The 252,736-nt window shown below is 39.1% G+C and overlaps 2 protein-coding genes, 1 non-coding gene and 1 pseudogene across 4 annotated transcripts; 3 read left to right on the forward strand and 1 right to left on the reverse strand.

The window, feature by feature from the left end:
• The first annotated feature begins 20,884 nt into the window (after window positions 1-20,884).
• Window positions 20,885-40,509, forward strand: NRSN1 (neurensin 1). The gene is made up of 4 exons (XM_001495113.5): window positions 20,885-21,576; window positions 23,301-23,374; window positions 29,337-29,534; window positions 38,870-40,509. The coding sequence occupies exons 3-4, from the start codon at window positions 29,346-29,348 to the stop codon at window positions 39,266-39,268; spliced, it is 588 nt and encodes a 195-aa protein (XP_001495163.1). The 5' UTR covers window positions 20,885-21,576; window positions 23,301-23,374; window positions 29,337-29,345; the 3' UTR covers window positions 39,269-40,509.
• A 22,694-nt stretch (window positions 40,510-63,203) lies between these two features.
• On the reverse strand, window positions 63,204-238,384 carry DCDC2 (doublecortin domain containing 2). Of its 2 annotated transcripts, none has more exons than XM_001495171.5 (11): window positions 238,194-238,384; window positions 237,145-237,530; window positions 233,038-233,092; window positions 183,205-183,281; window positions 182,960-183,091; window positions 177,733-177,879; window positions 175,962-176,016; window positions 166,845-167,007; window positions 98,002-98,102; window positions 71,754-72,056; window positions 63,204-68,565 (listed from the first exon to the last, which is right to left on the reverse strand). In XM_001495171.5, the coding sequence occupies exons 2-11, from the start codon at window positions 237,435-237,437 to the stop codon at window positions 68,461-68,463; spliced, it is 1,431 nt and encodes a 476-aa protein (XP_001495221.1). In that variant the 5' UTR covers window positions 237,438-237,530; window positions 238,194-238,384; the 3' UTR covers window positions 63,204-68,460. The 2 variants fall into 2 exon arrangements, with proteins under 2 accessions (XP_001495221.1, XP_023480288.1); XM_023624520.2 differs by having other exon boundaries at window positions 237,910-238,201.
• On the forward strand, window positions 111,799-111,871 carry TRNAV-UAC (transfer RNA valine (anticodon UAC)). The gene has a single exon. It is a non-coding gene; the product is annotated as a tRNA-Val (tRNA).
• LOC111769260 (small ribosomal subunit protein uS10-like) lies at window positions 123,891-126,000 on the forward strand (annotated as a pseudogene).
• Window positions 238,385-252,736: the final 14,352 nt, after the last annotated feature.

Below are 252,736 nucleotides of genomic sequence, written 5' to 3' on the forward strand. Positions count from 1 at the left end.
AAAAAGCAAGGGGCACAGACTACACATAAAATGTTGCCATTTTTATTTTAGAGCAAAGTAGGCAGGAGGTAAACTACAGCTCGGGCAATGATTCCTCGCTCACTAGACTGTCAGAGATTGAATAAGATTATGTATTTGAGCATAGCAGGAACTCCAGTACTGTCGGAATTTGAATTTCAGGAGTGCTAACGTAAGCAACCAGCAAGGAGGACAGGTGCCGGCTCTTGGCAGGAATCCTGGAAGTTGGGACAGGTCCCATCTCAGTAACCCATTAAGATATAAAGACAATGGGTTTTGATTCTTTAGCACTTTACAGTTTATGAAGTGCTTTCACATATATTTTCTCATTTAATTTAATGCTCTCGTCTATCTCTTGAGGTTGGCATTGTCATCCTCGTATTGTAACGAGGAAATCTTCAAATAGGTTAAGTGAATAACCCACGTCAATTCTAGAAGGACAGAGATCAAGTCTGAGCAATTCCCCCACAGTATTCCGGGCTTCTATCACCGTGCATCACACACACACAGAAAAAGCGTTCAAAAATGTATTTAGTGAATATGTGAATGAGTGAGTGGGTGGGTGGGTGGGTGAGTAAGTAAGTGAAAGGGAGCAAATTTGCGCGCAGGTCTTCCGTTTGTCGACAGAATCTCTTTCCATTCAACTCCATCACTGCCAGGAGATAGGCAGGCAGGAGGTGATCAATATGAGACCAGAAGATCTCAAGAATAGAAACCAAAATACGCAGCAGCCTCATCCCCATCTCCCATAGCAGCGAAAGGCAAACACTATAGACCAGAAGCAATGGCATCTAGCTCTAATGAGCGCCTTTGCAGTGCAGACTTACCTCTGCCGGCAGGTCCCAGCAGTGCAGCCCAGGAGAGTCTCTGGGGCACTGCAATTCTCATGAGTTCTAGCCCCTCACACTCCCAAGATCTCTTGCATTAAAATGGTGGAGTAGTGCAGAAACTTGACTTCACATCTCTGCTCTGCCCCTAACCACCTTCATAGATGGAGGCACATCGTGTAACTTCTCTGAGCCTCTGTTTCCTCATCTGCAAAGTAGGGATGCTAACAGTTGCTACCTAGCAGGGACATGAAGGACTAACAGAGAGTGTAGGTAAAGTACAGCATCTGATAGCTGGTAAACACTCCATAGCTCGCTATTAGTTCCTAATTATGACATGGTAGGATAAACGTCAAAAGTAAGACCACAGAAAATCTACAGAGAATATGTTAAGCAAAGGGGTATTGGGTACAAACGTGTGCACGCATATGTGTGTGTGTGTGGATGTGTGTAAGGAAAGTGGGGAGTCTGGGTCCTGAGCAGCTGCGGTTTAGTGTTTTTGATAACAGACTAGAGATTATTTCAAAGAAGCTCTCTAAAGACTGGGCTTCTCAAACCGTGCTACTGCCCTTTTGGAAAACCATTAAGACAATTCCCAGGCCCAGACCAAAGGTTGGAGTCATCCCAGGCATCCTTTCCCTGCCTGAGCAGCCTTTCTAATAACCCTTCACACACGTGGGTATGAAGAATGCCTTCTAACTGCAAGCTTGCTGTTTCATCATTCAGCCTCCCGGGTAGTGATGTTTTGCTGCCTGATTATTTTAAAGAATGAAAGTGATGCCACAATTTGCCGTGCTTTTGTGTCTCAATCACATTTATTAATCAAGAGTCTCCATTCCAACATGGTACCAAAGTGTTATTCCTTCAAATCAGAGATGCCTCCTTTAGCAATTTTGCTCAGAGTCTATAAACACTGGGGAAATGAAAAGAAATAGCTTTTCTGTTATCACTCTCATCTCCCACCTGAGATTGTTCACATTCCTGTTGTTAATAGAGCAGCGCCAGTCACAGGAACTCAGCTGCACTGTTCCCGCTGGCAATGTTGCCAGGATACTCGAAGCAGACACTTCACCAGAGGGGCAGAGCCTGGGCTGCGCTGTCTGTCTCACTAAAGACCTCTAACACGAGATCTTAAGAAATGTCATTAAGTGGCACAGGAAACAAAGAGGAACAAAAGACTTTCCAGAACAGTCTGGTGTTTTCTCAACTCCACACCAGCTCCTATTAAATAACAGAGGATTTCCTCAGCAAAATTACCTGTGCTTTCTGTTTCTTTCCAGAAGAGAGAAAAGAGCAGTCGTGGTACGGTCTCCACCAGCCTGCCAAAATTCGGGGGAACTCACCTGGGGACAGTCTGCACTGATTGGTGGAGGCTGTCCATCTGTTCCCAGGGATGGCACAGCTTGGTTATGGGATCAGGCGCCATTTGCCTGTTTTAAGGGCACCAGAGACCTTAGGAGTCAGAACACACAGCAGAAACACAGAAAGCCATAGGGTTGTGGGGGCAGTGAGGGGGAGAGGGCTGGCTTTGAGGTAAAAGGAATCCTGGGTGGCTCCTTCCAGTTGTTTCTAGATGAGCTGTGTGCTAACCAAGAGTCTCCCAGGCATATTCTTGAAAGGCCAACACAGTGCTTTCTGTAGATTATTGTCTACATTCATGTAGATTACTGTCCTAATGCTGAGTATATAAAAATGAGCACAACACAGCTCTGGCCTTTGAGGAGCTCAAGGGCTAATGTTAGAAGGCCCATCTGCATACCTGGTGCTCACCTCGTTCAGGCTGGTTTCCAAAGGCCAAGCTGTGTGCAGCAGCCAGTGACAAAGCAGTTGCTGGTCTGGACTCTCAGGGCACGTGGAACGGGGTGGGCAGGGAGCACAAGGAGGAGCAGCCCTGGGCTGGCAGTGCCTGCAGAGGACTCATTTTCTACAGGCCTAGGTTCTCTGAGGTCGGAGTTGGAATGGACAGGGGAGCAGAGTTTACACTGCTTACTACTTGGATATCTTTAGCTTTATTTTCTGTCTCAAAGACTGTAGAACTCCTCTACAAATTTCAGAGGCTCAGGATCTGACTGGTTTGCAAAATGAGCCTTCACTCACCCCTATGGAGTGGATATCAGCTCCCAGCCCGGTTCTTAAACCACATCTCTTATTGGAAGTAAGATTATTCAGCCAAGGAGAATGGAATCAAGTAACATACATGCTAGCAATATAAAAATAAAAATATGCACATTTCTCCAAACCTTTACCAAAACGGAGTATAATAGTTTAATTTTTCACTTCGATAGATATTTTAATTTTGCTGTACCCATCAAATGGAATAGTATATAGCCATTAAAACTCAGATTTTCAAAAAAATAATGACAAAATATGATATTTACTATTACAGCTTGAACTATCTTCCCAAAAATGATGTGTTGACATCCAAATCCCCCGTGTCTAGGAATGTGACTTTATTTGGAAGTAAGGTCATTGCAGATGTAATCAAGTTAAGATCGGGTCAATTAAGGCGGGCCCTAGGCCAATACGACTGGTGTGTTAATAAGAGGAAAACACCAGTAAAGACAGAGACCCACGGGGGAACACCACTTGATGACAGAGGCAGAGACTGGAGTGACGTAGCTGCGAGCCAAGGAACGCGAGGATTGTCAGCCAGCACCAGAAGCCAGGAAGAGGCAAGGAAGGATCCCACCCAGAGTCTCAGAGGGAGCACAGCCCTCCCAATGATTGGATTTGTTACAGCAGCTCTAGAAAACTAAAGCACTCACCATATATTGTTAAAAAAAAAAAAAAGAGAGAGAGAGAGACAAAACTCTTATTTGGTAACTAGTGAGTTTTTCCATATGTTTACAGGCGTTTTTAATTTCTTATGAGGTGCATTATCTGTTCCACTTCTAGGAAAAGCAATGCTTGTGGTTGAGAATTAGTCAGCCTACAGCCCAGGGCTCTGAGGCCTCCAGGGCTGACCACTTGGCCAACCCCCTGAGTCTCCTATGCTCTACTCAGAGTAGGAACCCAGCGTTCTGAGGGTTAAAATCTCACCCCCTCCGTTGCCCCTTAGGTCCCTTCTAAGGATTGGGCTGGTCACTGACCTGAGCTTCCTCTTTGGCATAGAATAGATTTAATGCAAAGTCATTTAGCTTAAATTACTTCCAAATTTGGAACATATTTCCTATTCCAAGATCGTAGAATTAATACAAATACAATAGCTTAGGAACATTAAACATTGCACAAATTGCCTGATTGGGCTCTTACTGTTGTCAAGTTCTTGGCTGAGCATCCTTGGAATTTAAGATGGGCTGGGCAGAATGTATATTGCCTCCCTATCTCTTCCCTTCCTCCCCCAAGCCATCAAAATCCTAACACGGTGCAGTGGGAACTCATAGGTATGAGAATCTGCAGCCTTGCTTCCTCCTGCAGTCCTCCTTCCCATCTATAACAAGCCACAGACTGTTCCCTCCTCCAGAGGAAGCTGGCCACAGGGCGAGGCTGTTGATGAGGGAGTAGGGCATGGTCATTTTACAGGAGACAAATTATGGCGTCAGTCGCTTACTGAGTAGCTTCAAACTATAGACCCTTTTCATATGGAGAGATTTCTAAATATAATCTATAGTTGTAATTTTTCACAAGTAAGCTGTTATCTGTTTTAATTTCAAAATAATGATTCTCAAGTTGGAAATACTCAAATTAATTATCAAATATAGACGATGATTCTGTCATAGCCCTTACCACTCTGTGTTGCTTCATGTGCATGTATGGACTTCCATACTAGACTATGAGCTTGTTAATCTAGGATCATGATTTACTTATTTATGTCTGTATCTTCTCAGCTTGTATCTTACATGGTACATGCCCAATATAGTCAATGTCTTTTTGAAGTAGATTACTGGAAGCTTAATCTGGACCTCTTCAGTCCAAGAGTGGGACAAGATGGAGGGACATGTGGAGAGAGGTACAGGAATAATCAGTATACCTTAATGGTGTGGTACTTGGAGCAGTTTAGGGAATGTACCCCAGATGAGGTGATCTTTGATTTGGGCTTTGAAAGATAACTGGAATTTCACCAACTTGAAAGGGAAAATGACAGAGGGACCATCTCGAGATGGTGTGTGAGCAAGTTTTTGGAAAACTGTAATTAATTTGGTATGGCTGAAGCATAAGGTGGGCAAAGGACCCAAAGAAAACTTGAAAAAAGGTGCAGAAGGTTTCTCCAGATTAACCCTTCACCAATAATGACCATAATCATTTTATTGTGGTCTGTTCCTTACTTTAAATCCAACCAGTCTTTCTCTCATTCCACAAACACATTGAGCATCTAAAGAATTTGGGGCACTTTGTTAGGATCCAGTATCTACCTCAGTCCCATCCTTACAGTGGGTCATCCATTGCTTTGGAAATGTTACCTAGATGTTTTATGTAATTTGTCTTAGCTCTGATCTTATAGGACAAGCTAGAGATTGCATCTTTAATTCCTTAATATCCTCCCACAAAATCTGTATAAATGTTTTAGAGACACTGTAGTTTAATAAATGCTTTTGAGTTGAGTTAAGCTAAACTCAAGAGGAAGGATAGTGGAAGGAAGACGGCTAAGAGGCAGAAAGAGTAAATGCAAAAGAAGGGTAAAGGGAAAGAAAAATGTTTGTGCAAAGAAAGAAATAATTAGAACTTAAAATAAAGGAAGATTAATTAGAAGATGTTAAAGAGCATGGCCGAGGAGAAATGAATTTTAGGTTTAGATGAATTTCTGGAGGCCACCACTTAAGGACACCTAAATTAGGAAGAAAATGGACGGGACTCGAACATTCTCTCTAATGTTAAGGTTCTAGGCAGCATACAGCAATATTACTTTGATTCATATTTGACTAAGTAACTGTAGGACTATTTAAATACCCCCAAAGTTGTGGCCCTTATGCTCATGTTCTGAGCCATCTGGCAAAAAGATGAGATGGTAGTTACAGCAGCTGAACTAACTCCTCAGTGGTGGGTGAATTAGGTTGACAGAATTTCAAAGCATAGCAAAAAAATCACAATACTCCTTCTTCTCTATTTCCAGAGGACAGTGTCCAAGCACTGGGCCTGTGAAACCAGAGGACCTTGCCTAGATTGAATCATGTATCCACATTCATTATTTCTGACAAGCCAAGTTAACAACACTGTTTCTAACTTGTGCCAGTCAAACTGCTGTTCAGATATGCTGCTTCCTGAGAGAAGAAATGTTCCTCCAAAGTTCCATTTCTCCGTTACGGTTTTGGGGGTCATATGGGCGTCATAATGGCAACACATAATTCTCCTTACTGTTTTTATTACATCAGGTTTGAGTGGACCTTGGGCAAAAGATGACTAATGACACCTCCTCCTCCTTCAGCGAGGCACAATGAATCAGACACCACACCGAGAAGCAGTGAAAATAGAACTAGACTATGAATCAGGAGACGTGGGTCTTAGTTAAAGTTTTGCCTCCAACTAGTGATGAAATCTTGCAAAAGTCTCTCTGAGCATCAATGACTACCTCCTCTTTAAAACGTATCCCCATTAAATGTTACCATTCTTGACTCTTGACTACTCCCCCAAAATCTAATTGAATTGCTATTTATTATGAAATATATTTTATATTTTCATTGTCTGAATGTTTTAGAGCACAAAATATTCTACCCAGGTATTTGGACACCTGCTGGAAAAAACACCCAGCTTATGCATAAGATTTGTCTCCGTGGCAGCAATTTAAAACAGAGGAAGTCTTTGGGCACTGATTCCTCTAGAACTTAGAGAAGCTACCTTATACAAGGTCTGCCATTTTGTTAGATGGCCTTTTTCAGGGCTTGTGCACACAACTGGAAAATCTGGAGCCAAGATAAGCTGAGCAAAAGAAGCTATAGTACACACTCAATTTAAATTATAAAATTGTGCTTTCATGTCTCCTCCAAGAATATAAGACAGAACTCAGAATGGAAGAAATCCTTAGTCACTCGCTCCTGAAGAGGTAGGGATATCATCAAGTTTTTTGAGCCACGCCATTAATCTTGTAAAGTAGTATAAATGTGGTAATATTGGTACTGTTGGAATTTATACTTGCCACGAAAAAAAAAAAAGAGGGAAGTTGCCCACCTTTAACCCAGAAGTTCTCTGGTCGCATTGTCTTTGTGGTCATTTCCTTCAGTGCTCTCAGGCACTTTATTGACCAACAGCTAGAAACAATTATCAGCTTCTTATGGCGAATTTAACATGGATAAAGCTATACAATAGAAGGAGGATATTTTGGAATATTTCAGAAATTAGGAAGAAGTTGGGGAAGGACTTTTTTGAGCAACAGGCTTTCCTAGAACCCCTGAAATCACAGGGTTCCAACATGTCAGCCAATTTTGTGTCCTGTCACATAGAATCCCCTGGGTGGCATGATGCCAATCAGGCATCATTTTTATGGATTACCAAGAACTTTTAACATGAGCCAATGACCTGTAAGTACACTCAAGCCCTGCCAGCTTTTCTTATGGTTCAAAACTGAACACCTAAGTCTGAAATTATTTTAGAAGCTGCCTAAGTCTATAAGAGTGAGCCTGAGAAATGTGTACCTGGCCCAGGTTACCCTTCATAATACATCACAAGGTTGCCTGGTTAGCAAAGGTTTAGAAATAAGGGGATCAACATTTTCTTTCCATGCACCAAGCAACAGTGGTTGAATGAAATCAGTCGAGCAGCTCTTCCAAGAGCAGTGCTGGGGATAATATAATGAATTCTAACTTTTTGACTCAATGTCTGCATTTCCCCTACTCACCGCTGATTATATGATCCTAGAGCTATGACTTGAGTACTGGTGGAGGTGAGTTAGGCCAATGCTCAAAGGTTAGTCCAAGGTCAAAGATAGGTAAAGAACAGCAAGTCAGAATCAGGTGAGTTGCTGCGTCACTCCATTTAACCACTGAACCAGTAAGTAGGCCGTGCAGTAGATATGCATGAGATTAAATATTCATGGTGGCAATGTACATGTTGATTTCCAGTGCAAACCTTATTCCTCCAGAGGCCTACTCCAAATTTGGTAGCCTCAGCAGCCACTGTGAAGTGAGGAATTCACCAAGTCAGAGGAGCTCAGACCTGTAGGCATGTTGCCATTTATACCACATTTAGTTTGACAAGAGTAGAAAGACCACGTCTGCACTCTTCATTATTACCATAAAGGGAATTTCTTGCCTCACCATGACTGCATGCTTCAACTTTTTATTTCTTATGGTACCATCAAGGCCTCAGTGTAACAGGGCCAGCCATGACCTACCCCCCAGAAGGCAATTGAATGGGTTTCAGCTTTTTGAGAAACAACTAAAATCTCTTGTCTATATTTGAGAGATATTCTGGTCCTACTTACAAAGCAACTTTTACATTGAATTATATCCATATACTGCTATGCTTAACCAACATATGTATATATTTACTAATTTCTGTCTCAAATAATCTTATCCTTGACATTAAAGCCAGAGTATGATGACCTCTCTGTAGTGACGACAAAGTATATCTGAAACCAAGCCCAGTATTTAAAACCCTCAATCCTAGTTTTCAATAAGTGTATTGCACACACACATTTATGCTAGCCCATTCTCACATGATACCAACTGGCTATAAAAGATTCTCCCTCCAAACTTGAGCCATGACTCAAGATTAAATCTAAATGCATCATGTCTCTGTTTTCATAGAGTGTAAAATCTCAGAAGGCAGTTATCATCATGATCACCAAGCATGTACTGAGCATGTGCTAGGAGCAAGAATTAGAAATATTTGAGAAGCCTCAAATCCAGTTGGAGGAGGTAGGATATAAACAGAAAGACAATAAAAAGAAGCCAGAAGTAAAGACTCATAGATTTCTAGAGCTCTAGGGGTCCACGGTGGGCACTTCTCCCGTTTCATCCCTGAGTTTCCTACCTATAGTCAAGAGTTTAAAAATCTCACTTATATTTCAAGATCCAAGTCACTGACAACACTTTTCTCAAAGCCTTCCCAGATCCATCTCATTTATCCCTAAATCAGAAGTAATTTTTCAGTTCTTTCAACTCTCACAGTAGCTTATCTGTTTCTCTCCTGACATACCTCCCACCTTGTATCATAACTATTTATGCACATATCTTATTTCCAGGGGCGGATTAGATTAGAAACCACTAGGGGACAGAATCTATGTATCTGTGAGTCTCAACATAACCCAGCATAGAGCGTTGTCCATAACAGGAAATAAATATTTCAGGATTTGGTCATGTATTATAACCTGCTTATTTGACAGTTAAAGGAACCAAAAACTAGAGAAACTATTAAGTATCATGTCCAGGGTCACCCCATCAAGGCTGATGTTCAGCTGGGAAGCTCTACTATGACCTTACATGACAGCAGAACCTTGAAACACATCTATGTCAGTTCATAAGTATCTCCTGAACCCACTGGCCCCTGCTGTCCCAGCTGTGCTTGGCCCTCCCTTGGAATCCCCTGGATCCCTCATCCAGCAGCTAAAAGAGTGATAAACAGCAGAACAGGGGACTTCCAAGACACTGCCTCAGTTCTGCAGCTGACATCCATTTGACTGTTCCATCCTCCTAACAAACCAGTTATTAACATTTTCAATATCACTCTGGCATACAATAGTTACTTACAGGGCTCTGACAAGAAACAAATGTTTTACTATTATTCCTAATACATTGATGCTAAGTTAGCATATAATAAACTGAGTTCCATAGAAAAGAATTCACAGTAATGAGCTATCAGTGATCAGACTTTTTAAAAGAAGTGGAACCAGAACTCGATGTTGAAGAATAAGGGGGAGTTGAATAAGTAGAGTTATGGAAGGGCGCTCCCAGCAAGAAGATGAAATCACACTAGTTTGGAAACAGGTCTTCATTTGATACATTCAGCACTGGCTACTTAACTAACAGAGCCTGGTGAAAAAGAAAAATGCGGAGCCTCTAGTCCAAAAAGACTTTTTCCTTTCTTCTCTGATCTCTCTCCCAACTTGTCATGGTGTTTTTCTATTTGCTGTTTAATGATATGGCCCCTTGAGCACAGGATACTCACAGTGTGGGTATAGGCCTTCACAGATGTCCTGGGCCCTGCTCAGCACATAAGGTACACACACCTGACCCCAGTCCTCTCAGTGTCCACACCAAGACCAAGGCAGGGACAGGGGAGCAAGTGGCCAGGACTCTATCCAGGGAAAATGGGGAGGCATCAGGAGGTGGAACCCACATGTAAACTGAAGCCCACCCATGCTTCAGGTAATAGGGATAAAGACCTCAGTCACAGCTGTGGACCCTGCAGTGGTCTATGAACTGGCTCCAGCCCCTCTTGGCCACAGTCCAGAAGCCCCTAGAAAACATTATCTTAGGCAATTACTCATGGACGAGAGAGCCTCTGTGAGGCTCTATTTTCAAGCACATGCTCCATTTTCCCATCAGATTTCACTTACAAAACACAAATTCAAAGATGAAATTATTAAGAATCTTAAGATGGCAGCCATGAGTATTAAACCCCAAGGTGGAGCCAGCTTCCAAGCACAGAGTCTTGTTCAACTGCCCTGGTTGCATGCCCATGAAACTGGAGCTGGATGTGTCCAGAAGTTAGGGAACACCAGAGTTATGTGGGAGGTGGGGTTAATGTAGGGAAGGAATGGGATAGGGCGGGGGAGGATAGATGTAATCTGTGGAAACAGCCACAAACCATGCCATGCAGCACCCAGGATAATTCCTATGGCCCACAAATCAGTTACTTTGGGGATCCAAACAAAATTAAGCAATAGAGAACATTTTTGTTGACCCCTGTGGGATCATCTCCTCAACTTACTTCTAAAAATCACTATGGAGGGAGCCCCACCACTTCCACTACTGCCCCCACCACCACTACCACCCATAGTCCCAGTGGCCCCTCTATTGCTACTGAAAGGACATAAACACCATGGTGGCATAAGACATCCCTTGGTTTCGTGCCCCCCAACAACAAAAATTTGGCATCCATCCACAGACAAAAGTGTCTTTGAGGGAGATATGGGATCCAACACCAAATGACAAGGGAGTTGGGAGTAGCCTCACCCACCATCAGCTAATAGGAAGACAGGCTTCGGTCACAGATGAGGATCTTACAGTGATCCATGAATTGGCTCCGGCCCTTCTCAGGCCTGGTCTAGGAGCCCCTGGAAAACACTGTCGTAGACAATCAGGCACAGACAAGAGAGACTTTGTGGAAGTCCAGGTTTCTAGAGGAGAAGTTCCAGAACACCACTGGAACAAAAAAATATATAAGCTTGGATGCATTAGAGTGTGCAGTTAGTAAAGACTGGAGAGGTCTTCACTACTATTTGCTACTTCAAATGTGAAGACAATAAAGCCAAATTTCAAGGAACATAAAAAGTCAAGGTAACACGACACCACTAAAGGATAAAAATAATCTTCTGATAATCAAACTCCAAAACATAGAGATCTGAGATTTATCCAATAAAGAATTCAAAATAGCTGTTTTAAGGAAATGCAATGAACTGCAAGAAAACACAGAAATAGAATTCAAAAAAATCAGGAAAACAATACATAAGCAAAATGAGAAGTTTAACAAAGAGATAGATATCATAAAAAAAGAAACAAAAAGAAATTCTCAAGCTGAAAAATAAAATGAATGAAATTTAAAAATTGCAATAGAGGGGAGATTTGATCAAGCAGAAGAAAGAATCTGTGAGATAAAAGACAAGAACTTTAAAATTATGCAGTCAGAGGAGAACAAAGAAAAAATAATTTACAAAAGGTGAAGAAAGCCTACTTGATCTATAGAAATTATCAAAAGAAATAATCTATAAATTATTGGAGTTCTAGAAGGAGAAATGGGGGCATAAATCTTATTTAAAGAAATAGCTGAGAACTTGCAAAATCTGGGAAGAGATTTGTATATCCAAGTCCAAGAAGTTCATAGGTCATGAAACAAAATCAACTTAAAGAGATCCTCCAAGACAGGTTATAATAAAACTATCAAAAATCAAAGACAAAGAGAGAATTCTTAAAAGCAACAGGAGAGAAAAGTTTGTAATTTACAAGGGTACCCCCATAGGGCTATCAGCAAATTTCTCAGCAGAAATTTTACAGGACAGAAGAGATCAGGATGATTTACTCAAAGTGCTGAAAAAAAGAAGCTGCCAACCCAGAATACTTTACCCAGAAAAGGTGTCCTTCAGAAAGAAGGAGAGATAAAGAGATCCCCAGACAAACAAAAGCTGAGGGAATTCGTCACCACTAGACCTACCTTAAAAAATGCTGAGAGGAGTTCTTCAAGCTGAAATGAAAGAATGCTAATTAGTAACGTGAAAATATAACACACATTGATAGAGGCAAGTATATAGTCAAACTCAGAATACTGTAATAATGTAATATGGTGGAGTGATAACCACTTAACTCTAGCATAAAGATTGAAGGGTAAGAGTTTTAAAAATAGCTATAGCTACAATAATTTGTTAATAAATATACAATATAAAAACAGGTAAATAGTGACAGGAGAAACACAAAATGGGGGAGGAAAAGGATATAATTTTTGTGTGATTGGAATTATGTTATCAATGTATAATAGACTGTTATATCTATAAGATGTTTTACATAAGGCTCATGGTAATCACAAAGCAAAAACCTACAGTAAATTCACAAAAAATAAAGAGAAGGGAATCAAAGCAAGCCATTACAGAAAATCATCAATTCAAAAAGGAAGGCAGCATAAAAGGAAGAAAGGAAAAAGAAACCTACAAAACAGCCAGAAAACAATAAGAAAACCTATCAATAATTGTTCTAAATGTAAATGGATTGAATTGTCCAATCAAAAGACATAGAGTGGCTGGATGGATGAAAAGACAGGATCCAACTATATTCTGCCTGCAAGAGACTCACTTCAGCTTTAAGGTCACACATAGCTTCAGATGGAGGGATGGAAAAAGACACAGATCTTCTTGGACTCATGATGGGATTACATCCCAATAAACCCATCATAAGTTGAAAATACCATAAGTCAAAAATGCATTTAATATACCTAACCTACTGAACATCATAGCTTAGCCTAGCCTATCTTAAACATGCTAAGAACACTTACATTAACCTACAGTTGGGCAAAATCATCTAATGCAAAGCCTATTTTATAATAAAGTATTGAGTATCTCATGTAATTTATTGAACATTATACTGAAAATAAAAAACATAATGGGTTGTATGGGTACAGAATGGCTATAAGTGTATTAGCTGTTTACCCTCATGATCACACAGCTGACTGGGAGCTGTGGCTTGCTGCCACTGCCCAGCATCACAAGAGAGTATCATACCTCAAATTGCTAGCCTGGGGAAAGGTCAAAATTGGAAATTCAAAGTACAGTTTCTACTAAATGCATTTTGCTTTCAACACCATCATAAAGTTGAAAAATTATAAGTTGAACCATTGTAAATTGGGGACTGTCTGTATTCCAAGCAAGTGGAAACAAAGAGAAAGCAGGATTAGCAATACTTAGAAATCAGACTAAATAGACTTTAAGTCAAAAATGAAATAAGAAACAAAGAAGGTCATCACATAATGATAAGGGGTCCATTCATAAAGAAGACAGAACAATCATAAATATACATGCACCCAACATCAGAGCATCTAACTATATTAAGGAAATACCAAGAGCTCTGAAGGGAGTATAGACAACAATATAATAATAGCAAGAGACTTCAATACCCTACTTTTAATAATGGATAGATCATCCAGACAGAAAATCAACAAGAAAACAGTAGACTTGAGCTATCAGACAAAATGGACATAATACACATGCGTAGAATATTCCATCCAACAGTAGCAGATGACTCATTCTTCTAAAGTGCACATGGAACAGGATAGATTTAATGTTAATTTCAAAACGAATATTAGAAATTTAAGAACATTTAAATTGTACCATGGTATGAAACTAGAAATCAATAACAGGAGGAAAGTTAGAAAATACACAAATATGTAGAAATTAAATAACACCCAAACAAACAATGAGTCAAAGAAGAAAATCAAAGGAAACTCAAAAAATATCTTGAAACTAATGAAAGTGGAAGCACAACATATGAAAACCTTTGGGATGTAGCAAAAGTAGTTCTAGGAGGAAAGTTCATAGTGATAAACACTTGCATTAAGAAAAAAGAAAGATCTCAAATAAACAACCTAACTTTACACCTCAAGGAAACAGAAAAGGAAAACAAAATAAGCCCAAAGTTAGCAGAAGGAAGGAAATAACAAAGATCAGAGAAGAAATAAATGAAATAGAGACCAGAAATACAATTTAAAAAGATCAATAAAACTAACAGCTGGTTTTTGAAAAGATAAACAAAATTGACAAAACTTTAGCTGGATAAGAAAAAAAGAGAGAAGATTCAAATAAATAAAATCAGAAATGAAAGAGGCAACATCACAAATAATACCACAGAAATACAAAGGATCTCTAGAGACTACTCTGAACAATTACAAGCCAACAAATTGGACAGCCTAGAAGAAATGGATAAATTTCTAGAAACATACAACCAACCAGGACTGAATCATAGAAATAGAAAATCTGAACAGACCAATATAAATAGGGAGATTAAATCAGTAGTCAAAACCTCCCAATCAAGAAAAGCCCAGAACAAGATGGTTTCACTGGTGAAGTCTATCAAACATTTAAAGAATTAACTCCAATTCTTCTCAAACTCATCTAAAAATTGAAGAGGAGAAAACACTCCCAAACTCATTTTATGAGGCCAGCATTACCCTGATACCAAAGCAAGATAAGGATAAGCAAGATAAAAAAAATTACAGACCAATATCTCTGATGAACATAGATTGCAAAAATTCTCAACAAAATACTAGCAAATTGAATCCCACAGCGCATTTAAAAAATCATACATGGGCTGGCCCAGTGGCATAGTGGTTAAGTTATGCATGCTCCACTTTGGCAGGCTGGGTTCACTGGTTCACATCCTGGGCACAGACCTACACCACACATCAAGCCATGCTGTGGCAGCAACCCACATACAAAATAGAGGAAGGATGGAATAGATGTTAGCTCAGGGCCATGCTTCCTCAAGAAAAGAGAAGAAGATTGGCAACAAGTGTTAGCTCAGGACCAATCTTCCTCAGTAGAAGAAAGAAATCATACAAAATGAATGAGTGGGGTTTATCGCTGGGATACGAGGATGGCTCAACATATGCGAATCAATAAATGTGATACAACACATTAATAGAATGAAAGACAAAAGTCATACGGTCATCTCAATAGATGCAGAGCAAGCATTCAACAAAATACAACATCCTTTCATGATAAAAATGCTCAACAAATTCAGTATAGATGAAACATACTTCAACATAATGAAGGCCATACAAGACAAGCCCACAGCTAGCATCATATTCACCACTGAAAGGTTGAAAGCTTTTCCTCTAAGATCCAGAACAAGACAAGGGTGCCCACTCACCACTTCTATTCAACAAAGCACTGAAAGTCCTTGCCAGAACAATCAGGCAAGAAAAAGAAATAAAGGGCATCCAAATTAGAAAGAAAGAAATAACATTATATTTGTTTGCAGATGATATGATCTTATATATAGAAAATCCTAAAGACTCCATCAAAAACCTGTTAAAATAAATGAATTCAGTAAAGTTACATGATACAAAATCAACATACAAAAATTAGTTGTTTCTATATACTAACAATGAAATATCTGAAAGAGAAAAAAAGACAATCTCATTCACAATAGTATCAAAAACAATGAAATACTTAGGAATGAACTTAATCAATGAGGTAAAAGACCTATATACTGAAAACAATAAGACTCTAATGAAAGAAATTGAAGAAGACAGAAACAAATGGAAAGAAACCCTGTGTTCATGGATTGGATGAATTAATATTGTTAAAATGTTCATACTATCAAAAGTAATCTAAAGATACAATGCAATCCCTCTCAAGATTCCAACGTCATTTTTTACAGAAATAGAAAAAATCCTAAAACTCGTCTGGAACCACAAAAGACCCCAAATAATCAAAGCTGTCCTGAGAAAGAAGAACAAACCTGGAAGCTCCACACTTCCTGATTTCAAACTACACTACAATGCTATAGTAATTAAAACAGTATGGTACCAGCATTAAAAGAGATACGTTGATCAATGGAACAGAATGGAGAGCCCAAAAGTAAACCCTTGCAAATACAATTAAGTAATATTTGACAAGGGAGTAAAGAATACTCAATAGAGAAAAGATAATCTCTTCAATAAATGCTGCTGGGAAAACTGGATACTCACCTGCAAAAGAACGAAACTGGAGCTCTATCTTACACCACTTACAAAAATTAACTCAAAATGGATTAAAGATTTAAAAATAAAACCTGAAATCATAAATCTCCTACAAGAAAATATAGGAGAAAACCTCCTTGACATTGGTCTTGGCAACGATGTTTTGGATATGACACCAGAGCACAAACAACAAAAGCAGTGGGAACACATCAGATTAAAAAGCTCCTGCACAGCAAAAGAAATAATCAACAAAAGGAAATGCAACCTATGGAATGGGAGAAAATATCTGCAAATCATATATCTGATAATGAGTTAATATCCAAAACATATAAAAAACTCTTACAACTAAATGGCCAAAAAAAAAAAACTCCAGTTAATAAATGGACAAAAGACCTGAGTAAACATTTTTCCAAAGACACACAAATGTCTAAAAGATACATGAAAAAGTGCCTGACATCACTAATTATCAGAGAAATTCAAATCAAAACTGTAATGAGATATCACCTCACACCTGTTAGAATGGCTGTCGTCAAAAAGACAAGAGATAACAAGTGTTGGTATACATTGGAGAAAAGGGAACCCTTGTGCACTGCGGGTGGGAATGTAAATTTGTGCAACCACTATGGAAAACAGTATGGAAGCTCCTTAAAAAATTAAAAATAGAACTACCATATGATCCAGCAATCCCACTTCTGGGGGATATCAAAAGGAAATGAAAACAGGATCTCAAAGAGATATTTGCACCTCCGTGTTCATTGCAGCATTATTTACAATAGCCAAGATGTAGAAACAACTCATGCATACATCAATGAATGAATGGATAAAGAAGATGTGGTATACACACACGCACGCACACACACAACACAGTGGAATATTGTTCGGCCATAAAAAGAAGGAAATCCTTCTATTTGTGACAACATGGATGAAACCTGAAGGTATTATGCTAAGTCAAATAAGTCAGAGAGAGAAAGACAAATATTGTATGATCTCACTTATATGTGGAATCTAAAAAAGCTGAACTCATAGAAATAGAGAGTAGAATGATGGTTGCCAGGGATCCTGGAGTGAAGGAAATGGAGAGATGTTGGTCAAAAGTTACAAACTTCTAGTGATAACATAGGTAAGTTCTGGGGATCTAATGTACAGCATGGTGATTATAGTTAATAATACTGTATTATATACTTGAAAGTTGCTAAGAGAATAAATCTTAAATGTTCTGAAAAAGAAGTAGTAATTAGGTGACAATGGAGGTGGTAGCTAATGCTATGCTGGTAATTATTCTGCAATATATAAGTGTATCAAATCAACACATTGAACACCTTAAACTTACACAGTGTTATATGTGAATTATATTTCAATAAAAACCAGGGGGAAAAAACACAGAAAAAAAATTATGGAGACGTACCACTCTGAGGTCCTGGGGCAGTCTTTCAGGCTCTGAACATGTGTTTCCACTCTAGCCCTACCCTATTCCTTTTCCATCCCCCAAATCATTCTGTACAAGAAAGGATCCCACTGACTCTTCACTAATAGCTAAGGAACTGCCAATATATTCCCCCTTCCTAAGATAAACTTGTAAAAAGAAACTATTTCAGACGCCAAATATTCTCTTGTAGCAGTGGATTTCTAACATCTGCAAAGGCCCTATTGTTAGTAAAGGAAAAAGGAAAGCAGAAAAGCAAAGATATTTGGGTGGAGACCACACCCAGTACTCCCTCCAATCACCTGCTCCACCTGAGCAAGGTTAAGTGCTGCCGCCACTCCTGCCCACTGCCCTCTCTGTCCATATTAATCTGCAAAGCAAAGATCCCCTGCAAAGGGGGAGGCTGGGCCTCAGAACTGGCCACACAGAATTTCTCAGCCACTGTGTTTCAGAAAATGTGAAATTGGATCTTTATCATTGGGAACCTGCCATCATCGTTAGGCAGAAGAAAGCAGACAGACATCTGTTCTGTCCGGGAACACAGAGAGCATATGAATCACAAGCTACTGCCTGGCACGGAACACTGTGGCCTCAGCTTGGACAGGCTGCACAGCCGGTCAGGCAGAGGCTGACCAGGCTGCAGTCATCCTAGGAGCAATGCAGTCCACCACCAAAGTGTCCAGTGGCTCAAGGTTCTGCCTCTCTTTGGCAAGTGAACAAATTATGTGCAGCCCCTTCTCCATCACTGTCTCATCCTCCTCTTACAGACCCTGAATTCCAGGAACAATTCTCAGAACTGAGCCTGCAAGCTGAATCATGGGCTTTTCATCCCCCAAGACTGTCACAATACTCTCTTCTCTCCTCCTTTCATCCAAATCTTATCCACCTGTCAAGGCTCATCTTCAGATCCACATCGTTCATTCACTAGTTTGTTCACTTACCAAAAATGAATACTTAATTTATACAAAGTGATGTACTAGTCATTGTGCAGAATACAAAGTGAACTGTGGGTAAATCCTTCCTTCATGATGTTTACAAGCCTAAAAAGGGAGAGTAAATAGATACATAAATAACACCAATACAAGGTGAAAAAAAAAAGGCAGTATGATAAGACAGCTGAGACTAGATGCTATATGAGTTCAAAATAAAGAACGATGAATCATATTCAAGCATATTGAAGAAGGCTTTACTGAAAAGGTGGTGGTCATGCTAGGACTTGAAGAATGGGCAGCGCTTGAAAATACATATAATGGGGAAGAAACACAGAGAATCACTGAAGTCAATAAAGGGAAGGAAGAAAGTGCAAGCTGTGTTTGAAGAGCAACGAATATGCTCAGTGTGATGAGAAATCAACTTAGAAGGAGATTCATGAAATATAAGGTTACAAAGGCTGGTTGAGGCCTTATCACAGCATCTCGTCTGGAAAACAACTCAGGAATGCACAACCTCTCCTGACCCCTTTTCTCTGTGACTTTCCACAACGCTTCTGTTTGTACCACCCGCTTTGTGCTCTGAATGACAGACATTCAATGAATGAGTGCTGAATAAAGAATTAAGAAGACACTCACTGGTAAATATTTCTACAACTATAACCCAGGAAAATTGTGCGGTATGTTCTAAGTGAAAATTTGGTTGCTTCAAAGTAATCATCTTTGTTTCCTAATGTTTGAAAAACTAATAAATAAAAGCTATGGTTTGTGAAAGGCAAGATAATCATGATAATTCACATTTTAAGGGCATCTTGGAGTGAGTAAATCATATCTTACTTTATCTCACTAATTCAACATACTTCAGATTCGGAAGAACCAAAGGCAGATGTGCTAGTGGAATTTAGAAGACCTGTGTTGCCCGCAGCCTCCTGGATATGTGTCCACGCCTGTGCCACCTCATCAGAAACTTCCACAGAGAGGCCAGAGATGGCACAGGTTGGAAACAGATACAGGAAAAGAGGAGATGAAGCACATGGCGAGTGCCTGGGAAACTTCGAAGACCTGAGACTCCAAACTGAAAATATCTTAGGCTCCCAAAACATTTAACTAAATGACAACAACAACAACAACAATAATAGTAATGGCTATAATTTATTGAGTATTTACTATGCACCAGACATTGTGATAAATGTTTTGTAAATATAATTTTATTTAATTCTTATAACTACCATATTAAGTAGATCTTATTATAAGCATTTTATACATGAGGAAAATAGGGTATAGTGGTAAAGCAACATAACCAGGTGAAATAGCAGGAGGTGGCAGGGCCAGGATGAAAACCCAGGTCTGTCGGATTTCAAGCCCTATTTAGACTGCCTCTGAATTAATGAATGATAGATTCTTTGTGCATTGTCAAAAGAAACCAGGACAAGGACCAGAAACCAACAAGGAAGTCAGCCATGCCTTTCCGGAAGCCTAACCTCTGACAGAGGTGCAACTCAGAGCCCCTGGATTTTCGAATGTATGCTGATTCAAGGATGGGAAAACACACTGACCATGGCACAATCTAAAAATAAATAAATGTTCACCAAATCCACGCACTGAATATGAGAAAAAGCAAGCTAACAAGCAACATGTCAAGACACCTGAAAGATGCGCCTTCCTGAAAACTGGGAAGGGAGAAAAAAATAAGTGGCACCTATAGGCTTACGCAGTGCTGAAAAGTAGTGTTGCAACCAGGGCAAGAGTTGTGAACTGGAGGAACAAAGACGACGCAACCATCCCTCTCCTTGGTTCCCCTGGAAGCATTTGCTCAATATTTGCTTTGGTTTCCACTGTTTCGTAAAAACAGAGTTGTTTCCTCATCTTCTTTAGGCAAAATATCACTTGTACCCTAAATTCTCTCCAGGAGATAACCTTGTAGATTCCAGTCCGCCTCCCACATTTGGTAGTTGTATGACCTGTGATAAATAATTGTGAGCCTGTATCATCATGAGTGCAAGTCACTTCTCTCTGTACTCAGCCTCCTCATCTGTAAACTAGGATAATAAAGAATACCCACCATGTAGGGTTAATGTGAGGACTCAATATGCATATAATTAATATATTGTAATATATTTAAAGGAATGTCTGGCACAGAGGAAGCACTACGTAAATGTAAGGTGTTACTATTATTATATGTGTGGATTGGCTGTGCAAATAGTAACTATTTTAGTAATCATTTTCATTAAATGCCACTAACCAGTGGTCTGCAGAAACTCTTCTGAAGTAGGAGTCATAGTATTAATATGCTAACCTGCCCACACCTACACAAATTGAGACATTCACAGGTCATTTTCTAGTGCTTTCTTGCCTTCATTCGTGTAGTTTTTCTTGAACAGCATCATTTAATTCATTTTCTTCATCATTCTTCCATCTCACCCATTTAGACTTCCTGATGTTTAGGTCAGCGGTGACTGAGGAACCGGAAGGGCACAATTTGGTGGGCAGCTCCTTGCCAGCCAGACAAGCTCCTCAGCTCGTGTCTCATCAAGGACAAAAAAAAAAAAAAAAAAAACGAGGTGAGGAGAAGACTCTCCTTATCCCAAATGGGGTAGTTGTGAAAGAAACACACATCAGGTCTGTCTGCCTTCTCTGTTCATTAAAAAAATATATATGTATAGAGCCTGCTGCGGTCAGCCATTGTGCTGGGCAGGAGAAGAAAAGAGTGGACAAGGCAGAAAGGCAGAGAAGGCGTCAGGCCCAGCAGAGCTGCAGCGTGGCACACCGACCAGCCTTCCAGATGGCCAGCCACCCTCCTGCAGGGAAGCATATACCCGGGGGCGCAGGCAGGAAGGGGGTCTGGCGTGCCACCCCAATCCGGGCCCCGCCCACTCGCCGCTTGCCCGCGCAGAGCGGACCCGGCCCCTTTGGTGGCGGCGGCGGCGGCGGCCGCAGCTGCGCGGGCCTCGGATGCGCGGGCACGCGGGACGCCCAGCTGTCAATCTCGCTCAGACTGAGCTTGGCGAGGCGGGAGCGGCAGCGGCGGCGGCGGCGGCGGCGGCGGCGATGGGACCCCAGCGAGAGATCTGCGGCTAGTTGGCTGCACTTGCTCCACGGGTCAGGGGATCGGAGGGGGCAGGTAAAGCCATGCGGAGCCCAGGGGTGCGGCTTTCTATGCTCAATTTGTCTTTCTCCAGTTCTCCGTCTCTTCCCTTTCTCTTCCCTTCCTCTCTCCTCACGCACATATATTCATATTCTCTCTCTTTCTCTGTATCTCTCCCCGCCCCAACACACACACAACCCTAACTCATTCACGTTTGTTATACGTGCACAAATGTCTACAAAAACCGTGGTCTTGAAATCTGTGAACACAAATAAATTAAGGGTAGCCAACTCCACGCTTTGGCGGTTTGTGGTTTGTGTTATGTAAGAATTTGGGAGGTGTACAGGGAAAACTTGAGTTTCTTTCCTGTGAGACAGGAAAAGTTGTATATTAGGCAAGAGTAAATACGTATATTTGGAGTTTGTAAAGCTGGCTTGATTTATTTTCCAGGCTGAATTTAACCCCCACTTGCCCTCCCCACTACTTTGCCATGTCTAAAGGTGTTCGAGTGTTTTGATATGATCTCAGGAACTACTTATTTGTGTTGTTAGAAAGGGGCGTTGGGTCGGGCGTTAGACCCAAGCTGATGACCTCAAAGAAAACAGCTGGAGTTAAACAGCTGGTGTTTGCTTAATTGGTTCCTGGCTCTGTAGCAGAAATGTTTTCAGCACCATGGAGAGCTCCTTGGGCTCCAGACCAGGCCAACCTTCGGTGAAGGGCATGTGTGGAGTCACTTCCTTCAAAGAAAATGGGGAAGGCGACAGATAAAAAGAAGGGACATTTAATTGAGAAAGACAGGAACAGATTAGAGAGACTTGTTTTCTTTTGCTTATCCAGATCCAGGATCCTAATATAATTTGCTTCTCTCCCCAAATCTGCTCACATATGACCCACAAAATAAGATTTGCAGACAAAAAAATGAGTTTTGAAGAAGATTTGGCTATGGTTCATATAGACTGAACCTAGAAAATACTGACAACAGTTTATCAGGCCTAAACTAGCTTAATCTCCTCAAGTCTTTGAGGTTCTCCTGCAAATGGATGAGGAATGGTTCATCAGAAAGAATTCTTAATGACTTCTTGAACAAAATGGTCCCAGTTATTTTATTTCACATGACTAGAGTAATGTAGGAAACCAATAGCTCAATAGCTGGCAATGGATTTTTAATTAAATCTTGCATGAGCACCTGCTTTTCTTAGGCAGATGGAAAGTAAAATGATCATGATGGGAAGAAAATGGATATAGGAGTAAAAATCAACCTAATGAGAAAATCATCCAAAGAGCCTTGCTAAATCTAAAATGCATGTAAACAGATCACAAAACACACTGGCTATAAGATTAATGTATTTTACCATATAATGGAACAGGTACCAAATAGATCCATTCTAGAGTATTTAGGAAACAATCTTTTTATTTAGAATTTTCAAAATACAAATGGATCAGTCTTGTTGGGATTATTGACTACGTGGAATATAATTATATTAAAATAAGAATAGCGTTTGTACAGTGTGTTATAGTTTAAAGGCCCTTTTCATTTATGTTGTCTGATTTACTCTGTGAACTCTGATTAGCACCCATTAAAAAGTTATAAAATATGTTATACTTTTGTAAGGAAAAAGCTACCTTTGCTTTTGAACAAGAAGTCCTTTGTCAATGTTTTTGTCAACATTAAAATGATTCCTTACAAGTTATAAGAATGGCTTATGAAATTTAGATTTTTATCTGGATCGCACTCTGCAGAGATTTTTTTTCTTAAATAGGTTTGAAGAATGCACTGTTAAAAAGAAAGCTCAAAGAGTAAACAAATAAGAAGAGGAAGAGAAGGATTTCAAAGGTAAGAGTCAAACCTTGTCCCATGTAAATTTATAAGCACCTTGTGGTCTGCATGTAGATAAAGAAGAAATTTAAAGAGAATATAGATTCTTTTTCCTCTTCTTATTTTGATTTTGTATTTTATATATTTTACTTAAAAATATATCTTGAAGGATTAAAGTAATAAGATAATTGCATGTTATTACCCCTCTTTTAAAAAGTATAAAAGTGGCTGCATATCCACTGACTTAGAGGATATAAAAAAAATCTCATAATATAGAGCCACAATCTCTGGTTTAAAAGTAAAAAGGCTGTTAGCAGTCTTTCATGCCTTCCTGCATCCACTCTGAGTCTGTCTTTTAAGTGAATTGACCTTTTGGTTTTGTGTGGAATAAATGGTCTAAATCAGTTATGTGTCTATACCTTGCAGCACTGGCCCTGTGGAAAAGTGGCTTTAATGGGAACTTCACTCTCATTATCTCAGAATGATTTTATGGGAGAGAAAAGCAGTATGAAAAATTGAATGATGTTTCAAAGAGAATAACTAGAATAGGGCCTGTGCCTGGCCTCACACTGACTCACACATAGAGCCATGGGAAAACACTCATCCTTTTTGTGCCGCAATTTTCTGCCTCTCTTCTCTCAAGGAGACCATGAAGACCAATAATGTAAAGTCTATGGTATTCTTAGAGTTTCATTAGGCATAAAGACTTATTTATATTTTTATGGCTACGGACGTTTTTCAAGTAAAATAAAAAGTAACTGCATATATTCAACTGAAATTCAAATTTCCAACAAATTGATACCATAGTGTGTTGGTACACATAGAGATCATGATAATATACATGTGGGTTTGTTTGCCTAATAGAGGAATTGTTCAAGGGAGTCTCAGCAGTTGCACTCCCTCCCATCGCAAATATGTCTTTTGGTTGCCGTTTTGTTGCACTTATTGCTTCTGGGATACTTCACCTTCTAATCCAAGAGTCCATTGAGAGCAGACTGTACCTCACTCATCTTTGAAACCATTATCTGACATAATTTGCTACATAATTAGTGCTTTAAAAACACTGAAGGAAGAGAGGAATGAAAAATAAAGGAACACTTAGGTCATCACTCACATCAACCCATGTAGAACTCTGTGCCAAGAAGTTTCAAAGTGCTTGAGATTAAGGTGGTAAACAGGACATAAAAAGTCCCTGCCCTCATGAAGCTTATAGTCTATCACGTACACAGTCTATCAGGCCATAAACAAATAAAGCACATAATAGAGTGTAGGTAGTAACAAGTGCTATGAAGAGAAACAAATCTGGAAAAAGGCAGAGAGAGTAATTGAGGGCTCATATTTAATATGCTGATTGGAGAAAGCCTCTCACAAGAGTTTGGGAGAGGAGGTAAGGTGTGATTTTCTCCTTCTATGGGTCTCTGGGGTATGATAGGTGGGCTGTGTTTCTGAGAATTAAATATCCATTTAATGTATAACTGTGCATGCAATTGAGATAGATACTATGGGAAGAAAACCATGGATGGATCCTCACTTATCAGCACCTGGAATGTCCTTCAAGGAGAATGAGAACAATCCCCTCTTCGTAGATGACCAAACAACCAGACACTAATGTTGCTTGTGTTCCATCATGATGGCAATGTAGGCAGCGAGGATCCAACAGGCTCCACTGAAGTGTTTATAAAATGAATATTCACATAGACTCATTTAAATACAATACTGAAAAATATTTTCACTCTCCACCCTCCATTCATGCACTTCCTGAGACATTAGGCTTTCTCTACAGAAAGACACCCTCCAGGATTCATCATTTAACAACAGTCATAGATTTAACGTGTTGTTTTTGCTACTGCTACTATAGTTATTGAAATAAAAACACCAGAATTCTCATGAAAACTCACTCATTAAGTAAATGATAATTCAAGCTAAAAAGCTTTTGACTTATTTTCCATTTCTTCTCAACCCTAGTTTATTATATAATAATTGCCCAGCTTTTAAAGTGATTTTATGACGTGACCTTGTATATCTTCTTTATGATGCTGAAGGTGTCAGTCAACCAAGTAGATTCCAAATAACTGTAACATTTTTTATACTGGGGCAAAAAGTTACTGGCTTCCCTATGAGGAATGTAATTGTTGAGATTTTGTAAGTGCAAAATTCTCACTCTATTATGTTATATTTTAAAATTCATATTCCCCCAAGTGATCATTCTCCTCTAGGAGTGAATCCCAACAAGTTAAATGTTTGGAAAGATGTATGAAATCTCTAAGACCCCCAGAGACTGTTATTTTTTTTTAATTAAGGTAATATTGGTTTATAACGTTATATAAATTTCACGTGTGCATCATTATATTTTGACTTCTGTATAGACTACATCATGTTCAACACCAAAAGTCCTTTGTATACTGCTGATGGGAATGTAAATTGGTGCAACCACTCTAGAAGACAGTATGGAGATTCCTTAAAAAATTAAAACTAGAACTACCATATGACCCAAGTATTCCACTTCTGGGTATTTCTCCAAAGAACACAAAAACACTAATTCAAAAAGATATATGCACCCCTATGTTCATTGAAGCATTATTTACAATAGCCAAGACTTGGAGGCAACCTAAGTGCCAACTGATGGATGAATACATAAAGAAAATATGGTGTGTATATATATATATATATAATGGAATAATAACCATAAAAAAAGTGAACTATTGCCATTTGCAGCAACATGGGTGGACCCTGAGGTTAAAATGCTAGGTGAAATAAGTCAGACAGAGAAGACAAATATCATGTGATTTCACTTATATGTGGAAGATCTAAAAACAAATGAACGAACACATGGAGACAGAGAACAGATTGATGGTTACCGTAGGGGAAGGGGCATTGGGGAAGGACAAAAGGGGTAAATGGGGACATTTGTGTGGTGATAGATGGAAACTAGACTGTTGGTGATGAACGTGATGTAGTCCATGCAGGGACTACTATTTTAGGCAACATACGTGATACTGAAGTAACTTGTTAAACAAATAAACAATACACAACCATCCAGTCTACTTAATACCAAGTAACTAACCTAACTAGTAGTTCATATGCTCTTTTAAACTGAAGCTTCATACGTACTAGAATAAAGCAGAATTGGGGACAATCTGACAATCTATCAATGAGGGTGTGGGAGGAGGTGAGAAATCAGTAAACTAGCTGTTTATCCAACAAAAATAATTGACTCATTCTGTAGATTCATGGCCAAAGACGCCTGGAAAAACCTCATGTGGAAGGAATTAGAGATTATCTGGTCCAACCATATTATTTTGAGGATGATGAAACCAGAGCCCAGAGAGGTTAAAGAGTTTGCCTGAGAGGTCATGAGCAGTAAGCTGCAGATCAAGAACTAGCGTTAGAGCCCATTCTCTGAACTGTGTGGTTAACACAGTGCAGACCATGTTCTTTTGCTTTGTGCACCTGGAGGAGAAAATAAAACTCATTAGGATCCCTTTTCTGGAATGTATCTAACATCACTAAAAATCCATTCTGACTTAGAGTAGAGCCTTTCATCACTCAGGCTCAAAAACATTTGTTTTATGACACTTTCTATCTCTTTTATGATTTTACCCATATTGTGTTTAACAAAGTTGGACTACTGAGTCTCGTCTTATAAAGCAGAAACATTTAACCTAGTGTGCCAGAAACAAGCTGTGCAGGGAATGACTACAACATGTCAGATGGTCCTGCTCTGCATCAAAGCTCAATCCTGAGAAAGAACCACTTCAGCATCTAAGGAAAATAACTCTTACTGTTGCTATGAAGGATTTTTTTTACCACTATCTTGTCTATTTTTTTCCTTTGTTCATGTTAAAGTCTCTGATGCTTTATAGAAAATCTGAAAATATGTATTTGGATGAGTTGGTTTTGATTATGCAAATGTGTGATTCAGTTCATACTCCTGCTTACTGTGTTAATTGTCATCTTTCACCTGCTCCCTGACTCATAGTGTAACATTTAGCAGATGATTGTTCTATGCCCAGCTTTCTTCAATGACAAACAGAATTAATAATACCAATTCCCACCTCCCTTTGACCAAAATTTTATTAGGATGTCTTAAAAGAAAGTACTTTTTAAATTATTCTACTTATATTCACTAGTAATAGGCCCTTATTAATCATCTTTATTGCATAAGCATTGAATAAAAGGTACTGAAGAGATCATCCTAGAATTTAAAATATGAAAACTAGGTTAACAAAAGAATTTCATCCATCAGACTTTGCTGCTCTAATCAGGCAGAGTACATTCTACAATCTTGATATTTTTTATGAAATAATATCCTTCTGAAATGTTTAAAAGTATAAAATAAATTGCCTTCCCTGCCGTGTCCTCCTGGGTGATTTCTTCAGATGATAGCTCTACCTGAAACAGGAAGAAGGTACGGGGAGGTAGGCACTAAATGTAATATTGACCATCACTTTAAAAGATGACATTACTGGTCACCATCAGTAGCACCTGTTTACATCATTTTTCTAAGATAGCTCCATATTGTCCTGAATGTGACTACATTTTCTAATCAAAACCCATTCGTGGCTAACAGCGCACATTTACAAGATATTCTTACGAGTTCACTTTGCAGTCATGGAATAGAGAAATGCTAACTATCCCTGGCTGCAACTTTCATTTTAGCCGTATGATTCTATCCAACCAAACATAGTGGCCACGCAGGGGCACTTGTTAGAACTTAGGTTAACTTTTTCCTTTTGGATAAACATTACTACTTGGTTTCTTGATAAGTAATTGGACACATTTACTATGTCTTCTGTTAGCCTGAATTATAGCACAAGCCCTGAGAGAATCTGGTTCAATGGGAAAATACTCTTCTAAATTGTTTTTTACTTTGTCATGTTGAGACTGACTGCATCCTCACAGGGTAAACCATCTAGAGGACAATTGAAAAAGCCCAAAGAAGTATTTCACTTCTCCAGCTGCATATTTATCTGCTTATATGGAGATCAGAAAAACAAAGAACAAACAGAGATTACTGAGAATTCCCTTACTCACCAAAATTGCTATTCCCTAGTAATCCCTTTGCTTTTTTTTAAACCATAAATTCATCACCAAAAGCCTCTCTCTAGATGTACTGATTAGGTCAAACCAAATAGAAATTTCTATCTTAAGAAGGCAGAGTCCCAAACAACCCACCCAGAGCATAGCTTCATTTAAGAATTCTCTGAATTCTTATGTATACTAGACACTTCATGGAAAATAACAAGAGGCTAGATCTACTGCCTCCATTAAGCTCTAGCATCCCACATGGAAGGATGTATCTACAAATAATGATTGAACTATCTGATATTAGAGTCAGTAAGGTGTAAATTATTGGCCAAGCCCTTTGTGATTAATAAAGCATGAAGCGTAAGTTGCTCAGCAACTTTTTAATAAGGCTTTCATACAACTTGGAAATTAGTTAAAACGTTAGAGCAAGATGCATGAGATCTAAAGGCAAAATTTCAAGCTGCTAAGAGTAGCACTAAGTAGCTTCCTCAAGGGAACATGGTTAAGCATCTGAAAGGACAGTCTAAGCCAAATTCCATGTGTAGCAAGGGAGAGCACCTGCCTAATTCCTTAAAGTGTAAGAGTATAGACTACTGGATTTTAAGAGACTAAAGATCTCTTGTCAAGACAATGAAAATCCCAGCTGCTTTGTTCCCGTTTCTCATGTGCTTCGTGCTTAAATTTTTGCATAATTTAAATGAGCTGTGCTGAGTGTCTTGTTTCATTTTGGAGAACCTGTTCTAGTCATTGAGTATTTGGGGTAATTTTGCATTAAGTAGAAAAGAAGTGCAGCTTATAAGAAATACAGGTCTTTAAAAGTGTCTTTTCTCTTAAGAAAAGAGCATTATTCAAATAGGCTAACATTACTCAGCCTAGTTCTCACCTTTAATATGCCATTTGATCCTGAGGCCAGGACCCATGGGGCTGACGTTTGTGGATGTTGTCATTCCAGCTGGGAAGGATGAGTTCTTGCAGCAACATCTGTGGGTCCAAGCAGGCACAGGCTGCTACTGAGGGTGGGTACCAGCGCTACGGAGTCCGGTCCTACCTGCACCAGTTTTATGAGGACTGTACCACCTCAATCTGGGAGTATGAGGATGATTTCCAGATCCAGAGATCACCTAACAGGTGGAGCTCAGTATTCTGGAAGGTAAGTAAACAGCGTGTGTTTAACTCAGGAAACGGGAAAGTTATTGGATATGGTAAATACCGTAGCTCTAGAGAACTGAGAGGTTTGGTACTCTCTGTGTGTGCATCACTCCTGGTTTCTCTAAATGCAGTTTTCTTCCCTTAGGAAAGGAGAATGTAAACCTTGGGCTGAAGAAGACCTGTAAACTCAGCACAATTGTTGATTTGCAGGTTAAATTTAAGTAGGTATAATTGCCATCATTAATTATTATTATTTTTGCTACTGTTTTTAATGTGCCGCTAAATTCACCAACTGTGAAGCCATCTATAGGCAAAACATTATATGCTTTCAGCCTCCCTTACAGGCTTGGTAGGTATCACTTGACAAATTACATCAACTATTAAAAAGAATTGAGTAGAGAGAGCTAGTGCTGAGACATAACACAGTGGTCAGTGTCCCAGCTCTACCTCTACCAGGTATGTAACTATGAGGCCTTCTGAGCTTCAGCTTCCTCAAATGAAGGAGCCTCATTAGACAATTCAGTAATCAGTCATTCAACGTATAATTAGTGAGCACCTGTTCTGTGTCAAGAAGTTTCAAAGTGCTAGAGATTAAAGTGGCAAATGGGAGAAGAAAAAGGCCCTGCCCTCATGGAACTTACAATCTATCATGGGAAACAGACCATACACAAATAAACCACATAAAAGAATGTCAGACAGTGACAAGTGCTATGAAGAGAAATAAGTCAGAAGAGGATAGGGAGTGTTGCGGGGACTGATATTTAGATATGCTGATTGTAGAAAAGCTTTCAGAGAGTATGACATTTGGACGAATACCAGGATGAGCTGAGGGAGAAGACCATAAAATGATCTGGCAGAAGGTCATTCTAGGCTGGGAAAATAGCAAGTCCAAAAGCTCTGAAGTGGGAACAAATTTGGTGCACTTGAAAAATAGCAAGAGGTCCAGTCTGGTTGGAATGGAATGAGAAAGGTGAAAAGCACAGGTAATGAATTCAGAAAAATAACAAGGCACAGATGCTTTCCCTAGAGCTTCATGGATGAAAGTGTGGACTTTGGCTTTTCCCTTGAGAGACTGGGGAAGCCACCTGAACAATTTTAGCAGAAGAGTGACATGATCCGACTAATACTGTAACAGGATTATTCTAGCTACTGTATGGAAAATAGATTACAGAAGGACAAGGGTAGGAGCAGCTAGATTATTTAGAAGGCTGTTAAGGTACCCCAGCAAGAGATGATGGTGACTTAGATAAGGCGGTGTTAGTGGAGATGGTGAGTAGTCAGATTTAGCATAAAATTTGAAGGCCGAGCTGTCAGGACATACTGATGTATTAGATATGAGAGAAAGAGGAGTCAAGCATGACTCTAAGGCTTGCAGCCTGGGCAATTTAGTGAATGATCTTATAATTTACTGGGATGGAGAGCATTAGGAGATCAATGGGATGGGTGGGGAACTGAGTTTGGTCTTGGCCATGTTATATTGGAGATGCCTATTAGACTTGTAAGAGATCTGTAGTGGTATTTTAGACAGCAGTTCATAGATTGGGAGTCACTGACATATTGAATGTATATAAGGCACCATATTAGAGCTTATCACCTAGGAAAAGAGTAGGGACATAGCAGAGAAGAGGACACTTGGACGTTCCAATACTTGAAAACCAAGAAAAGGATGAAGATTCAGGAAGGGATGCTGAGAAGATGCAGCCTTGGATGATGTCTCAGGTCCCCTCCAGCTCTAACATTCGGCGTCTCTGGGATTTCCAATAATTTCCAGCTTTCTCCCAAAAGATCTCAGAATTTTTGATATTGATATTGACATAAACTTACAATTTATTGACAATATGGTTTAACAAGAGGCAATGTAGCATAATGATTATGAGTGTGGATTCTGTCCTCAGATTACACGGGTTCATACCCCAGCTCTTCTTTTGAATAGCTCTGTAACTTTGGGCAAGTCAATTGACCTTAATGGGCCTCTAATAGTGATATTTATATTACTTACCACATAAAGCTGTGAGAATTAAATAGGATAATATTTACAAAGAGCTTAAAACAATGTCTGGAATGCACTCAATAAGCACCCAATGTTTTAGCTACTATTACCAGATGCCATATGGAATGTTGAGTTCTGAAATGGAAATAAAACTGGAAATCTAGTTAATAAATAAAGTATTGGGTAACATAGTTGTTAACATGGATTACCCAAGACCTTTGTTACATAGTCACATACTCTGTATTAGAGTTGGTCAAACCAGCATCCTTACCCTGTAGAAATGTCACCTCTGATGAATCTTTACTGGTCTGTACCAATGAAATACATAGCCAAGCTTGGCACATCTTGTATTTACCCAGATAAGTGGGTGGTTGCTTCTGTATGTGTCAAAAAAACAAATATTTGCCTGACAGATCTGTTGTGCCAAGAGCCTAAAATGCCACTGACATACAAAATATTGTAAGCATTCATTTGGATCCAAAGCACTAGTGCTTATGTGATATGTGAAGCTGTAAATACATCAAATAATATATAGGTATAGATCAGATTTCGAAATTTTTTCCCTTTGATTTCAGACATACAAGATCCAAAAGTATTTGTACCCTGTTGTGCTGGACCTTCTTCAGAGAATAAAAACAGCAGAAGTCCATTGTCTCCTAGAGATTATATTCCAGAAAAATCCAAATTTTTGAGACTCATATCCTAATCATAAAACACTAGACTGGGCATTCAGAAGCCTACAGTCAACCTGAATAGCCTAAGAATTCACTGTCTTACAGACCTCACCTCTACCAAGGGAATAAAGCAATGGTTCTAGGGTTTCCTCCTAAGGAATATAAGTGAATTCATCCCAATGGGTTTATGAAATGCTTTCTACCAATACAGAGAAAGGCACTGGTTATAGACGTTTCCATCATGATTCTTTTTTATAATTTTTTCTTTCATTTCAAACTGTGTCTGTAGGTGGTTCAAGTTGTGGACTTCCCCTTTCTCCTCTTCCACTATACTCTTGCTAAGGGCATGTTGGTCTGTCACTGGGGGCTATGCTCACAATGCCTCCATAGGACTCTGCTCTCAAGCCAATGGGCAGCGTGAAGGGGCTTAATGAGAACAGAGGTTGGAATCAAATGGACCTGAGTTAGAGTCTTTGCTCTATCACATGGTTCAACATAACATCTATCTCACAATGCTGTTCTTTCTTTCCACAAATGTTTGCATGTCCACTATGCAGAAGGCTATGTGGTAGGCTCTGGAGCTCAGTTGTGAATAAGACACTATTCTTCACCTGTGAAGAAGATATAGCTTTGACCTGAAGGAATTCACAGTCACATAGGGAAGGCAGACATGCACACCAGTTGTTACAATCCAACGTGATAAACACTCCCCTGAAAGTAGTCACAGTGCTTACCGGGAGCACAGGGTTTGGGAGCAGGCAGGACCTGATGCAGCCTCAAAAGGAATCACCTGTAAATAAGCAGGAACAGGGCATCCCAGGCAGCTTGCAAAAGCTGAGTCATGAGAGACGATGGTATGTTAGGAGACTGCAAACAGTTCAGTGTGGCTGGGGTGAAAATTTAGAAGTTGGAGGAGAGGAGTCAAGAGATGAACATGGGAATGCATATAAGAGCCAGATCATGGAAGACTTTGAAAAGCTGTGAAATGGAAATTTCCCCCAGAACCTGCTAGCTTGAGTACAGTGAGGAGGCAAGATAATAAATGTAGGCTTTCTTGGGGAGATCATCTCACAATCAGGTATAAACACACACACACACACGCTCGCAGTATTACACACATTCTCTATGCCTCACAGGTTCTGGATTACTGCCTGGTTACCTCAGTCACTACTACTTTATCCCAATGCCTGCAACTGCTTCCATCTGCAAAAATCTATGTGACATGGTTTCACCAAACCCCTGCCACTCACTGCTGCTGCCCAGGAACCAAACAAGCTGTGGTAGAATTCTTCTTTCTTATCCTTGTACTTGACCTTGACTAAGGCTGTTGTCACTTGATTGTCTGTGCAAGAAACAGCCTCCGTGTTGCAGGTATGAACTAATGGGAGCAGTCTTTTGACCCCAGGGTTATTCTTTCCTCACCTCAGTGTTATCCTCCTTCTTCCCTTCTCCTCAACCCATATCAGAAATTTCTCAGAGGGTGTTGAACAGTGATGTACAGGTAAAGGCAAGACTGCCTCCTGCACAGCCTTACTAAAAAGGAAAGTGACTCTGGTCCCTCTCTTTTCTCTCAATACCCCCATTAACCTCCTATCTGTCCTGATCTCTCTAGTTTCCCCCCTGAGCTAAGTGAGAGTTTAAACTTTTGTCTTAGATTTATCTTCAACGTTTTGCTAGATATTAAGGAGTTGGTTTTATAGTATAGATGAGAGGAGCTATGGAAGCCTCTTAAGAAGAGAAAACAGGTGGTATTCTTTCTGTTTTTAAACCCTTTCTTAGATGGCACTAAAAGGATGGCAAAGAAGGATGAGGCTAGCAATGGAGACCATCAAAATGCTGTTGCAATGATCCAGGCTAGATATAGTAGTGGTCTGTACCCTTAAGTAGCTGTGGTGATGGAGAGAAGAGACAAGATTCAAGAGAGTTTTATGAGGTAGAATCAATAAGGTTTAATTATCTATGGACTATGAATGTAAGGAAGGACAGTGAATGGGTGGATGGCAGGAACACAGACAGAAAATTGGGAAGGAAGGAAGGAGTACCATTTTGAATGTCTTAGGTTTGAGGAGCCTTTGGGACAGTTTTGTGTAGATCCTCCTATTGGCTGTCACAAATATGAGGCTAGAGCCCAGGAAAGAGATGTAAGCTAGAGCTGGAGATTTGGAAGTCACTGATATGTAGGTAGGAATTGAAACGGTAGCCACAGTTTAAACCATAGAGAGAACATAGTGAACAAGAGAAATGAGTCTAAGTCTGGGGAACATCAATAATTTAAAAAGAATGCCTGGCAAAGCAGGTTAAGAGGGAGATATTAAAGAAGGAGATGTAGAAACAGGAGAGAGTTGTGTCTGGGACAACAATATGTGAGGATTTTACGAACACGTAAGTGTTTAACATCAATGACTGCAGAATATTCAAATGAGATAAGACTTGACAATTAGGAAGTCATTGGTGACCTCCACGAGAACACCGTAAGTGAAGTTGTGGAGGACAAAGCTTGGCTATCAAGAGTAGGAATGAGTTCAAGCAGTGGCTGGAGAGGGACACAGGGCTCCAGAATAGAATTTTGAAGATGCACGCGATTGAATGTGTTCATGCGCTTGAGGGAGAGAGTCTCTGTAATGTAGAAGAGGTAATGAGGGATACCACTACCCAGGAAAGGGAGCACTGTGAAGACTGTATGAGATAAGGTATGTGGAAGGACCTATATCATAGCCTGGCAATGGTTGTTGCTTTGTAAAGCTCAGTGTCCCTACAAGCAGGTCAAGCAAGAGGGTCAGGACAGTTGGGTTAGAATCTGCCATCACTGCTGGCAGGTGACACCACTCAGAGCTCAGGTCCTGCTAAAGAAAGGTCAGCAGCATCCCTGAGGGCTGAAGAAGAAGAAAATCCAGTCTTCACTCTTAATGCACTTCCCCTGAATTACCTCTAACCCAGATGGCTCCTTTCACATTTAGCTCCACGGCCCCACCATGCTGTTCTTCCCTGACACGCTAGTTCTTGCTTCCAACAGTCATTACTGCCTCCTCTCTGCCAGAACAGCTGCGCTATTACTGCTGCCAGCTCTGCTTATTGGAGTAAACTGCATTTTCAGACCTCATCAGCTCACGGAAATACAGCGAAGGGGATGTTGGTCAAAATAACAGCAGTCTCTGGCTTGTTGCCCCTAGTAGCAGAATTTCTGGAACCCAAGTTCTCTTCTCTGTCCAATCCTCCTTTCCAACATCAGGGACTGGGTTTTCACATATCCTCCCCACAGTCAAGAGGATCATTGGAAGTCACAATACAAAAACTCTCCTTGCTGCTGTCTCTAGGGTCTGTCTCAGCCTGGAGAGGTCCTTCTCTCTCACTGTTGGTGTTGATCTAACCACCCCAGCCTCAGGCCACTCTGGGATGCCTGGGGGAGCCCCTTGCCCAGGAGCATTCCAGTTCTTCTACATGGCCCCAAACAGATCTGTTTTGCTCTCTTAGACCCTTAGAAGACCTCTGTGTTGCACTTTTTAAAACTCTAATACAGCCCCCTTTCTCTTAAACCTAGGACCACTTCAACTTAGAGCTGTGTCCAGAGACAATTTTTATAATACTGTATGGCATCACTCTCCCAATTTTTGTTCCTTCCAGTACTCCAACATGGTACCAGGATTAAGCTGATGTCTCCCAACATCCCTCCTCACCTCCATTATACTTTCAGGGAAGTGAAGACACAGCTCCCTTGTGAACCCCTCATTGCTCCTTCACACCTAGCATCCCAGGCTCTCTCTGACATGTTCTAACAGGTGTGGAGTGCTCTGGGTGCATCTCTTGGAGATCCTCATTAGACTGGCATTGATGAATCCTGGGATTAGCTATTCATTAGGTCGTGCTCCCCTCCATAGACAGCAGGCATCTCTCTGATACTCTGACATAACAAGTAAAAGGGAGAAGGCTCAGGGAGGCCAACCACTTTCCAGTTCTTGGAGTGAGCAGGAATTCTGCCATCTGCAAGGCATGGCTTGCCTTTTAGCTTCTGAGTGATATTCCAAGAGCAGATTTTAATCCATAAAGCACTGCTCAGTTGAGGAGCAGACTGCTCTGAGAATCAATCACCTGGCTGCATATCCAGCAGTCTGCTGGTTTAAGTAAGTCAGTCGGGAATATTTATTGAGCACAAGGCTGGACTGAGAGCTGTTGTGAGACGAGACAGAAATAGAAGACGGAGAACATTGGCCTCAGTTGCTCTTAAGAACCTCAGAAACTAAGATGGATACGTTTTTGCTGCTCTCAATTTTTAAGAATTAGTGCCAGTTCTTGAGGAGGAAGGTAATTTAGTGACATATGAAGCATGTCACCATGGATATTTAAGTTAATTTCATTTGTGCATTCAGAATTTTCCAATGTGAGTCATTTTTTAAAAGTTATAAATAATGGTTACTTTGTGGAGGTGAATTGATTTGCCACCATTTTTAGAAAAATGTAGAAAGCCATCCAAAAATGTTATATTTTGCAACCCAATTTTTCCTGTAGTACTTAAATCTTATATAGAATAGTTTTTATTTCTTTCAGAAGACATTATATTGACTCTGTTTTTCAGTGTCTTTACTATATTACATAATGGGAAATTTGCCCCTATGGGGTAACTAAAACTCTATTGTAATTTTTTAAAAGTAATAGCAGGTAATATACAAAATAGTAATTGGTGAAGTATTTTGGGTGAATAAAAGTGGGAAATAGAGCTTAGAAGTCACGCAGACCTGGGGTAGAGCCCAGCCACACCATCTATTAACTCTGGGACCTTGAACTATGCTTCTTTGACCCTATAAACTTTAGTTTCTTATAGGTGAAATTGGAATAAAAATACCTTCCTCTCATAAAATGCTGGTGAGGATTAAGTGAAAACATATCTAGCTCTATGCCTAGGACACAGTAGATGCTCAATGATACTAGTTCTCTTTTTCCCCCTTTGTTAGGGTGATGGATTTGTGAATATGTTTTCCTTCTATTATCCAAACTTTCTTTATTAGTGTATCACCCTGAAATTTAATAAATAAATAAGTTAAATAAATATACTTTAAATGTTCAAGATTAGATGGTGTTATGCATTTGGTTATTTTCCCAACCTTGTTTTTCTAACTAAAAGCAGTCAGGAACAGGAGGAAATGAAAAATGTGGTTGAAAAATACATAACTATATTAGCTGTTCTTTATTCCAAGTTCTGAGTGATTGTTGTGACGCTGTCGCCAGTGTAGCATAATTTTACAAGAGGTACATTTCCAAATAATAATAATAACTACTTATTATAGTGTATTACTTAGGCAGAGGGCTAAGTGCTTTCAGGCATGATCTCATTTAGTTCTCACAACTAGTCTATGAGAAAGGTACCCTTATCATTCATCATTTTATAGATGAGGAAGTTGACAACTAGAACATTTAAGTGACTTTCCCTATATGATTCAAATACTAGTTGGCAGTGCTAGAATCCAAGCCTGAGTCTGTTAATTCCAAACCCGTGAACTTAAACCACCAAATGGTATGTTGCTTTCCATCTTTAGTGTGTTACATTTTATTAGAACTGGAGCTAATGCAGTTTAATCTCCATCTGCTATTCTTAACACTTCTCACCAACTGCACAAGGAAAGCCTAAACAGCTACATGTTAGAGGAGAAAGAACGCTGGCCTGGAGATCAGATCTGTGGCTTCTAGCCCTGCCTCTGCAACTTGCCAGTGTCCTACCCTCCACGAGGCTGGCAGGGATGGTTTCCTCCCCACTTACTTAGGGAATAGACGAGTTAACAGACTGTCAATGTCCTCCAGCTGAAATCATTAGGAACATACCTATATGTTGAACAAGTTGAGTTTATTACTCATCACAATGAGAGAGAATGACACCATAGGGGATCCTGGGGCATTTCAGTAAGAAAGTGTGAGAAAGGACGTATTATAGGATGTGGGCTTTGGTTGGGTGACTAAGGGGAGGGTCTAAGGAAGCAGGAGCTCGCTTTGGATTGTCAGGGACAGTTCTGTGATTGGGTATCTTAATAAATCTTAACTACGGTGGGGGCAGACTAGAGTGAGACTAAAGCTGTAATTGGTAGAAAGCAGCGATCATTCATATTAGCCAAGAGTCAGGGGGTGGAGGAGAATGGAGCAGGCATGTGTTTCTTGGTTTCCACAATGACCTTGTTTTTGTCTGTGCTTAGGTAAAATTAGGAAGTGGTCTTGTTTTGTCTCACTTCATCACAGCTGCAGAATGAGCTTGTCTGATGTTGATGTTCTGTGACATCCGTTGTGTCAACAGGAGAACAACATGATGTCACGGTGAGCTCCAGGCCAGCTTCTAACAGCATCCAGGCCTAGTCAGGTCAGCTCCCCGGTATCAGGGCTACTTTTCTCTTCCTCAAGACAAAACTGGATGATGTAAGCAAAAGGGGGTCAAAAAAGCAAAGCATTGTACAAATAGAAAGCTCAAAGGAAAAATCAAGACAGTGCTACAGTTTCTGGTTGGCATTAAAGTCAGAAAGGTCCTACTTTCAACTTCTTTATTGACTAGAAAACTATGTAGGCATCTCATAAAAATTTGGAGTGACCAGGAAAATTCACTTTTCCCAAAAAATAAGACAAGTCCTGCCCTGGAGGGCTCAGGGAGTGCTGAAGCACCGTGCTTATTCTGGCTTGCTTCCTTGTGTCTTTCTCTAGGTCGGACTCATCTCTGGCACAGTCTTCGTGATTCTTGGATTGACTGTTCTGGCAGTGGGCTTTCTTGTGCCCCCCAAAATCGAAGCCTTTGGCGAAGCCGATTTTGTGGTGGTTGACACTCATGCTGTCCAGTTTAACGGAGCCCTTGACATGTGCAAGCTGGCAGGAGCCGTTCTCTTCTGCATTGGGGGCACGTCCATGGCAGGGTGCCTGCTGATGTCGGTGTTTGCAAAAAGCTACTCCAAAGAAGAAAAATTCCTTCAGCAGAAGTTTAAAGAGCGAATAGCAGACATCAAGGCCCACACCCAGCCCGTTACAAAAGCTCCGGGCCCGGGGGAAACGAAGATTCCAGTCACTTTGACCAGGGTTCAAAATGTCCAGCCTATAGCAGCAACCTGAAAGTTTTCCCACCTCAGTCCTCCCCTCTCTAATTTACACACAGTGTTGAAACAGAGCAGGTCAGTTTTCAGGATGACAGGGATGTGTGGCGTTGACTTGCCCCAGGGCTATGCTCGGCCATGGGCAGTAGAGTGCGTGGGCTCACCCTCATTCAATTCAGGTGGGTCTGCTGAAGGTGGATGCCGTGTGTGAACCTGTGCACATGCACCCAGCTGCTTAAAGGGGTACTTCTGTGTGCCCTCCTGGAGCCCTCTGGAACTCCCCTCTCATATATTGTGACTTTGTGTCATTTTCCGTGTTGTTGGAAAGCGCTGCAGTTTAGACCAGCCGACCAATGGCCAAGATGGTCCATTTCATTTTTGAATATTGGTTTTTCTAATCTTTCTTGTGTGGTGCTGCCCTCCATTCCTGTCTCACTGCGTATAAGATATTGTTGTGTGTGTTCATAGAAAAAGCAAATGCCCTGATTTTGACCCAAACATTAGTCTTTTAACTATATCTTAACATGAAGTTCCTGAGATTGGATACAAATTTATCAGAGTTGGCAGCAAAGCTTTTTTGTTTTTTCCACTTTTTTTACTCAAAAGGCTAAAATTGCCAACTTTAGAATCTTGGGAGAGAAATTAATGCTAGGAATAGGTATTTATGCAGTGTCTAAAAGCACTGAATTAGAAGCCAGGAAATTTGAGTTCCTACCACTGACTAGCTGTGTGATCTTGGGGAAATTAACCTCCTGGGCCTCAGTTTCCCCATCTGGATAATGGGGGTCCTGGACTATGATGTCTGAGATTCGTTTTTCGCCATATGTCATCATGTCTCTGCCATCAAGGATGTTTGCAATGTCCTTGTGGCTCTCACCGCGGTGGAATTCTCTCAGACCTGGACTCCCAGAAGTTTGCCAAGTCAGCAGCCTCCTCGCTACCTACTCTTAAATATCCAACCCCAGCAGATTATACAATGCTGTCATATTTTTATAAAGACAAAAGCAAGCCATCCTCAAGTAAGAAACCCGGAGCGGAGATTAACCTTAAAAAGGATTTTCTTTCTCAAATGAGACATTTTATTCTCCAGCAAAATGTTCATCTCACCCCTTTGCACTTTTATTTAATCTGTAGATTTAAATTAGACTGAGGAAAATGGGACACGTGACCTTGGTCTTCTCTCAGCATTTGTGCCACCTTCAAGTTCTGTCTTTTTTTTCCTTTCTTCACTGGATAAATAAAATATGTGAACGAACAGAACCTGAATTGCATTGTCATCCCTTCAGTGTGGCTCTTTTCTCTCCAACATGTAATTTTCCATTCTGGGCCTGAATAAGCTCTGATGTTCCCCTGGGTAAATGGAAGGATAAATGAAGCAATTAGTGCTCATTGTGCACACTGTTTATTTTGCACAGTCCGGCATAAAACATAGGGCAAATCAGCATCCTCAACAAGGATCATTGGCCAGGTTTGGGAGGAATTGTTCCAGTTTCCTCAGCTTCTTACTTTCCTGTGGAAATACCATTTTTTAAATTCTTTGAAGCCTTATTCAAGCCCCTAAGCATGTGTGCAAGGCCACATCGTTTGAAGCTTTCCATTTTTGCTTTAGTGTTGTGCACCAGTGAAGCTTTGAGGATGAGACTTGACTTTTAAAAGCCTCCAGAATGAAAAATAATGGCTGTATGGCTTAAGAACTTATAGGTACAGGCATGATAGCAGCCATGAAAAAGCAGCCCTACTCCTTAGACAAAGACCTAAAAGATACCACAATGGATAAAGCAGGAGCTGGGTCTGAAGAATGATTCAACATGCTCTGTCTCTCCTGTTCTGCCCAGGCTTTGTGGAAGTGGGTGGCTTTACAGCCTTGGTATCAGCTTGCTGGCTCGCACTGATCCAGTCCTTCCTTTCAGCACGGAAACCTCTAAAGCCGAGTGAAACCTCACACCTATAGCTGGGGAGGGAAGTAGGGGAGAAGGTGCTGAGACTGCACCTGGAGAAACTTAGAAATGAATTCTGACCTGGAGATCATGTAAAAAATAGGCACATGGAGTCAGTAGAAACTTTAGATGACATGGACCCAAGCAGGCAGAAGACGCTCCCAGAAGCCCATGTCAGCACTGGCCCAGCAACCTCCATTTCCTTGGGCATTTCCAGTGACTGTGTCCCTACTGCCTCCCATAGCAAGCCTGTGCATCTTATGATGTCACTGGATGGTTAGAAAGGTTATCCTCGTGTCTTTTCAAAAGCTACCTTTCTAACCCTTCCACACATGGACCAAATTCCATAATTCAAAGTTAGCTACAAGTCTAACTGCTCTTACAAAGGACCACTGTTATAAACCCCCTCCCTGGCCCCAGGCTGTGAATTTTTTCATCCAATTATTTTCAATCCTGTCCCTTCCTTGATCCTCTCCTTCAAGGAGGCATTTCTGTATGTTCTCAATGTTCCTAATTTGTCCATGCCACCTATTAAATGGAGTCCCTAGAAGTTTCAACACTGACAGCGGTTATAGATTCCCTAACTTTGTTGACTGCCTTACTTACTATGTACACAGTACCTCAAGCCAGAAAACTGATGACAAGAGATGGTGTAAGCGGTTCCTTTGTGTGTTACCAAGGCCTCCTGTGATCAGGTCCAGCTCCTTCCTGGTTTTATTCGGGCAAACGCCCTGGAACCCTGCATTCTATCATACTCAGTCACTCCCCTCTCTAAATGTGCCTGCACCTTCCTACCACTGTGCCTTCACTCACAAAGCTTATTTTCCCAGCAATAACCATCTGCCCGTTCTCTGGCTATTGAAATCATCATTCAAGGCCACATGAAGAAATAATAGCAATACTAATAAGAGCTAATATGTATTGAATGGGAGGCACCATTGAAGCATGTTATGTATAGTATTTTGTTTAATCCTCACAAAAACTCTATGAGGTCAGAGCTATTATCACACGCCCATTTTACAGGAGAGGAAACAGGAAAAGAGGATAACTTGTCCAAGGAAAACCAGTAAGTGACAGAGGCAGGATGCAAATTGGAGCAGACTGGCTCCAGAGGCTGCTTTCTCATCCGATGTGCTCTTCCGCCTCTAGAAATGTCATCACTCTCTGCCGCTTTTCCTTGCTCTCCCTCTCAGACTTAATGTCTCTTCCTCAAATGCCAGCGTTTTGCACAAACACATTCGATTGCACTTCTCTGTCTTTATTGTAGTGATTTGTTTACGCATCTGTTCCATTAGAAGCTAAACTATTAGCTGCTTGGGTACAAGAAGTGTATCTTAATGTGGTTGAACTCTCATTAGCGAATACATAAAAGCTACGTGCTACTATTATATGGTCATTTAAAACAATTATTGCATTTTTACTTAGAGCTAGGCATTGTGCTGGCACAACAGAAAACAAACAGATGATTAATAGGGGCACTAAAGTTTTTGCATATCTAACACCTGCATGTGTGTGTGTGTGTGTGTGTGTATGTACAGGGGAAAAAATTGATTTTCTGAAGAGGCTAAAGACTGAGAGTAGGGTTATGGGTACCCCAGAGCAAAGCTCTCTTCAATCTAACATTTGGTTTGGTGGGAGCCCAGTCTAATGGCTAGCTTGCCATTACTATACCTAAAAGCAAAATCCTCCAGCCAACAAGCCATGTTCACCAACACAGAGGTGCCGGTCATACGTCTCATTCCTGGGGGAGATTGATGGAAGAGCTAGCCCTGCCTAGTCAAGAGCAGAATAAATTGTCTCCAACAGTCCTAAATAAACAATCAGGTCCTTCATCCTTCGATATGAAAGTACAATCAGAATCATCAGACATCTGAGAGAAATTAGCACCTTGGAAGAGGATATGCATAAAGACTAACAGACTCCATGGGAAACACAAGCATTTTAGAAATCATAGGAGAACTCTAAAAAAAATCTAATTAGTTAAGAAGAAATTGCATCAATGAGATAAAAATAGATGCTATGAAGAGGAACACCAAATAGTTTAAAAATAACAAATTGCTGAATTTGTTATTAAAAAAATTTGATAAATTAAATTAAAATTAAAAGAATAAAGGCATTTCCCAAAAAGTAAAATCCCCGCTCATAAAAATAAAGAAAAATAGGAGACAAAAAGTAAAAGACATAGAGATTCAATCAAAGAGAAAAAGATAACAGAAAGAAAAATAGAGGAGAAAAGAATTTGTCAATAAAATAATAAAGAAAATTTCTCATGGCTATAGAATACAGAAATCATCAGACCGGAGGTGCCTGCTGAATACTCAGCACTGGGGATGGTTAAAAAAATCAGACACATTTTTGTGGAATTTTAAGACACCAAAAATAAAAAGGGTCCAAGAGGCTTCGGGAGAGAACAACCAGACATCTACAAAATAGTAAAAATCAGACTCAGAAAAGAGAAGGGCTGTGACATCAGGCAACAGATGGTAAGATAACTTTTAGTCTTTGGAATATCCATGTTATCAAGAATAAAAAAGAAAAGCAATAGAAACTCCAAAAAGAAAATTTAAAATTAAACTACACAAGGAAATCATGGTCCAAATATTACGCATGATATGGAACCACAGCAAAGAATTGATAAAGTATAAGTAAAAAGAAGCCATTTAACATTTGACCTTCCCACCAGGCACAGGCTACTTCTAATAGAACAGGACCTGGGATGCTGAATCTGCATCCCCAGTAGTTCCGTAATGACAAATATTTACGAAGCCAAAATAATGCAAACTCTTTACTTATATTTGACTTTCAGAATCAACTATGGACAAAAGAAAAGTCTAAATTTTGATTATGAAACAGTGTCTATGTGATAAATCTGATGATGTAAAAATAAGGGTAGAGCTAGAAAAATGTGGACAGCAGAAGAAAAAAGATAAGGGGGCATAACAGTAAGAATACTAGTAGCATTCTCAAATGTAGTAAGGAGTTAAGAGTAACCGTCTAAAGTTCATGGAAATAAGTAATGGCTTAAGTTTATAATTTGCAGTTATAAAGATAACCCAAGGAAAGAACTAAAAGTGAAACTTGGAAAACATTACAAAGAAGAGAGAAAATAAAATGAGATGTAGAGAAAGTAAATTAAATCCTCATCTTGCATTATAGGAAATCAATCATTATTGTCTCAGTTAATCAGGAAATAATAAATAAGTATATTAGGTAGAGTTACAGAGGAAGCCACTAGAAGAATTTCAAACAGGAAATATTAGAAGAGGTAACCTCTGAGAGAGGTTGGGGGAGGCCTGGTGTAAGGCAGGCCTATTAGTTACTCACATAGTGAAGACCCAGACAGACACAGTTCCTGTCCCCGTGGCCTTTATACAGACTTTAAGCAAATCCCCCTTATGTTAGATGCTACAAAAAAAGAACATCAAAGAATACTGTTTAAACAAAGGGATTTATCCTAGATTAAGTTTCTGGGAAGGCCTCCCTAAGGAAGTGATATTTAATCTGTGTCATGAAATATAAGTAGAAGTTAACCCGAGTGATCCTGACCTAAGGAGGAATTTGTTCTTTTTGTGAGCTGGGGGGAGGGTGGCAGTGGACTATGGGAGGAGAGAGAGAAGGGCTTTCAAGGCAGAGATAAAAGCACATACAGACTCCCCGAACCAAGAGCGAGTGCAGCGCTTTGAAAGAACTGTGTTAAGCGCGTTCTAGCTGAAGCAGCCCACGAGCCCTGGGGAGAGCATCTGGAATGACAAGGCCACCAAGTGGTGCACCTCCAATGTGAACATCATCCTCTGGAGCTGTGCAACAGGCCAGACTGGAGGATGAGGCTGAGTAATGGTGGAGGGTAAGGTTTTATACAGAAGGCCGAGATCAGGCAGGAGGAGAAAGGGAAGGTTGAGGATAGTAAAGGACAGCTCAGAGCAGCCTGTCAGGAAAGCAGCAGGAAGTCGACCAGAAGTAAATTCAGAGCTGATGAACAACGAGAGTGGATGCTCTGTACCCCAACGCTTAAGGTGGTCTTGACTTTCTCTCAAGGTCCCTGTCTCAAGTCTATCACCAATTTCAGAGTCTAGTCGAGAGGTCCTTGTCACTTCCTTTGCCTTCTGAGAAATGGAAAACATCAGCAAGAAATGCTGAGTTTGTTACTCCCATATCTTGCCCCTGGACCAATTCACTATTTTCTCTGAGAGAAAAAATGAGAGGATCTATAATCTTTGTTTTGCTAGAAAGTCTCTTTCAGAGTACTGCGCGATAAGCTGGAACTGAGAAATGACACAATGCCGAGAAAATAATCAAAATAGCTTACACATACTGAGAGTTTTACTATGCATTTTTGCATTTAATTTAATTTAGCCTTGAAAGAACTCTAAGGCTGACTCCTATTATTCCTCCATTTTATGGATAAGGCACTCTAGACTCAGAGAGATGAAGTAATTCACACAAGAACATGTACCCAGAAAGTGATCAAGCTAGTATCTACTCCGAGAGGCCTGACTCAGAGACTTCCCTCCCTGTGAATAGAATGTACTGGAAAGGATGAGAGAGTAGCTGTATCGCCTCCGACGTCAAAATTTCCCAGATTAAACATGTTCTTTATCGCAGAGCTCTGCACTTTTATGGAACATAAAAAAGGAGGCAGGAAATATTATATACATATGTTACCACTACACGGGAATTCGGTCTAAACCATGGCAAGCAATAAAGGCGAGATGCCCTCTGAACTCAAGCGCTGAGTTTACTAAAGATCAGTCCGGACTGCTATTTTTTTCCCTAGAAATTTTATAAACGGCAAATCTGCTTGTCTGAGAGCTCCTTGAAGGTCGATGCCATGTCTTACTCATTTCTCCCCAATGCCTAACACAGTATCTGGCTCACAGTAGAAGCTCAATAAATGTTTGCTATCAAGGTGTTTTAGTTTAAAAAACTGCAATAATTGTTCTTACCCACCCAACCTGGTGACCTCCACCAACCCATACAATATTGGGAAGAATCGTGTTTCCCATGTAGCACCTGACTGCTTACATGCTTTGAACGATCCTAAAATGCACCAGCTGGAATTCCTGGAAGGTATTAGTGCCTGGAAACCCATGAGAGGCTTGTGCATTTTTAGCTATGGGAGTTAGTTACAGCCCAGTCCCTGTTTGAGGGAGGTAGCAAAGCCTGGTGGTTAAGCACAGTCTCTGGAGCCAGACTCCATGCATTCAAATCTTGGCTCTATCGCTTCGTAGACTGCAGAAGCCTAGCTATGCCATTACATCCCTCTGTGCCTCAGTTTCCTCATCTATCCAGAGTTATAACAACCTGAACCTACTAGGGTTGCTGTTGAGGATTCAATGAGTTAATGCATCTAAAGCACTTGGAGCAATGACTTACTCAGAGCTAGCACTTAATAAATGCTAGTTGTTATTAGCTGGGGTGTAGCTCATTTAAAATGCATCCATTTAAAGTTCCAATGGAAAGCATAATGTCCCCATGTGCCTGTGTACCCCTCTATAGTCATCCCTACTGTCGGGTCTGAAGTGATTTGGAACCCACCAGATAGGGCACTGACCTTTTCAACATCAAGTTTAATTAAGGCTGCTGAGGAGCTTAAGTGTCATGTTTCATCTCTTTCCATATAGTTCAGTAAGGAAGATTTATTAACTCATTAAAACGTCCAGTTATTTTCAGCTGCTTAGAATGACTGCTACTTCCAGCCAGCTACTTATCCCAGAATAGAATCTGACTTTATTGACTTTCGAGACTGGCATTTGGGTCACTAGAACATGTTGCTCCAACATGAGGATAGAAAGCTTAAACAAGTGTGGTGCTTCATTAAAACTCACCTGCCTCTGGTGAAATGCAAAAGGTTACGGATGTGTCATGATGAGGCCACGTCAGGTTGGCCCCATATCCTGCCTCCCCTTGCTGCAGAGTGGAGCTGGCCAAGCGGGCTGAGCAATCTTGGTTCCAATGACCTGGGTCTCTATGGTGTACTGACCTCGCTTCCTGCAGACCAACTGCTTGAGCCCACCGACCTCAAAGTAATCCACCCCACTCTCTATCTGGCCCATCAAACTCTTTCCATTTGTAATACACAACCTCAACTGCTCCCCCATCTGCCTCATCCTATCTCTTTAATCAATATATCAAATGTACAAATTTTGCAACTGTATCATCTCCTCCACAGAAGCTAGCTTTTTTGAAGAGAGCAGAAATGCTCCTCAATATACAATTCTGAAAATTCCCTTCTCACCCCCTTTCTGCAAAATGTACTTAACTCTAGTGTTCAATAATAAATGCATATCTATATTTTTGGTCTATATGTGCATCGCTATTCTTTCTAGATTTTTCTGGATAGATTAGAAACACTAGGACATAGTGGTAAATAATGTGAGCGGCGAAGGGATGAATCCAGACTCATCTGTTTATTAGTTGTGTGACTTTGAGCAAATTATTGACTTCGTGTTTCATCTTCCATCAATAAAATGAAAATAATAATAATAATACCTTCCTCAGTTGACTATTGTGAGGATTAAATTTTTAAAAAATCAACTAAGACACTTAGAAGAGTGCCTATCAATAGCTAAGTATGAAATTAATGCTGTCATTTCTGTTCCTACAGTTATCTGCTGTTATTGTTGTTGTTGCGTTATTGTTATAAGCTGCTAGTGGGCAGGGACCTAAACACTCTTTCATAATGCCAAGCAGAGATCAATATTTAATAAAGTTCTTTTGATAATGGCTGTTGATGAGAATAAGAAGGAGGGGAGAAAATGCCAAATAAGGCCCAGATTTTTCATATATTAAAGTAGGCAAAAATAATTTCCTAGCAACCAAATTTCTGAATGCTTTTCCTCTATCATTTCAAGCTTCCTATTTATTATGACAATTTCCTGCTTTCAAATATTGAACACCAAACAGGAAATTAGTTTGAGGATGACAGTCTCCAGCCAAAGAGAGGAAAGCAATTTCCGTGGCAAGTAACTAGACACCCTTCCTAGGAAATTTTCCTCAGAAATGGACAAAATGAACATAGACCTTGAAATGATCTCAGTGGAGTTAAAAGTTTTACTCCTAGAATTGAAGAGCAAAGTTGCACTTTCCCATCTGAATAGCCCAAATGGTCATCACGATTTTGTTTTATTTTCTAACTGGAGATTGCCTTTCAAAAACGCAGAGAAGGACCTGACACTGCAGCTGGAAAGCAGGTGGCCCTCTGGTGACTCCCTCATTGTGTCAGAGTCACTTACCTGTACAGGAGCAGAGCAGCTGGGTTGCAGAGCCTGGAGGCACAGCGCTGTATATGCAGGGAGTTCAATAAGCAATCCACTAACAACGAAGATGACAATTTTTAAAACTTCAAGTAATGTGGTGTCTAAACAGGTATCTGGTTACCCCCTCGTATCTCAAAGGAAGCCTGACACTGCCCACTCCAAGGATAACCATATTTACATAGTAGAAACTTTCCAACTTTCCATTTAAATCATCTGTGGCTATTCCACCTGGGCTGCACGGGGTGGGATCATTAATTGAAGCTCTAAGGTAGATACAAAGAGGAAGCCCCTGAATTTTACATGTAATCAGTTTATGTGTTCAGTGTTGTAAATCTAACCAAAATGAAAGCCAAGATGATAAGACATCAAGCAACACGGCTTGATCCATCTCTCTCTCAGGCATAAACACATTTTGATCACCATCAATGCCACGTCCCTGTCTTTATACAGGACATCCTGAAGATTAATCAGCAGCTTGAGTAATAGACAAAAGTCATGACCCCAGTGGGTTCAAGGTAATATAGATACAGCAAGATCAAAAATAGTTTTGTCAATAATGGAAAAGCACCAATAAAGAATCCATTCTGGCTCAAAGGTGGATAATAAAGAAGCAGTAAGATGCCAGGGAAAGTTGGCAGGAGTTTCAAAAGAAGATGCCAAAAACCCAAGTCAGAAAACTAATCATCATAATATCTAACAGCTGCGGAGTGCTTATTCTGAGCTGAGTGCTGTACGTGCATTCTCGCCGTAAATCCTCACAAGTCTCCAAAGTAGCTACTATTATTTTCTCCTTTGCATAAGTGAGAAAACTGAGGCTCAGAGAGGTGGAAAAAGTTGCCTAAGAAACACAGTTAGCATTGAAAGCTGAATTCAAACCCGGTCTGCCTGAAGCTGAAGCCTGTGTACCTAAGCACTGGAGACAGTGGAAGTGACCCAAGATGACAGAGGAAGAGAGCAGAGGAGGTAGCAGGAGCTGAGCTGGCCCTGGGTGGTCCAGCACCTTTACGGATGAGGGATTCTGGCTCAGGACAGCTTGTAAAAAGCCGAGCTCACACTAGTGGGCTCATGGCATCTGTGCCACTTGAGCCATCTTAGAAAGGAGCTGCCTAACACTTAACCAAAGCTTGGTGTGACCAAATCCTACTCATATGACCAGATTCAGTTCAAATGCTATCTCCTCCAAGTTGTCTTTCCTGATTTCTTAAATGGAAATGGTCCCTCCTTCCTCTGAATGTCTTCATTTTTATTTCTCTTATGCCTCTTAGCACTTTCTGTCCTACAGGATAGTTATTTAAATACATGTCACTTATCTAAATAAATATCAGTCACCCACCACTGGATAGGAAAATGTTGGACTTGTGAACATCCATCTGATAGGAACCTGTACAGACAGAAGTCCCACTATCCTCCAAAGACATGAGCTCCTCTTTCATCAAGTAGATTTGAGAAGTATCTGCCAAGCTAAGGTCGACCTTTCCCAGCCTCTTTTTCATGTAGCATGATCCATGTGACTGAGTCTGGCCAATAGTATGTGAGAAAAAGTAATTGTATGCCTCATCCAGGCCTAGCCTTTAAGACGCTCCCATATAATTCTTATCTCCCTCTTTCACTATTTGCTGGCTGGATGTCAACACCGTGGGCAACCTGAGGAAGCACGAATATCATTGCCAATGTCATCCCGGTTGTGCGATACACATTTCCCCACCCCGCCCCAACACCTTGATTTTATGTGAACAAGAAAAAATTTTCTATTATGTTAAATCTTGAGCTTTTATAGTTATCTCTTAAAATAAACAAGAAGAGTAAGATTCAACTACTACCATGATAAATTCAGGAGGTCTCAGTTCTGTATAGAAAGCCTGAGGCCTAGGGCCTTGATAGTTACCACACATCAGAAATGAAGCTAGAGCCTATCCATGCGAGGCAGAGAGGTGGAAAACAAAACTAGGCCTCTTTCTAACATAGAATCTGCTATGGTCTGAATGTTTATGCCTCCACCAAAATTCACATGTTGAAAACCTAATGCCCAAAGTGATGGTGTTAGGAGGTGGGCCCTTGGGAGGTGATTAGATCAAGACTAGTGCCTTTATTTTTTGTTTTTTAGACTGGCCCTGAGCTAACATCTGTTGCCAATTTTTTTTCCTTCTTCTCCCCAAAGCCCCCCAGTACCTAGTTGTATATTCTAGCTGTGGGTCCTCCTAGTTGAGCTATGTGGGACGCTGCCTCAGCATGGCTTAATGAGCGGAGGGGCTGGGTCTGCACCCAGGATCCAAACCGTGAAACCCTGCGCCACTGAAGCAGAGCGTGCAAACTTCACCGCTCGGCCACGGGGCAGGCCCCAGGTTAGCGCCTTTATAGAAGAGGCCCCACAGAACTCCCCAGCCCCTTTCCACCACGTGAGGACACAGGGAGACATCAGCAGTCTACAATCCAGAAAAGGGCCTTCACCAGAACACAACCATGCTAGCACCATGATCTTGGACTTCCAGCCTCCAGAACTGTGAGAAATAAATTTCTGTTGTTTATAAGGTGCCCAGTCTGTGGTGTTTTACAAGACAGGATCCCTCAGACAACAGCCAGCTGATGAACGGGGAATTAGAAACATTCTGCTCATAGGCTCCTAGAAATAGCGCACAGCTTTTGCTATCCCACCGTAGCTTCTTGGTAGAAAAATATATGTAAAATAAAACTAGTCTTACAACATTCATGAGATCTCAAATTTATTCTACCCACATATTGTGGGACTCCTAAATCAAAAAATGTCCATAGAAAAACCATGACACCTCTAGGGTAGTGGCAAAATGAAATGTGAAACCTCTCCAGAGATATTGCCATACCCAGAGTCTAATTGTCTCACGCAAAACAAAGAATTCAAAAAGGAGCTCACAGCAATAATGTGCAAGCCATACAAGGAAAGGACCCTCCTGAGGTAAAGTCAGCAGATACAACAAAGGGAAATCGACACCCAAGAAAGCAGAAATAATAACTTTTAAAGTCTTATGGTCCTATAATTATTTAAATTTAAATATGTTCAAAATTATTAAAATTATAAACAAGATAGGAAGCATAATAAAAGAAGAAGATCTCCCAACAGACAAAAGAAAAAATTTGGAAAAATAAGGAGAGCTTCTAGAAATAAGCACCAGTCATTTTTTTCCAGCTTTATCGAGGTATAATTGACCAATGGAAATTGTATATATTTAAGGAGTACAATGTGATGATGTGATATGCATAGTCATAGTGAAATGATTCCCACAGTCAAGCTAATTAGCACATCCATCACCTGACATAGTCATCTTTGTGTGTGTGTGCGTGTGTGTGGTAAGAGTGCTTAAGATCTGCTCTTATTAACTCTGAAGTATACAATACAGTATTATTAACTATAGTCACCATGCTGTATATTAGATCCGCAGAACTTGTTCATCTGATAAGTAAAAGTTTGTACTCTTTGGCCAATATCTTCCCATTTTCCCCACCCCTAGCCTCTAATGTCCACCATTCTACACTCTGCTTCTGTGAGTCTGACTTTTCTAGATTCCACATTCAAGCGAGATCATACAGTGTTTGTCTTCCTTTGTCCGGCTTATTTCACTTAGCATGACGTCCTCCAGGTACATTCGTGTTATCACAAATGGCAAGATTGCCTTCTTTCTCGTGGCTGAATAATATTCCATTGTATATATATGTAACACATTTTTTAATACATTTATCCATCAAAGGACACAGGTTTTTTCCATGTCTTGACCACTGTGAATAACACTGCAATGAACATGAAGGTGCAGATATCTCTCTGAGATACTCATTTCATTTCCTACGGACGTATACCCAGAAGTGAGATTGCTGGATCGCACGGTAGTTCTATTTTTAATTTTTTGAGGAAACTCCATACTGTTTTCCATAGTGGCTGTATCAGTTTACATTCCCACCAAAAGTGCACAAGGGTTTCCTTTCTCTATAGCCTCACCAAGACTTATCTCTTGTCTATCTGACAATAGCCATCCTAACAGATTTTAAGTGATATATTATTGTGGTTTTGACTTGCATTTCCCTGATTATTAATAATATTGAGCACTTTTTCATATACCCATAAGCCATTTGTATACGTTCTTTGGAAAATTGTCTATTCAGTTCCTTTACACATTTTTTAAAAGGGTTACTTGGGTTTTTTGCTGTCGAGTTTTATGAGTCCCTTATATATTTGGATATTAAACCTTTATCAGATATCTAGCTTACAAATATTTTCTCCCATTCTGTAGTTGCCTTTTCATTTTGTCAGTTGTTTGTTTTGCAGTGCAAAATCTTTTATTTTGAAGTAGTCCACTTGTTGATTTGTGCTTTTGTTGCCTATGCTTTTGGGTGTCATATCCATAAAATTATTGCCACACCAATGTCAAGGAACTCTTTCCCTTTATTTTCTTCTGAGTTTTATGGTTTTAGGTCTTATTTTTAAGTTTTTAATCCATTTTGAGTTAATTTTTGTGAGTAGTGTAAGACGGGGGGCCAATTTCATTCTTCTGCATGTGGATATCCAGTTTGCTCAGCACTATTTATTGAAGAGACTATCTTTTCCACTTTGAGTATTCTTGGTGCCTTTGTCAAAGACTGGTTGATTGTATATGTATGAGTCTATTTCTGGGCTCTTTATTCTGTTCCATTGGTCTATGTGTCTATTTTTGTGAAAGTGCAATACTGTTTTGATTACTATAGCTTTGTAATATGATTTGCAATCAGGAAATGTGATGCTTCTAGCTTTATTCTTCTTTCTCAAGATTGCTTTAGCTATTCAGGGTCTTTTGTGGTTCCATACAAATTTTAGGATTGTTTTTTCTATTTCTGTGAAAAATGCCATTGGAATTTTGATAGGGATAGCATTGAATCTGAAGATTGCTTTGGGTAGTGTGGATATTTAAACAATCTTAATTCATACTACCTATGAACATGGGATATCTTTCTTATTATTTATCTTCTTCAATTTCTGTCATGGCATAGTTTTCAGTGTACAGCTCTTTCACCTCCTCAGTTCAATTGATTCCTAAGTAGTTTATTTTTTTGATACTATTGTAAATGGGGTTGTTTTCTTAATTTCTTTTTTGGTAGTTTATTGTTATAATACACAAATGCAACTGATCTTTGTATGTTGATTTTATATCCTGCAACTTTACTGGATTTGCTTACTAATTCTAACAGTTTTTTGGTGAAGTCTTTAGGATTTTCTATATATAATATTGTGTTATCTGCAAACTGATAATTTTACTTCTTTGTTTTCAATTCAAATGTCTTTTTCTTTTTTCTTACCTCATTGCTCTGGCTTGGTCTTCCAGTACTATGTTGAATAGAAGTGTTAAGTGAGCACTCTTGTCTTGTTCCTGATCTTAGAGGAAAAGCTTCCAGCTTTGAGTAAAATGTTAGCTTTGGGCTTGTCATACAAGGCCTTTATTATGTTGGGGTACATTTCTTCTAAACCTAATTTGCTGAAGTTTTTATCATGAAAGGATGTTGAATTTGTCAAATGCTTTTTCTGCATCTATTGACATGATCATATGGTTTTTACCCTTCATTCTGTTAATGTGGTTTGTTATGTTTATTGATTTGCAGATGTTGATCTTTGCCATACAAGGATGAATCCCACTTGATCATGGCATACAATCCTTTTAATGTTTGTTGAATTCAGTTTGCTAGTATTTTGCTGAGGATTTTTACATCTGTGTTCACCAGGGACATTGGCTTGTAATTTTCTTTTCTTGTAATGTCCTTATCTTGCTTTTGTATGAGGGTTATATGAGTTTGGGACTGTTCCCTCCTCTTCACCATTTTGGAAGAGTTTGAGAAGGATTGGCATTAATTTTTCTTTAACTATTTGATAGAATTCACCAGTGAAGCCATCTGGTCCTGGGCTTTTGTTGGGAATTTTTGCTTACAGCTTCAATTTCCTTGTTATTGATCTATTCATATTTTCTATTTCTTCATGACTCAGTCTTGGTAGATTATACATTTCTAGGATTTTATCTATTTCTTCTAGGTAATCCAATTTGTTGGCACATAGTTGTTCATAGTTGTCTCTTGTGAGCCTTTGTAATTCTGTATCATACTTTGTACTACCTGAATTAGTATCAATTGTAGTGTCTCCTCTTTTATAATCTTATTTGAGTCTTCCCTTTTTTTCTTGGTTAGTTCAGCAAAATGTTTGTCAATTTTGTCTATATTTCCAAAAAACAACTCTTAGTTTCATCAACATTTCTATTGTCTTGTCTATTTCATTTATTTCTGCCTTAATTTTTATTATTACCTCCCTTATGCTAACTTTTGGCTTATTTTGTTCTTCTTTTTCTATTCCTTGATGTGTAGGTTAGGTTGTTTATTTAAGATCTTTCTTTTTTCTTAATATATGCATTTATTACTATTAACTTCCCCCCTCAGAATTGCTTTTGATGCATCCCGTAAGTTTTTTGTATGTTGTATTTCCATTTTCTTTGTCTCAGATACTTTTCAACTTCTCTCTTGATTTATTCCTTGATCCATTGGTTGTTCTGCAGTATGTTGTTTAATTTCTATATAGTTTTGCATTTTCCAACTTTCCCTTTATTGTTAATTTCTAGTTTCATATCATCATGGTTGGAATGATACTTTATATGATTTAAGTCTCCTTTTATTCATTAAGACTTATTTTGTGGCCTAACATATGATCCATCCTGAGAAGAACATGATTTCTGCTGCTGTTGGATGGAATGTTCTCTACAGGTCTATTAGGTCCATTTGGTCTAAAATATGGTTCAAATCTGCCGTGTCCTTTTTGGTTTTCTGTCTGGATGATTTATTCATTGTTGAAAGTAGGGTACTGAAGTCCCTTAATATTATTTTATTGCTGTCTATTTCTCCCTTCAGTCTGTTAATATTTGCTTTATATATTTAGGTGGTTCGATGTTTGATGCATGTATATTTGTAATTGTTATAACTGTAGTCATTAATCTTTAAAAAAAAATGAAAGAAAAAAAGAGGAGATTAGATGCTGCTACAGAAAAATTTGGGGAACCAAAGAAAGATCTGAAGTAATCACCCATAAACCAGCATAAAGATATAAATGAGTAAAAACATGAAAGAAAGATTGTGACTTGGAAAAAGAATTAAATGTCCAGTATATATCCAAAAAGAGTCAGAGAAGGAGAGAAAAAATAGAATGGCATTCAGGTAATATTTGAAATGGTAACCTGAGAATTTTCCAGAAATTCTTTGAGCATTTTCCAGAATTATAAAAGAGAAATATGAAAAATTGAAACATCAAAATAAAATCATACAAAGAGGTCAAAATATATATAAATTAAGTAAACTCCATTTTCAAAAAACAAAGATTCATAGATTGGACTTTTAAAAATCCGGTTATATGCCATTTATAAGAGATACTCATAATGGCACAGAAAGGTTGATAGTAAAAAAATGGTATAAGATGTAGTCTATTGAATATGAACCATAAAAAGGTGTGACAGTAGTAGGGATAGTGAAACAAATAGCATAGCCCTTTAATAAGACCAGGAATGTATACTATTGTCCAGCCTATGGAAACGCAAACTGCTTCTGGTTCTCCTTCTTAATAGGTATTAAAAAGAACACATATGCCAGATCAATAGCTATATACCATGTACCAGAGGCTGTGTTAATCTTTTCCAATAAAGATACTGCATCTTTATTTACATACGCTTTCCTAATTGGGGCTGTTACTTTGTTAAATGGTGGTAATATATTATTGTCAACATTTGCAGAAGCCACACCAGTAAGTTAAATGGGGATATGATGAGGACTTCCACCCTTGCACCCTTTAAAGTTTTAAGAACAGCTCTTATCTCTGCCATTCCCTCAATATGTGATATTTATTTTCTTGGCCTGGAGGGAAAGTTTCAGGGAGTTCCATTTGGCCTTTCCTACTGTAATAGCTCTTATTTCTACAGTTCATAGGAACCAATGTATAGGCTAAGAATGGCCATTCCAATTATTTGTTTGGAACTTGGGAAATGGCTTTGGATGGGTCTGTGGACCCAGTGGACCCACTGTGATATAGACCTTGATCGGGACTCTACTTACTATCTGACTCTCATATGTCTCCCTACTCTAAAATAGGAGGCCATGATATCACTTTGGGTCCAAAGAATTCGTGTCAATTTGGAACCTGTATGCAACAGAGCTCAAAAGACTGTGCATATCTCTTTCCTCAGTGTATGATTATTCAAGTAAATGGCTGTAGGTCCCTTTGGGGAAGGACTGAGGGAATTACTAAACTGTGCCCTTGCCATGGTGTTTCAGGGTCCTTCTCCATGGGGACCCAGCTTCTTCAGTTGATCAGTTCTAAGACTGAAAAAATAGCTCAGGCTGAAAACCAGGCAAAGGATTGTGACTATCTATTGGGGCAGCTGCTCAATCATTCTTTACTCCATTTGATAATATATATTAAGAAACATCCTTGTTAGTTGCTCATCTATTTTGCCTTTAGGAATACCATATTCTATTGACCATCCTTATAGATGGTCAGGGCTATCTGCAGGTCAGGGCCATCTGGATGCCAATCCAATATTGCCATCCACAATAGTAATTACTCCCACTTTGCTTTGGTTAAGTGCTATTCTGGGATCCCATCATCTCCACTGTTGCTAGACAGCCCAGTTCTACAGCAGCCATTTCCTACCATCCACTCCAGCCTCCAAGGTATGGCCATTACTGAGTTTCTAAGAAATGCTTGTGCTCACCAGCACACTCATCACCTTGATAAATGGTGTGTCTTCCAAGCTCTCCTAATAATTTCCTGTCTTCTACAAGAGACTCATTCCAGCATTCCAACATCAAGGTGTCTTTTGATCCCTTCCTCCACAATCTGCCATGACTGTCTGGCATCTCTACTTCATTTGATTGGGACCAGTGCTTTTTATAATCTTCCAAGAGCCATCTCAGTAGCATATTAGAATTGTCTCCCTGGGCTCTTGCTTGGGGATTAAATCTTGTATCACCAGAGTATGCCCCCAAATTGACAAACTCTCCCTCCAGCTATATATTCCTTCTGACTTGATCCAGCACCCTCAGGATCCACTCCAGCCATGCCATCCTGGATCTTGTAAGATGGTAAGCACTGTCGTATAAGCAATCTGCTGTCATTTGGAGCCTCTGCATAGTCTTCAAGCAAAGGGTGCCTCTAATTTCCAACGAGAGGGAGTGGGTCATTTCTTCAGATCCAGAGAGTTTACAGGAAACTAGAGGAAGTTCAAAGTTCTCATGTGCATCTACCTAGATAGTCCCACACCAGTCCTTGGGGTCGCAGCCCTTCCTCATTAAGGACCTGACATTGCCATAGGGGACTTGCCTAGGCTGAGAATTCAGCCTTCTGTGAGTTCTTCTTCTCCTATTAAGTCCTAGGTTTAGTCTTCAGCTCCATCTGACTTTCAATGTGGGAGAAAAGAATTCTTTTAAACGCTGCCAATGAAGCCCTCTGAATTTCATACTCTAAATTGCTGATTAACAGATCTGAACTTGTCATTTTCATTCTCCAGTGTTTAAAGGGCACTTAGTGAAAGCAAACTAATCGCATAGCCTTCCTTAGAGTAAAAATTTCCCCACATACTTCTCAAATCTCAGAGACATTGCACCAGCCAGTGCATCCCCTTCCATCTATATACTGTTCCAGTTTAGCACAGGTGACACAGTATGCCAGACACTATCAAAACTACCTACCCCCAGTGATGGGACATCAACTGTTCTCTGACAAGTGAGTTATCAATCTCCAGAATTCCATCCTAAAAATCTATTTCCAAAACCCATGCTATTCTGGTTTCCCTGTCTTAGGTTGTGTCCCCTAGAGGCAGAATCTGAGATGAGGATTCTTGTATGACTTATTGAGGGAGGGTTCTTAGGAGAAGAAAAGTGGGAGGAATAGGAGAGGGCAGAGGGGAAAGTGAAGCAAAGATGTGGCCTAGCTGAAACGTAGCCTGATCCAACAGGGCATTCTGGAGCACAAATTGTACCACAGAGTTAGTCCCACCTTGAGACAAGAGGGCTGACATTCTTTCCTCCCATGTCAGTCAGTCCTTGGCTGCAAGTTACCAATGTGAGAATGTAACCTCCTGGGAAAGGCAGCTTCTGTTTGGCTGGGGGAAATTCTCTGAAGAGAGTCAATACTCACAACATTTGGTGGATAGGGGCACTGGCCAAGTAAAATGGGATCTGGATGGGACACCAACAGCATCCTCTGCACACAGTCATTGACCCATGAGTCAAAGAAGAAACAGGGAAACTTACAAAAACTCTGTAGAGCCAATAGTTTATATCACAACTTGTGGTTATAGCTCATGTGATAACATATTGTAAATTTATAGTCTCAAAAGCATCTGTTAGAAATTAATAAAGTCAAAATGTAATTAGCAAGGCATTCAACTTAAGTAGTTATAGAACACACAGAAAATAGTAGGAAGGAAATATTAGTGATAAGAACACATACCAATGATGAACTAGAAAAATAAATAACACAGAGAATTAAAAAACCGGGGTTTTTTTGGGGAAACATTAATAAAAACAAATATATGGCAATACTGAACAAAAAAGAGATAAGCAGATATTAGCAATACTACATTTAGAGAAAGTGACTACGTTTAGACCAGAGTTTTTTAAAGTTGTAAAAGAATATTATAAATAACTCTGGAAATAAATTTGAAAACAGGAAAAAATAAACAATTTTATAGAGAAATATGAATTGCCAATTTGATTCAGTAAACAGAAAACCTGAACAGACATGTAACCTTTAAAGAAATTGAATTTTTTTAAAAACTACTTTAAATATACACACACACACAATACCAGGCCGAGACAGTTTCATAAGTAATCAAAGCCTCGGGAAAGAGATGAGCCATATTTACAAACTTTTTAGTGAATAGAAAAGGAAAGAAAGCTTCTTTCTCATTTTATGAAGCAAATATAACCTTGATTTTAAAACCAGAAAAAGATCACGTGAGAAACAATAAAAATAGATCAATTTCATTTACAAACAGATACAAAACTTTTAAATATTAGGAAATCAAATCCAACATATAAAAATACATATATACATGGTAATTAATGTTTGTCTTAAGAATGTAAGAACGGTTTAACATTAGGAAAAAAGTGATATAATTCACAAAATTTTAAAAACTAAAGTAGAAAAATAAGGAAAATCTTAATGGATGCAGAGTTTTGCAAAATTCATTGATAGTTCATCTTTTCAGAGTTTTCAAATAAAACATGTCAGAAAACCAGAAGTAAAAGAAAAATTTAACTTGATATAAGGTATCTATCAAATATATAAGCAAACTTCACGCTCAGTGTTAATACTGGAAGCATTTCCTTAAAGTTGGGGGAAGACAAAAATATCTGCTATTGCTTCGATTCAATATGTGCTGGAGGTGCTAGCTAATTCAATAAGATAAGAAAAAAACGATTTTAAGGATTAGAACAGAAAAAATGTTATATTTGGAGATAATATTACAGTCTTTACAAAAATCCTACAGAAACTTAAACTACCTCTAATAAGGGATTCATCAAGATGCTGAATACAAAATCAGTTTATAGAAATCAGTGACATCCCTAGACATCATGAATAAATAATTTAAAAACACAATTTTTAAAATTATTCTACTAACAATAGCTGCAGAACTATAAGGTATCTGGGAGTAAATGTATTAAAAGATGTTCAACACCTTTACAATGAAAATTATACAAATTTTTGGAAGGATTTTTTTTAAAGATCTGAATAAATGAATGTTTCAAATTTATAGATAGGATATCTCAATATTACAAAGACCTATTCAGTTCTAATCAAAATCTCAACGGACTTTTTCACAGAACCTGATAAATTGATCCTATAAATTTATATGAAACAGTAAAGAGTCGAGATATTTTTGAACCGAGTACAGAGATTCACTCAACCAGACACCACTTCTTAGTATAAAGCTACAGTAATTTAAGAGTGAAGTTTTGGCATAGGGAGCCCAATAAAACAGAACGGAAGCAGACCATCAGGCCGCAGAACCTATGGACAAACCCTCCTCTATAGACCATTTGTCATGAACAATGTTTCCTACATCTATGAATACAAGGACCTAAAATATCACAAGGAGAGCTGAGTACCTCTAGGCTTGGGTCATTTCCACCCCAAAGATCACATCTAAAAATTAGAAGAAAAAGAAGAAATAAAGCATGGAGTATCACATGCCCTTTTACATTGCACATTGTCATAAACATTTTTTGCATGCCTGCTATTTTCTAATTTTTTTTTTTATTAGAGGGGAGCCCTGCCTTTCAATACCTTAGATGAGACATGCTTCTCATTGTATCTCACTATTCCCAACCATCTTGGATGTGAAAGAAAAGAATAGTGACCACATAGGTAGAGAAGAAGTGTCCAGACTGTATCTGAGGAGTTTGACCCCAGGAAGTCCTCCCTGGATCTATTTCTCCACTGAGACAGGCCCTATTCCTCTTTTAAGGACGAGAGCTCATTAGCAGAAAACTAAGGAACAAATGTGGATAATATGTGATTTAAAAAAATGCTATCTTGAGCATAAAATAAAGAGATCTTGTTGAAAAAACACTTCTGAACTAATATTGTCTCTCGTATGTTGATTGACAAAAAAATGAAAAACCCTACATAATTTAGGACCCAGCAAAGAGTATGGATTTGCATTAGTCTGCTCAGCTGCCACAATAAAATACCACAGACTTGGTGGCTTAAACAACAGACTTTTATTTTGTCACAGTTCTGGTGGTAGAAGTCCATAATCAAGGTACTGGCAGATTCAGTTTCTGCTGAGGCCTCTTTTCCCGGCATGTAAACGGCCACCTTCTTGCTGCATCCTTACATGAACTTTCCTTTGTGCAGAGAGAGAGTTCTGGTAACTCTTCCTCTTCTTATAAGGACACCAGTCCTATAGAATTATGGCCCCACCCTTATGACTTCATTTAACCTTGACACCCTCCATAAAGGTTCTATCTCCAAATACAGTCATACTGGCAGTTGGGGGCTTCAACATACAAATTTGGGGGGGACATAATTCAGTCCATAATAGCGTTTTCCTCCAATCTTTCACCAAGAATTTCCCTAAAACACATGGGAACTTGGTATAGTTCCCACTATAAATCAACGGGGAAAAGACAGCATGTTCATTAAATGGTGCTACGACAGTTTGTTATCCATATGAAAAAATAAAATTAAATTAGATCCCTAATTCCAACATACACAGAAATATATTCCTGCTAGATAAAGTCCCAAATGTGAAAAACAAAACATTAAAAAAGTTAGAAAGTATTATAGAATATAATTGACACCAAGGTTCAAAGAGATTTCTTAAATAAAGCAAAAAAACCCACAAAATATAAAGATTAATATATTTGATGACATTAAGATTAAAGGCTTCTCTAGGCTGAAATCATTTTTAGAAAAGCAAAAAAAAATAAATCATAGGCTGGAAGAGATATTTGTAAAGCATGTAATCAGCTAAGTTATACAGAATAAATAAAGAAGCCCTTCAAAGCAATGATGAAACGTCTAAAACCCAGTAGAAAAAAAATGAGATAAGCACGTGAATCAGGGCCAATAAATAAGATCAAGAAAATGCCTATTAATACACAGTAAACTAACATTTCTAAGCATCAGATAAACAACAGAAAAAAGGAATTTAATGACTGATTTGACAGACATAGAGTGAGAGAATGGAAATAATTTAAGATGACTCCCAGGTTTCTAGTTGGGTAGTAACGGGCGTCATTAACCAGGATAGGCAAAGAGCAACAGAAATATACGTTTGAGAAAATAGAACATTAAGTTGGAGGTAACGATGGGATATCCAACTGAGAGTTGTATGACCAGAGCTGGAGCACCCAGGGAGAAGAAAGTGGGCCTGGAGACAGAGATTTGGGAGTCACAAACACATAGGTAGTTGTTAAGATCATGATTGTGTATGAGATTATTCAGGGCAATGGCGCGGATTGAAAGAGAAGGAAAAGAAGCCAATAAATTAGCAATCAGAGTCAGCGGAGAACCGTGACAATCCTCACAGTCCTCTGTAGCCGAAAAGAACAAATGCCGTGAAACCAAGCGGAGTTGCCTCATCATGAGTTTTAAGCTTAAAGTGTACTTTTTTTCATTTTTAAATCATTTTTCTTATTACTAATTAATGAATTTGTTAAATCAATGGAAAGAGAAATAGAGGACATCCCTGCATCATCTGTGTCTTCAGTGAAAAATTGAATTCGTGAGGGCATTAGAGAGACCTGTACAATGACTTAATAGATTAAAGTCTCATTAGGGGGAGAAAAAATACTGGAAAACCTGAAGGAAAGCTGTATGTTTATTTTCATAAATAAGAATTTTATAACCAATGCATGCCAGCCATTTTACAATTCCTTGTAGCAACTGCAGTCATGGTCAGTTGGGGGAAGTTTCCAACGTCAATTTGCCAGAGAGTCTAAAGAGATTTAATTTTGGCAACCTAGATGCCTTCTTTGTCACTGAGGTTTGCTTTTTCACTCGTAGGGAACAACAAAGACACATGGGTCAACTGCACAAGAGGTACATTAATGTGCTTTCCTCAGTTATGGTACCCAAATCACACAAAATAACATATTTTCTTATTACATATCAAGAAGGCAAAATGTTTGTGTCTAACTGTTTTTGTTTCTCAAACACAAAGGGAAAAAACCAAAACTACTGTAATTCAATAGGATGAAAGCAGTGATTATCTCACAAACTAAAGCAGAATTTTAGCCAATCTCTTTATAAAATTGTAAATTCATTCCCATAGCTAGATCTACACAACTGTGCATAACGTGTGAAATTTATTCTCTGTTTTTAAAGATATCTTTACATATCATAACAAAAATTCTGGACCTGTGTTTCTCTAACACCATTTCATACAATAAAAAACAATGATTTTTTTTAAATAAACCTGAAATTTTTATCAACTAAACAACATGTATTGGAAATGTAAAGTTTTTTCTCTACATAGTGAAGTTTATTAGCCATGCCAAATAGAAACAGAAATATCTTTTAATGTGCTGAATTTACATGTGGTTTAAATCAAACAGTTTCTATTGTGTTTGTGAAAAATGTCATGCAAAGAATTAATACATGAAAAATTAGCAACACATCATAAACAAAGAATAAACCATCCAGACACATTTTAATTATATAAAACGCAGATCTATTTACTCAAAAGATACAGTAAACTTTTATATTTCAGAGTGAGGGCTGATATAGAAGTAAAAACCTAAATGCTCATTCTTTGATCAAAGCACAAATAATTTTCCTTACAAAGAGAAGCTCGAAACATAAATCATATAAAAATGATGAGCTCAATTTAATCTTTACTCAGAACATCAATAATCACCCATTATCATTGTACATATTAAGGATTTAAGGCACAAGAAAAACACTGAAGCAAAGAAACAGAATAGGTTTTCTCCAAATTTCTAAAATTGACTATAGTCATTCCCTCTTTCCATATGCCATAACATGTGACAATAACTCAAACATTCAATTGAACTATGTGGTTGAAGCTGATGAAACTACAGAGAATTCATTCTGCCCCATGCTTAGATTGAAGCTAAGTCTGTTGTTGGCTTAAGTCAATGGAGCTCCATTAGTTACTTCCTGATTTTACACATGCTTTATGGTTATCAAGACATTTTTAAATTCTTTTCTAATTCTCTATATCCTATTAGATGGTATACCTCTTCAAAAACAATATTTTTCTTCCTCATCAACATGTGGGGACACACTTTCATCCTCCATCCAAGTTACGTAGACTTCACAGTAGGAAATACACAAATTTCATGTGGTCAGAACAAAAATCAGACCAATCTACATACTTTGGATATTTTCTGAAAAGCAAAAATCTTACAGTATTTACAAAAATGATATTTAATAACAAAGAATCGCATATGCTCATCACCTCAGAAAAACATACTAACCTTTAAAAGAAAAAAATGGTTCCGTTCCAGGACATTACATTCACACAAGGAAACTAAAAAGCTTCCACACTGAACTTGAATATTAGATCCGCTAGGGGACTAATAAATCAGTCTTTTATCCTATTCATAGTGAACCTGGGTCCTTGGTACCAAAAAGAGTCCTCTCTACATTCATGTAAATCATACACACACATTCACAAAGAGTAATAATCTTTTGATAGAGCCTGTGTTGGTATAAAATATTTTGCACCTAAAATATTTGGTACTTAAGGCTGATGACAAAGAACTAAAGAACTATACTCTGTAGTTACTTCATTAAAACAAGATTATATATATATGTGTATTATACATATAGATTATATATATAATCTTCTCCTCCTAGAACAAATTTTTCATTAAAATGCTGGTAACTTCCTTATTTTGAGAAGAATTTTAAATCTCTTAAGGTCTTCGGGAACCAAGTTTTAAAGCACCATGAAATAATACATCATTTCTCAGCATCTCCTCTCCATGTGTTCTTATGCATTGCTTCTCTCAAAAGAGCCTTATTCTATTAATAACGCTGTGCCTGACGAGGCCTTTTCAATATTTTAAAGTGTGTGAGTGCATCTGTATACTTGTTTGCTATGCATATATGTAGATCTATATCTTCTCTTTCTGTTCAGATTGGCAACAGTTGAGACCTGATGCTTTCTGTTGAGCAATTAATGTACTTTTAAAAATTTGCTTTTGCTTCTTATTAAGCAAAAAATGAATGTATAGAGCTAATTCTTTAGGAGAATCAGTTAACAAGATAAAGAAGTCTTCCTGCTGTTCTGCAGCCACAATTTTACATACACAGATGTTTCTTAGGTGAATGAACTTCATCCTTTGTGGACAAGGTAGGTCGTTTAGTGAAATTTCCAAGGCTGTTGGTTTCTGAGCTGTCAGCTGGAAGAGTGAGCATGAATAATTTCACACGACTATAGCTTCACCATCGTGAGCCCCCAGAGTTATCTGACTGACTCTGAGCTACATGTATATGGGACGGCTCTGTCTTTACAGACCATAGTGGGAACACACACTCAGAATAAAACAGGAGGCATGAAAGTATCATTCTCTTCCTGTGAGTCTGGCATTCTAATATTCCCCAAAAAACATTAAAAAAAAAAGTCAATAAATAGTCATCCTATGGCCATCACTGCATGTTTTATAACTAGAAGTCCCATGGACACTCAATAGCTATTTTAATGGAAGCAAAGCCAGCTAAAATGCACTTAGCATGAAAATGACTTTAGTTAAAATCTTCTTTATTTGCTCTGCAAAATCCCTAATGTTCCAATTCAACTAACAAACCAGTTGTTTACAAATGGCTTAAAACTCAATTAAGTATACGAAAAGAGTTCCATAAAATCAGGACTATGAAATCAATGTACACAGCATCACAAAACACTAACACCTTAAAGCATTTTATTGGTTATCTCATCAAAGCTATGTGAGTTTTTCATGGTGCCCTCTCTCCACGAAACAAGACCTAAAGCCTGGCCAAGACCTCCTCTGCTCATTCACATAAGTGGGCTCTAAAGCTGTCAGGGAGTCTCACTTGATTTGTGGAGGCAGCCTGCCACAGAGGCCACCATTCCCACAGAGAAAATGTCCACATTTGGGAGGTGAATTAACTTTCATCCTTTATGTTAAAGTCATCTCCCAATGACATCCACAATTCTCATTCTCTGTGAATGATTTCTTCCTTGGTTAGATGACATATTTCATCCCTTATTTTTTAGTAACATATGTTTGCAAAGTGTTTTAAAGTGATTAGCTATTGTTCATCCCCCCAAGTTAGGTCACAATTATATCTTGTCAATTGATGATAAAATATGCACATAGAAGAGGAGAATTATATCTCCACTTTTCAATTTTTTGGTAAAGTTATTGTGGCTTATCACCTTCTTAAAGTATACTTAAAATGTCAAACTTTGTTTTTCATGTAAAATAATATTATGCATGCATTAGGATGACTCAAAAAGTTCCCGAAAACCTAAGCTTTATAATATAATGAAGAAAAGAACAGGAGCAAAGAGAATATTTTTATTTAAAAAGGAAAAGAGAGAGAAAGACTTCTCATTAAAGAAAAGAGAAAGAATCACCTTGATAATTAGTGATAATTGCTTCTAAATCCCTTATGTTTACAAACTATTTAAAATCATTAACTCCAGGCCCAGTGATAGTATGGGAATTTAACATTAAAAAACCAAGCAGTCTATTATCCTAATTGTCCCATTTGAACAAAATAAGCCTACTAGTAGAAAGCACAATCTAGATTTTATACTAGAAATATAGTACCCCATTTACAACTCATCCTCCCAGATTAAGACACACTTAGATCATGATCTCTTTCCAATACTGTCACTTTAGAATCTCTGCTTATATTTCGTATTTGTGGAAAACATTCAAATGGCTGCTGGGGAAGCCATATCTGTTTTCCACAGTATTAAGTGCTTTACAGAACTATTTTAATTCCAAATGCTTGGTTATGAAACCTGGAGGGGAAAAGAAATCTTTTAAACTTATGATTAATAATAAATTCTATGAAAGCACTAGAAGTTAAAACTTCAAATTTATAATTTCTACATAATTCGCAAAAATATTCTTTAATATGAGAAAAAATACATTATTTCTATATTAAAGGAAGAACTGGATCATCTCTTAAGAATTCAAAAAAACTAATACAATTATGTTTTTCTGCCTATATACCTCAAAAGGCAATTGTGAGTTAATTTAATCAGCCCACAAAATTGTGATCAGGAACTGGTTTCATTATGACAATCTTTAAACTTTTTCTACAACGTCTATTAGATGGCTTCTAATTATATAGAAAGGAATTTGCTTAAAAATCTCATGAACATAAACAAATTTTTTAACATTTTCAACAATGCCAAAACAAATATTTGCTGATATACCTAGGGGCGAAAACATGACAAGGCAGTCCTAATAGAAATAAGGCAAAAAGCAAGAGAAATTGAGCAGTAACAAACTTCACAGAGCCTACTTTTTCTGCACATATACCTAAAAAGGTAATTGTGAGTTAATTTAATCAGCCACAAAATTGTGATCAGGAACTGCTTTCTATTACACTGTCTTGCTTTTTTTTTAATTAAAAAAACTGCTTGGAGAGAATTCAATCTTTGGAATAGCCAATATTGGGTTTTCTAATATAATAACATGAAGGAGACGAGAGGGATATTATTGGTAAAGGTAGACTGGATGAGTGAAAATCCACAGGATATCAGAATTTGCAAACCATCCAGCCAGGCTCAGTAATATAATTGGGTGTTCCATTATAATTCCTTCCTGGAGGCGTGTCACTAAAGCCATGAGAATTAAAATCTGAAGCTCTTAAGGGAGCAGCATCACAGCATTAATCACTAATACACTGAATGAACACTCCCTCCTTCCAAAATGAATACCTTGCATTGTCTTTTTAATTCATTTAAGGTGGATTTTGACTAAGGAGGGAGAAAGAAGGGAATGTCAACAAGTCATGGAAACATTTCAATGTATTGCCATTTCCAAATTATCTCTGAAACTAAATTGCAATTTGTTTTTTCAAGAGTTTATTGCTTTAAAAAAATAGTACATGCTTTCCTATTATCATTTCTTTAAAATTCTATGCCTTCTTATATAAATGCTTTAGAATAAGCTGCCATGTAATAATCTTGCACCTAAATGTATAAGAAAGTATACAATAGGAGTGGATCCTATTTTTTTTCATCCTTTACAAAGACAAATGGTCAACTCTCTTCCAACGCGAACTCCCCTCTATACCTTTTACTTAATTTTTCTAAATGACTTTTAAAACCACATTCCATTTAACAAAGTCACTCTCCTTTAGTCGCTATTCAAAGTTACCTAGTCTTTCCTTTAAGCCTCTAATTTTAAAATTCAGTAGGTAGTCTTCAACCATATTGTCACATTATGTTCAGCAATAACTACATACTTATTATTCAAGTATTATAACCCTTCATTTTTCTTATAATCAATACACTCTCTTTTTAAAAAATCATCTATGCTACGACAGCATAGTCCTTGTTTTGTTCGTTGTTATCATTTTCTTGCGGACTAGTGATTTTTACTTCTGGTCTTGGTGGTCCTTGAGGGTCTAAGTCAACCTGAGGGAAATAGATCAAAACAAAGATATTTGGCTCTTTAGGTACAAAGGTAATACAATTCACAAGGAAAAATATTACTCACTATTCCCCTTAATCATATAAATATTCAACTAAAAACAGTTCCTTGGGTTCGCGTTGATTTTAGCATACCATCCCCCAGTGGACACGCCATTCTCAACACCTTGCTTGTACAGAAGCCCTTTCTGGAACATAATCTGCTCTGTGCTTTAAGGGCATAGACTCATTTCTTGTGCTGCAGGGTTTACTTTTTTCCATTTTGCTTTGAGCTTTTCTTTTCAACAGCATATTTATACTTTTCACGTTAGCATTTTCAGAGAAAAGGGAAAAGAAAAATGCAGCATTTCCACTCTCATGTCACATTCATCCAGCCCCATACCAGATGTTCTTCTGTTAGTTTTCTACTAGAATTCCCAAATTCTTTGTGAATATGATTCCAAGGACCATCAACTACCAAGTAGGTAAGAGCACGACAGAAAATCAAAACACTGAGGCAGCATTTCTCCAACAGCAACCGTTGTCCCTGCCACTTGCACTTCTCATATGTTATTAACAATGTTGTCTCATTTACAATTTGTCCTTCCCCCACTAGACTGACAACTAAGGGGGTGAGATTAGAATTAGCTTGTCTTCAAACTCAGCTCCATGGAATCCTGGAGGCTCCACAGCCCCCACAAGGGGTACTAGTGTCGGGACAACAGGACTAGCTCCAGGTCCCCATACCCTACAGGCCACGATTTATGCTCTAAAAAAGAGAAAGAAGATTACTGGGACTATCTCTTATTTCACATTGTTATCTTGTGATGTGTCTCAAATAGTATCTCGAATATAGTACAAGCTCAATAAATGTCAATTGACTGCTGTGTATTTGTCACGTATTTCCTGCTGTTTTCCTACAATCATATCACACTTTGCCTAAGAACTTTTACACGGAACAAAATGTTATATGGGAAAACTGAATTTTTAGCCATTTTTTTCCTACTTTCTTTCTCCCCAAATCCCCCCAGTATAGTTGTATATTTTAGTTGTGGGTCCTTCTACTTGTGGCATGTGGGACGGCGCCTCAGCATGGCATGATGCCATGTCCGCGCCCAGGATCTGAACCGGCGAATCCCTGGGCCACCAAAGTGGAGCGCAAGAACTTAACCACTCGGCCACGGGGCCGGCCCCTTTTAGTCATTTTATAAGTAAAGAATCCTTTTGAAAAAGTTAATTCTTACTGTATAACTTATAATTCATATAAACCTGGTTTTTCACATATTTGGTATGCTTAAAATGTACCTATGCTAATAATACTTTAGGGAGAATGAAAACAAAATATATTATCATTATAAGAGAAATGAGTCAAATAAGACTAAATCTCTTTGTGGGTAATGCTCTGCCTTGGCACGTGAACAGTCCTTAAAATCCCTAACTAGTCACATATTGGGCCTGTGTTCATCTGAACTCCCAAGAACTGAGATTCGTTCTCAGTTCACACCATGAACACCTGTACTTCAGATTATATAACCTTGAACTTGACTGTGCCCAATTCCTACGAAAGGCCTATTTTTAGAAGTTAAATTTACGGACTGGAAGGATAGGCCATCCACTCATTTCTGTAAAATCCATTTAGGTTATAACACTGAATTAAGCCAAACCTGGAAAAAGGCACACTTGATCTTACCATCTAGGTCCCACATAGAATTTACACTTTGATTTTGTGCTGTAAACTTTCACCAAAGGCCACTATATCAAAGAGCTGCTTCACGAAACTGACTATTGCAGCTGCCATATAAATGACACTGAGGACATTGTCCTCTACATTATTGTGCTTCCTATATGATGCCCCTGGACAAGAGATTTTGCTTCCTTTGAGAAACTTTTTTTTTTTTTTGCGTTCCTTGAGAAATTCATTTTGTTTCCATATTGAGGGAAAAGTAATCATGTAATTGACTGAATTCTTTTTTATTTTAGCTCCAAACAACTTCAGGAGACAAATTTTAGCTAAATTTTAATAACTATGTAGAACTGCACATAGGGAATTTCTTATAGAATAGGGCTGTGATTACTTCATCTTGAGAAAAGATGAAACGAGGGACATGTTGAGTGTTTTCATTCAGATGTTACGAATGTTTTTGTATAAGCCATACAGTGGATTACAGGTCACTTTGTACTGGCTATTGAAACCTGGCCACAAGAACCCCTTATGTATTTTGCATTTACCATTACTAAATCTAGTCTCCCTAAGCAAGATAAAACAGATGAATCAATAATAAATAATCAAGAAGACCCCATTCATCATATTGGGTATGAGGAATGAATAGACCAAGGCCCACTTCAGAGGTTACAGCCTGGAGGGAGGTGGGCCCTGATCTGATGGCGAGACAGGAAGGAAGAGCACAAGCAGATGGCGAGAATGCTGTGGATTACGTCCTGCCTCTTATACTGTGAGACTCAACCTGAGTCTGTTCAAGGGCATGTAACACTTTATCCTGTGGAACTTCATCTGTCCTATGGAAGAGTGCCAGGACTTGAGAACATCCTGCTCTAAGGCCAGTGATGGGGAAATAAGGTAGAAAGGAGGCTTCACCACATACTTCTTTACCTTCTCTGTATAATAAATAAAAGTACATATTATTAAGTGCCTCATGTATTGAGTGCTTAATTCAATTAATCCATTTGAAGAGGATTATGCAAACTAAACTTTACTATTTCCAGAGAGCAAAGAAGTCATTCATAACAGAGAAGATGTTCTTTATAGCATGACTAAGTCTCACCGGTCTTAATATTCTTTTCTGGTTTGTATCTTCCCTGATCTTAAATTATTTGTATTTGTTATTTGTATCTCTTTCTTTTGCTACATATGTTCTTAGGAGCCTCTGTAAATTTTTTGTAGAATGAGGTAGATGGATGGATGGATGGATGGATAGATGATGGATAGCTGGGTGGATAGATGGATGGCTGATAGACAGACAGACATATGGTGTGTCAGACAGGAGGATGACAGTACTTGTTAACTGATTGAAATAATATAGTCAACTATATGGTATTGGATCCTTCCCTGCTCACCTATAAGTGGCTTTAAGGCAAGTCCTAAGTGCTTGAATAATTCCTTGAGTGCATGTGCATGCACACACACACACACACATTCAGGCATGCACACAAGTAAGTAAAAGCAATAGAAATACCTCATCTTGTCCATCACCAGCTCCTTGAGACTTTATTTCCTCGTCCACTGCCTCTTGAAGTTCATTATTAACCTGATCCAGTTCCTCGCCATTTTCTTCATCAGTGCCTCCATTAACACGGGCGGGACCTGCCTGCTCCTCCCCGAGATCCAGGATCTCCTCCACTTGCTCAGGGGCATCTGAAGCCTCCCCGCCTCCTTCCTCTTCAACCTCACCATTCACTCCTGAAAAGTCTTCTTTCTGTTCTGCATCCTTGTTTTCCTTCTCTCCGTCTTCTTCCTCATCTACCATTTCTGCTGGCCTCTAATGGATCAGAAGGAATAATGGATGAAAATTAGAATTGTAACAGAGATTTTTCCATTGCATACTATGATAACGTAATAATTTCTTATTACAGTCAAGTAAAACTGCCTTACATTTGCATGGTACTTGACAGTACGTAATGTGCTAACCTTTACTGAGTATCTACTGAATGTCACTCTTCACAAGTATTTTCTCGTTTAATCCTCACAATAATCCTGTAAGGTTGGGATTATTTCCATTTTACAGGTGAGAAAACTAAGGTACAGAGAGACCAAATATCTAGGCCACTGTTTATAAGCGGAAGAGTCAGAATTAGAGCAAAGCAAGTGACTCCAGAACCAATGCTCTTAACACCACGGCAGATAGAAAACTAAACTGCAGGGTCCTTGGCCAACATCTAGCCGAGTGTCTGGCCCAGAGGAGGAAGTAAAAAAAGTCTGTGGAGAGATTATCATCCTCATCACTAGTGCCTGGCGTGTATTTATATCTCTAAATACAAAAAAGGGCAATGGTGATGGCACGAGGATGTAAACCCAGGTTTTCTAACACCAAATGTAGACAGCTTTCCACACAACTGTCTAAGAGAGCTGACATATATCTCTAAATACAAAGATGGATCATCGGGCAGATCCAAGACCAAAAAACTATGCGTCCTTTCTACAAAAATAATAAATGTTCAAGTATTTTTATAAACTTTAGGCATTTTTACTGTTATTTAGATACATGTAAATCTGCTCTAAATGAGAGCCAGAGGCCAAGTTCTCACAGGAGAGAGAAAGACCCAGCTTCAGGGCCTGGCCTGGCACTCACTCACCGTTCCCTAACTTCTGTGAGTTTCAGATTCCTCACTAGTAAAATGGGAATATAACAAAACCTCCAGTGAATTAAATGAGATAAATTATATACAGTGCCTAGTACAGTACCTGGCCCATCACAGATCCTAAAACAACATTAAAATCCCTTCCCATTTGTTATGATACATTCTTTCCTGGTGCTATCGTATTTCACCATTGCCCCTGGTAAAAAAATAGTGTTCTATGTTAGGACCCAGACCTGCCCCTTTCTAGCTGTCTGACTATGGACGGGTCACTTAACTTTCCGGCTTCTGTAAAATGAGGGTTTGAGACACAATTAACCTTGACTTTCCTTCCAGCTCTGCGAGTCCATTCTCCTCCAACTTCCCGAAATACCTGTTATTGGACAGTTCCTGGTCTTCTTATAGAAGCTAACATAAGGCTCTCAGTTTCAGAAGGAAAGAAGGAAGGAAAGGAAGAGAAGCAGACTAGAAGTTCAGGAGAAAATGCCACGCAACTTTATTTTGAAGAGGAAAGAGTTGGAACCGTGAATTCTTCTATTCTGTCAAAAATAAAGTCTCAAATTTGATTACGTGATATCAAAGATGCACTGTAAAAAAATGAAGGGAAAAACCGGTTGTTCTTAAGATAGTTCAAAAAACAGTTTGTCATATGCAGATTAAATAACAGCACAGTGAGGCTTTCAAATTCCTCTTTCAAATTTCCACTCAGACGCTTGTTAAACAGTGTGGGCCCTAGGGATCCCTCAGCCTGCTGCCCAGGGGAAGGCCCTTAGGGAGGCCAAGTGCTGGACAGAAACGGAGGGTGGGACAGAGGAAATCTGATAAAAGAAATGGAAAGAGATTTATGAAGTGTAACCCACAGTGCTTGGTAAGGATTTCCAGTTTTTATGGATAAGACCTAAATGAATAATCGTGAGAAAAACCTCCAATTTCCAAAAGAGAAAACAGTATGCTCCCATCTCGACACCCTTGTCCCATCGTCTCTCTAGAGAAGAAACATGGCAAAGCATTGAGGCAGACGCAGTTGAAGTGATGAGCAGAGGAGAGCCGGAGAGGGAACGAGTGGGCATTGTTACTACGAAAACAGAGCAAAGGAAATATTCTGGGCTGCTGATGATGTTTGTGCATCACTGAAGAGCAAGGGCTTGTAGAGGGCGCAGGAAAGGAGCCAGCACCAGGAATTCCGGGGCTTCCTCAGTAAGACACCAAGACAGAGGGGACTCCAGATGGGGCAGAGCTAGAATAAGGAGCCAACTCAGAGAAACACCATGAGTGGCTCCCCACTAACATGTCAGAAGAGGCCAAGAAAAGGCCCAGGGGCCTCTGGCCCAGAAACAGCAAGTTCCCCTCCTGATAACCCTGAGGGATTTGGGGGGATACTCACTGTGGGCTCTGAGAGACATCTGGAGGGCTCTCAGTCATCAGAACTTGAGCAAAAGGGCCTGGAGCACCTGTTTGTGCTGAGCAGTACCCTAGACTCTGGGTATTCAGAGCCAAAGGTGACCGTCTCTACATCACACAACTCAGAGCAGTGCAGTGACAATCACACTATAATATATACAGGGCATGAGGAGAGGAGCAGTAAGAGCACGTGTCAGGAAAGGGACACTCAACATGCTACCTGCTGCCAGGTCCCACATGTTCTTGTCACTGAGACTTCTAAAATACTGCGTGAACAGTGTTTGTGGGTGGAGAGCAACAGATGAGAAGCAAAGACATTGAGCACCTAGGACCCATGGTGCCCAACATCATGCTCAGTGCTTACACATTCATCATTTCATGGAAATCCTCACAGTAACCCTACAACTACGCTTCTTATACCCATTATACAAATAAGGAAACTGAGAAATCACTCAAGACTTCCAACATCACACAAAGGGGAACAAGCAGGGCTGGGATTTGAACCCAAGGCGATTTTGTGCCAAAGTCCTGGTATTCTTCCTTAAAGAAATAACACAACAAGTTGCTACTTCACCTATTTGCTACTGCAAGCATACTCAAGTGTACTTTCAATGGCCAGAAGACGTGACACCTGTAGTAGGCAACACTACTTTTACTGTTTAAAGAATTAGCGACCTGAGAACAAAAGATTTCTGCATGTCTCTTAAAGACTTTTGGTGTGATCCAGGGAGAGACCATGATAAAGATTGCTAGGCAGAGTACCTGAAGTAATACCTAACAAAAACCCAGAAATACTATAGCCCTAATGGCCAATACGAGCAGATTTCTATTCAAATTATCTGTAGAATTGGATAATTATGTATCGCTCTCCTAGAAATTGTTGTACTCCTTACTCTACTTAAACTTGCCCTATTCAGAGCAACTTTTGGTTTTGGCATTACAGAGAAGTTCCATAGCATTTCTTAATTTAAAAAAATAATAATAATAACAGAGAAAACATAATTTAGTGTAATCACTTCGGAACATAGATACATTCCTTGCCTCTCTGAGAATATATTACAGAGCTTGCTAAAATCTATTAAGGCAACCACTTCTGTCTAAATGTGGGAAAGTCTATTTTTCTTTCCTGACATCTCGATTTCCACCTTAAAGTTGCAAAATGACTGTGTGCTGGTTTTTAGTTTTGTATTTCTCATCTCACCCCTTTCTTCACTCTCAATTCTCAAACACAAATACATTTTTTTCTCCTTTTAATGCAAAGGGCTATTATATACTCTAATCTCTTTTTCAGGAAGGAGACACTCAGCCCTAAATTCAGGGTCTGTTCTCCTCACTATTATTAACACCACTACTAACAAGCAGGATTATGCTTTCATCCCATTATTTCTATTAGACTTTTCCAGCACAGCTATTTTCATAGTCATCAAATAAAGCCACATCTGGTTGGCTCAACTTTAAGAAATGGAAGATTACAGTGCTGAAATACCAATTTGATCAATTTAAATAAGATGGTAACATTAGTTAAAAGGCTTATAATCCTTTAAAATATCCTGAGTGTAGAACAAAATTTATTATTACTACGACACTACAATTCAGGGCCAAAAAAAAAAAAATGCTGCTATGACAGATCTGTAATGAATAAATGAAAAGCAATGTGCTTTTTGGTGTAATCTCCTTTGAAGCAGGCATTAAATTATTAAAGATGTTTCCAGTGTATACATCAATCAAATTATCCCTAGAAGGAACACTGGGTTTTACACCCATACACACGCACAAAGATAAAATCTATACCATCGTGAGGGCCTGCAAAGAAACAAGAGTGGTCCTCTACAAGAGGTGGGTGTCCATCGTGAGAGGGAGTTATTCTTTAGGATAAAAAGAAATACAAGGGCAACGTGAGCAAGTTACACACTTCATGAATCCCCTTCCCTCCTCCTCTTGCTATAGAAAAGCTATGGAACAGGAATTGGTACCCCTCACATAACTCAGAACTGACATCTAGCCCTGGCAGAGGGGCTTTCATGAAGGAGGAGTTACTTAGGTGGATGGGAGGCCCTCCTGTTAGGAGGCCATGGGCAGGACCACGGCCTCCATCATCTCACAGCTAGAACAGCTCTGCCCTGGGAGTTAGGCCATGAGTCAAAGAGCTACATGCAAAGCCCAACGCAGAAGGTTGCATGTCATGTGATTCCACTTACATGAAACATTCAGAATGGGTAGATCTATAAAGTGGAAACCAGATTCGTGGTTGCCAGGGTTGGGGAGAAGGCAGAATGGGAAATGACTGCTTAGTAGGTATGAGGAGGTTTCCTTCTGGGCAGATGAAAATGTCTTAGAACTAGATAGAGGTGATAGTTGAATAACACAGTGAATGTCATAAATGGCACAGAATTGTTTATTTTAAAATGGTGAATGGTTAATTTTATGTTATGAGACTAGTACTTCAATTTTTTCAAAAAAGCTATATGCTGGAACTCTTGATCACGAGGTAGAGCCATGTGGCCACCTCTCTGTGTCTGGTAAGTCACCCATTTAACGCACCACTTAATCAGGGTCCAACCTCCAGTTACTTTATTATTACACAATTTATTACACAATTTGTCTCTTGCTTTATTACACAATTTGTCTGTTGGTAGCCCCCTCCCTTGTCTCAGGTATAAAAAGCTTCCCTTCACAAAATATCTGGTGATTCTTGGTAGGAGATGGTGTCAAACGAAAGAGAAAAGTGAATGAGTGAACTAACAAATAGATCTGAGAATAGTAGTTTACTGGAATTAAAATATAGAAAGTGCTAGGGGCTGGCCCCGTGGCCGAGTGGTTGAGTTCTCACAGTCCGGGGCAGGCAGCCCAGTGTTTTGTTGGTTCGAATCCTGGGCACGGACATGGCACTGCTCATCAAACCACGCTGAGGCAGCATCCCACACGCCACAACTAGCAGGACCCCCAGTGAAGAATATACAACCATGTACTTGGGGGCTTTGGGGAGAAAAAAGGAAAAATAAAATAAAATCTTTAAAAAAATATACAGAAGGTGCTAGAAAAATAGTTATTAGATAGCTACACTTTACTTTAATATGTTTCTACTCCCCCCTCAAAAAACAAGTTGCAACTATTTAATTTCCTCAAAATCCTCAAGTAGTTCTCAGCCTCCGCCCATTGAGTTGGACGTGCCTGATTGTCCAGCTAAGTGGGAACAGTCACAGCTGGCCAGACACCAGTGTTAGCTTATTGAGGAAGAGATGTCACATGCACAGCAGCCTATGTCCCACCCCCACCTCAAAGAACCTGACAAAGATCCTGATAATGTTAATAATTTAGATAAAGAAAAATAGACACAGTGGCTAAAAGGGAGTTGGGGAGTGTGGGGAGAAAGGAACTGGGACACCAAAGGAAAAGGTAAGAGTAAGAAATTGCAAATTCAACTTGAGGAGTGAGGAAGGGGGAAGAGAAACAGGAAGGAAACTCTTTTTCCAGGGTCCAAACACACTGTCCATTGTACAGTAAAGGGAAGCAAATTCCGCACATGACTTTGCCTCCTCTCCCTGCAGAAGCCAAATCTCATGTGATCCCACGAGACTGTTTTCATAGCTGAGGAATATCAGTGGGGGATCCCGGGACAAGACTTATGTCTGCTGGTGTTTTCTGCAACGGTGACATCAACTGGCAATGTAAAATATATACTACGCAGGATGAGCCCCTGTGGCCTGGTGGAAAGGCAGAGGTCACACTATAGCTTCAGGTCAGTGAATTCACCTCACCTGGCCTCAGAGCCCCCTTTGGAATTTGAGGATGATAATAATGACCTCACAGGATTGTAGTATGGACCAAATGAGATCATACACACAAAAGACCGTTGTAAACTGAACAAGCTATATATGTTTATTATTGGTATCACTCCATTTTTCTTGCCATTGAATGGAAGGAACTGAGAGGTTGTCTGATGAAATCTTACAGTACAGGATTGACACTACTGAAATTGTATTCTAGTGGGCCACTTAGAGCAGTGTCTCTTTTAAATCTCATGAAAACAAACAAACAAAAGATGATGTCAACCCATTTAACGATTGTCTTGCCTTTACCAGTTAATACAGTTAAAATGCAGGCTGATGTTCAACTTCTGGTCCACTGAGACTGTTAGGTGTGATTTACATAAACTAATCATCCTTGCTCTTAGTTATGTTTATTCTTCGCTTCTGAGTTCCCTGGCATGCAATTTTGACAACTAATTTACCATTCAATAGCTCTTTTTGTTTCTGAACTGCTATCCACTCTCAAAAGTGATACAAATTGCCAGCAAGAGCTACTAAACAAGGATGATTTCCTAAATTAGTATACGTGCTTAGGTAACAATACATCACTTTGTCTTTAGTAGGGATGACAGGTTGGCAGCAGCCAGTTAGGGGGATATTAATGCCAGACGTTATTCTTCTCAAAGCACTTTCACACATATTTTCTCATTTCATCTTCCCAAGCAGGAGGGCAGGTGTGAATATCCCCACTGTACAGAGTGGGATGCTGAGACCGAGGGAAAGTCACACAACTTGCGAAGGGTTACGTGACCAGTGGTGACAACATCTTTAATCTTCATCATAAAAAAAATTAAAAAACAAAAGTTCCAATGGAAGCACAGTGGTCTTGATAGTTTATAAACTGGTCCCCATGGTAACCAGACACCTAGTTAAGCCCCACCCCTAATATATGACTAATGGACTAATGAGGCAGAGGGACTGGCTAGGCTGAGCTAGGTTCCATGTCTCTGCTTCTCCCCTCTCTACTCATCGCTGATCATCTTTCTTACAGATGTAGACTTTAAAAATGACTCTACTCGGGGCTGGCCCCGTGGCCTAGTGGTTAAGTTCGCACGCTCCGCTGCAGGCGGCCCAGTGTTTCGTTGGTTCGAATCCTGGGTGCGGACATGGCACTGCTCATCAAACCACGCTGAGGTAGCGTCCCACATGCCACAACTAGAAGGACTCACAACGAAGAATATACAACTATGTACTGGGGGGCTTTGGGGAGAAAAAGGAAAAAATAAAATCTTTAAAAAAAAAAATGACTCTACTCCCTGAATATGAATTTTTGATCTATTAGGCAGCATCAAATCAGAGACAAACCCAATTTTCTCACTGTTTGGGAGCTGAATTGTGTCCCCTCAAAATTTATATGTTGAAGTCCTAACTCTCAATATCTCAGAATGTGACTGTGTTTGGAGACAAGGTCTTTAAAGAGATAATTAAGTTAAAATAAGGTCCTCAGGATGGGCCCTAATCCACTATGACTGATGGCCTTATAAGAAGAGATTAAGACACAGACATGTATAGAGTACAGACTATGTGATGACGCAAGAAGTCGGTCACCTATAAGCTAAGAGAAAGAGCTCAGAAGACACCAACTCTGCTGACACCTCGATCTCAGACTTCTAGCCTCCAGAACTATGAGAGAACAAGTTTCTATGTTTAAGCCCCTGAGCCTGTGGTACTTTGCTATGGCAGCTGAGCAGACTAATACACTCACCAAGTACTACCTTACCTCCCTTTCCCTCCCCACCCCTAACACATTCATACTCATATTCATAATCATATTCATATTCTTTCTTCCGTCTCCCTCTTTCTCTCTTCCCTCCTATTTCCTTAAAAAGTCCTTCAGCACAAACTAGGGAAGTCATGTTCCTCATAAAAGGCAGAGGGCTGGCTGGATCTGGCAAAGTAGGAAGGCCAAACCCAGTCCTTCCCAGACGGAAGTATTAGGGGGAGGGGCATGGAGCGGGAGTGTCCTTTATGGAAGAAGCCGAAAAACAGCTCTGGCCTGCTCCCCCTGCACCATACCGTAATTCATCCTGTTCCTTCTACTTTTACCCAGAATGCTTTCCTTCCCCTTTGTTAGACCCACATTCCCTCGAAGCTTTTCTGGATCCCTCAGGCAATTATCACTCCTTATCTGTGCCGTCATAATACCTGTCAAATTCCTTTAGTACACTCAAATCACAGTGTGCAGTTATTCTCTATTTATGTGTGGTATGAAAATAGTGAACATGAATTGCTATCTAGGAGATGCCTCAAATGATGTTTGAAATGATTATGGAATAACGGTGAAATATCAGCCTTGGCTCTATGGAGGCCCTTTGGAAGTTTCTAGAAGCAAAGGTTCTTTCTTATCCATCTTTGTGTCTATCACCACATTTACCACAGTATTGTACTTGTCGTTGAATTAAACACAAATGTGCCTCACACAGATAAAAGCCAGCATAATACATGCCTTTAGGAAAGAACAGATGGTGATGACAAGGCTTACGTTTACTGGGCACTCTCCAGGTACCTGGTACTATACTTTATGCACCTCACATGTAAAATCATATTTAAACTAATATCACAACAACTATTTGAAGAAAATAGTATTATTTTCCCAATTTGCAGATAAAGAAACGGAAGCATAAGGAGTTAGGTAAACTTGTCCAAAATCCCACAGATAGTGACAGAGGGATATGAACTTATTTTTGACCACTGGATTCTAATAACTAATTCCCCAAAATAATGGATAGAGCAATATCCCAAACTCAACAAACGTTCAATAGTTACTGTCAGCCTAGTGTCTTCTAAGCCAGCACTTCTCCATCACCTGGGGGTTAAATGCAGATCCTGAAATATTGGCTGAGGACCTGCATTTGGAACAGCTCTTGGGTGCTGCTGATGCTGCTGGCCCCCAAATGGACACTGTGCGTGGTAAGGCTCTAAACCACAAATAACATGATATGATCATAAATACTCCACTTCCAAAAAGCATTTTTTGTGAAAATTTCTAATTGTAATAATGCCTTGAAATAATGCCTCTTTAAATGAAGGTTGCATTTTTATCTTAAAAGTATCAATTTTATTGAAAGCCAGGAGGAAACAGGATTGACTGGTGACAGAATGATGTCTGGCCAGAAAGACAGCTCTACAAGATTTATTCTAATTACATCACCATGCCACTGTTTACTGAGTCATGTTATAAAAAAGAAACACATCATTGCAAAGGCAATAAATCAGGAAGGTATTTTTACCTATGCTTAGTCTTCTCCTCTGACATTTACATCAAATTTTAGTCAATTTGTGACTAAAATTTTAAGAGAACTGGTTTTCAGGAAGAAATTGTTTGTCCAAAGAGTACATCCGTCCTGAAATTTCAGGAGTAGTTCACACCCGTGAGTAATTGTGTAATACTATATTCTGTATAAAGTACAATTCTTATGTTTCACTGGAGTCAATAGAGAGTATTCATTATACTCTATCCTATATACTCACTAAACTGATGTACATAATGGTACATCAATGATCGCAGAAGTCATTTCAATCATTCCAGCCTCACAGCCCCTCTGACATCAAGAACATTGAGTGCAGATAGATTAACAGACATATTAGACATATATGTACAATTACAGATAATATGTACCCTTAAACATAGAGGTTTTTATAAGAAAGTCAAGACTTCTACCTTTTAAAAAGCATATTATTTATCATAGGCAAATGCTTTTAATATTTTTATTAAAAAATTACACCAGATTTTCTCCTTAACTTGACACCAGTGCTGGCATTTCGAGTGCCTTTTGTCTGAGTTTGCCTACATGCCTCTCTTAACTATTTCTTTTGTAATGGACATTCTGAAAAAATGGTTGATTTGTACGGCAAGACAAAAAAGGTCTGGTAGTTATTACCGCTGGCTAAATCCTAGAAGGGACGGCTCGGGGGAAACAATAAGTACTCAGGTTTTCTAGAGAACCATGCATGAACTTACTAAGGTTAACTCAGGATTCCTGAGTGGTAAGAGGAAAGAAGATGGAATATGGAAATAAGCCACAAAATATTAAAAGCATCAACTACTTGGAAGGTATTTTCAGACAGATGGGCTGCTCTAATGACTTACACTTTAAAGTCACATCACACCTCTGACAGTAATAGCAGCACCAAAAATTAGAAATAGGAAAGGCATCAAAACAGAGACTACAGCTAACGTCCCACCCACATTAGAAGTAAATGTTGATTTTTCTTATATTTACATCAGAATTCCCTGAGAAATAGATTTAATGTTTAAGACCCTTGTTATCTGAGATAACAGCACAAGTTAGAACTTTCTAGTCAAGATGGCCTACCTAACCATCCAACCCCCCTTCCCATCCCTACTCAGCAGGTCTCCATCCCTGAACCACTAAATGACACTGGAGATCAGAACGAAAAAAATGAAAAGATGACCTTAGATGTCCACTTCTTCATGCAACATTTGCAAAGTTTGAAATGGGGAATGAAGGAAGATTTGTTACAGGCTTTGGGTGGAAGGTGTTTCTGAGGATTTCATGGTGGAGTTCAGGTATGAAAGTACAGCAGTTACCACACTTGTTTTTATTTCTGTTCCCATGGAAACTAACATCATCTCCTACTCAAGTTGAATGAGGTGTTTTGAAATAATCAGTTTCAGTTTTTCATGAGAGCAAAGTGCCACTTGCTGTTTTCAGCTTTTAGAGGCTTACTTTCACAGAGGAAAGAAAGGGAAAAAAAGGCTTAGATGTGGTTTGAAGTACACAGCCCTGAAAAGGGATGGTCATATTCACAGATGTGACCCTCTAAGGACACAAGTAGAGTGAAGCTTTGACCAGCCACCTGCTGAAAGCTGGCTCACCCAGGCCCATTTAAGCTGCACAAGTTCCTGCCACCCCCATTTGAGAAGATACAATAAACTGAAAACTTATTTTTAGATAGCAAAAGAATATTTAGTCTTCATTAGAAAAAAATTCCCCATTAAGTTTTCTCACTTAGAAGTAAATGCTGATTTTCTTTCACTTACATCAGAAATCTCTGAAGGCTACATTTTCACGTTTAATCCCATTTTTATGAGCTAATCACAAATCTGCACGTGTGATGTCACAAAAAACCTTGTTGATGATGCTCAGGGAAATTAAAAGCCAAACCATTGTCATCTTAACTCTTCCAGATGTATGTGATGCTTGCAGCACCAAACAAGGATATGATTTACTAACAGGATATGGCTTTGAAAATAAAGAATGGTGACTATACTCTTTGTTCATAATTCCTTTTAGTTCAGGGAGGGCAGTGAGGTCTGAGTGGCTCTCCGTACAGACAGAATACACACAATACAGACAGAATATGTTGCTGTCTGTGGGCTAGTTGGAAGTCCCTGATCTCCCCACTTCCCTTCCTTGAGGTATTCAGAGAGAGTACCAAACTGGAAACAGGCTGTGTTCTTGTGGGAAAATGGCACTCCTCTCTGTGGGGTTTCGCTTTTTCAATGGCAAAAAGGAGTTTAGAACATCTTCCCTTCTCGTTCTAAACATATTGTTATTCTTATTTTAATAAATATATTTCATTGGAGTAGATTTAGGGGTCTGGTCAGAGGGAGCAGCTTCCTTTACCTTTTTGTGTATTTTATTATATATGAAAAAATAATAGAAATAACCTCTCCATTTAGCTTGCCTTTCACAAGAGAATCTGCAAGTGACTGCCGACTCTCCACAAGTTAGCAGGGGAGAATTAGTGATGAGACCAAGTCAGGGAATGGAGAACAAAACTATGTCAATGGCCAGAGGTCAGCTCAAGATAGCAGTGTAGGCGGACTCTGAACTCACTTCCTCCCATGGACATAATGAATTTACAACTATTCTTGGAACAATTACCCATAAGAGAGAACTGAAAACTGCATAAAAGCAACCCTGACAACAAGGGACAGTGCTGACTGAGGTATAAGCAGAAATTCCATTCTGGAGAGAAAAAAGCCACCTTGGAGTGGTGACACTTCACAGCCAGCCAGAGAAACTTTAAGGTAGGAAGCCTTCTTTGGAGGAGTAGGATATCTGAGCAGGGGAGTGTTACCACAATAAGCAGCTTTTGGACTCAGCACAACTGAGACAAGTGTCATAATCCCTGGCTTTGCTGGCTATTAACTACAATGGGGAACACCTCTGGAAAAGCTATCAGACTTAAGGCGGTGGGGGGTGGGGGGGGAAGCTGTTCTTAAAGGGTCCACACACACATCCACCAGTTTCATAAAGCAACCTAAAATCACCAGAAAGAAAGGTGCAGAGTCCTTTGGTGATAGGAAACTCACCTGATAGGTTCTGGGTGCATTTCAGTGAGAGGTGAGACCTCTCCAGGGACTGAGACATTGGCAGCAGTCATTGTGACCTGGTGAAGTCATTCTGACACAGACGCTGGCAGATGCCATAGGAGTTTTTCCCCTGGCCTGTTAGTGCAGGGGTCTGCCACACCCACTAGAGTACTGATTTAATCCAGCTCAGCCAGGGCAGGCAGCCTGCTCTAGGGACTGGTGTCACTCAACAGCAAACCCTCAGGCCACTTGTGGGCCAGCATAGATGGGGTGCCTGGAACCTTTGCAACCAGGCAGAGGGACAGCCTAACCTCCCTGAGCATCTGCAGCAAGAGCAACCCTGCCATAACAGAAGGACACACATAGCCCACGTAGGGTACATTCCTGGAACATTGGGAATTGGTGACAAGAGGGAAGCATACTGCTGGGCCTCACAAGGCCATCTCTTACATGAAGTCACCTCTCCAAGATTGGGAGACATAGCTGACCTACCTAATACATAGATATAAGCACAGAGAAAGAGGCAAAATGAGGAGGCAAAGGAATATGTTCCAAGTAAGGGAACAGGACAAAAACTCAGAAAAAGAAATAAACGAAAGAGAAATACACAATCTACCTGATAAAGAGTTCAAACAAATAGTCATAAGGACGCTCACTGATCTTGGGTGAAGAATGGACGAACTCACTGAGAACTTCAACAAAGAATTGGAAAATATAAAAAAGAACCAATCATAAATGAAGAATACAACACCGGAAATGAAAAATTCACTAGAAGGATTCTATAGCACAGTTGATGATACAAAAGAACAAGTCAGTGAGCTGGACAAAAGACTAGAGAAAATCAACCAAGCTGAAAAGATAAAAGAAAAAAGAATCATAAAGAATGAAGATAATCTAAAGGACCTCTGGGACAACATCAAGCACACTAATATCCACGTTATAGGTGCCCCCAGAAGAAGAAGAGAGAGACAAACGGGCAGAGAATCTACCCGAAGAAATAATAGCCGAAAACTTTCCTAAGCTAAGGAAACAGATATCCAGGCACAAGAAACACAGAAAGCACCCAAGAAGATAAACCCCAAAGAAGCCCACACCAAGACTCATTATAATTAAAATATCAACGATTAACGATAAAGAGAAAATCCTAAAAGCCACGAGAGAGGCAACAAGTTACATACAAAGGAAACCCCATAAGGCTACCAGCTGACTTATCAGCAGAAACCTTACAGGACAGAAGGGAGTAGCACAATATATTTAAAGTGCTGAAAGGAAAAATCCTACAGGCAAGAATACTCTACCCACTGAGGTTATCATTCAGAATGGAAGGAGAGAGAAAGAGTTTCCCAGACAAGCAAAAACTAGGGTTTATCACCAAGAAATCAGCTTTACAAGCAATACTAAAAGGACTTATTTAAGTGGAAAAGAGAAGACTACAAATAGGAATAAGAAAATCATCAAAAAAAAAAGCAATAAAATCACTGGTAAAGGCAAATATACAATGAAGGTAGCAGATGAACCACCTATGAAACTAATATGAAAATCAGAAGACAAAGATACTAAAATCATCTGTTTCCATGATAAGACGGTAACAGATACACATGCACAAAAAAGGAAGTTAGATATGATATCAAAAACATAAAATATGGGAGGAGGAGAGTAGAAGAACAGAGCTTTTAGCAAGAGGTCAAACTAAGGAAACCATCAACTTAAGATAGATTACTACATACATGGGTTATTATATATGAACCTGATGGTAATCACAAACCAGAAACCTATAAGAAATACACAAAAAGTTAAGAGAAAGGAACTCAAACATAATACTAAAGAAAGCCATCAAACCACAAGGGACAGGCCAGCCCAGTGGTTGCAGCGGTTAAGTTCGCATGTTCCGCTTCTCAGCAGCCCAGGGTTTGCTGGTTCAGATCCTGGGTGTGGACATGGCACCGCTTGGCAAAAGCCATGTTGTGGTAGGTGTCCCTCATATAAAGTAGAGGAAGATGGGCATGGATGCTAGCTCAGGGCCAGTCTTCCTCAGCAAAAAGAGGAGTATTGGCAGTAGTTACCTCAGGGCTACTCTTCCTCAAAAAAAAAACACAAGGGAAGAGAGAAAGAGAAGAAGAAGGGAACAGAGAAGAGCTACTAAAACACGAAGAAAAAAGTAACAAAATGTCAATAAGAACATTCATATCAATGGCTACTTTAAATGTCAATGGACTAAATGCTCCAATCAAAAGGCGTAGGGTGGCCAATTGGATGAAAAAACAAGACCCATATGTGTGCTGCATACAAGAGACACACTTCAGATCTAAAGACACTCACAAACTGAAAGTGAAGGGATGGAAAAAGATACTCCAAGTAAATGGCAATGAAAAGAAAGCTGGGGTAGCAATACTTATATCAGACAAAATAGACTTTAAAACAAAAACTGTAACAAGAGACAAAGGAGGGCACCACATAATGATAAAGAGAACAATACAACAAGAGGATATAACACTTGTAAATATCTATGCACCCAACATAGGAACACCTAAATATATAAAGCAATTATTATCAGACATAAAAGGAAAATAGCAATACAATAATAGTATGGGATTTTAACACTCCACTTACACCAATGGATAGATCATCCAAACAGAAGATCAATTAGGAAACATTGGCCTTAAATGATACATCAGACCAGATGGACTTAGTAGATATACACAGAATGTTCCATCCAAAAACCACAGAATACATATTCTTTTCAAATGCACATGGAACATTCTCCAGGATAGATCGCATATTAGGCCACAAAACAAGTCTCAATAAATTTAAGAAGATTGAAATAATGCCAAGCATCTTTTCTGACCACAATGGTATGAAGCTAGAAATCAACTAAAGGAAGAAAATCGGAAAAGCCACAAATATGTGAAGATTAAACAAAATACTACTGAACAATGATTGGGTCAACAAAGAAATCAAAGAAGAAATCAAAAAATACCTGGAGACAAAGAAAAGTGAAAATGCAACATGTCAAAATTTATGAGATACAGCAAAAGCAGTTCTAAGAGGGAAGTTCATAGCAATACAAGGCTACATCAAACAACAAGAAAAATCTCAAATAAACAATCTAACAGTGCACCTAAAGGAACTGGAAAATAAGGACAAACAAAGCCCAAAATCAATAGAAGAAAGGAAATAATAAAAATAAGAGCAGAAATAAATGAAAAAGAAACAAACAAACAAAAAAAAACAGAAAAAAAATCAATGAAACTAATAGCCAGTTCTTGGAAAATATAAAGAAAACTGGAAAACCTTTAGCTAGACTCACCAAGGAAAAAAGAGAGAAGGCTCAAATAAATAAAATCAGAAATGACAGAGGAGAAATTATAATGGACACCTCAGAAATACAAAAGATTCTAAGAGAATACTATGAAAAGCTATATGCCAACAAATTGGATAATCTAGAAGAAATGGATGAATCCTTGGAATTACACAATCTTCCAAAACTGAATCAAGAAGAAATGGAGAATTTGAATAAACCAGTAAGGAGATCAAAACAGTAATCAAAATTCTCCCAAAAAAATAAAAGTCCAGGACCAGACACCTTCCCTGGTGAATTCTACCAAACATTCAAAGAAGACTTAATACTTATGCTTCTCAAACTCTTCCAGAAGGAAGAGTTTGAAGAGGAGGGGAAGCTTTCCAACTCATTCCACAAAACCAACATTACCCTGATACCAAAATCAGACAAGGACAACACAATAAAAGAAAATTACAGGCCAATATCACTGATGAACATCAATGCAAAAATCCTCAACAAAATACTAGTAAATCGAATACAAGAATACATCAAAAAGATCATACATCATGATCAAGTGGGATATCTCCCAGGGATGCAGGGATGGTTAAACATCAGCAAATCAATCAACATGATACAACACATTAACAAATGAAGAATAAAAATCACATGATCATCTCAACAGATGCAGAGATAGCATTTGACAAGATATAGCATCCATTTATGATAAAAAAAATCTAAAGAAAATGGGTATAGAAGGAAAGCACCTCAACATACTAAAGGCCATATGTGACCAACTTAGCTAATATCATTGTTGATGGAGAAAAACTGAAAGCCATCCCTCTAAGAACAGGAACCAGACAAGAATACCCACTTTCACCACTCTTATTTAACATAGTATTGGAAGTCCTAGCCAGAACAATCAGGCAAGAAAAAGAAATAAAAAGGAACCAAACTGGAAAGGAAGAAGTAAAATTGTCACTATTTGCAAATGACATGATTTTATATACAGAACACCCTAAAGAATCCACCAAAAAACTGTTAGAAATGATAAATGAATCTGGTAAAGTTGCAGGATACAAAATCAACATACAAAAACCAGTTGCATCTCTAAACACTAAGAATGAAGTAGCAGAAAGAGAAATTAAGAATATAATCCTGTTTATAATTGCAACAAAAAGAATAAAATATCTAGGAATAAACTAACCAAAGAGGTGAAATACCTGTACACTGAAAACTATAAAACACTGTCACAAGAAATAGAAGAAGATACAAAGAAATTGAAAGATATTCTGTGTTCTTGAATTGGAAGAATTAACAGAGTTAAAATGTCCATACTCCCTAAAGCAATCTACAGATTCAATGCAATCCCTATCGAAGTCCCAACAACATTTTTCACAGAAATAGAACAAGGAATCCTAAAATTTATATGAAACAACAAAAGACCCCGAATAGCCAAAGGAATCCTGAGAAAAAAGAACAAAGCTGGAGGTATCACACTCCCTGGTTTAAAAATATACTACAAAGCTATACTAATCAAAACAGCATGGTACTGGCACAAAAACAAACGCACAGACCCATGGAACAGAATCAAGAGCCCAGAAATAAACCCATGTATCTAGGGGCAGCTAAGTTTTGAGAAGGGAGCCAAGAACATACAATGAAGAAAGGAAAGCCTCTCCAATAAATGGTGTTGGGAAAACTGGACAACCACATGCAAAAGAATGAAAGTAGACCATTATCTTACACCTGACAAAAATGAACTCAAAATGGATTAAAGACTTGAATGTAAGACATGAAACCATGACACTTCTAGAAGAAAACACAGGCAGTATGCTCTTCAACATCAGTCTTAGCAGCATATTTTCAAGTACCACGTCTGATCAAGGAAGGGAAATAATAGGAAAAAATAAAGAAATGGGACTACATCAAACTAAAAAGCTTCTGCACAGCAAAGGAAACTATCAACAAAATGAAAAGACAACCTAACAACTGGGAGAAGATATTTGCAAACCATATACCCGATAAGGGGTTAATATGTAAAATATATAAAGAACTCATACATCTCAACAACAAAAAAGCTAACACCCAATTAAAAGATGGGCGAAAGATCTGAAGAGACATTTCTCTAAAGAAGATAGACAGATGGCCAACAGGCACATGAAACGATGTTCAACATCATTAATTATCAGGGAAACGCAAATCAAAACTATAATAAGATATCACCTCACTCCTGTCAGAACGGCTATAATTAACAACACAGGAAACAACAAGTATTGGAGAGGATGTGAAAGAAGGGAATTCTCATATATGCTGGTGGGAGTGCAAACTGGTGCAACCACTATGGAAAACAGTATAGAGATTCCTCAAAAATTAAGATTAGAACTACCATATGATCCAGCTATTCCACTGCTGGGTATTTATCCAAAGAACATGAATGCATAAAGATATATGCACCCCTATGCTCATTGCAGCATTATTCACAATAGCCAAGACTTGGCAGCAACCTAGGTGCCCATCAAGGGATGAATTGATAAAGAAGATGTGGTATATATACACAATGGAATAGTACTCAGCCATATGAAATCATGAAATCTGGCCAATTGTGACAACACAGATGGACTTAGAGGGTATTATGCTAAGCGAAATAAGTCAGAGGGAGAAAGTCAAATTCCATATGATCTCATTCATACATAGGAGATAAAAACAATGACAAACAAACACATACAGACAGAGACTGGATTGTTGGTTATGAGATAGGAAGAGGGGATGGAGGAGGGTGAAAGGGGTAATTAGGTTTGTGTGTGTGGTGATGGATTGTAATTAGTCTTTGGATGGTGAACATGATGTAATCTACACAGAAATCAAAATACAATGAGGTACACCCAAAATTTATATAATGTTATAAACCCCTGTTACAATAAAAAAAAATATGTCAATGGACATATTTGTATTTTAAACCTCCTGTTTCTAGGCTGAAGATTCTTTAAAATGGCAATATCTTCTCTATGTGTAGACCAATAATCACAAACTCAAATGCCCCAGGGTCTGGGCAAATACCATAAATGTTTAATTCAGGAATATATATCCTATGTTAAATAACAGAGAGTGCTGAGGCCTGTGGTGAACTAAAGAGCACATGGCCTACTAAAGATATTTCTATATTGTAACCCCTGTGCCAGCCAAAGAAGATTCTCTCATAGGGGATTTGTCACAGGCTGCCAGTTTGCCATCTCTAGTGTAGATTCTATTAAAGCAGTTTATTTTCCCTGTGATGAATTAGTGTGAAAGCGATTTCTGGTTAAACCCAGCAGATTGAACAAATGTGTTTTTTGCTTAGCTCCCTGCTGATGCCCCTCTAAATTGTCAGTGAAGGCAATTTAAAAAGGGATGGATCTATAAGGACATAGAAGCCTGAAAAGGAGATAACAGCCACAAAATCTGGGAGACAGTAAAGCCAACTGGGTGGAGCCAATTAACAGCAGACCTGAGGGAGCTAAAAATTTGAGCCTGCAAGGAGGGGAAGCCAAGAAGTAAGCCTTTGCATGCTGAAAAGCCTATAGAAGGCTTGGGGATTGGAGAAACCATCTGTCTCTGGAGAAAAGGGCATGGGTATCCCTAAAAATAGGTGGATTGGCTTAAAGTCTTTAAAAGAAGCAGATAGACTCTCAAGATTCACCCCCCCACACACCCTTAAGAAATACAAGAGATTTATTCTCTGAAGATGGTGAACTGCAGGGAAGCTGGACTCCAGCACAGCTGGGAACAAGGGCACTGTACTGGAGCCAAGAATAATAAATCTCTTTACTTAAAGTACCCAAGCTCCCTTCCCATGGTCAGATGCCAAGTGCTGCCAGCCAAGGCAAGTGATAAAAAGATTCCACTTTAAAGGAAATAAACCAACCCAAAAGAACAATATAGATACCAAAAAGTAAAAGTCTGCCAATAAAAATGGCCAAAGCCAATCAGCCTATAATGAAACTCACCCAACCTAACAGCTCTGCCTATGGACAGTTTCCTAAATGCTTTGCTCTAAAATCTAACCAGACAGCCAAGGAGAGCCTCTAATATGGAGGCAGAGATCAAAACATAGAAAGAACAAAAGAAACTCAGAAGAAAAACAGATAGTGCAGGAAAACAAAGTTTAACATAATAGATTAAATCTTGGAGAGATAAGGAGAGATATCACATCCATAAAACAAGAATAGGATGCTATAAAAAGGAACATTCAGGGGCTGGGCCCATGGCCAAGTGGCTAAGTTCCCGTGCTCCACTTCGGCAGCCCAGGGTTTCGCTGGTTTGGATCTTGGGCACAGACATGGCACCGCTCATCAGGTCATGTTGACGTGGCGTCCCATATAGCACAACCAGAGGCACTCACAACCAGAATATGCAACTACGTACTGGGGGGCTTTGGGGAGAAGAAGAAGACAAAAAAGATTGGCAACAAATGTTAGCACAGGTGCCAATCTTTTTAAAAAAAAAAAAAGGAACGTTCAGAAAATATGAAAGAGCTCTTAGAAATTAAAAATATGATGATTAGGAAAAATATCAGTTGATGGAAGATAAAAGTTGAAGATTTCTGATTTTAAAAAAGTTGAGAAAATAGAAAAAATCCATAGAGATGGAAAGTAGGAGAGAAAATTAGATGATCAGTCTCAGAGATCCTATATCCAAATACTTGGAGTTCCAGAAGAGAGCAGAGAAATGGAGAGAATAAAATTATCAAAGAGATAACTCAATAATTTTTTTCAGAACTTAAAAACAAATATTTTCAAAATAAAAAACCCATTACGTACCCAGTCCAATAAGCCGAAAGACCTGCACAAGGCATATAATTGGAAATTTTCAAAACACCAGAACAAAAAAGAGCCTAAAATCTTCCAGAAAAGGAAAAAAAGCTATTTATAATGGTTCAGAAAACAGAATGGCTTCAAACTTCCCAACTGCCATACTGGATGAGAAGGACAATTGAGTAACACCTTCAAAATCTGGAGAGAAATTACACCTAACCTAAAATTTTATACTAGCCATAGTTACAGTCAAGTTTGAGTAGAGAAAAAAAGACATTTTCAGACATACAAATCCTCCCCCAAAAATGTGCCTCCCATGAAGTTTTTCTCAGGAGGCTACAAGAGGCGAGTTCCACAAAAAATGAAGGTGTGATCAACTGGAAGAGGTAAAATCCATGAAATAGGAGATCCGTCCACTGGAGAAGCCAAGGAAATTCCCAGAATAATAGTGAAGAAAAATACCAGGATAACTCTGAAAAACAGATCTAGAAAACAACTAACCAGCTTGAGGCAGATGATTGAAGGGCTTGAGAAAAAAATAAATGGAGATTTCATCATCACTGGATATGTTTGAGTAAACCAAGAGGAAATCAACAGTTCTAGCAGAGTTTGAAGATGGCTTGGTAATAGCTACACAAAAAACTAAGCAAATGAAAAAAAAAAAAAATACAGCCAATTCCTAAGATAGGGAGGAGGAAAAATGGGTTACGCAAGAAAGGAAATATAAGCACAGAATACCGTATGGCTCAGCTACAAATAATACTGTGTTTGTGTGCCTGTGGCCTTATGTGGGGGATGGGGGCAGGGATTGGTAAGAGAGCCAAATAATCATCTTCCATAGCCATTAGAGATGAAGATATTAAATAATATTTAAATTTGAAAAATAAAACCAAGAAAATAATTAATTAATTAATTAATTTTTTTTTTTAAAGATTGGCACCTGGGCCAACAACTGTTGCCAATCTTTTTTTTTTTTCTGCTTTATCTCCCCAAACCCCCCCTGTACATAGTTGTATATCTTAGTTGCAGGTCCTTCTAGCTGTGGGCAAGAAATTTATTTTATCAAATTTGACATGTCACCAATTAAAATGATCTCCAGGGGCTGGCCTGGTGGCGTAGTGGTTAAGTTCACATGCTGTGCTCCAGTAGCCCAGGGTTCGTAGGCTCAGATCCCAGGCACAGACCTAGCAGCACTAGTCAAGCCGTTATGCTGTGGCAGCTTTCCACATAAAGCAGAGGAAGATTGGTACAGATGTTAGCTCAGTGACAATCTTCCTCCAGCAAAAAGAGGAAGATTGGCAACAGATGTTAGCTCATGGTCAATCTTCCTCGCCAAAAAAAGGATCTCCATTATTTTATGTACCTCTATGAATTAAAAAACATGCCAATTAAACTATGGCTGCCATCACTTGTAAGATCCAAAGGTCTCAGAGTAAGTGAAATAAAGAGGAGTGACGGATGTATGGTTTAGAAATATAGCGGCATATTCCCTGAGAACTAACTAAACTAGTTCAAATCCATTACCTCTGTGGAGCAGGAATCCAGGTGGGGAAGAGTTGGGTACACGGTTGCTACTTTTGTTATAATCTTTGTTGAATTAGTTGACTTTTCAAAGTATTATATGTATAACTTTGATTAAGAAGTAAATTCCAAATAAATAAGAAAATAGTATATAGTACAGCCTCCAATAAAAAAAAAAGCTTTCACTGCTCCATTCTTCATAATGCTGGCTTAAAGGAAAAATATTTTGCAATTCTCATTATTTTACCACTCAAAATCAACTACCAGCTGATGGGAAAAGCTATAAAACAATCTGAAACTACTCTAAAGTTACTATCCCCATCTCCCCTACTTTTCTGTCACATGGAACAAAATCCAAAATATAATTGCTTATTTGCCTATTTTATAGGCACTTATTTGCCTGTGTTTCTTAGATAACAGAGTCTCCTGCCTGATGGTTACTTACTAGGGGCAGTTCACTTAACTATAATAGAGTAAACTCATTTCTTGCCTTCTTAGCTTGGAAAAGCATCATTTTATAAATGGAGCAGATTGACACAGAGTCATCAGCGCCAGGGTATAACTACAGGTGTTGATTAATCAGATACTTGCTCCACTGCTTATGAACAACCAGATTGACTTGAATGTGCATGCAAAAAAGTTAGAAATTTTTAAAAGAGTACTTTATTCTTATTAGCCTAAACTCTCCCCTGAGAAAAGCTATTTGTCCTGGCCACTCCAAATACATAAAAAAATACATAAAAAACATTCTTCAGTTTTCCAATGGTTTAGAACTAGTACGAGATCCAGGATCACTAACTTGTCTCTAAAAAAATGAAGAGTCTGGATGTTGGGACAGAGCTCAGACTCTTTCTTGGCTCAAATTAGTCCACAGTGCCACATTACACACACTTACACACATAAACATCATGGTAAATGGTACCAGTAGAGGCTATCAAGAACCATGAAAGGTCTGAAATTTTACCCCACTTGCAAGCTACCACATTAGCCTGCCACAGTTTCATGGATGCTAGCAGAAGACACGAGACTACTGGGTCAGAGACAGAGAACTTTATTGCTCACAGCAATAGCAGTAGCCAGAGTATCAGCATTTGTACCCACTCCCTGACCTTTGCACCATTGGGAAACATTATCTTTATGATAGTGGGCGATTAACAAACCTGGTCTCCACAGCAGGGTTTCTCAATCTCAGCACTTCTGACACTTTGGACTGGATAATTTTTTGTTGTGAGGGCTGTCACGTGATTACAAGATATTTAGCAGCATCCCTGGCCGCTACCCCCTAGATGCAGGTAGCATTCTCTCAGTTATAACAATCAAAAGTGTTGCCAGAAATTGCCACATATCCCCTGGGAGGCAAAATCACCTCCAGTTGAGAATGAATATTCCAAAGGAAGTCACTAGCTCTGTTTTTCAAGATGTTCACTATGCAAACATCCTTGAAAACATAGTCCAGAACAAAGGCAATCGGTGCTCCTGCTCACCAGATATGCAGAAACATAGAGATCCATGGAGAATTGTCTCCCAACAGAGGCCTCGATATTTACTTCTAAAACTTGGTCTGCTTTTCAGGCATAGATAAACTATTTGGCCAATTTGCACATGATATTTATACACACACACACACACCCTTCTTCATGGCCCTTTGACTAAAATTACAACATGAATCATTTAGATGATGGCAAACCAGTCCAAAGAAGTTAAATAATTATGGCCCCAAAGGGAGTGTATGTAAGTATCATTTATAGCTGAGCCAAGTACTATACGATGACTACATTTCTTTTCTTATGCAAGAATTTTTCCCTTCCCTAGGTTAATAATTGGCTGGGTTTTTTTTTTCATTTAATACTCTTCCCCAAGATCACTCCTGTGTTTTGAAGTTAGACAGACATGAATTCAAATCCCAACTTCTCTACTTAATGGTACAACCTGGGGCAAGTAATTCCAACTACGTGAGCTCACTTTCTTTCTGTATATGTTTTATGGGGTTGTCATCACAATTATATGGGATAAAAGTGCCTAGTACAGTGTCTGGCACTCATCAGGTACTAAATAAACAGTAGCTATCAATTAGTGAAGATCACCATTAGGGCACGTCCTCAGAGTTGTTCTTAAGGAGCTAGTCTGTTCCTACTATAATAGAGCTCTACACTCATTTCTCCTCAATGTCACTTGGTTTGTCACTATATTAATAACATAACTGCTTAGGGTATGGAGCAAAAGGTCACCAGACGTCAGAGAGAATGACTCTAAGTCCTGACTTCCTAAGCATCTCATGTCAACCATGTGAGCTGGACAATCCCAATTCTATTAATAATAGAGTCAAAGAAGAAGGTAATTCTGACCTTTTGTTACCTGGCTTTATTTCCTTCAAGCTTACATGAGTTTGTTGATATAGCCCAGCTTTTACCAACCTGTCTAGTCAGTCTTTCTTGCATACTTGTATTTTAATAAGCTAGCACTCTCCGGTCAAATAAGACATCCAGCTCTGTGAACATTTATCCAAGGCTGTTCGAGTATCATCAGAAATCAGTTCTTTCTGCCAGCTCCTCTCCCTTGTGATCATCAAACTTCTAAGAAATACCAATTGCAAATTTTGTAACTTGTTCAGTGATTAACAAAGAGATTTCTCTTTTGGTAATAAAGCTATGATTTCCTCTTGTATTTGGCATTTTGACTTTGGAATATAAATTAGTCTTGGTTTCGGTAGCTATCAGGTGTTGTATATACATGAGGATTACTCTTGTCTTAAAATATAATATTTAATTATAGCTTCAGAGAAGACTTAAAATTCCATTTTCCCTCAGAAGAAAAAATACCTGTAACGAGAGTTTATGAAAAATTATTAGTTGTAGCTAATCCTGGATAATAAATTGGATTTTTGAAATCTGTGTGATTTTTAATACATTAGGCTTGTCATCAGGAAGGCGATGCTTACAGAAAATGCCTGTGGAATAATCAAGCAGTGACTGCGCTGCCGTGCTAAGTCAAATGCAATTGAGAAGATCATTTATGGAATTTGCTGGATTGTGAAATTTGCTTTTTGAAAGGAAAATATCACATAATAGTCAGAGGACAAGTGGCAATTCCTAGTGACTTCTATTCCCTTAAGCTTGGGATCATAAATTTCCCCTCTTCATCTAAATTCCAATCCTCTACTTAGAATTGTAAGAAACATGGTTGCATTCAGTATTAAAAGTCTAACTGACTTTTTTTTTTTTTTTGAGGAAGATTAGCCCTGAGCTAACATCTGCCACCCATCCTCCTCTTTTTGCTGAGGAAGATTGGCTCTGAGCTAACATCTGTGCCCGTCTTCCTCCACTTTATATGTGGGACGCCTGCCACAGCATGGCTTGACAAGTGGTGCATAGGTCCACACCCGGGATTCGAACCAGTGAATCCCAAGCCACCAAAGCAGAATGTGCAAACTTAACCGCTACCCCACCAGGCCGGCCCCCTAACTGACTTTTATTTCTTGCATCATTTAGCCAGAATTAGCACTACTTAGTCCCTTCTATAAGCACATGTGTACACACATGCACACGCATGCACACACACACACGATCCTAAAAGTACAGTGTTCCACCGGCCTAAGAAAGAAAATCAACACACACATAGTAAATATTTGAATTCCAAATAGAAGAGAATATCATGGCATTTCAAAAAAAATGGTTTTGTAAATGAAGGACTTTTTTCTAGATAAAAACCCCAAGCCAATACCCTTTTTGGGCATCAAACCTCCCTCTTTGTATCTCAAACCTAACTCCAATCTACCTTATTCTTCAATGCCGTTTATTAAAGATATACCATTTTCCATAATAATAATAAAAACAGACATTGTGCAAATGGCTATTCTTTGTAGGAATACCAGGAAAAATTGAAGATGTTTTGTTTTGTTTTATTTTTAAAGTCATTCAGCCACACAGCACCTGAGAGGGTTTAATTAATATATGCATAGGAACAACACGGAACAGATATCTCAAAACTTGAAAGAAAAATAATAGTAACTGGTTTATGCCAGTTTTTTTCAGGCATGGAGATTACCTGATCAACTGGAATCTCAACTTGAGTATCTTCATCTTCTTGGACCTCTGCTGCCCCCCGCGTCTCAGATCTCTCTTCTCCAGCTTTGAAAATGCCTTCATCTATTATTGGAGAGAAGTACGGTGAAAATCAAAATCCAATTGTGACATCGTGTGGCTGAATGTTGACATTACAATCAAATATCTAATGAAGACTATTTGTTAATAGGTATTTTGGTTCTCTTTTTATTGAGAGGACTTCCGTAGCCTCCTCCCCTCCAGTTCTTCCACATTTTCATTGGGAAAAGGTTCAGTGGCCAAAACCAGGCTGACGCAACAGAGCAGAGCTGTGTCCCAGAATCCTCCTCACCCTTTTGCTATTGATGTGTTTTTATTGAAGTATAGTTGACATTTAATATTGTATTAATTTCAGGTGTACAACACAGTGATTTGACATTTATATCCATTATGAAATGATCACCTGATGAGAGTAGTAACCATCTGTCATTATACAAAGTAATTACAATATTGTTAACTATGTTATATGCTGTATATTACATTCCCATTTCTTATGTGTTCTAATTAAGAGGTAAGTGGCTACTGATTTAATAACACAAGCCTGTACAGGTATTTAGATGGAAAGACTTCATACCTATCTCTGTTCTCCCCACCTATTCATAAAATGATGATGATGCTTGGTGCTTTAAAATACTACTTTTAGAAGTTTTCCTTTCCCAAGAGAATACGATACACTGAACATAATGTATTGGAATACTTTCCTCTATTCAGAGTACTACAAAAAATATTTTTACTACAACAGAATCAGAGAGCTGACTCTGCATCTCGCACAAATCAATCTTTCATTTTGTGGATTTCCACAGGATTTTCACAGCCTATGTGATAAAATCCTTAACTATAAAATGTAACCTAAATCTCTTAAGATTTTAGGTTAAGCTCCTTCGATTTGGTTTCCTATGGAAAGCAATAATAGCTATTTTCCATATTTGAAGTAGTTTTAATGTCTCCCCTCAGCCTTCTTTCTCCAGGCCAAGTAATCAAAGAATCACAGAACCATTTGTCATTCTGTCTATCTACTTGCCTCAAGACAGGTTTAACGCTTCCGTCATCCCCACTGATGTTTTCTCTCTCCAATTTTTAAGGATCTCCAAGGATGGAGATTTCCCCTCCTTCTCTGATAATCTATTATGGTATTTGATTATCTCTGTAGTCTAGAAAATGTTTTTATCTTGTGCCTTAAACCCCCTCTATTTCTCTAATGGAAGCTTGTTTCCTAGAGCATAATGATTTAACACATTTCACATAATAATACTTCATATTGTTAAAGTTATGAAGACACTCAATTAAATAGACTTTTACCTTTGTTGAGGATCAATTATATGTAAGGTACAATATGAGCCAATATGACTATCTAAGATATGAATGAGATGCAGACCGTTTCTTCAAGTTGCTTACAGACCAATGAGTAGACAGAGATTTACACACATCACCAATGAGGTGCCCCAAGGTAGGTGCTCTGAGAGGTAAGTCCTATAGGAGAGTGTTTAGAAGCTGAGATGCCAAAGTCAGGTGACAAAGGAAGGCAGAGAAGGAGGGACAGAGGAAACAGAACCAAACTCAAGCCCTTTGGGTTTCTCCTAGAGAAACCATTTTCCTTTTTAATTACATTTTTTGTAACTTGACTGGATGTTGCTTCTCTACTCTCCTTTTTAAAATCCAGGGACAACAGAGCTACCCTCAAACTTGATTATACATGTTAGATTAATTCACATGGATTAATTCATTTTGAGGATTATCTACAGCAATCATTTATTCCCAGACTGGTTTTTCCTATCATCCAAAAAAGTCTTTTTGCCCAATGATTCTTTCTTTCCACCAGCTCTTGTATGCTTAAGCAATCCAAAGTAATTTTTCATTCACTAGAGTTGTCACAGTTAAATCACCCTATAAATATATATATATGTAAACTGAACATATACATATATACAGGAATCACTACAAATCATTACCAAATGATGATTTCAGGTTTGGCAGCCATTTTGGATTATCTCTACAACCAATCTTCCCCAACACACAGTGTATCTAAGCATTATGTCCTGACTCTGCAGCATCTCACAACTGAGGACATGGATCCAAAATGAAATTGCAGCCAAAAGCCCAGTGATATGAGAAGAAAGAATATAGAAAACGAGACAGTGAATGCGATGATGTTCTCGTATATATAGGCCTGGAGTAAATGCAGAGTTTCGGTCATGTACTCAACAAAGTAATCCTTGAGCTGAGAAAAGTGCAGGGAAGGACACTTCAAGGAGATACAAAAATAGCTTGCAATTATTCCGTCCTAAGAGAGGAAACGTGAAAGGGAGTAATCCAAGTCTATAAAATTGAAGTCAACAGAGACAGAGTGAGCTGATATTTATCTCTCCATCAAAATTCTAGAACTTGGAACTCAATGGTAGAAACAATAAAAATAAACTCATTTTATTCACATGTGGAGTTTACAACACTGAAAATGTGCAGGGGCGGATTTCAAAACAGGGACACACAATTTATCAAATGTTATCTCCAAAATGGTTTAAAAAGGAGAATTAGGTATGTTTGACATTCATTTCTACCTTCTGAATTACCTTAGAAGACAAGAATCATACTCATTCAGAAAATGCCCCTTGAGTCAACCTTCCAGAGACAGAAGCTGGACGCAGTAGACTATAGTTATGACCTATGTACATGACTTTTTTGGACGACATTTTGGCACCCAAGTGTTGCACTTTCTTTCAAAGAGACTACAAAGAGAAATTTACAGATACTAAAGGAACGTATTCTCAAATACTCACATTCAGTGAAATGTTTAACTGTACCTAAGCAGAGCTATGAATGGCTTACAGATGTGTTTCAGGATAAACATTTCACCAGAAAAGTAGAATACGATCAATAAGAATGAAGAAAATAAAACTGAAAGGGCACTGGAATGGAAAATGGCAGCCACAAGGATCCAAAAGGCAAAGAGACAAAGCAACAAAACTCGACATTGTGTACAGTGACGCAAATAGAGAAGACAAAGATGAAAGTGTTTGTGTGAGGTGTCAGGGGAGAGTTTTGTTCATCGGTGAGCTGAGATGCGTAAGCCATCTCCTTCAGCAGTGCAGAGTAAGAAATGGTCAGAAAGGAGTCATAAGAATAAACAGACAAAAAAAGGAAGAATGGCTGCAAAGTTACTTGGTGATAGGAGAAAGCCTACATAGGATTTTAACATTTACTTTTAACTTTTTAAATGTTACGTAAAATTAAAAATAGAGTAACATGAATTCCTAGAGAAAAAACATTTTTAAGTAGCATTTTCTGATTATAAACTGTTTATATAATATGGATGCATTTTAGAAAACTTGGAAGAATAAGAAAATAAGCATCCTTTTAATCTCATGACCCAGACAGAACCACCACTATTTGACAATTGACTCTCTCACACAAATTCACAAAACTGGAATCTTATTCTATATAAAATTTTTAAAGTTTTTTTTTTTACTTTAAAATCATAGCATGAATATTTGCCATATTATTAAATGTTATTGGAACACATGATAAATAGATGCATTTGGTGGTACCGTATGTAATTAATGGACAATAATGTAAAATAGGAGTTTTTAAATGAACAAGGTAGATTTCATTTATTTGATTGATTGGTAAACGTGTATCAAGATCTACTGTATAAAAGTCACTCTAGAAATATGAAAGGGCTGCTCTTTACAGGCTTAGCATCTTGTGGAAAGATCACAGAGACACGGGCTATTTATCTTTCCGCGTACGTACCCGGTGGCTCCTTTCCTCTCTTTTGAGTGCTTGTTTCCCAAGAGAAAGCCTGGTCACTGCACACAATAAATCCTCAATAAATGTTCATTGAAATGTAAGACAACAGACAAGTTCCTGGTTTAATCTCTTTCTCACATGTGGATTCCCTTCCTGCTCTATGACCCCTACAACCTTACTCCCTCACCCACTCTGCTAGTATGTAATTCTTCCAAAACTTCCCTCTGGGCTTACTGACATCCCAGTTTTGATACAATTAACTCATATAAATCCTTAGCTTCTTCACTGAGTGCTCCTTCTACCTCATTTTAAATAAAAACCTCACCAATCCATGTTTCTCCCCATCTTGTGTCCCACCATCAGAGTAGTTTCGAAACCCAGGTGATAAGCCATTCTACACCCTGGCCTGAATATTTTGGTTTTCAACTCCAATGAAAGTCCCCTCAACTCCTCACTACCACACATCCTTTTCATCAGGTGGAGTGGCTTCAATTGCAGCCCATGTGTAGTCATGACAAAGAATTTGTAGGTCCCAGTATCACTGTGCTAGTTCATGTCTTATGCCTATACCCTCAATGCCCAGTTGACTGCTTTTGCCCTTGTCCCTGTGTGGCTGCCTGTTGGAGTCTTACTCATGGTTCAAATCCTATCCAGCTCTATAAAAATCACCTCTGATCTCATTCCCCAATCCTACAACCAAACAGAACCAATAGCTACCCCTATACACTACTGCTCTATCTCACATACTTCATCTATCCATGAATCACACTTACTTTTAATGATTTCTTGTATCAATTCTGCCCCCCTAATCACTATGCTCCTTCAGGCATAGGCACTAATCAGGCATAGACAATAACTTTTGTCTTTGTAAGTCTTGTGCCAAGCACAATGTCAGCCATATAACAGGTTTTGAAAAGACATTTGTTAAATATGCAAAGCATTATACAAAAATCAAATTTTCAGCATTGTCTATAAGTATCATTTGTAATAGAATGTGTATGGGTATATAACTCTTACAGGCCCAAGATCAGTGAGCCAATGTGAATGTTCAGAAGTATGTGAATATCCAAAGTAGATTTTCAAAAGCAGGCCTTAAAACCAGAAAATTAAAATTACTTAACACCAAAGAATTGCACAAGGACAAACTCCGATGGAAGAGAACTTAAACAACATAAGAACATGTTCCCCTTCTGTCCGTGCCATAGTCAAAAGCAACTACAGACACACTCCATGGAAGGAGGCAAAGATAAAACATTAAAAATTTAAAACACATGCTTGCAAGGATAGATTCCTTGCACAGTAAACTTTCACAGTAAACTGGTGAATTTAGGGCATAACGGCAATTGTTACGTGCAATGGTTGTGTAGTTATTGCTAAAGAAATCTCAGACATCCTAACTGTGACTTACTCTGGGTAGGTGTTACCTAGGGTAGAAAGTTTACTCCAATGGGACAGAGAAGTAGTTTTAGTGACACTCAGGAGTTTCATAAAAACAGGAATTTAGTCTCACTCAATCCCAACGTCAACAGTTAAGTGATCTTTTTGCCATAGACTGACCATCTGTAAACTTTGCTTGTGCCAAAAATAGTCTTACAAATATTCAATATTTCTTCTAATCTCCCTTTTAATAAGCATTAGTATAATTTTCAGCTGCTCATGAAATTATTTCGTTTGACTCTTAGTAATTTTGCTTCCGCTAAAATTAATTGTGCCCAGTAAATGTAATAATAGAATATCCGTACATCATACAAAAATAAACCTTTCTCCTATAGATAGGAAAGGTAGATTTTTGGAGAAAGTGCTAATCAGATGATGCCTCATTTTGGAATGTCCTCCCTAGGCAAACATCTAGTGCTTAGCTGTATGAACTCACTATCTTTATCCCCCACCCACTCACTTTCTCCCACAGTTTCTAATCTGGCTTCTGCAGCAGCACCCCATAAGGACTGCTTTTGTAAAAATTATCAATGACAATGATGTTCGTCTTTATGTTCTCATCTTACTTGATCTCCTAGCACTTTTTAATACAGGCAATATCTCTTTCTATCTCTCTCTTTCTCTATCTATCTATCTATCTATCTATCTACCTATCTATCCATCTCTCTAATTCTCTATTTCACTCTCTTGGTTTCAGCAGCATCACCACCTGCCTCTTCTCAGTCTCCTTGGCCAACTCATCCTCCTTTGTTCAACTTCTAAGTATTAGACCACACAGAGCAGCATCACGGGTCTACTTCTTTGTGTACACACTCTTCCTAGGAAATCTCATTAAGATCATGGTTTGAATACCAGCAATATGCCAAAGACTCTAGTCTATATCTTCAGCCTCAACCTCATTGCAGATCCCCAAACTTATACATTCAATTGCCTAAGTTGACATCTCACTTAGGATGTCTAATAGGCATCTCAACCTTAACATGGTTAAAACAGAACTCTGGTTCCCCTAAACTGATTGTCCTCTATATTCCCCATCCCAGGAAAGGGCATCACCACTCAAGCCTCAAATCTGGGAATTATCCTTATCACCATCTTGCTCTCACTCCCTACTATATCCATTCCATTGTTGTCTTAGCAATTCAATCTCCTTTTAAATAGATCTCAAATCTGTAAATAGTATTTTCATCTCCACTACCAACTTGGTCTAATCACCTCTATCTGTTGGATTGGCTGTTGCAATAGCTTACAAATTAATGTTATCTCTTCTACGACTCCTGCTATCCTGGAATCCATCCTCTACGCAAGAGCCAAGAGATATTAACAGATTATAAAGATTATTTAGAATCTTTCCAACATCTTTCCGTCATACCTAGAATCCAAGGTCCTCACCATGACTTACAGAGATGTGATCTGGAACTTAACTCTCTCTTGGACCACATTTCATACCACTTTCCCTTTGCCCATTAAACTCCAGCTACCTTGTCTTTCTCCAACAGAAAATTCATTCCTACCTTATGGCTTTGTCATTGTTACACCCTCTGCCTGGAATGTTCTTCCCCTTTTTTCACATGATTAGCTGCTGCTTATCATTTGTATCTCAGGAAACTCTCCTCATTCCTATTCCAGTGTCCACCCAGTCACTCACATTCTTACTCACTATCTTACTTCTCTGCCTAGTACTTGTTACTATCTGATATTTTTCTTGTTTATTTGGTGATACAGTGTTTGTCAGTTTCCACCAACGTGTAAGCTCCAAGAAAGCAGATACCATGCCCATATTGTGAACTGCTCTATCCCCAGCACTTAACAGAGCTCAGCACATAGGTATTCGAAAGGTATTTGTTGAAAGAATGAAGAGCAGGCACTCAAAAATATCTGCTGCATTGAGATAGAACGGAAAGGAGCACACAATTTAAAAGCCATTGGTCCAGTCCATCAATTCTTTGTGTCGTTACAGAGTTTTTGCCCCCATCTGTCTACATTCGGCAGTATAGCATTTGAATGGAGAGGAGTCAAAGGGGGTTGAAGAGAAGGAAGATTGCAGTACAACCTACACAAGGATCAACAAATTATGCTCTGTGTAGTGGGTAAAATAATAGCCCCCAAACATGTCCACGTCCTAACGCTCAGAAACCGTGAGCATGTTACATTACAAGGCAAAGGTGAATTAAGGTTGCAGACGGAATTAAGATTGCTAATCAATTGACCTTGAGATGGGGAGATTATCTTGGATTATTCACATGGACTCAATCACAAAGGACTTTTGTGATTATAGAGGAGGAAGAGAGAGGCAGGAAATCAGCGTCAGAGCGATGCTGGGTGAGGAAGACTTGACTGGCCATTTCTGGCTTTGAAGATGGAATGGGGCCATAACCCAGGGAATTATAGACAACCTCTAAAAACTGGAAGGGAGAAGGACACAAATTCTCCCCTTAGAGCTCCTAGAAGGAACAAAGCCTTCCCAGTACCTCGATTTCAGCACCATTTTTGGAATTCTGACCTTCAGAACTGTAGATAATGAATTTGTATGTGGTTTTAAGCCACCAAGTTTGCGGTAATTTGTTACAGCAGCAGTAGGAAACTAATACACCATGTGTCCAAAAATCATGGTCTAGAGAGAATATCAGGGCAGCAGCCACGGCAAACCCCCTTTCTGACTCCTGCAGACACCTGCAGGGCCAGGGCAGACAGCTCAGACTCCCTCTGCTCCTCCTGCTCTGAAGGCAGTGGTCAGAAAATCTCCCACGAGTCCACTGCCTTTTGTTTTCCTTCTCTGCTATTACTTCTCTTTCTCCCCTACAAGGTGCAAATTCCACCACCACCCGCAGACACCCACACATCTGCCAGAAGAAAAGGGATTCAATTTTTTTTAAGTCTTCCCAAACCCTTAAACCTTTGTAATAAAAGCCATTCACTAACAAACTAAGAGCAAGGATAAATTTGATATACAATACTGCTCTCATTCAATTACTACACTAAGGATCAAATTCAATGCTTGAATGCACGCTGCATCCAAATTCAGCTCTAATCTTTATTCTTTGAATCATGAATAGACATTTTAGTGTATATTACACAGTAAAGCAATAGCAAACACTCTAGTAAAACTAAAAATGCTCCTCAATTATTTTTCACTTATCCCTTATGAATTTTATTGCTTTAAAAATGAAAGCAGAGCTGCTGAGGTAGGGCAGTCATATCATTACTGTGTAGTTCGTAATAAATAGGAATCTGTTTCCCCTACAGGAATGGGAAACAAATGTTTGTGCTTTTTCAGCCTCTCCACAACTAGAACAGCTGAAATGAAAGCATTTCCTAGTTTCAGTGCATCGGTATTTCAGTTGCATAACATTGTAATACTTTAATGTTTGCAAGCAAGGAAAGTTACCAAATAATTAATGAATGATATATTCATGTAACTGATGATAATCAGTATTTAAGCCCAACAATCTTGTTTAAAGGATACTTTCTCACCAAAATTATTAAAAATTATTTTTAAATAGTATTATAAACCATATTTTAGTATGTTCAGTGTTTAAAACTGATTGAAACTCATTAGGGTAAATAAGAAAAAAAATAACAGAATAATGCCCAGTTTTGAATAGTTTATGGAAATGTTAGATATCTATTAAGTGGAAGCCCGATATGTCAGCAAGAAAATTTAAAGTGATTATAAACATTTTTCTTTGATTTACTATTGAGACTGCCTCAGTAAAATGTTAAGTTAGGGGGCTGGCCCTGTGGCCAAATGGTTTAAGTTTGTGCACCCCGCCTTGGAAGCCCAGGGTTTCGCTGGTTCAGATCCTGGGTGTGGACCTAGCACCACTCATCAGGCCATGCTGAGGTGGTGTCCCACATTGCAGAGCCAGAAGGACCTACAACTAGAATATACAACTATGTACTGGGGCTTCAGGGAGAAGAAAAAAAAAAGGAAGATTGGCAACAAATGTTAGCTCAGCTGCTAATCTTTAAAAAAAAAAAATGTTGAAAACAAAATGTTAATTTTAAAATGTAGCTCATTAAACCTAGTAGATTACTGAGAAAAATGTGGGACACAAGTATTTATGGCTTTCAGTATATAAGATAATATTCTAAGAAGAAAAAATATATCAATCTATTTACAAGGAAAATCATGTACTTATTACATGTCACATCAGTTACCAGAGGCAGAATTAAAGTAAAATTGGTAAGAAGGTGATATACAAATGATTTTAATTAGGTAATGTTAATGTCAACTACAATCATAGGTGAAATAAATTGAATTTCTAATAAAACTCTTCATAGATACAGATTGTTGCCATCACAACATCTTACTGAAATTTAAAGAGGGCACTTCCAGAAAGCTGACCTGGTCTACAGCAGTCTTTATGGAGTTTAGCAAGTAGTGAGGTAGAGAGGAAGAGCAGATGCACATGTAATAACACTTCCTTAGGAGAGGATATTGGCCAACACTCCTTTGATCTTTGTTACAACTTGTACAATATCCCTCGTCACACCACTCCTCTGAATTAATGTATATTATCATCAGGAAGAAAACAAAAACTAATCAAATAACAGCGAATGCTCTGAGCGCATCTAATTTAGTGCAGCCATATAATCCAAACGTTTTTTAATCACTAATCTTCTTCATGTGTTTTTATTATGTCCCATAAACTCAAATGGAAACTCTTTACAGAAACAAGAATATCATAAGTGATACTTTTCTTTGGCAATTTAGAATATTACATGAAAATAACCTTATCCATTCACTTAAGTAGGGTGAGTTTTCTTAACTGCAGTTTGAAATATTTGCCTTCTTTCTATTCCCTGACTCCCACTCCAGGGTATTAAACATCATCTGTTAAGCAATTGATGTTTAAATTTGACTATTAACTCTTTTCATAGACTTGATCTTAACCATCAGGGTTATTTTACCTTGACTTTAAATGGGTGTAATAAAATTTTCTAAGTGTAAACAGAAAGGAAAAGTAGGATTATTATCATTGATTTCCCCAGATCACGGGTAATTTTGTTCTTATCCCTACATTTCTATTTTATTCTTTTCAGACACAAATGTTTTAGATTTTCATCAAAATCAGAACCATTCAGAGTACAGACAATAAAGCACACATTTACAATATGTAAAATTCATGATCCTTAATTATTTTATAATCTATATAAATTTTGATATAATTTCTAAAGTCTGTATCAGATACATGGGACTGAGAATAATAAAGTACTTCTGAGTAGATTTACCTAACCCAGAAGAATATATAGCTTTACTTTTGCATTCTAATTTTGTAAACTTAGAAAAATTATACTGCAAATTAGTTTTGGTTTATCAGAATAATTGAATTGTTCCTCTAGTGACTTAGCATTACTTAATAAGTGGCCTAAAATTCACGATTCCTGTTCTTAATTCTGGCTAGTCCAACCACTTCCAAATGACCTTGTGTATTCCAGTGTATAAAAGAGCTAGTCATACTTAAACTACTTCTCTACTCTAGAAAATGTATCATGATAACGAACAGAGTACTTGCATATAACAGAAATACGTAGTACTCAAGTTCCGCAACTTTTTGTTCATTCATTCATTCATTATGCCAATATTCACGGAACCTCCTCATGCTCAAGCGTGTGCTGGACATCAGTCATAGAAAGATGAACAAGGCACTGGCCTCAGGATGCTTATTGTCTACTGGAGAATTTAAATGGAAAAATCCACAGCAGAGAATGATAAGTGCTACACAGGCTGTTAAGAGTGCATAGAACTAGGAAAGGGTAATGGGGTAGGGGAGTCAGTCAAGGAAGGCTTCTGAGTGAGAGACAGAAGCTGCAAATCGAAAGAGGAACAGAATTAGTCATTGACGAGCAGAGGAAGGGCCTTCTAGATCAGTATATGGGAAGACTTGGAGGCATTGGAACACATAGTGTATTCCAAGAACTGCAGTCAGATAAGCACGGCTGCAGCAAGGTTGCAGGGCTGGGGAGTGGCGGGTGAGGCAGGGAATGGTTCAGGAAACCTTGTCTGAGAGAACCAAGAATTTGAACTTGATCCTGAAGATGATGAAGAGCAACTGAAGGACTTTAAGCAGGGAAAGGGGAACACAGAGCTGGGGGGCGTCCTGGAAAGAGGGCTGCCTAGATGAAAGGGGGTGAGGATTCATGGCAGGCTGTGCGTAGATGGGAAGATATGGAAGGTATTACTCAAGGCCCTCCAGGATGATACTGCTGAGGCAGAGATACCAGGTCAGAGTGAGAAGACTAGCTGAGATTGTAGAAAGGAAAGCCTAGAATGAGGGTCAGACTGAAGCAACAAAAGGCTGGTAGCCTGGGGAGTTTAAAGAAATGGAATGGGAGGGGTGGGCAGCCCAGTGGCTTAGTGGTTAAGTTTGCATGCTCCGCTTAGGTGGCCCAGGGTTCACTGGTTCAGATCCTGGGTGCGGACCTACACACCACTCATCAGGGCATGCTGTGGTGGTATCCCACATAGAAGAACTAGAAGCACTTACAACTAGGATATACAACTATGTACTGGGGCTTTGGGGAGAAAAAACAAAAAAGTGGAAGATTGGCAACAAATGTTAGATCAAGGCCAATCTTCCTCACCAATAAAAAAAGAAATGGAATGGGAAATAAAGCATGGAACGACGGGTTATGAGACTGTGAAGCACAAGAGTCCACATGCAGCACCCGTTGTGAGTGGGACAGGCACTGCTCTCTGGATTGTGGCACGACACAAGACATTGCAGGTCCTGAAAGAAGGCAATGGCAGTGAGATGGATAGGAGGGGACACAAGAGACACTTAAAAGTTGTACTGATAGGACTCCACAACTGCCTGATTGTGGGAGTGAGAGAGATGAAAGAGTCGAGGGGAGACTCTAAGATTCTTATGGCGGGGGTGTCTAAGTGAGTAGGAGTGCTATTGATAGAGCCATGGGAAGGAAGGGAACGCAGTGGTGAGAAGGGAGATGTTGAGTTCTGATTCTGATATCTCGGTTTGAGTCCCCCATTAAGCATATTGATAGAAATGTCCAGGGTGGTTGGAAATTAAGTCTGTTACTAGAAATAAAGTTCTAGGATGAGAAAATATATTTGGGAACTGTCAGAATAGGGTTGGTAAATAAAGTCATGGGTCCAGATGAGAACTTGGAATGAGAAGAGAAAATGGCTAGGGACAGAATTCTAGGAAACAATATTTAAGGGATGGGTAGAAGAGAAACTCACAAAGATTTAAAAGAAACAGCAAAAGGTACAAGAAAAAATAGAAGAGTGAGCTGTCGAGGAAGCCATGGGAAAAGTGGAAGTCAACAACAAATGAGTAATCATTATTAAAAAGTATCCTCCAGTTTTGGCATCTTAATGATCTGGTCACCCAGGTGACAGCGATTTCAGTGGAGCATGAAAATCAGGTTATATTGGGGTGTAGTACAAAAGAGTGATGAGGGCCAGCCCTGGTTGCCTAGTGGTTAAGGCCAGCATGCTCCGCTTCAGCAGCCCAGTTTGGCTCCCAGGCACGGACCTACAGAACTCATCTGTCAGCAGCCATGCTGTGGCAGTGGCTTGCATACAAAAAGAGGAAGATTGGCAGCAGCTGTTAGCTCAGGGCAAATCTTCCTCAGCAAAAATAAAAATAAAAGAGTGATGAGGAAGTAAAGTCAGGCAGTGTAGACGACTCAAGATGACTGGCTATGAAGTGGAGAAGAGAGACCATAGCCCTGTAAAACCTAACTCAGAAGCCTGAGACCACAGAGGTATTAAGGGCTGAAAGGGGGTTAAATCCCAACTCTTCTGGCTCCAGCCTTCCAATTAATTTGTCACACATGTCGGCACCATAAAGCTGTTGCCAAACCTATATCCATAATGCACAAACATGTCTAATGAAACTGAAGCATTCTTGCAGAAACTCAAACAATGCCCATTCACTCACGGCCAAGAGAACCATCTTCATCTTGATGATATAAATCTAACTAGAACCGTATTTCATGAAAATGCCAATCATTCTTGCTATACAGACATTTATTGGAGTTTGAACCTTAGCTAAAACACCTAAATGAATTACAACATGGTACTCTGGCTGCCAGGAGTAGGGCACTAGGAGTAGATAGAGCAAGAAGGAGAGAAACCTACACAGCAGACCCACCCCAGGAAACAAGGCACCTTCAACTCACTCACCTGAGTGAAAGCATTCTATTGGTATGGTCATTAACAGTCATTTCAGAGAAAGAAATAAAAGACTCCTTAGTTCCAGAAGACTACTAAGAATTCACGCAAGGAATCTCTAAAAAACCAAAGGCAAAAGACAAACCAGGACTGTAAATTTTCAAAATCTATCTTCAGTTGATAAACTTGAGGTAGAATACTGAAATACGTCTCTAAATATTTGTTTCCAAATTAGAGGTACAGTATATACTTAAGGGATTAAATAGCTAGATTGAATATGAAAATAAAAATGGACCGAATGTGCATTTTCAAAAGTTGGTTATTAATCCCAATTATTATTAAAGTACAGATTTGCTTATCTAAGGCTCCAACATTTGCTTTCAACCACTAGTACTAATATGCTTTCAAATAGTGTCCTGTGGTTCCATACTGTAGTGGTTAGCATGTCTGCTTTACATGCAGAAGGTCCTGGGTTCGAACCCCAGTGGAATCACAAGGCAGAAATTAAGTCTCTGAGGGATATGAAAATAATATACTAAACAAGGCCAATACTACTGTAAGTAGAAAGCAAGCATCACCATGAAACGACTCTGGTCCTCACGCAGAGCAAAGGGACATGCAGTGCAAATCAGTCCAATTCAGTCATCCTGAATAAAGGGATTGGATAACTTTTCATCTAATCTAATCGGTACAGGTAATGTGCCTGAATAGCTCATTAAATCTGAGTGAGGGCATTTTCAACGTAACTGTTTCAGCAAGTACATTTCTATTTGCTTTAGACAATCAAAGGGAGATCTCTTGAATGTTTAGCATTTCAAGTGTTTCTATCTGTTCCATGGTAATTTTTGAAGAGGATGATAAATTTTTATCAGAGTTGATGCCTTGCTAAAGATATAACTCAGCTTTCATTGATGGTTAATCTTCCATCTTAACATAAAATGGGAAGTTACAATGTCTTCAATTTAGCATATCTTTGACTATGCATGAAGTCTACAATTCAAGGAATTGCTATCAATAAATGGTAGATAAAAACAAATTTTTGCCTAAGATCTTTTTCTCTGAAATGTCTACTCTTTTACAAATTTTATTTTAAACAGCCTGAGATAAATCCATTTAAATGAATCTATTGAACTCCATTGTAAGATGATTATCTAACCATATATATTCCTATATATCAGCAATTGATATAACGTGACTATATATCAATTTAGTACCAAATCTGAGAGAATCAAATAAACAAAATGTCAAGCCATCACTGTGAAAAGACATCCCAGTAGCCTCAGTTAGTGATGAGAAATGTGCAAATTAGCTATAAAATAGTGCTATTTATTATGAAACTATCAAAACAAATCAGTCAGCACCTTGCTCACTTTGATTTAACGTTGCTCCACTAACAGGTACTGACTGAGCATCCCCCAGATTCTGTGCTCTTTCCATTTAGCGTTATGACTTAGGGATTTCGTCAGTATCTACAACATAAATCTATGTATGCTGTATTTTTGTAAAGATAGAAGACATTCTTCTCTCACATTTTAACCTATCATTGAAGTTCATCATCTAAAAGCTTCATTCCAAAAGGAATAATTCTGACTAATGGTATCTTTCAGTTATCCTTGTTTCTTTCTAAATCGATAAATGAGAAATACCAATAATCTACTTGTTTTAATTATGGGAAGGGGGCAAAAATAATCTTTCATTGGATTTTTCATTACACTGTAATTTTTAAGTGTAATTCCATTGCATTGTGTGGTATGAATTAATTTTCATTGGTTATTATAAAATTTCACATGCTTTCAGTCAAGATAGAAGACAAATATTAGTAAACCAAAGAAAATATCTATTTTAGAATAAGTGGAAATGCTTATTGTTCAGTCAAGAAATATTTTTCCCCAGCATTTATCTAGAGTCAAATGTAAATTACTAATAGTTACAATATTAATGATCATTAGCTAATACTTATTGGATGCTTATTATATGACAAATATCATTCTAAGTATATTACATGTATTAACTCATTTAATGCCCATAATAACTTTACGAGATAATTACCAATGTTACCTGCATTTTATATATGAAAACAGAGGTACTCTGAAGTTCATAGATAGCAAGTGGTGGAAGCAGGATTCAGATCTACTAATCTGACACCAGAGTTCACATTTTTAATGACTTTACCATGCTTTTAATGGCAGGTTTCTTAATCCTCCAGTCATGACTCATTAGTGGATTGTGACATCAATTTAATGGCTTACAACTAGTGTTTTTTAAAAGGCAAAAGATTTATATGATCTGAAGAGAAACCAGAGTATATACAACTAGTGTTTTTTAAATAAAATACAAAAAAAATAAAAAATAGATTATGGTGCTAGAGTCAGCTTCACGGGCATGTGTCCTGTGCAGCCATAAAGGGCCCCACTCTAAGAAGGGCCCCCCATTTGGCTTAATGTTCTGCTATCATCATCTTGAAATTCTTAATAATTTTATCTTTGAACTTGTTTTTTGTAAATGAACTTCAATGCAACAAGGGGGAGCATGTTCATGAGAAAAGGATACACGTACAATAAGCATGCCCATGGTTCCCTGCCACCCATTCGCATATAGTATTTGCGATGCCCCATAAGCACAGAATTCAGGTGGACCTACAATGTGTGGGAGTTCGTCCAGACTCAAAGTGAGTACAAGACAAGCATGTAATGTCTGTGTCAGAATAAGGGGTAGTGAGCGGCTGGCTGCCTTAGAGGCCACACTTTCCATTAATACCAGAACTCGCTTTCAAGGAAGAGAGCAGGCAATGGCATTCTAAGAAGTAAGAAAGACCAAAGATAAATTATTCCTACTCTTTCTTACTTGCGTTACTTCCCTGTAGTAGACACTTCTGCTGAAAGTGATAATGACACAGGAGGAAAGGGAAACATAAGGCAATCTTGGATAGAATGGTTCCTTCCCCTTTCGGTCCTCCTTACTCATCAACATGCCTAAGATAGAGAGTGTTGGTAGGATGTGTGCATATTGAGAAGTGAAATAAACAGTTGAGTTCATTTTAGACAGTATTTCCATTCTTCTGATAAGAACAAAATGTAAATGCAGGCATGAGGTAAGAAACACAAATTGTGTAATTTTGGTGATTCCACGCATGAGTTAAACGCTCTTATATTTTGCATTTAAAACAAGCGTTGCACATTATAAAGATAAATGGTAAAATACATCTTAACAAATTCCTAAGCTGGGGACAGCCCAGTGGGGTAGTGGTTAAGTTTGCGTGCTCAGCTTCGGTGGCCCGGGGTTCGCAGGTTCAGATGCCGGGCGTGGACCTATGTACTGCTTATCAAGCCATGCTGTGGCAGGCGTCCCACATATAAAATAGAGGAATATGGGCATGGATGTTAGCTCAGGGTCAATCTTCCCCAGCAAAAAGAGGATTATTGGCAGTGGATGTTAGCTCAGGGCTAATCTTCCTCACCAAAAAAAAAAAAAAAAACAGAAAAAAGGAAAAAAATAATTTCTTAATTTAATTTTTCTTTACTTAGAATGACAATAACAGCAAATAAAAACCACCATGACAAATCGAGAGAGAGAAACCATGGAAGAAAGGAAAAAGTATATATTTAAGTACGTTTAACAGCACTTTTTTCCTGCTTTTTGAACAAAAGGTCCCACGTCTTCATTTTGCACCAGACCCTGCCAATTATATAGTCAACCCTACGCAGGACACATAGTAAAGGCAACTATTGTTTCACAGAACTGTTATTTTATGAAACAAATACTCATAAACATATGTGGGTGAACTGGCTCATGATATAAATTTTTTTATAGAATAGGTCACAGAAAGTTGAAAAACTGCTTCACTACACTGGAGACAATCAATGGCATAAAAATCCTCTCTCCTTGCCATCCTGAAAGATAAGTCACTTAAGAAGGGCAGCAGTTATCTGAATTCCCACTCCCTGTTGTGTTCCATGCTGAGTCTAAGCTCCTTTGCTCAATTTCTAAAGACCATCATAATTTGACCTAACTCCCACTTTCCAACAATTTGTCCCACAGCTCTGCGACCCAGGGGAGGTGGGATGGCTCCTACTTCTCTCTCCTCCCTTCCTCTGACCCCTTGAACTCAACCAACTCCTGCTCATCTCTCACCTTGCCACCTCTGCTGAAGCAATCTCCTCACCGCCACAATGCCTGTCCATTCTTCCAGTCAAGATGCAACTCAAGGGCCATCTCCCCAGAAGTCTTTCACTTCTCAGAAATTTTTAGACTTACTCTCTGTATCCTATCAGTACCACATTATAGAAAGTTTAGATATTGACACAGAGAGGCTATGAGATTGTTTCACAGTCACTTCTCCCAAAGCCTATGACATACAACATGGCTGGGCTCCACACAGCACCCAAGCTGGAGCTAGGAGAAGGAGAAGGGATCTAGATTTTTTGAATGCCTACTATGTGCGGAGCACTATGCTAAGCATGCTCCTCACCATTTCCCTGCAAAGCAGGTGCTTTTATCCGACTTTATGGATAAAGAACCTGAGGTTTATATAACTTGCTCAAGGTTGCACAGAGCCAGGACCAAGCTTTTCCCACCATGATGCCTTTTAAATGATACCCAGCCTGGAAGAAGCTTGGAGGAAGCATCAGTGCTACTAAGGTAATTAACTGCAATTTACACCAATTAGACCAGACCTGAACAAATGTTTTAAGAGTCACAGGGGAGAGCTATTTTACTTGTGAATATTCAGGCTGCATCCTAAGTTCTGGATGAGAAGAAACAAATTCAAAAGTTAAAAATGGAAATAGCGGGCCTGGGTGGGGAGGTGGAGGGGTGTGTGGGGGAGGGTAAGTAGTTTTGAGATCACTTCAAGAAAACAACCAAGAAAAAGAGAATATTCTTAAAAATAAATCAAAATTGTAGGACAGTGTAAAAAATTCAGCTTTGCAGGAACAATAGAGAACAGAAAGCTATCAATTAAACTTGGGGTAACTCAGGCACAGAGCACAAGGCTTCATGTCTGAGTCTGGTGTGTGCCTTGCAGGGAACTGGAGAAAGAAAAGATTTGCGTCTGTTTTTTGCTTAGGAAATTTGAGGACTCCATCTGCAAGCTTTTCTTTAAAAATTTTAACCTATTATTGAATCTTCTAACCATCTTTTAAGATAATTCTTCTTCCAGATGAAAGAAAAAAATTATATTTTTTCTTAACTTAGGGTTTAACTGTTGGAATCCTTCCATAAAAGGCATAATTGCCAAAATAACCACAGGTTTAATACCTGATTATATCAGAAATCCCGGTGGAAATAAAAATGTTAATGTGAGATATGAGTGTAACATGCGCTAATGCACAGTATGAGAACATCCATAACAATTTTATTCTTAGCTCAAAAGTGAAAAGCAAGAGATTTAATTTCAGGGTAAAGAAATTCTGAAAAAATATCTGTTTTCCTCAGATGTTCCTAAAACTTATGTATATTCTTTTTCATTGAAAGAAGAGTTAAAAATAAGAAGGGAGTAATGAGTTGAGCTACAGACATGATAATAATAGCAATATATCCCTAAGGCAGTAGAATAAACTAGAACACAAAAACAATCAAAAAATGAGTAACTGTTTAAATATGAAGTCACAAAGTTTTATCATAAAACTATTTTTATTTCCAATCATATTTGCTTATTTGAATATACTTTCCCTTTTTTGGGCAAAAGCTTAACTTTTATTGAAAAATTAGACTGATTAAAGTATATATTTTCACTTGGGTATGTGTGTATAAAAAAATCAATTTACTCCTCTTCAAAAAGTCAGTGGCCAAATGCATTTAGCATCCATTAATGAATTTCACAGCTGGGTTGAAATGGAATCTGGAAAACCTATATCAGAAAACTTTTGGGAAAAGATTTTAAGAAGGAGTTCATAATATCATTGAAACTGTGTCTAACAGAATTGATTTCATTATGAATGCTATTCTAAGAATATTCATACAGTCCAGTTTTACATTTAAACATACCATGTGTTATTCTTAAATACATTTTAAGCTGCACATTTTAAAACTAGATGATGAAACCATATGTAACAGTCTTGCATGGTCACAAAGGATGAAGAGGAAAGGCTGGCATTTCTGCACATGCGTGAGCAGGCGGGCTAACTCTACACCAACACAGAGAGCGCTTCATTGTTCCGCTTGAATCGGCAACCACAAACCTGTCTTTCGTGTATCAGGGATCCCCTCTCACTTTCCCAACTTATTTATATTACAAGATTCTTGCAGGTTGCAACAATTTTACCCTAATGTTGGAAAAGCCTTTGAACTGTCAGAGATAGTACACACTGGCAAATTAATAACTGAATAAATAAATGCACGATATACGACAGACAACCCTCAAAAGAAATTTCTGTGTGAAGCAAACAATCCAGGTAAATGTTTTGCACATCTGACTTACTTTCTTGAATTTATTAGCCTGCAAAAAGAAGCCATAAACTGCACTGCACAGGAATCATGCAAACCAGGCTTTTTATAAATCATCCTGTGTCTGAGGATTGGCAACTAGACAATAGTTACCATACTTGCCTATGTAACCACCCAACTGGCACCTCCAAATAAAAACAAAATTGAGGGGCTGACCCCGTGGCCGAGTGGTTAAGTCCGCATGCTCTGCTTCGGGGCCCAGGGTTTTGCTGGTTTGGATCCTGAGCACAGACATGACACAGCTCATCAAGCCATGCTGAGGCGGCATCCCACATAGTAGAACTAGAAGGATCTACAGCTAGAATATACAACTATGTACTGGGGGGCTTTGGGGAGAAGAAGAAGAAGGAAAAAAAGGAAGATTGGCAACAGATGTTAGCTCAGATGCCAACGTAAAAAAAAAAAAAAAAGACCAGTCAAGACACCAGCATTTTTAAAACAACAAACAAAAATTGAGAGAAAATCATGAAAACTACTATTCGTTTGAAAGGGTTTAAGAGCAAAAACTGTTCTTAAACTTCACTCTACCGAGCTTTCCCAAAAGTGGGAAATAAAAGTGAGAAGTTGCTTTCTGTAAAGCATTAAATGACCTTGACCTTCCTCTTAATGCAGAGGATTGAGAGAATATGAATCATCTGCAGCTATCCACTCAGCACTCAGATTCCCATCAACCCTCTCAGGAAAGAGAAAAAGAAAGTGTGGGAAGGTTTCTTCCCAACAGGTAGAAGCAGCGTGGAATGGCATCACTGGGGTTCACTGGGAATGGGCTGGAGATCCAGCTTTACGGCGCATAAGCACTTCCACTGGTTTGTCCGTTCATTCATTTGTTCACAGCCTGAGCACCAGCTCTGTATCAGCTGCTGCGGCTGCTCTTTAGGTGCTGAGGATACAAAGGATAAGACAGTCCTTGCCCTCCAGGGAAATGGCAACGTATGCAAATCAGCACAGCAGGTGTTTTAGAGGTCTGAGAGACACCTGCTTGGGGTAGGATGGTGCACAGAGAAGAGCAAGGAAGAGATGACGTGGAAGCTGGTGTGGAAGAAAGAGCAGCATGAGCAAGGCCAGGCAAATTATAAAGCCCACTAGGTCAGATTTGCTGGAGGAACTGCCCAGGGTGCCTTATGGGTGAAGCATTGGAAGTAAAGGGTCAGGGTGGTGAGAGAGAAGCCTGGCAGGGTAGGTTGGGGCTAGCTGGGGGAAGAAGCTTTGTAAGCCAAGGGGTTTGGTCATGTAAACGGGAGCCCCTGGCAGGGTTTTAAGCAAAGGAGGAACATGCTGAGATTTGAGTTTTAGAAAGACCACTCTGGAAGCAGTTTAGATTTGAGCTATCCTGGGGAAAAGTGGGAGGCAGGAGAGCCCAGGGGGTGCATCAGTGTGTTGGCCTGGGATGTCAGGGGGCAAACCCTGAGACTTCAACATCTAAGGAGAGGCAGAATAAACAAGAAGGGTCAATGAAGAAGGCTGAAAGACACAGAGAGTAGGAGGAGCGCCAAAGAGGGCTGTGGAAGTTATCAACAGAGAGATTTAAAAAGAAAAGAATGATCAAAAGAGTTCAAAAACAATAATACTTTATTATGCTTGCTTTGTACCAGGCACTTTGCATATATTAACTCAATTAACACTCATATGACTGTGATGATAACAATAATACTATTATGATCTCATTTTATAATTGAGGAACTCGAAGCAGAGATCATTTAAGTAACTTGTCCAAGATTACACAAGTGTTAAGTGACAGAGCCACCTACATGGGGCAAAGAGGTCAAGTAAGATGAAGCTGTCAAGAGACTATTGGATTTAACCTTCCAGAAGTCAAGGGCAACCGGTGCCAGTGTGTTTTCATTGGAAAGTTGAGAACTGAAAAGCGATTCTAATATGATGAAGCGTGAATTACAGGTGAACAATTAGAGATACCAAGAGTAAGGTGTTCTTTCACAGAAGGCAATGAGATTTGCGTCTTTACTAATATGATCTGCTCAGTTCTCTTGAGCTGAAGATCTTGTGAGCCCGTCTCAAGAGTGTTGTCCTAAGGATGATGCAGCCATTCGCAATGACCTGACTCACCATACTTCCCTCAAGACTTCCCTCCTCCAGAAAGCTTGTCCTGGCCTCTCCGTTTGGTTTCTGCCATCCCTCTTCTGTGATCCCACAGCACCCTGGACCTGCCTCTGTCGGAGGCAGCACTTACCACCCACACTATAAAGACTCATTAACTCATCTAGCTGTGAGTATCTTGCTCATTATTGTACCTTTAGCTTCTAAGAGAGTTATGAAGACAATCAATAAAATAATAAATGTGTGGGTGAGTGTTTCTGCCTGATATGTGCTTAGAAATATTCCTCTTGGAGTCAAGTAGAAGAAGATAGAGAGAGTAATGAAAATGAAGACATTTATTTTAATTCATAAACATTTTCTGCTCTCAGGTCTCCTCCTCCAAATCGGGGGTCCCTTCCTTATGCAGATTTTTGTTAATGGTGGCTGAGTCTGTGCTGCAGCAAAAATTTGGAAATGCACAGCTGCTGTAAGACACTGGGTGCTCTTGTTAATTTTAAAAATGGAACTAAATGTTTGGACCATTTCAATTAGATATACAAAGATAATTCGGTTGTCAGTAAGTAATTCTTGAGCATCTGCTACATGCCGAACAACTTATTAGGTGTGTTCGATCTGGAACAGGAGCAGACACAAATGAACAAGTTTGTCCCTGATCTGGAAAAGCATGCAGGCTAACTGGATAAACATACATGCATGTAAATGTGTGTGCATATATATCCATCTACGAATATTTAAAGATAGATATTTATAGAGATCTGTAAATAGATAGATAGACCTATCCATATGAAGATGGATAGAAAGTTCATGAAGGAGCATTAAAAACTGAGTATTAACAAGACTACTAAGTCAGTCAACCATACTGAATATATTAACTGGCTCCTCTTCACAACCAGCCCCTAACACTAGTCAGTCAGATTGTTTAACACTTCATTAAATGGCATGGAACTTCCAACGTTGGCAGGTCCATGACTTACTTATATTCTACACATTCATAAACAAAGTCTTAGGAGTTTTGCCTGTGCAATCACACACACACATATGAATGCACATGTTCTGAGACTGTAGCTCTTCGGTAGGTCTGAAACTCCTTTTTCTTTTTTAACTTGACTACCTAATTCAACTTAAATAAACAATCCCAAAAAATCCTGGAATTGATTTCTTGCTTTAAAATCATGTGATCCCATTAATACCAGGGCAGTAAAAACATTATATGACACCAAATCAGAATGCAGCAAGTCTCTATACTCTTCTACATGTCATCGTGAAAAATTTACATCTAATATTTCAGCCACACATCTGTCTCCTACTGTTCCACTTTTTCTCACTTACAGTCTTAATCACAAATTAGTCAACAAGTATTTATTCTTTGTCACATGTGTGTTCAGCATTGTATAAGGACAAAAAGAATTTAACACAATGTTTGCCCATCAGTGGATGTGTATTCTAATCGGAAGTGAATATCTATTGATTGACAAACTTTCATTGATACCCACCCCCATCCTCCACTACCTAGGTATTATGCTAGCATTCAGGATACACAGATGAACAAAAGACATAGTCCTTGACCTCAAATAGATCATATTCACAATAAATAACATTGTATACAATAGATACCATAATAAAATTATGTACAAAGAGCTAACGGTAGCCTTAACAAGAGTGACTATTTCTGACTGAGGGCTCAAGGAAGATTTCACAGAGAAAATGAAATCTGAGCAAGCTCTTGCAAGGCATTCACAGGGTGGGACCATCCCTGTATGGGCATGAAAAATGAAGAGAAGAGCAGACCTGACAAGACACAAGCTATGTGAAAGAGGTAGGCTCCACTCTCGTGAGCCAGAAACTACCGAAGTTTCTAAGCTAGAGTCATGATCTTATCTGTGTTTCAGATGATAGTTTGTGACTGTCAAGAATAGATTAAAGGGGACCAAGCCTGGAGGCTGAGAACACCTGAGGTAGGACTGCTCATAGGTAGAGAGGATATGACCTAGGGCAATGGTAGTGGGGTCAGGAGGTGGAAACTGATTCCAGAGAGATGTTGGAAATAGACCAAACAGCATCCTGTAGGATGCAGCCAGGAAAAAACACAGCTGAAAGGCTACTCAGGTCTCTCACTTAGGCATCTGAGTAGAATATACTAGGAAGACATAATTGGAGGGGATCCAAAAAGAATGGGTTTAATTTAGAATCTTTTAAGTCGGAAAATCCTGTGACATCAGTGAAGGCATGCAGGAGGTAGCTGGGTTGCTGGGCCGGTGTTCCAGGGACATAGAGATAGAGATAGAAAAGAAGAGATAGAGATAGAGAAGAAGAGGGAGTCTATCACGTGACTCTCAGGGACACTACACCTAAAGATAGAGAGAGAGAGAAGGGGGCTGATCTTTCTTAGACCGAGAAGGAACAGAAAGGAAGAAGGAAATGCAGGAGACAGGAATATCGCAAAAACCAAGGGAAGAGGATTTGAGACGATGGCAGTGTACCCACAAAACATCAGAATGATGTGCTGATTTCACTGAGCAATGAATAACATGGATGTCTTTTGAAAAACCAACCTCTATCTAAGACGCCAGTTTTCGACTCAGTAAGTAAATGTGAAGGGTTAAGATTTGTAAAGGTGAGGATTCTCAAGTCTTCCCAGGGGAAGTTGTCCTTCCTCTGGACTTTCAGAGTATGTAGATTCTGGAAAAGAACAATGGAGGAGCAGGACATTCCAGGCAAGAATTAAAAATAGGAACAGAGCATTGGAGCAGCAGGGATGGTCAAGGGACCTAACTAAAGAGACTAATCATCCTGGATTAATGTGGAGAGGTAGTGGGAGATAAAGTGGCATCAGTTGAAAGCATGACTGGAGCGGAGAGCCTTGAGAGTCAAGCAGAGACGTTGGGACCATCCTAGGTCAAGCCATAGCTACACTGACAGGTCTTGTCTGCCGGGAGTTCCCTGCTGTGTAGCAACAACTCCCAATTATTTTTGGCAACTCTTCCCATACTAGCTCCTGCCCTGATAACTGGCTGGGAAGACAGAATGACGGAGTCGGCCTGCTGGTTTTGCTAAGGGCACATGCTGCAAATGACCCAGCCTGCCCATTTTTCAGCCAACCCTGCCAGCCCAATGTTCACAGCTGACTGTCCCTCGATTAATCTCATAAGCAGAAGGGGGCATGTCAAAGAGGTCCAAGGGCTTACCCCTCGGAAATTCTCATTAACCTGACTATCAGGGTGGGAAGGAAGAGATGAAAGACCTGAACTTGCTCACTGCTTTAAAATCACTTGAAGGTGGTGATTCTTATACTTGCGATTCGATCTTAAAAGAAACTTGCGAGGCAAGAAAGAACACTGTTCTCTTTTTCTCCCACCTCCTTCCCTCTCTTCTGTGGTTCATGCAAAAACACCTGTGTTTTAATTCATGGGCAGAACATTGGGAAGCTTCAATCATCTTCTTTCACGATCTCTACTAGACACCCATAGTAGCAGATTAGACATGAATGATCAGAAAGGGGTTTCGCTCTGAAATAATTAGGTGAAAATCAGTTCTGGCTTCTTTTTGGAATCTGGAAACCTCTTCCTACTGCAGATAGTAGCAAAAGGTTACAGTAAATTTGAAAAAATGTCTGCACCCGGCTTGGAGAAATTTACACATTGGCTTTTTAAATGAAGGCACTTTTTCTAGCATTAATTGGAGATTTTAAGCAGCAGGTGGTGGGATTTCATTTTATTTTGTAAGGAAAAGTCTAACAGTTGTCAAAGGGCCTGGGTAGAAGTGAATTATTTTGAGTTTTTTCTCCAGCTCTCTGAAATGAAGCTTTTACTGCCTGCCGCGTAATGGCCTTCTTTTGCCATGTAAATGTGGGATCAATCTAGTTTTACACAGAAAGATTTTTTCTAATGCATTTTTGGTATTTTTCAAGCTGTGATACAGCTGATAGGAGTTCTTATAAAATGTGAATTACAGGAAATTCATATTTATAAGCTTCTGCAAGTAATTTTAGCGCGCTGACTTTTAAGCATCTGCTAATGAAGAATTCCAAGAGCAGAACCGTGAACTCACTTTTCACCTTTCCATCATGCATCTCCTTCCCTAACCCAGGCCCTGGCGGAGTAACCGCGGCTGGAGGCCTTCGCAGCACGGGCCTCATTTTGTGGGCTTCTGGTAACCGTCCGGAAGTGAGGGTGTGACTCAGAGGGTAGATGGCGGCAATGGAGGAGGGACGGGGTTACGGATCACAATCCCTGAGGAACGTCTACCTCCCTAACAGTTCTATAGTGGCCACCGCCGGGTTTGACAGTCACGGACTTCTAAAGTGTTTTGTGGTTCTGTTTTTGGCTTTTAATTTTGCCCGGGAGAATAGTGGAAATCATAACATTGCAAAGCAGACACACGACAAAAACACGTAGAGGGGTCTTCCCTTGCTCGTTCTGTACCGGTTTCCAATGGCTGCTGTAACAAATCACCACAGACTTCGTTGGCTTAAAACCACACACATTTATTATCTTACAGTTCTGTAGGTCAGAGTCTGAAATGCGTCTCTCCAGGCTAAAATCAAGGTGTCAGCAGGGCTGTCTTCCTTTCTGCAAGCTCAAGGGGAGAATCCATCTTCTTGCCTTTTCCAGCTTCTAGAAGCCGTCTGCATTCCTTGGCTCCTGGCCCCCTTCCATCTTCAAAGCCAGCAATGGATCATCATCGAGTCTTTCTTACAATGTCATCTCTCTGGTTCTGACTCGTCTGCCTCCTTCTCCCACATGTAAAGGACCCTATGATTGCATTGGACCCACCAAGGGAAGTCAGGCCCATCTCTTTGTCTTAAGGTCAGCTGATAAGCAACCTTGATTCCCCCTTGCCTAGTCACATAACATATTCACAGATCCTGGAGATTAGGATGAGGGTCTTGAGGGGCCATTATTCTGCCCACGACGTTCCCATTAAATCTTTCAGAAAAACAGTGCAGAAGGTTTTCAAGACATTTTCAAAGTAAATCAGCTAGTCAAATAGAAAAGCTGGTTTAGTCTGCAGGAGCAGTTGCTTCAGAACACTCACATTCTAACATGATAAAAAAATCCCCAATACTTATGACTATGTCTTCATGCAACCTGTAAGTGAAGGGGAATTGTAAATATTTTTCCTTTACGCTATTTTATACTCACGTCCTTTAGAACCAAACAACCAGAGGGATGAGTCCCCCTGTCCACACTTATCCCTGACTCTTCTCAGCATTGTAGGAGAAGCCAGAAGGTGCTGATCCAGCTCCCAGTTCCTTTTTGAGAGGCCAGCTTCCCTCTCCACCCACCCTGCCTGCTGCTTGGACCATGTTCCCTTCCCTCCCCTAGACTGGAACATGTGTAGCACTTCTCTCCCAATCCCTAATTCCCCAGAACAAAACGCCCTAGTGAAATTTTCCTAAGGGATTTTCCTGTTAGGAACAAGAGAAATAGTTGTGGGGTTTTTTTGTTTGGTTTTTGTTTGTTTGTTTTACTGACGAAGATTGGCCCTGAGCTAACATCTGTGCCAATCTTCTCCATTTTGTATGTGGGATGCAGCCACTGACGAGTGGTGTAGGTCCACACCCGGGAACAGAATCCAGGCCACCAAAGAAGAGTACACTGAACTTAACCACTTGGTCATGGGGCCGGCCCCCCATTGGTTTTTTTTTTATCTTTCTTCTCTTTGAGGAAGGTGCTGTCACAGCTGCAGCAGCTCCATCTGCCCACTCCTGCTCCTGACTCACTGCTCTTCACTCTCCCCCAGGAACAAGTAAGAAAGCGGCACCGCAGCCATGGCTTTAGAGATACCAGAGAGACACCCGTGGAACCAGAAGGGGAGAGTCACCAAATTAGAATCACTCTCACCAGCTGCAAGGTCAAATCTTTGGGGAAGGTGCATGCTGACTGGATCAGAGGCGTAAGGAAAAGTCTCAGAGGGAAAAGATCAGTTCAGATGCCTACCACAACTCAGAATCATGACAAGAAAACCCCCTGTGATGAAGGCTCTAAGACGTGGGATGGCTTTTAGATGAGGATCCATAAGCGACTCATTGACTTCCACGGTCCTTCCGGGATTGTTAAGCAGATTACTTCCACCAGTATTGAGCCAGGAGTCAAGGCTGAAGCCACCACTGTAGATGCTTAAATCAGCCTTTTTAATCAATCGGTTATCAGTTGTGAAAATAAAAATCTTTTGTTAATTCAACGATAGGTACTGAGCACGAACTATGTGTCAGGCTGTGTTCTAAGTACTAGGAATATGAAGTGAACATAAGCAGAAATCTTGGGCCTCGTGGAGCTTGGGGGCAGGAGGGATGATGGAGAGAGATGATAAGCACAATAAGCGGGAATATTATATCATAGAAGGGCTGTCAAGTGCTAGAAAGAAGATGCCATTTTAAATAGAGTAGAAAGGATAGGTCTCACTGAAAAAATAACATTTAAATAATCTTGAAAGGCATGAGGAATGGATATCTGAGGAGAGAAACATTCTCTCCAGGCAGAGGGAATGGCTGGTGCAAAGGTCTTGAGGAGGAAGCAAATAGAGGAAGTCATTAACTGTTAAGAGGTTAAAGCTTTTTCGCTACAAAAGCTCCCCCTAAAATTCATTTGAATGCAAAAAGACTAGATCTGATCTTTTAAAATATTCTCCTTTATTACCATCAGCATTTTTTAATCTTAAGACTCTGTCACTCTGTCTAGTCAATTTTTTTTTTTTTTTGGAGAAGAAGATTGGCCTTGAGCTAACTCTGTTTCCAATCTTCCTCTTTTTTGTTTTTTTTCTCCCCAAAGCCCCAGTACATAATTGTATATCCTAGTTGTTGGTCATTCTAGTTCTTCTATGTGGGATGCCACCACAGCATGGCTTGATGAGCGATGTGTAGGTCTGCACCCAGGATTCGAACGGGGGAACTCTGGGCCACTGAAGCAGAGCGCATGAACTTAACCACTCGCCTACAGGGCCAGCCCCTAGTCTATTCTTATCAAATATTCTGTATAGGCCATGCTCCATTCAATACAGTAGGGTCCAGCACCAGGGACCTAAGAGAAACTGGAAGAAGTCATCACCGAGGGGCAAAAATGACAGAGAAAAGGGGGCTTTATGGAAGACACACTTTGCCTGACCCGTGACTTGCCCTCCATTTAGGCAGACTTCCAAATGCAGAAACAGGAACAGTGAGACTGTCTGCGCTCAGACACAGCTCTCTCTCTTCCTGAGTCCCCTTCACAGCCATGGCAGCTATCCAACCTGGGTGTATTTCTCTATCTGTTTCCTGGCTTGTTGTCCGCCTCCTTCGTGAGAATGTTCCCTCCCAAGAGCAGGGATCTCACCTGACTTTCCCATTCCCGTATCACCAGGAGGACTCTGGCCCTGTCTAGCCCTCAGTACCACCATATGTGAGACGTTCTTTCTGAGACCAGGCCAGGAGCCTTGGTGACAGAAGCAGGCCCGTGAGGAAGGAAAAGATACCAGGTTAGAAGCAGATTCTTTCTCTGGAAAAATACTGCAATTTCTACATGCGAGAAAACTTTACTTTTAAAAAAACATGCACCTGTTTCCTGACACACTCCTTTTCAGCCCGCTCAGACATGCGTCTTGTTGGGGCGAAGAAAGAGCCCTCTCCCCGCCTCCCACCACTACCATCAAGTGCCTGCCTTTTGTCAGGCCTCGGGGAAACTTCTCTGAGGACAGTGCTGTCTTCCTCACTCAAAGGCAAAGTAATTGAGAGGGGAAGGGAAGTAATGGTGAGAGGCATTAAAAAACCAGAACTATAATTATTTATGTGATGAAAAAGTTGTTCTCGGGATGCTGTGCAGAGACACGATGTGATGGAGCTATTCCCATCACATTAATAATAATAATAAAAAGGCCTTCACCTCCCTTGACAAGAAGCCGCAAATCTAAATAATTTTATCTTCTCCTCCGAATATTTCCCAGGATACAACAGTAGCTCTCAGGCAGAGAGAAATTATTCACTGAGAACATTAAAATACTCCCTTTCAAAAATGACTTCGATATAATATTTGTTATGTGACTTCGGTAATTTCGTGTGTGTGTATACACACACACACACACACATGCACGAACACACATATATAAATTTCTTTTACTAAAATGCTCAATTTCGTTGATGGTGCAGTTTAAACTTTATACAGCAATTTTATCCACCGTAACAGATATAAAAAGATACATGTCTGTGCCACCTCTAAAACATCAGTAATATCAGGCAGTCAAGCAGTGCATTTAAAATTTTATTTATCTAAAATGTCATAAAACCAAAGTACCACATCTCAATTAACCAGGCACAGAAATAGTTTATTCTCCTGCCCCACAATAAATACTAACTCATTAAGTTTTGAAACACCTAAGCAATGAAAATTTATACCTCCCCTACAAACAGAGGAGTGTTCTCTTGTTTACACGAGCACACTGCTGTCGTCATATTTCAGAACTTTGTCTTCTGTGCAAGTTCACAAAGTCAACTCAATCAGCATGTTCAGGCACTAAACAAACTCACAAATACTAAAGAGTAAGCCAGAAGGCCATCAAAATTAATTAGATCATTATATTTTAGAGCCTCAAAGGATTTTAGAAAGGAAATGGCTCAACCCTTTCATTTTCCAATTGAGAACAGAATTGTGGAATAATTTGCCCAAGGCACGGCTAGACCCATATTTCTCACTTACAGGCAATGCTCTTTAATTTAGAGTAGGCTGTATCTGTTTGATAGATAAAATATTCTTTTGGGGGTTGAGCACAGCTAGTCAATTCATAATGTTGCTTTAGGAACCATGGAATTGTCTCTATAGCTTAACACCGTGCCTTCCAGAGGGTCAGTGCTCAAAAAATAGATGCTAAATGTGAATGACTGAATGGAACTCTTGGAAAAAGTATTATTCGCTTCCAATGACACTTCCTCCTGGCCATGGGACAACCTAGCAAACTTTCCTTTCTGTATCTGCCCAGGAGCAACCTGGGAAACAGCTCTCCCGGTCTGAAGCACATTAGAGCAGGACGGTCCTGGGCTGCACTTGATGGTTTTCCCTATGTCAAACTCTTTTTCTTTTTCTATTTCTAATGTGTTTTCAAGTGGACACAAACTCAGTAGGCAAGGAATCCTATCTGATTACGATGGCCATCAGACTTTGCGAGAAAATTCTGATAAATCAGTCTGCCCCTATTCCAAACGCTATGTAATTTTTAAATTTAGGTGTACTGTTATGTTCATTTCTAGAATAATACAATTAGCCTCACAATTAGCTCAACATAAAACCAAGGGAGAGTTGGTTTTCTGGACCTTTGCCTGATTCCCTTCATAAATAACCTATACTTTTCACAAACTGAGCCTCTGCCCATTCTTATGCGGCGTGGCTGGTTCTTGCTTTTGGTTTGTTTGAATTACCACTGCTTCATAAAAATGCTAGCACTTATCATTGGTGCCGTTCTTTTTGATATCTGACCACTTGCTGAATTTACTGTCACCTAGCTCAAGGATATGTCTCCTTCCCCCGATGAGATTACAAGCTGCTTCGTGTCAGGAGGCACATCTGACAGAAGGCACAGGGAGGAGCCAACACATCCATCTTATTTTACCTCAGGTTTAATCGTTTGAAGCTATCGGAAAGAAAGAAGCAGGTAAAAAGTGCTCTCCGGTCAGGCAGTTTAATGAGACATCCACTCCTTCCAGAATTGTTCATGCACATTTAGGAAAGGATGCCATAATAGAATGAAGTCCAAAATAAGTTCACTTAGCATGTCCTTAATGAGAAAATTTCTTTCTTTCATTTTTTTTTTTACAGCATTGCTAGTTTGATAGATAAGGAAAACATCAAACCTAGAATATTTGCATTTCAACATAATAGTTCATGGATTCACTAGTCCACATATCTATGTGTATATGACGGTAAAATGACATATATGATGCACATGAGTTGGGAAATAAGATGATTATGTGAATGTAAGTAGGCTTATCCATCCATTATTTCACTCAACAAATATTTACTGAGTATTTACTAAAGACCAGATTAAATGCAAATTATACCAAAATGAGTGAGCGACGGAACCTGCCTTTAACTAGGTCGCTATCTAGTGAGGGATGGACATAAAACGTGAATAGAGTTCTGCACAAAGGCACGTAGATAAAGACTAATAAAAGGTATAGAAGTAAAGGTATATAGATACATAACAAAGGTAGAGGTATATACAAGAAGGTATATAGATAAAGACTAATAAATTGGACTCAGACGGGAGCAGGAGGCAGACCACAGGAGACGGTTCGGGGAATATCTTAGGGAAGGAATGCACCTAAGCTGAATCTTAAAAGAACAAGCCCACTTTAGGGAGTATTGGAAGATGACGATGCAAAAGACTCAGATTGTGAACTTGAGTGCTATGCTGAGGATCCTGGACGTTGTCCAGCACATGACAGGGAACCACTGGAGGGTTTTAAGCATGCGAACCACACATCGTCAAATCTTTCTCAGAGAGATGACATTGGAAATGAGTGCAACGCAGAACTCAGGGGGAAAGACCAGAAGCAAGGACATCTGTTAGGAGGTTACTGTTGCCTGTTGAGAGCAAAGGAAAACCTAAATAAGAACTGCGGGAGAAAGATGAAAATCAGGGAACTTTCCTAATATTTAGTAAGTAAAATCAGCAGGACATGGTGAACAACTGGAAATATGTGGTGAGGGGAAGGAAGAAGTCAGGATTGTGCCTAGATTTCAGGCGTAGGTGGACAGAGATGACATTGATCAAGATAGAAAGTTCTGGGATGGAAGATGTTTAGTTTGTTTAGTTTAAGGAATGTTGTGTACAAAACCTTTGAACCCTCCCCCCCAAAAAAAAAGCTCATCAGTGTCCAGGTGTTAATTTGAAGAAGAGTCTCTCTCATTGACTCCTATTTGTTTCAATAAACTTATCAAAATAATTGGATACCACATAAGTAGCACACTGCCAAAGACCCAGATTATGGTAAGATGGAAAAGATAAAAAATAAATAACAAAATCAAGACCCAAAATGATCCTGACAGGCTGAAATATAGATCAAGAAAATTAAATTTAATAGGAAAACATGAAAAATCCTGCACTATGAGATGGAGAGAGGTAACTTGATAGTTGTCCATATGAAAATTTTAGTAGCACTTAATATAACCTATATTGAGTCTGAAAACTTGAACTCCATTCATAAAAATCAGTAATACATTATTTTTGTGTGTGTGTGAGGAAGATTAGCCCTGAGCTAACATCTGCTGCCAACCCTCCTCTTTTTGCTGAGAAAGCCCGGCCCTGAGCTAAGATCCGTGCCCATCTTCCTCTACTTTATATGTGGGACGCCTACCACAGCATGGCTTGCCAAGCGGTGCCATGTCTGCACTCGGGATCCGAACCGGTGAACTCCGGGCCTCCAAAGTGGAAAGTATGAACTTAACCGCTGTACCACCAGGCCGGCCCCTGTAATACATTTTTTAATGATACATTTTTCAGATTGAGGTGGGCCACAAAACCCTCAAAGTCCCATCGGAATGTTTCAGTGGCCACCACAGTAGATAAGGAGGGACAGCATGGGCAGATGGCTCTCTTCATCTGACCAGTGAACCAGAAAACTCCCTTCAACCAGAAAAGATCCCCCTTTATCTATTATATAAAGTGGTTTTTGTGTAATATTTCCTTTAATGAAAGGTTCCACTTCCAAAATCACTCATTGTGATCCTAGGGTATAATCATCCCATAGTAAATTCTGCACAAGTTAAACCACATCTTCAATGTTTGTGTTTGGTTCCAGGCCTCTCATATTCAGTGACCACTGAAACACCCAAAAGTTTACAGGTAGAATGTAAGGAGGATGGGAAGAGCCAGAAATCCTTCTCTCTTAGGAATGGTTGAAAGAATCAGGATGTTTTAGCTGGAGAAAGACCAAGGTGAACATCAACACCTATCTCCAAATATCTAAAGGGCTAGCAAGTGGAAGAGTCATATCCTCCACGCAGTCCTTCTGATGACTCCATCAGGAACAAAGCGGGGAGACGACACGGAAGTAGATTCTGGGCCAACACAGGAAGGGATTGAGCACATTCAGAGTAATAGAAATGGTTGCCCTGGGAGGACACGAGCTCCCTGAATGTGAACAGACAATTCCATCTGCTGGAGAAAAGTTTATTCACCTTAAAATCTTCATTTTGGAATTCTAGAATAAAAGACGTGCAAAATCCAACTATATTTGCATTTGGTGCCTCAACTCTGTGTGAAACTACTATACTTCCTAAAGTCACTCATTTGGCAAGTGTGGAGCATTCATGTCAGAACATGAATATTTTCAAACACGAACAAGGCATGATCCTGGACCTCAAGTAGCTCACAGTACATCACAGATTTGTGAACAAATTATTATCGCAGGTGTGATAAGTACAATTGAGGGAAGGACAAATTGAAATACCAACATGAATGATATCCCCTTCAGGTGTATCCCTATAGGATACCATCCTTCTCCTGCTAGACCCAATTGCCTGATAGAAACTCATTTCTCTCTGGCACCAATGTCTTCTTTTCAATCAAAGGTGGACCACCCAGGATCAAGGTCTTTTCTGATTTTACTTTGTAAGTCTGATTCACTCTAACCGTTGTAGGCACAAATTGGGATAACGGCTTGGTTCACAGACAATCCTCTTTTCCTCCTGTAACAAAATTACACCTCTAAACACTGAGGTAGGCCTGTACCCAGCTAATCATAAATCATTATTCCCTGGCCATGATAGGTCCACAGGGTAGACACAGGATATTAAAGTGGGCCAATCAGAATCCTTCCCTCTGATTTTTTTTTCAATCTAAAGTTAAAAGAGGAAAGTTCTCTTTACTCTCATGTTCCTGGGCTAAAAGGATATGATCCAGGAGCTGCCTACAGCCACGTTCCCCACACCGGAGGGAAGTTTGTGTGCAATAAGGGAGAATGAAGCCAAGGGGCTGGAAGAATTAGAGCTGAAAGATGCAGAGAGAGTGTTGTGTATGGTTGTGTGCCTGGTTCCAATTTCTGAAGTCCCTGACTTTGCCTTAGTCTTTAAAATTCTTCTTTTTTCAATTCTGTAAATTACCTATTTCAATATTCTAAGTCACTTTCAACAAAAACATATGCATAATGAAATCACTCTATAAAACAAAACTTAGAAGATAACACACCAATCCAAGCTGATGTGAGGTGTACAACAGACTGAAACAAAACAGATTATGTGTTTCCATTTGTTCAACTAAGAACATTTCTGAGCACAACAATGTGACAGGCCATGTGTAGGTGCTGGGGATAGAGTAGAGAAAACTGATATATAAACCAGCAAGTACAGGTGTATATAATATAAGTGCATATAGATTTGAGTACAGATGTAATGTAGTTAAAATATGCATAAAGATAATACATGGCATTATTAGCAAGTAAAAAATTCAAAACTTTTTAGAACCAATGAAGAGTGGCACCGACCAGTTAGAAAATCATAAACAACTAATGTGGCTACTGGCCACAATGATATGAACTAGCTGAAAATCAGCTCTGATTCTAGCCAGATTACTTCTTCTAATTCACCCTAAAAATTAATTATCATCCTTGAATCCTCACTGGCTTTAAAGGATACATCAGAAAGTAGGAAGAGGTTAGAAGTAGTAATTGAACATTGAGTTTATGCCAGTTTTTCTGATTACAGGCATCATGCAATTTATCTCCCACTAATTGAACTGTAAAGTTATTTCCATGGGGGTTTTGGCCTAAATTTGAAATGGGTGGACTTTTACAAAATCATTTGGTCAACACGGTAAGAACAGGCCTATTCAGTCATATTGCTTTTCAGGCTATTTCCACGAGCTAATTTACATAGTGGGCCTAAGTGGTGGAAAATCATTAATGTTATTATTTTGATTACTAGGCATTTTGGAATAAATGACTTACAGACTAGGGGACTAGTTAATTTCAAAATCAAAATAATCCAAAAAGGCTAATCAGGGCTGTGCCATCACACACAGGCTGGATTGATAGAACGTATTTAATAGCATCATGCTGGGGGCAGAAACAAGAGATAGCCCACACAGAGAAGTACCAGATAAAGCTGGGAAGACAAAAAAAATCATGCAGCTGAGAGTTTAGGATATTCATAAAGCTTCCACCGCCTAAAAGCAGCAGGAGTAACTTCATTTCAATTAAGAGAATGGGAAGGAAATTGAAAATTATAACAAGATAATGGGCTCCTGCTTGGGAACAACTATTTGTGTAAATTCAGAATGTCTGGTCACAAAGTGCTTGATACTGGCATCAAGACAATGAGGAACAACGAAAATAATTTGTAATTGCTTCTTCGGGTGAAATCATTTTTCGCTAGTTGTGGGATTCAAGGAGCTGTCGATCCCTGGAACAGAGCACAGGCTGAAGTTTTACCAGCGGTTTATAAGACCTGGGGCCTTCAGCCAGATGGGGCTGGAAATGAAGCAGTTGGATGATCTATGCTAGCTATGCAGAGGATACGATTAACCAAGATAAACACTTAAGGGGGAAAAAATGGCTCTTGTGTTTTACTTTGTCTTGCAGGCCTTTCCACGACTATGACCAAAAAGAATAGAAAAACTGTGAATCCTAAGCTTTTACAGTGCTAGCATTTTCTACGTGAGCCTCCAGGAGGACAGGACATTTTACATAAAGATATTTCATGTCATCACACGCTAAAACTTGATTATGTCTCAAGATCAGGTCTCATTTACAGGTCACAATAAAAGGTACGCCGCCAGCTTTCTTTGTATTTTTACAAGAAGGTTTCAATGAAGAAGTGAGAATTAAAAGATATGGAGAAAAACATGCAGAGAATCATATTTTTAAAGTACATATAGCCTCTGGAATTTTAAAGTAATTTCCAAAATATTCCCTAACTACAAAACCTTTAGAGCAAAAAAAGAAACCCACTATTTTTCCATATTCATGAAAAGTTCACTAGGGAGGATATTTAAATATCTTTTGGCAGAGTTTTTAAAGACTTCCAAAGCACTCCAAGAGTAATCTCAAAAGAGTTTATTTAAATAGCTACCCTCCTCCAAAGTTCTTCAAACCTGTGATTGTTTGCTTTATGTCCTTCTAAATTTTAATGCATTATTCTTAAAGGATGGGAGGATATAAGAGTGTACTTCATATTTTACTGGCTTTACAAGTGGAAAATACAATTTTCTCAAAAAGAAATGACCCAAATAGCAAATTCATAGGTTGTTACTATTTAATGGCATGTGTATCACCCACAAAATAAAATCCTGACTCCTTAGCCAGGTCCCTAGGGCCCTTTGAGCTCTGCGCTTGGCCTCCTTGTCCAGCTTCGTGTCATCCCACCCTATGCGTGCACTTTACTGGCCAGCCCCCAGCTCACGATGCTCACCCACACCTTAGAGCCTGGGTACACGCTGGTTATCTGCCTGTAATTCTCTCTCCTCTGTTTGTCTACCTGGAGAAGGTATATTTCAGCCCCAGCTCCACAGTCTTCTCTGTCTTCCCTCACAACTCCCAGCCAGGGTCAAACCTCTGTTACAGCACTGACCACAGCACAGAAGCCATATCTAATTCCTACAGGTGACCCTAAGCTCCCTGAGGATGGACACTGTACTTTGTCCACGCAGCACAGAGCCGGACAGAGGCAGGCCGTCAAGAAATACCAAATGAATGAATGAATGAATGAGTGAACAAATGAATATATTCCACTGAAAAGGACACTTCCAGTCAAGACAGCCTGGGAGTCTATCCTCTGAGGGATCACTTCGGTCCAAACACGTAGCAGTGCAAGAGAAAATAGAAGAGAAGAATTAAGAAGACATAGGCAGACTTAGAAATAAGCTAACCCTCTCAGCAATCAAAAACAGAGCAGAGAATCCTAGTGGTGAGCAGGGCCAAAACCCTGGGCTTGTGAGCTCCCCATCTGGAAAAGGGAGCAGTTCAGGAGGCTCCACAGCTGCAGGGGAACCGAATCTCATCCCACACGTGATGGGGACCAAAGCCAGGCCTGGCATGAGGCTGCGCACCTCTGGAGAGTCAGACAGACTGTGTTTAATCCAGGCTCTTCTACCTGCTAGCTGCATGATTCTGGGCAAGTTTCAGAACCTACCTGTGCCTCGGTTTCCCCATTTGTAAGATGAAGTTAATAAGAGTCCTCCCTCATGGAGTTAGGACTTAATGTATTTCAAGTGTTCAGAACAATACCTGACACCTCACAAGTGTTGACTATTATTATTACTCCTATTATTTTTTATTATCATCGTTATCATTGTTAAGAGAATACAAAACCCCTCTTGCCTATTGCTGCCAGGGGCTGAAGCTTATATGGGGTGAGGGCTAGTTTGGAAGGAAGGCCTAGGTGTGGCCAATGGCCACAAGCTGAACCAAACTGTCACTTGGTCCATGACTGATTGTGCCATGAGGCAGACATCCTGCAGGGCAGGAACCCCAGACTTCTGAGCTAAATCTGGTTCTGACCTTCAGGATCAGATAAGCAGACAGAGGCAACTCAAAACCACAGGATTGGGACGGGAGTTAGTGTACAGTGAGGAGAGGTTAGGAGACACACAGAGGAGAGAGACAGACAGACAAGGTCTAGAGATAAAAACCCAATATGCCCTTACCACCTGCTTTAAAATGTGAATTAATATTTACTTCCAGTCTCAAAGCCTGCTTTCATTTCAGAACTTACACCTATAATGAACATTAATATGGCCTGTTATGCAGCCTCCTGCTACAGAAAACTCACCTTGTAACCAACACATACAGTATCATCCAAAAGACCTCCAAACAGGCAATCAAAGTTTCTGCTTTAGAAGCAAATAATTGCCATAAACTGAAAATTTTCAACCCAGGAAGGGAAATCCAGATGACTTCAAAGAAAAAGAATAGATCATATTGCTGCTAACAATTAAAATCTACTTCTGTTCCTAAGAGCTCTAAAGGAAAATTCAGAAATGGTAACGTTCTGTGTTTGCTTCTAACAGTTTAGATGAAAATGTAAGTATATACAGAACGATTTGGAACCAAGAAGCCGAATCAAAAGACTTTTCTTAAAAGAGAAGTATGTGAAATTGGTTTAAAAATAAATCAGAGGTGATGGGGAAAGGACAGGAAATTTATCCACTGTAAAATTACATGAGATGAGTAGAAATCACCCTGACCTTTCATCACTAGCTGCCTCTGACACCTTAGACTCTCCTTCGTTTGATCTGGATGAGTAAATGTCACCATGTTCAACGAGAGCAACAAATTCTGTATCTGAAGGGTGAGGGCAGAATCACCCTGAAACAAGAGTATGAAGCTGGTCTCCTCTCCCTTCCTGTCTCCCTTTCTATGACCGCTCCTACTTTTCCTCTCTACTCCCCACCCTGGAGACCAATGCTCCTTGTCCTTCTCCTTCAGCTCCTGTCCGACCCCTCAGGGTGCCCAAAGCCTGACCTTCCTTGGCAGTGCTCTGTGTCCCAATCATTCTTTCCTCCACTTGCAAACTCTGACAAAATCCCTCACTGCATACTCATGTAGCTGAAACCTAAAGGAACATGACGGACTGAGGTGACACAAACACAGACAATTGCAGATAAAATGTGAATTCCAAAGTTTTATTCATTGCTAAGATCAAAAGAAAGGGTAGTTCACAGCTACTGTAAATAAAGAAGGGTACGTCAGTGCCTCATGGGGAGATGGACAGAGATTTACACTCTAGGGGTTAGGAGCCTGGATTTTGATGTCCACAATGTGAAGGGCTGAAACCAAGAACACAGCATAAAACTGAGATCATTCCAGGGGTTCTCAATCCATGAAAAGTGGACTTTAAAACCATGCACTAGATCAGAAAGTAGAAAGAAAGCCTGGCATCTCCCTGGGGTCCTTGAGAAATAAAAATTCCAACCATGTACTATGCAAAAGACTGTAAGATCTAAATTTATATGACTCAAGTAGCAAAGAAATCACCAGCCAAGAAATTAACCATAAAACTGGTCCAAAACCACAAAGACTCCCATGGCGTTGGCAGAAGCAAATGCAAACGCTCTGAAGGGATGCCTCCTCAACTCTACACTCATAGGACTGTTTTAGCAAAACAAACTTCCTGTAAAAGATAGCTCACCATCAAAATTTACAGATGAAGTGTAGAAACTCACCATGATGGAGAGTCACTAGACATGACAAACAGAGAATTAGCACTCCAAGGGCAGAAGAGAATGGAACAATTCTAAAAGAGATTATTTAAAAGTACATTAAAATGACTAGAGAAATAAAAGAGAATAGAAACAATGCTGAAAGAAAAGAACCATATAAACAAAAATGGCTGATTTGGAAAAGGGTTCAATAGAACTTCTAGAAATGAAAAACACTGTCATTGAAATTAAAATCTCAGTGTACAGATTATATGCCAAATAGATTAAACAGATTATACCGATTGAAGAGAGCATCAGTGATATGGAAGATGCATCTAAGGAAATTACCAGAAGGCAACACAGACAAAAGAGTAAAAATCATGAGAGATCAAATTCCACCTAGCCCAATTCTGAGAAAGCAAGTTGAATATTTTCCCATAAGACAGTCATAAATCATGAAATGATGTAATGTTCCCTCTCCAAGGATTATTTATATCTTTTAAAAATTTATTATTCTAAATGACTAGATTTTCAGTGGTGAAATTTTAGAGAAAATAAATCCCCTAAACCATTTAAATGATAAGGCATCCTAAAGGTACACACTTAATGAACCTCATTATAAAATCTATCTTAAATAATGAGAAGTCTTAACTTGGCAAATAGGAGAGAGCCAGTTTCTGAGTTTTGTTTGTTTTTTTTAATTAACTCTTGCCTTCCTATATCCACATGCATGCTTCCTCTTGCTTAGCTTCATGGAGTACATATAATGAAATGCAGAGGAATTGTTGTGAAGTGAGTCTCAGTAATTTTCATTATAAAATCAGAAGTGTATACCTATAGAAAAAGGTAACCCCAAGAGAGATGAAAAAATCATGTAAAACAACTTATTGAGGGTCAGGCTGGTCTTAACATAGGTAAGGGGAGTCAGCTACTGTTATGTGTTGAAGGATTCCAAGAAAACCACATGAAAAATCTTTTCCATCCAGTCCCTACTACCTGGAATTCCACTAAAATTATCCCAGCAAATGCCCATAACTCTGGGAAGAGCCAAACAAGAAGGTATTATTATTTGTAGCTTGGTGCAACTGAGCTTACACTAGTCTTTTCAACATGTAATTTTACTGGGGAGTGGAAGGACAAGAGATGACTGGAGGACTCTAGTCATTTGAAGATGGGGTACACTAAAGATGGGTATGCCAAAGAAGGGAAACAGATATTGAAAGAGAATGTTCCAACCAAACAAAACTCCATTCAGTCACTCACAAATATATGCGGGGCTCTCTTCCATTCAAATTAGGACTGGTTATGTACCATTAACACACACAAAAAGAAAGTGATTTAAAGGAGGGCAATTTGGAACACAGGTACAGCAATGGACTTGGGAGCCAGAGCAATCTGTTTTGAAACTCAGCTGTGTCCCTTAATAACTGTGTGATCCTAAGTACATTCTCTAACCTCTCTTCAGCTCCGTTTCCACATTGGTAGGTGGAAATAAAATACCTTCCATTGTTGTGGGTATTAAATGAAAATAGGTGGTGAAGTGCTTAGTAGAACACCAGCACAAAGTAGCTGCTCAAAGGGTTACCCATCCTCGTTACTGCGAGGCAGAGTATGGTGTAGTTCTGGGGAGCAGGACTGGATCCAAGCACCAACCATTCACCTTCCAGATCCAGGACTTCACACGCAAGTGACATGGTCTGAATCTCTTCGAGTCTGGGATTCCTTATCTATAAAACTGACATGGTAGCTGCCTCATGGCATGTTATAAAAATTAAATTATACAGCATATGTAAGGAACTCAGTCAAGTGCCTGGCACACAGGAAGCCCTTAATCGATAGTAGGTATTACTATTATTTTTAGACACCATTTGCTAAAACCAGTTTAACCGGCAGGGGATGTGTGATTAAGCAAAGGTCACTGTATGACCTTTGGGATCTTAAGACACTAAGAGGTGAGTTTTAATTTGTAAGTCCCGAGAGGGCAGAAACATCTGTTTACTCCACGCCAGATATGCCACAGATTGATGACTCAACCATAGAAAAAGATGCGCCGACCCACCTCATATAAAAGACACATCAAATAAAAATAACTACAAACATTTTCAAAATATGAACTTCTGCATAAATGTCAAATTAAAATGGGAGCTCAATAGGGAATAACTAGTGAGATGTTTGAAAATAGAAAGCATCTGTCTTCACATTATGCCAATTAACCTAATGCCCTTACTCTTTTAAAACAGTAACTGCCAATTACTGACGCACCATCCAGTGAAAAGCTTTAGTTTCTTTTTTGCATTTAATCATTTTAGGTATTTGTTCTCAGAAATGAAATAGACAAGTGTAAAATGAGGCGGCCATAATCCCGAAGGCTCCTTCTACTTTGATTTCTGTTATTCTTATTCAACATATTAAAACTCAATCCTACTATAAGCCATTCATTCTGAAGTGACTCACTTAAGAATACTTAGTGACTCCCAAAACAAAGGAATTAGCAGAGTGAAAGGCTCTGCTCTATGATTCTACTTAAAAGCAAGTTAATGTGAGCTGATTGCCTTCAATGCCTCCATAATTAAAAATAGACTACAATCACAGCTCCGTGGAGATGGGTTTGACTTGCTGGAACCTATTTAACTAGTGTAAATTGCTAAAATTCTACTTAGGGATCTGATCATTTGAGTTTCGTGTAAGAAGACAATTCTCTATTCAGTAAGATACCTTTCTTTTTTTAAATTCAATTGAGAAATTCAATGCAGCTTCTCTTCTAAAATTTTCAAATGCTAGTGAAGCCCAAGCTTTGCTCACAACTGTGCTGCTGTGACATGCAGTAATGTAGCCTTTGCTGAAGGAACAATGCCAGAAGTTTGAAGATAGGATGTGGATGGTTAGTTGCAAAATGCCTATATTTCAGGTTTCTATCTCCATTATACCCCTGTGTGTATTTTATCAAAACCTGAATAAACCCCACCAAAATGTTAAAGAACAAAACGTTAAAGGATGGAGAGTAAAGAGAGACTTCACCGTAATGACTGCCAATTGTTTTGAGAACCACATTCCTCAGGAATATTGTACTCTTAGCTCAGTGCTTGGAGACAGTAGATATTCTACACAGACTCCATCGAGTGAGTGATTCCGGTCACTCCCTGATCCCATTTCCTTTTATATGAACTACATTTACGTTACAATATTCTTTGAATTGTAAATTTAAGAGTTAAAGCTCTTCTTTTCTGTTTCAAATGAAATCACTGATTATAGTCTAACAGCATGAAACATGTTACCTAAGGGAGGAAAAATAAGTTTTCCTCTACCCTCTAAGGTTTTGTGACTGGGGTGTGTAAATTATACTGACAAAAAATTAACAAGAGAAAAGATTTATTGCACAGGCACATGGGGCTTCATGGAAAAGAAGTGAAAACTCAAAGAAAGGGTTAGGCCTTAGGGCTTATATACCATTTTAACAAAGGGTGATAAAGTGGAGAAATGACAAGACGAAAGAAAAGGAGTTGGGGCTTCTAAGGATAGTAAATATATGGGGGGAACTGGTAGGAGATAAGGATTATTTTCCTACGGTTTGTTTATGCAGTTAAAATAGCACCATCTCCAGCAATAAAATCTTTCTCCAGTGACTTGTCCTCCTCTTCCTGATATGCGAGAGGGAGACAACTTCACAAATGAAAATGTATGCTCTCCTTCTAGGCAGAAAGGGAGAGGACAGAGAGTTCCTCCAATATCTGCTGTTTCTCAATGGTCTTCAGCTCAAAATAATTCTTACACCAAAGGGCACATTTTGGGGTGGCACATTCTGATCCCTTTTGCTCACTTTAAGGATGGCTTTAAGCACAATTGTAATTTGAGAGGCTTAATTAGCAGGCTCCAGTCCTTTGTGATTTGCCAGGTTTTTACCCTAGTTCCCAGCAGCCCTCCTCCCCCATCCTCTTGAGCTCATCCGATTATCTCTCACCTGAGGGAGTAAGAGGTGGAGAGTGAGTGGTGGAAGACGCCAACTGGCAGAAAGAACCTGGTTCAGGCAAATTGGAATCTATTAAGCCAGAGTACAGACAGGTAACCAAAAGCAAAGAGGACATTGCGCCCATTAAAATGGCTATAATCACCAAGACAAAAAATAGCAAATGTTGGAGAGGTTGTGGAAAAAAATGGAACCCTCATACACTGCTGGTAGAAATGCAAACTGGTGCAGCCACTACGGAAAACAGTATGGAGATTCCTCAAAAAACTAAAAATAGAAATACCATTTGACTCAGCTATCCCACTACTGGGTGTCTATTCAAAGAATTTGAAATCAACAATACAAAGTGACTCAAGCACCCCTATGTTCATGGCAGTATTACTCACAACAGCCAAGATGTGGAAGCAACCCAACTGCCTATCAACTGATGATTGCATAAAGAAGATGTGGTATATATATACAATGGAAAACTACTCAGCCATAAAAAAGACAAAACTGTCCCATTGCAACAACACAGATGGACCTGGAGGGTATTATGTTAAGCAAAATAAACCAGACTGAGAAAGACAAACACCATATGATTCCACTCATATGTGGAAGATAAACAAACACATGGACAAAAAAAACAGTTCAGTGGTTACCTGGGTAAAGGAAACTGAGGAGTGGGCCCACATACCACAACTAGAACAACCCACAACTAAAATATACAACTGTGTTCTAGGAGGATTTGGGGAGAAAAAGCAGAAGAAAAAAAAAAGGAAGACTGGCAAGAGTTGTTAGCTCAGGTGCCAATCTTTAAAAATAAATAAATAAATAACTTTTTTTAAAAAAGGGTGAAGGGGAGCACTTACATGGTGACGGCCAAGAAATAACGTACAACTGAAATTTCACAATGTTGTAAACTATTATGAACTCAATCAAAAAAGAAAAAAAGCAAACAGGACAAAATTGGATTGTTAAGTCCAGGTCACAGGGCCAACGGAAAAGAAAACAGGGCCAAGGGTGAGCAGAGGGTGGCCTGAATCACAGGCCCTTATCTGGTGCCAATACTTATGGCTGACGGAGGTACAGCACGAAGGAGGGGTCTCTGTGCTTCAAGAGCAAGGACCAAAGAGACCCAACAGACATAGCAATTTTGCAAACATTATACACTTCTTCCTTAGGGCAATAAAAAATATGTCCTGAACATACATATATTCCACACATTCAATTTTTGAAAGCATGCCATGCCTTCTAGTGCTATAAGGCAAAACTTATTTGTGGCACAATCAATCATAATGCACACAATTTGCATATACAAATATATATAAAATATGTGAACAATTCTAAAAAAAGAAAGACTACTTTAGAAGAACGGAAACAAAACAAATTATTCTGCAAAATGTCATTTCCCTGCTTACATCCCAATCCTTATACCTATCCTATTAATTCAGTATTAGAAAACAGAAAATATAAATCATACTCCTAAAACACTACTACACAAGGCACCAAAATTACATAGCATAATTATGACGCATAATTATGGCACTTTCAAACAGCATTCGAGAGTGTGTCACAAGCGATGAGAAATGTAATTTATTTCTACTGACAGATATTAATTGCTCCGTGTTAGAAAATTTTTGAACCATTACTGATAAGCAAAAATGGTAACATAAATGCCTCAAAAGCAACTGCAAGGAAAGAGGTATAGTTCTAATCATAAAAAATCCCATAGAATAAGGAAAAGCAATTTCTCCAAGAGGACATCTATTATTAAAATTTGTAAATTGTTGCCATGACACAGCAGGAAGAGGCACAGATGGGGTGTCGCTTCCAGCAGGTCTAAAGTGTTATTAATCTCTGATAGCACTGGCTAATTGGAGTTTAGGAATTTGTCCTGTTTCTTTAGCAAATTATCTTTGTTAAGGCACAATTGGATGGTTGCAGGGGAACCTTCAGAACAAGAGGATACATGCAGAATTGATTATTCCTTTAAAACTGAACCCCAAATGGTCACCAGTGAATTTCACTTGTAGTTTAGGAGGGCTGTGCTTTTCCCTTATTACTATTAGCACTACTTTTACTGTTAATTGATTTCAGTCTGTTACTTTAGAGATTATAGAATTTGTACAGCAGCAACGTTAGTTCACGCTGCCTTCCAGAGCTGGTGCGTCTAAACATAAGTCATCACAAATCCCATGAAACTCTGCTCTCTTCAAAAGAACTCTAGGCGAGCTCCCTCCACCCACCGCCTTCACCACCTCCCAACACCTGTGTCAACACCCACGCTCTTCTGGGCTCAGAGCCTGCCTAGTCTAATCCTCATCTATACAGCACTGCTTCCAACTCTCGGGTCTCAGGCAACATTCTGACACCTTGTCTCTAAATTCTACAGCCTTAGTTCTGTCAATAGCACCTCTGGTCTCTTAAACACCTGGGCTGAATTTCTTGAGTCATTAGTGAATCCACCTTACGGCTTTTCCTAAGACCTTACCAATCCACTACTACCTTGCTGTGTACAGTATCACCTCAAATCAAATAGTTTTTCCAGGGTCTTTCCGGACTCCTTCCAAGTTTACTCTGTATACAACCATCAGATTATTCTCCCTAAAACACTACTTTTGCCACATGGGACCATGGCATACATACTTCGATGCTTTGCCTCTGTAGCTGCAGGATAATGTCTAAACACATTAGCTTGACGTTTAAGGCCCTTTACGATCTCACCTCAGCTTACCTCTATGGACCAGGCTACTCTCACTTTAGTGACCAAATTGTCCCCTCCACCTAGTGTGATCTACAAAATACAAACACACGGTAGTTAAGCTTTCCTGCTTCTGGATTTTCACTCAGCCAAATTCCCTGTGACTCATATCCTTGCTTTCTCATTTTTTGATTTCAAATCAAATTCCAGGTTCTCCACAAAGACATTCCAGCCCATAATGACTGCCTTCTTCTTCCTACTGCACTCACATAATTTTTATTATACACATCCTGTACTTGTTGTACGTGGGGGTTCTGATTCCAGCCAGATCACAATGGACTATGTCAAAGATTTCTAGAACCCCATAACCTGTGCTCCATGACACAGAGCTGTCTCATCAGCTCCTTTAACAAGTAGAGTTTAATAGAAAGGGAGAATGCCATGCTGGCTACTGAGCAAAGCCACAGAACCAAAGAGATAAGGGGTAGTGACAGAAACCAGAATTTTAAGTGGAGGATAGGTCAAAGCCAACTGAAACCATGTGAAAACACACAAATTCAGATACAGCTAGACCAAAAGAGGAAGCTATGGTAAAAGCAAATGAGAGCAAGCAGATTTAATGAGCAAGAAAGTGGTAAAGTGGTGACCATTTCACAGCGTGTACAAACATTGAAATGTTATGGTGTACACCTGAAACTAGTATAATGTTAAATGTCAGTTACAGCTCAATGGAAAAAAAATGAGCAAGAAAGAGGAAAGCAGATGGTAAGGGGAGGATGAGCCTGGAGCCACTCTAAAGCCAAAGTGCAAAATTAAGAGACTTTACCTGATTGACAGATACAGGACACGGCTCTCAGCAGTGCCAGCACATGAACATTTTTTAAGCACCTCTGGATTTCTTACCAGATTTGGCCCTTTGCTGAGCCATGAAGCAAGTCTCAACAATTTAAATAGACCAAAATCGTTTAAGTATGTTGCTTGATCACAGTGGAATTAAGCTAGAAATCAAAAAAAGATAACTAGAAAATCCAAAAATGTACTGTTCTGAAATTAAGTAATACCCTTTTAAATAACACTGGGTCAAAGACAGAATGACAATGGAAATTAAAAACTGCTTGATATAAGTAATGAAAATAGGACATAAAACATTATTAATACATTACTACCTTGCTATGTACAGTATCATCTCAGCTAAAGATATAGCTAAAGCTGTGCTTAGAGATAAATTTATAGGTTTACATGTATATATTAGAAAAAAGAAAGACTGAAAATCAATCTAAATATGCATCTCAAGAAGTTAGAAAAATAGTAAGTTAAACTCAAAGAAACTTGAAAAAAGGAAATAACAAATACGAGGGTATAAATTAAATGAAAAGTGAAACAAATACATAATAGAGAAAAATCTAAGTAAAAACCACTTTAAAAGACTAATAAAATTGGTGGCCCATTATCAAAACTGACTACGAAAAAAGAGAGAAAACAAAAATTACCACTAAAGGGAAATGAAAAATAGTGCAGTAGTACAGACATTATTTCAAAGAGGATGGAAGGAATAACTTTCCCCAATACATTTTTAAATTAAAATGAAATGAACTTTTAATACATAACCTACCAAAACTGACACTGGAAAAGTTAAAAAAATATACATATCCCTATAGCTATTAAAGATATCAAACCCAAAATTAAAAACCTCCCATAAAGAAAACTCCAGATCTAAGTGACAGGAGCAGTGACATATCAAAAGGGTAAAACATCATAGCCAATTTGGATTTATTCTAGAAATGCCAAGTTAGTTTGATATCCAAAATCAATGTAATTCACCATATTATAACAATAAAAGGGAAAATCATAAAAATCATTTCAACAAATACAGAAAAGGCATTTAATATGATTCAAAATTAATTCTAATTTAATGAAAGCTTTTAAAATAAAAAAGGAAACTTTCCTAATAAATAGAAGCTCCTAAATCTGATAAAATGTACCAAAACAGAACAAATATCATTCTTAATGGTGAAATACTGAAGGTTTCCCCCGGAATCAAGAATGAGATAAAGATGTCTCTACTACTAGTTCTATTCAATTTTGTACTGGAAGTACAAAAAAGTAAGGAAAAGGCTATGAGAACGAAAGAAGGAAGTAAAACTATCACAAAAATCAATTGTATTTCTACTATGCCAGCAACAAATAATTAGAAAATTAAAATTTAAAACAACAGAATTTATAATAGCACCAAAAAGCATAAAACACCTATGAATAAGTCTAATAAGAGATAAGCAATACAGAATATACATAAAACATAACTGAGAAAAATTGAGAACAACTTAAATAAAGAGGGACATACAATGCTTATGCACTATTTGATTCAATATTTTAAAGACTGGTCTATAGATTCAATTTAATCCCAATCAAAATCCCAGCAGGTACTTTTGTGGAGATTGGGAAGGTGATTTTAAAATGTACATGAAATAAAAAGGACCTGGAAGGGAGAAGACAATCTTAAAGAAGAGCAAAATAAGCTGAAAGATTTACTACATCCTAGTATGAAGACTTATGATAAAGTTAAAATAATTAAGACAGTGAGGCACAAAGATAGACAATAGACCAATGGAACAGAATAGAGAGGACAGAAACTGATTTACACATAGATAAACAATTAATTTAAAACAAAGGGAAATAATACGAAATTTTCAAGAAATGGTACAGCATCAACTAGATATCCATGTAGAGAAAAATTAATCTTGATCCCTACCTCATACCATATACAAAAATCAACTGCAGACAGATTGTAGCTTTAACAGTAGCGGTAAAACAATCAAGCTTCCAAAAGTAAACATAGAAGTTCTCGGGATACGTAAAGAATTTTTTTAAACAGGACACAGAAAACACTAATGCTGAGTAAAAATTAACAACTTGGACTTTAAGATTACAGACTTCTGTTCTACAAAAGAAATCATTAAGAGAGTGTCAAGACAAGCCACAGAGCGAGAGGAGATATTTTTGATACATATATGCCACAGATGAGTCATGTATAAAGAAGCCTTACGAATCAATACGAAAAAAAGCAGACAAGTCAATGGAAAAAGTGGACACAGGACTTGAGTAGGAACGTTACTAAAACACATGTCAAAATGGTGAAAAGACATGTGAAAAGGTGCTCAACTCCACTAGCCATCAGGAAAATGCAAATTAAAATTGCAATGAGATACCTTACTCAACTACTAGAACGGCTAAAATTCTTTTTTTTTTAAAGATTGGCACCTGAACTAACATCTGTTGCCAATCTTCTTCTTTTATTTTTCTTCTCCCCAAGCCCCCAGTACATAGTTGTATATTCTATTTGTGAGTACCTCTGGTTGTGCTATGTGGGACACTGCCTCAACATGGCTTGATGAGTGGTGCCATGTCTGTGCCCAGGATCTGAGCCAGCGAAACCCTGGGCCACCGAAGTAGAGCGCGTGAATTTAACCACTCGACCACAGGCCGGCCCCACAATGGCTAAAGTTCTTTAAACTGACAATAACACAAGTGGTAGCAACTCGAATTCTCATACACCACTGGTGGGAGTTTGAACTAGTATAACCACTTTGGAACATTGGTTGGCAATATATATTAAGGATGAAATATGTATTTCATACGGCCCAGCAATTCAACGGAAGTACTTACACATGTTCACTAACAGATATATAGAAAAATGTTTATAGCGGTATTACTTGCTAACATCCCAAACTGGAAACAGCATCAACTTACACAGAATAACAATTTATGCAGAATGCATAAATAATATTATAGTAATGCAATGGAATACTAGACTGCAATGAGAATAACAAACTATTGTTATATAAAACAAAATCAATGAATCTCACAAACAATTTTGAATGAAAGAAGCCAAACATAAAAGGTTACAATATTAGTATGATTCTATTTTTAAAAGTTGAAAAAACAAGAAAAATTAAGCTATGATGGCAGAAGTCAGATAATGGTTTTCTTCAGGGAGTAATGTCTGGAAGGGTGGAGGGGGCAGAGCTTCTATGTTACTGGTTGTTGTATAATGGGAAATATATATTTGGACTTTGTCCCTGGTTCCTGGCACAGAGCTCCTAAAAGCCTTGGAATGTCCTGAATGAGGAGGGTGATAGGAGCATTGTTTTGTTCTAACAAGGCAATTCCTGACAGGCACCTTGATAGCTTCAGGATGGGGGCCGGTTGCCAGAAAGACCAAGCCTTGATTAAAAGTTTGGAATGGGTTGGGAGGGGATGGAGATTGAGTTAATCATCAATGGCCAGTGATTTAATCAATCGTGCTTACCTAATGAAACCTCCATAAAAACCCCTAAACGACCTAAATGACAGGAGCTTCCAGGATGGTGAACACACGAAGGTGCTGGGAGGGTGGCACTGGGAGAGGGCATGGCAGCTCCCTGCCCCTCCCCCCATACCTTGCCCTGTGCCTCTCTTCCATACGGCTGTTCCTGAGTTATATTCTCTATAATAAACCTGCAATAACAAGTAAAGCACTTTCCTGAGTTCTGTGAGTTGTTTTGGCAAATTATCAAACCTGCAGGGGAGGGAGCAGGTTGTTGAAACCCCCAAATTTGTAGTCAAGCTGGACAGAATTGCAGGTAACCTGAGGACCCAATACTTGTGATTGGCATCTGAAATGAAGGGAATATTGTGGACTGAGCCCTTAAACCTATGGAGTCTGATGCTAACTCCAGGTTGTTAGTGTCAGAACTGAACAGAATTGTCGGACACCTAGTTGATGCTGGAGAATTGGCAAAGTGGTGTTGGAAAAGACATCACATATTTGGTATCAGGAAAAAAAAAACCCTCATGCTGGTACTGTTCTATTTCTTGATGTGGCTGCTGGTTACATGTCTACTCAATCTGTGAAGATTCATCAGGAATGTCTACTTATGGGGCCAGCCCTGTGGCTGAGTGGTTAAGTTTGCATGCTGTGCTTCCGAGGCCCAGAGTTTGCTGGTTCGGATCCTGAATGCAGACATGGCACCATTCATCAGGCCATGCTGAGGTGGCATCCCACATAGCACAACCAGAGGCACTCAAATCTAGAATATACAACTATATTGGGGGGCTTTGGGGGGCAGAAGAAGAAGGGGAAAAAAAAAGAAGATTGGCAACAGAGGTTAGCTCAGGTGCCAATCTTCAAAAAAAAAGTATTAAAAAAAGATTGTCTACTTATGATTGAAGCATATGTATGCTCTGTATCTTGTGTCATATGTCAGCAAAAAGTTCATTGTATGTGTGTGTGTAGCCACTCGCCCTTCTGGCAGATAGTTGGATGCTCTGGTAAAGAGAAGAATCTCCAAAAATTCAGATAGTTCTGCTAATTAGAGTCTAAAAGAATAGAGCACAAGAAAAAACTAAGCAGAGGAGAATGAGTGGCCTGAGTCTGTGTGTGAACAGGAGAGGCATTAGGTTCATCAGGAAGCTGAGGATCGAGCCTTGGTAAAATTTTGCGTGAGGGGGCCATGATTTAAAGTTATCCCTCATCACTTAATGTGAGAAATTAGAAATGTAAATAATCTTTAATCCAAAGTGGCTTTTAAATCCTCTAATAATGGAAAATCCAATATCACGTAGACAGCACTACACGAAGAATAATTTCACATTATAAATCAAGGAAAATTCATCAACTCCATTTGGTTTTAATAGCCTCCATTTTTTAGTCGTATCTTCTTAAGGCTGTTATCTTGGCAGCACAGTGCACCAACTCAGGAGCCATTCAAACATGGTGATTTCTTTACTAAATTATAACAAGATTAATTTTTCAGTTTTCCCCACGTAGAGCCATGTTTTGCACCTCAGCTTTAATATTGCTTTCTTAAGTCAAGAAGCAGTTTTTTTCTCTAACCTATTACTTTTCCTTGAATTTGAATAAAATGCCTCTACTCCCATGGATAGATATCCACTTTGCCTCAACACGGTGGCAGGCAGAGGCCCTGTTAATCTCTATGCCACTGGGAGACATTTAATTGGCAAATCTGATTTAATCACGCTAATGTTGATTAAGAAATATGTCCATAAATAACTGCAATGCCTAAATTCAAATAAAAGCACAGCAAAAAATCATACTTCAGAAAAATTCAGTGATTCTCTCATTGAACTTTACAGAAAGCCTAGTACATGTTAGAAACTGAGTCAGACGATGGGCTCACAAAGATGAATAAGGTAATAATAATGAGGAGTCTTGGCTCTCAAATTGTTTGTGGGCCAGTGGAGGAGAAGGAGATGAGAACAAACGGTTCTATTACAATGTAATACACGCTATTGTAAAGTCGTGTGCCGCTGTGGAGGCAGAAAGAGAAAAAGCTAGACTCTGGGAGTGTGGGGACAGATTTTACAGAAGAAACGATGCCACAGTGAGTCTTAAAGAGAGTAAAGTTGATGGGAACTGGGAGGGCATTCAAGGCACATGCGAAGGGGCTTGGACAAGGCTCACGCAATCAAGAAACTCTACAAAGTTCTGTATGCCCAGTGTGCGTGGAGCAGGCTCGTGGAAGATGAAGTTGGAAAGAAAGACCATGAACGTGAGAAGCTTCTGAAGGAATTTCATTAGAAGAGGTTTGAGTTTTGAGGGCATCACTGGTAGAGTTGTGAAGGACAGACTGGGAGGGAGCTCAGGAGACCATCTAAAAGGCTGCAGTAGTCTGTGTGAAAAAAGAGCTTAAATCAGGAATGGCAGGAGTGCCAGATTCTACAGACTCAGAGAAAGTAAAACTCACTGCAAATTAGCCTTGATTGGACGTGGAGAATGAAGAACTTGGAAAAGTCTAGGCAGATTGGGAGTTAAGATTAAAAAGGTGGAAGGGGTGACGGACGTAGAGGGGATTGGAAAGGAATGGGGCAGGGACTGTTCATGTCCTGAATTATCACTGCAGGCTGACGGAAACTATAAACTCTTCCTCTGACCCCTGCCCACCAACAGGGATCACTCCCGGGGTTCCTAGCTTGGTGGTACCCTGAGATATGGAATATGTGAGGGAAACTAAGTATATAGTGGCAATTCAGGGCTTGTAATATTTTATGTAGGGTGCCTGTGAGAAATAAAGGTAGAAATTTCAAGTAGTCAGAAATATGGGCCTTAATCTAAGAACAGTGGTTGAGCCTGGAAACAAATTCCAGTGTCATGTCTACAAAGAGGGTGTTGAGAGTGTGTCAAGGGACTTTTAGTGAGGGACACACGATAATGAAAAATGAAAGTCTATTAGCCACTTTAAGGAAAATTCACAATTTTTTGTTGTTTTTACAGACAATAGTGTAAACAGCAATGTTCGCTGTCACTATCATGATTTTTAAGAAGAGTTCACAGCAACTTTTGAGCTAATCTGAGAAACACTATAAAAATAATATGACAAGATTAAGCCATCAGAGAAAACCCACCATCACTGCCAAAAAAAAAAAATTACAGCAATTGTCTATTGTCCAATAAACAAATTTCTGAACAATCTCTCCCCCGTTCATATCAAATTAAATTACTATTCTAATTTGGAGGATTAATTAACATTTAACTACTCTGGGTTTAAAATGCTTTAGAGATTTAAATGATGAACTCAGGCCTGGTTTTCCTTTTTTTCCTCCCCCACAAATTCTATGCCCAGAACTTTCTCTCTCAAATAAACATCAATTTCCAATCTCAGCAGTCAGATTTAACCTCTCGCTCCTGCTCTCAAAGCCTTTCATATGTGCTCTGTCCTGCTACTTGCCAGATCCTAGCTTGACCTAGAAGCACTTTTCAGCATCCAACTCAACTCTAATCTTTACGAGAAGGAAACCATGTTTTTTCCCGTACATATGCCTCTCCTTCAAGGAGTTTACCATGCAAACAACGAAATGTGGTTGAGCAAGGTGGAGTAGGAAATTAATTTAGGAAATCACCGAAGTGAAAGAGAATGAATGCTTAAGCTTATTTTTAGTTTTTTTTAACTTTATTTAAAGAAATGATTTTGTCTGTCCAGCTGACCTTTTTCTTCTTTCTCCTTCTACTCCTTTCTGATCTTACGCATCTTTTTTAACTACTTTATCATTCTTCAAACACTTCTTCAGCTTTAGGCTTCAGGCTGGCTTGGCAACTCAGTCTTGGAAGGAAGAAGGAGGGAAGCGGTAAGAAGGCAGGCACGAGGGAAACACGAATTAGTAACGGGTACCCTCCCTCCAACTCCAGGCTAATTCCAGGTACTCAAGTTCCTCATTTCTGGCTTGGAGACCAGTCCAAACCTATTCATATCTCCTTACATAGATACTGCTATCAGCCAATAGCCTCTTTAGGCACTTTCTACTTTATAAAAGTGTTTTCTCATTCATTTTATTAATATTCCATTATTATAAAAATGCTAAATAACCATAATCAAACTTCTAAATTATAACCTCAGGGTGGACCTGGGAATAAAGTCTAAAGAGGATTTGATTATTCTCCCAACTAATTTCTAAAAATTAAACAAGAAACCTGCCTCACAAATGAAAAACTGCCTTATATCCCACTATTTACTAAAGAAACTTTTTGTTCCTTTGTCCCTTCTGTCTGAGGCTTGCTCAGAAAATAAAAATTCCTAAGGGGTGAACTCATCCATCTAAAAGTTATCAAGTGCTGAAGTAATTAGATCTGGAACTCTGTTTTAGTTAGCAAACTTTACCAAATTGAAAATGTAAGAAATCTCAAACATGCTAGGACGGAAAGCACCAGAGAAAATATGGAGATCATTTGTCCATCCCAGTGCTCCTAGTTCCTTTTAAGTTTTTGTCCTGAGTGGCTACTTATCTCGCCTCCCAGAACAATGACAGCCCACACCACTCATTCCAAAATTAGATGGAATTATTGAGAACTTTGGCACGAGTGAGGGGTAAATGATAGTGTTCTTTTATTTAATTAAGAAAAACAGCCATTACACCCTTTTTGCTCCTAAAACATGCTTGGGCCAGTGTGACTTGGGAACTGTCTATTCTTTCAATTGGATCTTTTTGGTGGCTTTATAGATATAGAGGAATAGTCATTCATTTTCAGATTGCAAAATTTTCACTGCATACAAAAAACAATTTTAGAATTCTGAACTATCAGTTTCTTCAAATCTCTCATTAAGTACAGTTTAAATCAATTTTCTTGCTATCATTTTTTGGCGTTCAATTACTTGACAGAATGACTGTGCCTCTGTTTTCGATCTGAGATGTCAATGCTTTCTGTACTTTTACTGGTGCTCTGCACACATGTTCATAACCACACTAGGAACAACATATGGAAGGTGCTGCACTGACAGGACATAGGGTTTCATGCCTTGTGTTTGGTCTTAGCTTTATATAAAATATACACAGAATCTCTCCAACACGTTCAGGCAACAGACAACTAGAAAGTCTGATTAAGGCCCCTGTAATCATGGGGAAAACTGAAACTTGGGGGCAAAGGACCTTGGTTCACACACTATGGTATCTTGGATATAAACAGCTATCATTTATTAAATGCCCTCTGGCTTACTGCTGCAAGATACTAAACCTTTCTGCACTTTAGTCTTCAGATCTGTAAAATGGAAATTATGATTTCCATTTATGAATAATACCTACCCCTCCATATTTGTTCCATAAAACAATGGAGATAGAGGAATAAGTGCCATACACATGTTTCTCATTTCTACCTCTTCACATCCTCTTCCTGTACTTGCTTCTTAAGAGTCAGGGTTGCCCCTTCTCTTCTAAGTCTATGGCTCCTCCCTAGGGCATCTTCTCCTTCACCTTGGATTCAACTCTCACCTATTAGCTGACAACCCCCAATCTACAACTGCAAGGGGAGTCTTTCATTGCCAGCTGATCCATGTGCACCTCCACTGGATGCCATATAAGTCCCTCTAATTCAATATGTACAGTCTTTCTCTCCTCCTGTGCACCCTCCCTTAAAGTTAGTGACACCAATCATCTCCCTGGTTACCCAGGCCAAAACACTTAGTGTCCCCTCGCAGCCCACTTACTCTCTCTCACCTTCCCATATGATCTTAGGTCATAGTCATTCTACCTCCTCTATATTTCTCAAATCTGTCCTTTCCTCTCTGTCCCACTGTCTGAGACTATCAAATCCATCATCGTCCCTCTCCTTGTCTACAGCAGGCCTTCTGGGTTTCCATACCTCCAGGAAATCCTCCTCTACTGCCCTGACCACATCCTCATAGCCTACCCAGAGGTCTGTTGCAGCTTCAATGGACAGTTTCCATACACTTCCAGGCCTTCCTATCTCAAGTTTCTGAGTCTCTGCTGAGGCCGTTTTCTGGCCACAGAAGCCTGTTCAGCCTGAGGGTGGGACAAGCCAGAGAACCAGGGAGTTAATGTTCCAAGAACAACCCTCTACCAATGAAGGAGAGGAACCGGAGGACAGATACCCCAGTTTCCTCACCCCTGCATGGGACAACTCTGAGGTGTGTTTCATACACTCAGAGGGTTCCAGCAGGACTGAGCTCCAGTCGCCCACAGGAGATACTATTTCATAATACCCCCCGTATTAGCTTTCCTCCTTCCCATGTCTTACCTGCCCCTGCTTTCTGGAATCACCTCCCAAATGAACTGCTTATACCCAAGTGCTTTTCTCAAATCCTCACCTATTAAGCAAAGTTTTGGGGAAACCCAAATTAAGATAAACAGCAATGAGAATGGCATCAGATTTCTTAACAGCAACAATGAAAGTAAAAAGGCAGTGAAGTAATGCATTCAAAATTCTGAGTGAAAAGTATTTCCAACCATGAATTCAATGTCCATACAAAATAAAAACTAAATGTGAGAGTATGATGAAGACATTTTCAGACATGCTAAATGTGACATTGTGATATAAGAAGAAATATATTTTGGCCTTGCCCAGGGTTCTTGGCACACAGCTCCTAAAACCTTTGTGACTTCCTAAGTGATAAAGAGGAACGGGAGTATCTTTTGTTATAATATTTGGTCTTTTATCCTCAAACAACTGAAATAACTCCAGTTCCTGAAATAGCTCCAGAGCTAAGGTGAGAGGAGTGTCTTATTACTCATAACGAGCCCTTTCAATCACATCTTAGTTTATGCTAATGAGGTGACTTTTAGAAAGCTTATAAGGATAGGGAGCTGGTTGTCAGGGGACCCAACCATGTGATTAGAGGACTGGAACTTTTGGTCCCACCCCTAACCCCACCTCTGGGGAGGGGAGAGGGGCTGGAGAGGTTGAGTTAATCAATAATGGCCAATGATTAACAATGAGTTAATCACCACACCTACATAATGAAATATAATGAAACTTCTATTAGAAAAACCCTATAGGGCTTTGGAGAGCTTCCAGGTTGGTGAACACACAGACATGCTGGAAGGGCACGGAAGCTCCACATCCCTTCCCCCACACCTTGCCCTATGCATCTCTTCCATCTGGCTGCTGTAATAAACATTATACATTATGAACATCATTATAATAAACCAGTAATCTAGTAAGTAAACTATTTTCCTGAGTTCTATGAGCTGCTCCAGCAAATTATCGAACTCAAGGAGGGGTCATGGGAACCTCCAATTTATACTGGTCAGTCACAAGCACAGGAAACAACCTGGACTTGAGACTGGCATCTCAAATGTGTGTGGTAGTGGAGGAGTGGGGCGGCAGCCTTGTGAGACTGAGCCCTTAACCTATGGGGTCTTCACTAATCCCAGGTAGACAGTGTCAGAGTTGAATTAAACTGTAGGACATCCAGCTGTTGTCCGCAAAAATTGGAGAATTGCTTGGTGTGGGGAAAACACTCACACATTTGGTGTCAGAAGACTTCTGGGAAGTACTGAGAGTAGAGTGGTGAATAGAGTAAGGAAACAGGGAGAGACTCTCTTTTCACTGGGTCTCAAAACCCAATGACCATCTAACTACCCATTCCTAGGAAACTACTGGAGCATATGTTCTGCCAAAATGGAGTGAACCAAGAAACAGTAGACATAAGCCCCTGGAACTGAGATCTACACAGACGAGAAGCAAAAGGAATTCCCAGAACAAAGGTGGAGAGAAATCTAAAACAGCATACACACTGCAGGCCTAGAAGGCAACCTCCGCAGACAGGAACCAGAGATGTGAGGGCCCCACCCAGGAGTGTTTCAAGAAAAAAATAAACGAAACTGACAGGCTACCCAGTGAGTTCTGCTCTATATATTTTATAAAGCAGCACCATCAACAGCCCTCAGCCCCTGTACCTCAAGACTGCCTAGAGAAAGGAGGCCAATTATTGTGGTGGTTTTTAGAAAGAGCTTAATTTGGCCAATACCTAAGCATAACAGAACTCTTTGTGAAATGCTGTTCTGTGAAATGCTGTCCAGAATTTAAAATTTCACAATTCAAATTGTGCATATGTCTGTCTGCCAATGGCTGAGTGGTCTCTCTCTATAAATGCAACTTAGAGGAACACAACGTGCTGACTAAGATGGTGTGAGAGTAACAGCAGGGTATATAGATGTGTGTATCATGTGTGTGTTATTTAAAAGGGTAGAGGAGGCCTACTCAGTAGAAGGGGTAACTGACCGAAGGCAGGGGTCCTGGGAGAAGAGAGTTTTCCTCACCTTGACCCTGGATCCGCCATCTTATTCAGTGAGGCTATTATACCATCCCTCCCACTGCCATGAAATCTCATTAAATTCTTTTATAACCAGTAAGGGAATCAAATACAGTGAGGCAGGGTACAAAACAAAACATGGCCTTGCCTCTTGCCTCTATAATTCTTCAATCTCTCTGAACATGAGGGCTTTTAAAAGCATGCTGTCAATTCTGTTTTTCCCATCACTAATAAACACGATTATTGGCCATTCATGCCATCGTGAATTCATATACTGTTTGTTGATCAATAGGCCTCAAGAGCATAGGATCCCCGGTTTCACTGCCTGGATTTGAGTTCCTATAGGCCCAGAAAGCAACCTACAACAGGCAGAAATGTGTGTCTGAGCCTCCATTATTGGCTGCTCATTTGAGTATATGCAGACTTCTTAACCCTTCAGCACTTTAGTTTCTTTATTAGTAAAGTGAGGATGATGATAATAATAATGATACCTACGTCATAGGACTGATACGAAGATTAATGAGATTCTATACCTAAAGTGCTCAGTCTAGTCCCTGCACATGGTAAACATCCAGAAAATCTGAGCTGTTCATGTCAGCTATTGATCTGATGTGAACCACACAAAAAGGTGTCTCATTTAATTTTCATCAGAAATTCCCCATGCTGTTCAACCATCAAGAAAGTGGTAATGTGTGGAAACACTGCTTATTTGAGCATCCCAGTGCTTCTCAAATCGTGGTTTAGACAACAGTGCTCCAAAGACAACAGGGATCCAAAGTCTGAAGAAGCATGGACTATTTCCATAGGAAAGGCTCTGAGAAATCCTGTAGTCAAGAAAATGGCTTAACTTTGTATAATTCAACATTTCCTAAATTTATGATTGAGCATGGAACTCTTGTTACAAGAAACATCCATTAAGAACTCATAAAACTACTGCTCCACAGAACCCACTTTAGGAAATGACAAGCTGGTCCCTGGGTAAGAGGTCCACCCTAAGATCATCCAGGAGCTCTATGGGATCCCAAGGGGCCATGAAGCAGGGCAGGGCGCTGGGCTGACAGCCCAGGCCTGAGGAGTTGTCCTCAATGATTCGGGTGAAGGCTTCCTGTTTCTTCCTATGACACAAGTACCCCCCATAAAACGACTCTCCCTCTGTGTTGGCACCTTTACCATTATGTAAAACAAAGCCTGGGAGAAAGCCAGCTCTGATCAGTCCAAAGGTGACAGACACGTGCTCTTAACACACACAGGGGCACAACTTTGCCGACCTCCTGGGAAAAGTGGTTTTGATTATGGCATTTTCAAGGAAATGAAACCTTGCCCAATTTCACAGGAGCAATTTGGTATTATCATCCAATTATATAAAATAAGAATAAATGGATAACTTCAAACCTACAAAGTTCAAAAGTACTTTATAGATATTTTCTCTTTATCTTTATCCCCATTGTGATAGCACGCTGCACAATGATTTGCAATAAAGATTATCACTTTGAAAACAACTTAGAGTAACAGAGAGGAATAAAAACAGAGTTCATATATAACATAGGCCACAGTCTACAAAGAAATTCCCAGCATATTACATGAGTGTATGAAATATCCCTCCCCAACCTTGTTGTACCAAGTAGTATTTCGTAATTGTCCGGACACCATACTAAATACATCTAAGTACATATGGCCTTGTTCTCGGGTACTGTGCTGCTGCTTTCCACACGGACAAAACTGATACAGCAATCTAGGAGATGACCTAATACCAAGAGGAGAAGATGTCAGTGCTTACAACACAAACACATTCTGGTATTTACAAGTGGTGAATAAAGCCTGGTCATTGAAATGGAGAAGGAAATTGCTTCTACTTCATCAAGGAAAATTTCTTGATAAATATATAATTGTGACTACTGGAAGGAAACATGTCAGTGCTAAGTAATTAGCCCAAAAGAGAGAAAATGGGGATGCCCTGGTGAGTAGCAAAGTGTGTGGTACATAGTAATAGCTCAATAATTGTTTACGGAGGAAATGAAAGGAGTATTCTTGGAAAGGCAGTGGAGTTCATAAGTCTAAAGATTCATGAAACATGGGGAAGGAAATTCAGATGCAGAGAAGGGCTTAGGTTACAAGAGTTTAAGTCCTAGGATGTTTAAGTAACTGTAAAAAAAATTTGGATTTGGCCATTTGATAAATAAACTAGAGATCAACCTCAAAAATATCCATCTTCTTCAAGGTTCCCACATTCTGAAAATGTGAGTCTGAATGCTGAAGATTTAGACCCAGGCCCGGCCTGGTATGTGCCAGAGGAGAGAAGACGCATTATTACACCACGTTGCTGAAGAGGAAAATCTCCTTGTTAGTAATAACTAACTAACTATTACCACCTACAAAATACAAAGAGCTTAAATCAGCCATCCTCACTTACAAAGAGAATAAGAAACACTGAAGCATAGAAGAGGAGAAAAACGAGAACTCAAAATCTCTCAGATAAGCTTCCGGGTCAACTGTGATACATCAACACTCTGACCCCTAAAGGAAAGGAAGTCAAAATACAGACACAGGAAAACCTCCCTCACTCCTCGCCTGGACTCACGGGTATCAGTGCCCTACCAAAAACTACACGAGAATGTCCACCTTTTAGGCAGCTCTGTGTCAGCGTGGCAATTTCCAGAAACCACCAGCCATTGATATTCTCTTCACTCTGGGAAAACTGGCTTCTCTTCTTTTTCCCTCATTTGTAAAACTAGGAAAATGCTATTATCTAATTCTGAGGATCTGTAGACGAAGCTTATAAAATACCAGATTAAAATCCATAATTGAGATTTGGGATCAGAATTGTACCATTACTCATTGTTTGGAATTTGTAGCCCTTAATTTCAATTGCCACCACAAATGTAGGCATAACAGACCTACACAAACACACACCCACTCACACACACACTCAACAAACACTGAGTGCTACTCTGAGCGGGACACTCTGCTGGGTGCTTATCTGTGTCTCACAGGTGAATGATGGCAGAGGAGCCACTGATACTCTAACAGACCAGGCCCCCATCCTCAGTCAGCCACCACAGGACTGGCCGAAGGAAGAGGAAGTTGGGGAGGGAGGAAGGTAAAATCCCCTGGCTACTTCTTCCTCCTCCCTCCACCCTGTCACCCTGTCATCAGCATCTCACAGTCTTTCCTTTTGTCAGACCCCTCCCTAACCACTTCAATCTGGGCCCTACCTCAGATCCCATGATGAAATGCCCAGCCAGGGTAACTCAATTTTTCTGAGAGGCAGATCTTGTTCTGAAAAGCAGATGAATCACACTTCAGTCTTTGGTGTGCCAGAAACTCATCATTGGTACGGATCCATGTTTTCTCTATAGCAAGCTACAGAAAAGTTGAGAGCTAACTTTGGAGGCAACAGAATCAAGGAAATGCTGTGAAATTTGTCAGAGTCCATGATGGGCCAAGAAGGAAAGGGGACCTGCTGAGAAGTGATGGGTAGCATCTATGAAAAGGGAGGTTGGCAAGCCTAAGCTAGGGGAAGAATGAAGATGAGACAATCCCAACAGCATCCTCTTTCAGAGGATCAACTAACAAAAGAAGCTCGGCCCAGATCTCAGTGTCCCTCTCCTGTAAGTTCAGGTCTGGCCCCTCCACCTTGGCATCCCTCCTCAGACCCACACCCACTTGGATCCCTAGCCTCCAGGCTCTGGCCTACACCAGTAATTTGACCTAGGGCAGTTCTGCACCCCTCGGTCAGCAGGGTAACATGAGCTTCTGGCATTCTGAAATGGACCTTCTAGTTGACTTTCCCACTAGAAACATTATTGCACGCTGCGACTACCTTACACAGCATTATGAGAACAGGGCAAGAATTAAGATGCTTCATGGGTTATACAGAACTTTACGGGCTACTTGAATGGAAAATGTGATGTGAGTAACAAAACGCCTACTTAAAACGAATGTCTGGAATAAAATCTCCCAAAGGTTTAGAAATATCTATAGAACTCAACAACTCACAAACTTCTTCTTTTGGAAACAAAAAAGTATCTTCACACCGCAAGCTTGGGCTACGTAAAAAAATAGCCCCCAAAAGAAGTTTACCGCTGAAGCCGCAACCCCATATCAGCTGTAAAAGAATGCTTTTCTCACAGTGCTTCTCCATCCAGTGGACAAAGTGTGTAAGAGGGCAGGATATGAAAAGCATCTTCTCTAAAAAGGGCTAGCATCTTACTCCTCTCAAACAGAGATACACATTTTACTGGCATTCACCCAGTCTCTAATTTTTCAGTCCCTCAGCAGTAAAGTGAACAGCAAAGCATAAATTCCTAAACTAATTTTTATTAATAAAATTTGAATACCACAATAAAGCGTCAAGAAATTACTAAAACCACTTGCTGTACTAGAAGTTTGTTGTACAATATGTCATTCCAACAAAGGTCATGGAGACATGGAAAAATGCTTATTTTACAAATTTTTATCATACTAGTACTTGACGTAGTAAAATTTGACCCCAATACACACTGCCATTGAGATGGGAAGTTATGATCAACAAAGGAATAGAAAACCTGCATTTCCCTGTGCAGGGTGAGTGTGGTGGTGATAGACACCAACAAATCATCAATCTTACCTTAGCTTATTAGACAAAACCAACACTCTGCTTTGTGAAGCCATCCTGGTGCCTTCTTATATATGTCCTTCTGGTACACGATGCCCCGTAGAGGGTGAGACTCAGGAGAGCACATGTGGAAAGTGTTCTTCCTGTTTTATCTTCAGAGTTTCTTGTGACTGGGAACCATGCAAGTGCCTGAGCTGGTTCATCAGCTGAACCCAAGAAGCTCAAGCTTCACTGCCCTGTGATGTGATTCTGAGGATGGAGTGCAGTAATGCTTCATGCTCGGGGCAGCGCAGCAAACCATGTGTGGGTCGTGGCTGTTAGAAAACCCAAGAGCATGACTGCTCAAGGGCAATCACTCAGCAGGGTCTTCACATTCAGACATCCCTTCCCGGCACTGCACCTGCTGCCAATCACTCCTCAGGAGTCTAAACATCACAAGCTCCTTGGGAACTATCACAGAATGATGCTGGGAATAAGCCAGGAACCACATCAAAGATACTAGGCCTTGTGTGTGTGTGTGTGTGTGTGTGTGCATGTGCCCACACGTGCAAACCGAATCACATCCTTCAAAAGAAACAAGTCTTGTTTCTACTTACATTTTAATACTCTGCCTTTAAAAAGTATTTATTGGGGGCCAGCCCCCATGGCATAGTGGTTAAGTCTGGCGTGCTCTGCTTTGGTGGCCCAGGTTCACAGGTTCGGATCCCAGGTGCAGACCTACACCACTCATCAAGCCATGCTGTGGTGGCAACCCACATACGAAATAGAGGAAGACTGGCACAGATGTTAGCTCAGAGCCAATCTTCCTCACCAAAAAAAAGAAAAAGGTATTTATACTTATCAATACCATATAAGCCAGCAACACAGACTAGGCTATTTTCTCTGCAACCTTTCCAATATTTCTAAGGAGCCTTAAATTCACTATCTTATCTGTGTTCCAAGGGTTCTAAAAACATTAATTTTTTTCATGTAGAAAATATTCAATGAATATAATCAATCCCAAAATACCATTTCAAAACAATCATCATTACTCCTTTACTCATAGTGGAGAGTGCGCTAGTTAACAGCCTCTCAAGGCACCGCAACTCAAGTGGAAAGTGTAACAGAAACACACGCTGGCCAGTTAAGCATGTATTTAAATGCAACACTAAAAATGCATTTCACACCCAACTTCATCAATCACCAACCAATCTCACTTTGCATCTTGGCTACCAAAAGAAAACGGGATTTGTTGCCCTGAAGAAATATGTCACTGCTCTGCTTGAATTATTAGGCTTTACTATTATAGAGAAAAACTTGGAAAAAAAAAAAAGAAAAGAAAAGAAAAAGAAACAAAATTAGACCCAGGTTGCCACCTACAGACTGATAGCAGCACTGCTCATTCACACAGCATTAGATATCAGAATATCAGTAGTAAAAAAAGGACAAAATGTATGACTACAATCTTAATTATTTAAAAAAATCAAGATAGCCTACGAAGTCTCTTTTTCCTAATTAACAGGAGAACAGTATATAAGTAAAGAACACTGGATCAAAATTTTGCACAATTTAATATGCTATAAAATGATTATAGATACTTATCCTAACTCTAAAATTTAACACTTTGAAATGAAATTGAACAGATTAATTCCAAATTATAATATTTTAAGTAGAAAAAACTGTTTCATCTCGAAAACCAAATTCTTGTGTTTTTTGATTCAATATTTGTATATATTGTGAAATGACCACCATGATAAGTCTAGTTAGCATCTGTCCCCATACATAGTTACAAAATCTTTTTTTTTAAAGATTGGCCCTGAGCTAACACCTGTTGCCAATCTTTTTTTTTCTTCTTCTCCCCAAAGCCCCCAGTACTTAATTGTATATCCTAGTTGTACGTCCTCCTAGTTCTTCTATGTGGGACGCCACCTCAGCACGGCTTGATGGGTGGTGCTAGGTCCACACCCGGGATCTGAACCAGAGAAAACCCAGACCACTGAAGCAGAGTGTGCGAACTTAACCACTCAGCCACAGGGCCGGCACCCAAAAACTTTTTTTCTAGAGATGAGAACTTTTAAGATCTACTCTCTTAGCAACTTTCAAATATGCAATACAGTGTTAAACTCTTGCATTTTTTGGTCCTTATCTTGACTCACCACACACCTCCCCTTTCATTTTGCTTCAAGTCCTCATTGCTTTTACCTTTCTAAAGAATAAGAGCCCTCTTGAGACATGAATATCCAAAAGCACACACTTGGTTCTAATTACTAAAACAGATGATATTAAAACAAAAAGCAACTGCAGTAATAAATGAATATGAAGGCTGAATTAAGAAGTGAAAAAAAGAGAGGAAGAGAGACTGTTTTGATATTATAACTTGGAAATTTCAATAGCCAAAGACATCTGGACGGAGATCTGATAAGTAGAAATAGCTCAATTTTCAAAAATATGGATTTAAGTTAATATCCTTAAATTTATCAAGTGATGATTTAATCTAGGCAACTGCACAAAAGCTCTTTTGGTTTTCCCTGGAAAAACTGTTTTTGAAAGCCAAGATTCATTTTCCAGGTTATATGTTCTTTTTTTCAAGATAAAAAGATGCAAAATGCTCCATCTAAACTCTCATATGTGCTTCTAGATCAGTGGTATAAGCCTCTTACTGGGAAAACATTTCAGTCCCCAAAACCTTCATTTGAAAGACACCAGCTGTTGTTATCCTATGTAACAAAGAGATCCAGCAGTTAAAAACCTATCATCTGCACGTTATAAAACTATGTTGGAAAATATACACTTAAAAGGGCAATTCTCTAAACCAACTGCAGGATTCTCTAAAGACAAGGAAAGAAAAGCTGAGGGCTTCTACCTTTTCTTAGTACTTTTAAAATATGACTTGCTTCAGGGGTCAGCCAGGTGGTGTAGTGGTTAAGATTGTGCGCTCAGCTTTGGCGGCCCAGGGTTTACAGGTCTGAATCCCAGGCATGGACTGAGGCACTGCTCATCAAGCCATACTGTGGTGGTGTCCCACATACAAAATAAAGGAAGATGGGCAGAGATGTTAGCTCAGGGACAGACTTCCTCAGGAAAAAAAAAAAAAGAAATATATATATATATATATATATATGACTTGCTTCAGTGTTCAACATGTCGTTGTTATTTTCATCCCCACAAATACAAGTGTTGTTGAAAACTATTTGTGAATTTCTACAAAAGCAAAAATACTGATAATTCAGCTTTCAATAAAGGTTACTTTCCTGGGAAAGAGGAAAATGTCCATACAGCCTCTTGTATTCCCAAGTTTCTACAAATAAGAACCTGAAAAGATAGTGGTTCCTTTTCTTCTGAGGGACAACTACTAAATCTACAGACTTTTAAAAAATATAGTGGAAGGAGAAGTTGGGATTTTTGTAAGCTAATAAGAGCCTCACAGAAAATAAGCAAACGGTATTTTATAAAAGCTTTTAATAAAAAATGATTCATGAAAAGTTGAAAATGGGTCCTATTTCTTAGTGGGTTTTAAAGTATTACAGAGACTTATCTATTTTGTAACCTCCACCATTCATTCATCAGTATTTATTAAGCGTCTCATATCCATCAGACCTGTGCCAGTTGTTCGGGATTTAAAAAACTAGTAATACATAGCCGAGGCCTTGGGGGCTTCACAATCTAGTATCTATTGATTAAAATAAAGCCTCTATTATTTTTAATGCTCAAAGTATGGCATGTTCTTCCAGGCTAGCTTTTTCCCTTTGGTTCCTGCCATACAATAAGCATTCAATAAACATCTGTTGACTGCATTTCACCCTAGCCTCCTTATTTCATGGTCATGAAAAGGATTGCACAAACTTAAAGATAAGCAAAATTTTTAAGATAAAACTTAACATGAACCCACACTTTGCAGATAGCTAATGAGGCCCCCAAAAGTTAAGTGACTTGCCCAAGGTGAACAGCAGACCTGGGACAAGAATCTAGGACACAACGTCCAGCTAATCTCTATCATTGAAATCTTTGAAGATTTAAATCCTCCTCTACTCTTTCTTCTCTGTAACTGGCTCATTCATTTAGACTGTTCTTCTAACCTAGCCTCACACAGCTTCCTTCTGACTCTTTAACCACGTGTTCAGCGTCTTCTAAACCCTCCCACAAGTCTATGCTGTCTCCACAGCTGTGAAGCCCACATTAGCTGTAATTCTAATGTGACTCTTCACACGGACTTCGAAAAGAGCTGGAGCTCCCAAGCAGAAGATGGAGTTCTGCCTAAGAATCTGAAAGCTTATCCCATCCATCCTCTTCCTGGGTACCCCAGCAGGTCCCCTGCAGGGCATATGACTGGATCCCCAGAGGAAGGAGAAGCAATCACTCCACTGGGCTGTGCCCCAGCCAGCCCTCCCTGCCCACAGCATCACTCCACTCTCATGCGCTCTCCCCACTGAGAACACGCTTGAAATGAAACCAAAAAGAGCCTGTCTTCACACACAAAAAGAGAACTAACATGAATATTCACAATTCTGATTGTATATGTCCTTAGTTCATCATCACACTTTCATCCTGAAATCTCGTACTAATGCAGGCTTTTTAAAAAATTGTTTTATACCAACTCTCAGCTGGTAATGCAAGGTAAAACTACATAACTAATTTTGGTACATATAGTTTATTGGTAAAGTTTTGTGTATATTTAGTATTCTCTTGGATGTCAGTAAAACATCTTTTCAAGAAAGGTGACCTTTGACTAAACGTAAATCGTAATGAATGAAGACAAGAGTTGTAGACAAATAAGAGAGATGGCTGTCAACAGCAGTTGGTAAAAATGTTAACTAAGCACTGCCAGTAAGAGCACGGGAGGGTAAAATTTACCATTTTTATAAGATCGCCACGAGAAATATTTTATCTCAAAACACACGTCCTCACAGCACAACCTCTAATTACAAATAGAAATTAAACATAAAAAACGGTAGCATCTCATACATGAAAGCCTTTTTGAAAACTCTCATATACGACAATAAGGAGTATCTACTGCGGGCCCAGAAAAACAAATGGATCTAATTAAGAATTAAAATTATATCACAGCCTGAAGAGAATGTTAATCAATAATAACAATAACAACAAACTTACCACTGTTTGGAACTGGTTGTGGTGAGTCCTTTAACTTTACATTTTGTTTCTCTTTCGTGGGTTTTTCTGAATTCACATCATCTTTCTTCCCTTTCCTCTTTGCGGGCTGAGGAGATGAGTTGTCGCTGGATCCAACCGTTGACTTAGACTGGCGATCATTTCCCTAAGCGGCAGAAGATCAGACACTTACTGTTGGCTAATGAACTCCCAAAGTGACTCCTAGGCAATATAAGCCATGAACTAGTGGTAAATAGGTCAGGGATGGCGGATGAGTGTATGTGCTGATTCTGCCACTGTCTATTTTAATACCTACATTAGCTCTTCCTGGCAGCAGAGGAAGGGTCTAGCAGAGGAAGGAGAATAAAAACAATAACTAACAATTGTTGAGTTCTTAATATGTACCAAGTATCCTATAAAATTATCTCACTCAATCCTCATAACCCTGGGAGACAGGCACTGTTATCACCTCATTGGACAGAGGAGGAACTGAGGCTTGGAGGTGAAGCCTGCCCAAGGTCACTCAGCCAGCAAACAGCAAAGCAGGACCGCTGCCTTAACCATCCTCTCCCTCCTGCACCTTTCTGAAGAAGCAGCAGCTATCAGTTGCATGAGGAATGGTGACAGCCCTCAGTTTGATCAGTTAATCTAGAAATACCTCTTAACTAGTTGTGAATGTCTAGGTGTCATCAGTCAAGCAGACACACACCGTGCTTGTAGGAATCCTCCAATATTGACTCATCTGTCGGTGACCACCATGGTCTCTATGAATCTCACATCCAGAGCAACACAGACACAAGCAGCTCAGGACTACATGCTCCCAACTCCAGCAAGGCAGACTCAGAGTTTCACACCTTCCATGGTGGCCTGTGGTCCCCACGTGCCTCTGGAAATGAAGACCTTGCATTTGCAAAGTAGCCTTCTCCACATGAAGGGGAGGTTGAGTTTCAGTGGCTCCTGTCACTGGCCCGAGGTTAGCTCCTGGGGAGCCACAGAACAGCCGCTACAGTGGTGGCTCCTGTAAGTGCCCAAGGAACAGCCGTGCTGGGAACTCAGCCACTGCTTGGCCATTGCTACAGCAAGAAACTCCCTCCTAATAAGGCAGCCTTGGCTCTCAGATGCTCAGGTGCTAAACTTACCCGAGTGTGTAAGGGGTGAGGCTGCAGGTAATGGAAAGAATGCAAGTTTGAGAAACTCAAAATACCTGGCTCAGAGCCACTGCTCTGCCACTAACCACCCATGGGACCTTGGACTAACTAACTCCTTCCTTCTTTGAGCCTGTTTCCTCATCAGTTGAATGAGGTTAATGTACCTGCCTTTAGGTCTATCATGAGGATGAAATGAGAATGTTCCTAAAGTGACTAGCACAGTGCCTGGCAAGTCATACTTGTTCAATGAGTACAGAGTGCTTTCTCCAAGAGCAGAGAGTTTTCCTCTTCTCTTAAAATTCATATAAACTCCTACCATATTGGGTGCAATCTTTATGCAACATCTGTACTATGCTAAGATCTGAAAATAAACGTAGTAATTAAATAAACAAATCTGCCTAGAAACCTATTATAACCACTCATTTTAAACATTTATATATTCAGTCATCCAGAAGCATTTAAATAGTTTTAGCCATCACCCAATTAAGGATAGAAAAATTCACAGCCTTACAAATGAAGTTATTTATGCTATTTTGTCATAGCCTACAAGAAAATGAATTATGCATAGATTTATTAACAGTATGAAAACTTGTCCAAATCTATAACACTTTTTTGCATAATTTAATTTCCTATTCCAATTGCAATTTAAACATACAGTTTCCATTTAATTATTGCATTAACTGCAGCCAGAGTTGTTGTTTTTTTCTTTCCTTTTTTTTTCAATGATTCTTTCTCGCAAGGCCATAAACTGCCTGGCAGAAGAAATAGATAACGTGATCACAGTGGAGATTCCAAAACCATCAACCTGGTCTCAGACTTCAGTCTATTTTCAACTGAGTCTATACATTCCAAGATTTTAAAACTTTACAAGCCTTGAATGAGAGGAGTAACCCTTCCAGCAAGCCTACTGAAATGTTCAGAGATCCTGTTGAACTTTTGAGAACTAAAATGAAACAATGAAGGAGCAGGATAGGTTTTTACATCTCTCTGGGAAAAGTCTTACTCACAAAAGGGGTCTAACAAGGGAGAAACAGAAACTCCATCCTGGAGTGCCTTGGGGTTCACATAATTCTAAAAACCAACTCTTGTTGAATGAACAGGATGTTCTGATTTACTACACTTCTGATAAGGACACTCAAAAGGATGATTTGGCAGCATCATGAAAGTCTAGTTGATTTCAATAACTCTAGAAGGCATGGCTTCAGTCATTGATGCTCATGCATTCAAATATTGATTCCTGACTAATCACTAGGTACTTTGTAAGGACTAAATGAAACTGAGAGAAAACGAAGAATTTTTTGTAATTAGAAGAGGGGGAATAATTTAAATGCTTTTCTTTTTAAAAAAGAAAACATGCTGATTCATCTAAAATGTTAATAACACAAAATAAATATGTAATAAATTATATACAAATATATAAATAAATTATATAGTATAAATTACATATACTCATATTTATTTACATAGTTAATTATATAACTTACAGATAATATATAAATAAATTCTATCCAGAGAGAGACTGGAGGGAACGACAGACGAATGGAGGGAAGGATTTTCTTTTCTTTTTTGAGACTTCCACATACGACTTATAACGTGTAGACACTGACGGATAGTCATTGCTATTTGGAGGGCATAGAGAATAGGGGAGTTTTGCCATCTCATACAACTATGCTAGTTGATAAACCAATATTACTGAGCACCTCTCATGTGCTAAATACCCATTAACACAAATATTTACCAAATCTATAGATAGGTATTATTATCACCATTTTACAGATAAAGGAACTAACTTTCTCAAGGTTACCCAAGTCTTTTACCACACTGAAGCTTCCCACTGTCCAAGATACTAGAAATAGCTATTACATAGTATGGTTCCAGAAAAAAACCATCCAGAAGTGACAATTTATGGCTTTATGCCAAAGTGGAAGGAATCAAGAAGCTGCCTAATTTCATAGCATGTCCTGCACAAAAACTAGACCCCATGTGATACTTCAGCCACTTTCCTGCCTTTGGCCTCACACGTATATCAGTATATCTGATGGGAACAGCAAACCTCTGGCTCAAACTAATAAAAAACCAAAGAAAGCCCTTCAATCACCCCTCACTTTACTGAAATTGGGATTTTTTAAATAGTTCCCTTGGCTCTTTGCAACAAGATCCAATCAACTCGGGTTTCTTTCATTCCTACCAAAAACCCGCTGCCAGCCCCCATGAAGACAGGCCAAAGACATACAGGCCATAAAACATTAAGTTTAAAATAATTTTGCGAGCGGTTTGCCTCCGAGAACAGCCTTCACCATGTGTGTATATTACGTGATGCACCCAGGAGACCAGGCGGGGGACCAGACCCGGACTGAGGCTGGCATTTCCCTCACCTGTGCCTCTGGTGACGGCCAGAGAGAGAAGCCCTTTCATCCATACTAGACTCAGTTTCCCACAAGGCAAAATGGAGTGTGGGGAGCACACAGAATTTATTCGCTTCTCAGTCACTTTGTGACACATGTGTAGTCTTGTCTTTTTTTTTTTAGCAAAACCTTAGCAACTATAATATTTGAATCTGTAAATTACTGACCACAAGATATATTATTACCACATGGTAATAAGAACAACAAAAGACAATTTACTCTTTGGCTTTAACTTTCAGGTACCTGTCTCATTTTTACATCTCTTCCACTAGAGGGTGCTTTGATGCTATGTGGTGTGGCTGCAGCTAGAGAACAGCCTCTGGCTGATGAGTTTATTTTTCGAACTTAATAGAACTTAAGACAATTTACTTATATCTTCCTTTTGTTTTCAAGGCTGGAATTGCAACTGAAAATTACTTGCAATTTGCTAATTTCTGTGACTCTCCTAGCACTACGTGTCTGTATAAAGGGTGGCTTCTGGTTTTGTCCTGATTTGCACAAGGCATTCCCTGGCTGTTATGAAAGGGTCTGCTCTATCCCCAGAACCCCCCATTACCCACACTCCCTACCACAAGGGTGGGGCCCTGCTGACCAAGTCGCTTAAGCACCAGCAAGGGTCCCCTGTGCAGACTACGGCAGCTTTCTCTCTCTCTTTTCTTTTTCTAAGTTCTAACAGGCCCCCACCCACACTCCCCTACATTATGCAATAGGGCAATTCCTAGAAAGCTGTGTGGAAAAATGAACTCCTAAAAATCTAGCTCCCTGTCCTCTTTGATTTGCATCATGAGTTTGAGGATGCCTTACTTATTGATTTGGCAGTGGTTCCTCAAGTTTTAAGCTGATTTTCCCACAGTCCCCTTCACTCACACCCCCACTCAGTGGCAAGCCGTTAATGATCTTAAAAACACGTACATTCTCCAGGGAACCAATTCATTAAAGGAAAGGAGTAAATGAATCCTGTTAAAAATTGAGTTTGTGACTCTGGAATTACCAAGATAAGGTGTTTTCTCCGTGTGCTCACTGCCAGTCATTCACACGTCCACTAAACAGGTTTAGTGAGGACCTACCGTGTGCCAGGCTGATTAATCCCTCTGCTCAAATGAATCCCCCTAAAAGAAGTGTACCCTGACCACCCAGAGGATGCAGCGCCCTCTCACTTTCTCTCCCCATATCCTGATGTATTTTTCTTCAAGCTTATCCCTGATGAACATCAAATGTATTGCGCATTTGTTTGTCTTTCTCCTCCTCCAGAATGGAAGGTCCACACATTTAGCGTTTTCTCTAGAATCTCTGCCTCCCTCTTTCCCCACCCTAAAACTGGCCAGGATGTAACATGCACTCAATAAGTGGTTGTTGGATGAATGCATCAATCAGTGACAACAGACAGTTACAATATACTCAAAGAAGAATTATAATGGATGTCAATCTCCCCTGCCGCCACCTGTCCAGGTCACCTGCACCCCATACCCAGACTCCAGGCCTCCCACTACCACCAGCTTCCATTCTTGCTTCGAGCACTTCTCTATAGATGCCACAACCAGAATGATCATTTAAAAATATAAATCAGGGGCCAGCCCAGTGACACAGCAGTTAAGTTCGCACATTTTGCTTCAGCGGCACAGGGTTCGCCGGTTCGGATCCCTGGTGTGGACCTGCGCACTGTTTGTCAATCCATGCTGTGGCGGGCATCCCACATATAAAGTAGAGGAAGATGGGCACAGATGTTAGCTCAGGGCCAGTCTTCCTCAGCAAAAAGAGGAGGATTGCCAGCAGATGTTAGCTCAGGGCTAATCTTCCTCAAAAAAATAAAAAAATAAAAATAAAAATAAATAAATAAAAATATATAAATCAAATGATATCACTCCCTTCTTCTAACCCTCAAATGGTGTTCCATCAAGGAATAAAGTCCAAACTCCTTGCACGGCTTACACAGTCGGGCCCTGCCTGCCTCTCCAGTTTCACTCAGACCACTCTGGCCTTTCTGCTCTCCCAACAGGCAAAGCTCTTTACCAAGGGCCTTTGCAACTGCTTCCTCTGCCAGGGCGGCTCTTTTCTCCCCTGCCCCAACTTTGTATGACTGGCTCTTTTACTTTTACATCATTAAGGTCTCAGTTTTAGAGAATTGTGTGTCAATTAGTGTCCTCCCACATTTTATTCCTCAGAGCACTTATTACCCTCTGAAGTTATTTACATCTCTGTTTGGAGGTTGATAAGTCTGTCTACCCCAATTGTTGCACCCTCCCCTCTGCACACTCACAAACACAGGCACCAGAATGAAGTTCCATGAGGTCCAAAACTTTGTCTGTCCACCACTATTTGCCAATTGCTTAGGGTGGTTTCTGGCACTCAGTAAGCGCTCAATAAATATACGTTGAGTGGATGACTGAATGAGCAGACAAATGGATGGATGAATACATAGAATGCTTTGGGAGCATTGTGAAAAGAGGGGCAAATTCTGCTATCATTTTATTTTTCTAAGCCATAGCACAGAAATAGAATTTTGAGTCTTTGCTCTCTACGAAATAGAAACGTATCTTATAATTTTTAGTCTTTCTTTCAAGGTCATTTCCTCAAAGAGGACTTTCCTGACACACCTATCTAAATTAGTCCTCCTTTTAATGTCTTTCATCTTGCTCTGTACTTATCTTTCACTTTTATCACATTCTGTAATTATATACTGATTTGTGGAATTGTTTCACCTCTGTCTCCCCAAGTAGACCATGAGCTAAGAGAGAGCATTGTTGTCTTTTTGCTCATCACTGTCTCCCAGGGGCTTGGCTCCAAGCCAGGTACGTGGAAAACTCAATCAGTCATTATCGGATCACCCAGTATTCACAGTACAGATTCTAAAGAACTTCCAAACAAGGGAGCAAGAAAGAAAATTGTACATATGTGCCTCCTGCATATGATTAAAGCAGGAAAAATATTTACACGTTTTTAACAAAAAAATTAGACAATCCATATTTCAGAATAGTAGGTACACAATTCCAAAGTTCAGTAATTGGGAATGCAAGGAGATGAGTCATGATCTTGGTTCTGACATCAGCTTTCCCGGTGACCTGGGGGCAGTTATTCAACTACACCGCGTCTCTGTTTAACTATCTCTCTTCCAGCTGTACTGTAAGAATTAATGAGCTCATATTTGCGTGGTATGCAGAAGAGATTCTGCTCCAAAGTCCTGAAGAACAAGAGGCCAAAATTTCCAAACCTTAAATTCATGAGTTTTATTTAGCTTTATAGTGGCTAAAAGATATTTTTTTCAGCTACTGGAATATTCTCTCTCCACTTCCTCTCCACACCCATGAAGTTAAGTGGCCTCAAGCCTATGCCCTCTGTGGTTCTTACTGCACTATCTCTCCCTCTAGGTTCCCACTCACCCATCCTTTCATTCAACAGCATGATGCAGTATATCCCCTGCCAGGCTGTGCTGGATGCTAGGAAGGTATACCGCAATGACATGTTTCTGATCTTCAACTATGATCTTTATGGGGATGAACTCACAACCTACATCTGATGTTCTCATCAGGCCTCACTAGCTACCATTTACAACTACTTGCTGAACACTTTCAACTAGATCTTGTGATGACACCTATAACTCAATATGTTTGAAATTAAGCAGGTCATCATTTCCTCCGACTGACTTCTTCTTAGCCACAGTACTGCCATTTTCTCAGGCATCCAAGCTCAAAAACTTGCAATTATCTTTGGCTTCAACCTCTCCATTAACTCCATGGACCCAATCACCAAGCAAGTCCTTTGTTTCTTCATGACCAATAATCACCCCCCACTACCTCTACCACCTTCCTAGTCCAGGTTCTTATCACTTTATACCAAGGCTATTGTAGTTGTCCCATAACTGATGTCTCATCTATGGTCTTTCAGCATGTTAAGTCTTTCTCCACATGAAAGATCTGATCTTCCTAGGATGGACTTGGACTAACATTCTCACCTCTCAGATGTCCCCCTGAGCTGCCCTCTACTCAAAAATAAAGATTAGACTCTTCATCCTGACATTCAAGGTCATCTAAAACTGCCGCCACTTGCTATTTTAGGCACATCAGCCTCCACACCATGATGAACCTTCTGTTCTAGTCAGCCTGAGGGACTCATTGTCCCCTTGGTGTCAGGAGCATGAGCTCCATCCAGGCAGGCCATCCAGACTCAATCCCTCCCCTGCCATTTGTTCAATGGGAACGTCTAGACTCTATGCTTCCTTTTCTCATTTTTAAATGCAATAATAAAAATAACTCTCATGGCATGAGGATTAAATCAGCCACATCTGTAAAGACATTGGCACGGTATTGAGCCCTCGAGTGTTCACTAAATATCAGCCAGCATCATTGCTTCTCCAAGTGCTCATCTCTGCTCCTTTCCCCACACTGTCCCTCTGTCTGAAACTCCTTTCCCCTCATGGACCTTTGCCTGAATCTGAAACAGTCTTCAAAGGCACAGCTCAAATTCAACTTCCTCCATGTACCCTGGCCAACACACACTGATGCCCTCTGTTTCTCTCATGTTTGCCAATCTCATTACATATTCGGCGTTTAGTTTTAGCTTGTTAGTTACCTTTTCAAGCTATCTTCTCTATTTCAATTAGATTGCAAGTTTCTTGAGGGCAAGAGCTTTGTCATAAATAGTACCAGAGTCTCAGCAAAGGAGCGGGTCCTACACGTCTGTTGTTTGTTACACTGAGTTCAGCACTACTTCTTCATACAACGCTATTTTTCTTTTTTCCAAGAATTTCATGTGATATAACAAAAGGGGGAGAAGAGCTATCCAAATCCTCACTAGGAGACAGTATTATTGCCCAGCAGTCATTTATTTTACAAAATACCAATATAAGAATTTTGCTTAGTTAATTCAGAGGGGGAGAGATGTCAAATCAATTCTGACCACTACTGGTCAAACAATTCTATCAATAGGCTGGAAAGAGCAGGCTCAGCCAGAAAAACCTGTCAAAGCAACACTCCAGCATGATGTGAAACTCAGCCCCACGAAGGGGTACAGATGAAAAACTACAAATAGGTTAAGAAATTACCTTCTAAATGCTTGTCACAGTTCCCACAAAATAGGTACTTAATAGACGCTTGCTGAATTAGCAGATGAATGAATAAATGATGGATGGAATAGATTCTTATAAGGAACTGTTTGGATGATTCTCAATCTTTTAAAGGAATATAATTTAGGGTTGCCATTTTCTTACAAAAACTTCCTTTTTAGTCTTTGAGAGAGAGAGTAAACAAGACTGGGTAGACCACTGATGTGCCCTAATACAGCATGTCTCCTAGTTTCACATATTATTGCCTAGATTTCAAGAGTGATATAAATGTTATCAGGTCTATATAAAGGCAAAAGGTATCTATTTTGAAATCTATGTTTTAAAAATGTTAGCTGTCTTTTAGGAACTTAATTGTAACATTAATGTTCTGGTGTTGTTTCACATAATTGCTTGTATACCACAAGGCAGCTAAGTTTTATTTCTTCAAATTTAATTGAAACCCAAAGGACAATCTCTCGGTATCGTACAGAAATATAGAACATTAATGAGTAAGGCATCTGATACTTACACTCCCTTTAGACTTCCTGGATCCTACAATAGGAGGTAGTGAAGAGGTTTTCTGACTGCAGAAACAAATTGCAATTTAGAGATCTGAACATTATTTATAAATAATATGTAATGCAAGATAATGGTCATCTCAATTTGTCATGCCAACCCAGAAGTCAATTGTTTACAGACATCAGTGTTTCAAAAAAAGTACCATAAACTTTCCCCATTTCACAAAAGTCATCATAAAATTTCCAAATTCCATCTTAAAAGACCTTTAATGCTTCCCTGTATAGTATTTTAATCGATGCTTACAAATAAATTTAGTACCACCTTAAATTTTTCCATAGCATTTTTATTTAAATCCACAAATTTCCTATTTGCGTTTCAAAAAGTCATTTCCCAAGCTGAGTGATGATTTTGCCAGACTGAGTTAAAAACTATAAATTTCCATTGTTTTCATAATATCTATGATGGCTACCTCTGAGAGAAGCACAGAATGGTCAAACACTGGCATTTATATTCAGGGAATTTCTAAACCAGTCATTCTCACCAAAAAAGAAAAACTTCTCTTCAGCTGTAAGAATAAGTTGTTCTGTAGATGTCTATATCATTAGGAAAACATCCATCTTGAAAACTAACTGAAACTCTCCGAAAATAGGAGGACACATAGAGAAAGGTTGACTTCACTCATTTGTCCAAGAAAGGCCACCAGGAATTACAGATTTCTCACTGCCATCAAGTACACACTGCAGCTCACAGTGGGCTAACCCAGGGTTGTTTACAGAGATGGTGAAGGATTTGATTTCATGGATGGGTAAGGATGGTTAGCAATAAGTCTGCTGGAAGATAATTCTAAAGTTCTGGAAAACTATGTGCTCCTGCATACTTCAAACACCACCCCTAAAATTCCATTTTATCTCCTAGTTATTTAGACACCCTCGGCTAACCTCTCCATCAAGCTACATAAATGGTTAATTAATGGAGAACAAATTGGTGACATTCTGCTGTCTCTCTGCCACATATCAGCCACCCTCACAGAGAGCAACCACAAAAAGTCAGTTTCCAATAGCAAAGCGGCCATGGAAAAGCAGCACAGTTGGATCCTGGGGCACCACAAGCAAACCGAGGGGTCCCTGCGTCTGCTGGGCCCAGGGCTCTTCATGCGTGCCTCTGCAGTCCATCTACTGGGCTGAAATGAGGCACCCTTCACAAATATATGACATTTCAGAGAGAAAAAAAGGTTCCCAGTGCGTTCTGTGTAATTAAAAGTGTAATCTTCAAACTTTCACATGTATTAACTATACACCCAGCCACTCTACTTATTTGTACAAGTGGAATTATACTGCTTCTATATTTTACAGTTATTATTAAAACGGGTATGAAATATCATGGTTTTTTAATATCTTTAGATGTTTCTATAGGTACCAACTGAAAAATCATTTGGTCTAGCTAAACAGCTAAGACATTATTAAAACTCCTAATGATGTATGCTGTATAAAAGCTCATTGTCCTACATCTTCATAATAATAAATCTTCATATTTATCATAAGGGAATGGTAGAAAGTACTCTATAGTCTTTCACAGATTTCCAAAAATTAAATTTTTGTGCAATAGCTCTTAATCTCCAATCATGGCAAAAAACCAAAACACAAAGATTAATATATACATACATGCTTTCCATTCTAACTGATAAACAGGATTGTATAAAATATACCAGTGGTCAGCAAAAGAATCAATGCTTTTTCAAGTGATAACTAAAATATGAGAGGTGAATGAGGATGAAAACTTACCCATAAGACCTTCTCATTGTTGACTTGTCAAAAAGTAATTCACCGTAAGGCAATTTCTTAAACTTATCTCTGCCGACGGCCACATAAAACTGCCCATTCTCCAACTCTGCCCCACTCTCAACCAGTTTTCCTTCTAAAGTATAAAGTCTGCCAAAATATGAATATCAACAGTTAAAATTCTAACAGGCATTAAAAAAACTGCTTAAAATTACAAAGTAAATGACAACATTCTGTTCTTCACTTGGCTCATTGGTTACTATTCTAAATCACTGAATTATAAACACCTCAAAGTCACTAGATTCAACTAAATACCAATGTTATAATGCAGATACAGTTACTATCTAGCTGTACAGGGTTTCATCCCATAAACCTGACAATCTAAGATAAGGATCCCCTATTGCTGCCATATTAAGATTTCAGAGGGAAAGAATTAACCTGTACAGAATGTGGTGCTTTAAATAAAGCTCAGCTTCCTTTGAAGTTGGATTGTTCTATTTATATTTTTTGTGAGCACTTTTTAAATTTATTTCCTTAATGCATTTGTCAGGTTGACAAGCCTCTTCCTGCATTCTGTGCGGGAGCAGCCCTCAGCCAAAATATTACAACCAAACACACATAACTGGGTCAGAAAACAAGAGGTGGGAGGGCAGGAGGTGAAGGAACCCATTGCCAGCATTAATGATGCAGAACCGCATAGCATTCATGCCTCTTTCTTTTTTTCTCTCCCTGGTCTTCCCAGAATCAAGGGATTTCACAAGAACCTCCCTTGACTGTAAAACTGCTTCTGCAAACTACAATTAATATGTTACTTATTAAAAGAACAGTGATCACTTTACTAGACGATTTAACATGTCCACAGAATTTTCTTAAAGAACAGGAAAAAACAGATTATTAGAAAACTACATCAGAAAGACAAGGCATATTTCTGAAGGTTATAAACAAGAGTTAGTAACTGGAAGGATTTCAAGATAATCATCAAAAAAGTTCTCAGACTTCTTATATTACACAATAAAGGTTAGTGACATTAACAAAGAAAAAAAATGCATTGACCTGTCAGCTTGTTTACTGATCATGTAAATAGGCATATCACATGGAGCCATGAAATACAACGGAAATAGCCAACAAAACCTCTGAAATGTCTCCGTGTTGAGTTACTATAAAGATGCTAAAGTCTCTTTCTTTATGACGTTGTACTTCTCTCTCTACAAGTCTAAACATCGACCCTTCACCCAGATTTCTGGTTTTCCTTCCCTGACCTAGACTGGAGTTTCTGAACAGAGGCACTATTGACATTTTGGATCCGATAATTCTTTGTTGGAGAGGTGAGGGGGCTGTCCCGTGAACTGTAGGGTGTAAACAGTACCCGTGGCCTCTACCCACTAGATGGTAGTAGTTGCTGCCCCTATCCTCACTTGTGACTACCAAAAGTAACTTGGACACTGCTAAATGTCCCCCAGGGGCAAAAGTGCCCCTGGTCGAATGCTACCAGCATAGACCCATACATTCTCCGTCTTTCATTTTCCCTCAAAATAGGGAGATCAAAATCAGTAGTTAATTTTTATAGCTAGAAATTAAAAGATAGGATAGCTGTGGATCTGGAAACAGCCAAGATTTGACTGGTTTCCTCTGCAGGTAGGTAAAGGATACTGAATAAATTCTAGCCCATGATTTTAGCCTTCTTTTACAGGACTCTTGTTAACCTGCTTTACTCCTTTGCTACAAAACACAGGAAACATAAATAGGGAGTTGAGCCAATTTTTATTGGATGTTTTTGATATATAAATATCCTGACATGTAGGGTGGACCCAACCATAAGACTTATTAATGTTCTATTAAGGGAAAGTGGGTGTGTCCCAAGTGAGGAGCAACCAAACCTCACTTGTATCTGGCATTACTTTAAGAATCAAGTTTCTCCAGTATTGAAATGTTCAGGGGACACACAACTATATTTTCATTTTGGTACTTGTATTTGCATATATTTTATTTCTGTGTATGAATTTGTTTCTATCAAGACATGTATAAATAGGTGTATGTGGGCACGCAATTGTGTGTATATATCTCTGTGCGCTTTATATCACTTATTGAATGGTTTTACATTTATGTATATGTCAAAAGACAAAACTATATATCTAAAAGAAGTCAATGTATAACTAATGAGATCCGCCTTCACTCCTAACACAAAAATAAAATCCAGGGTCCGGCCCCATGGCCAAGTGGTTAAGTTCGTGTGCTCCACTTCAGCAACCCAGGGTTTCACCAGTTCGGATCCTGGGCGCAGACATGGCACTGCTCATCAAGCCATGCTGAGGTGGCATCCCACATGCCACAACTAGAAGGAGCCACAACTAAGAATATACAACTATGTACCAGGTGGCTTTGGGGAGAAAAAGGATAAAATAAAATCTTTAAAAATAAATAATTAAAAATTAAAAAAATAAAATCCATAAGGATCCAAGATTTAAATGAAATTAAAAAGTACAAGATGAAAACATATAAGAATATTTTTGTAATCTTGGAGTGAGGAAGACCTAAACTAGTCATAAAACTTGATCATAAAGAAAGATTGAAAATTCAACTGCATCAAAATTCAACATATCTGTATGCAAAAAGAAACATAAAGAGTATCAAAAATACAAACTGGAAACATTTAAAACTCACATGAGAAAGGGCCACTTTCCCTAATATGTAAAGAGTGACTATAAATCAATAAGATAAATGTGTAAAGGCCATGACAGATAGTTTATTTTTAATGGAAGACAAATATGTGACATTTATTTAGAGAATAGCTTAGTAGTCAAGAGCACAGGCTTTGGAGCCAGACTGTCCAATAACTAGGCTTGAATTCCAGCTCTGCTACCCCTATCTGCGTAATCTTGGGCAAGTAACTTCCCCCTTCTGTGTCTCATTCTCATGTCTACTAAAAGAGAATAATAACACTAATTACCTCATAGGATTGCTGAGTTGACTAAGTTAAAATGTAAAGCACTTGAAACAATGCCTTGCACACAAGAAACAATCAATAATGTTGCTGTTGTATATTAAATAAATAAAAATCAAGAAACAATGAAATACTATTTTTACCCAACACGAATGAAAAGACAAAATGTTTGTTAGTTTTACAGTATAAATGAGATTATGCAAAACAGGCCCTCTCGTGCACTTTTGGTGAGAGTGCAAATTAGTACAAACTCCAGAAGATGGTTGGCAGTTTCTATCAAAATTTAAGCATTTACCACTAGACACAGCAATCTGGCTTCTAGACGTTAGTCTCTTGATAAACTCTGCTTAAATACAAAGACATGTATATTTAATAGCAAAAGATTGGAAGTGACTTATATATAATAGCAAAAGATTGGAAGTGACCTAAATTTCCATCAAGAGGAGACTCTTAAAACAGACTAGGGCCTGCCCATAAAATGGAATATTTTGTAGTCATTAAAAATAAGAAGATAGAAGGGCCGGCCCCATGGCCTTGTGATTAAGTTCGGTGTGCTCTGCTTCAGCAGCCCAGGTTTGGTTCCCAGGCACAGACCTACACCACTTGTCAGCAGCCATGCTGTGGCAGTGACCCACATACAAAATAGAGGAAGATTGGCATGGACCTTTATTAAGGGCAAATCTTCCTCAGCAAAAAAATAAGAAGAAGATGATAGAGCTACTTGTGCTGATATGAAAATCTCCAAGATTTGTTGTTACAGGAAAAAAAGCAGGGTTTATTTATATATTTATTCGTTTGTGTATGTGTGCTCCCACTTGTGTTTTTAAGAAATAAAAGATATACGTGCTTCCATATGCATAGAATATTTCTGGAATAATGCAGAAAAGTACTGGAGGGACTCAGAAGTCTGAGGTGGAAGAAATAGTTTTTATCCATATCTTTTGTCCTGTCTGAATTTTTTTTACCACATATGAAGTATTACTTTCAATTATATTTATACGTTTATATGTTAAATATATATTTATATCTACCTAATTATATTTAAAATCTCAATGGCTGTGAAACTATATATATTAACATATGTGAAAATACGTTAATCTGTATACACATCTAACTGAAAGACATAATATGCAATCAATTGAAAACTTATTTTATCATATATGTCTATAGAGAGATATAAAAATATGAAAATAGGCATAAGAACTTGAAAGCAGGAGTGTACACCACCTGTAGAGAATGTTAGAGAGACTGGGGTGAAGAGAGGATTCAAGGAGAACTACCAAAAAACTTTTGATGGATTTCAAATATTTGAATGTCATATATGGTGTGTATGTGTGTGTGTGTGTGTGTGTATTTTTTTTTTTTTTTTTTTTTTGGTGAGGAAGATTGGCCCCCAGCTAACATTTGTCGCTAATCTTCCTCTTTTTGCTTGAGGAGGACTGTTCCTGAGCTAACATCTGTACCAATCTTCCTCTATTTTTTTTGTACATGGGATGTCACCACATGGCTTGATGAGCAGTATGTAGGTCCGTGCCAGGGATCCAAACCCACAAACCCCATGCCACAGAAGCAGAGCACACAAACTTAAGCACTACACCACTGAGCCAGCCTCTATATATTCTTAATATGCTGTGTACTTGTATATATTATTTGTAACCCTCTCACCTAAAAAAAAAGAAAAAATGTCAGCTTCCAACACAGTATCATTTCATAGGCTTCACAATTAAAAGCCATGATTTTAATCTTCACTTAAATTTCAGAGCTTGAGAAAAATGCTTTTCATTTCTCAATTTAGGCAACCCCGCTTAATTATCCTGTCTACTCTGCCTCCTCCTTAAATCTAATAACACCTCCTGAAGTCTGATTTCTTTCCCCGGGGAAATAGTTCACAATACCAAATAATCATAAATGCCTCCTAAAGGGAGGACAACGAATTAAGAGCCCAGGAGCTGGCTCACTCAAAAACAGTTCTTCTCAACTAAAACAATGTTGACACTCACCTATTTGCTCTAAACGGAAAGAATAAAAATGGTTAATATTTGTTGATGTGCTACTGTGTGCCCAGGACTGTTTGAAGCTCTTTATATGGATTACCTCATTCCTTAAAACAACTCTATAGGGTAAGTAGTACTATATACCTATTTTACAGATAAAGAAACTGAGGCATTGGAGCCTAACTGGAGAGCCAAAATTCAAACCGAGGGACTAGTGACCCCAGAGACTCCTGGGAATACCCTCAACAGTTCCAAAACCCATCCACATCTTTCAAAGAAGATTACTTCGACATACCTGTGGACAGCCCCACTCCTCAGAGTTATTTTTTCCGTGACCATTTGTAGCACACGATCCCACTGATTCAGGGCTTTTCTAGGGATGAGGAGGCGAGAAGCTGGGCTTACGAGGTCTCCATTTGCAATCAAGCTGGAAGAAAAGCTAAGCCAGTGAGCCCAACCATTTGAAACAGCTATGCCTTTAAAACACACAAAATGAATCCCAGACCAAAGGGAAGCCGCCAAGCCAGGCCCCCAACTTACAAGATAGTGCAGGGTTCCTGCAGCGGTTTTCTAAAGCGAGCGGACACATTGATCCTGCTGTGGATGACTGGCTTGACCTTTAAAAGCAAAGAAATAAAATCACTGAGCTATGTTAGTTTTGTTTTTTTCCATGAGGAAAACTATAGGTTTCCAGGGAAGTGGCTGAGACCCGTTGTGTTTGTTAAAACCTTTCTTTTTTCCCCTTAGATAAACACTGGGCTCATCATCTACGGATATTATTATGTGGCCTTCGTCAGGCTCTCAAAAAAAACTCCCCTCAAGCCCTGGGCATCCTGCTCAGGATCTGTGCCAACAACGGAAATTGCTGAGCTATTATGAGAATTTGAAAGCAACTCTTTAAAACAATGCTTTCTGTAAAGCAAAAATAAAATAATCCTATAAAATCTTGAACTCTGAAGCGCCCTCCCCCTTCAGCTACAACATACCATGTTTTGTCATCTCTCCTCATCCACTCTCATTTCACCTGCTCTCTGAATCCAGGCCCCCACTGGGCCCTTCACCCCATCCCATTCTCCAAGACTAACGCCCTTGACTTTTTCTCAACTTCGTTTTCCCCTACCCATCAGCCGCATTCACACCAGCACCGTCGATCCCGAGCTCCTGGAACCTGGATGGGTCTAGTTATCTTTCCTTGTCCTTTTGTTTCCAGGTTCCAGGCTCCTGTTAGTGAGAACCACACAGCCCACGGGGCGCCTTCACCTGAGAGAGGTCTTTGGCATCAGCCAGCCAACTCCTCCTCTCAAGTCAAGGATTTCTTACACTTCCTACAGTGGATGGTCCAAATCCTTACCTCCTATCCCAGACTCTAAAATCTCACTCCAGGCACACTCGCCCTCAGCAGATCATTTCCTCTCAAACTTCAAGAAAATAGAGGCCAAGGGCACGAAGCCCTTCAACCCCCTTCCCTCCACAGCCCACCTCATCTACATCTTCTCCATTTTTCTCCTTTTCTGCCTATCTCAGAAGAAGGATCCTTATCCCTTTACAAAGCTAACCCCCATCTTAATTTTATCCCCTGCTGCCTCTACTTGTTCTGTTAATTATCTAGGACCCTCCACCCCCATCTTGTGTCTTCAATTTCTCCTTTGACCCTCTGGGCCTGTCAAGCACTGTCCCGTCGCTATCTCTCCTCTTCGTCATTTATATTCCTACTTCCTTCCACCCTATCCTCTCTTAAGTCTTCGGCTATCTGGTTTCCACCCACACCACTGAAAGATAAAGTTCAACTCTTAAGCATGACCTACAAGAACCTCCATGACCAACCACTGCTTACTTGGTCCCCTCATCTACCAACACTCCTTCCACACAGAAGCCTTGTTGTGCCCTTTAATCTAACTAGTCTACACCTCTGCATTCCCAAAACACGCCCTGCATCCACTTCCAGGCCTTTACTCATCTCGCCCCCTCCACTAAAACGTCCTCCCCAGTTCCCCACCTGCTGAAATTTCATTTGCCAATCAAGACCCAACCCAGTCACCAGTCCTTCCCTGCTCATCCTTCTTTCACTTTCTGTCTCAAACTGCTACTGCTATTATAGAGTTGATGATAGCACTTCTGTTTTCAGAGGTTATTTTTCTTCCTGATTTGAAAGGGAAACTTAGAAGCAAAGGGAACTGATTAATAAAAATGGCCAAAATTTATTGTGCTATATTTAATTGCAAGCACTGTACTAAATAACTGACATACACTATATATCATTTTAATCATCGAAACAACGCGCTGAAGCACTATTACTTAACCTCATTTTACCAATGAAACTGGAGCTTAATTAATTTGCCTAAAATAACACATAATAAGGAGCACAATTTTTAGTGAATCCATATCTATGAACCTCTAACTATTCACTATGCACTTTGACAGTTATTTTAGAGATCAAATATTAACCCTAAATAATTTATGGGACTCTCTCCTCTGTCAAATTACGCCATTTTGAGAGGAACAAGGAGTATGAATTCTTTGTGACTCTCCAGTGCCTAAAATGGTGCTTGCAACACCTGCTTGTTGCACAATAAATATTTATTGACATTTAATTAAAAGATACCCTAACTTAGAATAAAAATTTTTAATTCTAGGAGCCGGCCTCGTGGCCGAGTCGTGAAGTTCACGCGCTCCACTTCGATGTCCCAGGGTTTCGCTGGTTTGGATCCTGGGCACGGAAATGGCACCCCTCGTCAGGCCATGTTGAGGCGGCAGCCCACATGCCCCAACTAGAAGGACCCACAACTAAAATATATAACTATGTACTGGGGGGATTTGGGGAGAAAAAGAAAAATTTTAATTCTATCATATTAATTTTTTTACATTTTAAACCCAGAGATTTTTGACCCTAAACGAACATTTACAGTAAAAACATTTAACAGGTAATGTATGCACCTGAACAAAATTCAAGTGGTAAAATGGGGCATACAGTGAAAAGGAAGAGTCCTTCCCACTCCTGTTCCCAACCACCAAGTTGCAACCAGAGTCAGCAACATTCATTCACAGACAGTCTATTCACACAGGTGCATGTTATCTTGTGTAGATATTCTATACAGCCTATACATACGTGTGCATATTATCTTATGTAGATTTTCCATGAAGTCTATACATACACGTGCATATTATCTTATGTAGATTTTCCATGCAGTCTATACATACGTGTGCATATTATCTTACGTAGATTTTTCCACGCAGTCTATACATATGTGTGCATATTATCATATGTAGATGTTCCATGCAGTCTATACATACGTGTGCATATTATCATATGTAGATATTCCATGCAGTCTATACATACGTGTGCATATTATCTTATGTAGATATTCCATGCAGTCTATACATATGTGTGCATATTATCTTATGTAGATATTCCATGAAGTCTATACACACACGTGCATATTATCTTATGTAGATATCCCACGAAGTCTATACATACACGTGCATATCATCTTATGTAGATATTCCATGAAGTCTATATATACACGTGCATATTATCTTATGTAGATATTCCATACAGTCTATACACACACGTGCATATCATCTTATGTAGATATTCCATGAAGTCTATACGTACAAGTGCATATTATCTTATGTAGATATTCCACGAAGTTTATACGTACACGTGCATATCATCTTATGTAGATATTCCACGAAGTCTATACATACACGTGCATATCATCTTATGTAGATATTCCATGAAGTCTATACACACACGTGCATATTATCTTATGTAGATATTCCATACAGTCTATACATACATGTGGATATTATCTTATGTAGATATTCCATGAAGTCTATACACACACGTGCATATCATCTTATGTAGATATTCCACGAAGTCTATACGTACACGTGCATATCATCTTATGTAGATATTCCATGATGTCTATACATACACGTGCATATTATCTTACGTAGCTATTATATGCATGTAATTTTTAAACACAAGGGATAACCTGCTAGACCCATTCTTCTGCACCCTGCTTTTTTCATTTAACAGTTTATCATGGAGATTGTTCCATACTGTGTTACAGCAAGGGTTGCTTCCTTCTTTATCATAGCTGTGTATATTCCACTCTATGAACATGCCATAGTTTAATTAACCTATCCCTTAATGATGATCCTTTCGATAGTTTCTAAATTTCTGCTATTGCAAATAATGCCATGATTGATTTTCTTGTAAATATTTATTTGCATAAATATCTAAGTATACCTGTAGAATAAATTAGCAGAACTGAGCATTTGCTGAAATAAAGGATAAGCAATATTTTTAGTTTAGTGACTGTATTGCAAGCTTGTTCCTGATGGATCCCAAGAGTCCCCCGATTCATTCGGAGCATACTATAGCACAAGAAAAGAGATTCGATTCACCAGGAATGCAGTTTTGAGGCCAGGGTTGTGGTTTACAACACCCTTGGATGACTACAAACCCGTCTCCCAGCAGATCTGCTTACTCTCAAGGCTCAGCATGTTTACCTACAAGTGAGTCATTGCCTGTGTGAAGGACAAGCCCTTCTGACTCCGCGCCTGTGTTAACAGCATCTTCCTCTTGAAATCCTCCTCCCTCTTCAACATAGCGACACTGCCCCCTGACCACTCAACTTAAAGCTGCTGCAACATCCCTGGGGCTCTGTTGCCCTTTCCTGCTTTATTTTTTTTTTTTTTCCATAGCACTTACCAACATCTGACATATTGTACATTTTATTTATTTGGTTTTTAATTTTTTGTCCCTGCTGTTACTTTGTAGTTACTCACAGTATTAACTAGTAACATACTGAACACATACTTCATACTTAGTAGTTATTTTCCAAATATCTTGCCTATCGTCCTTGATTGTTTAACATCTTACTGGATTGTTGAATTAAAGGTGAAAGTGAATAAGTTATATAAACAAATTACTTTAAAACTCTTGCTAAGTTGGTTAAAAGATGCCACTTTTCTTTAGAGCATACATATCGATAATTATACAGAAATTCATAAATACACATGATTTTTTAAAGAATTATATATCCTTATTCTGAATCTATAAGTTGTTGCTTGAATAAAATCAAACCATCTATCTTGAATAAGTTGTTTTCCTCATTCATCATGATAAAAATATTCCCCAAATGTTCATAACTAACCAGCAGAATTGAAGATTAGTCTTAGATATATTTTTTGTCATTATAGTTAAAATAATAAATTAATCTGTTTTCAGATATACTAATAAAAGAATCTGAATAATCCAAGTAATATATCTGAATTGAAAAAAACATGTAAGATCATTGTATAAAACAATTAGAACTTTTTGGAAACAATTAGAATTTTTGATTTAAAATACATTTTTCTAATTGGTGTTTTAAATAATAACTCAATCACACACATACATACAATTAAGCCAAATCAACTGCATATAAGGAAAGCTTTTCCAGAACTCTTATCAGGAATGAAGTGTTGTCACGTGCTGCTAATTTAGAGACATTTATGGCTTTAGATAATGGGAAACATAATAATAAATTAGAAGGTGTTCTTAACATTTGTAAATTGTCTTAGCATCCCATACACTTCCCCTTGCCCTTTGAAAATGAATAATATTTGAAATATGAGAACACTGTGAAGTATCAATATACCTCGATATGGACGGATGGACACCAGGGATGGAGGATGAGGTCCTCCCACTCAGACCTCTGTGTACCAGGAACGGCTCTTATTGGTAAGCGGGCTGACCAGCAGTAGTTGTATAATCTGTGACACTGGAACCAAATCAAGTGAAAAGGTACCAATGCAAAACTCAAACTTTCATTTTGAACCCAGTAGAACTAATACTCCTGGTTGGCTTTGTGAGTTGGTGGGGAAACCACCATTAAGCAAAAGCAGGACTTGCATATGGCGGACCTCTTGCCTTGATTCTGCACTGGGTTCAACATTGTCTTGTAAAGCCCAGTTTATTTGCATTTTGAAAGGTAAGTTAGCCTGGTGAGCCAGACAGAGGAGTCATTCTCTGAATAGAAACTGATAGATAGACAAGTAGATAGATAAACTGACTAAATATTTGGCTAATATTTTTTTTTACATATTTCCAAAGTCAAAGGTGGGTAAAGTGACTTAACCACGTTTACTCTGCTAGAATGGGGTGAGCCAGGACTCCAGTGCAAGTCTACGGATACAAATCAAATGTGCTTTCCAACATATCACTCAGTCTCTGGAACCTCATTTAGAGTGTTTATGTCACAGATGGCCACACAAAACAAACAATGCTTCACATGAACCTGATAAATCTAAGTATGCAATTTAATGCAAGTTGACAAATTTCACATGCACATAGTAGGACAATATGACAGCTGGGTAAAATTCAAGTTAAAACCCACATGATTCAAAAATATGAATCTATTTGTTAAAAAATAAATTCAATGAAACTAAAATTGTTGTGTTGAAAACATATATTTGGAATAATAAGGTCAAGGTCTACAAACTGAGTAACTGTCTAAAGGTCTAAAATTTTGAACTCCAGGACTGATCGCCAATTCAATGTATCACACCTCATTTTCTTGATCTATAAAAATAAGGATAATCCTGCTAAACTAGCCCAAAGGGATGCTCCATGAACTAATTAATGAAGTGGCAATACCACTCCCTGGGGCTGTTAGGCTGAATGCTTCAGAGAATCCATCTCCCTCAAATCTCAGCACTCACCACCTCTTGAAACCCTAGGCCAAGAAAACCAAACTCAGTCTAAGGACCTCAGGAAATGACGCTGTTAAACAGACACCAACACAAAAATCTAACGACCATAGACCTCTTGTAAGTACTCATTATACAATTTAAAAACTCAATTTTAAATCATGCATAAAAACAATCTTTAAAAGTCTATCTGATTTTTTTTTTTTGAGGAAGATTAGCCCTGAGCTAACATCTGCTGCCAATCCTCTTTTTGCTGAGGAAGACTGGCCCTCAGCTAACATCCATGCCCATCTTCCTCTACTTTACATGTGGGATGCCTACCACAGCATAGCTTGCCAAGCAGTGCCATGTCCACACCTGGGATCCCAACCAGCAAACCCCGGGCTGTCGAAGCAGAGCATGCGAATTTAACAGAACCATTGTGCCACTGGGCCAGCTTTTAAAAGTCTATTAGATTTTTGAGATTGTTCACAAGACAGATTTAATCATTTAGGGGAAAAAAATATACCGAAGTCATTTTCATGCAAAATATAGGCCAATCTACACAAAGAGGCTCCAATTCTATTTTCCTTACTGTATGGATTTAAGAAAAAGTGAGTAATGATAATCTTTGAGGAAACTTTGTTACTACTTTGTAAAGATAGCCCACAGCATCAAAAAGGAAAGCAAAATCTTTTTAAAAATGTTTAATCAATTTTCACCACTTTTGATAAATGAGAAAAGGATACAAATTTTTAAAAAGACACCAGAGTGGAAAATAACTTACCCTGGAATCAATATAGCAGATGCATCCAAACTGGAGATTGTTCTAAAGAGCTTTTTAAAATAATCCTCAATTTCTTTTTCAATATTACTATTTTTTAGATAGAAGAGACACTAGCTAAGATGCCTAATACATAGTGACAGCACAATCCACAAACATGTCCCATATTGACCGGATGTACCATAATTGAACATTGGAAAGTGCCTCTATCAGAGGGTATTTCATGCTGGGAACATCTCCTAAACTTCATGGAATGAAGCCATTTATCCTGGAGATACACCAAATGAAATAGAAATATAAAAAGGAAAGGCTATGTAACAAGAAGTGAGGACAATGATCAAACTTTTCAATAGAATTGTTGACTCACCCTCTCCTTGAATTTCTATTGATGGTGTTACTTTGAATCATAATAATTATGAGTTTTGCCATACCCTAATCTTATTATTAAATAGATCTTCTCAGACATAAAAATCACATAGGTTTACTATCACTATCTCCCACTTTTTCATATCTAAGGAAATAAATTCTGATAATTGGTACAAAATTTGATAAACAAAATGCATATGCTGTGTTTGTGTCATTAAGACTGTTTTTCCATCGTTGAATATTTAAGGTTTTCTTTTTCCATTATGAAGTAAACTAAGAGGTAGTTTCACTTCTGTTTGGGAGGTAGAAGTTTGTAGGAGACTACTGTTTCCAAAGTGACAACAAAAACTGAGAGACAAGCTAAAAAACATAGTTTTTAAAAAATGCATCATAGAGCTTAGGAGGCAAAGAAGTCTAAATGAACTAAATTATAGAGAGGGATGAACCCTTTCTAAACAAGAAAAAAATCTACAGCTGCTTTCATCCCCAGGGGCACAGCAAGCAGAGGAGCAACCTTCCACAGAAGCCAGCCAATGAGTAGGGTAGCATGACAGAGAGAACCCAGATGTAGAGCAAGTCTACACTGCCCATCAGTTCTTCCCTGTGGGAACTTCTTTAAGCACAGAGAAGTGTAATAAAAGCTAGGAGCAGGGAAAAAGAGCTGAGAAAGAAAACCCATGGTATAGAAAGATGGAGGTGCGGCTGGCAGAGAAAGAGAGATCTCCAGTGCAAACAGTCAGACGAAAAGTAGAGAGGGATCTCTAGAATCTCAACCAATATTAAATCCAAAGCCCTGCTGGAGAGACAGCAAATCCTGATTTCACAGACTCAATGTTTGAAACCACTGGTAAACTGAAACTAACTAAAGCTGCAGCTCAACAATGGATTATAGAGAGGTCAGCCCTTTACCCTACCAGGTCGACAGAGGAAGGGGTGTGTTTTTTCTAAGGATAAACATGATCTACTTTCAATTTCTACAAATTTTATACAAAATTTCACACAAAACGACCAGCATACAATAAAAACTACAAAACATGTAAATAAAAAGGACAATACAACCCGTTATCAAGAGAAAGAATAAAGTCAAACTCACAAATGATTATGATGTTGAAATTGGCAAAAGGGGATTTTTAAACAGGGATTATAAAGACATTAAAGAACTTAACAGAAAAGGTGGACAAAATAGATGAAAGATAAGGAATTTTAGCCAAGAAATTGAAACTCTAAAAAAGAACAAAATGAAAATTCTAGAACTAAAAAAGAGTAACTGAAATGAGGAATTCATTTCATGGGCTTAACAGCAGATTAGACACAAAAGAAGAAAGAATGAGTCAACTTCAAGACAAAGATCATCCAAAGTGAAACACAAAAACATAAAAACTGGTCATAGCATAAGAGACATGTAAAACAAATGACCTAACATGTGTGTAATTGGAGGCAAGGAAAGGAAAAAGAGAATAGTCTAGAAGAAGTATTTATAGAGAACATGGCCAAAACTGATGAAAGGCATTAATTCACAGATTCAAAAATTTCAGTAAACCCCAATCAGGAAAAATACAAAAAGAACCAGACCTAGTCACATTATAGTTAAACCAGAATCAGAGAAAATATACACATAAAATTCAGAGGCACTGAATTTAAATTAGCGCTGATGCTAATGACACAACTAGACTAAGCCAAAAGGATGTCTCCCAGCTAAAGTGCAATAGGTGAAAGGAAACTCCAATGCTGTACCACACACAGAATGGCAACATGAAACATGAGAATCATGAACCAAGGTAAACTGGAAATTGTAAGGCAAGAAATGGAACATTTAAATATTGTAGTGCTTGGTGTTAGTGAACTAAAGTGAACTGAAATGGGGCAGTCAGACAACTACAAAGTGTTCCACTCTGGAAATGACAAACTCAGAAGAAATGGAGTGGTTCTAAGATGGAGGCAAGATGTAGCACAGGCAGTTAGGGGCTCTAATGCAAGGTCTGATCAAGTAAGATCAATCAGACTTCTGGGAAAACTTATAAATGTAACTATCATCCAAGTCTATGCTCCAGCTACAGATGCTGAAGAATATGAAATTGAAAGCTTTTATACAAGTATCCAAGAAGAAATTGATCATACACCAAAATAAGACATGCTGATAATTACAGGTGACTGGAATGCAAAGGTAGGAAATAAAGTGGAATCAAATTTCGTTGGAAAATTTGGAGTAGGGGTCAGAAATGAAGCAGGAAACTGGCTCACAGATTTCTGTGAAGCCAAAAATCTGTCCATCACAAATACATGTTTCAAGCAACTGAACAGATGGCTATACAAGGACATCACTAAAGGGCCAATATAGAAATCAAATAGACTATGTAATTGGAAGCAGGTGATGGAGAAGTTGTATTCACTCTGCCAAAACAAGACCAGGAGCTGATTGTGGTACTGACCATGAACTATTAAACTATAAATATCAAATATCAGACTAAAGCTGAAGAAAGTCTCTAAAAGAATTGTAGTGCCAAAATATAATGTAAACAACATTCCCAACAAATTTAAAATCCACATAAAAAACAGATTTGCACTGTTAAACTTAATTGACCAAGAACCAGAAGACCTATGGACTGAAATCAGAAATATTATTAAGGAAGAATGTGAAAGACAATGCCTGAAGTAAAAAAGAAAAGAAAAATCACGGTGAATGACAGAAGAAACACTAAAAATTGTTAAGGACAGGCAAGAAGCAAAAGTAAAAGGTGACAAATAAGGAGGATTAGAATCCTGAAGACAGTTTTCTGACTATCACATAGAGATAAAGAGAACCACAATAATGGCCAATGCAAAGAGAGAGAACAAGAAAAAGGAAGAACAAAAGATCTCTTCCAGAAGATTGAAGAAATAAAAGGGAATTTAAACTTAGATCAGGAATGTTGAATGACCAACAGGGCAGCACACTATCTGATCAGGAAAAAATAAAGGGAAAATGGAAACAGTATACTGAAGATCTATACAGAAGAGACAAAAGGATAAGAGATTCCTTTAAAGAAGATTCCCATAAAGAAGAACTCATGGGAATCTCATGCAATTTTTTTTTTTTTTGGAGGAAGGTTAGCTCTGAGCTAACATCCACTGCCAATCCTCTTCTCTGTTTTCTGGGGGAGAATTTTTGCTGAGGAAAATTGGTTCTGAGCTAATATCCATGCCCATCTTCCTCTATTTTATATGTGGGATGCCCGCCACAGCATAGCTTAATAAGTGGTATGTAGGTCTGCACCTTGGATCCAAACTGGTGAACCCTGGGCCACTGAGGCCGAGCACATGAACTTAACCACTGTACCAGTGGCCAGCCCCAAGAACATGTAATTTTAGAAAATGAAGTGAAAGCTGCCCTGAAAGTAATGAGGAGAAATAAGTCACCAGTGGTAGATGGGATATCAACAGAATTATTTTAAGCCACAAAGACTGAATCAATTAAAATCCTAACAAGAATATGCCAACAAATATGGAAAACAAAACAATGGCCTACAGACTGGAAACGCTCGATAGATATCCCATTCCCAAGAGAGGAGATGTCAAGGAGTCCAGTACTACAGGACCATTACTCTAATTTCACGTGCAAAGTGATGCTCAAGGTGCTACAGCAAAGGCCTTTACCCTACATGCAGCAAGAAATGCCCAATGTCCAAGCTGGATTTCGAAAAGGGAGAGGCACGTGAGATCTAATTGTGATTATTCATTGGCTACTGGAGAGCTCCAAAGAATTTCAGAAGGTCAGTCTATGTTTTATAGACTACAGCAAAGGCTTTGTATGGATCATGAAAAGCTATTGGTTGCTCTGAAAGAAATGGGGGTGCCTCAGTACTTCATTGTCCTGATGCACAATCTGTATTGTGGACAAGAAGCCACTGTCAGGATGGAGTATGGAGAGAAAGATGGTTTCCTATAGGCAAAGGTGTCAGAGAAGGGTGCATTTTATCTCCCTATCTATTTAATCTGTATGCAGATCATATCACCCAAAAAAGTAAGCTAGAGTCAGATGAAGAAGGAGTGAAAATTGGTAGAAAAAATATCAACAACCTAAGATATGCAGGTGACACCATCTTACTGACAGAAAGCAGCAATAACTTGAAACAATTTCTGATGGAAGCGCCAAAGCAGGACTGCATTCAAACATCAAAAAGACAAAAATCATGGATACAGGAGAACTACACAACTTTAACGTTGACAATAAAGACAATGAAATTGTTAAAGTTTTTGTTTACTTTGGTCCAGTCATCAATTTAAATGGAGACTATAGCCAGGAAATCAAGAGGAGACTGAGACTCAGAAGGGCAGCAATGAAAGAATTAGGAAAGATCAAGTATAAGGAAGTGTTATTAAAGACTAATGCCAAGATTATCCACACCCTCGCATTCCCAATTACTACACACGGTGCAAAACCTGGACAGTGAGGAAGACTGACAACAAAAATTGATTCATTTGAAATATGGTGTTGGAGGAGAGCTCTACAGATGCCCTGGACTGCCAGAAAGACGAACAAGTGAGTCCAGAGCAAATTAAGCCTGAACTATTGCTGGAGGCAAAAATGATAAAACTAAAGCTATCCTAATCTGGGGACAGAATGGGAAGGCAGGATTCTTTGGAAAAGACAATAATGCTGGGAAAAGAAGAAGGCAGAAGGAAAAGAGGAAGATCAAGTATGAGATGGATTGACTCCATAAAGGAAGCCACAGGCATGAGTCTGGAGAGGCTGAGTAGGGCTATTTGAGAACAAAACATTGGGGACATCACTCTCTTATACGGTTCCCAGGAGTTGCAGCCAACTTGACAGCATGTAACAACAAAATTCAGAGGAATAACAACAAGAATGATGACTGACCTCTCTTCAGAAACAATGTAAGCCAGAACACAATGGAAGAATATCTTTAAAGAGCTGAAAGAAAAAAATGTCAACCTGGAATTCTACACCCTTACAAAACACCTTTCAAAGGAGGAAGAGAAACAAAACTATTTTTCAGACAAACAAAAGCCAAGAGAATTTTGTGAGCAGACCCACACTACCAAAAAATTGTACAAGCAGTTCTTTAGACTGAAGGGAAATAATACAAGAGGGAAGCCTGGATCTTCACAAAAGAATGAAAGACACCAGAGGGAAATATGGGGGTAATTTTAAAGACTTCAAAAAAAATTTTTTTTAATCTTAAAGACTATTTGAAAGCAAAAATAATAAGAATGATTCATTAAGTTTATAACCTATGTAGAAGCAAAATATTTAACAAGAACAGAAAAAGTACAAGTATAGATGGAATTGTACAGTTGTAGAGTTCTTCGTGGTTCATGATCTGGTAAAATATTATTTGAAGGTAAAGTAAAATAAGTTAAAGATGCATATTTTAAGCTCTAGAATAAATCACTAAAAAAAAAATCACAAAGTGGCATAGCTAAAAAGCTATGCATAAATCACCTGCATTTTTTTTCAAAGCAGTAGCAAGGAAAATGGACCACAAGACACATCGTGACTCCTACATCCAGACAATGATGCAGTCCCACAGCTTCTCCCTCCTCAGAATTGCTTCATCTGTCCCCTCCTTTACACACCCCACAGCCCAGGTCCGGGGGCTCACAAACCCTCACATGAGCTGCACCTAGCATGAACGACCAGGTATTTCTGCCTGCAGCATCCTTCCTCCCTCATCACCTGCTCCTGAATTTGTCTTCTGGAAGCACAGACCCAAACCTGGGAGCTCCCTATGCAAACACCTTCAAAGGCTGCCACTGCCCTCAGATGAAGTCCACGCATCTTGGATAGGGGAGCTCGTATTTGAGCTGGTCCCATCCTATCAAACTCTAACCTCGTTTCTCACTATTCCATCACTTAGCCTTCACTCAGCTGGATATACTTCTCTCCTCAGAAGTTCTACATCATTTTGTCTGAATCTCTCATACAACATTTTTCATAAGTATGACATATTCCTATTATATTATCAATATTTATGTAAACTGCATCTCTCTTTTATTTTATTTTTTTAGTAAAGAGGCTCATCTATAATGCAAAGATCCATCATGGTGCTTTGGACATAGAACTCACTTAGTAAATACTTGAATTAAACAAAATTGGGACAATTTTTTTGAGCAAATACCATACCCAGAACTGTATCAAACACTTTGCTTTTCACAATATCTTTATAAGTTAGTTATTTTCAAATATGTTTAAAATTGTAAAACATCAGAATTTATAAAATGCTTTCATTTATAGTGATGTTTGCTCCTCAAAACAACATAATGAGGTCAGTATTACTCCAACTGGATAGAAGGGAATAGATGAGCCTCTCCATCCCTCATGGTCTCACAGTAAACAAAGAAGCAGTCACATGAATCCACTTCTTTTTTATTTATTTATTTATTTGGTGAGGAAGATTGGCCCTGAGCTAACATCTATTGCCAATCTTGCTCTTTTTGCTTGAGGAAGATGGTCCCTGAGCTAACATCTGTGCCTATCTCCCTCTATTTTGTATGTGATAAACTGCCACAGCCTGGCTTGATGAGCAGTGAGTAGGTCCGCTCCCAGGATCTGAACCCATGAACCCCAGCACTGAAGCAGAGTGCAGGAACTTAACCCCTACACCACCAGGCCAGCCCCCATGAATCCACTTCTGATTTGTCCGAGGTACATGCCTACTGGTAATGTTGCTCAAGACAGAAATGGGCCACTAGCAGAAATAGTACACACATATTTGCACCCATTTAGGTAAGATTTTTCTTGAATTATATGTAACTGAAAATATGCAAATATTTTTATATATTGGCCTTATCTACACCACCCTTATTCAGTGGTCCTAATATCTTCTCAAGACCACTCAAGTTTGCCTTCCCTTGGCTGCTACCTGTCAAATATTCTTCATATGATCATATCAGTATAATTTATGGAACTCCATGGAATGAAAATTAAAATTTATTAACCCCCAAAACCTCTAGAAATTCCAGAAAGGCATGGAGGCAAAATCAGCCCAGGCATTGAAATATTTTCATCAGCATTGTTACATAATAATAAAAAATTCCAACCACCCTAACTTCAGTGAGAACCTAGTTACAGAAGACATCTCTAATTATAATGAACAAGCTGTTTAGAATATTCCCAGAGGGGTCCAATTAGTTTCTATGAGCTGATGAAACCACTCATCTACAGGGTCCTGGGTCCTCTACAGGTCCCCGTGTTGTTGTACCCGGTCCAGGGGCTGACTCCCAGAGGAAGGGTTACAATTCATCTGTCAGGCGTGGATTATCATCTCTTATTCAAAGGGTTATTTTTCTGCCAGGAATGGATACCTGAGCATCAGTTTGCAAGTTTGTCTTTTGAGCTATTCTCTAAATGAAAGTCTCCCTTCACTGATGCAAGAAAATAATTCAAAACAAATTCCCAAACAAATGATATGGCTATTCAAATCATAGCAAGGTAAAAGATTTTTTTAGCTTAAAGGTGACCCAAAAGTGGCATGTCATCATAAATTCATCCAAATCCATAGAACATACAACACCAAGAGTGAACCCTAATGTAAATCATGGACTTTGGGTGGTGATGATGTGTCAATGTAAGTTTATCAATTGCAAAAAATGTACCACTCTAGTGGAGGATGTTGATAATGGGGGAGGCCATGCATGTGTGGGGGCAAGGAGCACATGGGAAATCTCTGTACCTTCCCCTCAATTTTGCTGTCAATCTAAAACTGCTCTAAAAAATACGTCTGATGAAGAAAAAAAAAAAGACCCAAAGGATAAGGTACCCATCATAAGTAATACCATCCTTGGAAAATTCTTAAGTGTAAACATATATTTAAATGAGTCCATAGCTCTAAGTCTTCTTGTCTTAAAAAACAAAATGCTCATCAATTTTTGTTAACTTTTGAACCATCAAATCAATTTCCTAAGATACCACAAATTTTTAAACTATTGGTACTCTGGTTTAATTTTCTCTTTATTGCGCTTTGTGGAATATTTTAAAAGATCAGATAATCCTAGGCACTGTGAACATATAAGTTAAACCTCAAATTTATTAACTTTATTCTAAGATAATTATTTGCAATGAGCACTTTATCTTATAGGAAAACTGAACAGGACTTGAGTCATTTTTAAAGCATTCATAAGTAAGTGAGCATAGGTTTCCCTAACACTATGCTGAGAAGAATATTATGACCCCCATAAAGTTAAAAAATAACCAATTAACCCAAGAGAACTCTTAGGAGAAATTACAGGAACTACCAATAACGAAGCATTGAAAAAAATTCTTTTGGATTATTTGTCTTTTCTTTTGTATTCCTCCTTAATGTAATACACCATGCTTACTATTTCACCATTGTCATTTTTGTTTGTTTTGTTTTCCCAATTGGGATTTTGGTTACTAAACCAATCTAGGCATGGAATGTAAAATTTCCACTAAGAATGCAGAGGAGCTGGAGTGTGGACGTAACAATGCAAGATGAAAGTTAGCAATGCTGAGTCCGCGGGGGCAGTCCACGTGGGCAGAGTGCAGCTCCCACGTGCATTTAAATAAGTCATTTAGTCCCCAGGATTCCCACCGAAGAATGTGCCAACTGTACATGATATACTTTCAGTCTTTCTTAAACACTAAGGAAGCTATTAACCCACCAATGGACAGCAAGGGAAGGGACAACAAGATTTTTAGTAAGTATTAGTTTTTCACCCACAATGCACTAGCTCTGTGCTCTGTGATGAGGATTCCATACTGAAGAGGACAGACAGGGCCTCCACTCTCACTGAGCTGATGTATGGGACAGGATGCAGGGGTGACAGACAGGAAAGGGGTAAAGGAATGAATAAAGCAGCACAGCAATATTCAGGAGCACTGGAGTGGGAGTCAGCTTCAAACCCCAGAAACTCAACTCCTCACTGAGTTACCTGAAGCAAGTTACTTCACCAACCTGGGTGCCCTTGTCTCCTCACCCATAGGATCAGGGTACTCATTTCAATAATCTCTACACTCCTTTCAAGTTCTCACATCCTCCAAAAATATTAAAGTGTTATTGAAATGCAGCTTATCTTGAACAAAAATAAAAGCTCTTAAAATTAAACTATTAAAAATATGACCTTGCTACCCCTAAGTGTCAAAGAATTGCTAATGCAACTGGGATCTCTATGATTTGGAACAAAATGTCATTATGTACAGCAAAGGGGATACGATATAGGTATCCTCTCAGAACTGTTAGAAAAATAATATAAAATTGACTAGGTTTTTTACAAAATCATCCATAAACTTCAGCTTCAACTGCTTACTAGATGTCACATTCACAACCATACATCTCAGAAGGCAAATATGACAGCAATTAAATTTGAATTAACAAGTCAATGTTTAAAAAAAAAAAAAAGAGTCTTGAAGACCAGAAACACTCCCTAAAGTGACTACAACACTTTATACCGTATACACATAGACCAGTGACATGGCTGACGCACGTTGTTCTAAATGGTTGGTTTAAAGGTAGTTCCCATGATTGCATCCTTAACCAAAACTATTTGATATGCTACTGCTAATTGCTTGAGACCTTTCAAAAGAAATATATATATATATTTTTTGGAACAGGACTAAAAGCTGAATTTCAGAATTTAGGCATGTTTCCCTCTCAAATTAATCCAGCCTCAAAGGTTTATGTCCTCTTTTCCCGTTGTTATATAACTATACTTCTCTGATAGAAATAATGGTGAAATCCACTTTAATTTTCAGAAATACGCTTTAAGCCCCGCGTTTTAGGATATAAAATGATACATATCTATCTAGGCTTCTTTCAAATACTCAGCCCCATAAATCGTCCCAGATGGTGTGTGTTTCTGGAGCTCCTTAGTGAAGCACTTTCAAATGAAGGAAAGTGTGCCAGGCACTGGGGTAAGTGTTGAATATCCACGGATAAATAAGTCAAGATCATTGCCCTCATGAAGCCCACAGAATAGTAGAGGGGGTCAGTGACAAAAAAAGAGAAATCAAACCGTAAAAACACATAATCACAAATTATGAAAAATGCTCTGAAGAAAATGAACCAGTGATGAAATAAGACAGAAATGTGCAAAACCTATAAAGAAAGAGCTGAGCATGCCTTAGGAATGGAAAGGTGTCTGGAGCAGCTGGAGTGTAGGAAATAAGAGGAGAGGAGGACAAGCTGGCCAGCACAATGCAGGGCCTCATAAGCCGAGGTAAGAAGGCTGGATTTTAGCCTACGTGCAACTGGACTCCACTGCAGAGTGTTGCAAAGGTCACTTTGGCTGCTACATGGAGGACAGATGAGAGAAAGCAAGACTGGAAGCAAGGAGGCTATTGAATTAGCCAAATGAGAAACAGTAGTGGCTTTTCCTAGGGGGTGACCAATGAGAAAGGGAAAAGTAGGTAGATCCTAGATATATATATATCTGAGGTAGAAATTAGAACCTGCTGGAAGAGGCATGTTGATAGTGAAGGAAATTGAGCTTGAGCATCAGGTGGACAGTGATGCTACTTATGAGACACAGGGGAAAATTTGCACTGGCTGTTGAATCATGAATACACAGATGGATAGATATAGAAATACATGTAAATGTGTGTATTTGCATACATACATATATTTTTCTAGCTCTGTCTATTGAGAGGGCCTAAAAGTAATGACATCTCAGTAGCAAGGAGCACCCCTGATGCCCAGATGTTGGTTTCTAAATACCATTTACCAATAAAATGAACTAGGGTTCTCTGGAGGAACAATCAATTCCAGGACCAGGAAAGGAAACATACAAAACGAACCTGGAACATCTTGTGGCGCTAGAAAGTAAGGAAGTACTCAATAAACGGCAGGGCCACATCAAAAAGACACAGAAGCCATCCTGAAAGAGTCCCCAATGGTCAAAGCAGGGATAATTTAAATAACAAAATGAATAATGATTGTACTAGATTTTAACCCCAGACAATAAAATAAATATTCATGAGTCCATACTGATATAAAGAAGTAACTGAATAAATAAATAATAACTGTGAGAGAAAGGGCAACTCTTCTGCACAGTAGAATTCCAACTAATAAATGTAGAAGGAACAATGGAAATAGAAAATCGTCATTAGGCAAACATCAGACTAATAATTGTTGCAGGCAAGAACAACCCATCCATGGATGATAAAATCTATGGGTGAAACCCTGAATGATGAGAAACAGTATATCTGCATAGTCTTAAAGTATCTCCCCACAAGATACTTATTCATTACAAAGGAAAAAACAGTAACTTTACAGTGGAGAAGGCTGGTGGATTCCACCTTACCAAGTGATCAAAGCTAGTATTACTATTAAGAAGGCCTATCAGCTTTGTGTACTCTAAGGACAAATACGAATTAAAAGAGGATTAATTAATTAAAAGAGGATTAAAAGAGGATTAATCCTCCCTGATAAAAATAAGAGATTTCCCTCCCCATCTTTTTTCTTAGAGCATTCTCTTTAGAAAACTTGCAATTATAAGTACTCTCTCTTCTTTTCGAAAGGTATGTATAATCTTTTTGAAGATTAGATAGGCCTTTTGTCAACTTTATGACCAGGTAATGTCTTTCTCAAGGACCCAGGATGTAAACATCAAGGGAGATAGCACCCCTATTTCCCAGTTTCTGTTTGGGGACAGAAGCCTAACTTGGGTGAGCACCTTGCTCCAAGTCGCAAAACTACTTCCTGTCATAAAGGAACAAGTAGTTTGTTTTTCTTCTGGGTAAAGCCAATTAGCTAACACAGATGGTCACTCCCCATTATTAGGTGAATTTAAGATGAACTGTGTGTGACAAATGGTGCTCTCATGTCCTCATATTTGAGGACTAGTTATTGTTTCTCTTGAAAATGTGTATGTAGTAGGTTAAATCTACTTGGCCAAATAAGAGTAAGATTTCTGTCTTTGCAATGTCATAGTGGATTGCCTGTGATGCGCATCATATTCTGGTTTAATGCTTACTCAATAATAAAAATGCTTTCTTTCTCTACTATCTTTGTAAAGAGGATTTCTGGATTGAGAGAAGATTTTGTTTTTAATATATTTCCCCAACAATACCCTCTGCTATGATGAATTGAGCAGGGCACAATATCATTTCCTGGTATTCTTGCCAAATAATAAATGACCTCAACCCAATCACAAGAAAACATCAGGCAAACTCAAACTGAAGCACATTCCACAAAATAATTGACCTTCAAAGTTGTCAAGGTCATGAAAAACTGAGGAACAGTAAACAGGTTCATAGAAATTAAGGCAAAACTAAGTTAGTGATAACTAAATGCAGTGTGGGACTCTGGCTTAGATCCTGAACCAGAAAAAAGACAATAATGGGAAAGCTGGCAAAATTTGAGGAAGATCTATAAATTAGATCATTGTATCAATTTTAATTTCCTGCATTTAATAACCACATCATGGTTACGTAAGTTGTTTAACAGAAGAAGCTGAGTGAAGGAAGGTGTACAAAGAATTCTCTGCACTATTTGGAAACTTCTATTTAAAATTATTTCAAAATAGAAAGTTAAACAAATGTAATGTTTAATACGCCTTATCGTAACTAAAGATCTGATACATAAGAGGCCTTCCTCGCCCTGTCTTCATCTCTCTCGCCATCTTCTCCCAATAATCACGCACAACACTGAACTTAAAATCCAGTAAAAAACACATCCTGAGACAACCAACAATAGTTTCCTTTCGTAACTAGAATAAACTTAAGCACTCTGTCATGTGCTTACATTTGGTTTTTGGTTTAGTTTCAAAGGAACTTGACCCTCTATTACTTTGTTAAGCCAAGAGATAAATTGAAAAGAACAAAAAAAGATAGTCAAGCTCAATTTGACACTAGTTAACTACTTCTTGCACCACTAAAACAGAGAAGACAGCACAGTTACCTCCCAAAGGACAGTCATGGGTTTTGTCACTATTATGCAAAGGGAGGGGGCTCTTTTTTCACATTCCAGGCTTATTAGTCAGAACAATAAGAAACAATGGTTTGTTGTTAACCAGTGAACCTAGCTTCTCTGGGAAAATATCTGCATTCCCTTAGGGTAGAACTCTGTCAGAAGAACCTCACCTCCACACCAAAACCACCTCCCGCCCAGGAGGTCAAAGCACATGATGTAGATAAAGAAGAATGTTCAAGGTTCAGTGAGTTTTTTCCCTTAATTAAAAGCATAAGAAAACTCAAAAAGTAACAGCTCAAGACTATCAATGGCACAGAGACTCCCCCCTTACGAGCTTATCGCCAGCCCACCCCAATGAAATACATTCACCTGAGAACAGAAAACGAATGAGTGCAACTTTTTTAAGGAAAACGCAGGAAGAAATAAAATCTGTATTTGGCCCTTTAATACCTGCAAAACACCAAGTTTATGATACTTTGTGCCTTATTTGTAAGTAATCCTTAGCAAGAACATCAAAGTGTGTCTTCTTCCTCCCATCTTTTTCATATTTCACTTCCTTCTCTGTCTGGGTTGCTTGGGTGATGGTAGCCCATGAAAGAGCAATGGCACTTTGGTATCTAAAATATTTCAACTAAATCAAGAGATAGGAGAAAGGGCTTCACATCTAATGCAATTAATTAAGGCCAAGTTCATTTTACTCCCAATCTGACTCTTGCATGGAAAGCCTAGGAACAGGAGGTCCCTGAAGTAAATTTTGCCTCTTGGAATAATCCAAAACCAGGAGCTCCAGAGACGCCTGGTTCAAACTCAATCATTCCATCTAGGAGTGAGGGTGCAAGGTGTCCACTTCCTAATATACTTATATACTCCTAATATACTAATATACTCCTTTCTTCTCAAATAAAGGCACTCACTCGCGGGCCACCATCTTTAATTACTCCATGAACAGTTTCTGCGTTACGGTAAATAATAAATCATAAAGCCCTCCTGGTGATTGGAAAAGCAGCGTGGAATGTAGGTTCTTATGCCCTACGGAGGAACTCTGAAAGTCCTGAGGCCTCAACCCCACTATCCACCTGGGAAGGATAACATAGACCTTGGCTCCCACCTGCAAAGACAGTGCAGGTTTAGTCTTCTACTCTGAGAGACTACATGTCCCTCAACTCACATCCTGAAGATATCACAGAGGAGTGCTGGCACCCCCATTTCTACAGGGTTGTTACACAAAGAAGGAATCAAAGATTTCAGTTACACTAGCACTTCTAGTCCAGAAGTTTTCAACAAACGTGTTCCACAACATTTTCTGCAATTTCAAGGTACATTTAGCAGGTGGAGAAGATTTTTGTTGTTTGTAAAAATAAATTACTAGAGAAAATCCAGAATATTTTTCTCAGTATGTCTCTTCTTTGTCATCACACTCACATGGCAGCTTATAGCAGAGTTTATTCCTTAGCCTATCCAGGCCTGTTTACAAAAACACAAATACTATACATGTAAGTGGGAGATGAGTCACATTATTTTACCATGTCTCTGATTTGCGAATAAAATTAAAAGGACTGAAAACTGTTCTTCAGTCTCACAACCTCCCCATTCTTTGTTGTTAGTGCTATGGAGTAGATTCTGACTCCTAGTGACCCTGTGTACAGCAGAGCAGAACCCCGCCTGGTCTTTTTGAGCCATCCTCTCACCTTCCGGTGTAGTTATCAGACAATGCTCCTCCATTATTCATCGTGTTTTCATGGCCAATTTTTTCAGAAGTGGGTGGCCAGGCCCTTCTTCCTAGTCTGTCTTAGTTTGGAAGCTCCACTGAAACATATCCACCATGGGTGACCCTGCTAGTATTTGAAATACTGGTGGCATAGCTTTCAACATCACAGCAACACACAGCCGCCACCATATGACAAGTGACAGATGGATGGTGCTGAGAGTGCCAAATCTTACTCACTAGACCACCAGGGCTGGCTATTCTTACTACCATCATATTTACTTGCCATTATTTCAGGCCTCCCTTCCCCACTGCCATGTTGAATCTCAGACCACAAACTAGTGTAATTTTTCTCTATGACCATCATATGTGGGAATGTGGAATTGGCATTGTTGATCAAGTTTTACACAAAGTTCCAAAACCCTGGGAAGGAAGGAAGGGAGAGAGAGAGGGAGGGAGGGTTGGGGGGAGGGAGGAAGGAAGGAAGGAAGGAAGGAAGGAAGGAAGGAAGGATGGATTTCTGTTCTGATCAACTGCGATAACTGATGAAGCATATGTACCTATGCATCATTTGTAATTTTGTAAGCACATCTACACCAAATTTCCAATTCTCCTGTTGATGGAAAAGAGAAGGAATATGAATAACCAAAGCACTAGCTAATCCAGAAGTCATTTAAAATTAGAACTGACTGGGGCTGGCCTGGTGACATAGTGTTTAAGTTTACACCCTACGCTTCAGGGCATGGGGTTTGCAAGTTTCGATCCTGGGCACCAACCTATACGCCACTCATCGAGCCATGCCGTGACAGCATCCCACATACAAAATAGAGGAAGACTGGCACAGATGTTAGCGTAGGGATAATCCTCCTCAAGCAAAAAGAGGAAAATTGGCATCAGATGTTAGCTTGGGGCAAATCTTCCTCACAAAAAACAAAGCTAAAGTTTACTAAATCAGCCTTATTCATTTTGCCAATATACTCATTATCTCCCTGTTTGACTCAAGCTAATGTCAAAATGAGTGTTCATTTTTAGAATACACCAACCAACAAAAGGTCATTGCCTCATAGCTCCCAGGATAGGAAACAGTCCAAATTTTAAAGTTTACTGTAGATAATCCATAAAATCAAAAATCAGAAAGACTGTTAAGAGCTGTCTGACACATACCTTAGCAATAAAGAGAACAGATATAGAAAAGAAATAAGTTATCTAGCAGGGGGAAAAAAATCACCATCATTCATATCAATAAAAACCAAGAAGGTATGAAGAACTTTCACTTACATCCTCATTGAACCCTTACTGTCTTCTGTATTTGTTCTGTATTTGTTGACTGCTGTCTCCTCAGATAGATGGTTCACTCTGTGAGCCCAGAGACTGTCTTTTATCCTCAGTGCACCAGCAGCAGCCTAGTGCCTGGCACATGGCAGGCAACAAGAGAAAACATCTGTGGAGCCCTCCATATAGTCACAAACAAGTCAGGTAAGGTTCCTGGACTGAGAGCTTACAATTAACTGGACAGTATGTGTTTGATGAGTTGAGTGAATTGAATTATAAAGAAACCTGGATTAGGACAGGTATTGTTGTCATCACCAATTCACAGTTGAGGAAACTGAGGCCATGAGGCAACCCAGCCCAGGATTTTTTACTAAAAATCCTGAGCTCTTTCTTCTTTACATAAGCATTTTGTTTTAATTTCTATTGATACTTTCTCTGTGAACCCTACTTACTTGAAACCAATCTCTCCTAATATCTTGAGGGTCTTTAGCAACTGGCAGCATGTGATGTCTGAATTTCACATATATAATTAGTTTTCACTGCAACAATCCACTTTTAATCAATCTCTTAACATTATAAACTTAGAATGAAGATATGGGGTGTTACTAGTAAACAAAATGAATATTCTGCAAATAACACAATTTTCTAAAGCCTAGTAAATGTGGTAATTTGTCTTTCCTCTTGCATTTTTTAGTCTCTGCCTAATACATATTTAGCTTGATTTACATTTTAACGCCCAACATTTGTTACTCTCCAACAGATGGCTAAGACAGCAAGCACAAGGAAATGAGATCTAGATGAACGTTCTTCCGTTTCCAAGGAAGAAAATATAGACTACTTTCTGAGTGAAGTATAAATTCCCTGACAATGAACAAGAATAGTTTACATGTCAAAAGATGTCTAATAAATGTTATTTGCTTAAGAACCAAAGAGGAATACTTTCCCCAAAACATACATCTCCTCCATATGTACAGAAACTTGACAAGCTCTCCTGCTCAGGTCACAGAGTAATTCTAAATCCCTTGCCTATTGGCACTGAGTTGTCGACAACTGAGGGTTTTAAAGTAGATTCCCCTGTGTAGACTTACCTTTGCGGTTATTAGATCCCCAGGTAATAAAGAGTTTAGATTCCTGTAAAGTACACTACAAGGGATGTTAAACTAGCTATGCTTTGGACATCTGGAGATGTGATGCTTGTGAATTCAACTAATTGAGGCCGTAACTTGTATCTGAATTATCTTTGGGCAGTGGGGGACTTTGCATAGTTTGATCGCCCCGAGAGTTGAGAATCACTGCTTTGGGGACTTGTTATAGGAAAGCACATTTCTGTCAAGTTCGAGGCCCATGGCCTAGCACACCCCGGAAGTCTGCTGCCCAAATTCGTGACCAATACAGCTATGAAGTTTTATGCTTCCATGTCCTTGCTCATGGCTGTCTTATCTCATCCTCAATATATCTACTAAGCTACTGACTTTTTAAGACCCAGTTCCTCTCTGAAGCGTCCTTTCTCTGCTCCCCTTGCCATGTAATGTTACTTTTATCCTCCGTCGGTACGTTCATCAACATTGGACTTAAACACTGTAGTGCATTTATCACATTTTACGCTGTTCTTTGTGTGCATAGCTATCATTCTTGCTAGACAACAAGCTATTCCTTGGAAAGTAGGGGCCACAGAGTTTTCATTTTTCATCCCAATCAATCCAATTCAGCATCTGATTCACTTAATATTTCTTGATAACTACAATTTCAAGACAGATATAACTTTTTATCTAGTTTCCAAGGAGAAAACTACTTTAAGTCTCAGAATCAGGATTGAAACTCAGCCTATTTGGTTCCAAAATCCATGTTCTTTCCACTACGCCATGCTATCTCTCAGTGATAGACAATGTTAAACTGAAGCATTCAAATAAAAGCAGATAGGCATTCCCTACTGATGGAAGCATGTAAATTAACGTTTGGAGATATATTACAGGCTAAATAAGTGTAGTTGCCCAGAATGCATGTAGACGTGTAGTGAGCACAGAGTCACATACAAAATAATAAATAACACAATTGAAGGAGAACTTTTACCCTCATACCCTTTGCACAGAAGACAGACTTCTTGGAGAGCCTTTATCAAGTTTGCTTCTTTGTTTATATGTTTGTTTTCCTGAGCATAAAGTATCATATTAAGGAGAAAAACAAATTAGGTACATGTGTATGGTGATGGATTGTAATTACTCTTCGGGCGGTGAACATGATGTAATCTATACAGAAATCGAAACATAATGATGTACATTCGAAATTTGTATAATGTTGTAAACCAATGTTACAAATAAGAAAATAAAACAACTATTCATATTTAAATTTTTTTAGAAAAATATTTATCTGAAATGGGCAGTAGGAACCTGCACATATTATAAAAGTATCAAATATATTAAATTTGATTAGTAGTTTTAAAACTATCATCTGGATACAAGTAATAGATACATATTCAATATTTAGGGAGAAATATTTATTTACAGGAGAAAATATTCACCTTGTATTGTGAGATAAAAATAAAATTATTTTAAAAATGAAAAAGAAAAAGAAAATTTCAATTAAATCTTTTATCAACTTAGGTTTGTTGAAAGATTAGTTGGAAAAAATCCCACTGCATTTCTGCTTCATTTCAACTCCTCATTTCTACCCCGCAATCCCAAAATGATAAAGGTAAGGTAAGGAAGAATGGTGAGAAGTTGAAACTAAGGATACAGCGGAGACGGACAACATAGGCAACAACTTAACACCAGCTGCCTGATGTCCCAAATACAATGGGAAATTGGAGACGGATTCCTTCCGTCATCCCAAAATTGAATCAACCTACTTCTATGATAATCTAGGTTTTATAAGAAGACGCCCAGCTTACTTTGTGCTGTAATTACATTCAACACAAATAATTCAAGGAATCCATGAGATGACACAAAATCAGTCCCAAACATTGAGTTTTCCCTCCACTATCTTCTATTCCACCAGCATCAATATTTGTAATGCCAAAATAAAGACGTGAATGAATGAAACGGGGGGAGGGGCTTGTTTGTGTTCAAATTTCCACGCTGTGTTCCTTTCTAGCCAACTGTACTGCTTACATAATATGAAATACTGAAGGAAAACACACACATTTATCTCAGAAAGCAAATCTCTTACACTTTCTTGGATATGGAGGAAAAAACAGCTACTTTAACCTTCAAAAGAAAAAGAATGATACTTCAGCCAGTGTTAATCCCAACTAAAGTCTTCAGTGAACACATTATTAGGGACTGTGAAATTGTTAAAAAAAAAAAAAAAAAAAAAGTTCCGCTAAACATGCTTCAGAATTACTGTACTCCAATTAACAATAACCATAAACTAGAAGTCAGATTTGTTTGCAAGGGCTGTCTCGTCAATTCCTGGCTGATCCCTCCTGGTATTACTTTCATTATGAGCACTCAGAAGAATAACTGTGTTTGCATGGCTTGTTGTTGCAATTAGGTTTCCAGGTTACCAGCTGCCAAACATCCCTGGGCTGAATGTAACTTCTAGACATACTGTTCCAAAGACTCTAAAATCTGCCATATGCATCAAAAGATAAATTGCAATCTTCACACCCATGGGGAGTAGAATAATAAAGCAAAGGGTCACCCTGTATAAACAGTATTGGTTGGGCAACCTTGCGCTAAAAAGTCATTTTGTCTAGCTTCAAAGGAGGAGGAATTTGGCCTCTGAAACTTTCTTAAAACTTGGCCTTCTAAAATGGACCACCACAAAGAACACAAGAATTTTGATCTTGGAAATTTGCTTTGTTGGTGTGTAATGCAGGCTACCTTCTTGATTCCACACCGGTCCATCTCTTTCCAGATTATTGGGGGCAGATTGGATCCCATAACTCAAGAGGGACAGAGGGACTTTGGAAGGAAAGAGTAGACAGCCACAGCCATTGAGGGGCAGGGAAATAGGATCCACGAGGAAGGATGTTTTAAATGACATTATTCAGTCTGAATAAGAGAAGAGTAGGCTGTGGTTTAATCATATTTTTCAACCCTTTGATGAACTCTTCCCCAGCACAGTGGTGCCCAATTGTGTTCCCAAAAGGCTTACACTGCAGTTTTAGAAACTAGGTATTTTCATCATTAAAATGGAAAGCAACTGGAGCATTCTCTCTACTATAAAAACACAACATTTGAGGAGAAAAGAAATATTGAAATAAAAGGAAGGCAATAATTCAATGCCCTTTCCTTGTTCTTTTTAGTATGATAAAGATAGATATTGACATACACCAGCTAGCCTTCTTGGGTTCCCAGTTCTTCCAGATGTCTCCCTTCTTTTACTCAAACAGCTACTGAAATCTCATCCATTCTATAAAATCTTTCCTATCTAACTGGAAGACGGGAAGAGAATTCTCTCTAGTGATATGTAATTCCCACAGCTCCGCCTTCACTCACAGCCTTGTAACATGCACCGAGCCATTGCTTATACACAATGTTAACACATTAATCTAAGTCTTAATTCAATGTTTTTTCAGTTATCTTATGCCTTCATCAGTACTATCTGTCTTATATTACAAGCTCCTAAATGACTCTCCTTCTTGATAAGCAGCCTAGCACAGTAGCACAATGACTCTAAAACATCAAAACAAAGCAGCAAACTTGCCATGATGCACTGCAAATGATTTGATATAGACAGTTTTATTTTGTAATACCATGTGGTTTTTTATTAATTTCTTTAAATAACAGCAGACAGGTATCTGCTTCTGAAAAAGAAAATGTACCTTAGATCAATTACTAAAAAAATCCTTATGTGGTTTAAATAACAAATGAAATTGACACATTCTTGTTTACAATTGCACTTCTAATAAATATATGAGGGCTTTTAATTTTTATTAACTTCTAATTCATATACATCATCCATCCTATATGAAGAAAGTAGGAATTACTTTTGCCAAATTACTAGTTAATTCTCTTTCTACATGTCTTCCAGTTAGATAAGAAAGATTTTATATTATATTCTTTTCTATGATCCCACGTATTTTTAGCAAATCAGTCTTCAAAAACCGGCAACAGAAAACTCTATTTCCTTTAATTAGAATGGATGATATAGGGGCTGGCCCCATGGCCGAGTGGTTAAGTTCATGTGCTCCGCTGCAGGCGGCCCAGTGTTACGTTGGTTCGAATCCTGGGCGCAGACATGGCACTGCTCATCAAACCACGCTGAGGCAGCATCCCACATACCACAACTAGAAGGACCCACAACGAAGAATATACAACTATGTACCGGGGGGCTTTGGGGAGAAAAAGGAAAAAAATAAAATCTTTAAAAAAAAAAAGAATGGATGATGTATAAATTGTAATATTTTAAATCCAATCCTTTATTTGATATTCTCCAACATTATCTAAACATGCTGCAGATTCATGACATTCAGATGACATTCAGATCAGCATGGTATTGTAAGGAGTTACCTAGTCACTTATTCACTCATTCACTCATTTATTAAGCTTCCCATTCATTTATTAAATTTTGCTAATCATAATGTGTTTTTATTTTACCTATAACTTTGACTCCCTATTTCGTTCCTTTTTCTACTCTAGTCATTAATTCATGTCAACTTCAAAACTCACTTGCTGAAATGATCAAGAGTATTTTTTGCCAAAATTAATATGTTAATAAAAATGCTATCAAGAAATAGAAGTTAACTGGGCTAGGGGTGGGGTCAACAATGCATATACTTGGTCAAAAAAAATCTTCATTTAATCAAGACATCATAGCATATACACTTTTTAACTTTGAAAATAAGAGGTAAAACACATTGAAAAGAGATGTCAGAAGCTGGCTGCTGAGTTTTTCTTTAATCGTGTTTAATAAGCACAGTAAAGGACAGAAGAATAACATGCAAAGAGCTTTAAGATTAGTGAATAAAGTAAGAAGATAAAGAAATAGAGATTGGGAGAAATTAAGAGAGGTAGGATGGAGATATCCAAAACGCTGAATAAAAGACATAGAGAAAGAAGAGAAAAAAAGTTTGGAAAAAATGTAAATGTGACCTAATAAAAAAATTAAGCACAGGGGCCGGCCCAGTTGCATGGTGGTTTGGTTTGGCATGCTCAGCTTCAGCAGCCCCAGTTTGCAGGTTCAGATCCTGGAAGCAGATCTATACCACTCATCAAGCCATGCTGTGGCAGTGACCCACGTACAAAACAGAAGAAAGATTGGCACAGATGTTAGTTCAGGGCCAATCTTCCTCAAGCCAAAAAAAAGGAAGATTGGCAAAGATGTTAGCTCAGGGTCAATCTTCCTCACCAAAAAACAAAATTAAGTACAAAAGTTATTAAATAATTACATTTAGAGTTAACCTCTATTTCTTATATCTAAATACATATATTTATTTATAATAAAAATATCTAGATAAATTTAGAAATATATAAATGCTTTTAAATATTTTTGTCATAATTATATGAAGACTCTTTTTAGATCATCTGCATGTGAATGTTCCAATTTTTCAGATTAAATTCTACATGTTAATAATATGTGTCTACTCAGTTCTGGTGACAAATTATATTTCAGAATTTTATCAGATCAAATTAAATGGCTCCTTCATGTTCTTTTTCCTGTATTGGCAACACTCTGCAGGAAAAATTTCTCATAACAGAGTGCTGCTTCCTCAGCAACGAGAAAACCAAGAATGAGAAATTGTTTATAGATTGCAATAAACTATACATACAGTGTAGTTAATTCTCGAAGCAATTACTTGAAAAATTAGTTCATCATTTCAGGATGCTAAAAAATAGGAGATATGGAAAGGAGGCGAGCCTGTGTGCTAATTCACAAAGTAACCATCAAATATATCAACACCTGAAGGTGTGCAGTAACCATATTTAAATGCTGTAAGTGAAACAAATTCTTGCTGTGGCAGACTGTATTTTCCAAAAATGACCACAGCAATATTTCCAGTCCACTTCCTTTTCTAGAATCTCACCACTGCCCATCAAGAGGTGAAGTCTATTTCTCCTCCCTGAAAACCTGGAAAGGACTTTGGGCCGCCTAGAAGAACAAAATGCGAAGGAAGTGATGCCGCATGACTTCTGCATGCCTCTCTCTCTTTCTCTCTATCTTGTCACTTGCCCTTGGAACCCACCACCATTCTGTGAAGAAGCCCAAGATAGCCCACAAGGAGAGACCATATGGAAAAGGGCAGGTGAAGAGAAACCAAAGCCCAGCTGACAGCCAACATTAGCCACCTAATGTGAGTGAAAGAGCCTTCCAACGGTTCCGGCATCCAGCCTTGAAGTCTTCCACTAGGGCTCCAGACATCACAGGGCAGAGAAAACCCATCTCTGCTGTGCCTTCCCTGAATTCCTGACACACAAGATCCATCAGCAAAGTAAGTTTTTGTTTTATGCTGCTAAGTTTTGGGGTAATTAATTATACAGCCTTAATAACTGGCACAACAACATGTAAGACAGTACCTAAAAATTTAACAATTTTTAAACATAAAGGAAATAGTAGTACTTAAAGCAAAAACTGACTAAGCCACTTTCATATATGAAATACTCCTTCATATATTTCCTTCAGGAAAGGAGAATAATTACTATTCATCAAAAAAAAATTCTGTGTGCCAGGTACTATGTTTGATGCCAGGGATGGTACAAAGATGAGTATAAATGGCCACAATACATGAACTTCTTGGAGTTTACAACCTAGGGGGAGAGATAGACTTCAATCAATTATTCAACTCCACAAAGGGAAATTCAACAACAAGTGCTACAACGGGGAAAGGCCCGACACATACCAATGCCAGGGGAGTTTGATCTAACAAGGTCAGAGAGGGCTGCCCTGAGGCAGTGACACTTGCGCTGGCGTAAGTACGAGCAGAAGAAGCAAAGGGAGGAATAGGAAAGTATATTCCAAACTCAGAGAACAGTGATGTGCAAAGTTCCTCAGATAAGAGGTAGCATGGAGCACACCACAGACCAAAGGAAGGCCAGTAGACATGCAACGTCACTTCTGCTACATTCTTTCTTCTAGGCAGTCCAAAGTCCCTTTAAGGTTCATGGGGAGGAAAAATAGACTCTACCTCTTGTTGGGGAGTCGCAAGATTGGAGAAAATAGGAAGTGTTGAAAGAGTGGAACCAGAAGGATATGAAGGCACAAGAACACATAAGATAGTATCTTTCAGACTTTTATTGACCATCGCTCAGAGTAAGGAATACATCTTGCATTGCAACCTAATTCATACATACACACTTAACCAAAATCACAGTTTCACAAAACAGTACTTACCATCACTACCTATAGTGCAATCTGATATCATCTATTTTATTTTTGTATATATTTATCACAACTAAATTGATTTTCAATGTAATAAAAGGTCATGGCCTGAAGTCTGAAAAACATTAACATAAGGCCTTGTAGGTTAAGTTAAGGCATTTATCCCTATGCGTAATCAGAAGTCACTGAACAGTTTTAAACGCGATGATACAGGATCAGATTTGTGTTTCCATACCCTAGCTGGAATAAAATAGAAAACAGAACACAAAAGAAGTGGAGTGGGTGCAAGGAGATCTGATATGAGACTACTGAGGCAACTTAGGCAAGATATGACAGTAGTTTAAATTAATATGGTAGTAGTGGTAGAGGTGGAGAGAAATGGATGAATTTCAGATACTTAGGAGTCATAATTGGTAGGAGTGATCAATTAAACGCTGAGGATGAGGGAGGTTTTTGACCCTCAAAACTGGATGGATAGTGGTACCATTCTCTGGAAGGAACACACAGGGGAAACCAAGTATAGAGAAGGGAAGACAGCTCTTGCAAACAAAACTGGCTTCTAGTTTATGGTTACTGCTACTTGGGGTACAGTAATTCTGAAGCATGTTTAGCGGAATTTTTTTTTAAATAATTCCACAGTCCCTGGTAATGCGTTCACTGAAGACTTCAGTTGAGACTTAACACTGGATGAGGTATTCTTTTATCACTACAGGTGCATTTACTAGAGCTTCTGGGCACAGTACACTATCTCGAGCAGCTAAGAACAGCCCTAAATTTTTGCTTAGCTAGTTGATTAAAACTGGGACTTAGTGGCGGCCCTCATTAAATGACATCAAGATGCCCAATTTTCTTCAACATAAATCAGAGCAGAGGTTGGCAAACTATGGCCCACGTGCCAAATTCTGCCTGTCTTCTGTTTTCCAATAAAGTTTTATTGGAACACAGCCACACTCCTTCACTCACAAATTGTCAACAGCTGCTTCCATTCTATAATAGTAGAGTTGAGCAGTTACAACAGTGACTATATGGCCTGTAAAGCCTAAGATATTAACTGCCTGGTCCTTTACAGAAGTTAGTGAACAACAAGGGATCCAAAGACTTAAGAAGATAGAAATCCTGGAGCAGATTTTTCATGAGCACACCACCCACCAATCTCTTATCTATCTGACTCAAGTGAGGATCCCAAACACACTCCCTTCAACCAGCCCTCAAGAAAAACATTGATGAGCAATGTTGCTCCAACAACCCTTCAAGTGCTCGTGTAGTTGTTCTCTGTAGACCAGGCATGCTGGTGGAAGACACTGCATTGGGAATGGGCTCTCCGGTTTCCATGGGGTGGCAGGATTCTGGGGTGGCAGAAGGAAAAAGTAGCACTTATTCTCCAGAGAAAAGGCAGGCTCAGGAACCGGAAGTGGCAGCACAGTCAATGTGGTAACCACAATGACCTGATCTGTGAGGACCTATGATGCAGACTAAATGATCAGAGGATTTCTAAGACTAAAAGAGTTGTACAACCCACAACTTGATTTTTATAACAAAAATCTCCAGATCTTGTAAATAGAGGCCCACTTAAACTACCAGTTGTTACAACCCCACAGTCAAGTATCAGACCTGACAGCCCTCCAAAATTGAAGAGAAGGCTTGGTTCCCTTGTTGAAGGATCCTACAATATCGCAGATAAATACTCTGAATCTTCCTCAAAGTCTTTTCAATGAGATTTGCAACCACTCTCCAGGGAAACCTGCCCTGGAGGGAGTGAAAGACTCAGCCCATTGAGGAAGGAGGAGACACTGGCTCTTAGACACAAATTCTCACCGTAGAATGTTGTTTCCATCCCTAGGAATGTGTCTCTTCGAGAGAAACTCTTGCTCTTAGGAACTGAGTTATGTGCAAAATATTCACAATAGTAATACAAAAAAAGAAAGAGGGAGGGATGATTAGAAATAACACAAATATCATCAATTAGAGAAGGAACAAATAGTGTTATACTCATAAAATGGAATACAACACCACAAAGAGAATGAAAGAACTACACCTCCTCACAACATGGATGAATATACAAAACATGATGTTGAGCAAAAAGGCAGGTTGAAAAGAATACAAAGAGTATGATCCCATTTGCATAAAGTTCCACACTTAACTATATATTGTTTAGGATTATATATGTAGTAAAACTATAAAGACAAAGAGATGAGAGACATAAAATTCAAGATAGTGTTTACACACTGGGATGAAGCAGGAAATGGGACTGAGGAGAGACACAAGGAGCTTTTACTGTATTTGTTCTGTTCTATTTCTTAAGCTGGATGTAACACACATATGTTAATTTTATTGTTTTACACACTGTAGGTATAATTTCTCTTTTGTATGTAATATGTAATTCTTAGGTTTTTGTTTTTTTTTTAAAGATTTTATTTTTTCCTTTTTCTTCCCAAAGCCCCCCGGTACATAGTTGTATATTCTTCGTTGTGGGTCCTTCTAGCTGTGGCACGTGGGACGCTGCCTCAGCGTGTTTTGATGAGAGGTGCCATGTCCGCGCCCAGGATTCGAACTGACGAAACACTGGGCCTCCTGCAGCAGAGCGCACGAACTTAACCACTCGGCCACGGGGCCAGCCCCCAAAGGTTTTTTTTTAAATAATAAAGTTAATGGGGGACACCAAATCCTACAGAGACAACTCTATCAAGAGCTCAGTTCCTTCCAGAACAAAAATCTGGGCCACCTCACAGTTGAGAATTCCAAGCATGTGAAGCGCTAATTAAAGGTAAGAAGAGAAGAGGAATGGAGAGTAGAAAAGGAAATCATGAATACTATCTCCAGACTCATGATTCTCTGCAGAAATACCTTTAGTTCCTTTCTTGAGATATCGTGTATATATATTGGATATTATGTCTATAGCTAACAACCTTTTTTCCCTCTCTCCCTTTAACCTATTGATTTACATGAGGTATTAACAGTTACACTTATAATTTAGTATATAGGTTGCAAAATATTGAGATGGGACAACAGTAGGACTAGAAAAATAACAGACATCACCCAGAGATCCTGACTAGGAACAGAATGCAGTAACTAAGGAGACTGCGGGTCACCTCCATTAGAAGAAGAGGATGAGTGTATTTTCAGAGGTATAGAAATATTAGCATTGAATTCGGCAGAAACAAAAGATATGTTGCTGTTGAACCATCAAAGGATGTATAGGGAATACTTGTCATATTTTGGCTTTCCAGCATCTGAACACATTTTCTATTTGAATAGAATTCCCATTACACGAAGCTTAGAGGCAAGCAGATCCCTCCCATCACCCACAGAAGGTTAAAAAAAGCTGATATTCACTTTATCAGCCTGACTGCGGTGAAGCCATCAGAACATGACCTTTGCTTGGCCCAACAGACTCACCCAGGGCTTTTACACCAGTACAGTGACAAAGCAGAAAAGGTAAAGCTGGTGACCTCAACAGCAACAAAGTCCAGTTTCTAGGAGTAGTGTTTGCAACATCCACTGTGAAAAGTTGGGGGCGGTGGTCTGAGAAACTGAATATCTCCACTGTTCAGTGGTGGTGGCAGTATTGTCTTTAACGGCCTACTCCCGTGGCATAACGTGGTCCAGGTCTGGCTGCCTCAACTCCCTAGTAACTGTTCATTCTCTGAGCTTAGTTCTCCAGCTCTATCAGCGGTTTAAAGTATATCTTATATATTTTCAAAAATTCCTTTTCTGCTAAAACAAGACAGACATTTTCTTTTTGCCTCCTGAAAATACCCTGGCTAATTCACATGTGTATTTTTCATTCTCTCTATATCTGAGTCTTTGTGAAATTATGTGAACCCTCAATATTTGAAGAACAACTCCAAGACTCAGTCACACAAAGAAGTTTATTGTGTGCTATTTTATTTACTGATATATTTCCTTTTCCATGTATTTATATAATAATAATCTCAACCATTTATCAAACATCTGTTCTCTGGTCACTCTGATCAGAAGGAGTGATAAGTATCACCTAGTCTCTGTAGAGGATTTTGTACTTGATCAAACACTTATATTTACATTTTCTCCTTTTGGCTATAGCCTGTAAAAGCAGCCACTATGATGTTTTACTCCACTTACCAGCTACTCTGTTCACATGGCCCTTATTAACATCAGCAGTAATGTGGCATCATTTCCATTTACTGAGTCCTAATTATGTATCAGGCACAGTGCTAAGGAGCTTAGTATATATCTACATGTTTCTAATCTTTACTACAATTTGTCAAAGAAGGTATTACTGGGTGAGCCCTGGTGGCCTAGTGGTTAAGTTCAGCACTCTCCACTTCAGCAGCCCAGGTTCCAGTGTGCAAGAACCTACACCACTCCTCAGTGGCCATGCTGTGGTGGCAGCTCACATACAAAATAGAGAAAGATTGGCCACAGATGCTAGCTCAGGATGAATCTTCCTCAGCCAAAAAAAAAAAGGTATTATTATTTCCATATTTCAGACAAAGAAAGGGAGGCCCAGAGAGAGCAAGTGACTTATAACTTGAGATCCTGGGGAAAAAAAATGCAGTTTGTCTCCAACACATGATGCCTTCCTTGTTCCCTTCCTCCAATCCTGCAAGTTGCTTTGTTTGCCTGATAACTTGGTAGATGTTACTCAAAACATCTGGTCAGAATAGCGAAAGAAACCAAGTGACAATAAACACAATGAAAATAAAAAAATTCATTCATGGTTCCTGGCTCAATATCTCTTTCTCTAATCTCTTCACACACTGTAGTAAATTTCCATGTAAAAATATTTTTGGTTTCCTGTGGGAGCCTTTTAATAAATAGACATGCCAAAGCCATTTCAAGTGCTGTATTGGAAACATTCAGCATAAATATCCTGTCCTGCAGGGAATAATAGCAAAGGCAAAAAAAAGTCAATTGAGAATACAACTAAAATAACTCTAGGCATGATTTTGTGATTAATGATGACTTCGTGACTTGTTCAAGAAAGATATTAAGGACATTTTTTAAAAATTGTGCCTCTTTTCTGGATTCACTTCCCAACTTTTAGCCTTCCTTATATATCTCCTCCTTCCTATCATTAAATTACAGTATAATAAATAAGTGAAACTCTTTACCCTCCAAATGTCCTCTCAAGAATAAAAAGATACTGAATGATCATCTTCAATTAAATTCTGCTGACTCAGTAGGAAATGCTTCCCTCTGCACAAGCACAATATATTAACACACAGTCCCTCTTGACAGAACTCTGCAGGACCATGTCTCAAGTCAGAAATTTCCTCCTCTGTAAAATGGGAATGATAACAATCCCAACTTCATAAGGCTGCTGTGAGGATTAAATTAGATAATCTTTGTAAAGTGCCTAGAACACTTCTAAGCACACAGTAAAGAAATAACCCACACACCCCCACACTCACAATGGATTCTGGGTTTGTACATCTTGCAACATTTGGGTTGGTTTTATCTTCAAACAGTTAACACTTCTGATGATCATTATTATAAAAAAACAAGCTACAAACTGCTCTGCCTGTCTCAGTGAAGGGGAATACCATCTATCCAGTAGTCCAGGCCAGAAATCCAAGAATCATCCAACTTATCTCTTTTCATTCCCTACGTATCCAACCCATCACTAAGTCCAATCTCTCGAATTTGATTCTTCTGCCTTCGGCACAGCCTCTCCCATCATGAGTACCATTTTCATCTCCAATAAGTGGTCTCCTGGCCTCCAGCCTTGCTGTGGTAGCAAGAGTGGTCATGTCAATTCCCTGCTGAAATCCACCCAATAACTTCCAATTGGTTTTAGGAAAAAGTCAAACTCCTTTTAAAACCCCTTGATGGCTTGGTCCCTTGTTACTTCCCAAGTCTCATTTCTCACATATCTCCATCCCTACCATCCTTCCATCCCAACCCCATCCTATGCTTCAGCCAAACAGAACTTGCGTAAGCTTTTCGAATGTTCCACACGCTCTCTCATCTGCAGACATTCACACAGCCTGTTCCCTTTGCCTGGAACGCTCTTCTTCACTCTGTCAGCCTGGTTGACTTCCACTCAGCCCCTTTAGGTCTCAACTGAAATGTCACTTCTTCCAGGAAGCTTTTGAGGAGTCCCCTGCCCTGTGGTAGCTGCCCTTCTAGCACCCTGTGTCTCCGTACCCTCCCATGCAGCATGCTTCACTATGATGGCTGCTTGCTGATCTGTCTTCTCCATTAGACAACAAGTCACGAAGGCTTTGACCTTGTCTGGCCTCCTCATCATTGTAAATCCAATTAGCATGATGCCTGCCACATAAATAGGTACTCAAAGCATTTCTTTGATGGAAGAATTTGTGATATTATTTTTTTACTACCAAAAAGTAAGAGCCGTAAATTTGTGATTAGTGTCATTCCCTCGAGCTCCAAACCCTCACACATGAAGGGAGGCCCAAAATAATAGCAGAGACATAGCGCAGTTCATCTCCAGACTCCCCTTCTCCAGACACTGCCAACAAAGCCACCTTCTACAGCCCTTTAGGAGCACTTCGATGGAGTACTGGAAGACTGCCATCATGATTTCATAGTTCTGTCCATATACTCAGAGTAACCGCGTGGTATCCGGGACACACAAGCTAAACTGACATTGCTACAGATGAAAACGCAGACATCTGATCAAGATTGTTTTCTATGAATGAATATATTTATAATAAGTGTTGGACAAGTTCTCCTCAACACCAAATTTGATGCACGCAACTCCACTAACTTGATACTGTAAGACAGAGCAAAGAGAATTCCTAAACAGACGGACAATTACAATTTGAATATGGATATATATATATATATATATAAGCAAGGTAATTAGGGAAGTGGAGGAGGGGAAGAGAGTTTAGGAATAAATAAGAGACTCTAGGTAAAAATGCTGAAAGTTCCCAGCAACAAATCATATGGCCTGTACTTCATTATATACATACCCATATATACGTGTTTAGGTAGACGAACAGGTAAGAAGAGCCAAACAAAGTTAATCGATATTATTGATAAGATAATTGAAACAGAAATAACACAAGGGAATAGCAATCTGATTAAGAGAATTACCGGCTAGGGGAAAGACAATTTAATCCAATTTTCATATACTATTTGACTAAATTAAATATCAGCCAACTGAGGGTTCATGAGAAACAAGCTATACATTTGTAAAAGATTTACTAAAAGAATCTCTTTTCTATAGTAAAATATATATATAATTTTTAATTGATATTCAAATCTTTCTCTTTTTTTTTTGAGGAAGATCAGTCCTGAGCTAACATCTGCCACCAATCCTCCTCTTTTTGCTGAGGAAGACTGGCCCTGAGCTAACATCCGTGCCCATCTTCCTCTACTTTGTATGTGGGATGCCTGCCACAGCATGGCTTGATGAGCGGTGCCATGTCCGCACCTGGGATCCGAACCGGTGAACCCTGGGCTGCCGAAGTGGAAGGTGCAAACTTAACCACTGTGCCACCAGGCCAGCCCCTCAAATCATTTTTTTAATCTAGCTTTTATTATTCAGCTGTGGAAGATCCCATAGTAGCTAATGCAAAATTAGTAGTACTGGAAATTGAGTTATCTGTTCACTTCTAGGAAAACAGGCTGTGAATGTGGAGTTTTATCAATTAGCACATAATTTAGAAATGTACCTTGGGTAACATTAGGTGACTTGTTTTATAAATACTCCCTAACGCTGGCAGCCCAGTCACATTAAGCTGTATAACTTAAAATAGCAAAGATGGGCAAGGAGGTTCATAAATCTTTGAAATTCAAAAATACTTAGTGCTAGAAGGTGGGGAAAAAAACACAAAGCAGCATAGACTGCCATTAGAAATTTCCTAGAGAGAAATGTTCCAGGTTAAACATTAGACACTGCAAATATCCCAACTCAATTTAGTTTTCTCTCTCCTGCAATCCCTCATCACTTGGAGCTTTGCCCGCAGCTAACAGGCAGGCTGAAATCAACCTTAATTCAACAAACCAAACATCCAAACTATGTAATCATGGGATGACATCTGAGCTTGATCTGGCTGGCTGCTTAAAAAGGAGTCTTTCACAATGATAAATGGGAATTTTCATTGTTAACCAAGCGAGACATGAAGTCACAGCACCTTCATACTTCATGCTGAAATCAACCAAATGCAAATAAATAGCCCTATTTCTAAAAAATGCCCCCATGCATCCATTTTGAAGTACACTGAAATATATTTTATTTTGCACATAAAGATACAACTAGTGGCCTACTACCTGCGAGATACAGCCCTTTTCGGTTGTTTTTCCAATACGGTGATAGATGTCAGCTGAATTAGACACACTTTCGCCCATGCCTTAAGTAACACCACACTTGAGAGGACAGCTGGATGTTTGGGGGACAGTCTGGGGCCAGGGACCTAGCAAAACTAAGAGTCCGCCTATGGGGTCCAAGCCCAAGTCCTTGGCTTCTTTAGCACTGTGTTCTCACCATGCTACTCCAGCAGGAAAAGCTACTCTGGATCTTTGAAACAAAGTTTCCACAAGCTGGGTGTCGAAGATTAAGCACAAACACACACACACACACACACACAAACACACACACACACACACACACACACACAATTTGTTCTAAATTAAAGAGAAATAAAATTTAAACTGACAAGTTTCTATATCTTAATCAAAAATGAATGTATTCTCACAGACGACTTTATATGCCTGTTTCTTATTACTGATTCCTCTGAGTTTCACTTCCCTTAAACACATCACCCTCTCGGGTTTCTTTTCTGGACGTAAAATGTGTGGAAAAAATTGAAATATCTCTTTGGATGGTTGCCATATCTATCAAGGATGCTAGGCTATCTTCAGCTCTGAATCCAAAAACCAAACTCCAAAATAGGAATATTCTCCATACCCTTTACTTTCATGATGTTGCTTTAAATTTTGTTGCTTTTTTAAAATTCTGACTCGAAGCGCCAGCAAATCACAGCACCACATGCTTATTTACATTGAAGAACTCTCTGGAACTTGAGAAATCACGACAGAAGGTACCAATATGGATCGCTGCCTGTCACTCGAGCAGTTTTCTCCCACACACCGCCTCTTCCATGAAGGTGAGTGATGACCAGGGCAATGGTCCTTCTGGGCTTCCCAGGAAGGCTCTGGCAGCAATCTAACCCACAAAACCTTTGATTAGAGAGCTTTTTGAAAGTTAAGTCAATCTCAATTCATCTCCACCATCTTGGTATACAACTGAAATATGCAAGTTAGAAGAATGTATTTATACTTTTAAATAGATGAAAAAGAATAAGACACTTTCTTTCAATAAGTGTTTAGTAGTCTTCACTGATTTAAAAAAGTATTTTTTTCTTTCGATATGACCTAAATTCTTCAACCTTCACACCACAGCTTAATTTTGTTTCCCCCGGGTAGCACCCAGCTGTGATGGAGAAGAGCTAGTCAGCATATTCTTTGTAAGCACTGAAGCCAAGTATGAACTAGACCTAAATAAACCATTTTCTTCTCTTGGATTAACAATCTCTGGTATTATTTTTCAAACTTTTTATTCTTTTCCATGTATCTTATCAATTAAAATTCTTTCCAGGGCCCTCCTACAACACTTACCTTATTGTAATTTCTGAGTGGCACATGGTAAGTGTCTTTTTACATCTGTATGGCTAGAATCTAGCCCACTGCCTGGCATTCAGCAAGCTCTCAATAAATATTCTTGAGAAAATATGAAATCCTACAAAAGCAGCACTCAGTAAATGGTTGATAATAATTTATTTGTCTTCCTTGGCTATACTTTGCTATTTATTTAGTCACATTTTCCTATTATTCCTATCATATGGAAATAACCATACTTCTATCATGAATAGTCCCTTTGACTTTACCAGAAAACTCAATAAGCTTATTCTAACAATTAACCTAAAATGTGAGCTAAAGTATTGATTTTCTAGTAGGTGCACATTAGCCATCAACCAAGAGCTTGATCTATCTCGGCAGAACTTTAAATCATACTATGCATTCCTAAAATTTCCTCCTCCATGTTTCTGATCCCAAGCAGTATAAGAACAATAAGTTTTTCTCTGTTCAGTAGTGCTGCTGTTGGAGTTACCAAAGGGACCTTATTTTAGTATGGACTTAAATGAAATTTCTTATTAAGAATAGTTTAATACTTCAATTCAGTGGTGTTTTTAAACACACATATTTAGTTAGCAATTTAACTATTTTATTATATACTTGGTCTATTTTTTTCTTAAAAGGTTGACCATTATTTTCTAAATGGTTATTTATTAAATTTCTGTCTTTGCTTAGAATAGCTTATTACTATAAAAAAATTATATATGCTCTAAGTTGTATACCTTTTGATTTCAGACATTTAATTTCCACAAATCATGTCTAAATGCCAAATAGAGAATGCAAGATATATGGAACAAATGCCATGACACATGTTAATGGACAAACTAAAATCACCAACCTTTTAACTTTTGACCAGAGCTGACTAGGGTTATTAATAGGTATTGTTCATTTTCCAAGTTGACATAAACATTTCTCTTCTTTTCATTCTTATTCAAACACACATACGTGCACACACACATACAAGCAGATCAATACTGAGAAAAAGGTGAAACAAGAAAGTGAAAAAGAAAAATGAAATAGCCAGTTGTTCTTTAGCAGAAAACTCCCTCTTCACAGAGCCCTGGCAAGGTCATAGTCCCCTTGGAATCACTATGAGCACTGATGTGAACTGGCTGTGCTTAAAAGAGTGCTTCTTACTTAGCAGTTACACTAGAGAGGTGGGGGAAAGGTAGAATAAAAGATTGGGGAGAGGCTTCAATTATTGTTGGAAGAACTCACAAAAGTGGGTTTTATTCTCTTTGATTTTAATTCTTCAATAAATCAGTAAACCTGACTAACATAATCTGGAAATCTTTCCCCATGTTAAAGAAAGAAATATTTAAGAGTTTAACTATTTAGTAGTTCCCCCTTTGAATGCAGAATTCCCAGGCTAAAGATTAGTAAGTAAAACCACATAGCCCCATGCCTTCCTGCAGTAAGGTTAATAATTACACCCAATTTAATGTCCAGAATCACATTCCCAAACAAAAGGCTTTAAGTAGCAAGTCTCACAGTATGTTTCGCTAGAGATTATGCCTAACGATTAAACTGAATTGTGAAGTTTTAATAGTGATATTCAAAACCTTAAAGACTTTCACCAGAGTAACTGACATCAAGTACAAACCACACTCCCACAAACTTTTCAGACCAGGCAAAGTTTTAAGGTTTCAAAAACTCTCCTCCTTTCTCTCTTCCTCTCCAAGGTACTCCTGGGGTGCTCCACCCCACTAAGAAGAAACAAAGTTTATCCAAATTCTTTATATATGAAAATCTAAAATGAAGGAGGTGTATTCAAGAGGATTCAATACAACTCTCATCCAACCAGGAGGCTTCCATTCCTTGGGAAGACATTCACTGGGGTCTTACTTCAGATTTTAATTTGCAGATTTCTTTTTAAGGCAGCACTTCTCCAATCTGTATTCATGGATGGATCTCTTAGAAGAAGGCAAGTCTGACCTGCGCTCTTATCTTGCCTATCATTGAACTTATGACTGGCACCTCCACCAGCAGATGAGGAAGAGTAGATAAAAGAAGGTGAAGGCGAAATACACCTTTGATTTTTTAAAACTATAAATGTTAGGGGCTGGCCCAGTGGTGTAGTGGTTAGGTTTGTGCACTCGCTTCAGCAGCCCAGGGTTTGCAGGTTTGGATCCTGGGTGTGGACCTAGCACCACTTATCAAGCCACGCTATGGCAGCATCCCACATAAAATAGATGCTAGCTCAGCAACCATCTTCCTCAAGCAAAAAGAGGAAGACTGGCAACAGATATTAGCTCAGCAACAATCTTCCTCAAAAAAAAAGAGAAAATAAATGCTAACCCTAGTTAGCTTAAAAATACATATATAAATGTGAGGAAGAGGCTAAAAATTATCTTTTCTGCTGAACCTAAGAACATAGATTAGCAAGATTCAAGGAAACAAAACAAAGCTCTAAATTGTTCTATAGTAGAAATCAATAGGAACGTGGAGGTAGAACAGAGAAGAGATAGGGAGAAAGAGAAGAAGACAGAAGAGGTCAAGAAGCAAGGCCAAAGGCTGGAGCCTAAATTGGCATATAAGACCAAGGTATTTTTAAGATGAGGAAGTCTGATATTAAGTTTTGAGTTCTTGACACTCCTACATAACCTACACAACCTACTCCATTTCTACAAACCATTAGTAAATTGCACCACACAGAAACTTGTGTGAATAGGGTGTTTGGGTGGACATCAATGAAAGGATTTCACCTCTGAGTTGGTAGGAGCTTAAAGAGACACAACCTGTAGGGGAACAAGACAGTCCATAAACTCAGTTAATACTTTGGAATCAGAAGCTCAGAAGAAGAGGTGAACTTGAGACACTAATGCCTGCAGAAATTCACAGAAATCTTGGGAAGAATATTGGGCATCCCAAAGGCTAAGTAACGCAAGTTCAAGCCAATTTTATCCTGATCATAAGGGAATGAACAATCCCAGCTGTTATGCAGGTTATTAGCAGCTGAAGTGTATATAACTCCAGGAAGATGGGACTAATTTTCCAGCAATTGTTTATTACTCCTCAAAAGTTAGATTCATTATTCCCTGACCCACTATTATAATAAAGTTCAAAAACTGTAACTCTAGCCCTCAAAATATAGCTCTTGAGCCAAAGAAATCTACAAGTTCTCTAACAAAGATCCATGTTGGTAGAGGTAAAATTGAGGCATAGCAGGCAAGGAAGGCGAAAGAGTAGTAAGTTCCATGAGGACAGGGGGCCACGTTTGTTTGGTTCCCAGGTGACAAGCAGAGAGCCTGGCACATAGCAGCCACACAATAAATCCTTGCTGAGTAAATAGCATGCATTTAATATAGCTCCAAATTTTACTAGAGAGACAATAAAAGTATCACACAAAGGTTTAACTATACCTAATTTTACGCCAAAACAAAATCTAAACAGGTAGTGGCCGTGAAGCCTTTTAGGCTGTGTGAGACTCCCCCCTCATATGTGAAATGGAGAATAACCAGGCATCATGAGATAAGTAGCCACCTGCTTTAACAGGCTGATAAGGAACATTCAAAACTATAGAGAATTAAAACTATTACCAGCCTATTAATGCTAGGTACTATACAGAATTAGCAGTCCTCCTGGAGACTTACAATCTAAGAGACAGTTCTGATGCATATGTGAAAGCCTAAGTAGCTCAAGACCGCCAGGAACAAGAACAAACCTGTAGTCCGACAAAATCAGATTTATTCACTTGGAGCAGCAAGGGATGGCTCTGGGAGAAACTGCAGAATAACACTGAGAAAGAGGGAGGAAAGAATCACCTTTTGTAAGGTTCTGGTTGTCACTGAAGGATTCTGAGAAGGGTGTAATGGCAGCAGAGATCAGTTCTCGATTGACCGCAGTTTTTAAGGTGAGATTAGGAGAAGTCAGGATTCACAAGGGTTGCTATGAGGTCAGGGTGGTTTAGCAATTAAAGATCCCCAGGAAAAGATTGGAACAGCAAAGCAGGGCTGGGGGTATCAGCAGTAAGAAAGTGGTAATCACTTAAACAAGGGGCCCTAATGGCATTTTACAGCTGCTGCGTGACCTTGGGAGAAGCAATGTTCTCTGTTAACGCTGCAGCTGGCTTGCTATATATCTATCCTCCACGCCTGACTAATGGCAAGGCTGCCTTTTTCTCGTGTCCATCAAGTTGATTTTCACTCTTTGTGTCAGACACAGGCTTTGACTCTTTCACAGATATAAGTATTAAGTAATCCCCCATTAATGAATTTGTAGAAAGGGACATCTCAAAATCCTAATCTAAGAGAAACAGGCCACAAATAAAAGATTCTATTATATTTAAAACCACTTTAAACTGGCTAAACCACAACCCTAATCCCATCTGTCCTTCCTCAGTCCTCTGAGCGTACGGCTAGCCCAGCACACGTGCCCTGGATAATATTCTTGGTTTACTTCCCTGTCTCCTCCCCTAGACTCTGAAAGAATGAGAGCAGTGAAGTATTCATTCCATGCCTGGTGCCTAGCACATGCGGTTCCCAGCACATCATAAGTGCTCTGTAGCCAAGCTGTCTGCTTGTCCCCTCTGTATATAATGTGTACCAAAGGCTGTTACACAGTAAGACAGACTTTGCACTCTAACTATTTAAGAATGTCATTATTTGAAGAATTCACTGCTTGGATGAGACATCAGCCAAGGGAATGACCAGCAGGATCTTTAAGTGTAGGTCAAACAAGAAGGAAGCTTCCATTTGACGAGTTCACAAATGGCTTTGTTGCAACACCGTAAAGTCAAAAGCACTTGAAAAAAATAGCTCAACACAAACTGAATTGAGTCCCTACCAAATTGAATCACTTATTACGTGGTACTAGAGATGTTCACACATCCGTTTTCAGCAAGACTATAAATTCCTGGAGGTGAGAGGTTATGCAAGTCTTGTTCATTTTTGCTCGCCAGCACTCTGCCTACCGTACTGCACAGCATAGGTGTCCAGCCACCTCAAAGAAAACCAGATAAGGTGGTAAAACAAGAAGAAAGGAGGTAAAAGTCATAATCAGTTAAAGCAAGAGATTAAAGCTCAGTGCGGGCTTGTAAGGAAGAGAAAAGATACCTTATGTGCAGGTCAGAGGTTTCTGGTGATGAGGACAGAGGACTCCCAAGACTGCTTAAGTTACAGGGCAAAGAGGGAAGCTGGTGAATTGACTTGGCTCATGGAAGCATAGAACGAGATCTGAAACTGGGCTGAGAGGAGGAGAGAAGGAAGCAAAGAGAGGACAGGGAGGACATAAATAAGGAGAGGAGCTCCCAAGGTCAGAAGATGAGAAAACCGTCTTTATTAAAACCACCACTGATACAGGGAAAGTGGGGAGAAAGATGAAAATACAACTATACAAAATGACCGAGGAGCAAAGGCAAGAGTACAAGGGGAGTCTACAAGATCTGTTTATGTGGATATTGGCAAAAGCAAGATGTGTGTAGAGAGGCAAGGGAAGTCTGTTCTAAGCCCCAACACTGCCCAACTTTGGAGCACATGCAAACCACCTGAGTCACCTTTCATCTTTCTTACCCCTATCTCGTGTTTCTTCTCCCTCTTGATTTTTCCCGTCCCTCCCGTTTCCTCCTGCTGCCAGGAGTGTTGGCCAAATAAGATCACATGCTTCTCTCAGGCTAATGGAAGAGGTCCATTAGAGTTCTGCCTTTCTCTGTCCCATTGATAGGGCCACAAAGAGGAAGAGGAAGAGGACTGGCTGTTCTTTCAGTGTCTCTTCAAAGACGAGCTTCACGGAACAGAAAGGCAACGACAGGAACCACAAAAGAACTTTGAATGTCAAGGTGACACGCACATGCTAGTTACCGTGACTTGTGGTCAGCAAGTGGATAACACTGTGTCTACATTATTTTAACTATCTAAAAAGCAACCAAATTGTATTATGGACTTGTGTGAGGGTGCTCTGGAGGAGGGAAGGAACGCCACTAACTCCCAGCACTCATTGGCTGCATTTCCTATCACACAGTAGCTAGGACCCAATGCTACACACTAGAGTAGAGAGTATAAGCCCATCGAACTGTAAAGGTCCTTCTACAGCAACATGTACTAGGAATAATTAGAATTAATATGTTTTAAGCAATTAGGATAACTGAATAATGTACACTGGTGTGGTGGCTTTTATTCTGCAGACCCAACACTGAAAATTCCAACAGTATGAAATTACCTCAGACTGGAGGGAAATGCCCCCAATTTGGATAAATAATTTTACTTAGTCTTCATCCTGAAGCATCTTTGAATAAACATTGTGCTACTACTGCAATGAAACTCCCCCACTGAAACAACTCTAAACCCTCCGAGTCTATGTATTCATGTTCTAAATTCATTTCAAAATTCTGTGACTCCTTCCCTGTGACTGAGAATAAGCTGTTATCTTACTCCAGAGAACAGCAATCACCAAGAGTAGTTAACAAGGTGTGCAATCTTTTCTCAGCAGACGTGAATGTTGAAAGGAAATCACCATCTTAGATCAAGAAAATACGATCTATAATTTTTGCGAAAGGCTAGTTAGTGTCTATCAAGTCTGTTCTCAAATTTTGAACATAGTCCTCTAACTTAGAAACTTGTTGAATTCTAAAAGTTTGATGTAAATCAGCTGTGGAAAAGAGAGAATTATTTCTCCACAGTAAGAATTACACACACAATAGTTAGGTTCTCAGGGCAGCTCACGAAAGGCTTTTTAACTTCTGTTCCACCTAAAACAACAGCGACAATACTATAGAACCAACAGTTAAAGTGATGTCTCTAGGAGGAGATGCATTCAGAGTTCCCATTTGAGATGCCAAAACTCTCCCTTTCCAGCAACAAAAATAGGGGCTCCTGCTGCTCAAAGCAGGTTTCTAGTGTGGCCATGGTGTGGACTTTGGGGAGGAGGGTCTCTGTGTTGAAGATCAAGACTGGGAAGGCAAAGTGAGGGAAGTGAATACACTGCTTGTCTAGACTGAAAGGAAAGCTTGGGGCAGATAAGAGTGAGAGAGAAGGCTCCAGGGAGCAGGTGGGACACTGGGGCTTGGGTGGGTGCTGAAGAGTACGGACACACAGTTTCCCACCACCTCTTCCCACATCCTTTGCATGCCCAAATTTCTTCTACTTCTTTCTTTTTATCCTCTTTGGAAGGCTTTGTGAGGAAGGACTGAAAGAAATGAAAAGCTACAGCAGGTCTGCACTATAAGAGGAAAGGAGAAGGGGAGGGAATCACTAGTAAGAAATAAAGTAGAAGGGATGCAGTCTTCCAGGTGGACATAAGGGGTGGGTTTTTCACATGTAAGCTGTGCATTCATAAATCAGAACCTTGACCGTGTGGCTCATGCACAGGCCCAAAGTAAAGAGAAAACAATAGCTACCGCTAAGTGGAAGAACCATTAACAAATTAAATTAACTAGAGTCCTTGTGAATGCTTCTTTTGTGGTGGATAATCTTTAAAAAAAAGTATATTCAAAAATTTATTACACACCTGTTGCACTTTGCCAGGCACAATGTCTTCATCAAAGACACTGGAATCCAGAGTAAATATATGCTTATATTTTTTGGAATGGACACATGTCAAATTCTATCACAGAAATTCAGCTTCAGTCATCAATTTCAAGCAAGGTAGCCTACTTCAAACAGTTGTGTATCGTTCAAACAATATTCTATCCAGAACTAATTCACTAATGTCCTGTTTTACTACTTGCTACAGATATTTAGCATTCTTTAGCTGTAACATAAGCACAACCTGAAAAACTTATACCTTTGTCTACTTTAAGCTATAAATCTTATCACTTTCATGAATAATCAATTTGACACACATTGAAAGTTGAAAACACTAATACAAATATCAATTATTTTAAACAATGTCTAGGAATAGCACCTCTTTCCACAAATTATTTGAATAACGAATTTAACCTTACCTTCTTCACAATACTGTACCATTAGAATTTTTTCTTATGTAGTTTTTTTCTAGAGAGACCTATTTGGTCCTGTTGGGCGTAAACACGATGTGAGAGGAAATGCCAAGAGTTGAGGGTCTCTCTGGGGCTCAGCACTAAGGATGAGAAAAACTCCTTTTTCTGTCAGCCATTTCCTCACTGGCAGAACACACGCATTGGAAACACTTCTTTATGTGGGGTCAAAATGGGAAGAGGGGGAATCTGGGCTGGTGAACAGAGTCCCAGTCTGAGTTTAACTATAATTTTTTCTGTCTCACTGGGAATTTAAGGCTGTTGCCTTACCTTTGTTTTTAATCTACATTTTCATCCACAAACTAAAGAATATGTCCTACAGAGTATCTGAAAATTCCACTAGCGATTCAGAAACTATGTGGAATGGAGTGTTCTGAATATCTGTTTCACAAGACTTGTTTCCAACCTTCTTGCAAGCCATTGGTGACCATGCTCAAGTGAACTTTAATGCAAATTAAAATGGAGGTGTTTTCCTGACATCACAGAAAGTACAACTGGCTCCTTTGAAAGCTCAGGGGCAGTCCTGGTGATCCTGGCTATTTCAGACACTGGGCTATCAGAAGCAAGTTAGGACGGGGGATGTACTTTTGGTAAAGACTGGTTTAACAGCGCTCAGAATCTCTTCCCACTTGACAGGGAAAACTCCTATGGATTTCAACCAGAGAACACTAACTAGATAATGGGAAAATAAGAAAACGTGGTGTCTAATGCCACATGTCTTAGGACACCTACTCAGTCTCTTCATTTCTGCTTATGAGCCAAAGAAAGGGTTATCTTTGCTTGAAAACATAGAATGTCCCATTTACATACATTAGACAACTTATCTCTGATGATTAGAAGCCCATCCAAATCTCTAAGACACACTATAAGAAACGCAAAAATGGCACTTTTATTTAGACTTTCAAAATATTATTTGCATTACCTGTGAATTAACAACTTCCATTGGTCTTTTCTTGATTTCTCCTATGTCCAAGTAACTGAGGAGAAAAAAAAAAAGGGGGTTTCTTTTATAGCTTTTGCATCAGTTATGCAAATTTCTTTTAAAAAATTATTAAAAAGTAAAGCAAGCCATAGGAAATAATTAAGCCTAAAGCAAAAATCAATAGCTACTCATTAAACACAATTATAGTAGTAGGAACTGTTTTCAGCATCACCAACCAGAGCTGACATATGTCTATCCTAAACTTCAATGAAAGCAAAGTCTTAAAAATACATACTTCTATTGAGGAACACTTTTCTCTCCACAATGGGTAGCTACTTACTATATATATATGATATTTCTAATATTTATATAAATTTTTATATAAAGACTGGTTTGCTTGTAAAGCTACTTAACAGTTCCATTAATGGCAGACTTTAGGTCAAAGAAAGTACTGAGAGCATGCATTAGTGTAATAACTGTGTAAGGCTGGGAAATCTTTTTCCCTATGAGAGCACTTTAATGATACAGAAATGCTCAGCCATGTGGGATGGTTAAGTATTGGTTCAGCTAAGAGACAGATGGGTGGACTAGTTAACCTCTGGAGACCCCTATTATTCCATTACTATTTGCCACAGATATTATTAACTAGTGATTATTCTTTAGCTATAGCATAAGCACAACCTGAAAACTATATCTTTGTCAACTTCAAGCTGCAAGTCCATCACTGCGATCTGGTGCCACTGTGCTTCATACACAGAAGGTGCTAAATAAATACTTTAATATAAAACACAAGTATAAATCTAGCATTTAATTTATAACCATAGATAAATAGATTCTCCACTACCTCTCAACCTCAACTATCATAATTTTATATTAAAATTAATCTGGGCTATTGAAATATGTTTTATTGTAGTTTGCTGCTTTGAATAGAATGCTTTAGTTAATTGATACCTGTGGAAATTATCATATATGTCTCCTAATTAAACAGTATCTACATAAGACAGTGCAAATACTCCTTCTGTTTAGCAAAAAAAAATGGCTCTTTTGCAAATCTGCAGGGACTGACTTCTGACATAATACCAAAACAATCTAACTGTCATGGGCAGGAAATTGATCTCAGACCCACAAGATTAATGCAGTAGAGTCAACTTCCAAAAATGCATGGGGAAAGTAACAGTCTCTGGAATTCTCCACCATAAAATAAAAGTTTAATAGCTACTAGAAGTTTAATTATAGTTTCAAAAACATTAGAAAAAATCTGAGTGATATGATTTCAAGCAGGAAGTTGATCATTTTTATCTGAGAAATATTTTTCCACCATTGCTGTCTTCCCCAACATCATTTAGGGTCTAAATGACATGAGTTACCCTCAATATCTTCTGGGCTTTCTTTTATTCTGCCAGTTGCTTAGTTTGTTATATAAACTTACAACTGCTAAGCATTTACTTAAGCATATATTTAGAATTTAAATCTTCTTGGCTTCTATCATTATAACCATAGATACTATCACTTTAACACAAATAAATAAACTATTCATCTGTCAGCATGGAAAACTAACCATAGACACTGTTATAACAAACTCAGTTTTTTTGTGTGTGAATTAAAAGCAAAAATAACCATGCAAATTTCTTGTATATATAAAGAGTGATTTGAAGTGCACTTTCTATTTGGTTTGGAACTGTACCTGTTTTTATCTTTTGAGTTGGTAGTGCCAAATAAACAAAAGAGAGTATGAATTACCAAAGTGAGTCTACAATTTTGAGCTGTTAATAGATTCTGAATCAGATATCCATTCCCATGAAATTGCTTTATAGGGAAACTATTTAATAAAAAATAAAGTATATGATGAAAGGACCTGGCCATGGAGATGCTTTACATTTATATAACACTTTGGTGTTTCCAAAACACATTCATATCCATAGTGCTTACTTTTTACAACACTGTGAAGTAGAAATGGTCATGTTCCTTTTCTTTATTACGAAACTGACTAGCTGAGTCAAGCGGCTTGCCCAAGGACACAGAGCTAATAAACAGTTCAGTCTAAAGTCTCCTGATTTTAAGTTCTTTTTTAATCTTTTTTTTCATATGTGGATTATGGATTATCTACGTATAACTGAGTTCCATACTTTTTTTCATCTAGCACTTCACTAGTTTGTGGGTTTTTTTCCTGAGGTCATATTGGCTTATACCATTGTGTATATTTCAGGTGTACACGATTATATATCAGTGTCTGTGAATGATGACGGATAAAAACTAGACTCGGTGGTGAACACGATGCAGTCCATTAAGTTTTAAGTTCTAAGTTTCTTTGAAGTACACAGGTTCATTTAGTTCTTTTCTATTAAGTTAGACAAAGCATACTTAAAGGAGGTTTCAGGGAAGGGAAAAATAAATCCAAATGTATCCCTCACATCTCATAAAAAGAATGTCTGGCATAACAAAAAGCAGAACACTTAGAACTCAATTTAAAGAAACTTAGGAAAGAAAAGTTAACATTAGACAACTTTAGTGATACTTGGGAAAAGATTGCTATACAATTAAAATCAGAATTCACAAGCACAGGTTTTTTGGTAGAGATATTTTTTGCTATCCTGAGGCTCAAGCTGAATTTTAATTAAAATATTATATTAAAAACTATGGACTATAGAGTTGCTATATGATCCAGCAGTTCCACTCCCAGATATAGGTCCAAGAGAAATGAAAACCTGTACATAATTGTTCATAGCAGCATTATTCATTGTAGCCAAAAAGTGAAACAACCCAAATATCCATCAACTGATTAATGGATAAATAAAATGTGGAATATCCATACCATGGAATATTATTCAACAACAAAAAGAATGAAGTACTGTACTGACACATGCTACCACACGGACGAGCCTTGAAAACATTATGCTAAGTGAAAGAAGCCAGAAACACAAACGGCCACATATTGTATGATTCCATTTATACGAAATGTCCAGAATAGACAAATCCATAGAGACAGACAGTAGATTAGTGGTTACCAGAGGATGGGGAGAAGGGGAAATTGGGAGGTAAGGGGTTTCTTCTTGGAGTGATAGAAATATTCTAAAATGAGTTTGTGGTAATGGCTGCACAACTGTATGAATATACCAAAAACACTGAAACGGGTGGTTTATGTTATGTGAAATATACCTCAATAAGGCTATAAAAAATAAATAACCCTATAGAATATTAAATTCTACCTGTCCTACAATACTCACCCTCACCAAGAATAACTTCTCTCAACTCTCAACTCCCATATAACTTTAACTATTCTTCTAATTACACTTATCCCTTTGCACTTTGCATTATAATTATTGGTGTGCATGCAATCTGGCTCCTGTTAGACTGTGAAGTCCAAAAGACAAGGAGTCATTTCTTGTTCATCTTTGTTCCCTTCGGGGACCTCAGCGCAGCTTGCTAATTCACTACTATGAGTGAGCTCCCTGCCAGGAACTGGGGAGAAGCACCAATAACGACCCCTGTCCTTGAAGGTTCAACCATCAGGTACCTGGAGACAGACACACAGACAAATACAGGAAGCCAATAAACTTTTCCAAGCATTATGCCAATAGCATAAACATGCCTGGTGGGGGGGAGGGGATCACAACTGTGGGGCGTGGTCAGTTCTACTTGCAATGAAAGATTGAAAGAATTTAAACAGTGGGGGGAAAATACAGAGAGCACTTTCTCCTCTAGTGACAATATAGTATGCAATGCTTCCAAGTGATTTTTAAGAAAGCTTTATTTAAACTACAAAGATAGGTTCCAAGAAAAAAGAAAAAATGGAAAGAGAAAAAGCAGAACAGAAAATGCTAAAAGTATCAGTTTAGTCACTAAATACTTTTCTTTTTTAAGATTCTTGTTGCTTATACACACGTTTTAAGTCTATTTCTACAGCTGCTACCCTAGTGAAATTCCTTCGCCGGTCACACTTTCAACCTCTAACCCCAACTGCAGCGGGACCGTGGAGAGGCATCAACCTGCGCAGTCACAGGCCTCCCCACACTGAGTTGTTGATGAGGCGGGAGTCACTCCTTTCTCCACGCCAACCGCACACGTTAGTGCACCCTGAAATGGTGGGCGGTGGGGACACAGACTCACTTGAGTTTCTTGAAGGCTTCCTGGCCCCCAGCCACGTAGTTGCCCCCGCTCTTGATCTGCTCTAGCTTCCGGATGCGGTGCCCGGTCCGCGGGGTGTAGATGTTCCTGACGGCCCCAAAGGGCGCCTGGACGCCGCCGGTCACCTCCTTCAGGAAGACGTCGAAGCTGGACACCTTCTTCTCATGGATGACGACGCGGCGCCCCGCGAAGAACGGGTCCCCGTTGCGGTACACCAGCACGCTCTTCACGACCGGCTGAGACAGGTGGCTGGACCTGGCGCTGGTGCCGCTCATCTTCCCCACGGGACGCCGGGCAGGCTTGCTTCTCAGGGGGAGGCACCTCGGCTGCGCCAGTGGCCTCACCGCACACACAGCGCGGGGTTGCCCCTGAAACGAAGGCCAAATAGACAGACCCACAGGTAAAAGCCAAGCAACGGCCGTGCGCCCGGCGTCCAGCCCGCGGAGACCCTACAGGCTGCAGGACTCACGGCCCACGCTCAGGTATTTCACCAGAGTCCGCACAACCAATCAGCGCTCGCCGTGCGCGAACGACACCTGTTTCACACGCTACCGGCAGAATCAAGGTGTAGCCACCTCGGGACAGGAGCTGCGCGAGGGGCTTTAAACAGACAAGCCGAGTGCGCGCAGGAGGGAGAGCGTACACACACGCACGAGGAATTATAAATATGTTGAAACTCAATTTCGAACACCTTATTGCTGTCACTCCATCCAAAAGGCTTAATTTTTTCTCTCCATGCCCCCTCACCTCTCAATCTCCTGCTTGCTTCCAAAATAAAGAAATTAAGATTCTGGCTGGAATTGCCCAGATTTTTCTTTGCAGAGAAGTAAATGTTTAAGCTGCACTGAGAGAGAGAGCAAAGACTCGAGCTTCCAAGACCCCTCGCCCCTTCCCCAGATGACCCGCGCTGCCCCGCGGCGAAGCTCCCGTGGGCATCGTTTGAACACAGCGGGCAGCGGCGCGCAACCGAGTCCCAGGGCGGAGGGCAGTGGGTGGGGTCCCTGGGGAGGTGCCGGCCGCGGGGTACCTACCGACACTCGAGGGCCGCCGGGGGGAGGGGCGGCGCGGGCGCAGCCTGGGTGGGGCGGGGGCTCGGCGCGGCGGCTCGGCTGGCACCGCGGTGAACTCAGCCGCGGCCGCGCGTCGCTGGCGCTGTTCCTCCGCTGCCGTTGCCTCTGCGGGCCTCCCTTGTCCGGGGGGAACGAAGTTGTTATTTCCCGCCGTTTCCGTAGCAACGGCAGCCACGCGCGGGGAGCGGAATCGGTGAACTGGGCCTGGTGCGCGCCTCGGGCAGAGGCGCAGAAGTAAGGGGTTTGGGAGACTGGGGGACTTTGTCCTGCAGTCACTCTATAAATGGATTGCTACCATGTGCCAGGCGCTGTGCTAGGAATTGGGGGTACAGCGGTGGAGAGAATAACCTACAATATTTTGAGTGCCTACCATATGCCTAGCTTTATGCTGAGAAAAGGGTTTCTCGTTTCCTCAAGAAGGCTAAATGGCTAAATGGCTGGCTGTGCCCCAGACCCCGTATCCATGCTGTTTGTGTAGATTAGATCAGTGTATGGGTAAACTAGAGGAGCTTTGAGAATATTGAGAACTTCTGTAAGACGTGTTCAGTCCAGTCTGGGACATATGTATTGTGGGACCAGAAAAATTCTTCTTAAAAAGTTGAAATCTTCCAGGGCATCTCTAGTTGTGTTCCCTTTATGCCACCTAAGACCTTTGCTACTATGAGTCATGTGCAAATTTCATTACTGGGTTTTCCTAATTCATCATATATGAGTAGAAATAATGTTAATAATAACCATTAATTGAACGCTTACCATGTGCCAGGCATTGTGTTAGATTATTAGTACCAGGCATTTTATGTAGATTATCTAATTTAGTGTTCACAATAACCTACAAAGGTAAATATTATTTTTTCCTCAAATGAAAAAACTGAGGTGCAGAGAAACCAAAGAAACTTACCTCAGGGCACATGCAAAAATTCCCATCCAGTTCTCTGAGATTCCAGAACCACCTTAACTCTCATGTCACACCAAGCTGAAACGTGAATTTGTAGGACATTTCAGTCTCGGGCAGAAACATTTTTATTCAAGTTACTTAATACATTGATGCCTTGAGAGTTAGCAGTTTTCAAAAGAAGACCAAAGAGAAGAGAACAATACAGAAGGAAAAAAGAGAAGGAAATTTTGTGAACCACTTGTGAAGAACACACAGCTTGACAGAATGGATGGGGAAAATGTCTGTGCAAACTTCTACTAAGTAGGTGGATGAGACAGAATACCTGTTTTGAGGGATGGAAGGCAGTATATCAAGCAACCCTGAAACAGCCCGAACCTCCCTACTGCCTATACCAGCCCAGTGCAAACTGAAAACCCTTGCTCAAAAATTAAGTATTTCAAGATGGCAACAACAGAGCAATAAACCAAACATAGGGACCTTCTAAATGTGGCGCCCTGTTCCCAGTCCATGAAGCCACCCCACATCTATATTCTGATGCCCCCACAACAGTATCTCCAGCCCAGATCTGTCTCCTGAGCCCAGACTCTTTCATCCAGTTGCCTCTTGCACAGTGATGTGTTGATAAATGTTTAACTACTGGCTGTTAGGATGGGAAAGGCCTTGAATCATAGCATTTGCCAATTTCTGTAGTTTAAATACTGCAAATATGGCCGATTCCCAGCTACCAATTTGACATCATTGAATGCAAGAGATGAGCAGTAGCATGTTGTTCTGTGGTCGTTTCCACCATACAGATATAATAGACATATAACTCAATGATAAAAATAAAATGTAGGTGGTAATGAGTTTTGAGTATTTATTATCTTTGTTTTTAATGTAATTTATTTAATAACACATTTATACAATTTAATTTTTAATTTTTAATAATGGCTATGTTTTAAGTTCCTGAAAAGGTAACAGTTGACTCACCCAAGGCAGTACAAGGCGGCTCTCAGCACACCATTGCTAGACTATCTAAAAGGCAGCCTAGACTCACAACGTTCACATGATCTCACGTATTCCTCAAAACCCTCTCTAATGTTCCCTATCTCCTTAAAGGAACCCCCATCTATGCATTCGTTCAAAGCTGGAACCTATACGTTTCTCTTCCTGACAGAACACATTTAACCGTGGCAGAAAAGCCACAACAAAAACCAGTCATAAGTTTGCAACCTTTCTCTCTGCTCCTTTTGCTGGCTGAATTCGTTTTGAAGCTCTTCTCTCTTATGCAGAATCCCAACACTGAGCAAATGGCGAAGGATTTCAGAAGCCAGAAAGGCTAGGTAAACTCTGATGTGAAGAGCGGAGGTGGAATGAGAAGCCACTTCAGATGGGTGCTGGGGAATGTTTGAGAGCACACATAGAAAGCAGAGGAGAGAGTTCTGTTTATAAGCTTCTTCCTAAGTGTGTGAAAGATTCTGAAAGTGAGAGAGATGGCAAAAGAGGATTCTTAAAGAAATTTTGCTCTGCATTAAAAATACTGTAAAAGTATTTGACGTTTCCTCAAGAGCCTGGGTAAAACTCTGAAATGCTTCCAATTATATTTTTCTGCTGAAATAATAATTTTCATAGTGTAATTCTTTACTGAAACAAGACCACATCATACCCTGGGTTTACAAGGGTTCTTCAGTCAATAGCCAAGTTCTATCTGTTCTACCTCTCAGCATGGTGTTTTAAGGAGTAACCTAGTCATTTATTCACTCGTTCATTCATTTATTGTCTTTATTTTTTTATTTTTGGCAGGGAAAGATTCACCCTGACCTAACATCTGTTGCCACTCTTCATCTTTTTTTTTTATCTCCCCAAAGCCCCAGTGCATGTTTATATCTCTAGTTGTAAGTCGTTCTAATTCTTCTATGTGAGCCGCTGTCATAGCATGGCAACTGACAGATAGGTGGTGTGGTTCTGCGCCCAGGAAACAAACGTGGGCCACCCAAGTGGTGACAGCGCCAAACTAACCACTAGGCCATCAGGGCCAGCTCTCATTCATTCATTTGTTAAGCAGTCCTTTTGCATATTAAATTCTGCTAATGATAATTTGTTTTTATTTTACCTATAACTTTGGCTCCCTGCTATTTCATTCCTTTGTCTACTCTAGTCGTTAATTCTTGTCAACTGGTAATGGCTAGCTCTTCTTCATATCCATGTACTGGACTACCTACCTTAGTTGGCTATATCTAAAGTGCCTGAAAGTGGCTATAAGAGACACTATCCTCATCTCCTGTACACAACCAAATTATGTAGGTTCTACCTGCTTAACATGTCTTAAAGCTTCCTCTTCTCATCATCCTCACTGTCTCTACCTTGGTTGAGAGCTTACTAAAAATGCTTATTCTGTACATTGCCACATATCTAAGGAGTTATCTAAGAATGATAGAAAGTAATAGTTTCCTACCTTAGTTTATCTATGGCCATTTAGAGGGTGAGATGAGTAATCACAGTCTCCCAAAATGATAAACATTGAATTTTCTTCTATTTTTTATATTGCTTCCTGTCATAAAGTGAACCCTGAAGAAACCTATAACTATTCATCTTTAAGCTCTACGTAGACAAAAACTCACATTTCTCTAATTTACTGTTTTTTTCCTTTGGAAAACATACACAATTTCATGTTAAAGGATTGGATATCAGTGAAAAGATGTACAGTTCACTAGGGTGTGAGCTGCAAGCCCAACACTGAAGTGGCAAGTTTAGAGGCAGAGAGAAGGAAAGTTGAGAGAATTCACACAGAGAGCTTCTATTTTCTTTGTGCTGCAGAAGAAAATATTATTTTGCCTGGATCTTCCAGCACTTAGGGTGGTGTTTAATAAATATTTGTTAAATGAATTACTCTGAGAGTGAAGGGTAGTGCAGAGATGCAGGAAGAAGGGAGGCACCTTGAGCAGAGTTTAATAGCTACTGTAATGTGCCTAGCATTGTGTTAGATGCTATTGTGGGATCTATGGGTTCATATATTGTTTCTGCCTTTAGAGATCCTTTAAAGAGAATATTCATAGAACTCCATTTCCAACATGTTGAACTAAATATTTTGAATCACTTTTCCTCTAAAACAATAAAAAATGCTGGATTAAAAAAATGTTTAAATCTTTTAAATGCATTGTCAGTTTAGCAAGAATGAAAAGAATTCAGAAAGGTCAAAAGCTGAGTGAAAGCAGAAACCTTGGGAGGTAAGCAAGCATTGAAATCAACTTTAACCCTAAGTATACCTGCCTATGCCCTGGTGACCTGAAACTGTTGTTTTTGATAGTTGCACAGGGAGGTAGGCACAAGAGATAAGTCTAGGGACTTCCCAAGATGGACAGTCTAAGAGGAGGCCCTGATGTGAGTCTGGAACCTCAAAGAGTTACACCACAAATGTAACGGTCAACAAGAATTAACCCTCCTCACAGAGCAAGTACAGAAAGGAGACAAGCTTGTTTTTTACATTTGTGCTAAAGGCAAAGGTGGGAGGGAGGGACCAAGGAATTTCCCCTGATAATTCATAATCATAACAGTTGACTCCCAAGTAGCTTTTAAACCTAATTACTCTATCTTCATGATCTAAAAGAATGTAAACCAGAGAATTAAATTTGAACTGATTCTGAGTTGGAAATACTCTCGGATGGCTAAGAGAGTCAACAGAAATCCCATTTGGATGAACAATTTCTACTCAATCTACAAATAATTCCCACCGATAATGTTCCAAGGAACACGAACTCACAGTCAAAAAAAACATAAAACTTAAAAGAAAACAAGCCATGAATGAAGAAACAACAGACCAAAAAAAACAAAGCCTGAAGAAACAACAGACAAAAAAAACAAAAAACAAAAACCCAGATCTGCAAAGATTTAAGATACTGGAATTACTAGAGGCAGAACATAAAATAATTATGTTTAATATGTTCAAAGAAATAAAATTATTGAAAATATGAGTAAGGAACAAGAGACCAAAAAAATTACCCAGCAAAGTTTTAAAAAATAGTAAGATAGGATGTCCAGAAATGAAAAACACAATAATTAAAATTAAAAACTCAATGGAGAAGTTAAATAGCAGATTAGTCACATCCAAAAAGAGAGTTATTGAACTAGAAAATACATTTAAAGAAATTATCCAAAGACAGCACAGCAACATGAATAAATGAAAAATATGAAAGAAAGGTTGGAGGCTAAAGTAAGACTATTTATCATATCTCTAATCAAAATTCCAGAAGGAGAAATAGATATAATAGAGCAGAGGCATTATTTAAAGAGTTTTCCAGAATTGTTGAAAGGTACAAAACCTCATATTCAGAAAGTCAAATGAATCCCAAATAGGATATATTCAAAGAATCACCACCTAGGTACATTGAAGTGAATCTGCCATAAAAAATGTACAAAAAGATGATCCTAAAAGCCACTAGTGAGAGAAGACAAAATACCTAGAAAGGAAAGACCATTAGATTAATGGCTGACTTCTCAAAAGCAACACTTGAAATTAGAAGACAGTAGAATAAGATCTTCAATGTGTTGAGAAAATAATTGTAAATGTGCAATGTGTACCCAGCAAAATTACCTTTCTCAAAAATGAATGCAAAGTAAGAGCATTTGCCAGCAATAGGAATTTGCTAAAGAAAATTCTGAAGAACTTAGCTCAGGCATAAAAAAACTGATCTCAAATAAAAGTCTGAAAGGCAAGAAGGAATGATGAACACAGACATTGTTAACTATGCGGTAAATATTTTTAATGACTACATGAAACAATAATAACAATGTCTTATCCTTGGGATTTGTGATCCAATTAGAACTAAACTACCAGAAAATAATAGCATATAAATGAGGAGGAGAGTGATCAAAGTTTAGGTATTACAAGAACCTTTTTGTAGAGGAAGATAAATATCATGATAACTTGAAATATTGTTATGAATGCATGTGAAAATGTCTATGGTATAACCACTTTAAAAAAATAGACATACTGAATTTAACTTCCAAACTGATATATGGAGAAAAGTAGAATGAGGAAAAAGAAAGAGTATTAATCTGAAAGAAAAAAAATTTTTTTTAAATAGTATGACATATAGAAAGTACAAAATTATGTGATAAAAATAAATCCAGTTAGGTCAGCAATCACAATAAAAGCAATGAACTAAATGCAACAAATAAGGAAAAAGGTTGTCAGACGGGGGAAAAACACCACTTCTAAGCTGTTTACAAGGGATACACCCAAACTTAAAGGACATAGAAGCTACCACTTCATACCCACTAGAATAGCTAAAATAGTTTGAAACAACAACAACAACAAAAATAACAAGTGTTGATGAGGATGTGGAGAAATTAGAACCCTCATACATTTCTAGTAGGAATGTAAAATGGTATAGCCTCTTTGGAAAACAGTTTGGCAGTTACTTAAAAAGTTAGAGATAGGGTACCATATGACCCAGCAATTCCATTCCTAAGCATATACTCAAAAGAAGTGAAAATATATGTTTACACAAAAACATATATGTAAAAGTTCATAGAAGCATTATTTATAATAGCCAAAAAATATAAACAACCCAAATGTTCATCAACTGGTGAATGGATATACCACAATTGTGGTGTAGTCATACCGTGAAATATTATTCAGTCATAAAAAGGAATGAAGTACTGATACCACCTACGACATGGATAAACCTTGAAAACATTATGCTAAGTGAAAGAAGCCAGACACAGAAGGTCACATTTAGTACGATTCGATTTACATGAAACATTCGGAATAGGTAAATCCATAGAGACAGAAAGTTGACTACTGATTACCAGAGGATGGGGGGAGGGAGAAACTGGGAGTAAAAGGGTTTCTTTTCGGGATGATGGAAATGTTCTGGAATTAAATAGGGGTGATGGGGGCCGCCCCAGTGGCCAAGTGGTTAAGTTCGAGAGCTCTGTTTCGGTGGCCCAGGGTTTTGCTGGTTCGAATCCTGGGCGAGGACATGGTACCACTCATCAGGCCATGCTGAGGCGGCATCCCACATGCCACAACTAGAAGGACCCAGAACTAAAAATACACAACTATGTACCAGGGGGCTTTGGGAGAAAAAGGAAAAATAAAATCTTAAAAAATATATATATAGTGGTGATGATTGTATTAATATTGTGAATATACTAAAAACTACTGAAGCATACATTTAAAATGGTTAAAATGATGAATTTTGTGTTAAGTAAATTTTATCTCAAAAAATAAAAGAACACCAAAGCAAAGGGATGGGAAAATATATATCAGATGTACCATTCAAAAACAAACGAAGAGAAAATCTGTGATGGTATATTAACTGCAGACAGACTTTAAGACAAAAAGGATCATCAGCAATAAAGAAGATCTTATCCTAATACTAAAAAACTCAATTCACCAGAAGATACGTTTGTATTCATCCAATACCTGTAGGTCCAAAATAAAGCAAAACTGACAAAACTACAAAGACAAATTGAGTTTTATGGTAATTTATATCACTCTTTTCTCAATAAGTGACAGAAGTAGCAGACAAAAAAATTATAAGAACAACAAATATTTGAACAATATAGTTAACGACCTTGACCTAATGCAGGGGTCAGTAAACTTTTTCTATAAGGAGCCAGACACTAAAATATTTTAGGCTTTGTGGGCCATGTGGTTGCTGCCATTGTAGCATAAAATAAGCCATAAATAATACATAACCAATTACCTTGCTTGCATGTCAATAAAACTTTATTTAGAAAAACAGGTAGCAGGCCACATCTGGCCCACTAGCCATAGTTTGCCAACCTCTGATAATGGATAGAAAAGCTAAAAAAATAAATAAATAAATTTTTATCTTAAGATGTTGGAAAAACAATAGCAAAATAAACTGAAGGAAATAAAAGGAAAGGTAATTTTTTAAAGAAGCGGAAATAAATTACAAAGGAATAAAGCATACCATAGAGATGACCAACAAAGCCAACTGTTGGTTCTTTGAAAAGATTTTAAAAATTAACAAAACTCTGGTGAAATTAATTCAAAGAATGGCAGCATGAAGGAACAATGGAAGAAATGGAAAAGATGGAACACACCATATATGCCACAGACCTTTAAAAGATAAGAGGACACCATCAACAACTTTATGCCAATAAAGTTGAAAAAGAATGACATGGACATATTCCTAAAAATACATAACTTCCCAAATCTGATTAAAATAAAAACAACTAACAGGACCCAAACAACTTCACTGATGATTTCACTGGTGAGTTCTGCCAAACATTAAGGAACTGTAATTTTGATCTGATACCCACTCTTTCAGAAGCTTGCATCACTTTTACACCAAAATCTGCCAAGTATGATTAAAAAAAAGAGAAAATTACATAAATGGAAAAATTCTAAACTAAATATTAGCAAACAAAATCCGGGATGCTATATCATAACTAAGTAGGATTTATGCCAGGAATGCAAAGTTGATTTGACATTAGACAAATCAATTAATTTAATTCCCCATGTTACAGATTAAGGGAGAAACATCACAACTATTTCAAAAATTGCAGATCAAATTCAAATTCCATTGAGGATAAACTCTCTTAGTAAACTAGGAATAGAAGAGAATTATCTTAACATAGCAAAGATTATCCACCAAAAAAAAACCCCTACCACAAATATTATATCTAATGATGAAACATTGAAAGCATTCTCTTTGAGATGGATGACAAGATGAACTTGCCTGCTAGTCGATGCAGGCAAAGTTTCCAGCCAAGGCAGTAAGGCAAAGAAAAAGAAATAAAATATATGTGGGTTGGAAAGAAGAAACTAAATTTCTTCTTCCCAAACAATCTGAATATATGTATAGAAAGTCTAAAATAATCTATGGATGAATTATCAGAATTAATGAGTTTACATTTCTGGACAAAGAATAAACATAAAGATCTACTGCATTTGTATACATTATCAACAATAAACAGAAAACAAAATTCTAAAAAAATGCTACTTCCTGAGTTAGATTGTTCAGTTATATATTTGGAGAATTTTTTATTTTGTTGGTTTTCAAATGTATTGGTGTAACAATGTACATAATATGCTCTGATTTTCTTTTCAATATCTGCAGCATCTTTAGTTATCTCCTCTTTTTCATTTCCAGTTTAATTTCTTTCTTCTATCTCTTGTTGTTGCTGTTGTTGTTATGGGAGAACAAAATACCAAAAATATCCTTTAAAAAGAAGAAAAATGTGTTTGGACATGCCTCACAGAAAATATCAGGACTTATTACAAGCCATAATACTTAAGAGAGCATAGTTTTGCTGTGGGCTTAGACAGCTGGGCCCATGGAACAGAAGAGAAAGCAAAGAAACAGATCTACATTACATTTGGACACTTGGTATATGACAGAGGTAGCAATATATTATTGGAGACTACACAATAAACATGCTGAGACAATTTGTTGTCCATGCAAATAAAATGAAATTTGAGCCCTCTTTCACAACACACACACAAATCTATTCATGGTGGATTATACCTAAATGTGAGAGGCAAAACTTTAAAACTTTGGAAGGCAATATAAGAGAATATCATCATGACCTCAAGGTAGAAAGAATTTCATAAATAATACACAAAAAGCACAAAGCAAAAAGGAAAAGATTTACACATCTGATTTAATTAAAGTTAAGAACTTCTGTTTGAAAAAGAAGCTATAAATAGAGGGGAAAAAAGCCACAAAGTAGGAGGTGGTATTTGCAAAATATATAAGCAATAAAGGACCATTACTGAGAATATATCAAGAACTATTCAACATGCAAAAAAGCAAAGAAAAAAAGAACTTAACTCAATTTCTAGAATGGCAAAAGATCTGAACAGGCTTTTAATGAAAGAGGCAAACTAAATGACTAATAAGCATATGTGAAAGGATGTTTAGCTTCCTTAGAAATGAGAGAAATTCTAACTAAAGCCTCCAAGATTTTGCCCCCAGATTGGCAAAAATTAAGAGATGACAAAACAAGATAGTCAAGAATGAAGAGCAACAGGAACTCTCATCCACCACTGGTGAGACTCTAAACTAGGGCAAGCACTTTGGAAGGCATTGGGCGTATCCTGTAAAGCTGAATATGTGTACACCCTCAGAACCAACATTTCTTCTACTTCGCGCATATCCTAGAGAAACTCCTACACATGTGCTTCGGGAAACATCTACAAGAATGTTTAGCTTTTCTCATAAAAAGAAAAAAGATAATCCTAACATGGAAGAACAATAGAATGGATAAATAGATGATACAGTTAGACAATGGACATCACACAGCAGTGAAAATGAACTCAGCAGCATGCAACAACATGGAAGGCTCTGCACAAACATAAGTGGAGCCTAAACAACAAGACACAGCTGAGTATATATAGTAAAATTCCACTGGTATAAAATTCAAATGCATGCAGAACTAAATAATTCATTGTTTGAGGATCCCAAGCGGTAAAGCTGTAAAGAAAAGTAAGGGAGAGTGATAGACACAATGCTCAGGAGAGTGGTTATCTGGGGGGGGGGGGGGGGGGGGGAATGGGATCTGGTAGGGACACATTGCAATATAGGGGAAATGGTAATATCTCATTCTTGAGCTGGTGGGGTGGGGCACATACATGTCTTCGTATTATTGTTGATGTTTTATACTCCTCACATCCATTTAAAATATTATTATATATTCAAAATTTAGTAATAATTTTTTTCCAAAAAGAGTTGAGGTGAATATGTTTATTCTTATGTAGAAGGAAGGAAGAAAGGGAGGAAAAGAAGGAAGAAATGGGGGAGGCAGAGAAGGGAAAGGGGGGATGGACAAAGGGAGGAAAAGGAACAACCAAGATTGTGTGAGTAAGATTCTAGGTGCTCGTGGGCATTCAAGAAAGAAGAGATTAATGGGAGCAACAGCTATCGAGGAGGGCCACCCAGGGGAGATGAGTCTTGAGATGGGCCTTGAAGAATTGACTGGATGTTATACAGCGAAGAGATGGAGAGGAAATAAAAGGAATCCTCATGAAGAAAAGAAGATGAGAAAGACTACAGAGGAATAAGACTGGGAAGAATCCAAAAGGCAAATAGTCATCTCTCCCAGGCATTCCCAGGAGACATTGAGGAGGCCTGTGTCTGTTGGAGGAGCCCGTGGTGAAGGACAGTGATGTGAGATGGCAGAGCCCCCATCTTGGAGGGCCCTGAAAGCCAGGAAAAATCACTGAGGCCATGTGAGAGGAGGCCCAGCCTGTGGTGACCAATGTCCCCTCTGAGGAATTGAAAGGGAGACCCTGACCCTCATGGTGGTGCCAGAGCCCCCTGAGTCCCTTAGCCATGTTGGGGAATCCAGGTTTTATGCTCCTGCTCCATGAGAAATGGCCCCTGGAGATTGGAGAAATCCCTACTCTTCTTCATCTTCTAGAGCTTAATTACGTGGCACCTGGAATTGCCTGAGAATGAGGGGGATGTGGCTTCCCACTGCCTTCTCCTCACTGTGACTCTGCCCCTGGGCTGGGGTTTCCCTGAAGCTCCCCTCCCTGTGGAATGAGCTTAGAAACCCTGAAAACCATATGCCCAGAGGCCCCATTAGAGCACGCAGTGACTTGAGAATGTGGCTCTGCCCCAACAGGGATCTGCAGAGGATCCCCACAGCGGAAGGCCCTGTGAGACCGGGTCACTCATGCCAGGTCCTGCTCCACAAGGGCTCCCGCATCACACCTGGGTGAGTGGAACAAGCCAACCAGGGGTGGGTTCGGTGTAAAATCCCACTTCTTACATCTTTAGAGGCAAGGGAAGCTCTCAGAAGCAGATTATAACATATAATATAAATAAATACATAAATACAGCTATTTCTCTGCATGAAATGCTTAAATGCCTGGTTTTTGTATAGTTGGGTCTTGTCATTCAGATCCAGACAAATGTTTACCTCATCAGGAAGGCCTTCGCTAATAACCCCAAGTAAACGATCTGCTAGTCACCATCTGTCACAACACCCTATTCTATTTGCTGTTCATAGACATTGCCACTCTCTAGGACATCCAGGAGAGGGGACATTGTGTATTTCGTTGCTGCTCTATCTGAAGTGCTTAGAGCACTGCCTGGCACATAGTTGGTGCTCAATGAATGAATGAATATTATATATGTATGTGTGTAAAAGGAAAGAGATGAAAAGGAGGAGCAGGAGAGAGAAAGGAAGGGAGGGAGGGAGGAAGGCAGGCACAGGGAGGGATGGGGAGGGAGGAAGGGGGTGAAGGAAAGATGCCCTAGCTTGTGTCTCAGCTCTACGCCCACTGCAGGGATTCACCTGTATTTGAGCATGTCTGTCACACTGTTAGGTGGACCCGCCAGGAATGTGGTTTTATGAGAAACTGAGGCATCACCTGAGAAAACACTCATCCTAAAGTAAAAGGTAGGAAGAGAAGTAAGCTTGGTCCCAGTAACAAAGCCTAGATCGCGGGGGAAGGGTAATCTGAAGTTTAGCTCTCATTTGTTAACTTCTAATCCCCATGTACTCATTATGGGGAATTGGACATGGCTCTTAGTAAAATCTGAAATAATCATTTCACTATAAATTCCGTAAAGCATTGAGCGCAAACAGCCTTTCTTTTATACCATGTGGAAATATAATGTGGGAGGGAGAGGGGAAGGAGAGAGGCATTCTGGTGCAGGGAGCAGAGTCGCCTTGGTAGTGCTCCCCTGGACCCCTTGGACTCTGACATGACATTCATGGTAGTGGTGCCTGGCAAGAGACAGCATCACCCCACAGAGGTGACAGTGCGCAGGTGCCTGGCTTCACAAGGGGTAGAGGCCTCAGTAGGAAATGGCACCTAAAGGAGCTAGAGCAGGGAATGAGGGATATGCAGAAAGAAGCTGTGCAGACTTAAGGGTTCACCTCCTGGGAACTCCTAGAAATAACTGGAGAGAACTTCGGGGGCTGGGACGGTTATGGGATGCACACGCACATTTCATAGGAAGCAGAGCCTGCCAAGCTAGGCCTTATTTTTATCTTTTTATTTATTTATTTTTTGCCGAGTTAGATTTGCCCTGAGCTAAGATCTGTGCCAGTCTTCCTCTATTTTTCAGTACATGAGCCACTGCTGACAGAATGGTGTAGGTCCATACCCGGAACTGAACCCAGGCAGCCAAAGCAGAGGGCCGTGAACTAAACCTCTAGGCCACCAGGGCTGGCCTGAAGCTGGGCCTTATTAATAAAAGTTAACCAGTTTTACCTCCTGGACTGATATGGCCTGGGGAAAAAGGGGGTTTGAGACCTTGAGAGCTAGGAGGAGAGGTATATGCAAAAAAAATTAATAGAACCTAGTAATGTTGAAAAAGATAGTAACTATTTTAAATATCAGTGTGGGTTTTCTTAAGATAAAGAACTCTGCATTAGAGAGTCTCATCCAGAGATGCTGAAACGCTGCATCACATCTACTTTACAATTGCTTTATGAACATGCCACTTCTGAAGACCCCCTTCAGAGGGGTGTGATTAATGAGATTCTTTGACCATTAAGGCCGCTTGTAAATTGCAGACATCCTCAGAGGGATTCATCAATGCCCCCTGCCTTCTGGAGGCATTTAACTAGCCACCTGGAGGATTCCCCTGTCTCTAGACAATTATTTCACAGCAAGGAAGAAAAAGAATTGCCTGAGGTTTTCAACTACAGTCAAATTCACCGGAGTCAATAAACAAGTCAGACGGTCTGGGTGGCTGCCACAGGTCAGTTAGGCACAAACCCTCACTCTTGAAGGAGTGCTTCTTCCTACACTTAGTTAGCAGATGTGACCAAACATCCTATGTTCCAGATGACAGAGAATCTGACCTCTGAAACTGGCTCACTCAATATTTATTGGTAATGATAGAATTTTACTCTAAGAGAGAAAAAAGAAAATTGCTGACTAAAGATATTTTATATTTCAAAATGCATACACGTTGCAAAGCATTCATCAAATTATTTAAATCTCTTAACTTAGTAAAGATTTGCACCTATTTCACAGCGATAGTCTCAAAGTTGATTTTAACTTGCTTCACTATTTCAAAACAGATGTGTTGTGTTGTTTTATTTATACATGATACTTGTAACCTGGTTTTGAATCTTGGATCCATCACTTACCAGCTGTGTCACCATGGCTCTGTTACCTTACTTTTCTAAGCCTTCGTTTCCTCATCTATAAAATAAACAATAAAATCCCAACCATATAGGATTAAAAGAGATAATGAATAGACAGTGCTTCAAGAAGTGCTTCACACGGTATGCACCAAATAAATATATTTCTTTTTAAGATAAATCTTCCTTCTTCTCTTGTGCAGATGAGTGTGATCAATTCTAGATATTACATATACAGCAATTGGTCAGACTTAGCAGAAAACAACCGAGCAGAGAGAAAACAACCTTGCCTTGGGTTTAGTCTGGAAGCCAAGGCTTCGCTACCTGAGATGGGTACTGTCAGTGCTCAGCCCAGATTGTCTCAGATCCCTGTGTGTCCCACCTCTGGCTTCTATGTGCCACACCTTTGACTCTTCTTCACAGGTGGCCTTCAGGCTCCTGGAACAGCATCATCTGAACTAGCAGAGAGAGCGTGATAGTTTCTCTTTCTCCTCTTACCTCTACCTTCCACAACCCCACACCTACCCACTGCCCCTTACTCTGT

The sequence above is a fragment of the Equus caballus genome, chromosome 20 (genome assembly GCF_041296265.1).
Source record: "Equus caballus isolate H_3958 breed thoroughbred chromosome 20, TB-T2T, whole genome shotgun sequence".
NCBI classification, from domain to species: Eukaryota; Metazoa; Chordata; class Mammalia; order Perissodactyla; family Equidae; genus Equus; species Equus caballus.

Coding starts and splice junctions, on each gene's coding strand:
- NRSN1 (XM_001495113.5), top strand. CDS start 29,346: ATGAGTTCTTGCAGCAACATCTGTGGGTCCAAGCAGGCACAGGCTGCT. Junction 29,535..38,869: donor GGAGCTCAGTATTCTGGAAG/GTAAGTAAACAG, acceptor GTCTTTCTCTAG/GTCGGACTCATCTCTGGCAC.
- DCDC2 (XM_001495171.5), bottom strand. CDS start 237,437: ATGAGCGGCACCAGCGCCAGGTCCAGCCACCTGTCTCAGCCGGTCGTG. Junction 233,093..237,144: donor GAAGCCTTCAAGAAACTCAA/GTGAGTCTGTGT, acceptor TTTTCTCCTCAG/TTACTTGGACATAGGAGAAA. Junction 68,566..71,753: donor CTGGTGATGGACAAGATGAG/GTATTTCTATTG, acceptor TATTTCCCTCAG/GTTGACTTAGACCCTCAAGG.